Source organism: Anabrus simplex, chromosome X (genome assembly GCF_040414725.1).
Source record: "Anabrus simplex isolate iqAnaSimp1 chromosome X, ASM4041472v1, whole genome shotgun sequence".
Classification (NCBI taxonomy): domain Eukaryota; kingdom Metazoa; phylum Arthropoda; class Insecta; order Orthoptera; family Tettigoniidae; genus Anabrus; species Anabrus simplex.
In genome coordinates, this window is record NC_090279.1 from 103,021,340 (window position 1) to 103,241,003 (window position 219,664).

At 46.4% G+C, this 219,664-nt stretch overlaps 1 protein-coding gene across 1 annotated transcript; it reads right to left on the minus strand.

Annotated features, from left to right (window-relative positions):
• Positions 1 to 37,511: 37,511 nt before the first annotated feature.
• On the minus strand, positions 37,512 to 208,700 carry LOC136886197 (zinc finger protein 436). The gene is made up of 5 exons (XM_067158931.2): positions 208,540 to 208,700; positions 154,429 to 154,501; positions 145,303 to 145,362; positions 46,013 to 46,086; positions 37,512 to 38,472 (listed from the first exon to the last, which is right to left on the minus strand). The coding sequence occupies exons 2-5, from the start codon at positions 154,477 to 154,479 to the stop codon at positions 37,785 to 37,787; spliced, it is 873 nt and encodes a 290-aa protein (XP_067015032.2). The 5' UTR covers positions 154,480 to 154,501; positions 208,540 to 208,700; the 3' UTR covers positions 37,512 to 37,784.
• Between the last annotated feature and the right edge of the window lie 10,964 nt (positions 208,701 to 219,664).

A 219,664-nucleotide genomic window follows, 5' to 3' on the forward strand; every position in this document is an offset into this window, starting at 1 on the left:
AATGCTTGCGCCAGATGGCGGCTATACATGTCTCCTTATGAGACGACTTAAGGGTGCTTGCGCAAGGTGGAGGCTATACATGCCTCCTTATGAGACGACTTAAGGGTGCTTGCGCAAGGTGGAGGCTATACATGCCCCCTTATGAGACGACTTAAAGGTGCTTGCGCAAGTTGGAGGCTATACATGGCTCCTTATGAGGCGCCTTAAGCTTTCTTGCGCAAGATGGCGGCTATATATGTCTCCTTATGAGACGACTAAAGAATGCTTGCGCCAGATGGCGGCTATACATGGCTCCTTATGAGACGACTTAAGGGTGCTTGCGCAAGGTGGCGGCTATACATGGCTCCTTATGAGACGCCTTAAGGGTGCTTGCGCAAGGTGGATGCTATACATGGCTCCTTATGAGACGACTTAAGGGTGCTTGCGCAAGGTGGAGGCTATACATGGCTCCTTATGAGACGACTTAAAAGAGCTTGCGCAAGGTGGAGGCTATACATGGTTCCTTATGAGACGCCTTGAGGGTGCTTGCGCAACGTGGGTGCTATACATGGCTCCTTATGAGACGACTTACGGGTGCTTGCGCAAGATGGCGGCAATACATGGCTCCTTATGCGACGCCTTAAGAGTGTTTGCGCAAGATGGCAGCAGCAAGGTGGCAGCTATACATGGCTCATTATGAGACGACTTAAGGGTTCTTGCGCAAGATGCCGGCTATACATGGCTCCTTATGAGACGACTTAAGATTGCTTGCGCAAGATGGCAGCTATACATGGCTCCTTATGAGACGACTTAAGAGTGCTTGCGCAAGGTGGCGGCTATACATGGCTCCTTATGAGGCGACTTAAGAGTGCTTGCGCAAGGTGGCTGTTATACATGGCTCCTTATGAGACGACTTAAGGGTGCTTGCGCAAGATGCCGGCTATACATGGCTCCTTATGAGACGACTTAAGAATGCATGCGCCAGATGGCGGCTATACATGTCTCCTTATGAGACGACTTAAGAGTGCTTGCGCAAGATGCCAGCTATACATGGCTCCTTGTGAGACGACTTAAGATTGCTTGCGCAAGATGGCGGCTATACATGGCTCCTTATGAGACGACTTAAGGGTGCATGCGCAAGATGGCGGCTATACATGGCTCCTTATGAGACGACTAAAGGGGGCTTTCGCAAGATGGCGGCTATACATGGCTCCTTATGAGACGACTTAAGAGTGCTTGCGCAAGATGGCGGCTATACATATCTCCTTATGAGACGACTTAAGGGTGCTTGCGCAAGATGGCGGCTATACATTGCTCCGTATGAGACGACTTTAGAGTGCTTGCGCAAGGTGGCGGCTATACATGGCTCCTTATGAGGCGACTTAAGGGTTCTTGCGCAAGTAGGCGGCTATACATGGCTCCTTATGAGACGACTTAAGAATGCTTGCGCCAGATGGCGGCTATACATGTCTCCTTATGAGACGACTTAAGGGTGCTTGCGCAAGGTGGAGGCTATACATGCCTCCTTATGAGACGACTTAAGTGTGCTTGCGCAAGGTGGAGGCTATACATGGCTCCTTATGAGACGACTTAAAAGAGCTTGCGCAAGGTGGAGGCTATACATGGTTCCTTATGAGACGACTTAAGGGTGCTTGCGCAACGTGGCTGATATACATGGCTCCTTATGAGACGACTTATGGGTGCTTGCGCAAGATGGCGGCAATACATGGCTCCTTATGAGACGCCTTAAGAGTGCTTGCGCAAGATGGCAGCAGCAAGATGGCGGCTATACATGGCTCCTTATGGGACGAATTAAGACTGCTTGCGCAAGATGGCGGCTGTACATGGCTCCTTACGAGACGACTTACTGGTTCCTACGCAAGGTGGTGGCTATACATGGCTCCTTAAAAGACGACTTAATGGTTCTTGCGCAAGATGGCGGCTATACATGGCTCCTTATGAGACGATTTAAGGGTGCTTGCGCAAGATGGCGGCTATACATGTGTCCGTATGAGACAACTTAAGAGTGCTTGCGCAAGGTGGCGGACGCGAGATGGCGGCCATACATGGGTCCTTATGAGACGACTTAATGGTTCTTGCGCAAGGTAGCGGCTGTACGTGGCTCCTTATGACGCGACTTAAGTGTTCTTGCGCAAGGTGGCGGCTATACATGGCTCCTTATGGGACGACATAAGAGTGCTTGCGCAAGATGGCGGCTATACATGGCTCCTTATGAGACGACTTAAGGGTGCTTGCGCAAGATGGCGGATATACATGGCTCCTTATGAGACGACTTAAGAGTGCATGCGCAAGATGGCGGCTATACATAGCTCCTTATGAGACGACTTAAGGGTGCTTGCGCAAGATGGCGGCTATACATTGCTCCTTATGAGACGACTTAAGAGTGCTTGCGCAAGGTGGCGGCTATACATGGCTCCTTATGAGGCGCCTTAAGCTTTCTTGCGCAAGATGGCGGCTATAAATGTCTCCTTATGAGACGACTAAAGAATGCTTGCGCCAGATGGCGGCTATACATGGCTCCTTATGAGACGAGTTAAGGGTGCTTGCGCAAGGTGTCGGCTATTCATGGCTCCTTATGAGACGTCTTAAGAGTGCTTGCGCAAGGTGGCTGCTATACATGGCTCCTTATGAGACGACTTAAGAGTGCTTGCGCAAGATGGCGGCTATACATGGCTCCTTATGAGACGACTTAAGAGTGCTTGCGCAAGATGGCGGCTATACAAGGCTCCTTATGAGACGACTTAAGGGTTCTTGCGCAAGATGGCGGCTATACATGGCTCCTTATGAGACGCCTTAAGGGTGCTTGCGCAAGGTGGCGGCCGCAAGATGGCGGCTATACATGGCTCCTTATGAGGCGACTTAAGGGTTCTTGCGCAAGGTGGCGGCAGCAAGGTGGCTGCTATACATGGCTCCTTATGAGCCGACTTAAGGTATCTTGCGCAAGATGGCGTCTATACATGGCTCCTTATGAGACGACTTAAGAGTGCTTGCGCAAGGTGGCGGCTATACATGGCTCCTTATGAGGCGCCTTAAGCTTTCTTGCGCAAGATGGCGGCTATAAATGTCTCCTTATGAGACGACTAAAGAATGCTTGCGCCAGATGGCGGCTATACATGGCTCCTTATGAGACGAGTTAAGGGTGCTTGCGCAAGGTGTCGGCTATACATGGCTCCTTATGAGACGCCTTAAGGGTGCTTGCGCAAGGTGGATGCTATACATGGCTCCTTATGAGACGACTTAAGGGTGCTTGCGCAAGGTGGAGGCTATATATGGCTCCTTATGAGACGACTTAAGGGTGCTTGCGCAAGGTGGAGGCTATACATGGCTTGTTATGAGATGACTTAAAAGTGCTTGCGCCAGGTGGAGGCTATTCATGGCTCCTTATGAGACGTCTTAAGAGTGCTTGCGCAAGGTGGCTGCTATACATGGCTCCTTATGAGACGACTTAAGAGTGCTTGCGCAAGATGGCGGCTATACATGGCTCCTTATGAGACGACTTAAGAGTGCTTGCGCAAGATGGCGGCTATACAAGGCTCCTTATGAGACGACTTATGGATGCTTGCGCATGATGGCGGCTAAAAATGGCTCCTTATGAGACGCCTTAAGAGTGCTTGCGCAAGATGGCGACAGCAAGATGGCGGCTATACATTGCTCCTTATGAGACGACTTAAGAGTGCTTATGCAAGATGGCGGCTGTACATTGCTCCTTATGAAACGACTTAATGGTTCTTGCGCAAGGTGGCGGCTATACATGGCTAATCATGAGACGACTTAATAGTTCTTGCGCAAGATGGCGGCTATACATGGCTACTTATGAGACGACTTAAGGGTGCTTGCGCAAGATGGCGGCTATACATGTGTCCTTATGAGACGACTTAAGAGTTCTTGCGCAAGGTGGCGGACGCAAGATGGCGGCTATACAAGGGCCCTTATTAGACGACTTAATGGTTCTTGCGCAAGGTGGCGGCTATCCATGGGTCCTTATGAGACGACTTAATGGTTCTTGCGCAAGGTGGCGGCTGTACATGGCTCCTTATTAGACGACTTAAGAGATCTTCCGCAAGGTGGCGGCTATACATGGCTCCTTATGGGACGACATAAGAGTGCTTGCGCAAGATGGCGGCTATACATGGCTCCTTATGATACGACTTAAGGGTGCTTGCGCAAGATGGCGGCTATACATGGCTCCTTATGAGATGACTTAAGAGTGCTTGCGCAAGATGGCGGCTATACAAGGCTCCTTATGAGACGACTTAAGGGTTCTTGCGCAAGATGGCGGCTATACATGGCTCCTTATGAGACGCCTTAAGGGTGCTTGCGCAAGGTGGCGGCCGCAAGATGGCGGCTATACATGGCTCCTTATGAGGCGACTTAAGGGTTCTTGCGCAAGGTGGCGGCAGCAAGGTGGCTGCTATACATGGCTCCTTATGAGCCGACTTAAGGTATCTTGCGCAAGATGGCGTCTATACATGGCTCCTTATGAGACGCCTTAAGCGTGATTGGGCAAGGTGGCGGCTATACATTTCTCCTTATGATACGACTTACGGGTTCTTAGGCAAGATGGCGGTTATACATGGCTCCTTGTGAGACCCCTTAAGGGTGATTTCGCAAGGTGGGGGCTATACATGCCTCCTTATCAGACGACTTAAGGGTGCTTGCGTAAGATGGCGGCTATACATGGATCTTTATGAGACGACTTAAGGTTGCTTGCGCAAGGTGGCGGCTATACATGGCTCCTTGTAAGACCCCTTAAGGGTGATTGCGCAAGGTGGCGGCTATACATGCCTCCTTATGAGACGACTTAAGAGTGCTTGCCCCTAGATGGCGGCTATATATGCCTCCTTATGGGACGACTTAAGGGTCTTGCGCAAGATGGCGGCTATACATGGCTCCTCATGAGACGACTTAAGAGTGCTTGCGCAAGATGTCGGCTATACATGGCTCCTTATGAGACGACTTAAGAGTGCTTGCGCAAGATGGCGGCAGCAAGATGGCTGCTATACATAGCCCCTTATGAGACGACTTAAGAGTCCTTGCGCAAGATGGCGGCTGTACATGGCTCCTTATGAGACGAATTAAGCTTGCTTGCGCAAGATGGCGGCAGCAAGGTGGCAGCTATACATGGCTCCTTATGAGACGACTTAAGGGTGCTTGCGCAAGGTGGCGGCTATACATGCCTCGTTATGAGACGACATAAGGGTGCTTGCGCAAGATGGCGGCTATACATGGCTCCTTATCAGGCGACTTAAGGGTGCTTGCGCAAGATGTCGGCTATACATGGCTCCATATGAGACGACTTAAGAGTGCTTGCGCAACATGGCTGCTATAATTGGCTCCTTATGAGAGGACTTAAGGGTGCTTGCGCAAGATGGCGGCTATACATTGCTCCTTATGAGACGACTTAAGAGAGCTTGCGCAAGGTGGCGGCTATACATGGCTCCTTATGAGACGACTAAAGGGTGCTTGCGCAAGGTGGCGGCTATACATGGCTCTTTATGAGACGACTTAAGCGTTCTTGCGCAAGTTGACGGCAGTACATGTCTCCTTATAAGACGACCTAAGGGTTCTTGCGCAAGATGGCGGCTATACATGGCTCCTTATGAGACGACTTAAGAATGCTTGCGCCAGATGGCGGCTATACATGGCTCCTTATGAGACGACTAAAGGGTGCTTGCGCAAGGTGGCGGCTATACATGGCTCCTTATGAGACGACTTAAAGGTTCTTGCGCAAGGTGGCGGCTATACATTGCTCCTTATGAGACGACTTAATGGTTTTTGCGCAAGATGGCGGCTATACATGGCTCCTTATGAGACGACTTAAGGCTGCTTGCGCAAGATGGCGGCTATACATGGGTCCTTATGAGACGACTTAAGAGTTCTTGAGCAAGGTGGCGGACGCAAGATGGCGGCTATACATGGGTCCTTAAGAGACGACTTAATGGATCTTGCGCAAGGTGGCGGCTATCCATGGGTCCTTATGAGACGACTTAATGGTTCTTGCGCAAGGTGGCGGCTGTACATGGCTCCTTATGAGACGACTTAAGAGTTCTTGCGCAAGGTGGCGGCTATACATGGCTCCTTATGGGACGAAATAAGAGTGCTTGCGCAAGATGGCGGCTATACATGGCTCCTTATGAGACGACTTAAGGGTGCTTGCGCAAGATGGCGGCTATACATGGCTCCTTATGAGACGACCTAAGAGTGCTTGCGCAAGATGGCGGCTATACATGGCTCCTTATGAGACGACTTAAGGGTGCTTGCGCAAGATGGCGGCTATACATTGCTCCTTATGAGACGACTTAAGGGTGCTTGCGCAAGGTGGTGGCTATACATGGCTCCTTATGAGGCGACTTAAGGGTTCTTGCGCAAGATGGCGGCTATACATGGCTTCTTATGAGACGACTTAAGAATGCTTTCGCCAGATGGCGGCTATACATGGCTCCTTATGAGACTACTTGAGGGTGCTTGCGCAAGGTGGCGGCTATACATGGCTCCTTATGAGACGCCTTAAGGGTGCTTGCGCAAAGTGGAGGCTATACATGGCTCCTTATGAGACGACTTAAGGGTGCTTGCGCAAGGTCAAGGCTATACGTGGCTTCTTGTGAGACGACTTAAGGGTGCTTGCGCAAGGTGGAGGCCATACATGGCTCCTTATGAGACGACTTAAAAGTGCTTGCGCAAGGTGGAGGCTATACATGGCTCCTCATGAGACGACTTAACGGTGCTTGCGCAAGGTGGCTGCTATACATGGCTCCTTATGAGACGACTTATGGGTGCTTGGGCAAGATGGCGGGTATACATGGCTCCTTATGAGACTACTTAAGGGTGCTTGCGAAAGATGGCGGTTATACATGGCTCCTTATGAGACAACTTAAGAGTTCTTGCGCAAGGTGGCTGCTATACATGGCTCCTTATGAGTCAACTTAAAGGTTCTTGCGCAAGGTGGCGACTATACATGGCTCCTTATGATACGTGCTAAGGGTGCTTGCTCAAGGTGGCGGCCGCAAGATGGCGGATATACATGGCTCCTTATGAGACGACTTAAGGGCTTCTGCGCAACGTGGCGGCTGTACATGGCTCCTTATGAGACGCCTTAAGTGTTCTTGCGCAAGGTGGCGACCGCAAGATGGCGGCTATACATGGCTCTTATGAGACGACTTAAAGGTTCTTGCGCAAGATGGCGGCTGTACATGGCTCCTTATGAGACGCATTAAGGGTGCTTGCGCAAGGTGGCGGCCGCAAGATGGCGGCTATACATGGCTCCTTATGAGACGACTTAAGGGTTCTTGCGCAAGGTGGCGGGTATACATGGCTCCTTATGAGACGCCTTAAGGGTTCTTGCGCAATATGGCGGCTACACATGGCTCCTTATGAGACGACTTAAGGGTTCTTGCGCAATATGACGGCTTTACACGGCTCCTTATGATACGGCTTAAGGGTTCTTGCGCAAGATGGCGGCTATACATGGCTCCTTTTGAGACGACTTAGGAGTGCTTGCGCAAGGTGGCGGCTATACATGGCTCCTTATGAGACACCTTAAGGGTGTTTGCGCAAGTTGGCGGCGGCAAGATGGCCGCTATACATGGCTCCTTATGTGACGACTTAAGGGTCCTTGCGCAAGGTGGCGGCAGCAAGGTGGCAGCTATACATGGCTCCTTATGAGACGACTTAAGTTTCTTGCGCAAGATGGCGGTTATACATGGCTCCTTGTGAGACCCCTTAAGGGTGATTGCGCAAGGTGGCGGCTATACATGCCTCCTTATGAGACGACTTAAGGGGGCTTGCGTAAGATGGCGGCTATGCATGGCTCCTTATGAGACGACTTAAGGTTGCTTGCGCAAGGTGGCGGCTATACATGGCTCCTTGTGAGACCCCTTAAGGGTGATTGCGCGAGGTGGCGACTATACATGCCTCCTTATGAGACGACTTAAGAGTGCTTGCGCAAGATGGCGGCTATACATGGCTCCTTATGAGACGACTTAAGGGTGCTTGCGCAAGATGGCGGCTATACATGGCTCCTTATGAGACGACTTAATAGTGCTTGCGCAAAATGGCGGCTATACATGGCTCCTTATGAGACGACTTAAAAGTGCTTGCGCAAGATGCCGGCTATACATGGCTCCTTATGAGACGACTTAAGAATGCTTGCGCCAGATGGCGGCTATACATGTCTCCTTATGAGACGACTTAAGAGTGCTTGCGCAAGATGCCAGCTATACATGGCTCCTTGTGAGACGACTTAAGATTGCTTGCGCAAGATGGCGGCTATACATGGCTCCTTATGAGACGACTTAAGGGTGCATGCGCAAGATGGCGGCTATACATGGCTCCTTATGAGACGACTTAAGGGTGCTTGCGTAAGATGGCGGCTATACATGGCTCCTTATGAGACGACTTAAGACTGCTTGCGCAAGATGGCGGCTATACATATCTCCTTATGAGACGACTAAAGGGTGCTTGCGCAAGATGGCGGCTATACATTGCTCCGTATGAGACGACATTAGAGTGCTTGCGCAAGGTGGCGGCTATACATGGCTCCTTATGAGGCGACTTAAGGGTTCTTGCGCAAGTAGGCGGCTATACATGGCTCCTTATGAGACGACTTAAGAATGCTTGCGCCAGATGGCGGCTATACATGTCTCCTTATGAGACGACTTAAGGGTGCTTGCGCAAGGTGGAGGCTATACATGCCTCCTTATGAGACGACTTAACGGTGCTTGCGCAAGGTGGAGGCTATACATGATTCCTTATGAGACGACTTAAGTGTGCTTGCGCAAGGTGGAGGCTATACATGGCTCCTTATGAGACGACTTAAAAGAGCTTGCGCAAGGTGGAGGCTATACATGGTTCCTTATGAGACGACTTAAGGGTGCTTGCGCAACGTGGCTGCTATACATGGCTCTTTATGAGACGACTTATGGGTGCTTGCGCAAGATGGCGGCAATATATGGCTCCTTATGAGACGCCTTAAGAGTGCTTGCGCAAGATGGCAGCAGCAAGATGGCGGCTATACATGGCTCCTTATGGGACGAATTAAGAGTGCTTGCGCAAGATGGCGGCTGTACATGGCTCCTTACGAGACGACTTACTGGTTCCTACGCAGGGTGGCGGCTGTACATGGCTCCTTAAGAGACGACTTAATGGTTCTTGCGCAAGATGGCGGCTATACATGGCTCCTTATGAGACGATTTAAGGGTGCTTGCGCAAGATGGCGGCTATACATGGGTCCGTATGAGGCAACTTAAGAGTGCTTGCGCAAGGTGGCGGACGCGAGATGGCTACTATACATGGCTCCTTATGAGACGCCTTAGGAGTGCTTGCGCAAGTTGGCTGCTATAGATGGCTCCTTATGTGACGACTTAAGGGTGCTTGCGCAAGGTGGCGGTTATACATGGCTCTTTATGAGACGACTTAAGAGTGCTTGCGCAAGGTGGCGGCAGCAAGGTGGCGGCTATACATGGCTCCTTATGAGACGACTTAAGGGTTCTTGCGCAAGATGTCTGCAGCAAGGTGGAGGCTATACATGCCTCCTTATGAGACGACTTAAGGGTGCTTGCGCAAGATGGCGGCTATACATTGCTCCGTATGAGACGACTTAAGAGTGCTTGCGCAAGATGGCGGCTATACATTGCTCCGTATGAGACGACTTAAGAGTGCTTGCGCAAGATGGGGGCTATACATGGCTCCTTATGAAACGCCATAAGGGTTCTTGTGCAGGATGACGGCTGTACATGGGTCCTTATGAGACGACTTAAGGGTTCTTGCGCAAGATGGCGGCTATACATGGGTCCTTATGAGACGCCTTTAGGGTGCTTTCTCAAGGTGGCGGCCGCAAGGTGGCGGCTATACATGGCTCCTTATGAGACGAGTTACTGGTTCTTGCGCAAGGTGGCCGCCGCAGGATGGCGGCTATACATGGCTCCTTACGAGAGGACTTAAGGGATCTTGCGCAAGGTGGCGGGTATACATGGCTCCTTATGAGCCGCCTTAAGGGTGCTTGCGCAAGGTGGCCGCCGCAGGATGGCGGCTATACTTTCCTCCTTATGAGACGACTTGTTCTTGCGCATGATGGCGGCTGTATATGCCTCCTTGTGAGACGACATAAGGGTGCTTGCGCAAGATGGCGGCTATATATGGCTCCTTATGGGACGACATATGGGTGCTTGCGCAAGATGGCAGCTATACATGGCTCCTTATAAGACGACTTAAGAGTGCTTGCGCAAGATGGCGGCTATACATGGCTCCTTATGAGACGACTTATGGGTGCTTGCGCAAGGTTGCGGCTATACTTGGCTCCTTATGAGACGACTTAAGGTTGCTTGCGCAAGGTGGCGGCTATACTTGGCTCCTTATGAGACGACTTAAGGTTGCTTGCGCATGATGGCGGCTGTACATGCCTCCTTGTGATACCCATTAAGGGTGCTTGCGCAAGGTGGCGGCTATACATGCCTCCTTATGAGACGACATATGGGTGCTTGCGCAAGATGGCGGCTATACATGGCTCCTTATCAGGCGACTTAAGGGTGCTTGCGCAAGATGTCGGCTATACATGGCTCCATATGAGACGACTTAAGAGTGCTTGCGCAAGATGGCGGCTATAATTGGCTCCTTATGAGAGGACTTAAGGGTGCTTGCGCAAGATGGCGGCTATACATTGCTCCTTATGAGACGACTTAAGAGAGCTTGCGCAAGGTGGCGGCTATACATGGCTCCTTATGAGACGACTAAAGGGTGCTTGCGCAAGGTGGCGGCTATACATGGCTCTTTATGAGACGACTTAAGCGTTCTTGCGCAAGTTGACGGCAGTACATGTCTCCTTATAAGACGACTTAAGGGTTCTTGCGCAAGATGGCGGCTATACATGGCTCCTTATGAGACGACTTAAGAATGCTTGCGCCAGATGGCGGCTATACATGGCTCCTTATGAGACGACTAAAGGGTGCTTGCGCAAGGTGGCGGCTATACATGGCTCCTTATGAGACGACTTAAAGGTTCTTGCGCAAGGTGGCGGCTATACATTGCTCCTTATGAGACGACTTAATGGTTTTTGCGCAAGATGGCGGCTATACATGGCTCCTTATGAGACGACTTAAGGCTGCTTGCGCAAGATGGCGGCTATACATGGGTCCTTATGAGACGACTTAAGAGTTCTTGCGCAAGGTGGCGGACGCAAGATGGCGGCTATACATGGGTCCTTATGAGACGACTTAATGGATCTTGCGCAAGGTGGCGGCTATCCATGGGTCCTTATGAGACGACTTAATGGTTCTTGCGCATGGTGGCGGCTGTACATGGCTCCTTATGAGACGACTTAAGATTTCTTGCGCAAGGTGGCGGCTATACATGGCTCCTTATGGGACGAAATAAGAGTGCTTGCGCAAGATGGCGGCTATACATGGCTCCTTATGAGACGACTTAAGGGTGCTTGCGCAAGATGGCGGCTATACATGGCTCCTTATGAGACGACCTAAGAGTGCTTGCGCAAGATGGCGGCTATACATGGCTCCTTATGAGACGACTTAAGGGTGCTTGCGCAAGATGGCGGCTATACATTGCTCCTTATGAGACGACTTAAGGGTGCTTGCGCAAGGTGGTGGCTATACATGGCTCCTTATGAGGCGACTTAAGGGTTCTTGCGCAAGATGGCGGCTATACATGGCTTCTTATGAGACGACTTAAGAATGCTTTCGCCAGATGGCGGCTATACATGGCTCCTTATGAGACTACTTGAGGGTGCTTGCGCAAGGTGGCGGCTATACATGGCTCCTTATGAGACGCCTTAAGGGTGCTTGCGCAATGTGGAGGCTATACATGGCTCCTTATGAGAGGACTTAAGGGATCTTGCGCAAGGTGGCGGGTATACATGGCTCCTTATGAGCCGCCTTAAGGGTGCTTGCGCAAGGTGGCCGCCGCAGGATGGCGGCTATACTTTCCTCCTTATGAGACGACTTGTTCTTGCGCATGATGGCGGCTGTATATGCCTCCTTGTGAGACGACATAAGGGTGCTTGCGCAAGATGGCGGCTATATATGGCTCCTTATGGGACGACATATGGGTGCTTGCGCAAGATGGCAGCTATACATGGCTCCTTATAAGACGACTTAAGAGTGCTTGCGCAAGATGGCGGCTATACATGGCTCCTTATGAGACGACTTATGGGTGCTTGCGCAAGGTTGCGGCTATACTTGGCTCCTTATGAGACGACTTAAGGTTGCTTGCGCAAGGTGGCGGCTATACTTGGCTCCTTATGAGACGACTTAAGGTTGCTTGCGCATGATGGCGGCTGTACATGCCTCCTTGTGATACCCATTAAGGGTTCTTGCGCAAGGTGGCGGCTATACATGCCTCCTTATGAGACGACATAAGGGTGCTTGCGCAAGATGGCGGCTATACATGGCTCCTTATCAGGCGACTTAAGGGTGCTTGCGCAAGATGTCGGCTATACATGGCTCCATATGAGACGACTTAAGAGTGCTTGCGCAAGATGGCGGCTATAATTGGCTCCTTATGAGAGGACTAAAGGGTGCTTGCGCAAGGTGGCGGCTATACATGGCTCTTTATGAGACGACTTAAGCGTTCTTGCGCAAGATGGCGGCTATACATGGCTCCTTATGAGACGACTTAAGAATGCTTGCGCCAGATGGCGGCTATACATGGCTCCTTATGAGACGACTAAAGGGTGCTTGCGCAAGGTGGCGGCTATACATGGCTCCTTATGAGACGACTTAAAGGTTCTTGCGCAAGGTGGCGGCTATACATTGCTCCTTATGAGACGACTTAATGGTTTTTGCGCAAGATGGCGGCTATACATGGCTCCTTATGAGACGACTTAAGGCTGCTTGCGCAAGATGGCGGCTATACATGGGTCCTTATGAGACGACTTAAGAGTTCTTGCGCAAGGTGGCGGACGCAAGATGGCGGCTATACATGGGTCCTTATGAGACGACTTAATGGATCTTGCGCAAGGTGGCGGCTATCCATGGGTCCTTATGAGACGACTTAATGGTTCTTGCGCATGGTGGCGGCTGTACATGGCTCCTTATGAGACGACTTAAGATTTCTTGCGCAAGGTGGCGGCTATACATGGCTCCTTATGGGACGAAATAAGAGTCCTTGCGCAAGATGGCGGCTATACATGGCTCCTTATGAGACGACTTAAGGGTGCTTGCGCAAGATGGCGGCTATACATGGCTCCTTATGAGACGACTTAAGGGTGCTTGCGCAAGATGGCGGCTATACATTGCTCCTTATGAGACGACTTAAGGGTGCTTGCGCAAGGTGGTGGCTATACATGGCTCCTTATGAGGCGACTTAAGGGTTCTTGCGCAAGATGGCGGCTATACATGGCTTCTTATGAGACGACTTAAGAATGCTTTCGCCAGATGGCGGCTATACATGGCTCCTTATGAGACTACTTGAGGGTGCTTGCGCAAGGTGGCGGCTATACATGGCTCCTTATGAGACGCCTTAAGGGTGCTTGCGCAATGTGGAGGCTATACATGGCTCCTTATGAGACGACTTAAGGGTGCTTGCGCAATATGGCGGCTTTACACGGCTCCTTATGATACGGCTTAAGGGTTCTTGCGCAAGATGGCGGCTATACATGGCTCCTTTTGAGACGACTTAGGAGTGCTTGCGCAAGGTGGCGGCTATACATGGCTCCTTATGAGACACCTTAAGGGTGCTTGCGCAAGTTGGCGGCCGCAAGATGGCCGCTATACATGGCTCCTTATGAGACGACTTAAGGGTCCTTGCGCAAGGTGGCGGCAGCAAGGTGGCGGCTATACATGGCTCCTTATGAGACGACTTAAGGTTTCTTGCGCAAGATGGCGGCTATACATGCATCCTTATGAGACGCCTTAAGCGTGATTGCGCAAGGTGGCGTATATATATGGCTCCTTATGATACGACTTAAGGGTTCTTGCGCAAGGTGGCGGCTATACATGGCTCCTTGCGAGACCCCTTAAGGGTGATTGCGCGAGGTGGCGACTATACATGCCTCCTTATGAGACGACTTAAGAGTGCTTGCGCAAGATGGCGGCTATACATGGCTCCTTATGAGACGACTTAAGGGTGCTTGCGCAAGATGGCGGCTATACATGGCTCCTTATGAGACGACTTAATAGTGCTTGCGCAAGATGGCGGCTATACATGGCTCCTTATGAGACGACTTAAAAGTGCTTGCGCAAGATGGCGGCTATACATGGCTCCTTATGAGTCGACTTAAGGGTTCTAGCGCAAGATGGCGGCTGTACATGGCTCCTTATGAGACGACTTAAGGGTTCTTGCGCAAGATGGCGGCTATACATGGCTCCTTATGAGACGACATAAGGGTGCTTGCTCAAGAGGGCGGCTATACATGGCTCCTTATCAGGCGACTTAAGGGTGCTTGCGCAAGATGGCGGCTATACATGGCTCCTTGTGAGACGACTTAAGAGTGCTTGCGCAAGATGGCGGCTATACATGGCTCCTTATGAGACGACTTAAGAGTGCTTGCGCAAGATGGCGGCTGTACATGGCTCCTTATGAGACGACTTAAGGTTGCTTGCCCAAGATGGCGGCTATTCATGGCTCCTTATGAGACGACTTAAGGGTGCTTGCGCAAGATGGCGGCAGTAAATATTATGTTTCAAATATTATTTTGACTGAGGAATTTCAAATTTGAGGCATTTTCATAATAACACAATACATACAATACGACAGGAACTAACCACACATCGCCATTGCGCTGTATAGCAAATATCTCAGTCAGACATATTTAAATTCGTGGGTTCTCCGCGTGTTAACAATCAGATGACTTATCATGGTAGGTTCTGATAAGTAGAGGCTCCAAAGACACGTCAGTCTCTTAACTAGGGTGGACGGTAATCATTTCCCCTAGTAGACAGGTCAACGCTCCGCGCAGTCAAGCAATAAAAGCCGTAGAAATCAAGATATTAGATGTACCACAATTAACAGATTGCACTTCATGGGGCATTGTTAAATGGTTCGTTTAAATTCCAGACGTACTAACAGTTAGTTATACCAGTCCCCTCTGCAACATGATTGCACATAATGTACTGAATACTTGTGAGCATCAACAGCACAGAAACTCGTGCACTCAGAGAAAATATTTCACATCATTCCAGGCTACTCATGAATATAAAGTTTACAATTAATTTCTAAGAAAGCTTTAAGGCTTACCTCAGAATTTTCTATTTGTACTTCAGGTCAATACGGCGGCATGTTGTCGCATCTTAAATGTCTATCACAGCATCGTAGAAATTAGGCCTATTCATTAAGTCACTCAGAAATTCATTCTCAATCGCAATCAAAGAAAGTGCAGAGAGCTTGTTCTGTACTTTTGAGTTTCTTTGCAAAGTGTGTATCCTTTTTAAGGCCGAGAATCTTCTTTCAGCGGAAGCGCTAGACGCCACGATGGTGAGAATGAGGTTAATCAATTTCGTTGCTTCTGGATATGCTCTTTTAAGACCACTGGTGTGCAAATATTGGTAGTGGTCTGTACATTATTTTTCACAAGGTCCGGCTTCGAGTAGAGGAGAGACCAGTTTTTTTTTTTTTTTTTGCTAGGGGCTTTACGTCGCACCGACACAGATAGGTCTTATGGCGACGATGGGATAGGAAAGGCCTAGGAGTTGGAAGGAAGCGGCCGTGGCCTTAATTAAGGTACAGCCCCAGCATTTGCCTGGTGTGAAAATGGGAAACCACGGAAAACCATCTTCAGGGCTGCCGATAGTGGGATTCGAACCTACTATCTCCCGGATGCAAGCCTCACAGCCGCGCGCCTCTACGTGCACGGCCAACTCGCCCGGTGGACAGACAGTTCACTTTTATGATTCATCCAGTCAAAAATGCATCCATAGATATGGATGGATGATCAGACAATGTTACCAAACAACCGTGCTGGATGTAATGTAAACACTTGGTGGATGGCCAGACAATGTTACCCAACTAACATGCAGGCTGTGATCAAATCTGTGGTTGGATGATCAGACAATGTCACCTAACAACAGTGCTGTGTGTGATGTAACGTGCGGACGGATGGGCAAACAAATTTACCTAACAACCATGCAAGCTAGTAGTATATCTGGAGGGTTCTGCAGCCGCCGGCACCGAGGGCCCCTCCGCTGAGGCTTCCGCCCCATTGACCGCGCTGGCTAAGAGCGCGAGCCTAACCTCACATCCGCCATCTTGGAGGGGCTTAACCTAACTTTCTACACACGAGACAACAAGCCTAAAGTCATGGAAGGGCCTAATCTCAGTTTTACCGCGGGATGCCCTTCCTGACGCCTACGAGAGCGTGCTTAACCTTACATCCGCTATCTTGGAGGGGGTAACCTCACTTTTTGCGCAATAAGCAACAATCCCAACCTCATGGAAGGGCCTAATCTCAGTTTTACGGCCGGATGCCTTCCTTGACGCCATTTTCACAAGATGAGGGCTGTACACGGCTCCTTATGAGATGCCTTAAGTGTGCTTGCGCAAGATGGTGGCTGCAAGATGGTTGCTATACGTAGGTTCTGATGAGACTCCCTATGGACGCTTGCGCAAGATGGCGGCCGCAAGATAGCGGCTATACATGACTCCCCTCTAAATTTCAAGGTGATATCTGGTATGTACTTTGACGGCCTTAAAACTGAAACAACATTGTGGTCTCCGTAATTAAGTGTTCTTTCAGTGTTATATTCTAGGCTCTGTTAAGGCCTGGTAGCATATTATTATCATTCCTTATATTTATATTGGTCGTTCTCCTATGTGTTCTAATCAAACTTAAGTTTCTTGGGTTATTATTGTTATTAATATGTTTCCTTTGATGTGCTATTCTGAGCTTAATTTGCTTTAACGTTATGGATTTATTCTGTTTCTTGTTGTTGTTCCTCCATCCTGTCATTGTTATGTCGAGATAGTGGGTATTGATAAGATATGACGCAATTTGATAAGGTCTACATCATCGTTACGAGCTGATTGTGTTTCGAGAAGCGTTGTGGATCAGACGCTCGTGTGGTGTGATTGATGATGACTTATTAAATAACATTGGCGAAGTGATTTAAGGAATGTGATCGCTACGATATATTTTTCGTTTAACGTGTGATGTGTAAATAAGCCTGTTTTAACATTCCGCCGACATTTCTAGTTTCCTACTTCGCCTTCTGCCACATGTGGTCGGGATGTGTCTTCTTCTCTTCTGGTTTATTTTGCTAATATTATTTCTTGTATGACCTTTAAATGGTGTTGTTATTTACAGTGCTCTTCCAAACTTCTAGTAGAAAATGTTTGACCTACTAAAAGGGGTTGCGCGTTAAAAAGGTTAACTGAGAGCTCTCAAACTAATGTAGTCATATGACCATTGATTTAAAGGTTTCCTTTTGAAAAAGGATCTGCAGTTCTTGAGTAAAATATATTTTAAAGGTATTACACGATTTGCGATTTAATATTATTCCAGTGAATGTATTAATTTCTTCTTATTCTTATTTAATTTATTTAGTTACATTTTGTTGTTTCTTTTAAATTTTATGGATTATTTATGGGTGTTACTCTCCTCTTAAAAATATTCTTAGTTACTAAATTTTCATTGGTTAAAGCGATTTAGTGTCTTAGGGTATTTCCCACGAATTGCTCTCTCCTCTGTTGAGGTTCCTCTTTGACCATTGGTGCTGCCCAGATTCCATCGCCTCCCAGTCCTGTGCCTGTGTTTTTATCGATGCCTACCCTAAGTAGCCGGCGTGATTTCGCGCTGGGTTGGCCTCTTGTCTCCTTTGTGGTAGTGCCTGCAATCGAAGACCTGGGCTGCGGTCTTGTGCTGCCAGTTGCTTGATTGTCCTTTTCTTCGGTTGTTAGTACGCCACAATGTTATACAAACGTGATATCAATTATCAACATGACGTCTGTACTGCTCATAAAACTGCTGCGGTGCGAGCGAGGAGGAGTGTGGTATCAAAACATCACACGTCGCCACCAGCAGAACTGAAAACAAGTCAGTGAGTCGGATTATTGTAAAAATACTCTCAGTGCATGAGAAAATTAAGCAAGACTTCGTAAACCATTTTAAAGATGCATTTCACCTTCTTCATCGAGTTAATTGTAGATTATTTTCATTCAACTAACGTGTTGTAGTTACTTACCAATGCAATCAAACATTTTTTTAAAGTTTGCAGAACGTCTGCAAACATGAAGACAACAAACTTAGGGAATAATCTTTTCCTGCAATGATATTGCTAAAATTAATATTCAGTAACAAGATGACGATAAAAAGAATAGATTTGTGAAGAAATACTTGCTGTTATTTGTTATGCGTGAAGGATATAAGAATTTCTTTTCACGTAAAATAGCGATCATTGCGGGTGATCCGATACGGCTTCTAAGTGTTAATTAAATGTTTATTTTGATTTTATTCGGCATGGCAATTTCTGGATCATTCAGGATATTGCATGTGTAGTGACAACACTGAACTTGAGCAGCACTGTGGCCGAGTACATTATTTTTGTACCCACTGACTCCACGAGTGCCCTCGTGCCAGCAGTCGCGTGGAGGAAGTGGAACTCTATTTACACTAGTCAAATGGAAAAGTGGAAGTATATGCCAAAAAGGTCAAGGGCCAAGAAGGGCGCGAGGCATCGCGAACTGTCGGAGAAGATCAAGAGATGACCAAGGAAGGTCGGATAGTGTAACTTGACACCAACCCTCGCTCCCAAGCGGGCCTCTTCAACCCACGAATACAGCAATTCCGAGGTCAACTACAATCCTAGTTTGAAATCAATACTTTTGGAATAACTACAAGCGACTGGATCTGTAATTATTTACTTTTCATTATTTCACGAACGTTACAATTCGAAATCATATTCAAGTGTCCAACAGACTTTGGCAATCTCCCTGGAGGAAACACACCTTTCTTTACTTAAATTGACGATCTCTTCAGTGTTGTTGATACAACTCCACTCTTTGTTGTTTTGGAGCCATGATATCAGCTCCTCTTCTGCCTCGGAATATCAGGCATCAACGGCGATCCTAATATCGTTCTTATGAATCTGAAGGCCACCAGTTTCTGACAATATTTGAGGAGTTTAAAGTTATCTGAGTACCTGATGATTGACTAATCTAATCAAAGTCAACTTTCCAACGTCATACTCTGTTGATTGTATTAGAACGTCACTTAAGATTTTGCATTTACCCGCAACTACTTGTAGGTTGCATGATTCACGCGAGCGCTAACCTTGTGTGAAACTCGCTATCTGCATTGGACTGCCATCTAGCGGCATTCACAGTACTGAACTTGTTCTCATGATCTCCGTTTTTTGTTTTGATTATTGTGATTGTCGAAGGTTGTCGGCGTGAATAGATTCGTCCTCATCGCAGCTGTTTAAAAATATATTGAAAATTAAGTAAAGAAGAAGCAGGAGTCATGGTGTCCGAGACTGGATGAATTACTCGCCAACCGGCGAGAGCCAAAATGGCTGGGTTTCCTTTTGTTTCCTTATTATATGTTCGGCGAGTCTGTAAGTACTGATAACCCAAAATTTTGATCTGGGGACTGGATTAACTTGAGGAAATGCATGCTAACTGAAAGTGGAACTCTTTTTGGTCCTTCGAAGAGGAAACATTCTAAATTATAATGTGCATGATCTTTCTCTAATGAAACGAATATGTTTCGACATGATGTTACAGATTATCACTTCGTAATAACGATATCATTTAAGTTATTGGTGTTTCTTTAATGTAAGATTTTGGCAATGTTTATAGCTATTAATTAATTTCAAACAAGTTATGTTGTGCTTTTCATCTTAAAATTCAAATTTGATGTAACTACAAAAACCGATGTTATTCATTGACTGTGACATCTAAATGGCATTTTTCAATCATTATATTATGGGTGGGTTTATTCTTAATGTCTTTGATTTTTTGAGTGTGTCAATGGTTCATCCTGGAGAAAAGTTAGTTAGTGAGTAGAAAGCGGTTCATTTGACTACCTCGGTTGTTGATGCGCAGCCATTTACTTTCCCGGTCATGTGACCCAGTTACTAAAACTGCACTTGTAAACATTGCTGTGAGCTAACAGCTGACGGGCGTTCTCTGTAGTGAGTATTATTTGGGGTTGTCAAGGATATGATGTTGATTTGTTATGCGAATGGGAATACTGTTGAGTCAACCGCGAGATTTGTGTTAAGAGTTTAATGTTTATTTCCTTATATGTTTCGTTCTTGCAGATCCTTAATTTCTGAATTAATTGAATTCCTGAGTGTTATCCTTTATGGAACTTGTTCTGGTGAAATATTATATTGAGTTATCTCTTTAAGTAACCAGAGGTAGTCTCATAAGAAACCGTTTTCTCCGCTTGTGCTACAGTCAAGTTTTACTTTCTGATGCATTAACTTACTGTAATTTGCTAGGTGTAGTTCTGGGATCCCAAGGTCTGATTAAGGGTTTTCTTTACTTTTAAAAACGAGATCTCGCACATTTTTCCTCTTATTATTCCAAAAGAATTATACTACTGAAAGACTAAAATATTTCATTTCTGATTAAATGCTTAATTTCCTTTAAATCGGTTTTATTTTAGTCAGTAGTAACTTATTTTACTTAGTAGTAATTTATTTATTCTTCATCCATCTGACCTTGGTGGGCCCTGGTATTTTCCATGGGTTGCCACGACTTTCGTTTGAGAATTTCCTTGTTTATACTGCCCATGGTCGTGCAAATACTATCGTGCTATACCTCCTCGAAAGTACGCGATAGTGTTTTTGGTAGCAGAGCGTGAAGAAGATTGTGGAACAGATGGAAAAAGATGGAGTTATCAGATCTTCCACCTCTCCATATGCTTCTCCGGTATTCTTAGTGCCTAAGCCCTCTGGTGGTTTTCGTGCTGTTATAGACTATCGAGTCCTCAACAATAAGATAGTACTTCAATCTATCCCTTTGCCGGATCTCCACACTTGTTTCGGATGGTTTTCTGCGGCGAAATTTCTCACCGTTCTTGATTTGAACCAAGCATACTACCAAGTGCCTTTATCTAAGAAACCTATTCCCCTCACTGCTTTTATAACCGATTGGAACCTGTATGAGTTTCTAAGTCACCCGTTCGGCTTGAGCTGTGGCGCTTCAGTGTTAACGAGACTGTTAAATTCCATTCTGTTGGATAAATTTTAAGTTTTTGTTTAACTACATGGACGATCTCGTAATTTTTTCAAACACCCTCGAAGAACATCTGGAACATATTAGGGAAGTTTTGGTACGCCTAAAGAAGGCTGGACTTACTGTCAACTATCAAGGTTGCATTCGCAAAGCCTAGCATGTCCTTCTTGTGGCACGTGGTTTCCTCAGATGGTGTTGCCATCGATCAGTCTATAACTCAGGGTATCAGGGACTTCAAACCTCCTAGGGATGTGAAAGGTGTTGCCCGCTTCATCGGTATGGTCAATTTTTTCGGAAATTCATTCCAAATTTTGCAGAAATTGCTGCTCCCTTGAATTTTCTTAGAAGCAGAGATGTGAAGTTCACCTGGGGTAACGCCCAACAAGGAGCCTTCGGTTCTCAGAAAGCTGCCTTGACCAATGCTCCGGTATTGGCAATTCTTGATTTTGACAAGCGATTTCTTGTGCAAACCGATGCTTCCAGTAAAGCTATTGCTGGGGTACTCTTACTGGAGTATGATGGTGGGCGTAGACCTATTGCCTACGTATCAAGAGCTCTGAACAGTTTGGAAAGCAAGTACTCTGTCTATGAACTAGAATGTTTTGCAGTCTTGTTTGCTCTTGAAAAGGTTGGACCACTCATTAAATATGTGAACTTCGAGTTGGAAACAGACAATCAGGCTCTTTCTTGGGTAATAAATAGGCCCAAGAATCGGAAGGATAACCAGGTGGGCGCTCCGTATTTCTTCTTTCAAGTTCAACGTTCGACATATTAGAGGTTCTGAGAATGTCATTGCAGACTGTTTAAGTAGGATGTTCGTAGGAAATGACGAGTCTGAACTGAACCCTAATGTGGGAGAACTTGAGGTCAATGCTGTTGCTGTCGGCTCAATCCTTTCAGAGTTTCCTCTATTACATCATGAGTTCGGAGATCATCGGAAGTCGGATCCTGAATTGAAGAAGATCATAGACGCAATTAATGATGGTACTGAAGGAAAACCCTATTCTCTGTCTAATGGTGTCCTTTGTTGTAGGGGTCGGAAGGACCGTAATCTAAAAATCTTTGTTCCAAAGGTTCTTGTACCCATCATATTTAAGTACCATCACTCTTCGCCCATCGGTGGCCATCTAGGTACTTACAAAACCAGGCAAAAGCTTCGACAGTTTTTCATTTGGAATAAAATGGATCATGACATTAGAACGATGATAAAATCTTGCCAATCTTGTGGCATTAGTAGCCTAACTTGAACAAGAGAATTGGATTTCTGTCATCGTCCCAAGCCTCTCGCCCCATAGATTACGTTGGACCCTTTCCCCGCTCTTCTCTAGGAAACACCCATATCATTGTATGTATTGATGCTTTCTCTAGATTGTTCTGGATATTTCCCACCAGGTCCACCAACTCCCGTACTTCTATTAACTGCCTAAATTCCATCTTCTCATCCTTCGGTCCTCCCAAGTTTCTGGTTTCTGACAATGCTAGTTCCTTCACTAGTAATTCTTTCAGGAAACATCTATTAGAATTGTGCATCTCCCATGTTACTACCACTTCGTATTATCCGAATCCTTCATATGCTGAAAGGTTAAATAGAAACTTAAGGTCTACTCTGATTGCATATCATCACGACAGACAATGCAAATGGGATTCTTGTTTGCATTGGCTGGCCCACGCTTTTAACTGTGCTACTCATGAATCTCATGGAAGGACACCATAGACCTTATGTCCTATTATACTCCATATTCTCCTATGTCCAATCTGTTGTCTATTGTAGATCTGTTGCCTGAATTGTCTAAACCTAAAGATGTCCAAAAAATTTGGGATGAAGCGAAGAAAAAATTGTATGTGTTTTATGAAAAGGTTAAAAATAGGTACGATAAAGTCAGAAAGTCATCAAAATTGAAAGTTGGTGGTCAGGTCTATGTAAAGTGTTATCCCATCAGCAAGGCTGTCCACAAGATTTCTGCAAAACTTGCCCCCAGGTATCAAGGTCCCTGTACCTTATTACAGTTTCTAACTCCAGTATCTGTCTTAGTCAGTGATCCGATTGCTAAACGTATTAGGCGCGTTCACCTTTCCCAAATTAAACCTGGTTAGTTGGTGAATTTTCTCCTTGAAATATTTTCGTTAGGTGTAACGTTGGTGAAAAATTAATACCCTTAATTGAACTTGTTTCGCATACTACTGATTGGTGAGTGAATCTATCGTTTCTCTTGTGTTAAGTGTTTGTGGAGGGTTCGTTTGGGAACCTCTTGGATGATTTTCTGATTGATAACTTGTATCCTGTGAATTTCCGGTATTCTTATCTGTTTTCGTGTTCTTGAATATTTCCCAAATTATCATCATTCATTATTTGAAAACTAACGCTTGTGTAGTGTACTACTGAATTACCATTTTAGTAATTTATCGTGTTTACCTTGCTAATTGTGCTTCGCGGATATTTTCTACCTACTAAGTGGGTAATTTAACCTAACAAATCATGTCCTATTTGTTTCCGCATAGAAATTTGAACACCGGATTAATTTATCACGATGTGACTTGATCATTGCTACCCTAAAGAGTAATTGTGCTTATATGAATGGAGTGTGTTTACTGCGTGAATGATTTCCATCTGTCATCTTTTCATTGTGTGTGTGTGTGTGGGATTGGTAGATATTCGAGTGACGTCCTATGTCGTTTATTTTGGAGTGGTTATTGGTTTTGATGTTGTATGGTTAGTTAGTGGTGGAGATGATAGTTCGTTTGCCTAGTGCATGGACTCTGCGTCTTAATCGAGCTTCATTTCCTACATACTGATACTTTGTACTCATCTATAGCTCAATGACCTTGTGTTCTCTCCTTGGTTAGCCTTGTCAACTGCTTCTGGGTTTTGTTCTAAGCGTGAAACTATCCCTAATCTCATTTGTCTGGTAAATGTATTAGCATTGCTTACTCGGGTGGAAACTATATTGGAATTTTATTATATTTTCTTAGTGTAATGGAATTGAGTTTTGCACTGCCTGAGCATTGTTGTTGAATTTCTTTAACTCTCAACCTTAGAGGTATCTAGGGTTTGTTTTCATTCTTGAGTTGCAGATCGGTGCTGGTGTAATGCAATTTACCTAATCTTAGTCAGTGTTGTTTTGGTTTTGCTAATGGGATCTTTTCCCGAAGCATGTATCTTCTTGGACCTAATCGGTGTGGTTGAGAACATTGATTTATGATCAGTTTTGGTGGAGTAAGTCTAATTGAATGTTTATTGCGATGGATTATGGCTGATGTTCGTCTTTTAAACTCTAATGAGTTAACCAGTGTGTCTTGTCAGTGGTCGTTCCTATGGGTATCGTGTCAAGTATTTAGTACTTATGGCTCTTTGGTATGGGTGTGTGTTACCTTTGATTGTACCCCTGTGTCTCAGTAGATTTTGGAATGAATTTTGGGGTGTATCTGCAACTCATAGTGAATTACCTTGTCTTGATATTAATTTCTTTTTGGCTTCGCGTACCTTGGTTGCTTCATCTCACGTTTCTCTGAGTTACCAGCTAATCCGACGTAATCTTGTATTTGCTTTGTTTTACTATATGGTTCAATTAATGTTATGAGCCACTCTGGCGTTTTCTTTTCCTCAGCGGTTCTGTTAGTGTCTGTTGACATGGTTCTGCCGGTTTGCTAATTGGGTATGGGACTAATTGGTACTCCCTAGTCGGTGCTGGAGTCTTTGTGCTGATATATCACGGAGTGTATTAGCAATGTTACCACGTCATTCACCGTTATTTGAGCTTTTCTATGAACTTGCCTGGTACACTGCCACTTACAGTTTATTTGCCTATTCTCCTGCTGGCCAGGAGAAGGTATCTGTTTAGACGTGGTGTGGCAGAGTGATTTGAAAATTACGTACATTTCTAGTCTGGATATTGCCGAGGTTCTGTAAGGGACAACCGGTAGTATACGTTGTGTAGGTCATCGCTCTTTATCTACCTTCTTGGTTTTCTATTTTGAGGTCTTATTCTTTGCCTTTTGATTTGATTAGATGTGCCAAAGTGGGATGAATTATTTACTGATGCCATGTAATAGGTTGGTTATTTAATTCCGGATTGTATTCCCTCCTGAAAATTTTTTGGGGGCACGATTTCTGTCCTGATAATTCCATTGGGTTTATTATGATCAGACGAGTGTTTGGTGTTGATCTGTAAACTATTCTTGCTTGGTGTTGCTAGGATGATCTGTTGTCGACTACGGACTATGCGCAGCCCTACCATCTTTATTCGAAAAAGGTATCCTATCGATCAGTTCAGTGTTTCCCTTGCTTTGAAAATTGTTTATCTTATTGTCATGGAATTGGCATTGATTTGAATTCCGTGTTTTCTGTGTTTTTCTTCTATTGGTAGAGTTGAATCCTATTCTCCTTTCCCTTCCTGTTGGTGATGCTTTGAACCCGTGAGATGTTGATCTAAGTTTTTGATATGATTCTGTACCGTTGGTTGTACAACAAAGATTTGGAAATATTGACTATTTAACTCACTGATTGGTAGTGAGTACATTTTAATTTTCTCTTGTTTTCTATTTAATTAATTTGTTTGAGAGCTGTCCTTGGTCTATGTATGATTTTCTGAGAAGATTCTGTTTATGCTTAGAATTTATCTTGAAATGAACCTGATACTCTATTTTCCTTAAACATGGTTTATGTTCCTGTGTTTTGGGTATTTAACATTTCCGCGTAGTGAATCTTTAAATCGTTGTTTCCTTTCATCACTAAATAAATATGTTTGGATAAATTAGTTATAATTTACAAGAGGATCATGCCTTTCCCCGAAAATTTAATTAACGTATGCATTTATTAGTATTACTTTCTTTAAAAAATTAAAATGTAGTGTGATATAGTTTTCTTCGAATGGAACGATTTAATGTGGAAATCTGTATTATTTTATGGGAAGAAGACTTTCGAATTTGTGTGTTCGTGTTCTAAAAATTTTGGTACTGGACCCAGATGAATATTAAATCACCGGTAAACGGTTGGTGCTACTTGTCTACTGTGAAATCTCAAGGATTTTATTAAGACGTGATCCTTCCACCCTTCCTGCAAGTTTAGTAATGAGGATTTCATTTTATTAAAAGTTGGAACTCAGCAGTTGTTACGCCCATCCCCGTGTTAATCTTTTTCTTTGGGGGGGGGGGGGGAGACTCTGACAATATTTGAGGAGTTTAAAGGTATCCGAGTACCTGGAGATTGACTCATCTAATCAAAGTCAACTTTCCAACGTCATACTCTGATGATTGTATTAAAACGTCACTTACGATTTTGCATTTACCCGCAACTACTTGTAGGTTGCATGATTCACGCGAGCGCTAACCTTGTGTGAAACTCGTTATCTGCATTGGACTGCCATCTAGCGGCATTCACAGTACTGAACTTGTTCTCATGATCTCCGTTTTTTGTTTTGATTATTGTGATTGTCGAAGGTTGTCGGCGTGAATAGATTCGTCCTCTTCGCAGCTGTTTAAAAATATATTGAAAATTAAGTAAAGAAGAAGCAGGAGTCATGGTGTTCGACACTGGATGAATTACTCGCCATCCGGCGAGAGCCAAAATGTCTGGGTTTCCTTTTGTTTCCTTATTATATGTTCGGCGAGTCTGTAAGTACTGTTAACTCAAAATTTTGATCTGGGGACTGGATTAAATTGAAGAAATGCATGCTAACTGAAAGTGGAACTCTTTTTGGTCCTTCGAAGAGGAAACATTCTAAATTATAATGTGCATGATCTTTCTCTAATGAAACGAATATGTTTCGACATGATGTTACAGATTATCACTTCGTAATAACGATATCATTTAAGTTATTGGGGTTTCTTTAATGTAAGATTTTGGCAATGTTTATAGCTATTAATTAATTTCAAACAAGTTATGTTGTGCTTTTCATCTTAAAATTCAAATTTGATGTAACTACAAAAACCGATGTTATTCATTGACTGTGGCATCTAAATGGCATTTTTCAATCATTATATTATGGGTGGGTTTATTCTTAATGTCTTTGATTTTTTGAGTGTGTCAATGGTTCATCCTGGAGAAAAGTTAGTTAGTGAGTAGAAAGCGGTTCATTTGACTACCTCGGTTGTTGATGCGCAGCCATTTACTTTCCCGGTCATGTGACCCAGTTACTAAAACTGCACTTGTAAACATTGCTGTGAGCTAACAGCTGACGGGCGTTCTCTGTAGTGAGTATTATTTGGGGTTGTCAAGGATATGATGTTGATTTGTTATGCGAATGGGAATACTGTTGAGTCAACCGCGAGATTTGTGTTAAGAGTTTAATGTTTATTTTCTTATATGTTTCGTTCTTGCTGATTCTTAATTTCTGAATTAATTTAATTCCTGAGTGTTATCCTTTATGGAACTTGTTCTGGTCAAATATTGTATTGAGTTATCTCTTTAAGTAACCAGAGGTAGTCTCATAAGAAACCATTTTCTCCGCTTGTGCTACAGTCAAGTTTTACTTTCTGATGCATTAACTTAATGTAATTTGCTAGGTGTAGTTCTGGCATCACAAGGTCTGATTAAGGGTTTTCTTTACTTTTAAAAACGAGATCTCGCATATTTTTCCTCTTAATATTCCAAAAGAATTATACTACTGAAAGACTTTAAAATATTTCATTTCCGTTCCTACTTTCCTTCAAATCGTTGTTTTTATTTTAGTCAGTAGTAACTTATTTTACTTAGTAGTAATTTATTTATTCTTTATCCACCTGACCTTGGTGGGCCCTGGTATTTTCCATGGGTTGCTACGACCTTCTTTTGGGAATTTCCTTGTTCATACTGCCCATGGTCGTGCAAATACTATCGTGCTATATCTCCTCGAAAGTACGCGATAAGTTGTAAAAATATCGCTTTGCAAGTAACTACGCATAAATGTAAAATTTACTTCTGTTCTGCGAAAGATCAGGGCATTATTGTCGATAATCCCGTCACGATATCCTTCCTTCGAACACCGCTAACTGTTAAGGCCGTGGAGCTAAAGCCTTCTTATTGGAGAAATGTCTGTATATTCCAAAATGTAAATACTTGTTGCAGATCTCCGTTTATTTCCTTCGTTTCTTGAGTTTCTACGCAATACGCCATTTGAGAAAAATAACTAATAATACAATTACTTGCTTTGCGCCCCACTAACTACCTTCCAGAGACACCAATGTGCCGGAATTTAGTCCCGCAAGATTCATTTTATGTGCCAGTAAAATTACCGACACGACACCTTCAAATACCACCGGACTAAGCCAGTTGAGGTCAGAAGGTAGCGCCTCAACCGTCTGAGTCACTCAGGAGAACTAGGCCTCTTTACCAGCCCCCTTCCTTTAAGTCTCTGTTCTCTCCTTGCGGTGATAATGTCGAGATATCTTTGTAGTGCCATGGAGTCTCACAGAGACAACTGACACTAATCAGAGGGAAGACGGTAGAAGCCGTCAGGTATCGGCCACGAAGGTCGTGAGACTCGATTCTTTGGGGTCGGAAAAGAACCCAGGACATCTGCGATCTCCCACAGTTAAGGACTTCAAAACATCTCATTTTTCCCTACAATGGAGTAAAAATATGCGTGTGTTCCTTCTCTCAGGAAGCGTAACTGCTAAAAGGAAGACGCACTAAAACCCACTAAATATTTTATATACCTTTTTAAATGAGCTTTCGATACACTATTATGACATAATATGTCAACAGCAGGGCAACAACGATTCTAAAACAATGGGTGCTGATTCAGCATTCCCCCACGAGATCATTGACACGTAGTTGAGTACTAAGGCTGGGGTGGTTCTGACCCGAGGTCATTTTGCGTGTGAGAGCAAGCCTAACCTCACAGACGACATTTTGGAGGGACCTAACCTCACAGACGCCATACCCTTCCCTCCTCGTCATCTGGCCCACTTTTACGATCAGATGCCCTTCCCTCCCCATCATCATCCTAGTAATGTACACCTCCTGATTTGACCACCTTTTACAGTCAGATGCCCTTCCCTCCTCACCTGGCCCAGTTTTACGGTCAGATACCCTTCCCTCCTCCTCACCTGGCCTAGTTTTACGGCTAGAAGCCATTCCCTCCTCATCATCCTAGTACTATACTCCTCCTGATTTGGCCCAGTTTTACGGTCGAATGCCTTCCCTCCTCCTCATTGGGCCCGGTTTTACGGTCAAATACCCTTCCCTACTCCTCATCGGTCCCAGTTTTACGGTCAGATGCCTTTTCCTCCTCTACAACATCCTAGTAGTGTACTTCTCCAGGACGGGCCCAGTTTTACGGTCAGATCCCATTGCCTCCTTTTCATCTGGCCTAGATTTTACGGTCAGATGCTCTTCCCTCCTCCTCGTCATCCTAGTAGTGTACCCCTCCTGATCTGCCCAGTTTTACGGTCAGATGCCCTTCCCTCCTCACCTGGCTCAGGTTTACGGTCAGATGTCCTTTCCTCCTCCTCATCTCGCGCAGTTTTACGGTCAGATGCCCTTCCCTCCTCACCTGGCTCAGGTTTACGGTGAGATGTCCTTCCCTCCTCCTCATCTCGCGCAGTTTTACGGTCAGATGCCCTTTCCTCCTCATGTGGTCCACTTTACAGTTGGACGTCCTTTCCTCCTCCTCATCTTAGTAGTGTTCTCCTCCTGATCTGGCCAGTTTTACAGTTAAATGCCCTTCCTGACGTCAGGGGTTTGTGTTGAGATGTTTTTATAAGCGCACGACTTTCCTGACATCGACCTCATCAGGGAAGATGATAAGGTCAAGATTGGCGTTTTGAGAACCGGTTGTCCTTCTTAACGTCAGGGAGGATATCCGTTGTTCTACGGTTTTGGGTTTGAGGTGAGATGAATCTGACAAGATGGATATTTATAAGCGGCTGCCCTTCCTGACGTCAGGTAAGATATCCGTTTCTCTACGGTGTTGGGTTTGTGGAGCTTTACGTCTCCATCCGACAGACATATGCCCTTCACTACGGAGAGGAATTGTACAGTATACTACCACCTACTTTACCCTGTTAGGCTGAATGGCTCGGACGGTTGAGACGCTGGCCTTCCCATCGCAAACTGTGTAGGTGCAATACTGCTTTAGCTGGGTGGGAGGAGAGAGGGGAGAGGACCAGAAATGCATTTTGCGTAGAGGGAGGGAACGGACGGCATGCATCCCCTACCAAGAGGATGATGGTCGCACGCCTGACAATTTGGAATGCACACAACTTTGATCCCACCGCTGTTCAGCCTAGTGTCGTGTAGTCAGCAGCTCACACACTTCAGTCACGTTTTAGTATTTAATTGCTTACCTCAGATTAGCACTATATATACTTCGTAGCAAAAAAAATGGACATAGGTCGGTGTTACATGAGCTGTGAGTAGCACCATCATGTGTGGAATACCGCAACATGACAACGTTCCTAGCGACAAGTACCATTTTGGACCCCTTTCGACTACAAGAATTATCGATTCAGGATTGTGCTTTAGAAGCAGTCCCTTGGTGGGTACTACTATTGTTTAACGCTAATTTCTGGGAATATGTGGTATTACGGGTCGGATCCACGGATTGTTTTAAATTCATATCGATCCATTCATTCTTCGCCATCACGTTTTGAATTCCGGTCGGTGGATGATTACTGTCATTTCATTTCGTCTCATCTCGTACCATTAGAGATGTTGGGCCCCTTTAAATTACAAGCATCATCTCATCATCAAACAGTTATGGATATGTGGCTCCTTCCTACGCCGAGCACTTCAAATGGCTCCTTATGTACGACAGTGAAGCTATTGACATCACGATGGATTGTTATATCGCAACACACGCATTCATCCATTCGTAACTCACCAACGAAAGCGAGAATTAAAAATCCGGCTTCGGGATCCGTTCGGACACCCTTCCATCTACGTACGTTAAACATTTCAGATCTCTGCATGCCGTAGATTTGGCTGGGATCGCGCACAGACAGACAGACAGACAGACAGACAGACAGACAGACAGACAGACAGACAGACAGACAGACAGACAGACAGACAGACAGACAGACAGACAGACAGACAGACAGACAGGCAGACGCTTCCTATTATTATTACTAGCATGCACCCGCGGCTTTATCCGTTTATTAATTCAACTGTTTAATCAAAACTATTTTTCCTGTAGAGCTTCCGTTTGAACTATATTAGTGTCCTTCCAAATGGAGCTGAGATAAATAGTGCGTTTACCTTTCCAACTCTTGAACAAACCACGTATAGTTGACACTGGGAGAAGCAGCCTTTTCGTAGATGAAGTCCTACAACTTTAAGAGATTGTTGATGTCCATAGCGAACCTAAAACAAACGGGGAACTTAAACTGTATATACGAAGAAATTGTTCTGATCCGAGGAATGAATATTACTTCACTCTCTGCATGCCCAGTCATGAGAATAGCTTCAATAATATTAGTCACCAGTTTCAGAGTCGTGTTCATTGCAGAGGGCAGGATTCTTATTCTTAAGAAGGATGATCGGTGCCACAATCGTCCGCTCTAAGATGGTGGAGGCTACTCCAGGTGACTCCAGGTCTTTCAAAAGCTCTGCCGTGTAGTCGATAGACTTGTAACTGTGTAGAACACTGGGTAATTCTTGTAAAAGTTGCTTGTTGATGACGCTGACAGCTTCACTTCTTGGTGCAAGAATTGCTCTCAGACACAGCCATGCGTCTTATGAGAAAACCTGTGCCCAACTATGACAACATTTCAGATCTTTGTTTGCCGTAGATTTGGCAGGGCATCGCACACATGCACACAGACAGACAGACAGACAGACAGACAGACAGACAGACAGACAGACAGACAGACAGACAGACAGACAGACAGACAGACAGACAGACAGACAGACAGACAGACAGACAGACAGACAGACAGACAGACAGACAGACATCATGGACCAAAGGGAAATGGCTTCCTATTCCACGGACTTGTTGTTTAACGTGGGGTGCCACAGCTGCTCGAATTTGCGCTGCTGTTGTATGGGGTTCCATACGGGTCATCCGAATGATGCGGCGATCCTCTCTCACAGTTGTCTGTCGCGCTGGGCCTGTGCCAGGTCTACGAGTGTGGGTACCTTCATTTGACCACTGCTGCCATACACGTTGTACCGTAGATGCCTGTCGGCCAACACGTGCAGCGACAGTCCTTAGCGATAATCCAGCCTCGCACAGCCCAATTATCCGAGCCCTCTCACACGGCGACAGTTGTTGATAGCGTGCTGTTCTCTGTCGTCGAGGCATGTTTGACGGGGAACACTTCACTGCAGAGACTGCAAGTCAACAACGCTACACCAAAGTCCGTATACTGGAGTTGATTCCTCCGCGACCAATCACGTGGAGAGACCTGGATCAACAATCCAATGGGTCTCAAACTTTGATCGTTTACATACCTACATGGCGTCGTTCCATATCTTGAAAATCAACACAAACGACCAATGCCTTCATGGTGTTGCAATTTCCATTTTCTTAAGTGTACTAAAATTTTGCTTTATGTCGCTCCAATGCAGATAGGTGATATGGTGACGATTGGATAAGAAAGGTCTAGGAACGGGAAGGAAGCGGCCGTGGCCCTGGTATTTTTCTGGTGTGAAAATGAGAAACCACGTTAAACCATCTTCAGAGCTGTCGACATGGCATTCGAACCCGCTATCTCTGATAGCTGAACGGTAGTATAGCCGATCACGGTATGGTAGCATTACATAGCTTATAGAATAAAGCTTTCGTTTACTTTGAGTAATTTTCACAAGATTAATCCTGTCAAGTTGCACCATTGTATACGTCTTACATCCGGCGAGCGAGGTGATGAAGCAGTGACTCACGGGCAGACCATCGCACCCCTGTCTGGCGCTGGTTGGCGGCCCTAAGACACCGAATAACGCAACATTTTGAAACTATTTGTTTAACGTCGCACAAACACATCAAAGGTTTAGGGTGACAAGAAGTTGGGAAGGTACCGTCTGCGACATAATTAATTTGTCTGGTGTGAAAATGGGAAACCACGGAAAGCCATTATCAGGGCTGACGACGATGGGATTTGAACTCACTCTCTCCAACTCCCTACGTCATCGCAATATAATTGTGGCTTTAAACGACATTGGGACATTTCAAGGGATAATATCCCAATTACTGGGACACAGTCATCGTCTAAAAGGACTTCACATTTCTTGTCTCCCAGTTCATTCCGGATGAAAAATTGGAAAGAGGTTTGTTAATTACCGTGATTTTAATTTTGCTGATCCATCTTACCCCGGTCGGTGATTGTTGGACACTATTTAAAACAGACTTTGGTACTAGTTTAATTGCTTGGAGCAAGAGCTCACCGCTCTGTCCCATACTGTTCTCGTTATAGCTAATTCCATGTAGTGTAGGAGCTCCAGGTGTCCTACCAGGTGACACCGTCGTCGTTACATTCACTAGACTGTACATCGAGAGCTGTCAGCTTGCATCCTGGAGATGCTTCCCATTGTCGCCAGGCCTAATGTTGAAAGGCATTCGGTTTTAAAACCATCAGACATCTCCTCAATTGTAATATTAATGACTAAAATCATGATGCCACGTCCGGGAGACACAGGTTCAATTCCCGGCGCTGCAACGAAATTTAAAAAAGAAGATACCTTATTATCTTCCCTGATGAGGTTGTCACCAGGAAGGGCATCCGGTTAAAAAATCAATCGTAATGTTAATTACTAAAATATGATTACATTTAATCAAACCAAATAAACATCAGATATGTGTTCTTAATTCTTTGTCCGTTGTCGTCGTCATCTCGTCATATTAATTATATTGTACATCGAGTAGTTAGCGAGCGAGTTGGCCGTGCGGTCGAGACTCCCCACTGTCGTCAGCCCTGATGTTGGCTTTCCGTGGTTTCCCATTTTCACACCAGGCAAACAATTAAGGCTACAGCCACTTCCTTCCCCACTCCTTTGCCTTTCCTATCCCACTGACGCCATAAGACCTCGATTCCCTCCTCAGCTATATGGTAGCTGTGACTATATGATTATTATTCCCATCACTGTGGTATAGCGGTTAATGTGATTAGCTGCCACGACCGGAGGCCCAGGTTCAATTCTCAACAACATACCATCAGATAGCACACCAACTGTAATGATAATTACTGAACTTATGATTCCGTTTTAATCAATGATAATAATGTTTTTATTGTTCGCTGATCAGCCCAAAGGCCTTCAGATTTCGAGGTGTCGTGTAGGTGCATGCACGATGACTTCACAACTCTCCCGCATTACTGCGCTGTTATCCGCAGGGGGATGCCGCTGTGTGAGCTGATCGACATTTTGCTTTCAACATGACTATCGATATTCGAGATGACCTCTCAAGTCTCCCGCATGACTAGCGCAGGCACGGTTGCGCACGAACCTCCCTCTCCACTCAACACGGTTCTCCCACTTCCCACCACTCGCTTAATTGAACAGTAAATTGAAAGGAATTTTGGACATATAGATAAATTCAAAAGCTCAGAACCTCGTGGTATACATATAATTCATGTCCATAAAAATAATATCTTTATAAGCAAATACTACTACATGAATTGTCATAGCTCAACGGAAGAGTAAAGTAAATATCTATGTGTGACGTCTAATTTGGATAACAAGATATACAATGGAGGCCATGGAATGGATTGAATGATACAGGCTAAATTCGGTTTTATCTAGTTGTCACGGAATAAATCATATTATGAAGCTATCGACTGGTGAATAACCTGAGAAGATGAAACGGATTGATAAGCGTGTTCCTTTACTTTGGTTCCCAATCATAAGAATGTTTAATATCAGAGAGATTATCCATGAATGTCAAAAACACTTGGAAAGGAGGTTACCGGCCCATGATTCATGATGAACTAAAAGAACGCAAGTTGATATTGTTATTGAAAATCGAAATAGGGTTTTGTTTTAAGAAAAACAATGTGTTCATGAGAAGATTGAACATTAGTTAAGACGGTTACAACGGAGAGATCTGATTATAAATTATTCAAAATCTGAATAGCTGTTATCTAGGAAATTCGAGAATTGAATTGTAATTCATAGGATAGAATTTAATTAATGATAATAAGGCGAGTGTTGAGTTAAAACGCTGGTAGACATATATATTGGTATATGACATTGTAGTAATACTATTGTACAAGTTTCAGGTTATGATGCAGATGTGGATTATTATTCTAATATGTCAACCAAGAAGACTATGCAGGCCTAAACCCTGGATGTTGTATTGGAGGGTCTGGAAATATGTTGAAAGTGTCCAATCCATAATATTTAACAGCCGAGACGATGGAGCTGCATTTCCTGAATCCGTCAGCACGATAAGTACTCCAAAGGTAGTGTCCTTCATTATTCTATTACGTAGCTGCTTTATAGTAGCGTCGTTTATTTCCCGTTGTCAGAATGTGACACGATTTAAAGAAGACAGCTTTAGTGATATAATAGGATCGTCGATAAATAATTTCATGATATCTCATGGAGTGTCATGAGTTCGTTATAATGGTACCCATCAAAATCCTCGTTAACGGCACGTTACTTATCTGGTTTTGCACACATTCGTGAGTGCTATGCAGGAATTTTAGTAAAATATGTCTATTACGTATATGAAATATCGTCTTCGTAAATTGATCTTCCAATGGACCATTTATTGCGTAGATATTTCGTATTGGAATGATAATAACGTAATCAATATGTGTCAAGGTTGAGACTCCTTCGCATTATAATTTCATGTCAGTTATGCGAGACTTCGCTAGAGAAATACTTATACTTACCGCATTGATTATAGTGATTTTCACGCGTATTTTAAATGAAAATGCTTTCTTCGGAGATGAATACTCGTATGCTTGTTTAAGATTGAGCCTGACGGTCATGAACAAAAAGATAGGAATGTGAAGATAGGGTCGTAAATATAAATTAAAAGATAGTGTGATATTTTGTAGTGTAACAGTTCATTGGGAATAAAATATTATGAATAAGGTAATGCAATATTCGAGAACTCCAATCAGATTAATGTGAAAGGTGTAGTTTTGGTGTTCGTCACGCGAAGGAGTTGATTAACGTTGAAAATAGACAAACATTTAAGGGTGGATAGTTGATTTTCAAAATGATATTTTCCCGAAGGACATTGATGTATATCGTGTGAATAGTCGTTATATACGATAATCTGTGATGCGGTTATGAGGCTAAATTTTTGCATTTTAGTATTTAATTGTGGTTGGAAGATCCTCGATACCGAATGATATCACATAGAAATGCGTATTATGATGTAATTGGACATGATGTTACTGTCATATAATGTAATGCCTAATTTAGTATTTTCTAAGTAGTAGCACGTAGCATTCGTAGTCATTGGTAGGTAGTTAGATTTTAAAGGAGGAGTCACGGACGATGCCGGATGCTATGGAATCATCATTCCTATTCTAGAGGATATTAGGTGCCCCCATGAGTACGCTGATCCCGTCCCACAACTCGGTTTATTATTTGTTAGAAATGAGCTACGATCTTATCCTTGGATATTCATGATTATGTTATTAATGAATAACACAACGTTGGATGTAGACTATTGTTAACGCTCAAGTTGTTAACTAGATTTCATTAAACTATGCGATGATTTTGATAGTAATAGAATACCGGAAAACGTGATTTTTGGGCCAGCAAAAACAGATATCAACGAATAAATATTTTCATATTTTTTCAGCAAATTCATGATGGTTTTTGATGAATTATTTGAAATACGAAGTTAATGTAGAGTAATCGCCAATATGTTTAACCAATTGTATAATGTTATTGCATGTGTTGCGATTGTTACAGTAACAAACAAAACTATAGACATATTTAATTATTTGCGTTTATTACTATTATATTCCATTTTACTGATTATCCAGTCATGTTGTGAGACTCAATTGATATTATTGGTTATATTTCGTTGAGAAGTGAGTTAATTAAATCAGAATATCCTTTAAAAATGAAAATTATCCTCCTTATTCTTATCTGTAGATTAAGATTTAGAATAATTTCGAGTAGTTATAAGAAAATGCAAATGCATTCTCGTGATATCGATTAAGGCTCAACAGTAAACGGTGTGACTCGTCGAAGTTACGCGCCCATGAGCGGACTTTCATGGATCTCCGTTGACACTAGCCGAGGCACACCCATAATTTCATTCGAACCATTAGTCAACGCAACGTGTAAGGTCACGTCATTAAGGCGTCATAAACGTACCTAGTGAGGTTACGCATGCTCACGTACGTACGTACGGTATGACGTCGTGATATCATTGCCGTCACGTCATTAACTAGGGGTCAATGAACTCGTGGGAAAAAGCTGACTCAGAGCTGACTCAGCCAGCACCCATTGTTTTAGAATCGGTGTTTCCCTACTCCCTTGAATTTGAGACATAAACTTTCATTTTTAAATTGATTTATTGCTGTTTGATGAACTAAGGAAGCAGTTGTGCCAACTGCTCTATTTTACACCGAAAGAGAAATTTTGGTAACACGAACACGTATACATGTGCAAAAATAGTACATTTCTTACGGCGATACTGCGATAGGTCAGGACGTGAACGCAGTTTCTCGTGTGAGAAGGGGAAATCACCACTATCCCTTGAATGCAAGCCTGGCAGCTACGTGACCCAAACCTCGTAACCAACTCGCTCGCTGTTAGTGTCAAGCTGTGAGACAGAGTGTCAATGTGTAGACAAGTGTTTGGTCAAGTAGCTCTTCAGGGTAAACACCTTGTCACATAAATTACACCTGAAGGGTTTTTCGCTGCTGTGGGTCTTGAGGTGCGCAGACAGGTGGTTGCTCCGCGAGAAGAACCGTCCACAAATGGTGCAGCCGTAAGGCCTCAGTCCTGTGTGTGTCCGGTGGTGCTTCACCAAGTCGCTGTTCTGATAGAAAGTCCTGCCGCAGATATTACACTCGAAGGGCCGCTCCCCGCTGTGTGTTCGGAGGTGGATGGTAAGGTGGCCGGTCCGGGAGAACTGTTTTCCACACACCTCGCACTTGAACGGCCGCTGACCTGAGTGGGTCTTCAAATGGGTGGACAAGTTGCTGCTCCTAGCGAACGTCTTGGAGCAGATGTCGCAGGAGTACGGCTTCTCCCCGGTGTGTACCCGCAGATGGCGCACGAGATCGCTGTCCCAGATAAAGAGCTTGCCGCACACGTGGCACTTGTGAGAGCGGTTGTCCCCGTGTGTTCGCAGGTGTGTTAGCAGCCCGCTGTTCTGGGAGTAGCTGCGGCCGCACAGGTGACACTTGAAGGGCCTGTCATCACTGTGGCTCTTCCTGTGGGAGGTGAGCGCGCGGTTCGTGCGGAAGTGTTTGCCACACAGCTCGCACATCAAGTCCAAGGGCAGTTGGTCGCCTGAAGGCCTGCAACAGAAGTCATTTTCTACATTATCCCCCCACAATTCATGAAACATGTCCCTACTCCAGAGAAAGCTGTAGGAAAATGACTCACTGAAAAATCTTCATGAAGAGATGGCACCCTTTACAATATGCTTAATTTCTTATTCTTATTCCTACATTTTTACTGTCGGCTTTACTCCTCGAGTCCTTCAAGGCCTTTCCTTTAACAACGTTGAAACTAGTTATCGCTATCGTAACTGAAAACTATGCCGTATGGACTAACGGTTAATAATAATAGAGGGGTGTCATTACTGGATGTAGCATACAAGATTCTTTCTGAAGTCTTCTTAAACAGGACAGAGCCACAATTCGATCCACAACTTGAGGAATACCAGGGCGGTTTTAGAAAGGGTAGTTCATGGTGTGAACAAATACCAAACCTCGGAAACATTATGGCATACCAAAAATCAAGGTCAAAGACGTACGTAATCACCTTCATTGATTTCAAAAGGCCATTTCACTCGACTGATAGAGAATCTCTTTTATCAGTCCTGGAGGAAATGTGTTTGATAAGAAAACAACTAATACTGTGTCATAAAAGCGACTATCTCAAATACGTTTCTGAAAGTTAAATTCATGAGTGAACTTTCACATTCCTTCGAAACAAAAACGGGAGCACGACAGAGAGATGTTAAACTGTGCGCTTGTGAAAGTGAATGGAAGAGTGGAATTACACTGTATTGCTTTTGCAGATGATATGGCTTTGTTTGCTGAGAAAATAGTGTAAGCAAGGGAGCAAATCCTTGAACTAGAGAATAGAGCAGCTAGGACAGGTTTTCACATCTCCTTCGAAAAAAATCATGACAAACAACAAAGACCCGTACAAATGCTCCAAAGTACAAGAGAATGTATTAGTTCGAATGCTATGGAATGCAAAGCAAGGATTTCAAGGTAAAATAAACTTGAACTGGCCTTTAAAATGGCAAAATATACATATAACAAGAAATCTCTCTCATGGGGGTACAATATTATACATTATAAAGCAGTGATTGAACAATATACGCAGCAGAAACACTAAACATGAATTTCAAAGACCAGATGGAGAAACTCGAGCTAAAATATTTTTAAGAAAGATCATAGGAACAATATTTCGGTTTAATAAGATAATACACATCAAGAAAATACACGAAAATGGAAAAGCTCTCAGATACTATGCGATAAACTTTGACGGTCATCTTCTCAGAACGGACTCTAACAGAAATAACTGACTTCTGGGAAGACCTAGTAGAATTAAAAATTACAGAAAAATCAGCGAACAGCTAGAGACGAAAACATTAGGTCCCAAGACAAATCTACATTAAAAGCTAACCTATTATCTCAGAAGAAGGGAGGAAAGAATGAAGAAATACTGGGCAACAAGAACAACAGGGTGAAACGACGTGCTCAGTTTGTTCCGAACTGACTAAGAGCTGCGTGAGACAGGTCTCACTCGCGGGTCACCAATATCAGAGGGGGAGGAAATGACTTCGCGTCTGACACGTAGCAAGCGTCTGTTCACCAGAGGTGCAGCTGTAAACATGCTACAGGAACTAAGAATGCATGGTTCTACACAACTAGCGAAAGCTAGATAATTTATTACAAGCAATCATGACTCGTATAAGTAAAGACAGCACTACCCTAGGTGGACGATCCACCCACGCTAAAGTGGCAACCAAGCATTCGGATTCTGAGGAGCTTGGACTTTTCCGAGAGAACAAGTCGGAGTGCTCTGGCAAACTTCCAGGAAAACACACACTTACGTTGGTACTTTCAACATTCAGACTTATTCAAACAGGAAAACTATACAATCTTACAACAGAACTTACGAAGCAGAAAATCAAAATTCTGGCCCTGCAAGAAACACGTTTCACAGATTCAGAAACGATATACTACAATAATTACAGAATCTTCAAAAGTGCAAGAAGCAAACGAGCAACGCTATTTGGCATGGCCTTCACTGCAGGCAAAGAAGTTCCAGAATCCGTGAAATAGGCGAAATCCAACAACAATAGACTTTAAGAATCAAACATGCCAACAAAAGTTACACATTTATGAATGTCCATGCACAATAAATGATGGCAAAAAAGAGCCCGAAAAACAGAAAGATTCTGGGAAGAACTTGAAACAGAGATGACCAAAATTCCAAAAGATGATGTGAAAAATTCTACTCGGTGGTTTCAATGCACAAATTAGCAGGGAACGCAAATACAAGAAGACAGTGGGAGCCTATCAGGCACACAGGTTCAGCAATAAGAATGGCACACGTCTCATAGGGTTGTGACAACGAAACAACTTGAACATGATGTCAACTTCACTCCAGAAAATCCCTAAAAACAAAATACATGGCGATCACCCATCCACCATTTAGGAGAATTTCAGATTGATCATGTGGCAATATCGTAGGATTACCAAAAGGAAATCCACGATGTGCAAGTGTGCAGAGGTGCTAACATCGATTCGAATCATTATTTAACCAGGATCAAAATTAAATTCACAATCAAAAGAAAATTCGAAAAGGAAACGCCGATGATACCAAAATTTGATCTACACAAAATTAAAGACTCCAAAATAACAGAAGAATGGGAAGAACAACCTGCAGGGAATCTGGAGAAATTTCAAACTAGTATTATCAAAACGGTGATAGATCTCATCCCTCATAAGAAACCAAAACACCCTTGGTGGAATCAAGAATGTGAGAGCGCACTAGAAGAAAGTAAAAAGGCATTTCCAAACTACAATTACAAGAAATCAGAAGAAGTACGGAAGAAATTATTTTCGAAGTTCGAAAACAAGCATCTAGATTCATTGACAAAATAAACAGAAATACGTCAACGATCAACTGATGTCAATTGAAGGCGATTTCAAAAATTACAACACACAATTTTTACAAGATCTTCGTGAACCAAGTTAAAGGATTTTTTCCACAGAACTTTTGCTTTCTGAAACAAGATGGTAAACTGTCCTTAACAAATAAAGATAACTGCCAGGAAGTAGCCACGTATTTTTCACAGCTTTTAAATTGTCCAGAACCTACAGAGAGATTCCCGAAAATACAGCACAAATGAAAATTCGTCACCACCAAATGTATTCACACATCAAGAAATTTAAAAATAACATAACATCAGGGGAGGACTAAATTGTAGTTGAAGTTTTGAAAAAATTAGGCCCAAGTTCACTCAAAGAAATTACACAAGTATTTCAACACATTTGGCAACTGAAAATCTCCAGGATGATTGGATGATTCTTGTAATCCGTACACTACATAAAAAGGCGACAAATCAGATGTAAATAATTATAGAGGGACCTCTCTTGTATCTGTCACCTACAAATTTTTATCAGCATGTCTCATGCAAAGAACACAAAAGCAATTAGAACCCGAATTAGCTGAATATCAAGCATGATTCATACCAAATAGGTCATGCCCCGGAAACATGTTTAACCTCATAACCATATTCAAAATGCGAGCTCTCAGACAAAAACCCCTCGTATGCACGTTTGTAGATTTCAAAAAGGCTTCGGATTCGATCGACAGGTCCTCACTGTTCCCAGTTATAGAAGAGATGGGACTAGATTCCAAAACTCGAGAACTTATAAAACAAACACTGACTGGCATGAAATCTAAAGTAAAATTTATGGGGTGAATCTCAGAACCCTTCGACATTCAAACAGGCTTGAGAAAAGGTGATTGACTCTCTCCTATTCTGTCCAACCTCGTCTTGGGAAGGTTATGGAAGAATGGGAGAAAGAACTCAAGAAATGTGAGTTTTTTTAGCCAATTCGACTGGGCTTTTCCAAAGATAACCACTACATGCCATACCTCGCTTTTGCAGATGATCTGGCGATACTAACAGAGGATGAGGAGACTGCCGATAAACAGCTCGAGATACTTAAAGAAAGTGCAGAGAAGGTGGGACTACAGATATCATTCGAGAAGACTAAATTATTTTGTTCAACGAGAGATACCAAGAGCCTTAGACCAAAATATAGTACAATTGACAGAGGACCTACTTTAAATATCTCGGATAATTTATCGAACCGACAGGCCTTGAAAAGATTTCACAACAAAAATTTATAAGAGCCTTAGGGTTAGTCCTAAACATCTACAACAAGGAAACCATGTCAAGACATACTATCACTCGGCATTACAACAGAAAGCAAGAACTTGAAGAAAACAAAAGAAGAAGAGAGGAAGATCATCAAGAGAAAAGATGTCAAACATCGAAACTGACATTAAGAAAAGACGAAAGAATTTCTTCGGCCATCTTACTAGATTACCAGAAAAGGTAACCTCGCTTAAGAACTCAACACCCTGGCTTAACTAACTTCGAAAGGGCCTCAAAAACACGAAAGTAAGTTCAACAGACAGAGACATCTGTAGGCATAAATTAAACACCTGGGAAGTTACATCAGAGCACAAACAGAGCCTTCTCGGAAAGAATGAAAACCGATTGGAAAAACTAGAAAAACTACAGAAGAAATGATTGAGTTACGTGCTTAACGTCTTCCAATATTGGAAGAATTCGCTACTACTACCACTACTACTACTAATAATAATAAATAACTGACGTCATTCCTCAATTACATGACAATAAATATTGCGAGCGGGATAAATCGAGGGGGTTCACTTAGAACACATCCCAGCACATGATGAGACCAACTTATCCAAACAAATACAGTAGAGAGTTTCTTGTGTAAGGGCCAACATAACCTCTACATTTTCAAGTGGATTCCGAAATCCGTTCCTACTTCATAAGGAAATGAGTGACGGCATGTTTGGCCTGTATGACTCTGACCTTGAAATATTCAATCCTGCAATGGCAAAACTACCCGAAGCCTAGCAGGTGACCTTTTAGCATTATAATCTAACATAAGACCATTATTATGAAACTAAACGAACATCAGCAGTGTCTTCTTTTGTCAGTGTGGTGAAAATATGTAAGAAGTATAAAATGAGGTATATACGTGGTAGTGCGTGTTTTCTCATACTTGAATTTATACGAGGTATGCGAAAATGCACCCTGGATAAAAAGTCGGGATTGTCTACGGTATTGTTAACAATTTTGTGCAGAAATTTACCATCACTAATTTTCATATTCTGTAACACCTGATATTATAAGGATGAATACTATTTATTTTACAGTCTAACAATTTTACGAAGCACCTCGACCATTTCCATGAATTCGATATAATTTTCACGCCTCCGGCTCCACACTGCACTCGCATACTCTTGCTCTTACATGTGTGTTGTAGTGTCATGATTGACTTCGCCTTGGTTTTGCCGTTCTGATGATGAACTCTAGCCCCTCAGCTGTTATTTTGTATAAGTGTAAAGAGAAAGCAAGACCCCTGTCCCTTAACTTGTTCAGACCCAACCTGTACGTTTGGGCACGTTAAGGTTCCAGTGCACAATATCATCAAGATGAAGTACGTAGTCATATTTCGAAGTAACTGATGGAGAGTCGTTAGCGAACAAAATACATTCCGATAATTTTATACACTTAAGGACATCATTTATGAAGATCAAACTCATGATTGGTCCCAGGATCGAGCCTTGGGGAATTTCAGATTTGACAGTGCATACCACGGAAGAGTTCGCAATGCAGTGCACATACTGTTTTCTGTTTCATAAGAAGGTTCTAAAAAATCTGAGCAATGTTCGTGAGAATCCAATTCTGTTTAGTTTTTCACGGTCTACAGTACCAAAAGTCTTTTCAAAATCTGTGAAAATACTCTCCAATTGTTCCCTAATACACTGACTGACAGAGCAAATGCAACACCAAGAAGGAGTGGTCAGAACTTTATGCCAATTGCAGGGTAGACTGACGTCACTGAGGTATGCTCATGATGTGAAATGCGCCGCTGTGCTGCGCACGTAGCGAACGATAAATGGGACACGGCGTTGGCGAATGGCCCACTTCGTACTGTGATTTCTCAGCCGACAGTCATTGTAGAACGTGTTGTCGTGTGCCACAGGACACGTGTATAGCTAAGAATGCCAGGCCGCCGTCAACGGAGGCATTTCCAGCAGACAGACGACTTTACGAGGGGTATGGTGATCGGGCTGAGAAGGGCAGGTTGGTCGCTTCGTCAAATCGCAGCCGATACCCATAGGGATGTGTCCACGGTGCAGCGCCTGTGGCGAAGATGGTTGGCGCAGGGACATGTAGCACGTGCGAGGGGTCCAGGCGCAGCCCGAGTGACGTCAGCATGCGAGGATCGGCGCATCCGCCGCCAAGCGGTGGCAGCCCCGCACGCCACGTCAACCGCCATTCTTCAGCATGTGCAAGACACCCTGGCTGTTCCAATATCGACCAGAACAATTTCCCGTCGATTGGTTGAAGGAGACCTGCACTCCCGGCGTCCGCTCAGAAGACTACCATTGACTCCACAGCATAGACGTGCACGCCTGGCATGGTGCCGGGCTAGAGCGACTTGGATGAGGGAATGGCGGAACGTCGTGTTCTCCGATGAGTCACGCTTCTGTTCTGTCAGTGAAAGTCACCGCAGACGAGTGTGGCGTCGGCGTAGAGAAAGGTCAAATCCGGCAGTAACTGTGGAGCGCCCTACCGCTAGACAACGCGGCATCATGGTTTGGGGCGCTATTGCGTATGATTCCACGTCACCTCTAGTGCATATTCAAGGCACGTTAAATGCCCACCGCTACGTGCAGCATGTGCTGCGGCCGGTGGCACTCCCGTACCTTCACGGGCTGCCCAATGCTCCGTTTCAGCAGGATAATGCCCGCCCACACACTGCTCGCATCTCCCAACAGGCTCTACGAGGTGTACAGATGCTTCCGTGGCCAGCGTACTCTCCGGATCTCTCACCAATCGAACACGTGTGGGATCTCATTGGACGCCGTTTGCAAACTCTGCCCCAGCCTCGTACGGACGACCAACTGTGGCAAATGGTTGACAGAGAATGGAGAACCATCCCTCAGGACACCATCCGCACTCTTATTGACTCTGTACCTCGACGTGTTTCTGCGTGCATCGCCGCTCGCTGTGGTCCTACATCCTACTGAGTCGATGCCGTGCGCATTGTGTAACCTGCATATCGGTTTGAAATAAACATCAATTATTCGTCCGTGCCGTCTCGGTTTTTTCCCCAACTTTCATCCCTTTCGAACCACTCCTTCTTGGTGTTGCATTTGCTCTGTCAGTCAGTGTATCTGAGTAGAAATAACCTCACAGAAATTAACCAGATTCGTCAGCGAGAATCTTTTCTGTACGAACCTATGCTGCTGGTCTGAAATTATTGGTCATACGGGCATGATAATCTTCTCGTGTAAAATAAATTCAATAACTTTACCAACTGCTGACACTGCTGACAATCTTGATTGGTTTTACCGGAAAAATTGTTCAGACAAAAAGTATTTAGAATCTTATTTTCAAACTTTTTTCTGCATATTTTTCTGAGAGTGAGAAATAGGGGAAATATCAGTGGCGGGAGTTTTTTAGCACGTAGTATTTACAACGGAAGGAAGAGATCACAATCAAGAGCCTCGTGCAAAATGTTGACTCACCTCGCCTCCACGATGGAGTAACTCCTTAAGTCGATGGCCCCCTCCTCCTCTTCATACTCATCCTCATCCTCCTCCTGAAACATGAAACATTACAGTAAGGTGACGAAGACGACAGAATGGAGTTAGTCGTAATCAAATTCACATAATACATCGTCTGCGAAACTCCCTGCTGGACTGCGATGATAATAATAACACGTTTAATTTAAAAGTTTTTGAAGAACAGGAAAAGATACATGACTTTCGTCGACTTAGTGAAAGCTTCTGACCCGATAGACTACGCTTCATGCTACATCTATAATGAATGCAGAAGAAAGAATTTGAAATGGATCCGACCGAAATACGAAAATAAAATGATAAATCCCTCTCTCGTTGTGCCTTTAATATGTTCGTCTAAGAAAGCATTAACATTTCGGGTGGTACTCTACAGAGCGTTCCAACCTTAAAATGCAGTACAGCAGTAATGGGATAATTTCGTCTCTTTCCTTCTCCCATGTTTTGCGGGTAGCGCTGTCCTACTCTAAAGCAGCGGGTTTGCCAAATATCCGTAAATCAGAATGTTATCGGTTAAAATGAGTGATTATCGTGTTATGAACAAACTTTCAAGGCGATTTGATGCCGTTAACAAAAACCAATGTAAAAAATAATTTAGTATGAAAATTGAAATATAATGGAAAGTTACCCCAAATGCAAAATCTTTATTGCCTAGAGCTTATCATGTCATAAATCCCATTTAATATTCTTTATTTTCCTAGTTTTTTCACTGCTGGTAAAGAAACATTTCAGCTCGATGGAGATAAAATTACTTTTAAATTTAAATGATAACAAAATGCAGTATATGCGTTTATTTTCAGTCATGTTCAGGGAATTTTATGTACAGTCAAGAAAAAGTCAGTCAATGGCCAGCGTGTTTCCCATTGAAATTTCATGGGGGTTCAAAGCGAGGCAAATGGACTTCAGATATGAAAGTTATTTTTAAAACAATCCCGAAGTTCTTATCTTGCTTAGTTCTTAATTTGTGACAGGAGGAATGTCTCGGTAGTGCGCTCTTAAGACAGTCGCATATTGTAGTGATAAAATACATATCAGTGACATATGTACAATTCTTGAGGGCAAGTGTGGTTCGTGAGTTCGTGCTCGTGCGTGGCGATCTTAGTACGAAGAGAAAGTGCAAAGGATGTACAGTGGATCGTCAAATTAAAAAGAAACGTTCTGTAGCGGTATAATTTGGGGACTATGTAAAATTACCGCTACACCGAAAAACTTCTGGTGAGGAATTTTAAAGCAGGAAGGAAATCATTATTTAACTTCGTGCCAAGAAATACAACACAGCAATTGGACGTAAATAGCTAATTGTCATGCATAGTAAAGACCTGATTGAACTAATTTATATATAACGGCGGACAATCACTTCGTTATTGGATGTTAATGGCACATTGTTATTTACGAACTGAATATTGGCGAGTTTCGCCGCTCGACTTTCAAACTGTTTATGAAGCGCACTCTTGTGCTGACCGCATGAAACGGGTTGTTGTGAAGTGACTCTCTAACAGGCAAGATGCCGGTAGAGTTAGTTCCTGTAATTCTGGCCTGTAGATGGGCAGTGTGTATCTTCGAACCACCCTAGCTGATTATTTAGTGCTTCTTAATCTGTTAAACTTGTGTGGTGGGTGGAAATTTTAACTATTTGGACCGAAATGTATTTTAACATGTGTTCTATGTGATCGTCGCTTCTTCTGCTGTGCGTGCCTGTTCCCAAGGCATTACTGCTATTTCCTATAGTAAGTTATGTGAAGGATTTACCTTATGCATCATCGTCATCACCTTGGTAAGTCAGTACCTGTATGAATTACCTCTAATCTGTGGATCCCTGAAGTGTATCGCTACATTGGAGCTCCGATATACAAAATGTTACTACATTGCGCCGGTGAGTGACATTCGGCTTCAGATGCGAACATTTCTGTGCTGGAAATTATTCTCTAATGTGAAATTCAACGTGTCTATTCAATATGCCTACTATTTAATTAGGTGGAATTTCACTAATCGAACCGTGTAATTTAAAAATTGATGGAAGGGTTGTGGTAACTGTTGGCGCGTGATCTTGATTATCTGCAAACCAACTGGGTTGGTTGTTACTTATCTTGAAGAGTTTAATGTTGGCAGAAGTTTCACGTCTGTGTAAAAACTGAAAATTAAGTTCTTTCTTAACAAACTGAGGGATCTGTTCGTAAGGCTGACCACCTTAAGGGAAATCACTTCGTAATAGTTCATTGTAAATGTAATGATTTATAATTCTGCACCAAGGTGAATACCGAAGAGTGCTTCTAGTTAATTTCTCTTGTTATCTGTGCCTTCCTTTAGATATTCTTAAATTTTAATTCTTAATATTTTTATTATTATTTGAATTATTATTATTATTATCTCTTTTGTCATTGCTTCATATTCGTAGTTTCGGTTTCCGGGGCTGTCTTCCGTTGACAGTATTGTTGCGGAATGCTTCATTCTTTTGTTGATTAGATAACGGATTGATTAGCTTGCGTTATCGTGGCGTAACCTGAGTTGGTAACAATGCTGGTGGTGTGCTGGCGTACGTTGTTGTGTTATGACCTTACGCCGTTGGTGTGTTGATGTGGTTCAGGATGATGAGTTTTAAATTATTTCAGTGTTATCGTGTTTCCTTATTATTGATTTCTTTCAAACACTTATTGATTCTCTTTTGAAGTGGGCTCTTCCTTAATTTTATTTGATCCTATCTTATGTTACTTCCCAACATTGCCATTCTGATTTGGGAACGCGGATAGTTGTTACTTCAAAGCCCTTCTGTGTTCACTAAGGTATCTTTTGAAACCGAGTATGTGTGATCGTAGGGCCTGTTGGCAATTTACTGTTTTTTGAAAAATAATTTGGAAGTATTTGTAAGTAATGTAACTAAAAACTATTTTGTTAATTAGGTACATTTAGGGACGGCCGTACACAGGAATGGTGCACCTTATTTATAAATTTTAAGAGTACTCATTATTCTGCATTTCATTTTAATACCAAGCTCGGAAGGTACCATTATTGAAATAATTTTTTTCCTAATTGCAACCAAGTGTAGATTTTGAAAAAAAGGATCTTTAAGCCATGTTGTTTCCAGTGTGTTTGGGGACCTTCAGCTAATGGTCATTTGAGTCGTTTCTTGGAGACCTACTTGATAAATTGGTACTTGATTTTCTGTCAATTATGTACTCTAGTCTTAGTCCACCCACCCCTTTGTTTTTCTTCTTAGTTTATATTAAAATTTGGTCCTTAAAGTGTGAGGGTGAATTGTTATTGTAGTGAATTCCTCTACCCTGGTACCCTCTTCCACCCTCTGTTATGGTTGTTAACCTATTGGCTTCGCCCAGATTCCCATCGCTTCCCATTTCCTGTATTTGTGTTCTATTGAGGCCCTTCTCTAAGTAGCTGGCGTGACTCACGCTGGGAAGAGCCTCTTATCTCTTTGGTGGCCGCGCAGACAGACATGGACTTGGGGTGCGGTATTATGATGTCATTTGTTTGATTGCCCTCCTCCTAGTCTCTCGGTGCGCCACAGTTCCGTAGGTAAACTCAGGGGAAAAGAACGCAATATTATAATGAGTGTCCTGGATTATTTTTAAAGACTATGAATGTGAGCAGCGCAGTCAGTGAAACAGCTAAAGCTACAGGTTGTTCCGAAAGAACAATCTATGCTATAATGAAGGAACTCACATGGTCCTTTGCGAACTCCCGCCAAAAAAAGCAAAAAGAGAAGGAGGCACAAAAATGAAAGGAAAATTAAATATGATGAAATTGTGCCACGTGAAGTGCGTCGGTGGTTCACTCTCTTTTATTTGCTAACGCACCACCGATATTGAACGTGTTTTTGAGCCGGATAAATGGAGAAGATTCTTTGCCACGATTTTCCAAGACCACGTTGTATCGCTTCTTATATGATATAGGCTTCTGTTATTTAAGACGGGGTAATAAATCAGCTTTCATTGAAACCGATGAAATTATTAATTGGAGACACAGATATCTCAAGGAGATTAAACGTTTGAGAGCATAAAATAAAGCTATAATTTACACAGATGAACCGTGGGTAAATATTGGGCAGACAGTGACAAAAGAATGGGAGGATACGACAGTGAAATGTGCACGACAGGCCGCCACTGAAGGGGTCAGTTCGGGACTTCGGCCACCGAAAAGCCGAGGACCGCGATTCGCCTTTGTCCAAGCGGGTAATGAACATGGTTTTGTTCCAAATGTTGAACTAACATTTTTATGCCATAAAAACACGGCGGACGCCCACGAGGAAATGACTGGTGAAATTTATGAGAAGTGGTTTTCGGAACAACTGTTGGCGAACACTCCCGAAGGTGCCGTGGTCATGCTGGAAAATGCCGCTTATCATTCCCGTAAGTTGAAACCTTTGCCAGTGGCTTCTTGGCGAAAATATGACATCGTACAATGCTTACACAAAAAACAAATATCTATTGAGGACGGGATGCTCAAGCGAGAATTGTTGCACATCGCTTCTACGCATAGGGCCCTGTATGATAAGCAGAGAATAGATGAAATTGCAAAAGCGGCAGGTCGGCAGATTCTACGTCTCCCGCCTTATCACTGCGAGTTAAACCCTTTTGAGATGGTATGGTCCCAGGTGAAAAATCACATCCGGTAGGATAAAGTATTATTCAAGAAAAATTATATGGAAAATTTAATAACCGCTGCGTGTAAGAACATTACGATCGACAAATTGACAAATTACGTGAACGAAGCAAAGAAAATGAAACAGATTTGTGGAAAGCAGACAAATTACAGGACGATGTCGACGATGAACAGTTTCTAATAAGACTTTCTTCATCGTCCGCATCATCCTCAAGTTCATCTCCCGAACCCGGTTCATCCAAAGCGGGAACATCAGGCCTTGCAGAAATGACAGAAGGTGTACGTCCAATATCTGAGAGCAACGACAGTGATTAAGGTATGTTGTATTTATTTTACCATCCTACAAATATCAATTTATGAATGAATGAATGAATGAACATAAAATTACAAACGAAAAATGTGGAACTGTGACGCCCTGTTTGAGTCACACTCGAGCGTGATCTTCACGAGTCGATTTCGCAACAGCGCGCTCCATCTACGCTGTACTGGAACGCTCTATACATTCTAGCACACTGGCGCTAACATGGGGAGAATGTTCAAAGTACTAGCAGAAACTTCAGGCAAATGGAACCTCAAAATTAAAAATTAAATTTATGGTAATATATAAATCAAGCCGAACGCCTTTAGAAAATTTAGCTCAGATAAAAATGAACAAGTTAAAGTATTTTGCTACCTTGAAACCATAATTCCAAGTGATAACAGAAGGCAGAAAAAGGATGCCAATGGCAAAGAAAGACTTCAACGATAAAAGGCACTCTGCGTGGTGCAGTCCCGTTCCTGGGTACGAGGTGACGCCCAGCTCAGATCATAGCCATGATGGCGAACGGTCCGAGAGGCGAGGCACAACCCACGGTGGGGTTCCACTGTAACAGCTCATGACTCTCAGTTACAAGTTATATTCTTTGAACTTGCCCTTGGGTGTTTTTATTGTTGGAAGGTTGATGACCGCTATTAATAAACTGACTGGACCAAGACTAACTAGAATACACAAACAAGCACGGCTAGTATGAACATGTTTACACTGCCTCATAAAGAAAGTATGGAGTGGATGAAACTGCATATGCTGAAAGATAATGTGCCTTTATTGAGCTAATTACAATATGGAATGAAAAAGACGAGGACGTTGGCAGTTACAGGTGGAATGTTGGCGTCAGGTGAGTAGGGTGTCGGACCCCCGCTGGCCGCAATGCAGTACGGACCCTTTGGATCTTCTCCTGAGGCAGCTGTCCCTCCAGATCCCGCAGGGAGAGTCGTCCCACACGTGTTCAATGATGGAGAGGTCCGGGGATCTCGCTGGCCACGACACACGTGCTGTGCCATCAAAGAGTGCCAAAGCACTAATAGAGGTGACCTGAACGCATATCCTATGGTTTCCCACACCATGATGCAGAGATTACGCCACAATGTGGGCAGGATCTGCCCTCTACCCTCGACGCCGCCAAACCCACACACGACGGTCATCGGAGGTTATGGAGAAGCGGGACATATCACAGAACATGATGCGATGCCAGTCGTCCTGTGTCCATGACTCCCGGGCAAGGCAGCTCTCCAAACGCAAGTACTGGTGCTCTGGCGTGAATGCCAACTGACGCATGGGGCGGACGGGACTCGTCGAGACACTGTGCGGGAACTCACAGGATGTTGTAGCGTCTCCAGTACTTGTTCGCGGATGACGGGTGCCGAAGTTGGCCATCATACGACGGTCCTCCCTCGGGTGGTGTTTCTTGGTGGACCCGAACCTGCACAACGTGATTGGGTGCCCTCCAACATCGGGCCACTGCCCCCATGCCTGGCAATTGCACGATAGGATCAACCAGCCTCATGCAGTCCCACAATGCTACGGATAGGCTGTCTAACGCGTCTGCCAGGTACTGTACGTAGTCCTCACAGCAGTTGACGGTGCACTCTGGTGGGCGTTCCGCACATTACAGATCCTTGTTAATCTACTTCCACGTCATAATATGGACGACTCCTTCTGGGTGCTTAACAGTTTTTGTCAGGCAGTGTATTTGATACGTAAAAGAGTGATGTGCACTTTACCCAGAAGAGAGAATTTGACCAAACGTTAACAAATTTCACTTCATTTACAACACGAATACGAACTTAAGGAAAACCAAACAAAAAATCAGTTTTCCTATTAAAAATGGGTAATTCGTATTCATTTCGGTGTGGCGTAAACGAAAATGATGTTTTAAATGTCTACTTAGCTCTCATTTATGAATGCCCATTGCTGTGTTCATAGAACCTACATGCTCTTCTTTCTCAGTAATTTTCTGTATTTGAAGTTTAATTTTCACAGGTAAATAAGAAATCAAGTGCAAACCTTTCATTTATCTTCTTGGGTGAAAAATATGTATTAATAATCTAAATTTTCTTAACCAACTTTATTTTCTTTACAGGCGGAAAACTATCGACCGTAATTGCCATCGATATTTCCGATATTATGAGCTCTACTGTCGATAGTAATCGATAGTTTTAAAAAAAGGTACGAATCATATCATTATGCCTGAAAATAGAACATTTATTGAACACAATCTACGAAAAATCAGTAGAAAGCATAACTATTTCATGCTATGTAATTTGTGAAATTCAAATCGGAATCAGTCATAAATTCCTTCAGTGGCTCGTCCGAGACATTCTCGTTCAGCTGCAATCTTCATTTTGCGATCGCCCGACATTTTCTCGGGTACTGTAATATCTTTGCAAAAATGTTTTACAGCATAGTCAACAGATGACAGGAGAGTTTTCAGTTGCTTTCATGCAGTCTTTCACCTAAAATGTGCCTTATCTTCTCTAGCATACATACAATCTCTGACAACTTATTAATCTCATTTTTTGTCCCGTATTGGCATCAACTCAAGTCAAGATGTTGACGGGAGCCTCCCGGACGGTCCCGCTATGTTTACTTCCCTTACGCTTTCGTGAAGTGCCTTATCTTCTCTCGCCTCATTGATTGTCCCGTACTGGCATCAACTCACCTATGAATTGGAACAAACTCCTCACCTGTTAACTGCAAACAGCTGTACAATCTCTGTTAGCGCGAAAAATAAGCCAATGAGGGAAAAAAAGAACTATCGTTGACAATCGATAACAGGCAACTGACTATCGATGTCAGACAATAGTGCTCGCTATCGATAGCACTATCGATAGTTTTCCGCCTCCAATTTTCTTTTTATTTCAGAACAGTTCTACTTTAAGATGTCACGCAAATGTCTTAAAAATGTGAATAAAGTGACTCTTGCTCCTCAGAAACGTGCATTGCCTCCATTAATAAAGGCGGCATATAGGACTTGTATTTCGTGTGCAGTGAACCTCCGTTCCCATGACGTACATGTCAGTGATTGTTATTTGCGCACGGTGCCTCCTCTTAAACATGAAATATCAAGAAAGACAAAAAAGGACCATCACATATCCAACTTGGGCATCGGCTACCACATGGAGGCCTGCCTGTTCCTTCCCCTCCGGAACATTATGTGCTAGATACTGATGAAGAACTGGAGGGAGAATACGAACAACAGCCTCATTTTTTACAGTAAGGCCCAGATTATACACCAGAACCCATCTCGCCCAATAGGACACAAAAAAGTTTATTAAGAAGAACTTAATGATTTAATTCTTGATCTGGAGTTACCGAAAAGCAAGGTTCGGCAGTAGAATATCCTGGAGAAAAATGTCAAAGTGTGTGTACAATAGACACGGAGAAAGCACCTTAACGCCATTCTTTGAGATGGAAAACAGCATTGTTGCCTGTAATGACGTAAATGGTCTGATGGCATCTTTGAGACTGGAGCATAATCCCGAACACTGGGGACTTGTCACTGACGCTTCTAAGCTGTTCTGCTACACAACGGAGAGCACTATGGGTTCCTATAGGTCACACTGTACATATGAAGGAGACCTATGAAAATGTAAAATTGGTTCATAAGAAAATAGATTATGAAGTTTATCAATAGCTGATATGTGGCGATCATACCCGGAATGCAGTTAGGATATACAACGTATTGCTGCTTCATTTAGTCGCGACACTACGTACAAAGAAACTGGCCTGAAAGGAAAACGATGCAACCTGGAAAGCGATATGTGTATATGTTTTTCAAACATTCGCTGTTTTGTGGAGCGGGGCAGGAGAGGGCCGACACCCCTGAGGTCTCGGGGTGTCAAGATATAATTAGCCTTCCACGAGCTGCGAGAGCTCGAACGGACAGCCACAGTTCGGTCAGTAAGTGAGCGAAGGGGGCAGTCAGTCTGTTGGAGCTGTCGCCTGACGTCGCGTGTGCAGAGTGGATCGAACTAGAGCTCCGCGCTTCTCCTGTGATCGAAGGAGGCTTCTGAGGTTAACCGAAGGGCCGCCTCTGTTCGCAGTACTCGTTCTCACTGTATGGACATACTGAGCTGTAATTTCAAAGTCTCGTCCATGAATGTAGCCACCCTATAAAAAGCGTTGCTAACATGATCTATATCACTGATATTCTGTACAACACGCCTTTACGAAGAACGTATTGTCATTCAGAAGAATGAAGGCATCCTCAGATTAAAGCAGCAATTAATTGTTATCGACCTCATTTAGATACAAGCCCTGTGAATACTCACAACAAACATAGGTTAAATTGTCTGGTTCAATTGTTTCTCTGAAAAGTGTCGGCCTTAACGGAGGAGTTCAAGCGGTACGCTTTAAAACAACTGAATCACCATTTAGGATAATTGCCCAGGTGGCAGATCTTACCTGGTCTTTTCTTCAATCAATCAATCAATCAATCAATCAATCAATCAATCAATCAATCAATCAATCAATCAATCAATCAATCAATCAATCAATCAATCAATCAATCAATCAATCAATCAAACAATCAATCAATCAATCACACACTACAGCTCTGCGTTTAGCGCAGTCGCCCAGGTGGCAGATGTTACCTAGTCTTTTCTTCAATCAATCAATCAATCAATCAATCAATCAATCAATCAATCAATCAATCAATCAATCAATCAATCAATTAATCAATCAATCAATCACACACTACAGCTCTGCGTTTAGCGCAGTCGCCCAGGTGGCAGATGTTACCTAGTCTTTTCTTCACTCACTCAATCAATCAATCAATCAATCAATCAATCAATCAATCAATCAATCAATCACTACAGATTTGCGTTTAGCGCAGTCGCACAATGTGTACCGGGAGGTACACCTCAACTCCGCGCATTCAAAACAAGCGCCTTAACCAACGAAATGTGAAACTGCTATCACAAGAAGTTGGGACTTTAAACAGAAGATGTCACCACTGAAGTTGACTGGATTTAGTTGCTTTGTGTATGTTTGCTTCAAAAAGTTTGGACATTTCTCCATAGATGTCACTACGAGAAAATACGGTCATGCGCTCTGGTGCAAGGTAAAAGAAGCTGTTATGGAAAGACATTTTCTGTTTATAGGTTTTCTCAAGTAAATCAACTTCCATATATTTTATATATATATATTTCAAGGTTTGCAACACTTCTCTCTCATTCCACAGTTTCTGAATGTGACCAGTCACTAATTTTCTGTACTTATTTTTCAGCCTATCACAGGCTTCTTCCTGGTTTTTTTGGGTGTAACTGTTGAATTTACTAATAAAATTGAGAGGGTGTGTCCGGACTAGTCCAGAATCCTCTCGAACTTCCCCTTCGGGTATATAAGGTGAGGCTTTTCTGGCTACCTTGTCTATTGACCGTCGTCTTTGTGAATGTGTGTGTTAAGGCAGGAGGCGGGGCGTCTCATTCTTCGGCAGGCAGAACAACAGCCAGGTAATGGCCACGTAAATTCTACGTTTCTTGCTGCCTCCGCAAATTTATCCGAGGGGAAGGTTCGAATTTCTATCTATGCAACGAACCTTTTATAAAATATAAAAGTTTGTTCGGTTAATGTCAAAATTTCATAAAATCTTTAACTGTAATTCGGGGATAGAGAGTGCGTTACCCTCTCGAGTTCGCCTTCAACTTGGTTTGAGGCGACTACGATTTTGTAACTGTTTTTCTTCTTTTCCGTAATGGATTAAATTAACCTTCATTCGTGTAACCTAAGTAGCTTGGGATTAGCCCCTGTATCACAGGGCCTAGAGCCCCGTTGGGGTTTTATTCTTCATTTAGGAGTGCAATCCATTCATTTTGTGTTCGGGCCAGTTTTCTCACGAAGGCCCACCAGATACCCCTGTGTAAATTGCGCCAGAGAGGCCGGAGATCTTAATGTTGCCTTGAGTAGGCTGTAAGAAAGCTGTTTTAGAAGTTTTTGTTATAGTGAGGGCTGCTATATTGTAACTTTTGGAGCAAGTGCTCTTGAATTGGGGAGATTTCTATCTTTGTCTAAGCAATTCATCTTCCGAAATTGTAAACGTGTGAACTGATGGCTCGAAGCCCAAAATTGTTAAATTCTCTATTCTGGAGGGTTCCACGCTTGTAACTGAATTGGCATTATACCTGAGATCTCAGTGTTATTTCACCTAGTGAAAATTTGTTAAGTTTGTTTTTTCAAATGAAATATAACCGTTATTTAAAGTTTTAATTCAAATTTTAATATTTAAGTTAGACCCATTCAAACCCAGCACCTTCTTTCACCTCTCCGCCAGCCATCAAAACGCGGTAACAAGTGGTATCAGAGCGTGGTTGAATGGGTCTAAATTAAGCCCCTTTTGACGGCTAAACATCGAATCCGCGCCGAACTATAAGCATTTTCTCGGTCGCTTGGAAGTGCTTTTAAATTTGTAGTTTTCCATCATCATGTCTGGCCCTTGCGAAGTCCTCGCTCCTGGGTACTTGCGCAAGGAGGAATTGATCTATGAGTTACTCATTAGGAAGTCCAATCTGGAGGCACGGTTGTGGCAGATATTGCCAAACTTAAAGCATCCCTAGAGTTGCCTATTTGTATCCCGGTCTTCGGGGAAAAGGAAATTGATGAGGCTCTATCCACCATCACTGACAACACCACAGAACTGGCATTTGTAGTAAGTTTTTGAAGTAAGCGATCCATCTGCTAACCAACTTAAGAGAGTAAAGGCTAGATATTTCATTTTTATAACAGAGCTAGGGACCTATTGTCTCTAAAATTAAAAGGAGATCATGCCAAGGAGGCTAGCAATCTTGTTGAACATCCTCCAGAAATGTCAAATAGGGTTAGTCAGTTGTTGACTGGGGCAGATGTTCCCAAAACCGACCAAGTCCCTGTGATAAACATAGCAAGTGAGGAGGATTCTTCCAAAGTGGTAGAAAGTAGAAAATCTGTGGCAACTCAACAAACATTAGCCCCATTGGAAACTGAGTCTGGTCGTCCGAAACAGATTCTACATTTCTCTTTGAACAATGCGGTGTTAGACACCCATCAACCATCTATGTCGCCCGGTTTCACTAGTTTGCCTCATCCATTGGCTATGTTCCTTAAGGGAATTTCAAAATTTTCAGTAAACTCCACTAACGAAGTAATCTCTTTTCTAAGGTTCTTAGTTGAATTTCAAGATCACGCATTAGTGTTTCCCTCTCTCTTTCTCAAATTCTTGAAATCATGTACCTATATTCCGTAGGCGACCTTTCGGACAAAACAGTTAAGGCCATAGTCGATAGATCATCCACAGAAGACTTCTACGTCCACCTTTTGGCAAATATCATTCCGGCTAGGGCAATGTCATCTTTAATACAAAAGTTTTATTTCAGAGTACAGCATTGGATGAAAAACTCGCCGATTTCATCCAAGATATTAAATTCTACACCAGGGTGTTCGCACTCGACTTTTCGGAAGACCAAATAATGAAAACTATTGTGGAAGGTGTCTCTCCGCCTTATATGTCTTACTTATGTTTTGCGTCTCGTCCCCAAACTTTCGCAGAGTTAGAGGCTATGGCGGTGTCAGCAGAAGGAGTGAGATATGCCGACACCTTACAAGTTGCAAAGGAGCCTCATCCATCTTCTAATAGTTTTCGGCCTCCACCTCGCCGAACCTTTACCGCCCGCAAATGCTATGCTTGTGGGTCTACGGAACATTTGCGCAATAAGTGCCCATTGATAAAATCGACTGGGACATGAATGGAGCAGGGTTATCTCAAGGATGTTTCAAATGTGGTTCGTTTACTCACCTCGCCAAGACGTGTCAATAGCGCCCCCTCGTGCTCAACTTGTGTGCAACCTCCCCAAGTGACTACTGTCATTGCTTGAGTCGATATGTTCATCTTCCCATTGTTGAACCTAGCGAAAGCTCGGGTGAGCGTAAAGGTTCCTCTAATCTATCGTTTGAAGGCCCTAAAGAATTCCTCAGAATTGCGGCAGAGAACCTCGCGCCTGTGCCATTCCTCAAAATCGAAGTGAATAATGAACACGTCACGGCTCTATTAGACTCAGGGAGTGGGATTTCCATGATTTCGGCTGAATGCTATTCTACATTAAAAACTGTGTGTAAGTTTCCTGACCTTTGTTCGTCTTCTGTCAAATGCGTTTCGGCTAACTCGTCTCGAAAGAAATTTAGGTTTTCATCTTTGCTAATATTCGTATATCTAAATCCACGTGGAAAAAATGTTTGGGGACAAATTTCATGTCTTCTACTGGTCTCATGCTCGACATTCAGAGCAAGTCGTGTACCTTAAAATATCCTAATAATTTTAAAATTCCTTTGTTAAAGTGTAACTCTGTGTCATGTTCATCTGTTTCGCCTACCCAGGATGAAATGTTGTAGACCTTAGACATCTACCTGAGGAGCAGGCTGAAAGTATTCGTAAATTGTATCCGTCTTTTCCGGATGTATTTTCTGAGACTCTTGGTGTTACTGACCTTATCGAATACAAGATTGAGGTTACGGATTCGATACCGGTTAGGTTTCCACCCTATAGGCTATTACCACCTAAAATGAAGGCCCTTAAGGAAATCATCAATCAAATGCTAAAGATTGTATAATTCGACCTTCGAAGTGGGCGTATTCTTCGCCATTTTTCTTCTGGCGAAACCCCAATGTGGCTTCAGGCCTGAGAGTGAATACAGGGCTTTGAACCGTACGATGGTGTTACAATCGGTGCCCCTTCTTGATTTTCACTCTTGTTTTTCATGGTTTCGAAAAGCCAAGTTCTTAGCCATCCTTGATCTCAATCAGTCGCACAACCTGATACCTCTAGCTGAAGAATCGAAACATCTAACAGCTTTTGCCACGGACTTGAACTTGTATGAGTACAACGGCAAACCATTCGGACTCCCCACCGGGGCAGCTGTTCTCACTAGACTGCTAGATATGGTCTTCTCGGGCATCAAATTTGAATACTTGTATCACTATCTTGACGATGTCGTTGTATTTTCTGAGACGTTTGAAGACCACCTAGATCATCTATAGAAGGTACTCAATCGCTTTCGTAAAGCTGGGTTGACTGTCAAATTATCCAAGGTAGCTTTTGCTAAGCCTTCCATGTCGTTCTTAGGTCATAATGTATCGCCCGATGGTGTTTCCATTGATCATTCTAGAACACAGGCAATCCGTGATTTCAGACCTCCTAAGGACATCAAAGGTATTGCCAGAATTTCTTCAGGAAATGTATTCCTAACTTAGCTAACAGAGCGGTGCCCTTGAACTTACTCCGTAGGAAAGGCGTCAAATTTGAATGGGGGCTTTTACCAAGTTTTTGTTGTAGGTAGAGGTGAAAGAAGGTGCGGGGGTGAACAGGTCTCAGGCTACGAAATTAAAGTTAATTTAAAATTTAACAAGGTTATATTTTCTTTCCAAAATTCAGAAATAACACGAATGGCAGGTACAGAGTAGCAAGGCAACAAAGGTACAATTACAGTATTTACAGGATTTGGGCTTCGAGCCCCGAACTCGCAATTCCTGGGCAACTAGCCCAACTTTACCCCAAAACAAGATTTAACAGAGGGGCAGAAAACCCCATTCCTGCCCAGGAGCACTTGCTCTAAATTACACAGAAAAGCCTCCTCGAGGCATACAACACTCAATTTTCGAGAAAGAGCCACTCGCTCTCAACTTTAAGCCTATCAAAGGCCACACCAAACTCCACCTTCAAGTTGTCCTCTAAGGACATAGACACAGGGGTAAAATACCCAACCTACTGAGGCCTATTAAGTGAGAAAAGGTTAATTACATGACCTCTAAAATAACAATTTGAGATGAGGCGATCTGCACTCCTAATACATTTTGTTTAAAACCTAATCTGGCTCTAGGCCGCTAATGCAAGGGCTAATCCCATACTACAGAGGTGACTTTAGAAAAGAACAATTTACATTACATTAAGGAAGAATCGGTTATGAGAAATAAGTTCACCTCAAAACAATATGAGTGGGAGCTCGAGAGGGTTAAGCACTCTCTATCCCAATACGTAGCTTAAAAGAGAATAGATACTAAGAGTCTTTACATTTTAGGGAAAGGTTACATGGTCAAAAAACTTCGGACCCGCCCCGAGAGTTAAACTGCTGAGCTAGCAAGAAAAGAAGTTATTATACGGCCATTACCTGGTTGTTGAACTGCTGTCCGAAGAAAGAGGTGCTTCCCGCCCTCTGCTATGTACTTTACACACTGAAAGATGGTACAGAAGTGGCGCCGAGACCCTAAAATCAGCAGTTTATATCCTCTCGCGGAAAGTTCGAGGCGTTTCAGGAAAGAAAACACCCGCCCACAATCATTTATTGGTTAGGGTTAAGCAGCATATCCAATTTGAAGAAGAAACACCTTATTGGTCATAAATTAATTAAAGAAATTCGGGATTGGCTAAATTCAAAACAAGGGGAAAGAAAGGGGTATACAGCCAACTTAAACAATACCAGAAAGAAATTTAACAAGAAACAAACTTTTGAAATAAAAATTTCTCCAAAAAACAGTTCTTTCACCTTGCGCTAGGGTGCACTATTGTAGTTCTTCAGTAGTGTCCTCTAGAAGAGAAAGTTCACACTTCTTACTACAAGCAAAACAAAAATACGTCGAAAACGACCCAGTTCAGAAACTTCAAAATTTCCAAGTAGTGACATCTTCTGGGGAACTTGAAAATTAATACATTAGATAAAGTTCCGACTTCCTCCAGCAGAGGATTTTCAACTGGCGCAAAGTTTGAATTAGCGGCGTGGAGGTGTACCGCCCGGTACAGGGGCCGTCCCAACTAGCCGCTTTTGAAGATCTAAAATTAGCTCTTTGTAACGCCCCTGTATTAGCTATGCCTGATTATTCGAAGAAATTCATAGTCCAAACTGACGCCTAGTCAACGGCGGTTGCTGCTGTCCTTCTTCAGGAAACGGAACTCGGAAGGCAACCCGTTGCCTCTGCTTCTAGGACCTTATCGGCTCAAGAGGCCAAATATTCCATCTATGAACTTGAGGGTTTGGCAGTTTCGTTTGCTCTAGAGAAGTTCCGCCTCTATCTGGAACATGTCAAATTCGACTTGGAAACAGTTGGGTATTAGCTAGGGTGCTTCGTACTGCTCGTACAGCCCACTGGGCCGTCAGGATTTCTGCCTTCCAATTTGATGTTAGCCATATTCAAGGATCTTAAAATGTTGTTGCGGATGTTTTCTCATGACGCAGAGACAACCGAACAGGAAGAGAATTCTTCTCTTCCCACGCCCATACCTCCGGGCATTAATGCCATTGTAACTGATTCCCCCCTGTTGTTTCGGGATGTTGAAAAATACCAACGTGAAGATCCAGTGCTGGCTACTATTATGGAAACGCTTCTGGGGAACATGTCGTCTCGTATGTATTGAGAAACGGGGTTTTGTGTTGCCCTTCGGGGCATGATCAAAAAATGAAAGTAGAGGTTTCAGCTGTGCTTGTGCCCATGATCTTCAAGTACTATCATAAGATCCCATTGGGGGGGGGGGATTTAGGCATCATCAACACTCGGGAAAAGATCCTAGAGGTGTTCATTTGGAAAGGTATGGACGGCGAAATTCGAGAATTGGTAAATGCTTGTAAATCTTGCTGCTTAGTAAGCTCACCTTGTCCACTAAGCTAGGTCTATTGTCATCTCATCAAGCGTCGCGCCCCATGGAACATCTATATATAGACTACGTCGTACCTTTCCCACAATCAAAGGGGAACGCCAATAAATTTATTCTAATATGTGTAGATAGTTTCACTAGATTTTCCTGGTTATTTCCGACTAAGCTGGCAACCGCGCAGTCTACAATATCTTCTTTGATTACCACATTTGCTTATTTTGGCCCCTCTCAATATACAGTTTCTGATAATGCTAAGGCATGTTTTGACCTGTCTATATCACATGTATCTTATTATCGTGAGCGGGTCTATCTTAATCTTAGATCTGCTCTAATTGCGTTTCATCATGAAGAGCATTTGAGGTGGGATACGTCCCTGCATTGGTTGGCCTTTGGTTTAAATTCGGCTCTTCATGAGTCCCATAAGTTCACTCCAGTTTCTCTCATGTTCAAATTTGTTCCTAACACGCCGCTCTCCAGTCTTGGGTCACTTAATGATATCTTACCAGAGACAATAGATCCCGGTAATCTTTGAGATCTATGGAAGAAGGCTAAAGTCAATCTTAGAGCTTCCCATGAAAAGGTTAGGGAAAGATACGATCGTGGACGGAGGCCCACCAATTTAAAAGTCGTCGATCAAGTCATGGTAAGAAATTGTGTTCCTGCGGCCCAGCTTACCCCCAGTTTCCATGGCCATATTTCATTCTAGACTTTCTCACAAGAGTTACCTTATTGGTCAGTAATCCAGCCAAAGAGAGGATTTTTAGGGTTCACCTCTCTCAGGAGAAACCTGTGCAATTTTACTGTTGCTTACGTTAGCCCTTAAAACTTGGCAGGAGTCGGAAGTTATGTTTCGTTGAATTATGTTAGTAATTGATTCGAGGCTTTCTGCCCGCTTTGACAGGATTTTGTATATTACCTGATATGTACGATCTTCCCCTCTGATTATACCTGTGGTCAATTCCCTGGTGGCCATTACCAAGCCCCTTCTCCTGTATCTCCGTACTTTCGACACACACTCGCCTTCTACGCCGCCCGCCCCTCTGCTCACAAATAAAGATCGTACACTCAAGGCTGCAACAACACTTCTCTGTCGCCTAGATCTTTCTGTTTCAGAACCCCCTCAGCCATTAGCCGGCGTGCTGCAACATCTGGCGAGAGATACCAGAGTGGAGAATGGGCCCACTTCGCTCTAGTGACGTCTCCTTCTCGACGACACGCCGGAGTCCATCTTCCCGGCAAGGTCTGAAGTGCGATATCTATACCGCCAACCCACCTGGGGACTCCATGCACATCTACATCTGTTCTGGGGCGACCATCACCACGACTACCCCTTTCATAGTAGCGGGAGAGGTGTATCTGAGGGTACTAGGGGGGTCCGGGCGACCTCACCTCGGTACCGGCAACGGCAGCAGGTCTTGCCGTCAAACCTAATCAGCATGTAATTAACTTCTACGATCACAAGGAGACTTTAAATCTGGAATTCCAAATTTTCTACCAATCAACTTTCGGAAAAGACTTATCGAAAAAAATCTCTCAAGGAAGGACCTTTGGGGGTCTCTACCGGGAGCTACACCTCAACTCCGCGCATTTAAAAGAAGCGCCTTAATGAACTCCATCTATCCAACCAAATGTGAAACTGCTATCACAAGAAGTTGTTTTAAATTATTTGATGAAATTTTTGTTTATAATTATTATGTTATTAGAGCTCAAACTAAACATATACGAAACAAATATATTCTATAGAAAATAGACATCCTAATTGTGAAATATTATTAAGATTAGATTATGATCCATATTCTATAAATTTATACCATAGAATGAAGGAACAATCAAGAACTAATACTGAATGTTTTAGAAATTATATTAATCTTAAAAATAATTATACAGAAGAAAAATTAATTCAAGTTGTAAATAATTTACATATAAGACCTCAAATATAAATATTGTATATTGATAAAAATTATATTATAACATTATTTTTATGAATCTAACTATTATGTGAATTATCAACTCCTAACAATTTAACGTAAACTTTATTATTCTTCTTTATTTAAACTTTTTCAACAGGATATATCTGGCTATTTTGTTTTCTGTAACTCTAATTCATAAAATTATCCTTCAAAATCTTCATTATTTATATCTTTTAGTTTAAATGTAACTAGATTAGAAGTAAAAAGGCTTTTATTTCGAATAATTCTGTAGACCAATTTGCAGTATAAACTTTTTCAATTTTTTTTACTTATTCGAACTTGATCACCAATTATATATTTTCGCTTATTTTTCAAAATAAAAATATTTTCTAAAATTTGCTTCTTATTATTTTGATTTACTTTTTTGGTTTAATTTTTATTGTATTATGTTTTGTATTATTATAACTATCAACTAATTTATATAAGATATCAAGCCATTTATAACTACCTTGAATATCAAACTGTTTCCACATGTTCTCCTTTAATGTTCTATGAAATCTTTCTACAACAGAAGCTTTAAATTATGAATAAGTTGAATAATGATTAATATGAATATTTTTCATTAATTCCAAAAATTCTTTGTTAAAAAATTCTTTACCTTTATCAGTATGCTGACTTTTTGGAATTCTATCTTTAAAATTAGTTTCAACACTTTAACAATATTTTTACCAGTTTTATCTTCAATAGGAACAGCCCAAAAATATTTTCAAAAACATCTTAGGATTTCGCCAAAAGTGATCTTTGCTTCAATACGGCTGATGATGACCCCTAGATGGGTCTAAACTAGTACCGTGTAATTTATAATTTTGTGAATATATTTTAGTATTGAAAAGGTGGAAACGTTTACGTTGTTATTATTATTACTTACATATTATTCTCAGTTCAATACAGACCAAAAACATGAAATTCATAACCATTAACATCTATAACTGTTCATAAATATTTATATCCTTTATTAATTTTAGATGTACCTTTTAAGGTTCCCAGAATCCATTTCTACTAAATCGGCTTGCCAAAGATCATCGATATCATAAGTTATAACTTTTTGCCTTGAAACATTTTTCTCATGGGTTTATGAATTACATTTTTGTTTCTTCTCTAATATTTCAATTTTCCAAATTTTTACAATTTTTTTACTATTAAATTTTGAACATAAACTATTCTATTTCGCCATTTTTAGTCGTAATTCTATTAGGATGAACTGTTTCAGTAAACTGTTTGCATTTCTAACACGAAATATGATCATACGTTTATTAAGAGAAAAATACAATATAATTATTTAAACAATACCTTTATCAGGAACAAATTCTTTCTCTATAGGATCAAGCATTATTTCTTCAAATATAATTATTTTTTACTTCAGCAGGTAAGGTCTTAAGACTATCACCAATTTTAAATGATTTACTCACATCCAACAGCACCTGTATTACAACTGAAACGTTTATTTTTCTCATTTCAGTATCTAATTCAGTTGAACAATTCTATTTCAATTTTATCAAATACTTCCCTGTTTAATTTATTTATTGTTTGTGTTATAGCATCTATATCATTTGCGTGGAAGCAATTTCTGATTTTGTAGAATAGTCTAGAAATACTGTTTCAATTTATTCTTTTGTATAATACTTATAATATTCATCTTTAGATATGTCTTTTGAACTGGCGACTTTTTCTAGTGCATTATTTGTTTCAAATTAACCGCATCATGATCCATAACACCATCACCAATAATTCCTATTAACCTTTCTTTTGAATCCAAAATAGTCACCAAGTACCGGTATACCATATTTTATTTTTGAATTCATCATCAAAATTTTCTTTAGGTAACAAATCCTTAATTTTATCATCTATGTCAGTCTTTAGTAGACATTATATATATATAGTTTTTATTGAATCTGATAATTTTTTATTCTTCGTAATAAAACTTTAATTTTATATCTACATCTTTCTTTTTGTAAACATTATCGTTAGTAGAATTTACTAAATCTAATATTCTTTTGAATTCTCCATCAAATTTGTTACTTCTGCTATCTATATCTACCTCTTTATAAGCCCACACATATTTTATAAAGTTTCATATAGCATCGAATTTCTTTACAGGTAACAAATCTTTCATTTATTTACCTGCATCTGTCTTTTATAAACATCATGATTTGGTTAGCCTTGTTATTATTTTGTTAAGTGGAGATATTTCTTTATTGTCACGAATTTCTTAAATTTTATTTTCGAATATATCTATTCATTACTGTACCGGGTGGTACACCTCTACGCCGCACATTCGAATTTTCCGCCTTAAAGTACTCCTCTTCTGGAGAAACACTGAACTTAAAACTGGACCCACTTAAACTTTTGCTCTGAAGATGTCACTGTGTGAATTTCGACTTGTTTTTGTTTACTATTTACCAAGAAGTGTGGACATTCTCTCATAGATGTCTCTACCAAAAAACTATGATCATGCACCCTGGTGCGAAGTGAAAGAACTTTATTTGAAGAAATTTTGTACTCATAAGTTTTTTCTTTACTAAATTTCCTTCTTTCATTTGTGGGTTGGCAATATTAATCTTTTCTTTCCGCCAGTTTTGAAGTTAGCCAATCAATTATTTCTGTAATTGATCTCCAGCCAATCCCGCATGTAGTGTAACTGTGTACTATAGCCAATAAAAGCCTGTGGGTGTGTCTTAATTATTCTAGAAAGGTCTCGAAACTTCCCCGAGGGTATAAAAACTGTCTCTTTGCCACTTTATCAACATCTAACTTAGTGTATGGACGTGTAGCAGGCAGCTGCTCTTCTGTAAGGTAATGGCCCTTTCTTGCTAGCTCAGCAGTTTAACCGGCGGGAAAGGTCCGAAACTTTTACAATGAAACCTACCTTTCTACAAATGTAAACTTGTGCCGGTTTATGTAAGAAATTCATATATCTGTAACTGTAAATCGGGGATAGAGAGTGCTTTACACTCTCGAATTCCCCTTCATTTTGACTTGAGGTGACTACGTTTTGGTAACTGATTGTCTACTCTTCTTTAACGTGTTAAATTTATTCATTATACGGGTCACCTCCATAGTTTGGGAATAGTCCCTGTTTCATCGGCCCAGTGCCGTTTAGGTTTTAAGAAGTTTCATGTAGGAGTGCAAGTAAACGCCTCCATTCAACTTGGTGTTGCGGGTCAATTACTTAACCTGTTATTTTCTGTTAAGGCCCAGTAGGTTGGATACGAGATACCCCCGTTTCAGTTGTGTAAATGGTGCCTTGATGGCAAGTAATTGTAAAATTTGATGTTGCCTTGAATAGGCTTGATTAACTGAGAGCCTGTTAGCTCTTTTCAAAATTAGATTACTGAGTGCCTTTTTAAGGCTTGATATTGTGAGCTGGGATCAATTGCTCCAGGAATTAGGGGTTTTCTGCCCTTTGAACAAATTTGTGCCTTGGTAAAGTTGGGCTTGTTGCTCAAGTAAAGTAAAAATTGGGGCTCGAAGCTCAGAACTTGTAAAGATCCCTAAACTTGTGCTTTCGTGCTCTTGTTTGTAAAATTATACCTTGTACCTGATCTTTCATTGTTATTTCACCTAGTGAAAATTTGTTAAAACAGGTTGTCTATTGAAAATATGACTTTCGGTTAAATTTTAAGTATAGTTTCATATTGTGGATAGACCCATTCCAGCCCCACCTTATTTCACCTCTGCATTCCACGGATAACCCCATACAAGTGGTAGCAGAGCATGGTTGAATGGGTCTCAATCAAGGCCCTTTTGACGGCTAAACGTACTCTAACAATTTTCTCAGTCGGCCCTCGCGAAGTCCTCCATCCCGGCTATTTGCGCAAGGAGGAATTGATTTATGAACTAATCATTAGAAATGTTCAATCTGGAGGCACAGTTCCGGCCGATACCACCAAGCTTAAGGATTCCCTTGATTTGCCGATTAGTATCCCAACCTTGGGAGAGAAAGATATTGATGACGCATTCTCCACGATCACGGACAACACTACTGAGCTAGCATCTGTAGTTAGTTTCTTTGAAGTAAGTGATCCTTCTCCAAATCAACTTACAAGAGTGCAGGCTAGGTTGTACCATTTTTATAATAGGGTGAGTGATCTATTGTCTCTTAAATTAAACGACGTTCAGGGAAAGGAGGCTAGTGCTCTTGTTGAACACCTTTCTAAAATGTCCAGTAAGGTTAGTCAATTGTAAACTGGGGCAGCGACTCCCAAAACCGACCAGCACACTGTGGTAAACATAGCTAATGGGGAGGATTCTTCGAAGGGTGAAGAAGGTAGAAAATCGGTAGCTACCCAACAAACTTCTGCCCCGTCTGGGAATGAGTCTGATCGTCGTACCTCAATTCCACCTTTCTTTTTAAATAACGCTGTCTCTGAAGCTTCTTCACCCCCTAGGCCGTTACCTGTTATGTCTCCTGGTTTTAGTAGTTTGCCTCAACCATTTGGCCATGTTACTTAGAGGAATTTCTAAGTTTTCGTTTAATTCCACTAGCGATGTCATTTCATTTTTACGATTTTTAGTTGAGTTTCAGGACCACGCTCTTGTGTTTTCGCTTTTCCCTTCTCAAATTCTTCAGATTATTTACCCTTACTCCATTGGTGTTCTCTCAGACAAAATAGTCAGAGCCTTAGCTAAACAATCCTCTATAGAAGACTTCCAAGCCCATCTGTTAGCTAATTTCATTCCGGCTCGAGCTAGGTCTTCTCTAATTCAAAAGTATTATTGCCGAGTACAGCGACTGGATGAAAATCTTGCCGACTTCATCCAATTCTACACTAGGGTGTTTGCTCTTCATTTCCCAGAAGATCAAATTGTGCAGGCGATTGTGGAAGGGATTTCACCATCCTACAGGTCATACTTCTGTTTTGCGTCGCGTCCGCAAACCTTTGCTGAGTTAGGAGCTATAGCGGTCTCAGCATTTGAATGCCCTAAAGAATGTCTTAAGATTGTGGCGGAGACCCCCGCAACGGTACCTTCCCTGAAAATTGAGTTCAACAATGAACCGATTACTGCTCTAGTAGACTCTGGGAGTGTGTGTTCCATTATTTCGGCTGAATGGTATTCCAAATTAAAGTCTGTCTGTAAATTTGCTGATTATTGTTCGTCTTCGGTTCAATGCATTTCGGCCAAACTTTCTCCAGTAGAAATGTTAGGTTTCCTATATGCCAAAATTCGCATATCGAAATTCACTTGGAAAGTAAAACTGTTTGTGGCTAAGCATTTGTCTTGCCCCATTATATTAGGAGCAGACGTCATGTCTTTTATTGGTCTAGTGCTCGACATTCAGAGTAAGTCGTGCACCTTCAAGTTTGCCAATAATTGTAAAATCCCCTTGTTAAAATGTAATTCTGTGTCATGTTCATCTGTTTCGCCTACCCAGGATGAGATGTTATTAGACCTTAGACATCTACCTGTGGAGCAGGCTGATAGTATTCGTAAGTTGTGCCAGTCCTTTCCTGATGTTTTTCCTGATACTCTTGGTGTTACTGACCTTATCGAATACAAGATCGAGGTTACGGATTCGATTCCAGTCAGATTTCCACCTTATAGGTTATCTCCACCTAAAATGAAGGCTCTGAAGGAGATCATAGATCAAATGCTAAAAGATGGTATTATTCGACCGTCTAAGTCGGCGTATTCATCGCCTATCTTCCTAGTTCCGAAACCTCACGGTGGCTTCAGGCCTGTGATTGACTATAGGACATTAAATCGGAAGGTGGTGTTACAATCTGTGCCCCTTCCCGACCCTCAATCTTTTTTCTCATGGTTTCGGAAAGCTAAGTTCTTCACCATCTTAGATATGAATCAGGCGAATACCAGATCCCTCTAGCAGAGGAATCCAAACATCTGACAGCCTTTGCCACAGATTAGAACTTGTATGAGTACAACCACGTGCCTTTCGTGCTCCCCACTGGAGCAGCTGTGCTTACGAGACTGCTAGATAGGGTCTTCTCCGACATCAAATTCGAGCACTTATACCAGTATCTTGATGATGATGTATTTTCTCAGACCTTTGAAGAACATCTAGGTCATCTGGATGAGGTACTTAATCGCCAACGTAAGGCAGGGTTAACTGTGAAGTTATCTAAGGTTGCGTTCGCTAAGCCTTCCATGTCATTTCTAGGGCATATTGTGTCGCCCGATGGTGTCGCAGTGGATCATTCTAGAACACAGGCCATCCGTGATTTCAAACCTCCCAAGGACATCAAAGGTATTGCCAGATTCATTGGCATGGTGAATTTCTTCAGGAAATTTATTCCTAACTTCGCTAACAGAGCGGCGCCCTTGAACTTACTTCGTAGAAAGGCATCAAATTCGAGTGGGGACCGTCTCAACAAGCTGCTTTTGAAGATCTGAAATTAGCTCTCCGTAATGCCCCGGTTCTTACTATGCCTGATTTTTCCAAGAAATTCATTGTCCAAACCGATGCCTCACCATCGGCGGTGGCTGCCGTCCTTCTTCAGGGAACAGAACTCGGAAGGCGATCCACCGCCTATGCTTCTAGGAAATTATCGGCTCAAGAGGCCAAATATTCTATCTATGAACTTGAGGGTTTGGCAGTTTATTTGCATTAGAGAAGTTACGCCTCTATCTGGAACATGTCAAGTTCGACCTGGAAACTGATAATCTGGTCGTATAGCCCGTTGGGTCATTAGGATTTCTGCATTCCAATTTGATGTTAGGCATATCAGAGGATCCGAAAATGTTGTTGCGGATTGACTAAGCCACATGTTTGCTCATGATGTGGAGACCACCGAACAGGAAGATAGTTCCTTTCTTCCCCTTTCTTCTAACTGATACCCCCATGTTGTTCAGGGATATTCAAAAATATCAACGTGAAGATCCTGGCCCCTATTATTGAAACCCTTTCTTCTGGGTCTTATGTGTTGAGGAACGGGGTTTTATGCTTGCCCGTCGAGGCATGATCAAAGATGAAAGTAGTGGTTCCAGCCGTACTTGTACCTATGATCTTCAAGTATTATCATGAGACCCATTAGGGGGGCATTTAGATATCTTCAAAACTCGGGAAAACATCCGAGAATGTCAATTTTGAAAAGGTATGGACGTCGAAATTCGTGAATTGGTAAAAGCTTGTAAAACTGGTTTGCTTAGTAAGCCCACCTTGTCCACTATTATCTTCTCATCAATCGTCCCGCCTCATGGAGCGCCTATATATAGACTACGTTGGACCCTTCCCCCAATCAAAGGGAAACGCCAACAAGTTCATTCTCGTGTGTGTAGATGGTATCACTAAATTTTCCTGGTTATTTCCGACTAAGCTGGCTAGCGCTCAGTCCACCATTTCTTGTTTAAATACCATATTTGCTTCTTTTGGCCCTTGGCAATATATAGTTTCTGATAATATTAAAGCATTTACATCCAACCTCTTCCGTAAATTCTGTTTTGATTTGTCTATATCACATGTAACTACTTCAGCGTATTATCCTCAAAAATCTCTGGCGGAGCGGGTCAATCGTAATCTTAGATCTGCTCTAATTGTTTTTCATCATGAAGATCATTTCAGGTGGGATACATCCCAGCATTGGTTGGCCTTTGCTTTGAATTCGGCGGTTCATGAGTCTCACAAGTTCACTCCAGCTTCTTTGATGCTTAAATTTGTTCCCAACACGCATCTCTTTAACCTTTGGTCACTTAATGATATCTTACCAGATAACATTAGAGATCTATGGAAGAAGGCTAAGGCCAATCTTGAGGTGTCCCATTAAAAGGTTAAGGAAAGATATGATCATGGACGGAGGCCCACCAATTTTAAAGTCGAAGATCAAGTCATGGTTAGAAATTTTGTTCTTGCGGGCAAGCTTGCCCCCAGATTTCATGGGTCGTGCATTATATTGGATTTTTTGACACCTGTTACCTTATTAGTAAGCAATCCAGCCACGGAGAGGATCTGTAGAATCCACCTCTCTCAGGTAAAACCTGTATAATTGAATTGCTATTTTCGTAAGACGCGAAAATTTAGCAGTTGTTTGAAGGTTATATATTTTTTAAATCATCACTCGAGGCCTTCTGCCCCGATTATGCTATTATATTTTGTATATATTTTGTATATGATCTGTATGTACGATCTTCCCCTCTGGTTTTCCTGCTGTCAATTCCTTTGTGGCCGTTACCAAGCCCCCGTCTCCTGCGTATCCGCTCTATTTGGCAATAAAGAGCCTTCCACGCCGCCCGCCCCTCCGAATCACCAATAAAGATCGTACTATCAAGTCTGCGACAACAATTCTCTGTCGCCTAGATCTTACTGTTTCAGTGCCCCCTCAGCCGTTCGCCGTCGTACTGCAACTGAAGTGGGATACGGGCCCACTCCACTCCCGTGAAGACTCCTTGTGAACGGCGCGCCGGAGTCCATCTCCTGGCAAAGGCTGAAGTGCGGTGTCCCTACCGCCAACTCATCTGGGTACTGTACATAGACTTATCTGCGGCGACCATCACCACGACTACCCTTCTCATAGTAGCGGGAGAGGTGTATCTAAGGGTACTTGAGGGGTCCGGGCGACCTCAACTGGGTATCGGCAGCGACGGCAGGACTTGCCGTCAAAACTATCAACATGTATTTAACATTCTATGACACCAAGGACACTCTAAAGCCGGAGTTAAACAACTTTCTACCTATCAACAAAAAAACTTAGAATTTTTTGTTCCCTCTTGAACTGAAAACATTTGCTTAAAATTCTTTTGTATCACCCCAAGGAAGGACATTTGGGGGGGAGGCCTGTACCGGGAGGTAAGCCTCAACGCCGCACATTCAAATCTGGCGCCTAAGTGAACTCCTCTATTAGTAAAACAGTGAAACTGGAACAATACCAACTTGGAACTTTAATCAGAAGAGGTCACCACTAAAACATTGAGTAATTTTGTTATTGAACTGTTTCCTAACCTGAGTGAATTTCTACTTGTTTTGTTTGACATTCATCAAGAAGTTTAGACATTCTTCCACACAGGACACCACTAAAAACTATGTTCATGCTCCCTGGTGCGAGGTATAAGAAGTTATAATTTAAAGAAGTTTGGTATTTCTAGGTATCTGTAACTTAAGGATGTCCATTTATTTTTGGGTTGGCAATATTTCCTTTTTATTTCCGCCAGTTTTGAATCTAGCCAATCCCAAATTACTGTAATTAATTTTCAACTTATCATAGTCTTCTTCCTCTTCTTCTTCTTCTTCCTCTTCTTCTTCTTCTTCGATTTTGAGTGTCACTTTTAAATTTACCAACAAAATTGAGAGGGTGTGGCTGGTTTATTCGTGGAAGATCCCGAACCTTCCCTGAGGGTTTATAAACTGCGGATTTGCACGTCTCTTGGCCACTTGATAGTCATCTTATTGAGTGTGTGTGTCAAAGCAGGAGGCGGGCGGCCTCTTTCATCGGTCAATAGTACATCTACAAGGTAATGGCCACATAACATCTTTCTTTCTTGCTACCTCCGCAGTTTAACCCGAGGGAAAGGTCTGAATCTTTAACTAGGTAACCAACTTTTCTAAAATGTAAATCTTCTTTCGGCTAATGTAAAAACTTCGTAAACTCTTTAGCTGTAAATCGGGGATAGAGAGTGAATTACCCTTTCGAGCTCCCGTTCATCTTGGTTTCAGGTGACTACGTTTATAACTGTTTTTCATTCTGTAATGTGGTAAATTACGTTCTATACGAGTCACCTCAGTAGTTTGGGAATAGCCCCTGTTTCACCGGCCTAGTGCCCTTTAGGTTTTTAAGTTTTCACTATCTTGGAGCACTGTACGCCTCCATTCAGTTTGTGTTTCGTGTAATTTACTTAACCTGTTTTTTCTGCAGGGGCCCTATAGGTTGGGTACGAGATAGCCCTGTTTGAATTTGTAAGTTGGGCCATGGCAGGCCAAAGAGTGTAAGATTTTATGGTGTTGCCTTGAGTAGGCTTGAGAAACTGTGAGCACGTTAGCTCTTTTTAAAGTGTTGTAAAGAGTGCCTCTGGAAGGCTTGATATTGTATTTAGGGAGCAAGTGCTCCATGAATTACGGATTTTCTACCCTTCATTGAATAATACCTCTTCCTTATGTAACATTGTAAAGCGAGGGGCTTGAAGCCCAGATTTCGTAAAAGTAACTGAATTTTGGATTTTCTTGTCCTGTTTTAAATTTGTCATTGTACCTGACGTTTCATCGTTATGAAAATTTGTTAATTTTGAAGTTCTGAAAATATAACCTTCAGTTTAAATTTTAAATTCAATTCTTGACATTGTAGTTAGCCGCATTCAGCCCAGCACCTTCTTTAACCTCTTTCTGCTCCACAGGTATCCCCACAACAATTATTATTGTTACGCGGTTACCCGTGGACCAGCAGAGGTGAAAGAAAGTGCCAGGGTGAATGGGTCTAACTACAAAATCAAAGTTAATTTAAAACTGTAACAAAGGTTATATCTTTTATCTTTTAGAAAAAAAAAACAAGTAGCAATGTAACAGGTGCCAGTAGCAATGAACAAGTCTAGGAAAGACAAGATTGGTGGTATGGGCTTCAAGCCCGCACTTTACAATTCCTGAGCTACACGCTCAACTTTACAAAGATCATAACTTTACTTAAGGGCAGAAATCCCCTAATACCTGGAGCACTTGCTCCCAAAATGACAATGTCAAGCCTCCCAGAGGCACTTTAACGAATAAAAGAAATAACGGTTAAATAAATGGCCCGAACACAAAATGAAAGGATGCGAATACTTGCACTCCTAGATGTAAAGGGCACTAAACAGGAGCTAATCCCAAACTATGGAGGTGACTCGTATAAAAATAAATTAAGATATTACGGTAAGAAAAAGACCAGTTACAAACGTAGTCACATCAAGCCAATGTGAAGGGGAGGTCGAGAGGGTACAGCACTCTCTAACCCGATTTACAGTTAGGATATTATGAAGGTTTTACATAAGCCGGCAGAAAATCACATTTGAAGGAAAGTAGCTTACATGGTTAAAGTTTCGGACCTTTCCCTCCGGTTAAACTGCGGAGCTAACAAGAAATAAAGATATTAACTGGCCATTACCTTGTTGAAGACCTGCTGCCTGATGAAAGAGGCACCTCGCGCCTCCTGCTTGACACACACACTAAGTTAGATGTTGATCAAATGGCCAAGGGACAAGAAAATCTGCAGTTTATAAACCCTCGGGGAAATTTCGTGACCTTTCACGAATAAAACAGGCACACCCTCACAATATTATTGGTGGATGAAGAAGTTACACTCAAAATCGAAGAAGAAATACGGGATTGGTTGAAAATTAATTGCAGAAATACTTGATTGGCTAAATTCAAAACTGGCGGAAAGAAAAGATTAATATGGCCAACCCAAAAATGAATGACAAAATTTAGTGAAGAAAAAACTTGTGAATACAAAATTTCTTCAAAATAGGTTCTTCCACTTTGCACCAGGGTGCATGGCCATAGTTTTTCAGCGGTGACATCTATGATAGAATGTCCAAACTTGTTGACAAATAGTAAACAAAACAAGTAGAAATTCACACAGTTCAGGAAACTTCACTATAACAAAATTATTTCAAATTACTGTAGTGACATCTTCTAAGTAACGGTTTAAGTAGGTGTAGTTTTCAAGTTCACTGCTCCTCCTGTAGAGGAGTTCTTTCAGCCGCAAGATTTAAATGTGCGGCGTAGAGGTTACCTCCCGGTAAAATATTATTATTATTATTATTATTATTATTATTATTAGCCAATTAACTAATCGTTTACCACGCTTTTCAGACTTCCAGAAAGTATGACGAATGGTATTTAAAAATCGAATTAGGTATGGAATTCCTTTAGGATTAATTATAATAAAATCATTAAATGTATTCGTAAGCATCTTTACTATTACAACTTTTCAATATGATAAGCAGTATTTCCAGCATTATCTTCACCGTAAATAACCATTAATATGTCTATTAAATCTCTAACATTATTCATCACAACATATTCAATTGGTGCTTCTGAATATTTTTTAAGAAAACCAGATTTTGGAGGAGTGGATACAGATGCAGATCTTTGTGTTATATTTGTTTTTCTCTGAGCAACATACGGCATTATACTTTTTACCCACACTACTGTTAGGTTTTGGATTATTCGGATCATTAATTTGATGCATTGCGTTTGTGCTTGTTATAGTTGTTTCATAACTAGTTTTGTCCTCATCAGTATAACCATCAACGTTTGGCAATTCATTTGATGTTAAAAATATCATTAAACCTCCTGTAGCTCCAAATTTATTACCTTTAATTATAATATCATCATTATGAAATTCAACTTTTGAATCACATTGAAAATAATTACGGAAATCCTCCGTCAGGTGAAGACGTAAAGCCATAAGCAGACCACTGGAAAACACAGGTGCATAACTAAGAAGTCTGTCAGATGGGGACATAAAGCCTTAAATTGACCTATTTTAAAATCATAGATGGCAACTGTGTAGTTAGACCCCTCAAAAATAGCAACGGGAGGGTCATACGACCGTAAAACTGGGCCCAAGATGGTGACTGTGTAGTTACGGCCCTCCGAAATGGCAGCAGGAAAGACATCTAACCGTAAAACTGAGCCACTAAGGCCTGTGTAGTTGGCCCTCCAAGATGGCGTCGGGAAAGGGATCTAGCCGTTAAAGTGAGGTTAGGCGCCTCCAAGATGGCGTCTGTGAGGTTAGGCTTGCTCTCTTATGCAAAATCCGCGTATCGGTATACCCCTACTACTATACGAGGGGTCAATGACCACGTCCCATTGCTTCAGAACGCGCCCAGCAGATTGCCGCGCGGTGTCCGTAATGGCGGGGCAGCTTTCTTCATCAAAGGTGCACGATGTCCTATCAAAAGAGCATTAAGAATACATACGCTAACATTAACGTATTCCCAGTAATTACAAAACAAATCGCAACATATTTAGCCCCACTACAGACAATGAAAATACAGGACAGGAAAACTAGAACAAAATAATGGATAACTATTTAATAATAGGATAGGACCCTATCCATAGGATGATATATTTTGTTGAAGATGATAAAAACACATCGTCCCCAAGCCAGAAGAATCAACTAATTGATGTTAAAATCCCCAAACCGGTCCAGAATCGAACCCAGGCAACAGGCCAAAATGCTAACCAGTTAGCCAACATTTTCTGGCCATTCATGATACCTTACATCACAGCCTGCACTGTTGTTAGGTAACATTGTCTAGCCGTCCATCCTTACCTCACATCACAGCCTACGCGCATGTTAGCTAAACATTGTCTGACCATCCATCCATACCTTACATCACAGCCTTCACGGTTGTTAGGTAACATGGTCTGACCATCCATCCATACCTTACATCACAGCCTGCACTTTTGTTAGGTAAACATTGTCTGACCATCCATTCACACCCTACATCACAACCTGCACGGTTGTTAGGTTAAATTGTCTGACAATTCATCCGTACCTTACATCACAGCCTGCACTGTTGCTATGTAACACTGTCTGGCATTTCATTGATACCTTACATCACAGCCTGCACTGTTGCTATGTAATCATTTTAACAATTCACCTCTTCTTAAGCCTCCGTAGCGTAACGGTGAGCACTGTCCTCGGGGGCGCCTAGGAGAGCTGGTAAGAGCTGCACCACCTCGTGGGCGTGGTACTACCGGAGGAGAGCTGGTAAGAGCTGCACCACCTCGTGGGCGTGGTACTACCAGAGGAGAGCTGGTAAGAGCTGCACCACCTCGTGGGCGTGGTACTACCGGAGGAGGGCTGGGAAGAGCTGCACCACCTCGTGGGCGTGGTACTACCGGAGGAGGGCTGGGAAGAGCTGCACCATCTCGTGGGCGTGGTACTACCAGAAGAGGGCTGGTAAGAGCTGCAACACCTCGTGGGCGTGGTACTACCAGAGGAGGGCTGGTAAGAGCTGCACCATCTCGTGGGCGTGGTACTACCAGAGGAGAGCTGGTAAGAGCTGCACCACCTCGTGGGCGTGGTACTACCAGAGGAGGGCTGGTAAGAGCTGCACCATCTCGTGGGCGTGGTACTACCAGAGGAGGGCTGGTAAGAGCTGCACCACCTCGTGGGCGTGGTACTACCAGAGGAGGGCTGGTAAGAACTGCACCATCTCGTGGGCGTGGTACTACCAGAAGTGGGCTGGTAAGAACTGAACCATCTCGTGGGCGTGGTACTACCAGAGGAGGGCTGGTAAGAGCTGCACCACCTCGTGGGCGTGGTACTACCAGAGGAGGGCTGGTAAGAGCTGCACCACCTCGTGGGCGTGGTACTACCAGAGGAGGGCTGGTAAGAGCTGCACCATCTCGTGGGCGTGGTACTACCAGAAGTGGGCTGGTAAGAACTGAACCATCTCGTGGGCGTGGTACTACCAGAGGAGGGCTGGTAAGAGCTGCACCATCTCGTGGGCGTGGTACTACCAGAGGAGGGCTGGTAAGAGCTGCACCATCTCGTGGGCGTGGTACTACCAGAGGAGAGCTGGTAAGAGCTGCACCACCTCGTGGGCGTGGTACTACCAGAGGAGGGCTGGTAAGAGCTGCACCATCTCGTGGGCGTGGTACTACCAGAAGTGGGCTGGTAAGAGCTGCACCATCTCGTGGGCGTGGTACTACCAGAGGAGGGCTGGTAAGAGCTGCACCACCTCGTGGGCGTGGTACTACCAGAGGAGGGCTGGTAAGAGCTCCACCATCTCGTGGGCGTGGTACTACCAGAAGTGGGCTGGTAAGAACTGAACCATCTCGTGGGCGTGGTACTACCAGAGGAGGGCTGGTAAGAGCTGCACCATCTCGTGGGCGTGGTACTACCAGAGGAGGGCTGGTAAGAGCTGCACCATCTCGTGGGCGTGGTACTACCAGAGGAGAGCTGGTAAGAGCTGCACCACCTCGTGGGCGTGGTACTACCAGAGGAGGGCTGGTAAGAGCTGCACCATCTCGTGGGCGTGGTACTACCAGAGGAGAGCTGGTAAGAGCTGCACCATCTCGTGGGCGTGGTACTACCAGAGGAGGGCTGGTAAGAGCTGCACCACCTCGTGGGCGTGGTACTACCAGAGGAGAGCTGGTAAGAGCTGCACCACCTCGTGGGCGTGGTACTACCAGAGGAGGGCTGGTAAGAGCTGCACCATCTCGTGGGCGTGGTACTACCAGAGGAGAGCTGGTAAGAGCTGCACCACCTCGTGGGCGTGGTACTACCAGAGGAGGGCTGGTAAGAGCTGCACCATCTCGTGGGCGTGGTACTACCAGAGGAGAGCTGGTAAGAGCTGCACCACCTCGTGGGCGTGGTACTACCAGAGGAGGGCTGGTAAGAGCTGCACCACCTCGTGGGCGTGGTACTACCAGAGGAGGGCTGGTAAGAGCTGCACCATCTCGTGGGCGTGGTACTACCAGAGGAGAGCTGGTAAGAGCTGCACCACCTCGTGGGCGTGGTACTACCAGAGGAGAGCTGGTAAGAGCTGCACCACCTCGTGGGCGTGGTACTACCAGAGGAGGGCTGGTAAGAGCTGCACCATCTCGTGGGCGTGGTACTACCAGAGGAGAGCTGGTAAGAGCTGCACCACCTCGTGGGCGTGGTACTACCAGAGGAGGGCTGGTAAGAGCTGCACCATCTCGTGGGCGTGGTACTACCAGAGGAGAGCTGGTAAGAGCTGCACCACCTCGTGGGCGTGGTACTACCAGAGGAGGGCTGGTAAGAGCTGCACCATCTCGTGGGCGTGGTACTACCAGAGGAGGGCTGGTAAGAGCTGCACCACCTCGTGGGCGTGGTCCTACCAGAGGAGGGCTGGTAAGAAATGCACCACCTCGTGGGCGTGGTACTACCCGAGGAGGGCTGGTAAGAGCTGCAGCATCTCGTGGGCGTGGTACTACCAGAGGAGGGCTGGTAAGAGCTGCACCATCTCGTGGGCGTGGTACTACCAGAGGAGGGCTGGTAAGAGCTGCACCACCTCGTGGGCGTGGTCCTACCAGAGGAGGGCTGTTAAGAGCTGCACCACCTCGTGGGCGTGGTACTACCAGAGGAGGGCTGGTAAGAGCTGTTCTCCTCGGGCGCGCGGTACTACCAGAGGAGGGCTGGTAAGAGCTGCACCATCTCGTGGGCGTGGTACTACCAGAGGAGGGCTGGTAAGAGCTGCACCACCTCGTGGGCGTGGTCCTACCAGAGGAGGGCTGTTAAGAGCTGCACCACCTCGTGGGCGTGGTACTACCAGAGGAGGGCTGGTAAGAGCTGTTCTCCTCGGGCGCGCGGTACTACCAGAGGAGGGCTGGCAAGAGCTGCACCATCTCGTGGGCGTGGTACTACCAGAGGAGGGCTGGGAAGAGCTGCACCATCTCGTGGGCGTGGTACTACCAGAGGAGGGCTGGGAAGAGCTGCACCATCTCGTGGGCGTGGTACTACCAGAAGTGGGCTGGTAAGAACTGAACCATCTCGTGGGCGTGGTACTACCAGAGGAGGGCTGGTAAGGGCTGCACCATCTCGTGGGCGTGGTACTACCAGAGGAGGGCTGGTAAGAGCTGCACCATCTCGTGGGCGTGGTACTACCAGAGGAGGGCTGGTAAGAGCTGCACCACCTCGTGGGCGTGGTACTACCAGAAGAGGGCTGGTAAGAGCTGCACCATCTCGTGGGCGTGGTACTACCAGAGGAGGGCTGGTAAGAGCTGCACCACCTCGTGGGCGTGGTACTACCAGAAGTGGGCTGGTAAGAACTGAACCATCTCGTGGGCGTGGTACTACCAGAGGAGGGCTGGTAAGAGCTGCACCATCTCGTGGGCGTGGTACTACCAGAGGAGGGCTGGTAAGAGCTGCACCAACTCGTGGGCGTGGTACTACCAGAGGAGAGCTGGTAAGAGCTGCACCACCTCGTGGGCGTGGTACTACCAGAGGAGGGCTGGTAAGAGCTGCACCATCTCGTGGGCGTGGTACTACCAGAGGAGAGCTGGTAAGAGCTGCACCATCTCGTGGGCGTGGTACTACCAGAGGAGGGCTGGTAAGAGCTGCACCACCTCGTGGGCGTGGTACTACCAGAGGAGAGCTGGTAAGAGCTGCACCACCTCGTGGGCGTGGTACTACCAGAGGAGGGCTGGTAAGAGCTGCACCATCTCGTGGGCGTGGTACTACCAGAGGAGAGCTGGTAAGAGCTGCACCACCTCGTGGGCGTGGTACTACCAGAGGAGGGCTGGTAAGAGCTGCACCATCTCGTGGGCGTGGTACTACCAGAGGAGAGCTGGTAAGAGCTGCACCACCTCGTGGGCGTGGTACTACCAGAGGAGGGCTGGTAAGAGCTGCACCACCTCGTGGGCGTGGTACTACCAGAGGAGGGCTGGTAAGAGCTGCACCATCTCGTGGGCGTGGTACTACCAGAGGAGAGCTGGTAAGAGCTGCACCACCTCGTGGGCGTGGTACTACCAGAGGAGAGCTGGTAAGAGCTGCACCACCTCGTGGGCGTGGTACTACCAGAGGAGGGCTGGTAAGAGCTGCACCATCTCGTGGGCGTGGTACTACCAGAGGAGAGCTGGTAAGAGCTGCACCACCTCGTGGGCGTGGTACTACCAGAGGAGGGCTGGTAAGAGCTGCACCATCTCGTGGGCGTGGTACTACCAGAGGAGAGCTGGTAAGAGCTGCACCACCTCGTGGGCGTGGTACTACCAGAGGAGGGCTGGTAAGAGCTGCACCATCTCGTGGGCGTGGTACTACCAGAGGAGGGCTGGTAAGAGCTGCACCACCTCGTGGGCGTGGTCCTACCAGAGGAGGGCTGGTAAGAAATGCACCACCTCGTGGGCGTGGTACTACCCGAGGAGGGCTGGTAAGAGCTGCAGCATCTCGTGGGCGTGGTACTACCAGAGGAGGGCTGGTAAGAGCTGCACCATCTCGTGGGCGTGGTACTACCAGAGGAGGGCTGGTAAGAGCTGCACCACCTCGTGGGCGTGGTCCTACCAGAGGAGGGCTGTTAAGAGCTGCACCACCTCGTGGGCGTGGTACTACCAGAGGAGGGCTGGTAAGAGCTGTTCTCCTCGGGCGCGCGGTACTACCAGAGGAGGACTGGCAAGAGCTGCACCATCTCGTGGGCGTGGTACTACCAGAGGAGGGCTGGGAAGAGCTGCACCATCTCGTGGGCGTGGTACTACCAGAGGAGGGCCGGGAAGAGCTGCACCATCTCGTGGGCGTGGTACTACCAGAAGTGGGCTGGTAAGAACTGAACCATCTCGTGGGCGTGGTACTACCAGAGGAGGGCTGGTAAGAGCTGCACCATCTCGTGGGCGTGGTACTACCAGAGGAGGGCTGGTAAGAGCTGCACCATCTCGTGGGCGTGGTACTACCAGAGGAGGGCTGGGAAGAGCTGCACCACCTCGCGGGCGTGGTACTACCATAAGTGGGCTGGTAAGAGCTGCAACAACTTGTGGGCGTGGTACTACCGGAGGAGGGCTGGGCAGAGCTGCACCATCTCGTGGGCGCGGTACTACCGGAGGAGGGCTGGTAAGAGCTGCACCATCTCGTGGGCGTGGTACTACCAGAGGAGGGCTGGGAAGAGCTGCGCAATCTCGTGGGCGTGGTACTACCAGAAGTGGGCTGGTAAGAACTGAACCATTTCGTGGGCGTGGTACTACCAGAGGAGGGCTGGTAAGAGCTGAACCATCTCGGGGCGTGGTACTACCACTCGAGGGCTGGTAAGAGCTGCAACAACTTGTGGGCGTGGTACTACCAGAGGAGGGCTGGGCAGAGCTGCACCATCTCGTGGGCGTGGTACTACCAGAGGAGGGCTGGTAAGAGCTGCACCACCTCGTGGGCGTGGTACTACCAGAGGAGGGCTGGTAAGAGCTACAGCATCTCGTGGGCGTGGTACTACCAGAGGAGGGCTGGTAAGAGTTGTTCTCCTCGGGCGCGCGGTACTAGCAGAGGAGGGCTGGCAAGAGCTGCACCATCTCGTGGGCGTGGTACTACCAGAGGAGGGCTGGTAAGAGCTGCACCATCTCGTGGGCGTGGTACTACCAGAGGAGGGCTGGGAAGAGCTGCACCATCTCGTGGGCGTGGTACTACCAGAAGTGGGCTGGTAAGAACTGAACCATCTCGTGGGCGTGGTACTACCGGAGGAGGGCTGGTAAGAACTGAACCATCTCGTGGGCGTGGTACTACCGGAGGAGGGCTGGTAAGAGCTGCACCATCTCGTGGGCGTGGTACTACCAGAGGAGGGCTGGGAAGAGCTGCACAATCTCGTGGGCGCGGTACTACCAGAAGTGGGCTGGTAAGAACTGAACCATTTCGTGGGCGTGCTACTACCAGAGGAGGGCTGGAAAGAGCTGCACCATCTCGTGGGCGTGGTACTACCAGAGGAGGGCTGGTAAAAGCTGCACCATCTCGGGGCGTGGTACTACCACAGGAGGGCTGGTAAGAGCTGCAACAACTTGTGGGCGTGGTACTACCAGAGGAGGGCTGGTAAGAGCTGCTCTCCTCGGGGGCGCGGTACTACCAGAAGAGGGCTGGAAAGAGCTGCAACTACTTGAGGGCCTGGTACTACCAGAGGAGGGCTGGTAAGAGCTGCACCATCTCGTGGGCGTGGTACTACCAGAGGAGGGCTGGCAAGAGCTGCACCATCTCGTGGGCGTGGTACTACCAGAGGAGGGCTGGCAAGAGCTGCACCATCTCGTGGGCGTGGTACTACCAGAGGAGGGCTGGTAAGAGCTACAGCATCTCGTGGGCGTGGTACTACCAGACGAGGGCTGGTAAGGGCTGCACCATCTCGTGGGCGTGGTACTACCAGAGGAGGGCTGGCAAGAGCTGCACCATCTCGTGGGCGTGGTACTACCAGAGGAGGGCTGGGAAGAGCTGCACCATCTCGTGGGCGTGGTACTACCAGTGGAGGGCTGGTAAGAGCTGCTCTCCTCGGGAGCGCGGTACTACCAGAAGAGGGCTGGCAAGAGCTGCACCATCTCGTGGGCGTGGAACTACCAGAGGAGGGCTCGTAAGAGCTACAGCATCTCGTGGGCGTGGTGCTACCAGAGGAGGGCTGGTAAGAGCTGCACCACCTCGTGGGCGTGGTCCTACCAGAGGAGGGCTGGTAAGAGCTGCACCACCTCGTGGGCGTGGTACTACCAGAGGAGGGCTGGTAAGAGCTACAGCATCTCGTGGGCCTGGTACTACCAGAGGAGGGCTGGTAAGAGCTGTTCTCCTCGGCGCGCGGTACTACCAGAGGAGGGCTGGCAAGAGCTGCACCATCTCGTGGGCGTGGTACTACCAGAGGAGGGCTGGGAAGAGCTGCACCATCTCGTGGGCGTGGTACTACCAGAGGAGGGCTGGGAAGAGCTGCACCATCTCGTGGGCGTGGTACTACCAGAAGTGGGCTGGTAAGAACTGAACCATCTCGTGGGCGTGGTACTACCAGAGGAGGGCTGGTAAGAGCTGCAACAACTTGTGGGCGTGGTACTACCAGAGGAGGGCTGGCAAGAGCTGCACCATCTTGTGGGCGTGGTACTACCAGGGGAGGGCTGGCAAGAGCTGCAGCATCTTGTGGGCGTGGTACTACCAGAGGAGGGCTGGCAAGAGCTGCAGCATCTCGTGGGCGTGGTACTACCAGAGGAGGGCTGGCAAGAGCTGCACCATCTCGTGGGCGTGGTACTACCAGAGGAGGGCTGGTAAGAGCTGCAACAACTTGTGGGCGTGGTACTACCAGAGGAGGGCTGGTAAGAGCTGCTCTCCTCGGGGGCGCGGTACTAACAGAGGAGGACTGGTAAGAGCTGCACCACCTCGTGGGCGTGGTACTACCAGAGGAGGGCTGGCAAGAGCTACAGCATCTCGTGGGCGTGGTAGTACCAGAGGAGGGCTGGTAAGGGCTGCACCATCTCGTGGGCGTGGTACTACCGGAGGAGGGCTGGTAAGAGCTGCAACAACTTGTGGGCGTGGTACTACCAGAAGAGGGCTGGCAAGAGCTGCAGCATCTCGTCGGCGTGGTACTACCAGAGGAGGGCTGGCAAGAGCTGCTCTCCTCGGGGGCGCGGTACTACCAGAGGAGGGCTGGTAAGAGCTGCACCACCTCGTGGGCGTGGTACTACCAGAGGAGGGCTGGCAAGAGCTGCACCATCTCGTGGGCGTGGTACTACCAGAAGAGGGCTGGTAGGAGCTGCTCTCCTCGGGGGCGCGGTACTACCAGAGGAGGGCTGGTAAGAGCTGCACCATCTCGTGGGCGTGATACTACCAGAGGAGGGCTGGTAAGAGTTGCACCATCTCGTGGGCGTGGTACTACCAGAGGAGGGCTGGTAAGAGCTGCACCATCTCGTGGGCGTGGTACTACCAGAGGAGGGCTGGGAAGAGCTGCACCATCTCGTGGGGTTGGTACTACCAGAGGGCTGGGAAGAGCTGCACCATCTCGTGGGCGTGGTACTACCAGAAGTGGGCTGGTAAGAACTGAACCATCTCGGGGGCGTGGTACTACCAGAGGAGGGCTGGTAAGAGCTGCACCATCTCGTGGGCGTGGTACTACCAGAGGAGGGCTGGTAGGACCTGCTGTCCTCGGGGGCGTGGTACTACCAGAGGAGGGCTGGTAAGAGCTGATATCCTCGGGGGCATGGTACTACCAGACGAGGGCTGGTAAGAGCTGCACCATCTCGTGGGCGTGGTACTACCAGAGGAGGGCTGGTAAGAGCTGCACCATCTCGGGGGCGTGGTACTACCAGAGGAGGGCTCGTAGGACGTGCTGTCCTCGGAGGCGTGGTACTACCGGAGGAGGGCTGGTGAGAGCTGCACAATCTCGTGGGCGTGGTATTGTCAGAGGAGGGCTGGCAAGAGCTGCACCATCTCGTGGGCGTGGTACTACCAGAGGAGGGCTGGTAAGAGCTGCACCATCTCGTGGGCGTGGTACTACCAGAGGAGAGCTGGTAAGAGCTGCACCACCTCGTGGGCGTGGTACTACCAGAGGAGGGCTGGTAAGAGCTGCACCATCTCGTGGGCGTGGTACTACCAGAGGAGGGCTGGTAAGAGCTGCACCACCTCGTGGGCGTGGTACTACCAGAGGAGGGCTGGTAAGAACTGCACCATCTCGTGGGCGTGGTACTACCAGAAGTGGGCTGGTAAGAACTGAACCATCTCGTGGGCGTGGTACTACCAGAGGAGGGCTGGTAAGAGCTGCACCACCTCGTGGGCGTGGTACTACCAGAGGAGGGCTGGTAAGAGCTGCACCACCTCGTGGGCGTGGTACTACCAGAGGAGGGCTGGTAAGAGCTGCACCATCTCGTGGGCGTGGTACTACCAGAAGTGGGCTGGTAAGAACTGAACCATCTCGTGGGCGTGGTACTACCAGAGGAGGGCTGGTAAGAGCTGCACCATCTCGTGGGCGTGGTACTACCAGAGGAGGGCTGGTAAGAGCTGCACCATCTCGTGGGCGTGGTACTACCAGAGGAGAGCTGGTAAGAGCTGCACCACCTCGTGGGCGTGGTACTACCAGAGGAGGGCTGGTAAGAGCTGCACCATCTCGTGGGCGTGGTATTACCAGAAGTGGGCTGGTAAGAGCTGCACCATCTCGTGGGCGTGGTACTACCAGAGGAGGGCTGGTAAGAGCTGCACCACCTCGTGGGCGTGGTACTACCAGAGGAGGGCTGGTAAGAGCTCCACCATCTCGTGGGCGTGGTACTACCAGAAGTGGGCTGGTAAGAACTGAACCATCTCGTGGGCGTGGTACTACCAGAGGAGGGCTGGTAAGAGCTGCACCATCTCGTGGGCGTGGTACTACCAGAGGAGGGCTGGTAAGAGCTGCACCATCTCGTGGGCGTGGTACTACCAGAGGAGAGCTGGTAAGAGCTGCACCACCTCGTGGGCGTGGTACTACCAGAGGAGGGCTGGTAAGAGCTGCACCATCTCGTGGGCGTGGTACTACCAGAGGAGAGCTGGTAAGAGCTGCACCATCTCGTGGGCGTGGTACTACCAGAGGAGGGCTGGTAAGAGCTGCACCACCTCGTGGGCGTGGTACTACCAGAGGAGAGCTGGTAAGAGCTGCACCACCTCGTGGGCGTGGTACTACCAGAGGAGGGCTGGTAAGAGCTGCACCATCTCGTGGGCGTGGTACTACCAGAGGAGAGCTGGTAAGAGCTGCACCACCTCGTGGGCGTGGTACTACCAGAGGAGGGCTGGTAAGAGCTGCACCATCTCGTGGGCGTGGTACTACCAGAGGAGAGCTGGTAAGAGCTGCACCACCTCGTGGGCGTGGTACTACCAGAGGAGGGCTGGTAAGAGCTGCACCACCTCGTGGGCGTGGTACTACCAGAGGAGGGCTGGTAAGAGCTGCACCATCTCGTGGGCGTGGTACTACCAGAGGAGAGCTGGTAAGAGCTGCACCACCTCGTGGGCGTGGTACTACCAGAGGAGAGCTGGTAAGAGCTGCACCACCTCGTGGGCGTGGTACTACCAGAGGAGGGCTGGTAAGAGCTGCACCATCTCGTGGGCGTGGTACTACCAGAGGAGAGCTGGTAAGAGCTGCACCACCTCGTGGGCGTGGTACTAACAGAGGAGGGCTGGTAAGAGCTGCACCATCTCGTGGGCGTGGTACTACCAGAGGAGAGCTGGTAAGAGCTGCACCACCTCGTGGGCGTGGTACTACCAGAGGAGGGCTGGTAAGAGCTGCACCATCTCGTGGGCGTGGTACTACCAGAGGAGGGCTGGTAAGAGCTGCACCACCTCGTGGGCGTGGTCCTACCAGAGGAGGGCTGGTAAGAAATGCACCACCTCGTGGGCGTGGTACTACCCGAGGAGGGCTGGTAAGAGCTGCAGCATCTCGTGGGCGTGGTACTACCAGAGGAGGGCTGGTAAGAGCTGCACCATCTCGTGGGCGTGGTACTACCAGAGGAGGGCTGGTAAGAGCTGCACCACCTCGTGGGCGTGGTCCTACCAGAGGAGGGCTGTTAAGAACTGCACCACCTCGTGGGCGTGGTACTACCAGAGGAGGGCTGGTAAGAGCTGTTCTCCTCGGGCGCGCGGTACTACCAGAGGAGGGCTGGTAAGAGCTGCACCATCTCGTGGGCGTGGTACTACCAGAGGAGGGCTGGTAAGAGCTGCACCACCTCGTGGGCGTGGTCCTACCAGAGGAGGGCTGTTAAGAGCTGCACCACCTCGTGGGCGTGGTACTACCAGAGGAGGGCTGGTAAGAGCTGTTCTCCTCGGGCGCGCGGTACTACCAGAGGAGGGCTGGCAAGAGCTGCACCATCTCGTGGGCGTGGTACTACCAGAGGAGGGCTGGGAAGAGCTGCACCATCTCGTGGGCGTGGTACTACCAGAGGAGGGCTGGGAAGAGCTGCACCATCTCGTGGGCGTGGTACTACCAGAAGTGGGCTGGTAAGAACTGAACCATCTCGTGGGCGTGGTACTACCAGAGGAGGGCTGGTAAGGGCTGCACCATCTCGTGGGCGTGGTACTACCAGAGGAGGGCTGGTAAGAGCTGCACCATCTCGTGGGCGTGGTACTACCAGAGGAGGGCTGGTAAGAGCTGCACCACCTCGTGGGCGTGGTACTACCAGAAGAGGGCTGGTAAGAGCTGCACCATCTCGTGGGCGTGGTACTACCAGAGGAGGGCTGGTAAGAGCTGCACCACCTCGTGGGCGTGGTACTACCAGAAGTGGGCTGGTAAGAACTGAACCATCTCGTGGGCGTGGTACTACCAGAGGAGGGCTGGTAAGAGCTGCACCATCTCGTGGGCGTGGTACTACCAGAGGAGGGCTGGTAAGAGCTGCACCAACTCGTGGGCGTGGTACTACCAGAGGAGAGCTGGTAAGAGCTGCACCACCTCGTGGGCGTGGTACTACCAGAGGAGGGCTGGTAAGAGCTGCAACATCTCGTGGGCGTGGTACTACCAGAGGAGAGCTGGTAAGAGCTGCACCATCTCGTGGGCGTGGTACTACCAGAGGAGGGCTGGTAAGAGCTGCACCACCTCGTGGGCGTGGTACTACCAGAGGAGAGCTGGTAAGAGCTGCACCACCTCGTGGGCGTGGTACTACCAGAGGAGGGCTGGTAAGAGCTGCACCATCTCGTGGGCGTGGTACTACCAGAGGAGAGCTGGTAAGAGCTGCACCACCTCGTGGGCGTGGTACTACCAGAGGAGGGCTGGTAAGAGCTGCACCATCTCGTGGGCGTGGTACTACCAGAGGAGAGCTGGTAAGAGCTGCACCACCTCGTGGGCGTGGTACTACCAGAGGAGGGCTGGTAAGAGCTGCACCACCTCGTGGGCGTGGTACTACCAGAGGAGGGCTGGTAAGAGCTGCACCATCTCGTGGGCGTGGTACTACCAGAGGAGAGCTGGTAAGAGCTGCACCACCTCGTGGGCGTGGTACTACCAGAGGAGAGCTGGTAAGAGCTGCACCACCTCGTGGGCGTGGTACTACCAGAGGAGGGCTGGTAAGAGCTGCACCATCTCGTGGGCGTGGTACTACCAGAGGAGAGCTGGTAAGAGCTGCACCACCTCGTGGGCGTGGTACTACCAGAGGAGGGCTGGTAAGAGCTGCACCATCTCGTGGGCGTGGTACTACCAGAGGAGGGCTGGTAAGAGCTGCACCACCTCGTGGGCGTGGTCCTACCAGAGGAGGGCTGGTAAGAAATGCACCACCTCGTGGGCGTGGTACTACCCGAGGAGGGCTGGTAAGAGCTGCAGCATCTCGTGGGCGTGGTACTACCAGAGGAGGGCTGGTAAGAGCTGCACCATCTCGTGGGCGTGGTACTACCAGAGGAGGGCTGGTAAGAGCTGCACCACCTCGTGGGCGTGGTCCTACCAGAGGAGGGCTGTTAAGAGCTGCACCACCTCGTGGGCGTGGTACTACCAGAGGAGGGCTGGTAAGAGCTGTTCTCCTCGGGCGCGCGGTACTACCAGAGGAGGGCTGGTAAGAGCTGCACCATCTCGTGGGCGTGGTACTACCAGAGGAGGGCTGGTAAGAGCTGCACCACCTCGTGGGCGTGGTCCTACCAGAGGAGGGCTGTTAAGAGCTGCACCACCTCGTGGGCGTGGTACTACCAGAGGAGGGCTGGTAAGAGCTGTTCTCCTCGGGCGCGCGGTACTACCAGAGGAGGGCTGGCAAGAGCTGCACCATCTCGTGGGCGTGGTACTACCAGAGGAGGGCTGGGAAGAGCTGCACCATCTCGTGGGCGTGGTACTACCAGAGGAGGGCTGGGAAGAGCTGCACCATCTCGTGGGCGTGGTACTACCAGAAGTGGGCTGGTAAGAACTGAACCATCTCGTGGGCGTGGTACTACCAGAGGAGGGCTGGTAAGGGCTGCACCATCTCGTGGGCGTGGTACTACCAGAGGAGGGCTGGTAAGAGCTGCACCATCTCGTGGGCGTGGTACTACCAGAGGAGGGCTGGTAAGAGCTGCACCACCTCGTGGGCGTGGTACTACCAGAAGAGGGCTGGTAAGAGCTGCACCATCTCGTGGGCGTGGTACTACCAGAGGAGGGCTGGTAAGAGCTGCACCACCTCGTGGGCGTGGTACTACCAGAAGTGGGCTGGTAAGAACTGAACCATCTCGTGGGCGTGGTACTACCAGAGGAGGGCTGGTAAGAGCTGCACCATCTCGTGGGCGTGGTACTACCAGAGGAGGGCTGGTAAGAGCTGCACCAACTCGTGGGCGTGGTACTACCAGAGGAGAGCTGGTAAGAGCTGCACCACCTCGTGGGCGTGGTACTACCAGAGGAGGGCTGGTAAGAGCTGCACCATCTCGTGGGCGTGGTACTACCAGAGGAGAGCTGGTAAGAGCTGCACCATCTCGTGGGCGTGGTACTACCAGAGGAGGGCTGGTAAGAGCTGCACCACCTCGTGGGCGTGGTACTACCAGAGGAGAGCTGGTAAGAGCTGCACCACCTCGTGGGCGTGGTACTACCAGAGGAGGGCTGGTAAGAGCTGCACCATCTCGTGGGCGTGGTACTACCAGAGGAGAGCTGGTAAGAGCTGCACCACCTCGTGGGCGTGGTACTACCAGAGGAGGGCTGGTAAGAGCTGCACCATCTCGTGGGCGTGGTACTACCAGAGGAGAGCTGGTAAGAGCTGCACCACCTCGTGGGCGTGGTACTACCAGAGGAGGGCTGGTAAGAGCTGCACCACCTCGTGGGCGTGGTACTACCAGAGGAGGGCTGGTAAGAGCTGCACCATCTCGTGGGCGTGGTACTACCAGAGGAGAGCTGGTAAGAGCTGCACCACCTCGTGGGCGTGGTACTACCAGAGGAGAGCTGGTAAGAGCTGCACCACCTCGTGGGCGTGGTACTACCAGAGGAGGGCTGGTAAGAGCTGCACCATCTCGTGGGCGTGGTACTACCAGAGGAGAGCTGGTAAGAGCTGCACCACCTCGTGGGCGTGGTACTACCAGAGGAGGGCTGGTAAGAGCTGCACCATCTCGTGGGCGTGGTACTACCAGAGGAGAGCTGGTAAGAGCTGCACCACCTCGTGGGCGTGGTACTACCAGAGGAGGGCTGGTAAGAGCTGCACCATCTCGTGGGCGTGGTACTACCAGAGGAGGGCTGGTAAGAGCTGCACCACCTCGTGGGCGTGGTCCTACCAGAGGAGGGCTGGTAAGAAATGCACCACCTCGTGGGCGTGGTACTACCCGAGGAGGGCTGGTAAGAGCTGCAGCATCTCGTGGGCGTGGTACTACCAGAGGAGGGCTGGTAAGAGCTGCACCATCTCGTGGGCGTGGTACTACCAGAGGAGGGCTGGTAAGAGCTGCACCACCTCGTGGGCGTGGTCCTACCAGAGGAGGGCTGTTAAGAGCTGCACCACCTCGTGGGCGTGGTACTACCAGAGGAGGGCTGGTAAGAGCTGTTCTCCTCGGGCGCGCGGTACTACCAGAGGAGGACTGGCAAGAGCTGCACCATCTCGTGGGCGTGGTACTACCAGAGGAGGGCTGGGAAGAGCTGCACCATCTCGTGGGCGTGGTACTACCAGAGGAGGGCCGGGAAGAGCTGCACCATCTCGTGGGCGTGGTACTACCAGAAGTGGGCTGGTAAGAACTGAACCATCTCGTGGGCGTGGTACTACCAGAGGAGGGCTGGTAAGAGCTGCACCATCTCGTGGGCGTGGTACTACCAGAGGAGGGCTGGTAAGAGCTGCACCATCTCGTGGGCGTGGTACTACCAGAGGAGGGCTGGGAAGAGCTGCACCACCTCGCGGGCGTGGTACTACCATAAGTGGGCTGGTAAGAGCTGCAACAACTTGTGGGCGTGGTACTACCGGAGGAGGGCTGGGCAGAGCTGCACCATCTCGTGGGCGCGGTACTACCGGAGGAGGGCTGGTAAGAGCTGCACCATCTCGTGGGCGTGGTACTACCAGAGGAGGGCTGGGAAGAGCTGCGCAATCTCGTGGGCGTGGTACTACCAGAAGTGGGCTGGTAAGAACTGAACCATTTCGTGGGCGTGGTACTACCAGAGGAGGGCTGGTAAGAGCTGAACCATCTCGGGGCGTGGTACTACCACTCGAGGGCTGGTAAGAGCTGCAACAACTTGTGGGCGTGGTACTACCAGAGGAGGGCTGGGCAGAGCTGCACCATCTCGTGGGCGTGGTACTACCAGAGGAGGGCTGGTAAGAGCTGCACCACCTCGTGGGCGTGGTACTACCAGAGGAGGGCTGGTAAGAGCTACAGCATCTCGTGGGCGTGGTACTACCAGAGGAGGGCTGGTAAGAGTTGTTCTCCTCGGGCGCGCGGTACTAGCAGAGGAGGGCTGGCAAGAGCTGCACCATCTCGTGGGCGTGGTACTACCAGAGGAGGGCTGGTAAGAGCTGCACCATCTCGTGGGCGTGGTACTACCAGAGGAGGGCTGGGAAGAGCTGCACCATCTCGTGGGCGTGGTACTACCAGAAGTGGGCTGGTAAGAACTGAACCATCTCGTGGGCGTGGTACTACCGGAGGAGGGCTGGTAAGAACTGAACCATCTCGTGGGCGTGGTACTACCGGAGGAGGGCTGGTAAGAGCTGCACCATCTCGTGGGCGTGGTACTACCAGAGGAGGGCTGGGAAGAGCTGCACAATCTCGTGGGCGCGGTACTACCAGAAGTGGGCTGGTAAGAACTGAACCATTTCGTGGGCGTGCTACTACCAGAGGAGGGCTGGAAAGAGCTGCACCATCTCGTGGGCGTGGTACTACCAGAGGAGGGCTGGTAAAAGCTGCACCATCTCGGGGCGTGGTACTACCACAGGAGGGCTGGTAAGAGCTGCAACAACTTGTGGGCGTGGTACTACCAGAGGAGGGCTGGTAAGAGCTGCTCTCCTCGGGGGCGCGGTACTACCAGAAGAGGGCTGGAAAGAGCTGCAACTACTTGAGGGCCTGGTACTACCAGAGGAGGGCTGGTAAGAGCTGCACCATCTCGTGGGCGTGGTACTACCAGAGGAGGGCTGGCAAGAGCTGCACCATCTCGTGGGCGTGGTACTACCAGAGGAGGGCTGGCAAGAGCTGCACCATCTCGTGGGCGTGGTACTACCAGAGGAGGGCTGGTAAGAGCTACAGCATCTCGTGGGCGTGGTACTACCAGACGAGGGCTGGTAAGGGCTGCACCATCTCGTGGGCGTGGTACTACCAGAGGAGGGCTGGCAAGAGCTGCACCATCTCGTGGGCGTGGTACTACCAGAGGAGGGCTGGGAAGAGCTGCACCATCTCGTGGGCGTGGTACTACCAGTGGAGGGCTGGTAAGAGCTGCTCTCCTCGGGAGCGCGGTACTACCAGAAGAGGGCTGGCAAGAGCTGCACCATCTCGTGGGCGTGGAACTACCAGAGGAGGGCTCGTAAGAGCTACAGCATCTCGTGGGCGTGGTGCTACCAGAGGAGGGCTGGTAAGAGCTGCACCACCTCGTGGGCGTGGTCCTACCAGAGGAGGGCTGGTAAGAGCTGCACCACCTCGTGGGCGTGGTACTACCAGAGGAGGGCTGGTAAGAGCTACAGCATCTCGTGGGCCTGGTACTACCAGAGGAGGGCTGGTAAGAGCTGTTCTCCTCGGCGCGCGGTACTACCAGAGGAGGGCTGGCAAGAGCTGCACCATCTCGTGGGCGTGGTACTACCAGAGGAGGGCTGGGAAGAGCTGCACCATCTCGTGGGCGTGGTACTACCAGAGGAGGGCTGGGAAGAGCTGCACCATCTCGTGGGCGTGGTACTACCAGAAGTGGGCTGGTAAGAACTGAACCATCTCGTGGGCGTGGTACTACCAGAGGAGGGCTGGTAAGAGCTGCAACAACTTGTGGGCGTGGTACTACCAGAGGAGGGCTGGCAAGAGCTGCACCATCTTGTGGGCGTGGTACTACCAGGGGAGGGCTGGCAAGAGCTGCAGCATCTTGTGGGCGTGGTACTACCAGAGGAGGGCTGGCAAGAGCTGCAGCATCTCGTGGGCGTGGTACTACCAGAGGAGGGCTGGCAAGAGCTGCACCATCTCGTGGGCGTGGTACTACCAGAGGAGGGCTGGTAAGAGCTGCAACAACTTGTGGGCGTGGTACTACCAGAGGAGGGCTGGTAAGAGCTGCTCTCCTCGGGGGCGCGGTACTAACAGAGGAGGACTGGTAAGAGCTGCACCACCTCGTGGGCGTGGTACTACCAGAGGAGGGCTGGCAAGAGCTACAGCATCTCGTGGGCGTGGTAGTACCAGAGGAGGGCTGGTAAGGGCTGCACCATCTCGTGGGCGTGGTACTACCGGAGGAGGGCTGGTAAGAGCTGCAACAACTTGTGGGCGTGGTACTACCAGAAGAGGGCTGGCAAGAGCTGCAGCATCTCGTCGGCGTGGTACTACCAGAGGAGGGCTGGCAAGAGCTGCTCTCCTCGGGGGCGCGGTACTACCAGAGGAGGGCTGGTAAGAGCTGCACCACCTCGTGGGCGTGGTACTACCAGAGGAGGGCTGGCAAGAGCTGCACCATCTCGTGGGCGTGGTACTACCAGAAGAGGGCTGGTAGGAGCTGCTCTCCTCGGGGGCGCGGTACTACCAGAGGAGGGCTGGTAAGAGCTGCACCATCTCGTGGGCGTGATACTACCAGAGGAGGGCTGGTAAGAGTTGCACCATCTCGTGGGCGTGGTACTACCAGAGGAGGGCTGGTAAGAGCTGCACCATCTCGTGGGCGTGGTACTACCAGAGGAGGGCTGGGAAGAGCTGCACCATCTCGTGGGGTTGGTACTACCAGAGGGCTGGGAAGAGCTGCACCATCTCGTGGGCGTGGTACTACCAGAAGTGGGCTGGTAAGAACTGAACCATCTCGGGGGCGTGGTACTACCAGAGGAGGGCTGGTAAGAGCTGCACCATCTCGTGGGCGTGGTACTACCAGAGGAGGGCTGGTAGGACCTGCTGTCCTCGGGGGCGTGGTACTACCAGAGGAGGGCTGGTAAGAGCTGATATCCTCGGGGGCATGGTACTACCAGACGAGGGCTGGTAAGAGCTGCACCATCTCGTGGGCGTGGTACTACCAGAGGAGGGCTGGTAAGAGCTGCACCATCTCGGGGGCGTGGTACTACCAGAGGAGGGCTCGTAGGACGTGCTGTCCTCGGAGGCGTGGTACTACCGGAGGAGGGCTGGTGAGAGCTGCACAATCTCGTGGGCGTGGTATTGTCAGAGGAGGGCTGGCAAGAGCTGCACCATCTCGTGGGCGTGGTACTACCAGAGGAGGGCTGGTAAGAGCTGCACCATCTCGTGGGCGTGGTACTACCAGAGGAGAGCTGGTAAGAGCTGCACCACCTCGTGGGCGTGGTACTACCAGAGGAGGGCTGGTAAGAGCTGCACCATCTCGTGGGCGTGGTACTACCAGAGGAGGGCTGGTAAGAGCTGCACCACCTCGTGGGCGTGGTACTACCAGAGGAGGGCTGGTAAGAACTGCACCATCTCGTGGGCGTGGTACTACCAGAAGTGGGCTGGTAAGAACTGAACCATCTCGTGGGCGTGGTACTACCAGAGGAGGGCTGGTAAGAGCTGCACCACCTCGTGGGCGTGGTACTACCAGAGGAGGGCTGGTAAGAGCTGCACCACCTCGTGGGCGTGGTACTACCAGAGGAGGGCTGGTAAGAGCTGCACCATCTCGTGGGCGTGGTACTACCAGAAGTGGGCTGGTAAGAACTGAACCATCTCGTGGGCGTGGTACTACCAGAGGAGGGCTGGTAAGAGCTGCACCATCTCGTGGGCGTGGTACTACCAGAGGAGGGCTGGTAAGAGCTGCACCATCTCGTGGGCGTGGTACTACCAGAGGAGAGCTGGTAAGAGCTGCACCACCTCGTGGGCGTGGTACTACCAGAGGAGGGCTGGTAAGAGCTGCACCATCTCGTGGGCGTGGTATTACCAGAAGTGGGCTGGTAAGAGCTGCACCATCTCGTGGGCGTGGTACTACCAGAGGAGGGCTGGTAAGAGCTGCACCACCTCGTGGGCGTGGTACTACCAGAGGAGGGCTGGTAAGAGCTCCACCATCTCGTGGGCGTGGTACTACCAGAAGTGGGCTGGTAAGAACTGAACCATCTCGTGGGCGTGGTACTACCAGAGGAGGGCTGGTAAGAGCTGCACCATCTCGTGGGCGTGGTACTACCAGAGGAGGGCTGGTAAGAGCTGCACCATCTCGTGGGCGTGGTACTACCAGAGGAGAGCTGGTAAGAGCTGCACCACCTCGTGGGCGTGGTACTACCAGAGGAGGGCTGGTAAGAGCTGCACCATCTCGTGGGCGTGGTACTACCAGAGGAGAGCTGGTAAGAGCTGCACCATCTCGTGGGCGTGGTACTACCAGAGGAGGGCTGGTAAGAGCTGCACCACCTCGTGGGCGTGGTACTACCAGAGGAGAGCTGGTAAGAGCTGCACCACCTCGTGGGCGTGGTACTACCAGAGGAGGGCTGGTAAGAGCTGCACCATCTCGTGGGCGTGGTACTACCAGAGGAGAGCTGGTAAGAGCTGCACCACCTCGTGGGCGTGGTACTACCAGAGGAGGGCTGGTAAGAGCTGCACCATCTCGTGGGCGTGGTACTACCAGAGGAGAGCTGGTAAGAGCTGCACCACCTCGTGGGCGTGGTACTACCAGAGGAGGGCTGGTAAGAGCTGCACCACCTCGTGGGCGTGGTACTACCAGAGGAGGGCTGGTAAGAGCTGCACCATCTCGTGGGCGTGGTACTACCAGAGGAGAGCTGGTAAGAGCTGCACCACCTCGTGGGCGTGGTACTACCAGAGGAGAGCTGGTAAGAGCTGCACCACCTCGTGGGCGTGGTACTACCAGAGGAGGGCTGGTAAGAGCTGCACCATCTCGTGGGCGTGGTACTACCAGAGGAGAGCTGGTAAGAGCTGCACCACCTCGTGGGCGTGGTACTAACAGAGGAGGGCTGGTAAGAGCTGCACCATCTCGTGGGCGTGGTACTACCAGAGGAGAGCTGGTAAGAGCTGCACCACCTCGTGGGCGTGGTACTACCAGAGGAGGGCTGGTAAGAGCTGCACCATCTCGTGGGCGTGGTACTACCAGAGGAGGGCTGGTAAGAGCTGCACCACCTCGTGGGCGTGGTCCTACCAGAGGAGGGCTGGTAAGAAATGCACCACCTCGTGGGCGTGGTACTACCCGAGGAGGGCTGGTAAGAGCTGCAGCATCTCGTGGGCGTGGTACTACCAGAGGAGGGCTGGTAAGAGCTGCACCATCTCGTGGGCGTGGTACTACCAGAGGAGGGCTGGTAAGAGCTGCACCACCTCGTGGGCGTGGTCCTACCAGAGGAGGGCTGTTAAGAACTGCACCACCTCGTGGGCGTGGTACTACCAGAGGAGGGCTGGTAAGAGCTGTTCTCCTCGGGCGCGCGGTACTACCAGAGGAGGGCTGGTAAGAGCTGCACCATCTCGTGGGCGTGGTACTACCAGAGGAGGGCTGGTAAGAGCTGCACCACCTCGTGGGCGTGGTCCTACCAGAGGAGGGCTGTTAAGAGCTGCACCACCTCGTGGGCGTGGTACTACCAGAGGAGGGCTGGTAAGAGCTGTTCTCCTCGGGCGCGCGGTACTACCAGAGGAGGGCTGGCAAGAGCTGCACCATCTCGTGGGCGTGGTACTACCAGAGGAGGGCTGGGAAGAGCTGCACCATCTCGTGGGCGTGGTACTACCAGAGGAGGGCTGGGAAGAGCTGCACCATCTCGTGGGCGTGGTACTACCAGAAGTGGGCTGGTAAGAACTGAACCATCTCGTGGGCGTGGTACTACCAGAGGAGGGCTGGTAAGGGCTGCACCATCTCGTGGGCGTGGTACTACCAGAGGAGGGCTGGTAAGAGCTGCACCATCTCGTGGGCGTGGTACTACCAGAGGAGGGCTGGTAAGAGCTGCACCACCTCGTGGGCGTGGTACTACCAGAAGAGGGCTGGTAAGAGCTGCACCATCTCGTGGGCGTGGTACTACCAGAGGAGGGCTGGTAAGAGCTGCACCACCTCGTGGGCGTGGTACTACCAGAAGTGGGCTGGTAAGAACTGAACCATCTCGTGGGCGTGGTACTACCAGAGGAGGGCTGGTAAGAGCTGCACCATCTCGTGGGCGTGGTACTACCAGAGGAGGGCTGGTAAGAGCTGCACCAACTCGTGGGCGTGGTACTACCAGAGGAGAGCTGGTAAGAGCTGCACCACCTCGTGGGCGTGGTACTACCAGAGGAGGGCTGGTAAGAGCTGCAACATCTCGTGGGCGTGGTACTACCAGAGGAGAGCTGGTAAGAGCTGCACCATCTCGTGGGCGTGGTACTACCAGAGGAGGGCTGGTAAGAGCTGCACCACCTCGTGGGCGTGGTACTACCAGAGGAGAGCTGGTAAGAGCTGCACCACCTCGTGGGCGTGGTACTACCAGAGGAGGGCTGGTAAGAGCTGCACCATCTCGTGGGCGTGGTACTACCAGAGGAGAGCTGGTAAGAGCTGCACCACCTCGTGGGCGTGGTACTACCAGAGGAGGGCTGGTAAGAGCTGCACCATCTCGTGGGCGTGGTACTACCAGAGGAGAGCTGGTAAGAGCTGCACCACCTCGTGGGCGTGGTACTACCAGAGGAGGGCTGGTAAGAGCTGCACCACCTCGTGGGCGTGGTACTACCAGAGGAGGGCTGGTAAGAGCTGCACCATCTCGTGGGCGTGGTACTACCAGAGGAGAGCTGGTAAGAGCTGCACCACCTCGTGGGCGTGGTACTACCAGAGGAGAGCTGGTAAGAGCTGCACCACCTCGTGGGCGTGGTACTACCAGAGGAGGGCTGGTAAGAGCTGCACCATCTCGTGGGCGTGGTACTACCAGAGGAGAGCTGGTAAGAGCTGCACCACCTCGTGGGCGTGGTACTACCAGAGGAGGGCTGGTAAGAGCTGCACCATCTCGTGGGCGTGGTACTACCAGAGGAGGGCTGGTAAGAGCTGCACCACCTCGTGGGCGTGGTCCTACCAGAGGAGGGCTGGTAAGAAATGCACCACCTCGTGGGCGTGGTACTACCCGAGGAGGGCTGGTAAGAGCTGCAGCATCTCGTGGGCGTGGTACTACCAGAGGAGGGCTGGTAAGAGCTGCACCATCTCGTGGGCGTGGTACTACCAGAGGAGGGCTGGTAAGAGCTGCACCACCTCGTGGGCGTGGTCCTACCAGAGGAGGGCTGTTAAGAGCTGCACCACCTCGTGGGCGTGGTACTACCAGAGGAGGGCTGGTAAGAGCTGTTCTCCTCAGGCGCGCGGTACTACCAGAGGAGGGCTGGCAAGAGCTGCACCATCTCGTGGGCGTGGTACTACCAGAGGAGGGCTGGGAAGAGCTGCACCATCTCGTGGGCGTGGTACTACCAGAGGAGGGCTGGGAAGAGCTGCACCATCTCGTGGGCGTGGTACTACCAGAAGTGGGCTGGTAAGAACTGAACCATCTCGTGGGCGTGGTACTACCAGAGGAGGGCTGGTAAGAGCTGCACCATCTCGTGGGCGTGGTACTACCAGAGGAGGGCTGGTAAGAGCTGCACCATCTCGTGGGCGTGGTACTACCAGAGGAGGGCTGGGAAGAGCTGCACCACCTCGCGGGCGTGGTACTACCATAAGTGGGCTGGTAAGAGCTGCAACAACTTGTGGGCGTGGTACTACCGGAGGAGGGCTGGGCAGAGCTGCACCATCTCGTGGGCGCGGTACTACCGGAGGAGGGCTGGTAAGAGCTGCACCATCTCGTGGGCGTGGTACTACCAGAGGAGGGCTGGGAAGAGCTGCACAATCTCGTGGGCGTGGTACTACCAGAAGTGGGCTGGTAAGAACTGAACCATTTCGTGGGCGTGGTACTACCAGAGGAGGGCTGGTAAGAGCTGAACCATCTCGGGGCTTGGTACTACCACTCGAGGGCTGGTAAGAGCTGCAACAACTTGTGGGCGTGGTACTACCAGAGGAGGGCTGGGCAGAGCTGCACCATCTCGTGGGCGTGGTACTACCAGAGGAGGGCTGGTAAGAGCTGCACCACCTCGTGGGCGTGGTACTACCAGAGGAGGGCTGGTAAGAGCTACAGCATCTCGTGGGCGAGGTACTACCAGAGGAGGGCTGGTAAGAGCTGTTCTCCTCGGGCGCGCGGTACTAGCAGAGGAGGGCTGGCAAGAGCTGCACCATCTCGTGGGCGTGGTACTACCAGAGGAGGGCTGGTAAGAGCTGCACCATCTCGTGGGCGTGGTACTACCAGAGGAGGGCTGGGAAGAGCTGCACCATCTCGTGGGCGTGGTACTACCAGAAGTGGGCTGGTAAGAACTGAACCATCTCGTGGGCGTGGTACTACCGGAGGAGGGCTGGTAAGAACTGAACCATCTCGTGGGCGTGGTACTACCGGAGGAGGGCTGGTAAGAGCTGCACCATCTCGTGGGCGTGGTACTACCAGAGGAGGGCTGGGAAGAGCTGCACAATCTCGTGGGCGCGGTACTACCAGAAGTGGGCTGGTAAGAACTGAACCATTTCGTGGGCGTGCTACTACCAGAGGAGGGCTGGAAAGAGCTGCACCATCTCGTGGGCGTGGTACTACCAGAGGAGGGCTGGTAAAAGCTGCACCATCTCGGGGCGTGGTACTACCACAGGAGGGCTGGTAAGAGCTGCAACAACTTGTGGGCGTGGTACTACCAGAGGAGGGCTGGTAAGAGCTGCTCTCCTCGGGGGCGCGGTACTACCAGAAGAGGGCTGGAAAGAGCTGCAACTACTTGAGGGCCTGGTACTACCAGAGGAGGGCTGGTAAGAGCTGCACCATCTCGTGGGCGTGGTACTACCAGAGGAGGGCTGGCAAGAGCTGCACCATCTCGTGGGCGTGGTACTACCAGAGGAGGGCTGGCAAGAGCTGCACCATCTCGTGGGCGTGGTACTACCAGAGGAGGGCTGGTAAGAGCTACAGCATCTCGTGGGCGTGGTACTACCAGACGAGGGCTGGTAAGGGCTGCACCATCTCGTGGGCGTGGTACTACCAGAGGAGGGCTGGCAAGAGCTGCACCATCTCGTGGGCGTGGTACTACCAGAGGAGGGCTGGGAAGAGCTGCACCATCTCGTGGGCGTGGTACTACCAGTGGAGGGCTGGTAAGAGCTGCTCTCCTCGGGAGCGCGGTACTACCAGAAGAGGGCTGGCAAGAGCTGCACCATCTCGTGGGCGTGGAACTACCAGAGGAGGGCTCGTAAGAGCTACAGCATCTCGTGGGCGTGGTGCTACCAGAGGAGGGCTGGTAAGAGCTGCACCACCTCGTGGGCGTGGTCCTACCAGAGGAGGGCTGGTAAGAGCTGCACCACCTCGTGGGCGTGGTACTACCAGAGGAGGGCTGGTAAGAGCTACAGCATCTCGTGGGCGTGGTACTACCAGAGGAGGGCTGGTAAGAGCTGTTCTCCTCGGCGCGCGGTACTACCAGAGGAGGGCTGGCAAGAGCTGCACCATCTCGTGGGCGTGGTACTACCAGAGGAGGGCTGGGAAGAGCTGCACCATCTCGTGGGCGTGGTACTACCAGAGGAGGGCTGGGAAGAGCTGCACCATCTCGTGGGCGTGGTACTACCAGAAGTGGGCTGGTAAGAACTGAACCATCTCGTGGGCATGGTACTACCAGAGGAGGGCTGGTAAGAGCTGCAACAACTTGTGGGCGTGGTACTACCAGAGGAGGGCTGGTAAGAGCTGCTCTCCTCGGGGGCGCGGTACTAACAGAGGAGGGCTGGTAAGAGCTGCACCACCTCGTGGGCGTGGTACTACCAGAGGAGGGCTGGCAAGAGCTACAGCATCTCGTGGGCGTGGTACTACCAGAGGAGGGCTGGCAAGAGCTGCACCATCTTGTGGGCGTGGTACTACCAGGGGAGGGCTGGCAAGAGCTGCAGCATCTTGTGGGCGTGGTACTACCAGAGGAGGGCTGGCAAGAGCTGCAGCATCTCGTGGGCGTGGTACTACCAGAGGAGGGCTGGCAAGAGCTGCACCATCTCGTGGGCGTGGTACTACCAGAGGAGGGCTGGTAAGAGCTGCAACAACTTGTGGGCGTGGTACTACCAGAGGAGGGCTGGTAAGAGCTGCTCTCCTCGGGGGCGCGGTACTAACAGAGGAGGACTGGTAAGAGCTGCACCACCTCGTGGGCGTGGTACTACCAGAGGAGGGCTGGCAAGAGCTACAGCATCTCGTGGGCGTGGTAGTACCAGAGGAGGGCTGGTAAGGGCTGCACCATCTCGTGGGCGTGGTACTACCGGAGGAGGGCTGGTAAGAGCTGCAACAACTTGTGGGCGTGGTACTACCAGAAGAGGGCTGGCAAGAGCTGCAGCATCTCGTCGGCGGGGTACTACCAGAGGAGGGCTGGCAAGAGCTGCTCTCCTCGGGGGCGCGGTACTACCAGAGGAGGGCTGGTAAGAGCTGCACCACCTCGTGGGCGTGGTACTACCAGAGGAGGGCTGGCAAGAGCTGCACCATCTCGTGGGCGTGGTACTACCAGAAGAGGGCTGGTAGGAGCTGCTCTCCTCGGGGGCGCGGTACTACCAGAGGAGGGCTGGTAAGAGCTGCACCATCTCGTGGGCGTGATACTACCAGAGGAGGGCTGGTAAGAGTTGCACCATCTCGTGGGCGTGGTACTACCAGAGGAGGGCTGGTAAGAGCTGCACCATCTCGTGGGCGTGGTACTACCAGAGGAGGGCTGGGAAGAGCTGCACCATCTCGTGGGGTTGGTACTACCAGAGGGCTGGGAAGAGCTGCACCATCTCGTGGGCGTGGTACTACCAGAAGTGGGCTGGTAAGAACTGAACCATCTCGGGGGCGTGGTACTACCAGAGGAGGGCTGGTAAGAGCTGCACCATCTCGTGGGCGTGGTACTACCAGAGGAGGGCTGGTAGGACCTGCTGTCCTCGGGGGCGTGGTACTACCAGAGGAGGGCTGGTAAGAGCTGATATCCTCGGGGGCATGGTACTACCAGACGAGGGCTGGTAAGAGCTGCACCATCTCGTGGGCGTGGTACTACCAGAGGAGGGCTGGTAAGAGCTGCACCATCTCGGGGGCGTGGTACTACCAGAGGAGGGCTCGTAGGACGTGCTGTCCTCGGAGGCGTGGTACTACCGGAGGAGGGCTGGTGAGAGCTGCACAATCTCGTGGGCGTGGTATTGTCAGAGGAGGGCTGGTGAGAGTTGCACTATCTCGTGGGCGTGGTACTACCAGAGGAGGCCTCGTAGGACCTGCTGTCCTCGGGGGCAAGGTACTACCGGAGGAGGGCTGGTAAGAGCTGCACAATCTCGTGGGCGTGGTACTGTCAGAGGAGGGCTGGTGAGAGCTGCACTATCTCGTGGGCGTGGTACTACCAGAGCAAGGCTGGTAAGACCTGCTGTCCTCGGGGGCGTGGTACTACCGGTGGAGTGCTGGTAAGAGCTGCACCAAATCGTGGGCGTGGTACTACCTGAGGAGGGCTGGTAAGAGCTGCACCATCTCGTGGGCGTGGTACTACCAGAGGAGGGCTGGTAAGAGCTGTTCTCCTCGGCGCGCGGTACTACCAGAGGAGGGCTGGTAAGAGCTGTTCTCCTCGGGCGCGCGGTACTACCAGTGGAGGGCTGGTAAGAGATGCACAATCTCGTGGGCGTGGTACTACCAGAAGGGGGCTGTGAAGATCTGCACCATCTCGTGGGCGTGGTACTACCAGAAGAGGGCTGGTGAGAGCTGCACCATCTCGGGGCGTGGTACTACCAGAAGTGGGCTGGTAAAGAACTGCACCATCTCGGGGGCGTGGTACTACCAGAGGAGGGCTGGTAATAGCTGCACCATCTCGTGGGCGTGGGACTACCAGAGGAGGGCTGGTAAGACCTGCACCATCTCGGGGGCGTGGTACTACCAGAGGAGGGCTGGTAGGACCTGCTGTCCTCGGGGGCGTGGTAAGACCAGAAGGGGGCTGGTAAGAGCTGCAACATCTCGTGGGCGTGGTACTACCAGAAGAGGGCTGGTAAGAGCTGCACCATCTCGGGGCGTGTTACTACCAGAAGTGGGCTGGTAAGAACTGCACCATCTCGGGGGCGTGGTACTACCAGAGGAGGGCATGCAAGAGCTGCTGTCCTCGTGGGCGTGTAACTACCAGAGGAGGGCTGGTAAGAGCTGCACAATCTAGTGGTCGTGTTAGAACCACAGGAGGGCTGGTAAGGGCTGCACCATCTCGTGGGCGTGTTACTACCAGAGGATGGCTGGTAAGAGCTGCACCATCTCGTGGGCGTGGTACTACCAGAGGAGGGCTGGTAAGAGCTGCACCATCTCGGGCGCGTGGTACTACCAGAGGAGGGCTCGTAGGACCTGCTGTCCTCGGGGGCGTGGTACTACCAGAAGGGGGCTGGTAAGAGCTGCAATATCTCGTGGGCGTGTAACTACCAGAGGAGGGCTGGTAAGAGCTGGACCATCTCGTGGGCGTGGTACTACCAGAGGGGGGCTGGTAAGAGCTGCACCATCTCGGGGGCGTGGCACTACCGGAGGAGGGCTGGAAAGAGCTGCACCATCTCGTGGGTGTGGTACTACCAGAGGAGGGCTGGTAAGAGCTGCTGTCCCCCGGGGCGTGGTACTACCAGAGGAGGGCTGGTAAGAGCTGCACCATCTCGGGGGCGTGGTACTACCAGAGGAGGGCTCGTAGGACCTGCTGTCCTCGGGGGCAAGGTACTACCGGAGGAGGGCTGGTAAGAGCTGCACAATCTCGTGCGCGTGGTACTGTCAGAGGAGGGCTGGTGAGAGCTGCTCTCCTCGGGGGCGCGGTACTACCAGAGGAGGGCTGGTAAGAGCTGCACCATCTCGTGGGCGTGGTACTACCAGAAGTGGGCTGGTAAGAGCTGCACCATCTCGTGGGCGTGGTACTACGAGAGGAGGGCTGGTAAGAGCTGCACCATCTCGGGGGCGTGGTACTGCCAGAGGAGGGCTCGTAGGACCTGCTGTCCTCGGGGGCGTGGTACTACCAGAGGAGGGCTGGTATGGGCTGCACCATCTCGTGGGCGTGGTACTACCGGAGGAGGGCTGGTAAGAGCTGCAACAACTTGTGGGCGTGGTACTACCAGAAGAGGGCTGGCAAGAGCTGCAGCATCTCGTCGGCGTGGTACTACCAGAGGAGGGCTGGCAAGAGCTGCTCTCCTCGGGGGCGCGGTACTACCAGAGGAGGGCTGGTAAGAGCTGCACCACCTCGTGGGCGTGGTACTACCAGAGGAGGGCTGGCAAGAGCTGCAGCATCTCGTGGGCGTAGTACTACCAGAAGAGGGCTGGTAAGAGCTGCTCTCCCTGGGGGCGCGGTACTACCAGAGGAGGGCTGGTAAGAGCTGCACCATCTCGTGGGCGTGATACTACCAGAGGAGGGCTGGTAAGAGTTGCACCATCTCGTGGGCGTGGTACTACCAGAGGAGGGCTGGTAAGAGCTGCACCATCTCGTGGGCGTGGTACTACCAGAGGAGGGCTGGTAAGAGCTGCATCATCTCGTGGGGTTGGTACTACCAGAGGAGGGCTGGGAAGAGCTGCACCATCTCGTGGGCGTGGTACTACCAGAAGTGGGCTGGTAAGAATTGAACCATCTCGGGGGCGTGGTACTACCAGAGGAGGGCTGGTAAGAGCTGCACCATCTCGTGGGCGTGGTACTACCAGAGGAGGGCTGGTAGGACCTGCTGTCCTCGGGGGCGTGGTACTACCAGAGGAGGGCTGGTAAGAGCTGATAACCTCGGGGGCATGGTACTACCAGACGAGGGCTGGTAAGAGCTGCACCATCTCGTGGGCGTGGTACTACCAGAGGAGGGCTGGTAAGAGCTGCACCATCTCGGGGGCGTGGTACTACCAGTGGAGGGCTCGTAGGACCTGCTGTCCTCGGGGGCGTGGTACTACCGGAGGAGGGCTGGTAAGAGCTGCACAATCTCGTGGGCGTGGTACTGTCAGAGGAGGGCTGGTGAGAGCTGCACTATCTCGTGGGCGTGGTACTACCAGAGGAGAGCTGGTAAGAGCTGCACCACCTCGTGGGCGTGGTACTACCAGAGGAGAGCTGGTAAGAGCTGCACCACCTCGTGGGCGTGGTACTACCAGAGGAGGGCTGGTAAGAGCTCCACCATCTCGTGGGCGTGGTACTACCAGAAGTGGGCTGGTAAGAACTGAACCATCTCGTGGGCGTGGTACTACCAGAGGAGGGCTGGTAAGAGCTGCACCATCTCGTGGGCGTGGTACTACCAGAGGAGGGCTGGTAAGAGCTGCACCATCTCGTGGGCGTGGTACTACCAGAGGAGAGCTGGTAAGAGCTGCACCACCTCGTGGGCGTGGTACTACCAGAGGAGGGCTGGTAAGAGCTGCACCATCTCGTGGGCGTGGTACTACCAGAGGAGAGCTGGTAAGAGCTGCACCATCTCGTGGGCGTGGTACTACCAGAGGAGGGCTGGTAAGAGCTGCACCACCTCGTGGGCGTGGTACTACCAGAGGAGAGCTGGTAAGAGCTGCACCACCTCGTGGGCGTGGTACTACCAGAGGAGGGCTGGTAAGAGCTGCACCATCTCGTGGGCGTGGTACTACCAGAGGAGAGCTGGTAAGAGCTGCACCACCTCGTGGGCGTGGTACTACCAGAGGAGGGCTGGTAAGAGCTGCACCATCTCGTGGGCGTGGTACTACCAGAGGAGAGCTGGTAAGAGCTGCACCACCTCGTGGGCGTGGTACTACCAGAGGAGGGCTGGTAAGAGCTGCACCACCTCGTGGGCGTGGTACTACCAGAGGAGGGCTGGTAAGAGCTGCACCATCTCGTGGGCGTGGTACTACCAGAGGAGAGCTGGTAAGAGCTGCACCACCTCGTGGGCGTGGTACTACCAGAGGAGAGCTGGTAAGAGCTGCACCACCTCGTGGGCGTGGTACTACCAGAGGAGGGCTGGTAAGAGCTGCACCATCTCGTGGGCGTGGTACTACCAGAGGAGAGCTGGTAAGAGCTGCACCACCTCGTGGGCGTGGTACTACCAGAGGAGGGCTGGTAAGAGCTGCACCATCTCGTGGGCGTGGTACTACCAGAGGAGAGCTGGTAAGAGCTGCACCACCTCGTGGGCGTGGTACTACCAGAGGAGGGCTGGTAAGAGCTGCACCATCTCGTGGGCGTGGTACTACCAGAGGAGGGCTGGTAAGAGCTGCACCACCTCGTGGGCGTGGTCCTACCAGAGGAGGGCTGGTAAGAAATGCACCACCTCGTGGGCGTGGTACTACCCGAGGAGGGCTGGTAAGAGCTGCAGCATCTCGTGGGCGTGGTACTACCAGAGGAGGGCTGTTAAGAGCTGCACCATCTCGTGGGCGTGGTACTACCAGAGGAGGGCTGGTAAGAGCTGCACCACCTCGTGGGCGTGGTCCTACCAGAGGAGGGCTGTTAAGAGCTGCACCACCTCGTGGGCGTGGTACTACCAGAGGAGGGCTGGTAAGAGCTGTTCTCCTCGGGCGCGCGGTACTACCAGAGGAGGGCTGGTAAGAGCTGCACCATCTCGTGGGCGTGGTACTACCAGAGGAGGGCTGGTAAGAGCTGCACCACCTCGTGGGCGTGGTCCTACCAGAGGAGGGCTGTTAAGAGCTGCACCACCTCGTGGGCGTGGTACTACCAGAGGAGGGCTGGTAAGAGCTGTCCTCCTCGGGCGCGCGGTACTACCAGAGGAGGGCTGGCAAGAGCTGCACCATCTCGTGGGCGTGGTACTACCAGAGGAGGGCTGGGAAGAGCTGCACCATCTCGTGGGCGTGGTACTACCAGAGGAGGGCTGGGAAGAGCTGCACCATCTCGTGGGCGTGGTACTACCAGAAGTGGGCTGGTAAGAACTGAACCATCTCGTGGGCGTGGTACTACCAGAGGAAGGCTGGTAAGAGCTGCACCATCTCGTGGGCGTGGTACTACCAGAGGAGGGCTGGTAAGAGCTGCACCATCTCGTGGGCGTGGTACTACCAGAGGAGGGCTGGTAAGAGCTGCACCACCTCGTGGGCGTGGTACTACCAGAAGAGGGCTGGTAAGAGCTGCACCATCTCGTGGGCGTGGTACTACCAGAGGAGGGCTGGTAAGAGCTGCACCACCTCGTGGGCGTGGTACTACCAGAAGTGGGCTGGTAAGAACTGAACCACGTCGTGGGCGTGGTACTACCAGAGGAGGGCTGGTAAGAGCTGCACCATCTCGTGGGCGTGGTACTACCAGAGGAGGGCTGGTAAGAGCTGCACCAACTCGTGGGCGTGGTACTACCAGAGGAGGGCTGGTAAGAGCTGCACCATCTCGTGGGCGTGGTACTACCAGAGGAGAGCTGGTAAGAGCTGCACCATCTCGTGGGCGTGGTACTACCAGAGGAGGGCTGGTAAGAGCTGCACCACCTCGTGGGCGTGGTACTACCAGAGGAGAGCTGGTAAGAGCTGCACCACCTCGTGGGCGTGGTACTACCAGAGGAGGGCTGGTAAGAGCTGCACCATCTCGTGGGCGTGGTACTACCAGAGGAGAGCTGGTAAGAGCTGCACCACCTCGTGGGCGTGGTACTACCAGAGGAGGGCTGGTAAGAGCTGCACCATCTCGTGGGCGTGGTACTACCAGAGGAGAGCTGGTAAGAGCTGCACCACCTCGTGGGCGTGGTACTACCAGAGGAGGGCTGGTAAGAGCTGCACCACCTCGTGGGCGTGGTACTACCAGAGGAGGGCTGGTAAGAGCTGCACCATCTCGTGGGCGTGGTACTACCAGAGGAGAGCTGGTAAGAGCTGCACCACCTCGTGGGCGTGGTACTACCAGAGGAGAGCTGGTAAGAGCTGCACCACCTCGTGGGCGTGGTACTACCAGAGGAGGGCTGGTAAGAGCTGCACCATCTCGTGGGCGTGGTACTACCAGAGGAGAGCTGGTAAGAGCTGCACCACCTCGTGGGCGTGGTACTACCAGAGGAGGGCTGGTAAGAGCTGCACCATCTCGTGGGCGTGGTACTACCAGAGGAGAGCTGGTAAGAGCTGCACCACCTCGTGGGCGTGGTACTACCAGAGGAGGGCTGGTAAGAGCTGCACCATCTCGTGGGCGTGGTACTACCAGAGGAGGGCTGGTAAGAGCTGCACCACCTCGTGGGCGTGGTCCTACCAGAGGAGGGCTGGTAAGAAATGCACCACCTCGTGGGCGTGGTACTACCCGAGGAGGGCTGGTAAGAGCTGCAGCATCTCGTGGGCGTGGTACTACCAGAGGAGGGCTGGTAAGAGCTGCACCATCTCGTGGGCGTGGTACTACCAGAGGAGGGCTGGTAAGAGCTGCACCACCTCGTGGGCGTGGTCCTACCAGAGGAGGGCTGTTAAGAGCTGCACCACCTCGTGGGCGTGGTACTACCAGAGGAGGGCTGGTAAGAGCTGTTCTCCTCGGGCGCGCGGTACTACCAGAGGAGGGCTGGCAAGAGCTGCACCATCTCGTGGGCGTGGTACTACCAGAGGAGGGCTGGGAAGAGCTGCACCATCTCGTGGGCGTGGTACTACCAGAGGAGGGCTGGGAAGAGCTGCACCATCTCGTGGGCGTGGTACTACCAGAAGTGGGCTGGTAAGAACTGAACCATCTCGTGGGCGTGGTACTACCAGAGGAGGGCTGGTAAGAGCTGCACCATCTCGTGGGCGTGGTACTACCAGAGGAGGGCTGGTAAGAGCTGCACCATCTCGTGGGCGTGGTACTACCAGAGGAGGGCTGGGAAGAGCTGCACCACCTCGCGGGCGTGGTACTACCATAAGTGGGCTGGTAAGAGCTGCAACAACTTGTGGGCGTGGTACTACCGGAGGAGGGCTGGGCAGAGCTGCACCATCTCGTGGGCGCGGTACTACCGGAGGAGGGCTGGTAAGAGCTGCACCATCTCGTGGGCGTGGTACTACCAGAGGAGGGCTGGGAAGAGCTGCACAATCTCGTGGGCGTGGTACTACCAGAAGTGGGCTGGTAAGAACTGAACCATTTCGTGGGCGTGGTACTACCAGAGGAGGGCTGGTAAGAGCTGAACCATCTCGGGGCGTGGTACTACCACTCGAGGGCTGGTAAGAGCTGCAACAACTTGTGGGCGTGGTACTACCAGAGGAGGGCTGGGCAGAGCTGCACCATCTCGTGGGCGTGGTACTACCAGAGGAGGGCTGGTAAGAGCTGCACCACCTCGTGGGCGTGGTACTACCAGAGGAGGGCTGGTAAGAGCTACAGCATCTCGTGGGCGTGGTACTACCAGAGGAGGGCTGGTAAGAGCTGTTCTCCTCGGGCGCGCGGTACTAGCAGAGGAGGGCTGGCAAGAGCTGCACAATCTCGTGGGCGTGGTACTACCAGAGGAGGGCTGGTAAGAGCTGGACCATCTCGTGGGCGTGGTACTACCAGAGGAGGGCTGGGAAGAGCTGCACCATCTCGTGGGCGTGGTACTACCAGAAGTGGGCTGGTAAGAACTGAACCATCTCGTGGGCGTGGTACTACCGGAGGAGGGCTGGTAAGAACTGAACCATCTCGTGGGCGTGGTACTACCGGAGGAGGGCTGGTAAGAGCTGCACCATCTCGTGGGCGGGGTACTACCAGAGGAGGGCTGGTAAAAGCTGCACCATCTCGGGGCGTGGTACTACCACAGGAGGGCTGGTAAGAGCTGCAACAACTTGTGGGCGTGGTACTACCAGAGGAGGGCTGGTAAGAGCTGCTCTCCTCGGGGGCGCGGTACTACCAGAAGAGGGCTGGAAAGAGCTGCAACTACTTGAGGGCCTGGTACTACCAGAGGAGGGCTGGTAAGAGCTGCACCATCTCGTGGGCGTGGTACTACCAGAGGAGGGCTGGCAAGAGCTGCACCATCTCGTGGGCGTGGTACTACCAGAGGAGGGCTGGCAAGAGCTGCACCATCTCGTGGGCGTGGTACTACCAGAGGAGGGCTGGTAAGAGCTACAGCATCTCGTGGGCGTGGTACTACCAGACGAGGGCTGGTAAGGGCTGCACCATCTCGTGGGCGTGGTACTACCAGAGGAGGGCTGGCAAGAGCTGCACCATCTCGTGGGCGTGGTACTACCAGAGGAGGGCTGGGAAGAGCTGCACCATCTCGTGGGCGTGGTACTACCAGTGGAGGGCTGGTAAGAGCTGCTCTCCTCGGGAGCGCGGTACTACCAGAAGAGGGCTGGCAAGAGCTGCACCATCTCGTGGGCGTGGAACTACCAGAGGAGGGCTCGTAAGAGCTACAGCATCTCGTGGGCGTGGTGCTACCAGAGGAGGGCTGGTAAGAGCTGCACCACCTCGTGGGCGTGGTCCTACCAGAGGAGGGCTGGTAAGAGCTGCACCACCTCGTGGGCGTGGTACTACCAGAGGAGGGCTGGTAAGAGCTACAGCATCTCGTGGGCGTGGTACTACCAGAGGAGGGCTGGTAAGAGCTGTTCTCCTCGGCGCGCGGTACTACCAGAGGAGGGCTGGCAAGAGCTGCACCATCTCGTGGGCGTGGTACTACCAGAGGAGGGCTGGGAAGAGCTGCACCATCTCGTGGGCGTGGTACTACCAGAGGAGGGCTGGGAAGAGCTGCACCATCTCGTGGGCGTGGTACTACCAGAAGTGGGCTGGTAAGAACTGAACCATCTCGTGGGCGTGGTACTACCAGAGGAGGGCTGGTATGAGCTGCAACAACTTGTGGGCGTGGTACTACCAGAGGAGGGCTGGTAAGAGCTGCTCTCCTCGGGGGCGCGGTACTAACAGAGGAGGGCTGGTAAGAGCTGCACCACCTCGTGGGCGTGGTACTACCAGAGGAGGGCTGGCAAGAGCTACAGCATCTCGTGGGCGTGGTACTACCAGAGGAGGGCTGGCAAGAGCTGCACCATCTTGTGGGCGTGGTACTACCAGGGGAGGGCTGGCAAGAGCTGCAGCATCTTGTGGGCGTGGTACTACCAGAGGAGGGCTGGCAAGAGCTGCAGCATCTCGTGGGCGTGGTACTACCAGAGGAGGGCTGGCAAGAGCTGCACCATCTCGTGGGCGTGGTACTACCAGAGGAGGGCTGGTAAGAGCTGCAACAACTTGTGGGCGTGGTACTACCAGAGGAGGGCTGGTAAGAGCTGCTCTCCTCGGGGGCGCGGTACTAACAGAGGAGGACTGGTAAGAGCTGCACCACCTCGTGGGCGTGGTACTACCAGAGGAGGGCTGGCAAGAGCTACAGCATCTCGTGGGCGTGGTAGTACCAGAGGAGGGCTGGTAAGGGCTGCACCATCTCGTGGGCGTGGTACTACCGGAGGAGGGCTGGTAAGAGCTGCAACAACTTGTGGGCGTGGTACTACCAGAAGAGGGCTGGCAAGAGCTGCAGCATCTCGTCGGCGTGGTACTACCAGAGGAGGGCTGGCAAGAGCTGCTCTCCTCGGGGGCGCGGTACTACCAGAGGAGGGCTGGTAAGAGCTGCACCACCTCGTGGGCGTGGTACTACCAGAGGAGGGCTGGCAAGAGCTGCACCATCTCGTGGGCGTGGTACTACCAGAAGAGGGCTGGTAGGAGCTGCTCTCCTCGGGGGCGCGGTACTACCAGAGGAGGGCTGGTAAGAGCTGCACCATCTCGTGGGCGTGATACTACCAGAGGAGGGCTGGTAAGAGTTGCACCATCTCGTGGGCGTGGTACTACCAGAGGAGGGCTGGTAAGAGCTGCACCATCTCGTGGGCGTGGTACTACCAGAGGAGGGCTGGGAAGAGCTGCACCATCTCGTGGGGTTGGTACTACCAGAGGGCTGGGAAGAGCTGCACCATCTCGTGGGCGTGGTACTACCAGAAGTGGGCTGGTAAGAACTGAACCATCTCGGGGGCGTGGTACTACCAGAGGAGGGCTGGTAAGAGCTGCACCATCTCGTGGGCGTGGTACTACCAGAGGAGGGCTGGTAGGACCTGCTGTCCTCGGGGGCGTGGTACTACCAGAGGAGGGCTGGTAAGAGCTGATATCCTCGGGGGCATGGTACTACCAGACGAGGGCTGGTAAGAGCTGCACCATCTCGTGGGCGTGGTACTACCAGAGGAGGGCTGGTAAGAGCTGCACCATCTCGGGGGCGTGGTACTACCAGAGGAGGGCTCGTAGGACGTGCTGTCCTCGGAGGCGTGGTACTACCGGAGGAGGGCTGGTGAGAGCTGCACAATCTCGTGGGCGTGGTATTGTCAGAGGAGGGCTGGTGAGAGTTGCACTATCTCGTGGGCGTGGTACTACCAGAGGAGGCCTCGTAGGACCTGCTGTCCTCGGGGGCAAGGTACTACCGGAGGAGGGCTGGTAAGAGCTGCACAATCTCGTGGGCGTGGTACTGTCAGAGGAGGGCTGGTGAGAGCTGCACTATCTCGTGGGCGTGGTACTACCAGAGCAAGGCTGGTAAGACCTGCTGTCCTCGGGGGCGTGGTACTACCGGTGGAGTGCTGGTAAGAGCTGCACCAAATCGTGGGCGTGGTACTACCTGAGGAGGGCTGGTAAGAGCTGCACCATCTCGTGGGCGTGGTACTACCAGAGGAGGGCTGGTAAGAGCTGTTCTCCTCGGCGCGCGGTACTACCAGAGGAGGGCTGGTAAGAGCTGTTCTCCTCGGGCGCGCGGTACTACCAGTGGAGGGCTGGTAAGAGATGCACAATCTCGTGGGCGTGGTACTACCAGAAGGGGGCTGTGAAGATCTGCACCATCTCGTGGGCGTGGTACTACCAGAAGAGGGCTGGTGAGAGCTGCACCATCTCGGGGCGTGGTACTACCAGAAGTGGGCTGGTAAAGAACTGCACCATCTCGGGGGCGTGGTACTACCAGAGGAGGGCTGGTAATAGCTGCACCATCTCGTGGGCGTGGGACTACCAGAGGAGGGCTGGTAAGACCTGCACCATCTCGGGGGCGTGGTACTACCAGAGGAGGGCTGGTAGGACCTGCTGTCCTCGGGGGCGTGGTAAGACCAGAAGGGGGCTGGTAAGAGCTGCAACATCTCGTGGGCGTGGTACTACCAGAAGAGGGCTGGTAAGAGCTGCACCATCTCGGGGCGTGTTACTACCAGAAGTGGGCTGGTAAGAACTGCACCATCTCGGGGGCGTGGTACTACCAGAGGAGGGCATGCAAGTGCTGCTGTCCTCGTGGGCGTGTAACTACCAGAGGAGGGCTGGTAAGAGCTGCACAATCTAGTGGTCGTGTTACTACCACAGGAGGGCTGGTAAGGGCTGCACCATCTCGTGGGCGTGTTACTACCAGAGGATGGCTGGTAAGAGCTGCACCATCTCGTGGGCGTGGTACTACCAGAGGAGGGCTGGTAAGAGCTGCACCATCTCGGGCGCGTGGTACTACCAGAGGAGGGCTCGTAGGACCTGCTGTCCTCGGGGGCGTGGTACTACCAGAAGGGGGCTGGTAAGAGCTGCAATATCTCGTGGGCGTGTAACTACCAGAGGAGGGCTGGTAAGAGCTGGACCATCTCGTGGGCGTGGTACTACCAGAGGGGGGCTGGTAAGAGCTGCACCATCTCGGGGGCGTGGCACTACGGAGGAGGGCTGGAAAGAGCTGCACCATCTCGTGGGTGTGGTACTACCAGAGGAGGGCTGGTAAGAGCTGCTGTCCCCCGGGGCGTGGTACTACCAGAGGAGGGCTGGTAAGAGCTGCACCATCTCGGGGGCGTGGTACTACCAGAGGAGGGCTCGTAGGACCTGCTGTCCTCGGGGGCAAGGTACTACCGGAGGAGGGCTGGTAAGAGCTGCACAATCTCGTGCGCGTGGTACTGTCAGAGGAGGGCTGGTGAGAGCTGCTCTCCTCGGGGGCGCGGTACTACCAGAGGAGGGCTGGTAAAAGCTGCACCATCTCGTGGGCGTGGTACTACCAGAAGTGGGCTGGTAAGAGCTGCACCATCTCGTGGGCGTGGTACTACGAGAGGAGGGCTGGTAAGAGCTGCACCATCTCGGGGGCGTGGTACTGCCAGAGGAGGGCTCGTAGGACCTGCTGTCCTCGGGGGCGTGGTACTACCAGAGGAGGGCTGGTATGGGCTGCACCATCTCGTGGGCGTGGTACTACCGGAGGAGGGCTGGTAAGAGCTGCAACAACTTGTGGGCGTGGTACTACCAGAAGAGGGCTGGCAAGAGCTGCAGCATCTCGTCGGCGTGGTACTACCAGAGGAGGGCTGGCAAGAGCTGCTCTCCTCGGGGGCGCGGTACTACCAGAGGAGGGCTGGTAAGAGCTGCACCACCTCGTGGGCGTGGTACTACCAGAGGAGGGCTGGCAAGAGCTGCAGCATCTCGTGGGCGTGGTACTACCAGAAGAGGGCTGGTAAGAGCTGCTCTCCCTGGGGGCGCGGTACTACCAGAGGAGGGCTGGTAAGAGCTGCACCATCTCGTGGGCGTGATACTACCAGAGGAGGGCTGGTAAGAGTTGCACCATCTCGTGGGCGTGGTACTACCAGAGGAGGGCTGGTAAGAGCTGCACCATCTCGTGGGCGTGGTACTACCAGAGGAGGGCTGGTAAGAGCTGCATCATCTCGTGGGGTTGGTACTACCAGAGGAGGGCTGGGAAGAGCTGCACCATCTCGTGGGCGTGGTACTACCAGAAGTGGGCTGGTAAGAACTGAACCATCTCGGGGGCGTGGTACTACCAGAGGAGGGCTGGTAAGAGCTGCACCATCTCGTGGGCGTGGTACTACCAGAGGAGGGCTGGTAGGACCTGCTGTCCTCGGGGGCGTGGTACTACCAGAGGAGGGCTGGTAAGAGCTGATAACCTCGGGGGCATGGTACTACCAGACGAGGGCTGGTAAGAGCTGCACCATCTCGTGGGCGTGGTACTACCAGAGGAGGGCTGGTAAGAGCTGCACCATCTCGGGGGCGTGGTACTACCAGAGGAGGGCTCGTAGGACCTGCTGTCCTCGGGGGCGTGGTACTACCGGAGGAGGGCTGGTAAGAGCTGCACAATCTCGTGGGCGTGGTACTACCAGAGGAGGGCTGGTAAAAGCTGCACCATCTCGGGGCGTGGTACTACCACAGGAGGGCTGGTAAGAGCTGCAACAACTTGTGGGCGTGGTACTACCAGAGGAGGGCTGGTAAGAGCTGCTCTCCTCGGGGGCGCGGTACTACCAGAAGAGGGCTGGAAAGAGCTGCAACTACTTGAGGGCCTGGTACTACCAGAGGAGGGCTGGTAAGAGCTGCACCATCTCGTGGGCGTGGTACTACCAGAGGAGGGCTGGCAAGAGCTGCACCATCTCGTGGGCGTGGTACTACCAGAGGAGGGCTGGCAAGAGCTGCACCATCTCGTGGGCGTGGTACTACCAGAGGAGGGCTGGTAAGAGCTACAGCATCTCGTGGGCGTGGTACTACCAGACGAGGGCTGGTAAGGGCTGCACCATCTCGTGGGCGTGGTACTACCAGAGGAGGGCTGGCAAGAGCTGCACCATCTCGTGGGCGTGGTACTACCAGAGGAGGGCTGGGAAGAGCTGCACCATCTCGTGGGCGTGGTACTACCAGTGGAGGGCTGGTAAGAGCTGCTCTCCTCGGGAGCGCGGTACTACCAGAAGAGGGCTGGCAAGAGCTGCACCATCTCGTGGGCGTGGAACTACCAGAGGAGGGCTCGTAAGAGCTACAGCATCTCGTGGGCGTGGTGCTACCAGAGGAGGGCTGGTAAGAGCTGCACCACCTCGTGGGCGTGGTCCTACCAGAGGAGGGCTGGTAAGAGCTGCACCACCTCGTGGGCGTGGTACTACCAGAGGAGGGCTGGTAAGAGCTACAGCATCTCGTGGGCGTGGTACTACCAGAGGAGGGCTGGTAAGAGCTGTTCTCCTCGGCGCGCGGTACTACCAGAGGAGGGCTGGCAAGAGCTGCACCATCTCGTGGGCGTGGTACTACCAGAGGAGGGCTGGGAAGAGCTGCACCATCTCGTGGGCGTGGTACTACCAGAGGAGGGCTGGGAAGAGCTGCACCATCTCGTGGGCGTGGTACTACCAGAAGTGGGCTGGTAAGAACTGAACCATCTCGTGGGCGTGGTACTACCAGAGGAGGGCTGGTAAGAGCTGCAACAACTTGTGGGCGTGGTACTACCAGAGGAGGGCTGGTAAGAGCTGCTCTCCTCGGGGGCGCGGTACTAACAGAGGAGGGCTGGTAAGAGCTGCACCACCTCGTGGGCGTGGTACTACCAGAGGAGGGCTGGCAAGAGCTACAGCATCTCGTGGGCGTGGTACTACCAGAGGAGGGCTGGCAAGAGCTGCACCATCTTGTGGGCGTGGTACTACCAGGGGAGGGCTGGCAAGAGCTGCAGCATCTTGTGGGCGTGGTACTACCAGAGGAGGGCTGGCAAGAGCTGCAGCATCTCGTGGGCGTGGTACTACCAGAGGAGGGCTGGCAAGAGCTGCACCATCTCGTGGGCGTGGTACTACCAGAGGAGGGCTGGTAAGAGCTGCAACAACTTGTGGGCGTGGTACTACCAGAGGAGGGCTGGTAAGAGCTGCTCTCCTCGGGGGCGCGGTACTAACAGAGGAGGACTGGTAAGAGCTGCACCACCTCGTGGGCGTGGTACTACCAGAGGAGGGCTGGCAAGAGCTACAGCATCTCGTGGGCGTGGTAGTACCAGAGGAGGGCTGGTAAGGGCTGCACCATCTCGTGGGCGTGGTACTACCGGAGGAGGGCTGGTAAGAGCTGCAACAACTTGTGGGCGTGGTACTACCAGAAGAGGGCTGGCAAGAGCTGCAGCATCTCGTCGGCGTGGTACTACCAGAGGAGGGCTGGCAAGAGCTGCTCTCCTCGGGGGCGCGGTACTACCAGAGGAGGGCTGGTAAGAGCTGCACCACCTCGTGGGCGTGGTACTACCAGAGGAGGGCTGGCAAGAGCTGCACCATCTCGTGGGCGTGGTACTACCAGAAGAGGGCTGGTAGGAGCTGCTCTCCTCGGGGGCGCGGTACTACCAGAGGAGGGCTGGTAAGAGCTGCACCATCTCGTGGGCGTGATACTACCAGAGGAGGGCTGGTAAGAGTTGCACCATCTCGTGGGCGTGGTACTACCAGAGGAGGGCTGGTAAGAGCTGCACCATCTCGTGGGCGTGGTACTAACAGAGGAGGGCTGGGAAGAGCTGCACCATCTCGTGGGGTTGGTACTACCAGAGGGCTGGGAAGAGCTGCACCATCTCGTGGGCGTGGTACTACCAGAAGTGGGCTGGTAAGAACTGAACCATCTCGGGGGCGTGGTACTACCAGAGGAGGGCTGGTAAGAGCTGCACCATCTCGTGGGCGTGGTACTACCAGAGGAGGGCTGGTAGGACCTGCTGTCCTCGGGGGCGTGGTACTACCAGAGGAGGGCTGGTAAGAGCTGATATCCTCGGGGGCATGGTACTACCAGACGAGGGCTGGTAAGAGCTGCACCATCTCGTGGGCGTGGTACTACCAGAGGAGGGCTGGTAAGAGCTGCACCATCTCGGGGGCGTGGTACTACCAGAGGAGGGCTCGTAGGACGTGCTGTCCTCGGAGGCGTGGTACTACCGGAGGAGGGCTGGTGAGAGCTGCACAATCTCGTGGGCGTGGTATTGTCAGAGGAGGGCTGGTGAGAGTTGCACTATCTCGTGGGCGTGGTACTACCAGAGGAGGCCTCGTAGGACCTGCTGTCCTCGGGGGCAAGGTACTACCGGAGGAGGGCTGGTAAGAGCTGCACAATCTCGTGGGCGTGGTACTGTCAGAGGAGGGCTGGTGACAGCTGCACTATCTCGTGGGCGTGGTACTACCAGAGCAAGGCTGGTAAGACCTGCTGTCCTCGGGGGCGTGGTACTACCGGTGGAGTGCTGGTAAGAGCTGCATCAAATCGTGGGCGTGGTACTACCTGAGGAGGGCTGGTAAGAGCTGCACCATCTCGTGGGCGTGGTACTACCAGAGGAGGGCTGGTAAGAGCTGTTCTCCTCGGCGCGCGGTACTACCAGAGGAGGGCTGGTAAGAGCTGTTCTCCTCGGGCGCGCGGTACTACCAGTGGAGGGCTGGTAAGAGATGCACAATCTCGTGGGCGTGGTACTACCAGAAGGGGGCTGTGAAGATCTGCACCATCTCGTGGGCGTGGTACTACCAGAAGAGGGCTGGTGAGAGCTGCACCATCTCGGGGCGTGGTACTACCAGAAGTGGGCTGGTAAAGAACTGCACCATCTAGGGGGCGTGGTACTACCAGAGGAGGGCTGGTAATAGCTGCACCATCTCGTGGGCGTGGGACTACCAGAGGAGGGCTGGTAAGACCTGCACCATCTCGGGGGCGTGGTACTACCAGAGGAGGGCTGGTAGGACCTGCTGTCCTCGGGGGCGTGGTAAGACCAGAAGGGGGCTGGTAAGAGCTGCAACATCTCGTGGGCGTGGTACTACCAGAAGAGGGCTGGTAAGAGCTGCACCATCTCGGGGCGTGTTACTACCAGAAGTGGGCTGGTAAGAACTGCACCATCTCGGGGGCGTGGTACTACCAGAGGAGGGCATGCAAGAGCTGCTGTCCTCGTGGGCGTGTAACTACCAGAGGAGGGCTGGTAAGAGCTGCACAATCTAGTGGTCGTGTTACTACCACAGGAGGGCTGGTAAGGGCTGCACCATCTCGTGGGCGTGTTACTACCAGAGGATGGCTGGTAAGAGCTGCACCATCTCGTGGGCGTGGTACTACCAGAGGAGGGCTGGTAAGAGCTGCACCATCTCGGGCGCGTGGTACTACCAGAGGAGGGCTCGTAGGACCTGCTGTCCTCGGGGGCGTGGTACTACCAGAAGGGGGCTGGTAAGAGCTGCAATATCTCGTGGGCGTGTAACTACCAGAGGAGGGCTGGTAAGAGCTGGACCATCTCGTGGGCGTGGTACTACCAGAGGGGGGCTGGTAAGAGCTGCACCATCTCGGGGGCGTGGCACTACCGGAGGAGGGCTGGAAAGAGCTGCACCATCTCGTGGGTGTGGTACTACCAGAGGAGGGCTGGTAAGAGCTGCTGTCCCCCGGGGCGTGGTACTACCAGAGGAGGGCTGGTAAGAGCTGCACCATCTCGTGGGCGTGGTACTACCAGAAGTGGGCTGGTAAGAGCTGCACCATCTCGTGGGCGTGGTACTACGAGAGGAGGGCTGGTAAGAGCTGCACCATCTCGGGGGCGTGGTACTGCCAGAGGAGGGCTCGTAGGACCTGCTGTCCTCGGGGGCGTGGTACTACCAGAGGAGGGCTGGTATGGGCTGCACCATCTCGTGGGCGTGGTACTACCGGAGGAGGGCTGGTAAGAGCTGCAACAACTTGTGGGCGTGGTACTACCAGAAGAGGGCTGGCAAGAGCTGCAGCATCTCGTCGGCGTGGTACTACCAGAGGAGGGCTGGCAAGAGCTGCTCTCCTCGGGGGCGCGGTACTACCAGAGGAGGGCTGGTAAGAGCTGCACCACTTCGTGGGCGTGGTACTACCAGAGGAGGGCTGGCAAGAGCTGCAGCATCTCGTGGGCGTGGTACTACCAGAAGAGGGCTGGTAAGAGCTGCTCTCCCTGGGGGCGCGGTACTACCAGAGGAGGGCTGGTAAGAGCTGCACCATCTCGTGGGCGTGATACTACCAGAGGAGGGCTGGTAAGAGTTGCACCATCTCGTGGGCGTGGTACTACCAGAGGAGGGCTGGTAAGAGCTGCACCATCTCGTGGGCGTGGTACTACCAGAGGAGGGCTGGTAAGAGCTGCATCATCTAGTGGGGTTGGTACTACCAGAGGAGGGCTGGGAAGAGCTGCACCATCTCGTGGGCGTGGTACTACCAGAAGTGGGCTGGTAAGAACTGAACCATCTCGGGGGCGTGGTACTACCAGAGGAGGGCTGGTAAGAGCTGCACCATCTCGTGGGCGTGGTACTACCAGAGGAGGGCTGGTAGGACCTGCTGTCCTCGGGGGCGTGGTACTACCAGAGGAGGGCTGGTAAGAGCTGATAACCTCGGGGGCATGGTACTACCAGACGAGGGCTGGTAAGAGCTGCACCATCTCGTGGGCGTGGTACTACCAGAGGAGGGCTGGTAAGAGCTGCACCATCTCGGGGGCGTGGTACTACCAGAGGAGGGCTCGTAGGACCTGCTGTCCTCGGGGGCGTGGTACTACCGGAGGAGGGCTGGTAAGAGCTGCACAATCTCGTGGGCGTGGTACTGTCAGAGGAGGGCTGGTGAGAGCTGCACTATCTCGTGGGCGTGGTACTACCAGAGGAGGGCTCGTAGGACCTGCTGTCCTCGGGGGCAAGGTACTACCGGAGGAGGGCTGGTAAGAGCTGCACAATCTCGTGGGCGTGGTACTGTCAGAGGAGGGCTGGTGAGAGCTGCACTATCTCGTGGGCGTGGTACTACCAGAGGAAGGCTGGTAAGACCTGCTGTCCTCGGGGGCGTGGTACTGCCGGTGGAGTGCTGGTAAGAGCTGCACCACCTCGTGGGCGTGGTACTACCAGAGGAGGGCTGGTAAGAGTGCACCATCTCGTGGGCGTGGTACTACCAGAGGAGGGCTGGTAAGAGCTGTTCTCCTCGGGCGCGCGGTACTACCAGAGGAGGGCTGGTAAGAGCTGCTGTACTCGGGGGCATGGTACTACCAGAGGAGGGCTGGTAAGAGCTGCACCATCTCGTGGGCGTGGTACTACCAGTGGAGGGCTGGTAAGAGATGCACAATCTCGTGGGCGTGGTACTACCAGAAGGGGGCTGTTAAGATCTGCACCATCTCGTGGGCGTTGTTACTACCAGAAGAGGGCTGGTGAGAGCTGCACCATCTCGGGGCGTGGTACTACCAGAGGAGGGCTGTAAGAGCCACGCCATCTCGGGGGCGTGGTACTGTCAGAGGAGGGCTGGTAAGAGCTGCACCATCTCGTGGGCGTGGTACTACCACAGGAGGGCTGGTAAGAGCTGCTGTCCTCGCGGGCGTGGTACTGTCAGAGGAGGGCTGGTAAGAGCTGCTCTCCTCGGGGGCGCGGTACTACCAGAGTTGGGCTGGTAAGAGCTGCTGTCCTCGTGGGCGTGGTACTACCAGAGGAGGGCTGGTAAGAGCTGCTGTCCTCGGGGGCGTGGTACTACCTGTGGAGGGCTGGTAAGAGCTGCACCACCTCGTGGGCGTGGTACTTCCGGTGGAGTGCTGGTAAGAGCTGCACCATCTCGTGAGCGTGGTACTACCAGAAGGGAGCTGTTAAGAGCTGCTCTCCTCGGCGGCGCGGTACTACCAGAGGAGGGCTGGTAAGAGCTGCACCACCTCGTGGGCGTTGTACTACCACAGGAGGGCTGGTAAGAGCTGCTGTCCTCGCGGGCGTGGTACTACCAGAGGAGGGCTGGTAAGAGCTGATGTCCTCGGGGGCGTGGTACTACCAGAGTTGGGCTGGTAAGAGCTGCACCATCTCGTGGGCGTGGTACTACCAGAGTAGGGCTGGTAAGAGCTGCACCACCTCGTGGGCGTTGTACTACCAGAGGAGGGCTGGTAAGAGCTGCTCTCCTCGGCGGCGCGGTACTACCAGAGGAGAGCTGGTAAGAGCTGCACCACCTCGTGGGCGTTGTACTACCACAGGAGGGCTGGTAAGAGCTGCTGTCCTCGCGGGCGTGGTACTACCAGAGGAGGGCTGGTAAGAGCTGCTGTCCTCGGGGGCGTGGTACTACCAGAGTTGGGCTGGTAAGAGCTGCACCATCTCGTGGGCATGGTACTACCAGAGGAGGGCTGGTAAGAGCTGCACCTTCTCGTGGGCGTGGTACTACCGGTGGAGTGCTGGTAAGAGCTGCACCATCTCGTGAGCGTGGTACTACCAGAAGGGAGCTGTTAAGAGCTGCACCACCTCGGGGGCGTGGTACTACCAGAGGAGGGCTGGTAAGAGCTGCACCATCTTGTGGGCGTGGTACTACCAGAGGAGGGCTGGTAAGAGCTGCACCATCTCGTGGGCGTGGTACTACCGGTGGAGTGCTGGTAAGAGTTGCACCATCTCGTGAGCGTGGTACTCCCAGAAGGGAGCTGGTAAGAACTGCACCATCTCGTGGGAATGGTACTACCGGAGGAGGGCTGGTAAGAGCTGCTCTCCTCGGCGGCGCGGTACTACCAGAGGAGGGCTGGTAACAGCTGCACCACCTCGTGGGCGTTGTACTACCAGAGGAGGGCTGGTAAGAGCTGCTGTCCTCGCGGGCGTGGTACTACCAGAGGAGTGCTGGTAAGAGCTGCTGTCCTCGGGGGCGTGGTACTACCATAGGAGGGCTGGTAAGAGCTGATGTCCTCGGGGGCATGGTACTACCAGAGGAGGGCTGGTAAGAGCTGCACCATCTCGTGGGCGTGGTACTACCAGAGGAGGGCTGGTAAGAGCTGCATCACCTCGTGGGCGTGGTACTACCAGAGGAGGGCTGGTAAGAGCTGCACCACCTCGTGGGAATGGTACTGCCGGAGGAGTGCTGGTAAGAGCTGCACCACCTCGTGGGCGTGGTACTACCAGAGGAGGGCTGGTAAGAGCTGCACCATCTCGTGGGCGTGGTACTACCAGAGGAGGGCTGGTAAGAGCTGCTGCTCCTTGGGGGCGCGGTACTACCAGAGGAGGGCTGGTAAGAGCTGCACCATCTCGTGGGCGTGGTACTACCAGAGGAGGGCTGGTAAGAGCTGCACCATCTCGTGGGCGTGGTACTACCAGAGGAGGGCTGGTAAGAGCTGCTCTCCTCGGGGGCGCGGTACTACCAGAGGAGGGCTGGTAAGAGGTGCACCATCTCGGGGGCGTGGTACTGGCAGAGGAGGGCTTGTGGCGACGATGTAGAGGAAAGGCCTAGGAGTTGGAAGGAAGCGGCCGTGGCCTTAATTAAATACAGCCTGGTGTGAATATGGGAAACCACGGAAAACCATCTTCAGGGCATTTTTTTGAAGATTCTAAATACAAATATCCATGTCTGTAACATCTTCAGTTTTCAATATACAAGTATCCTCATAAAAAATTCTACCAGTTTTTCAGTTCTTTTCACCCCGTCCCCCCACTTAGGTGGATTTTTCGAAAACAAAAGATACGGTTTTCTTGTAAAGGATATCCCGACCTCCAATTTTCACGTCTGTAACATTTTATGATTGTGAGATAGAACCCGTTTTTTTACCTTTTTTCTTCCGCCACCCCTCAACAGGATTTTTCAGAAAACAAAACAATATGTGTTTCCTTCTTTTTAAAGGAGATTGTAAATTCAGATGTTTTAACTGTTAAAGATTCTGAGATACAGATACACTCACACACACCCCTGCAGCGAAATTCTCCCTTAGTGAGCACCAACATTGTAATATAAATGTATCCCCAAAATTTCATTACCTTATGTCGAGCAGTTTTGGTTCGGCGATGATGAATCAGTCAGTCAAGCAGTCAGTGCTAAAGGAGCGACTGTAGCCGCAAGCGATGGGCACGCGGGGTGTCCAGCCGCCAGTCGCGCTGTCCAGTCCGTCAGAAATGGACAAGAGCACGGGCGATTTCGTTAGTGGCAGGGGTTTCCTTGACATTTTAATGGAAGAAGAAGAAGAAGTATTGTTAATGTGTTTTCTCGGCCCGAAAGGAAGGAAAGTCAACAGTATATTTGCATCGCACTATGAGGAGGGACGCTATAACATTTTAATTAACTGGCATCTTTTAAGTGAGGAGACAAAGTTCAGGAAGTATTTCAGACTGAGTGTTAGTTTAGTTATATTCTCGAACTTTTAAAAAGTGAAATTTTGAAAACCCCGTGCAATCGGTGCGAGAAGCCTATCAGCCCAGCTGAGAAACTTGCACTCACTCTCAGGTACGGATATTTTAACCTTATTTTAACAGTGCTTAGCTCAACGGAATAAGTGTTTTTACAGTAAGACATAACGATCAGTAAATCTGTGGTCGTAATAGACTTCAAGATATTTGGCTAGTGGCTTTACGTCGCACCGACACAGATAGGTTTTATGTCGACAATGGCATAGGAAAGGCCCCAGCATTTGCCTGGTGTAAAAATGGAATGTCATGGAAAACCATCTTTAGGACTCCCGATAGTGGGATTCGATCCCACTATCTCCCGTATGCAAGCTCACAGCTGTGCGCCCCTAACGACTCGCCCGGTAAACTTCAAGTTTAACTGAATGACACAACATTAATTGCACCAATATGTCAATTGTTTTCATGCCATTCCATCGGTGTAATTTCGTGGAAGCGGATATAATTTATGCAGTTGCAAAACTATCTAGCGTACTACTACTCAATCTAGGGAATCAATTAAAACGCATAAAAATTATAATGCAGAGTGGGATTTACGTATTACACTGTATATTCATTCCTATAAATATGAGCCAGTAATCTTGACAAGATATGACGACTGAGCACGGCTCGGCTCTTATCGGCCCTTGATTGACAGACGAGAATGCTTACCCGTGTGGCGGTTCAAATTCAAACTGCGCATGCGCGAAGATAGAGACTGCGGCTACAATCGCACACCTTAAGAGAGGCCACTAACATGTCTGTCTCCTCTTACGCCATCTATGTTTTATGTTCGAGCAGCGGGAGATTCCGGTACCAGCAACCATTGAGAGACGCTACGGCCCAATCGTGAGACGTCGCCCTATCAAAAGCCGAAGGTATGACCCATCTCCACAGGGAAGCGTTCTTTACTACCTGTACCTGAGATCTGTAAAAAAAATTGATCGATGGTATCGAATATATCATCGTTTCTTTTTAATAAAATAAAAAGAAAAAATCGATTATGGTCCTTGACACTCTTCAATCATAATTAACTGACACATTTTAAATGAGGTTGGCAACTTTGGGCACAAGCGGTGTGTGTGTATATATCATAATTGGATTTATCGTTTCTTGCCTTTGTCAACGATATAACAATAACATGTACTGCAGCAATCTGAGATTCATGCAAAGACCTTCCGTCTTCCAAGAACACCTCGTTCATTAAGAAATGAGGCTACGGTTGCTAATAAGTGCGGTCTCGAGGAACAATCCATCAAAAATTAATTAAAAATTGGAAAAATAATGTATTACTTTTAGCATATGTTGCAGTCTAAAGATTGATTTCTCATTCAGATTAAAATACTGTTTCCTTTTGTGATGTAAATGATCTGTAACATTTATTTCTAGCCTACACTTTAACTGCGCGCCATCTATGTCAGTGAACACGAACTTCAAAAAGTTGTTAAAATATTCTTATGCGATGGTGAGATGGCTCTCTCATCTATTTTCTAGTAATATTTGGTGGACAAACACAAACTAATTGCGGAATATGTTTTTGTTGTCGTAGCTGTGACCATCCGGACACCATCCCCAAGTGCCCACACTGCGAGCAACAACCAAATAAACTCACAAGGAAAGGAAACATTTGGAAGTCGAAGTCACCCTGACAAAACAGGCGACCAATAACCGTGGAGAGAAAAAACTTGTCACTGTATGGATTTTAAATCCGTTTTTTGCTATTTGTTTTACGTCGCACCGACACAGAATAGGAATAGAAAAGGCATAAGAACGGGAAGGGAGCGGCCGTGGCCTTAATTAAGGTAGCCTGGTGTGAAAATGGGAAAAACACGGAAAAGCATCTGCAGGGCTACCGACAGTGGGGTGCAAGCTCCAAGCTGCGCGCCCCTAACCACACGGCCAAATTCTTAACACCCAGATCTTATTGTATAAAAAGGCGTTTTAATTTAAAATATACCTTAAAAACAGAACACCTTCGAAATGGAAAGAATAAGCAAACTAACCCTTTAGAAAGAACGATGGATCCATCCGAATTAATAAAATTCCCATTAATGGCAATTAATTCACTTACTCAACCAATAAATACAGTTTACTGAAGTTACACAGAGCATTTCCACTAACTTAGTGTTAACACCACTTCCTCGAAATTTGGTTTAACATAATAATCTCGTAGCCTATTCTAAAGAATATCTTCTGAACCGAAATTAGATGGAGGAGCTTTCACAAGAGAATCACACACACGAATGAAGTCAATAAAATCAAATATGAAAAGGGAATAAAAACGTGGGATAGCAGAAAAATATGCAGAAAGCAACTGCGATTGGGCGCAAAAAACGCTGTCTCACACAAATTAAACTCTTTCAAATCAATAAGCAAGGTCATCAACCAGTACGAAACCAATTACCTCCACAACATTAATAATCAACAACATGGCAACCGCAACAAAACCCGCCCACCTTAAAATGAGTTGGGCCAATTCCAAGCAGGGACGCAACAATACCAAAGGTAGAGAGCAATGAAAAACAGAAAAGCTAGCCCCAAAAAATAATTAAACGAAAAGATCAACTGAATAAATATTCCAGAATAAAATAAAAGAGGAGAATGAAAGTTCAGTGCATAAATCTTATGAAAACGGCCTCGAGGAAAGTTTCCAAATAACCGTATACAGCCCTAGCCAACAGGGCTGGACAATAACTTTCATCTTAATCATATTAAAATGGTTAACATACAAATATAGAATAGTCAGTCGCCCAACAAGGCAATTACACAAACGGGAACATCGATTTACAACAATTTTACAGAAGCGATAATAATAATAATAATAATCATAATAATAATAATAATAATAATAATAATAATAATAATAATTGTTACCGTGTTTTTGCGGTAGTTAGAGGTGAAAGAAGGTGCGGGTGTGAACGGGTCTCAAGCTACGAAATTAGAGTGCATGTAAAATTAACAAGGTTATATTTTCTTTTCAAAATAAAGAAATAACACGAAAGACAGGTACAGAGTAGCAAGGCAATAAAAATACAATTACAATATTTACAGGATTTGGGCTTCGAGCCCCAGCCTCACAATTCTTGAGCAATTAGCCCAATTTTACCCCAAACATAAGTTTCAACAGAGGGGCAGAAAACCCCATTCATGCCTAGGAGCACTTGCTCCAAATTACACAGTAAGGCCTCCTTGAGGCGCGCAGAAAACAAAATTTTCGGGAAAAGAGCAACTTGCTCTCAAAATTCAGGCCTGTCAAAGGCCACACCTAATTCCACTTTCAAGCTGTCCTCTAGAAGAGAAAGTTCACACTTATTACTATCGGTAAAACAAAAATACATCAAAAGTGGCACAGTTCAAAAACTTCAAACTTTCCACGTAGTGACATCTTCTGAGAAACTTGAAAATTAATACCGTCAATAAAGTTCAGACTTCCTCCAGCAGAGGAGTTTCAATTGGCGCACATTTTAAATTAGCGGCGTGGAGGTGTACCGCCCGGTACAGACCTCCCCCCCCCCCCAAAAGTTCCTCCAGGGGTGACACATGCAATTTGTTTGGAAACAAGGTCCAAGTTTTGATGTTGATATGAAGATTAATTGCAGAAGTATTTATAAGATTTTCTTAATTTGGTCTGATTCAGTTTCAAAATTTCGTTGTAACTGGTGAAGTAAAGTCTTTATGTTTGTAGAAGTTGAATTCAGAAGGAAAACTTTAGTTTTTAAAGTTGAGGAAGATTTTCTAAGTCCACTGCTTGCGTTCAGAGGAGGCCGCCCGGGCCCCTCAAGTACCCTGAGATACCGCTCGCCCGCACTATGAGGGGAGCAGAGGTGGAGAAACACGCCGCGCCCGCGGTGAACATATACAGGCTGCGGGCCAGTAGCAGGTCGTGTGCCGCACATCAGCCTTGGCCGGGAGGAGAGCTCCGGCTCGCCGTGCACATGTCGTCCTCGCTGGGGTCGAGGGGGCCCTTCCTCTATCCCAGTCGCGACACGGCGCCGCGCGGCTGCGGGGGCACTGAAACATTAAAGCTAGGCGGCAGAATTTGTTGGACCATCATCTTTTTTGAGGGCACAGGCTTGTGGAGAGGTTGAGGGGCCAGCGGCGTGCAGATATCCATGGCATTAATTAAGCCACTGTGTAGAGTGGAGCAGGAGACGGGAGCGTGGTAATGGCCGTGGCAAGGAGAGGATGGCAGTTTAACGGTTCGGGGCAGGTTTTACAAAAATTCTTACATATAAAACAAAATACTATAGAAGGGGCAGAAAGCCTTAAAAGTGAAACTCAAAAAAAATATAACCTTCATATTCCTTTCAAGATAATATGAGGCAAGTTAGCACAGAAATTATACAGGTTTCACCTGCGACAAGTGAACCCTAAATATCCTCTCGGTGGCTGGATTGCTTACTAACAACGTAACCGGCGTAAGGAAATCGAGAATGACACACGGCCCATGAAATCTGGGGGCAAGCTTGCCCGCGGGAACAAAGTTCTTGACCATCACCTGGTCACCTACCTTCAAATTGGTGGGTCTCCGTCCACGATCATATCTTTCCCTAACCTTTTCATGAGACACTTTAAGATTGGTTTTAGCCTTCTTCCAAAGATCTTTAATGTTGTCCGGATCTATTGTCTCAGGTAGAATGTCACTCAGGGACCAGAGGTTAGAGAGCGGCGTGTTGGGAACAAACTTGAACATCAAGGAGGCTGGAGTAAACTTGTGAGATTCATGAACCGCCGAATTCAAAGCAAAAGCTAACCAATGCAGGGACGTGTCCCACCTGGAATGATCTTCATGATGATAGGCAATAAGCGCGGACCTGAGATTACGATTAACCCGTTCAGCCAGAGATGGTTGAGGGTAATAAGCAGAAGTAGTTACATGAGAGATGGACAAGTCAAAACAGAATTTACGAAAAAGATTTGATGTGAAGGCCTTAGCATTATCAGACACAATATATTGGCACGGACCAAAAGAGGCAAAAATAGAATTTAAGCAAGTAATGGTGGACTGAGCGGTAGCCAGCTTAGTCGGAAATAACCAGGAAAATCTTGTGAAACCATCTACGCATACAAAGATGAACTTGTTGGCATTTCCCTTTGACTGGGGGAAGGGTCCTACATAATCAATATACAGGCGTTCCATGGGGCGCGACGCTTGATGAGAAGACAAAAGGCCTACCTTGGTGGACATGGTGGGTTTACTGAGCAAACAAGATTTACAAGCTTTTACTAGTTCACGGATTTCACCGTCCATACCCTTCCAGATGAACCTTTCACGAATCTTTTCACGAGTTTTAAAGATTCCAAGATGCCCCCCTAATGGGGTCTCATGATAGTATTTGAAGATCATAGGCACAAGAACAGCTGGAACGACAACCTTCATCATCTTATCATGCATCGAAGGGCAACATAGAACACCATTCCTCAGAATGTAAGGGACAACATGTTCCCCAGAAGAAAGGGTTTCCATTATCGGAGCCAGCGTCGGATCTTCACGTTGGTATTTCTCGATATCCCTAAAGAGCATGGGAGCACCTGTTAAGATGGCATTAACATCAGATAGCATGGACTCGGGAGGAGATGAACTATCGACCGGTTCATGGTTCTCAACGTCGTTGGAAAACATATGGCTGAGTCCATCAGCAACAACATTTTCGGTACCTCTGATATGCCTGACATCGAATTGGAAGGCAGAAATACGGATGGCCCAACGGGCTATACGACCAGTACGACGCGGCCTACCTAAGACCCAGCTTAAGGCTTGATTATCTGTCTCCAGGTCGAATTTGACATGTTCCAGATAGAGACGGAACTTTTCTAAGGCAAATAAGACTGCCAAACCTTCGATGTCATAGATGGAATACTTGGCTTCTTGAGCCGATAGAGTCCTAGATGCATAGGCGATGGGTCGCCTCCCTAGTTCAGTCTCTTGAAGAAGGACTGCAGCTACTGCTGACGACGACGCGTCAGTTTGGACGATGAATTTCTTTGAGAAATCAGGCATAGCAAGGACAGGGGCATTGCAGAGAGCTAATTTAAGATCTTCAAAAGCGGCTTGTTGAGAAGGTCCCCACTCGAATTTGATGCCTTTCCTACGAAGAAGGTTTAAGGGCGCCGCTCTATTAGCGAAGTTAGGAATAAACTTCCTGAAGAAATTCACCATACCAATGAACCTGGCGATAACTTTAACGTCCTCGGGAGGTTTAAAATCACGGATGGCCTGTGTTCTGGAATGATCGACGGCAACACCATCAGGTGACACAATATGCCCTAGGAATGACATAGAGGGCTTAGCAAAGGCAACCTTGGACAACTTGACAGTTAACCCAGCCTTACGAAGGCGATTGAGAACTTCTCGCAGATGATCTAGATGTTCTTCAAAGGTCTCCGAAAATTCGACGACATCATCCAAGTAGTGATACAAGTACTCAAATTTGATATCGGAGAAGACCCTATCTAGCAGCCTAGTGAGTACAGCTGCTCCCGTGGGGAGCCCGAAAGGCACGCGGTTGTATTCGTATAAGTTCCAGTCCGTGGCAAACGCTGTAAGATGTTTAGACTCTTCGGCAAGGGGAATTTGATTATAGGCCTGATTCAAGTCCAAGATAGTAAAGAACTTGGCCTTACGAAACCATGAAAAACAAGAATGAAGGTCAGGAAGGGGCACAGATTGTAACACCACCTTCCGATTGAGAGCCCTATAATCAATAACAGGCCTGAAGCCTCCTTGGGGTTTCGGGACTAGAAAAATAGGCGAAGAATACGCCGACTTAGAGGGCCTAATAATACCATCCTTCAACATTTGATCGATGATTTCTTTCAGAGCCTTCATTTTAGGTGGAGATAGCCTATAAGGTGGAAAACGGACAGGAATTGAATCCGTGACCTCAATTTTGTATTGAATAAGGTCAGTAACACCAAGAGTATCAGAGAACACCTCTGGAAATGACTGACATAATTTACGAATACTATCACCCTGCTCCTCAGGTAGATGTCTAAGGTCTAACAACATCTCATCCTGGGTAGGCGAAATAGACGAACACGATACAGAATTACACTTTAACAAGGGAATTTTACAATTGGACGCAAATTTGAATGTGCACGACCTACTCTGAAGATCGAGCACAAGACCAGTGTAAGAAATGAAGTCAGCTCCCATTATAATGGGGCAAGACAAGTGCTTAGCCACAAACAATTTGATTTTCCATGTAAATTTAAAAATACGAATTTTGACATTTACAGAACCTAGGATTTCCAATGGAGATGAGTTAGCCGATACATATTGAACAGGAGATGAGACATAGTCAGGTAGTTTACAAACAGATTTCAATTTTGAATACCATTGGTCCGAAATAATTGAACAAATACTGCCTGAATATAATAGAGCTGTTATAGGCTCGTTATTTAACTCAATCTTAAGAAAAGGAACAGGTGCGGGGGTATCCGCCGCAATCCTAAGACATTCTTTGGGGCATTCGAAAGATGAATTTGAAGATAGAACATTCCCTGAATTTTCGACCTGTTTACCAGGGGCTGAGCCTCGGGAAGAGGGATTAGTCGACTCAGCCGAAGCCACTAGTCATTTTTTATTATTGGCACTGGTGGAATTTGCACCAGAAGTTGAGCAGGAGGGGGTGCTATTTGAATTTGGGCAATTTTTTGCGATATGTGAGAAAGCCCCACATTTAAAACAGCCTTGTGATGAACCAGCCCCATTCCTTGTCCCACTCGACTTGATCAGTGGACACTTATTGCGCAGATGGTCGGGGGACCCGCAAGCATAACCTTTACGGGGTGTGACTGGTCGGCGAGGTGGAGGCCGATGATTACTAAGAGAGGGAGGGGGTTCTTTCGCGACACGCAAAGAGTCGGCGTATCTAACTCCTTCAGCTGAGACGGCCAATGCTTCAAGTTCAGAGAAGGTTTGCGGGCACGCCGAGAAACACAAATATGACCTATAGCATGGTGAAATTCCTTCTACAATAGCCTGTACAATCTGATCTTCAGGAAAATGAAGGGCAAACACCCTAGTATAGAGTTTAATATCTTGGATGAAGTCTGCTAAGTTTTCATCCAAACGCTGTACACGATAATAGTACTTCTGAATAAGGGAGGACCTGGCCCTAGCCGGGATGAAGTTAGCTAGCAAGTGGGCGTGGAAATCCTCAATAGATGATTGCTCGGCAATGGCTCTTACTATTTTGTCTGAGAGAATACCAATTGCATAGGGATAGATGATTTGCAAAATCTGACATGGGGAAAGAGAAAACACAAGGGCATGATCCTGAAATTCAACCAAAAATCTTAAAAATGAAATTACGTCACTGGTGGTATTAACGGAAATCTTAGAGATACCTCTGAGCAACATTGCCAATGGATGAGGCAAGCTGCTAAACCCGGGTGACATAGTAGGTAAAGGTTTCAATGGCAAGGAAGTTAATTCAGAACGTATATTATTCAACGATGCACGGCGTTCAGACTCGTTGTCCAATGGGGCAGAGATAGTTTGAGCGGCAACGGTTATCCTATTGGCTTCTCCCTTAGGAGGCTCTTCCTCGCTACCTACATTCATCGTGGTGGGTTGATCAATTTTGGGAGCAACTTCCCCAGTTAACAATTGAGTGACCTTGCTAGATAATTCAGAAATGTTTCAAGGAACGTACTAGCTTCCTTCCTCTGAACGTCATTCAACTTCAGAGACAACAGATCATTAACTCTATTTGAAAAATGATATAGCCTGGCTTGCACACGCTTAATTTGATTAGGAGAAGGATCATTTTCGTCAAAAAAACTAACTACCGATGCTAGCCCAGTAGTATTCTCGGTGATCGTGGAAAGAGAGTCGTCAATTTCTTTCTCTCCCAAATTGGGGATGGAAATGGGCAAATCAAGGGACTCTCTAAGCTTGTTGGTGTCTATCGCAACCGTGCCTCCAGATTGCACATTTCTGATAGTTAACTCATAGATCAACTCCTCCTTGCGCAAATAGTTAAGATGGAGAACATCGCGAGGGCCGGGCATGATGACAGAACAATTTTGAAACAGGAAAGATCAAAAATTCCAGCAACTGAGAAAATTGTTAGAGTTTGAATCAAAGCAATGTTTAGCCGTCAAAAGGGGCTAAATTGAGACCCATTCAACCACGCTCTGCTACCACTTGTTACCGTGTTTTTGCGGTAGTTAGAGGTGAAAGAAGGTGCGGGTGTGAACGGGTCTCAAGCTACGAAATTAGAGTGCATGTAAAATTAACAAGGTTATATTTTCTTTTCAAAATAAAGAAATAACACGAAAGACAGGTACAGAGTAGCAAGGCAATAAAAATACAATTACAATATTTACAGGATTTGGGCTTTGAGCCCCAGCCTCACAATTCTTGAGCAATTAGCCCAATTTTACCCCAAACATAAGTTTCAACAGAGGGGCAGAAAACCCCATTCATGCCTAAGAGCACTTGCCCCAAATTACACAGTAAGGCCTCCTTGAGGCGCGCAGAAAACAAAATTTTCGGGAAAAGAGCAACTTGCTCTCAAAATTCAGGCCTGTCAAAGGCCACACCTAATTCCACTTTCAAGCTGTCCTCTAGAAGAGAAAGTTCACACTTATTACTACCGGTAAAACAAAAATACATCAAAAGTGGCACAGTTCAAAAACTTCAAACTTTCCACGTACTGACATCTTCTGAGAAACTTGAAAATTAATACCGTCAATAAAGTTCAGACTTCCTCCAGCAGAGGAGTTTCAATTGGCGCACATTTTAAATTAGCGGCGTGGAGGTGTACCGCCCGGTACAATAATAATAATAATAATAATAATAATTGTTACGGAGTATTGTGGATGTGCAGAGGTGAAAGAAGGTGCTGGGGTGAACAGGTCTCAAAATACGAAATTAAAGTTAATTTAACAAGGTTATATTTTCTTTGCAAAATCAAGAAATAACAAGAGTGGCAGGTACAGAGTAGCAAAGCAACCAAGCGAAAATGTACAATTACAGTGTTACAGGATTTGGGCTCCGAGAGCCTGACACGTAATTCTTGAGCAATGAGCTCAACTTTACTATATACAAGATTCAACAACGGGGCAGAAGACCCCAATCATGCCCTGGAGCTCTGGCTCCCAATTACATAGTAAAGCCTCCTCGAGGCACGCAGAAACAAATTTTAAGAAAGACCAACCCGCTCTTAAGTTCAAGCCTATCAAAGGCCACACCAAACTCCACTTTCAAGCTATCCTCCAAGTACATGAAAACAGGGGTAAAAATACCCAACCTACTGAGGCCTATGAAGTAAAGAAACAGGTCAATTACAAGGCCTCTAAAAATACCAACTTGAGAGGAGGCGTTCTTGCACTCCTAATACACTTTATTTAAAACCTACTTGGTGCTAGGCCTCTAATGCAAGGGCTAATCCCATACTAAAGAGGTGACTTATAGAAGGAGACAATTTACATTACATTAAGGAAGAAACGGTTGTGAAAATAAGTTCACCTCAACGCAATATGAGTGGGAGCTCGAGAGGGTTAAGCACTCTCTATCCCAATATGTAGTTTAAAAAGATAGAATTGGTACCAAGTGTCTTTACATTTTAGGGAAAGTTACATGGTAAAAAGGCTTCGGACCTGCCCCGAGAGTTAAACTGCTGAGCTAGCAAGAAAAGAAGTTATTAGACGGCCATTACCTGGTGGTTGAACTGCTGCCCGAAGAAAGAGGCGCTTCCCGCCCCCTGCTACATATATTACACACTGATAGATGTTACTGAAGTGGCGCGGAGACCCGAAAATCAGCAGTTTGCATACCCTCATGGAAAGTTCGAGGCGTTTCAGGAATGAGAACACCCTCCCACAAGAATTTTATTGGCTAACAACGAAAACCCCTACACTAGATGAAGAAGAAACACATTATTGGTGGAAAATGAATTACAGAAATTCCTTATTGGTCAAATTCAAAACTGGCGGAAAGAAAGGGTTAATATTACCAACTTAAACAATAACTGAAAGAAATTTAACAAAGAACAAACTTATGAATTCAAAATTTCTCCAAAAAACACAGTTCTTTCACTTCGCACTAGGGTGCATGATTGTAGTCCTTCAGTAGTGCCATCTGGAAGAGAATGTCCACACTTCTTACTACAGGCAAAACAAAAATACATCGAAAACGACCCAGTTCAGAAACTTCAAAATTTACAAGTATGGACATCTTCTGAGAAACTTGAGAATTAACACAGTAGATAAAGTTCAGACTTCCTCCAGTAGAGGAGTTTCAACTGGCGCAAAGTTTGAATTAGCGGCGTGGAGGTGTACCACCCGGTACAGACCTCCCCCCCCCCTGAAAAGTTCCTCCACAGAAGAACATAAACTTTTGTTTCAAAATAAGGTCCAAGTTATGATATAGAAGTTAATTGCGGAAGTATTTGCCAACAAGTTTTCTTAAAATGATTGGATCCAGTTTCAAAATTCTTTATAGTTACTTTAGATGTAAAGTATTTATGCTGTAGAAGTTGAATTCAGAAGGAAACTTTTAGTTTTTAAAGTTGAGGAAAAATTTTCTAAATCCACCAGATATTGCAGTTGGATTCAAAACTGTAGTAATTGTTGATATTAAATGTCCATGTAGCTGATTGAGTACATTCAAGGTTGATTAAGTTAGACGGCCAGACCGGCCACTGCTGCTTGTGTCCAGAGGAGGCCGCTCGGACCCCTCAAGTACCCTGAGATACCGCTCGCCCGCACTATGAGAGGAGTAGTGAAGTTGAAGTACGCCGCGCCCGCGGCGAACACACAGGTCGCGGGCGAGTTGCAGGTTGTACGCCGCACATCAGCCTTGGCCGGGAGGAGGACTCCGGCTTGCCGTACACTGGTTGGCCTCACTGGAGAGGGGCGGGCCCTTACCCCACCTCAGTGGCGGTACGACGCCGCGCTGCTGCGGGGGCACTGAAACATTAAAGCTCGGCGGCAGAATTAATTGGACCAGAATGATTTTAGGGTACATTCATTGTGGTGGAACTGAGGGGCCAGCGGCGTAGAAATATTTATTTCATTTAAAAGCCACTGTGTGTTGTGGAGCAGGAGACGGGAGCGTGGTAATGGCCGTGGTAAGGACAGGATGGCAGTTTAACTGGTCGGGGAGGGTTTACAATAAATGGTTACACACAAAGGAAACATTCCAAGGGCAGAAGGCCTAAAAAGTGAAACCCCTCAAACTAAAATATAACCTTCATATTTCTTTCAAAATTATATGAAGCAAGTTAACACAGAAATTACACCGGTTTCACCTGTGACAGGTGAACCCTAAATATCCTCTCAGTGGCTGGATTGCTTAGCAATAAGGTAACGGGAGTAAGGAAATCGAGAATAGTACACGGCCCATGAAATCTGGGGGCAAGCTTACCCGCGGGAACACAATTCTTGACCATCACCTGGTCGCCTACCTTCAAATTGGTGGGTCTCCGTCCACGATCATATCTTTCCCTAACCTTTCCATGAGACACTTTAAGATTGGCTTTAGCCTTCTTCCAAAGATCTTTAATATTATCTGGATCTATTGTCTCGGGTAGAATGTCACTCAGAGACCAGAGGTTAGAGAGCGGCGAGTTGGGAACAAACTTGAACATTAAAGAAGCGGGAGTAAACTTATTGAGATTCATGAACAGCCGAGTTCAAAGCGAAAGCTAACCAATGAGGGACGTGTCCCACCTAGAATGATCTTCATGATGATAGGCAATAAGCGCGGACCTGAGATTACGATTAACCCGTTCAGCCAGAGATGGTTGAGGGTAATAAGCAGAAGGTGTCACATGAGAGATGGACGGGTCAAAACAGAATTTACGAAATAGATTAGATGTGAAAGCCTTAGAATTATCAGACACAATATATTGACACGGACCTAAAGAAGCAAAGATTGAATTTAGACAAGTAATGGTGAACTGAGCGGTAGCCAGCTTAGTCGGAAATAACCAGGAAAATCTTGTAAAACCATCTACACATACAAAGATGAACTTGTTTGCATTTCCCTTTGACTGGGGGAAGGGTCCTACATAATCAATATATAGGCGTTCCACTGGGCGCGAAGCCTGATGAGAAGACAAAAGGCCTACCTTGGTGGACATGGTTGGTTTACTAAGCAAACAAGATTTACAAGCCTTTACTAGTTCACGGATTTCACCGTCCATACCTTTCCAGATGAACCTTTCACGAATCTTTTCACGAGTTTTAAAGATGCCTAGATGCCCCCCAAATGGGGTCTCATGATAGTACTTAAAGATCATAGGTACAAGAACAGCTGGAACGACAACTTTCATCAACTTATCATGCCTCGAAGGGCAACATAAAACACCATTCCTCAGTACATAAGGGACGACGTGTTCCCCAGAAGAAAGGGTTTCCATTATCGGAGCCAGCGTCGGATCTTCACGTTGGTATTTCTCAATGTCCCTAAAGAGCATGGGAGCATCTGTTAAGATGGCATTAACCTCAGATAGTATGGACTCGGGAGGGGATGAACTATCGACCGGTTCATGGGTCTCAACGTCGTTGGAAAACATACGGCTGAGTCCGTCTGCAACAACATTTTCAGTACCTCTGATATGCCTAACGTCAAATTGGAATGCCGAAATTCGGATAGCCCACCGGGGTATACGACCAGTACGACGCGGCCTACCTAAGACCCAGCTTAAGGCTTGATTATCAGTCTCCAAGTCGAATTTGACATGTTCCAGATAGAGACGGAACTTTTCTAAGGCAAATAAGACTGCCAAACCTTCGAGCTTATAGATGGAATACTTGGCTTCTTGAACCGATAGAGTCCTAGAGGCATAGGCGATGGGTCGCCTCCCTAGTTCAGTCTCTTGAAGAAGGACTGCAGCTACCGCCGACGACGACGCATCGGTTTGGACGATGAATTTTTTCGAGAAATCAGGCATAGCAAGGACAGGGGCATTACAGAGAGCTAATTTAAGATCTTCAAAAGCGGCTTGTTGAGAAGGTCCCCACTCAAATTTGATGCCTTTCCTACGGAGAAGGTTCAAGGGCGCCGCTCTCTTAGCGAAGTTAGGCATAAACTTCCTGAAGAAATTCACCATACCAATGAACCTGGCGATACCTTTGATGTCCTTGGGAGGTTTAAAATCACGGATGGCCTGTGTTCTAGAATGATCGACCGCAACACCATCGGGCGAGACAATATGACCTAGGAATGACACTGAAGGTTTAGCGAAGGGGACCTTGGACAACTTCACAGTTAACCCAGCCCTACGAAGGCGATTGAGAGCTTCTCGCAGATGATCTAGATGTTCTTCAAAAGTCTCCGAAAATACGACGACATCATCAAGATAGTGATACAAGTACTCGAATTTGATGTTGGAGAAGACCCTATCTAGCAGCCTAGTGAGTACAGCTGCTCCCGAGGTTAGCCCGAAAGGCACGCGGTTGTATTCATACAAATTCCAATCCGTGGCAAACGCTGTAAGGTGTTTAGACTCTTCAGCTAGGGGAATTTGATCATAGGCCTGATTCAAATCCAAGATGGTGAAGAATTTAGCTTTACGAAACCATGAAAAACAAGAATGAAGGTCAGGAAGGGGCACAGATTGTAACACCACCTTCCGATTGAGAGCCCTATAATCAATGACAGGCCTGAAGCCACCTTGGGGTTTCGGAACTAGAAAAATAGGCGACGAATACGCCGACTTAGAGGCCCTAATAATACCATCCTTTAAGATTTGATCAAATGATTTCTTTCAGTGCCTTCATTATAGGTGGAAATAGCCTATACGGTGGAAAACGGACAGGAATCGAATCCGTGACATCAATTTTGTATTGAATAAGGTCAGTAACACCAAGAGTATCAGAGAACACCTCTGGAAACGACTGACACAACTTATGAATACTGTCAGCCTGCTCCTCAGGTAGATGTCTAAGGTCTAACAAGATCTCATCCTGGGTAGGCGAAATAGATGAACATGATGCAGAATTACATTTCAATAAGGGGATTACAATTAGACGCAAATTTGAAAGTGCACGACCTACTCTGAAGATCGAGCACAAGACCAGTGTGAGAAATGAAGTCAGCTCCCACTATATGGGGCAAGACAAGTGCTTGGCCACAAACAATTTAACTTTCCAAGTAAATTTAAAAATACGAATTTTGACATATAAGGAGCCTAAAATTTCTAATGGAGAAGAATTAGCCGAAACATATTGAACAGGAGATGAGCAATAGTCAGGAAGTTTACAAATAGATTTCAATTTCGAATACCATTGAGCCGAAATAATTGAACAAACACTGCCTGAATCTAAAAGCGGTTACAGGTTCATTATTTAACTCAATTTTGAGAAAAGGCACAGGTTCGGGGGTATCCGCCGCAATCCTAAGACATTCTTTGGGGCATTCAAAATATAAATTTGAAGACTGAATTTTCCCTGAATTTTCGACCTGTTTACCAGGGGCTGAGCCTCGGGAAGCTGGGTTAGTGGACTCAGCCGAAGCCACTAGTCACTTTTGATTGTTGTTGGAAGTTGCACCCGAAGTTGAGCAAGTGGGGGGTGCTGTTGGTGTTAGGGCAGTTCTTGGCAATATGGGAGAACAAGCCGCATTTAAAACAGCCTTGTGATGAACCTGCTCCACTATTTGTCCTACTCGATTTCATCAATGGACATTTATTGCGAAGATGATCAGGCGACCCGCAAGCATAACATTTACGGGGTGTGACTGGTCGGCGAGGTGGAGGCCGAGGATTACTAAAAGAAGGAGGGGGTTCTTTCGCGACACGCAAGGAATCGGCGTATCTAACTCCTTCAGCCGATACAGCCATAGCTTCTAGCTCAGCGAAAGTTTGCGGGCGCGACGCGAAACACAAGTATGATCGGTAAGGTGGTGAAATACCTTCTACAATAGCCTGTACAATCTGATCTTCCGGAAAATGAACAGCAAACACCCTGGTATAGAATTTAATGTCTTGTATGAAATCAGCAAGATTCTCATCCAGTCTTTGTACTCGATAATAGTACTTCTGAATCAGAGATGACCTAGCACGAGCAGGAATGAAATTTGCAAGAAGGTGTGCATGAAAATCTTCAATAGATGACTGTTCAGCAATGGCTCTTACTATTTTGTCTGAGAGACCACCAATTGCATAGGGATAGATGATTTGCAAAATCTGACAAGCAGAAAGAGAAAAAACGAGGGCATGATCCTGAAACTCAACCAAAAACCTTAAGAATGAAATTACGTCACTTGTAGAGTTAACCGAAACCTTAGAAATACCTCTAAGCAACATAGCCAATGGATGGGGTAAACTGCTGAAACCAGGAGACGTAGTAGGAAGGGGCCTAAGTGGCGGAGAAGCAGATTCAGAAGGAGCATTATTTAACACGAATGGTGGAATGGACTTGCGACGATCTGACATAGTTTCTGATGGGGCAGATGTACGTTGGGTAGTCGCCTCAGTATTACTTCCTTCCTCTTTCGAGGAATCCTCCCCACTAACAATATTTACTACCATAGGTTGGTCGACTTTAGGGATAGCAGGTCCAGATAACAACTGACTTACTTTACTAGATATTTCGGACAAGTTTTCAGCAAGGGCACTAGCTTCCTTACCCTGAATGTCATTTAACTTCAGAGACTATAGATCACACACCCTATTATAAAAGTGGTAAAACCTAGCTTGTACTCTTTTAAGTTGATTAGGAGATGGATCACTTACTTCAAAAAAGCTAACTACAGATGCTAGCTCAGTAGTATTGTTATTGATCGTGGAGAGAGCATCGTCAATCTCTTTTTCTCCTAAAGTCGGGATGGTAATAGGTAAATCAAGGGAATCTTTTAGCTTATTGGAGTCGACTGCAACCGTGCCTCCAGATGGAACGTTTCTGAGAGATAGTTCATAAATTAATTCCTCTTTACGCAAATAGAAAGGATGAAGAACCTCGCGAGGGCCGGACATGCTGACAAAACAATTTTGAAAAACGAAAAGGAAAAGTCCAGCAACAGAGAAAATTGTTAGAGTTCAAAAGTAAAGCAATGTTTAGCCGTCAAAAGGGGCTAAATTGAGACCAATTCAACCACGCTCTGCTACCACTTGTTACGGAGTATTGCGGATGTGCAGAGGTGAAAGAAGGTGCTGGGGTGAACAGGTCTCAAAATACGAAATTAAAGTTAATTTAACAAGGTTATATTTTCTTTGCAAAATCAAGAAATAACAAGAGTGGCAGGTACAGAGTAGCAAAGCAACCAAGCAAAAATGTACAATTACAGTGTTACAGGATTTGGGCTCCGAGAGCCAGACACGTAATTCTTGAGCAATGAGCTCAACTTTACTATATACAAGATTCAACAACGGGGCAGAAGACCCCAATCATGCCCTGGAGCTCTGGCTCCCAATTACACAGTAAAGCCTCCTCGAGGCACGCAGAAACAAATTTTAAGAAAGAGCAACCCGCTCTTAAGTTCAAGCCTATCAAAGGCCACACCAAACTCCACTTTCAAGCTGTCCTCCAAGTACATGAAAACAGGGGTAAAAATACCCAACCTACTGAGGCCTATTAAGTAAAGAAACAGGTCAATTACAAGGCCTCTAAAATACCAACTTGAGACGAGGCGTTCTTGCACTCCTACTACACTTTATTTAAAACCTACTTGGTGCTAGGCCTCTAATGCAAGGGCTAATCCCATACTAAAGAGGTGACTTATAGAAGGAGACAATTTACATTACATTAAGGAAGAAACGGTTGTGAAAATAAGTTCACCTCAACGCCATATGAGTGGGAGCTCGAGAGGGTTAAGCACTCTCTATCCCAATATGTAGTTTAAAAAGATAGAATTGGTACCAAGTGTCTTTACATTTTAGGGAAAGTTACATGGTAAAAAGGCTTCGGACCTGCCCCGAGAGTTAAACTGCTGAGCTAGCAAGAAAATAAGTTATTAAACGGCCATTACCTGGTGGTTGAACTGCTGCCCGAAGAAATAGGCGCTTCCCGCCCCCTGCTACATATATTACACACTGATAGATGTTACTGAAGTGGCGCGGAGACCCGAAAATCAGCAGTTTGCATACCTTCGTGGAAAGTTCGAGGCGTTTCAGGAATGAGAACAGCCTCCCACAAAAATTTCATTGGCTAACAACGAAAACCCCTACACTAGATGAAGAAGAAACACATTATTGGTGGAAAATTAATTACAGAAATTCCTTATTGGTCAAATTCAAAACTGGTGTTTCAGAAGCACAAAGCCAGAAATAACCTGACGAGGGGTAGAATTATTGATCTTCCACCCGCACCGGTTGGGTCAGATTCACGACTAGGCGTGAATAATACGTCCATGGGGCCTCCATGCTGGTAGTAGAAAAAAACACCTCGCTCGTTTCAACAACAATTCTCGCCAGGGAGGTGCGCAACAAGTTAGGGCAAAGCAAGGAAATTCAAGTTTCCTTCGGTAGAGGGCAGCTCACGGTCAAAACATACTTTCTAGTCGTGGTTAGGTAAAATTCAAATGAGCAGAGCCACAAACTCAAACGTAGAAAATGCGAGTAGTTCGCGACTTTAAATCGCATTAAAAATAACATTAGTCCACATCTTGATGAAAGGTATTTGAAAATGAACTTCTACCGGAAATAAAATCCTGGTCCAAAATTCTTTATAAGGGGAGCTTTTTTATGTTAGTTCTGTCATGGTCTCCCGTCCAGAAACCACACGTACACTCCTACAATATGACACTCATACTGCGGTGGTCTAGAAATAGTTTAAATTTTGGTGAAGTACGGTAGTTCACAAGAGAAGACCACTCACCGGTGTTAAGATCATTTTCACGTATTGCTATAAGCTGATTAGTTCACGTCCTAGAAACACCAAAATACATATGTATATGCCAATTATTGTTAGTGTCATTTAACCCAAAACTTAAGAAGGTTTTTGTACCACACTAGCCTCCAAACCGAAGATGTCGATCAGTAGTTCACATATGGTTTATAAATGCCATCACCATCACACCTCGAGATTATCTCCAAACCTTTACCATATTACCTCTTCACTAGAACATGCTCCCAATAATCAATAGCAGAATTACCTATCAGACAGTTTACATATCCAAATATAGAAATTATGATATTCTCAAATAAAAAAAACAATTTGATTTATCGAGTTCCCATTTCCCTACAAAGAAATGCAGTCCTCCTGTTCAATTTTTAGGATTAAATTAACATTTAAATTGTCTCCCCCTTTCGTCCCTCTTTTAGTATGGGATTAGCCTCTGTGTCATCGGGCCTTGAGCCACAGTTAGGTTCTCGTCTTTCCAGAATGTTCTTTTGGCCTGTTTTGTGTAACCTTCTCGGTTTATTCTTAAGGCCATGTAGTATGGGTAATTATGCCCCTGTTTATTCCTTATAGCGTAACCGTGTGTACGTTTGAGTTCCCTTTGGGGACAGCACTTAAGTATATGTGGAACTTTGTAATGGTTAAGCCCAGCATGGGGCGACCGGTGTATGAAACCTAGATTGCCTCTGTCGTGTTTGTGGAGCTGTGATAACTGTGCTCTACCTGTCAGGAGCAATGGTTTCTGAAACTGAGAGTTCTGTACCTGACTTGTTGGAGCCGACGAGCTCGTTGTTATGAAAATATTTCAACTGTTCCCTCTGAATTTTAAAAAAGGAAATAAATAAAATGCCCACATGTTGTTAAAGTGAATGTTTGCTCCCGAGTCGAACGATTCAAGCCAGGTTCTTGATCTTCACGTGTAACATGCCTGTGGCGTGGAAAGTAAGTAACGCCGCCCTCCTCTTTCCTTGCCGAGATCTCCAGCTTTTGTTATATTCTATATATTTTATAGAATAAATGACAAATTTTATAATTCACAATAACAGAGTGAAAACGACGGTGTCAACATCAAACTGCTTTAGTCTCACTTACCTCTACCCTGAGCTCCGTAGTCACCGCCAAGAACGGCTCTATGGGGTCCTCGTCCTCCAACTGCAACACATCATGGTGGCATTAGTTTCATAAGTCACATACAAGCATAATTTGATAGCGTGGACTTCATAACCGCCTGGAAGTGAGTCTACAAGGCACGTCCCATGCAGGTTAAGCCACTTGCTCAGGAATTCATTACCCAATTCCATCAAATTACTCGCTCTGATTTTTAAGAAAGGAAAACAAATAAACTTTCGAAGTTTTGTTAAAGTAAATTTTACCCGCTGTTCCAACATGTTCCTAAAATTTTCAGTGAGGTTCAAGTCAGGTGATTTTTCAGGCCAATCGAGATGTAATACGGTGGGGGAGTGTTCATATAACCAGTCACATGTGTGTGTCCAGCCCGATATTGTCATCCTGAAATATCGGAGTATCAATAGCATACTCATCATGGAGATGTTGACTGATCATCGAGACCATGGTAGTGATCGGACCAGCTTCAACTTGACCTTGCACATATCCAGGAATACATGCTGCATTTCGTCCTGCCACATTACTGTCCATGTTCAATTACTCGTAGCCCACTGAAGACGCGCAGCTTGTGCGAGCAGTGACATTCACTGACTGCAGCTTCACAAGCCGTGAAACGCGTCTCCGGTCCCTCTTTCTCCGACCACAACTTTGACGTCGTGTTTCGTGGCCATGTGTTGCAACACTCCGCTATTGCCCATTTCTGTCACATCCTTACCCATACTGATGTACCATCAATGTCGCCACTGTTTTATGCTCACGTAGGGGCAGTGCGCATGCGGTTGAGCACGCCTTGTGCGGGGGCAATAGGGTGAGTGTGAGCTTAGTAGCCTCGTCACTGGTTTACAAACAAGTACCACATGTAAATACAACTGAAATGCAGTTTTCATAAAGAATATCAACTTCCGGTTCCCACTTTGCCGACATTCTACAAAAGTTCCAGAGAACGTACTACAACCTCCGGGCAAAAGAACAAATGCCGACTGGTCTCCATCTCGTCCCTCCCTTGAACTCTTCTCTCGTAGTCAGATTGCTTTGCCTGCCCTTAACACGTAACACTGATACATAAAAATTGATTCGTTCGTAATGTAGTTCTTTTACACTTCTTTCCACATACAATATTCGCTAAGCGTCGACCATTCTGGACCTTAACATTTTCAGACGATCTTGCCCGAGATAGTGCAACATACAACTGGGCATGACTGGCATGACTGTATACTGTTTCGGATAAATAGAGCCGCAACTTTTCAGGAGTTTGTCCCTGCCATAAAGAGGGCGTCTGTGCGTACGTCGAATGTTTTCTCCAAGGTCTATATACACAACATTTCCATGTTACATATAGGCGAGTTTCGGATTATAAAAATGTCTTTAAGAGCACAAAAGTTGTTAAAATTAGTTTTATTTGCCTCGGATTACATGTAATGAATAGCTTTCCTATAACCTGCGAATTATGATATACTGATAAGGTATCTATTTTGCCATCTATAAGAACTCGCGTGTCATAATTTCCGAACAGTCTTACTAGAGTGGAGTGAGCCCAACCCCGTTCCAGTGTCTCTCGCTAGATGGTACTTGAAAAAGTCACAAGGTGCATTATTGTGCATGTTTCCATCTCCTTGAGCTCTCAGCACGTATAAAAAGAATTAATTACATTAACCTGTGTTTTCGTAATAGTAGCGTTGAACGACGTGAGGTGATCTTTTCTGCTCGTCCGACTGTATGGCAGAGCCACCTAGCTGAGCAGATGGAAATGATAGCGTCGTTTGTCAACTCGTGAATGTCTACAATGACTAGTGTGGCAGTTGTTTTGGATTGTTTGTTGATCGTTAAGACCTCCCTTGCTGTGCTGATAAACTGAAGGAAGAAGAAATGCTGCTGGAGATCGACCCAGGTTAAACCAATCGCCGGTCGGCCTTATGCCGAAAAGCCTTAAATTTTATTTTATTTTAAAAGTTTCCTGGAAATTCTTAATCTCAAGGAGAAATGAGGTGATCAATTCAACCTGGAGTCCAACTGTGGACGAATTTTTCTGGATATGGGCTTCTAAATTATGTTTTGTTGTGCTGGATTACTTCGAATAATGAAATTACGTTTGGAAAGTTACGATATTGTGTTTCGGTCACCATTATCTAGTAGATTTGTTTTAAGTTCATTTGGGGTTTGGTCTGATGTAATATTTTGAGAATAATCTTGGTTGAGCGACCATTTCTAAAACTGTTAAAATTATGTGTTGTTTGTTAAAATGTACGTATTGTACTGGGTCGTGAGAATCTATGCAACTCGTTAACTGTAATATCATGAAAGTCTATACAGTTATTATATGAAGAGTAATTTAACCAGAATTTTCTTAATTATGGTTTGATTTACTAAGCTCCGAGCTCGGGTGTAAATTAATAAGCCGTAGAATTGTTTCATTTGACTAACTCAGTTTGTTTGAGCAGCCATGTTCCTTTCGGGTGTCTCATGGCTACTCTTAGTAGAAATATTTGTGGATGTGTACTACACTCATTCTGACCGCTTCATTATTGCTTTTCAGCATATGAAGTGAGAACAAGAGAAATATTTGTGGGCTGGTGAATGCCAAATGTGCCGGTGTAGAGTCGTTCTCTGCATAACTCATGGGTAAATATAATGTGTTCCTGGAGAGTTTGCCGCTTGGAGATCGCTTGAATTACCTTCGGATTTTGATACTCTGAGACTTGTTCTCGTGGAACTTAATCTTGCTGACCATTGCATTGCGGATGCCTTTTTTCGCTTGAGATAGCCATAAGAAACTGTTTTCGGCTCCCAAATTCTAAATCAAGTGTGATCTAAGATCACAGAATTGTAAATAAAATACATCTCGGTTATCATGATAATTGATCAATGGGTTGTAAACCTCAGTAATTATACTTTAGCATCATCTGTTTGATGTGTAGTTTAGAAGTGGGGTGTGTAAAAAATATTATTTCTATTGAACTGACCTTAAAGATTGAATTTGAGTTTAAGTGAACTCGTGATTATTTTCTTTTCTTTTGGACCTTAAGATAGTCTGGAAAACTCATTAATTCATTTGAACTTATTGAAGTTATTACTTTATCATTTACAGTTTTCTTATTTAGGTCAGTTTATTTGAATTATTTTCTTCTGATGGTTCATCCAACCTCTTGGGTCTTGTTCGCTCACACGTATTTTTGGACTGTGAAGGTAAGTTTTTGAAAATGTTCTCATTTCTGTTTGACCTTGGTCGCGTAACAACTATCGCTTGAATAGCAGGAAATTACGTGATAATTCTTACGTGTACCAAAGCTAGTGTCCACTAGCAGCAGCTAAAGCCTAATGTTATGCTGATTATTGTGCAATGCCCGGTTGAGGAGCATGGCTGTACAGCACAGTCACGCTTACGTGTACCAAAGCTAGTTTTCAAGAGTAAGAGCTAAGGAGGCGGAGTGTTGAATTTAACCATAATCGACGAGGAAGGCGGGAATCATTTCGCACTCGGCACTTGGTAGTGCTAATAACGAACTGTTGCCAGTAGCTCCGAAAATTAGGATGGGCCTATTGCCTTTTATGTGCATACAATCTCATTCCAGATATGTATGAATATTTTTGCAAAAATCTGCAAGCTGTTGTAGCAGAAACATCATGCACAATTAGTCCCTAACAAAGACTTAAAAAGGTGGTCTCACAGTGCAGTTGGTTAGGTTTCAAGGTTATTATTTTCCAAACTACACAGAATCGAAAAGGTAAAAATTATAACAATCGGTAATAATTTTTACAGAAGGCGCTTATCTCTCCAAATGGCCTGACCTATAAACTTGCAGACATCTCTACTTCTTGTGCTGTTCACTGACAACAATCTCAAGATTTCAGTTCCTTCTTTTAGCTCGTTTTAAGGAGTAAAAGTAACATATAACTTAAAAAATACGTGTAACTTGAAGTTGAAGCAATAACATCGTAACTTGATTCATGCAGTTGGCTGTTCACACATCTCCAATGAAGAACACATTCCAGTTCAGTAATATCGCAGTAACACCCTTCTTGGGGCAAAACAAACTAGCCAGTAAATGTATTCCATAAAACCTGCTCTCCTCGGCAAGACCTGTACACTACATGTGACACGTCCTTTCACTTACTCTTCAAATAAAGAAGACTCTGGGCTTAAGTAATAATACTTAACATTCTCTGTTCCTCTGTTACCGCTTTCAAAAATCCCCATCTCATATGATCCGAATTTAGTGAGGGATATTTCCAATACATCCACGGGGTAGTTACAGCTATCCTCAGTTATTTTCAACTTTCTTCACTGTCTTAATTTCTCCGTATGTATGTGAGTGCTTTCCTTCCCCCGAGTGATATTATGCACTATTCCCTCCGCTATCTGTGATTTTGCCGTTTAAGTCATATAGCGTACCTGGAACTTATTTAGAGTCAGTGTATAGGTTGCGACACATTTGACAGTTTCTATGGCCGTTGAAATACGAGCTGCCCTTGGGAAATCATCGTTCTAAACTTAAAGGTACCACTCCACCTGTAGGGCGTGGGGCGGTGCAGGTAAAACTGAGCTGCTTTCAATAATCTCGTTTTACGTCCCAATGATACCGAAGACAAGGAGGAGCTGTATTTTCTCGAGCGACATCTCTTGACATGCCATCGAAGTGAGGCACTGCCGATCGTGAGCCAATCCTCCGCTTTCAGAAGATTAAGCGGTACCGTTTAATTCAAACATCGTTAGGTTGATCCAATAAAGCTGGTAGAACTGATTTAGACGGGAAAGCCGCACTGCTGTCAGCAGGACGAACTACAGATTGCTCAGCAGACGGCGACTGGAGATAGTGCAAGACTTGCAATTGTTAGAAAATTAAGCTCAACCCCCAAGTGAAGCTCGTTCCATGAAGTGAAAGGCAGCGGAGGTCCTCTCATCGATTACCTCGATGTAGTTCTCAGATGAACACAGGAACTGCTATTCCTATGGCAGAATTCACTGAATCCCATAGTTCATCACCAAAAGGGACAGATGCCTTCAGTCCGTGAGATCTTTCAATCGTACATTCAAACTGCCCGCATGTGTAGGAGGTGAAGCCATTCTGGACCCACAAGATCGTCACTGGGGCAACTACGACCTGTCATCAACGGGCACGTGTCTGCTGCATACTGAGTTCAAATAACGTTTGTGAGTACGTTAATTCCGTTTGTTTGTGCCATACACGCATTTATCGTCATGGTAATGCTTATGAAATGCCGCCTATTTAGTGGAAGTCCCGTGGTGGGGAGAAGAGTGACAGTGTAACTGACCAGCACGAGTGAAGGAAACATGTAATGCACTGCAAATTCCTGAGCGAAGAATGGAGTCTAATGCGAGTTATTCGCTGGGGAACGGTACGCGACATGAACTTTGGTTGCAGTGTGAAATTATTCCATCCCTTAGAGATAAAGCAGCGTGGGAACGTGGTATGTGTCCGGAGAGGAAGGGCCTCACTTATATCACAGTAGGTAGCTAATAGTTCAACTGATGTAGGTGAGGTAAATGATTTTATTATATTTTTAATAATTAGTAAGGAGGCCGTAGTGATGATGATGTTTGTAGCTAGCTCATTGGCCCCTAATGGTACGAGCTGCAAAGAAATTAAAACTAAAACTTCAAAATGTATCCACTGACTAGAATGAGAGTACGACGAAACAATCAATGGATCCTGTTGAGCGCGGCAACAACTCTCCTCGGTTATCATATGTATTGGTTCTTATATGCTTATTTCTTGTTATTGCATGTTGTCCGGTTAGTGTTATTAGCTGCCATCGTCGGGGCCCCGGGTTCGATTCCCAGTACTGCCAGAGGAGGGCTGGTATGCGGTTAAAATGGCACATACACCTCAGCTGTGCCTGAAAAGACCTGCACCACCTCAGGTCGCCTACAAGCGTCAAATCAAAAGACCTGCAACATGCCTCTCCACCTGCACTGTTTCTGTGATGTCTGGGCGATTACCTGGGTTCCAGGTGGCTTAGACCACGGTAGATTCATTGCTTTTCGGAATGGAAATTAATAGGTACGGTCTTATCTCCTATGTATCTGTGTTAGCGTACACTTGAATCCGTGGGTATACGGGGTCCGTCGCGCTACATAAACATATGCCATCAAATGGTCTTCGGACCTCGGTATTGAGTATCTCAATTCAAACGTAACATTCTCAAAGTTTGCCCAGAGCTGCGTTCAGGTACGTGATGAACTGTTTTATGGCACACCGACCAATACACTCTCGTAGCTCCCCTCCCCTGCTATAATTGTTGTAACAACGAGTGGTACTTTGAGATGATCGCAAGTACACTCGGCCGACTTGTTTCCTCCTTTGTCCCGGCACTAGGACGTTCATGATGCGCACAACACATCATGCACATTAAAGATGAACATGAACGTCTACTGTGACGCACTTACATCTAGAGTGAGGAGACTCCCATTACAGAAGTTGCCATGAATAATGGCAAGGGCAGGATGGCATCGCGGCAGTTAGCTGGAAGATCAAAGAACACGGTTCTTTAACAAGTGCCTTGACAATGCCACCTGGTGGACCAGTATTTCAGTGCCAATCTGGAACAGGAAAGGTGCCTGTACCTTATCCTTCTCGTTGAGCGTGTTGGTAGCTGTGTCCACATAACTTCCTAAAGCCATTCGAGCGGACGTGGTTCATCACCAGTTATCGGTATCGGTCAGCCGTTCGACTTGTGACTGTCTCCCTCTAGTGACAGACCTTAACAACGTGTCCGCAAAGGCTGGATGTATTCGTATTCTAAGACTGTGGCACCCTCACATGGTTCGAGCTGCCTGTGCGGTCGAAAAATGAAATTGTATCTTTATTTCTATTCTTAATATCGAACATGGGTGCCTTTTGAAGAAAATAACGACGGCTCGCTGGATGGCTTCAAAGTGGCTACTTTGAGGGTAAATAATCCGAAGATATCGAAATTTGTCTGCAACAACCCTTGTAATAGCAACAATTCTTATTTGGAAATTAAAGAATTTTTTCAAACTTTTCAGATTTGAATATCATTTATAGTGAGAAAAATAGTTCAAAGTCATGAAGCGGTTCTTGTTGTGAGCAGTAGCGGTGACGCTCAGGCTGTACATCTGATACACCGCCCAATAGCTCGACTACCAGACACGAGCAGATGCTAAGATGGGAAGAGGACAAGGCTCGTGAGATCTCTGCTCACATGAACACCTGCTGGCACCATCGACCGGATAAAGTGGAAGGGAAAACGCCAAGGAAGAAGAAGATTACTCCCGGCCAGTGAAATCCTAACCATTTCAAACGGTAGATGTGCCGTTACGGGGCACTTTAGGCTGCACTGCATTAGTTCTTCAACTTCACTGCACTATGTTGTTCTTCCCCCTCCCCACCCCACCCCACCCCAACCCAACTCGCACACACTTCTTCTCTCTCCATCTTCATCTCTGTTCTGTTCTCTTGTCACTACGAGTCTTATTTTCTTCCACCGTATTCCACGAGTTTGCTGTCTCCTTGAAGCGCAGTGAGCCACTTACACCTCGTGTGTTACAGGGCGAAAGAGTTTCCTGCCCTGAAAGCATAAATGTACTAATAAATACGAAAGATTGATCAATGTGAGTTCATACACAATAACATGAATATATATTTTTTACGTCGCACCGACACAGATATGGCGACGACGCAGTGGGAAGAAAGAGGACATGCCTTTACTTAAGCTACAGCCCCAGCATTTGTGTGGTGTGAAAACGGGAAACCACGGAAGACCATCTTCAGGGATGCGGGCAGTAGGGCTCGAACTCACAGCTGCGCGCCCGAAATAATGTTGGGAATTGTGATTATGATGATAAGAAATGCTGTCCGTAGCGTAGGTCTGAGAAGAGCTGCCCTTCCTGTCGCCAAGCTCAAGCGAGGAGCTAATGGAGAAGGAGGTGTGAGTGTTTGACCGTGTGGCACAATCGTCGTCTTTAACGTGTATTTCCACTCAGAGATGATACCAACTCTATTTGTAACTGACACAAGTAGTTCATTACTTGCCAAACGAGAGTCAAGTCCGGCCTTCTGCGCTGTAGAGGAAAACACGCCCGCCTGTCCCACGGCAGCCCCGGGTCAGGGGTTTTAATTGTAATGATTAATATCCCTGACCTTGGGACTGGGTGTTTGTGACGTCCTTAATCTTCCTTTCCTCACACACAACTACCGCCATTCCAATTACACGCAGGTTCGTACAATGTGGTGCCACTAGGGGCAATGATCCACACAGGTCGACGCCACGAACAAATAGCATTTTTTTAAACGATGGCCAATGAAGTTATCTTTTTTTTTCCTAGGAAGGTCCCAGATGAATTTCATTTCAGCTTTTGTAGACATCCCTTACTTTCTATTTCCATTTTCTGGGTGTTGGCTCACAACAAACCAAACACGAACTATTTCCGCAGTATCATTTGAGCCTCTAATTTTGAGGTATGTTAGAAAATGGGCCTAATGTTAAAAACTAATTGGAATCACTTCACAATAATTCAAATTAACACAGATATAAAAAGTGTGCATATTTTGAACGATATCATTAATGTGAAACTTGTCAGTGACTGCGAGAACAGTACGGGTCGAGTTCCTGCCACGTTTGTCTTCACTGCAGCGAGTGATGCCATTTTTGTAGGTCTTTCAAAAAACTTCAAATTTCAGGCTTCTTGAAATACAAGAACTATTTTCACCTGGTAAATGGGTCAGAAAAATTTCAATACTGCCTCCAATAGGTACAAGTCCTTCAAAGTGAGCGACAAGGTGTAAAAATGTACCTCATTTGTACGTGAGGGCAGCTCAACTTTACACTCAAAAGCAATCACTACAATCATTAACTTTTTGCAATGTCTTAATAATTTGCAATTTATCAAACGAAAATATTTAAAATGAAACGTGCAACATTACAAAACACTAGAGGGAGCCTCAGATCTGGGAATGGGGCATCCGACCAGACTTTAAAAGGTGAAATCATCTTTCCTAGCACTCAAATGAAAATAGAATTTTAACAAGAACAACAACAACAACAACAACAACAACAACAACGTTCTCCAGTTGATTAGTGAACTGACGTATGTGACCCGTGGGACAAACTTACCAAGGCATGCTGGGACCACATCGGCTCCTTCTTCACCTTGAGATACTCCATGGCGATCACTGGGGCTCGAACACTGGAATCAAACAGTCTGATATCAACACTTCTGTTGACAGATCTATGACATGAAGGAAGTCACTGACAAGAAGGGTTGTCAATGTATCTCTGAAGCGAGTGATATTTATCATCTATTAGCAATTCCGGTGCACTGTTGCTAACAATAAGGAACAATCCAATTCACCCCTTCCTCTGCGACAAGCATAAACAGGTCTTCTAAGAGATTAGTAAGCCTGCACTAGTCGAACATTAAAACGTTCCCTACATAACAATTACATATATATTATATTTAATTATCTAACAAATTATAAGTATGTCAAATTTATGAAGCCGCAATTAACGTCAGATATATTTATATTCAATTATGTAACAGATTCCAAGTATCTACTATACATTGCCATAGTGAAACCCCTGTTTTTTTTTTGTTTGTTTTTTGTACGCAGCGGTTAAGCCCGAGATCTCCACGTACAGTAGTTGTTTAAAAGCTACAAACAGAAAATAAAGTTTTGTAAAGAGGATGCGATTAGACAGTGAAAGTTTATAATATTTCCAAATAAAGCAACATCCAACCATAGTTCGTTAAGCAGAACAAATCAGAATTTCAAGTAGGGTATATAAATGCGAGTGAAGAAGGAAGAACAGAGAATTAGGGGTATTAATGCCGATCAATCGAGAACGATCTTTCGTGACCAAAGGGATACGCTGTTTCTTAGAGTAGGTAATACGCCATATTGTTGAGAATGAATAGTTTTGCTTCGATAACAGCCAAGGAATGCGCCATTCCTGCCAAATTGGTTTTCTGTTTCTTCAGGAAATCTGTTCTACGATAAGGGCTGAAGGCTGTGGCTACTAGGGTGTAACGTGCTCCTGCGATAATCTTCGTATCTACATTTCTACATGCTCCTGCGATAATCTTCGTATCTACGTTTCTACGTGCTCCTGCGATAATCTTCGTATCTACGTTTCTACATGCTCCTGCGATTATCTTCGTATCTACATTTCTACGTGTTCCTGCGATAATCTTCGTATCTACGCTTCTATAGAATCATCTACTTTCTACCTTAATATTCTAACCTGCTTTTGCCATCTACGCTTCTACGTATTAATGGTTTGATGTTATTGACTAAACATGTTGTCCGCTCCTGTAACTTATTGCATACTGACTGTCCTTCTGTATCTACCTTTTACTACCTACGTCATCTGGTACGTCACCAAACCTTCTCGAATCTACTAGGCTCCACTTCCTTACAGATATATAACGGACAGCCTTGCTCATCTGGTCAGTCTGGCATCGACCTTTGTACAGTGACCTCGTGCAGCTTGCCGTGCGATGCGTGTTCTTTTCCGTCCAAATGGAACTCTAAGGGTCGTATTCATGAACGAGACTTTGACTTAGACTTAGACTTAGAAGGCGGTACGTCGCCATTTCCATTTCATGATCGCTACTTGGAGGTAAGTAAACTTACATGGCGACTTTACTTCCAAGTCGCCGATGTTCCGTACTTAAGTAGACTCTGAGATCAGAAAAATAATAAAATGGCAGATATTGCCGATGCAGTTAATTTTGTAGACGAAATTGAAGAGATCCAGGAAATTATTCAGTAGGTACGTTGTGCCAAATCCTCGGCGTATTATAAGAGATGCACGGAACCCAGTTCAATTTTATACAGAAAATGAGTTCAGAAAACGATATAGATTCGACAAACGTACAGTATTTAGATTACTAACGATGTTTGAAGACGAATTACAGAAACATAATAATCGAGGATCACCCATACCTCCAATGATACAGTTGCTAATTTCGTTAAGATTTTTTTTCCTATTTGCTTTACGTCACATCGATACAGATGTCTTATGGCGACGATGGGATAGGAAAGACCAAGGAATGGGTAGGAAACTGCCGTGGCCTTAATAAAGGTGCAGCCCTCCAGCATTTGCCTGGTTTGAAAATGGGAAACCACGGGAAACAATCTTCAGGGCTGCCGACAGTGGGGTTCGAACCTACTATGTCCCAGATGCAAGCTCACAGCCGCGCGCCCCTAACCGCACGGACAAATCGCCCGGTCATTAAGATATTATGCTACAAGTAAGAGTAAAATTATTGTTACTACAGCGCACAGTTTTTGCACTTTCTACTCATCGTGTTATCCAGTTAGGTTAAGGGATGATCAGTACAGATTAATGCATTCTTATGGTAAATACAATAGCCTTTCACACACTTCCATGGTTTTCAGGTAAATTCCAAATTGATTCCGCTGATTTACGAGGAGTAAGCCAGCCCTCAGTATGTAGAATAATCAGAAGAATATCGATCCTGACTGCCCGAAAGAGACCACAGTTTGTTTCGTTCCCAAATGAAGCTGAATGTCGAAATAATGCGCGACGTGTGTATGAAAGATCCCGTTTCCCTGGAGTGGTTGGAGCTATAGATTGCACCCATATACCAATAATAAGTCCAGGTGGCAACCATGCTGAGGTATTCCGTAATAGGAAAGGGCTTTCTAGTTCAAATTGTCAGGGCATAGTCAACCACGAGATGAAGTTTATTAATTTCGACTTCAACTATAGGCTACCTTTCTTCTCTTTCACTAGTTCTAGTAACACCTCCCTTTCACAGTTGTTGAAGGTTGGCAATTTTTTCTTTCCATCCATCGTCGAGAAATAAAAACTAACTGTATTAACTGGATTGGATTGAGTTTAGAGTCTATAACGCGATCTATAACGCAGGAAACAGCTGAATTTCTTCTTCTTCTGCCTCTTTATTAAGAAAAAACATTGAGTGATGGGAGATGCTACAGTGCTCTTCCATTGTTTTCATTGCCAACTTCATTTCTAATTCTTCACATCGTAACTTACCAAAGTCTACTTACGCCAGAGTCTACTTTGTAAAAGTTGCGTCTATGAAACAGACTTCCACAAAACTCAACTAAGTGAACTTACGTAAGTCGAAGTCAAAGTCTCGTTCATGAATACGACCCTAATATCGTCGTCTTGGGATCTGGGTGAGCCAAAAATCCGCATGCTATTCTTTGGAACTCTAAATTAACCCTTCAGCCGCGCTGACTATTTATCTGTGCGTTAACTGTTACCATCTGCTGCTTATTTAAATTTTCACATCATGTGTTTTGAAAAGTTTTAATTCGTACTAAGAGTGACTATCGTCGACATAATTTGCACAATTTATTTAATCAGGACAGTAACGGTTGGATGAACTTTCTTAAATTTACGTAGTCAGATTCGAACTCTTATCCTTGCTATTATTATCCTCCTTTACCTCCCCTCCTTCTTTCACTTTGTTGTTTTTACCTCGGTTTTTAGGCTTTTATAAAACACCCTGGAGGTGTTACGTTTAGAATGTGGCCAAACATTATGCTGTTATGGTAAAATGTTATTCTTCGAAAAGTTTCCGTCTGTTTTCCTGAAAAGAATACTATATGACATGATAATGTGTGTACAATTTTGAAAATTGAAAAAAATCTTGGCTAGTTGTTCTTTTACTGCCCTCTTGAAGGTCAATAGTGTAACTTTTGTTCTCTTTAAAGAAAGTAGGGATGCTTATCTCTGATATTTTCAGATCCTATATTATGTGCGTGTATTGTGCAATTTTTTTATCGAATACAGTTGTTTATCTGCGCTATCGAATGTTGGTCATCTTTTCCATAGTGTAGCTACCACGGACCTCTCCCTCTATCTCCCTGTGCAGCTTCCTGTCACTCTGCTCGTTTCAATTTTGTTTACATGAGATGTTGGTGCGATTATCTTTGTCAGGGGAATCGGTGGTGCATTGCTTTTCAAACATCCTGTTTTCCAATCAACATACACTGTACCGGTTACGACTGTACATGCCGTATTTTTTGTCTACTAATATTGTACTTCATCATCACGCAAGACGTTCAGAGCGAACTTGGTTTGTTTACGTTCGGAGGAGCGAGCAGGCGAGCCAGCGACAGCTGTGCATGTAACGTAGCTGCAGGGACAATATAGACTACCCGCCTGATGCCACGTGTAGTCTGCATGGCCTGGTTTGTTCTGGATATGAACGTCACGCCTTCGCGAACATTCGATTGAAAAATTTAAAACTTCTGTAATAATATTCGCAGCGACTTGTGCGATACGGCATTTTGAAGAGAATAACATAAACGTCTCAAATTGCGAATTTCAAGGAAATTCATCGCGGGATTCGCGAGATAATCAGCCTCAAAGAGATCACGTTACATGATGACGCGGGAGCCCCAAACTGAATGTAAGCTGAGCTCACTAGACCCGATCAGACAGTCATAGCTGGGTGTCCAGCCTGACTCTAAACGCTGCAGTGTTCGTCGAAGTGCTGACAGAGGCAACTCTGACAGTCCTGTTGAAATTATAAATTGTGCGCATGTGAACGCTAATGTATTTATTTATTTATTCGTATCAGAAGCATTGATACTATAAATACATATATACTCTTACTGAATTATATACATTAGATACAAAGTCACACTTATCAAAAAACGTCTATACTACTTTTGCCCAGAAACTGGCGACATCCAATGCATTTTCTGTTGCCTGAAGTAGATCATGTTCTGGATTGCACCACACTCACACAATGAGGACCCCACTTCTGCCCGTAATCTGTTCAGTGATCTCCAAGTACTTCATTTGTCCATGTGATCAGGTGGTAATTCTTCACTTGGTGTCAACCATTCTTCGGCTTGCGCGCCACATATCAATTCGGGATTGCTGAGGTGTCCCGTTAAGAGCCTCTGTTATTTAATTTACTTTCCGGGTTGAACCGTGTTGTACGCATATCACGTACAGTTTGCCGACGTTTCGAATACATTGCAGTATTCTTTGTCAAGGCGACTGAAATACCCCTACTCGATCCGAGGTAATCAGTCTCCCAGGCAGAAATTACACTACTAGAGTGGCCTTGATCTTGGCCTTTTATATCCTAGCCTATCTGGCTGACGTAAGCCCTGGCTGTCTCGCGAGGCTTCTGGAAAGTTTATGTCACAGCCAGGTAGTGGGGGCTTGCCCGCGCTGTTGTGTAATGGGGTTGCGGCCCGTGTGTTTATGTTGTGGTCTGTATGTCTTAAACTATGAATGATGGGCATCCAAGAATTACTGATTTTGTATCCTTCTTCTAAGTTTATGTTATTCGGATGTTTCTTGATTTCGATAGCCGCGCGGATTTTCCTTTCCAGATTCCAAAGAATAGCTGCTAGGATCTTGGTCTTGTCAAATGATATTCCGTGCCTAGTTTCGTAGGAATGCTTGGCTACTGCTGAAATATCTGTGTTTTGGTTCTTGGTGTGACGGATATGTTCTTTTAAGCGGGTGGAGATCAGACGTTTTGTCTCACCTACATAACAAGCTCCGCAGCTACATTCAATGTGATACACTCCAGGGGCCTGTAATTCTATTGTGTCTTTTACTGGTGGTAGATAACGGGCTGGCTTCCGGTGAGGTTTATAGATAGTTTTTATGTTGTATTTGTCCAGTATCTTGCCGATCCTGTCTGTAGTGTTTTTAATGTATGGCAGTATCGCTGTTTTCTGGCGGGTCAGTTCTTCTTTCCCGTTGTTTTCTCCTGCGGTGGTCTTTTCTTTCTTCTCTTCTGATTTTTTAAGGACTCGTCGGATGTTATTGAGCGAGTAGCCATTTTTCCTAATGGTTTCCGTGAGGTGTTCTTTTCCTTCCTCGAGGTGCTCTGCGTCAGATATCGCTATGGCCCTGTTCACTAGTGATGTTAGGACAGCCTGCTTTTGTGATGGGTGATGATGAGACGAGGCGTGTAGGTACCTGTCTGTGTGAGTGGGTTTCCTGTATACTGCGCGACTCAGCGTCACATGGGGGTTACGTATTACTAGCACATCCAGGAACGGTAGTTTTCCGTCTACTTCTCTTTCCATGGTGAACTGAATATTTACGTGTATGGAGTTGAGATGGTCGAGAAATAGCTGTAGGTTATTGCTCCCGTGAGGCCACATTACAAAAGTGTCGTCCACCCTCTGTTGTTCTGAGGAGTTCTTGGAGTAACTGGACTGTATCCATACAGAGGGTGAGCTTCCTCTCGTTTCTTTGCTGCAACCTCTCGACCGATATCAGGAGGGGCAATACCAGCAAGACTGTGCAGTTTGTTCAACGGAGTAGGTTTTAGACAGCCGGTAATGATGCGACATCTACCTTCCTGGCGTGACTTGACTTGTACCATACTGGGGGTGCATATTCCGCTGCAGAGTAACATAGACTCTAAAGTATGACGAAGTCTTTATAATGGACATTGAGTCCATCAGTCAAGTTGAACTTATATTCTGTGCGCTTGTAGAAACTCTCGATATAACTTACTTACACGTCATTAATTACAATGTGACACTACTACGTTATACTATTAACTGTGACATTTTGTTAAATCTCAGTCAGCATAATTTCATTAACGAACAAGGGATTTTATGAAAGTGTTCGAACTTTTACATTAATGTTAATGCAAGTGGTACGACACCAAGGTTCCACTCCGAACTCAAACTGTGTTCTTTATCCATTTCAAACAAAATTGTGTATTATTTCTTCAGAACAGTGTGTAAATTATTTGTGTGTGACTGACAGCAGTGGCTTTTATAAACTCTCGAACAGTCGCCTATGTTATTTAATGTCAAGTGCGCCTAACAACGAACTGTGCTTCTCATTTCAACCTTAGTTCTTCGTCAAAGTGTTTAGTACTATTGCATGACTGACAGCAGTGTCTTTTATAAACTCTAGAGCAGTCATACATTACTTTCAATGTCAAGTGCTACTTTATTTATTGGAAAATCACCGCGAACTGTGCCAAGTGCCTGAACAATTTTCAGGTTCGTTATTTCTATTCATGAACTGTGCTTTATTTTCTTCCAATTTCGATGATACCCGCATCTTCATCTTAAGTGAACTTATAAATTCTATCTACAAGATTAAGAGTGAATTCGACGGTATATCCCAAGAATATTAAATGAAACAGTGCTGTTAAACCAAAGTGTCGGGGACTGTGTAAATTCGGACACTCGAGTATATTATGTGACGAGTGATTACCCCGCAAAATCGTCGGAGTTCGTCGGAGAACGTCGGAGATCGTCCAGAGCGTCGAAAGTTCGAGACTCGTGCCCATATCAAACCGACCTGAGTGTTCCGGTCTTATCCCAACGTAATATTGGCAACTTCCAGAACGTGTTCCAGCCCCGTTCAGCGTGAACTGGGAACACGGACCATTAAAAGGAAATGCATTTTCTGAATAAAAAACTATTATTCAACCTCTTTAAAAAAATTCTTGTAGATAGTATTGCCCTGAGAAATACTTCGTGCTAACTTTAAAATTAATTCATAAAGTCGGGCTATTTTTCTGGTGCAGAGAGGACGTGACACGGCACCCTGCACGTTGGGGAACGTTAGCTAGACAATCACGACACCCTGGACGTGGCAAATAATTTATGTGTTTTTGTCATACGTGTGCTTTTGAACTTTTAAAGCCATTTATGATTGAAATATTCTAAGTGTCACACTTTGAGATATTAAAATTGCCATAAATATGGATGATATATTAGCAGTAATTGAAGCCCTTAGGCTTAGTATGAGTGAAGCTAACGACAATTTAGAGACTAGGCTTACTGCAGCATGTGCTAACTTAGAGCGACGTCTCACAGAGACTAATAGCAATCTCCCTAGCATAGCTGAGACTAATGTTCAAACTAACGCTAATCTTGCCAACCTAGACCAAAGATTAAACAATTTGCCGAAGTTAATACTAATTTGGCTAATGTAGACCGACGTTCAAATAACTTATCCGAAGCTAAAGCTACCCTTGCCAACTTGGATAAGCGATTAGCTGATGCTGATGCCACCTTAGATAAGCGCTTACATTACGTAATTCAATCCCAATTTACTGAAATGAATGCGAATTTAGAATCACGCTTCAATCAAGCAAGTGTTAGGATAGAAGAAAGATTCACAGAGTCCAATAAGAAAAGTGATGACCGATTCGCTGATATCCATTCCCAACTAACTCATAATGTCAGAGAAATGAAAAACACTATTAAGGATCAAGTTATAGAAGTTGTTAGGGAAGATGTGAAGAAGGTTCTTCCCTCATTCAAACAGCTTTCACAGGACAATCTTTCAAGGCACAATTTCAGGAATCACATGGTCAGCTTTCGCAAATGCAGGCTAAAATTGTTTCTGTCCAAGATTCTCATAGAGACACGGTTAAAAATGACATTTCTAGAGTTGGAAACGAAGTCGCCATATTAAAAGCTAAACAGGGCGAGTTTGACAAACGGTTCACTCAGCAAGCCGATAATACGACCACACAAATTAGTCGTATTTGTAAAGATGTGGGTGGACTTAAAATCAAATTAAAGAATGCTGTCAAATAAGTTGAAGGAATAGTCCAGATTCGGTTGGGAGACGTCAAGAATAATCTCGATCAACTAGCCACTTGAATCTCGAGATACGTCCAGACCCATTCATAGTTCGATAGAGGGAGTCGAAGAAACGTCATACCAGACGACTATTTTTAAAGTCCAAGAGGAAAAACCTCCTAAATTCTCCAGTAAAGAAGATTACACGGCTAAGGAGTTTCTGATTAATGTGGAGGAATATTTTCAAGAGCACAAAATTAGCGAAGATAAGAACAGTCGCCCGATTTCCTGGTACGCCGTCATCAAATTTAATTTTAAGACATACTCTGACTTCAAGAAGGCTTTAATTGACCGTTTCTGGAACGCAGAAACTCAGCACCTTATCAAACTTCAAATGTATTCGAGAAGCAGTAACACCTCCATCAACACCTCTCGAGATGCAGTATTTAGACCCTCCTTTGCCTGAGAAGGAACTTATCCAGGTTATTACGTTATAATATCTTTCTCACGTTCAAGAGATCTTATTAGCGGCGAACATTCAGAACTTCGGTCAATTAGATGCTTTATTACGACGTCTTGATACTGCTCATGCGCAGGGTACTTTGAAACCGAGCAAGAGTAAAGACGTAGCCGCCCATCCGGTGCACGTTAATAATTCTGAAAAACCGCGACAAAGTTCTGAACGAGCGAATAGAAGGGAAGAAAGAGATACTCAATCTTCGCCTACGCGGTATAGAGGGTATAGGAAACGCCCATACCGTAACCGGGCGCCATCCCAAACTAAACCTACCTGGTTGAAACAATAGAAAAAGCAAGAAGAGAGTAGAGACTCAAGCAATTCCGACTTGCACAAACGGTGGAAAGAAACGCAGGACTACCTCCATCAGAAGAAACAAGAGGGTCAACAACCTGAAGCGACTTCTCTTGAATACCAAGAATACCATACGAGAAACAACACCTTTGGTCAGAATCCAGAGTCCACAGGTGCCGTTGCGAAGAAAACTTACATTTTTTGGAAAAAGGATTGCCTGAAAATGAGGAGGTCGGGTCATTCCATGTGGATATAGTTAATTATTGGCACATTGATGATGATAATTTATTATTTGAAGACGAGTTACCCATTCGTCAACATGTCCAACGAAGTTTAGCGATAATCAATATTACCATTGGGGAATTTCAAGTATCATCATTAGTGGATTCGGGAGCGCAAGTTTCCCTAATAACTGATAAGTTGATAACATCAATCAAGGACAAATATAACATTCTCATTTTGCCGGTAGCGCAAGTTAAGATCAAAGGCATTATTCCTGACAGGAATATAAAATGTAAGCAGCAAGGCTCCCTTGAGTTCGCTATCAATGAAGAAGTGTGTGAACATATTTTTCTGATAGTCTCGCCTATGAAATTTAACCTTATCTTCGGTTCAGACTTTCTAGCTAAATATAAGGCTACCATCGACTACTCTGCCAACACTATTCATCTATGTAGGATTGGATCTGTAGAGTTGCAGCTGGTAGACGGTGAAGATCTTAGACTTCAAGGGATTGACTTACCCCGTGCACAAGTCGATGTCAATGCCGCCCCAGTCGACCAGGTACAGAAAGAAGAGGGTGATACCGAAGAGGAAGAAGAAAAAGAGGGACCCGTGTCAAAAGAAGAGGGAGATCCCGATGAAGACGGACCCGTCGATGAAATTTTGAATGACAAAGGGTCTGGTTTTCACACCTACATCTCCAGTGTAACTGAAGCCCCAGATTGCCACGCTAACATAGCAGCGGCGGAAGAAGAGATTTATCAGACATATCCGGACGTCTTCGATGAGAAGCCTGGAGAGATTAAGAATTTTAGACATCACTTCAACGTCAAGGATACTTCGCCATATAAACGCAAAGCCATATCCGGCGCCTGAGAAGTTTAGGGATGAAACCAGGACACTGATTCGTCAGATGGAGGCTGACGGTATTATCTCCAAGTGCGTTACGCCCTATATTAATCCGCTCACCGTAGTAAAGAAACCCAATGGTAACCTGTGATTATGCTTGGACGCTGGTGCCTTAAATGACCGACTGGTAATTGACTACGACAACCCTCCTCCCCTTAAAAATGCCATTCAGCGATTTTATGCATAAATACACACATACATATATACATACATACATACATACATACATACATACATTATCATTATAGACTGTTATGCCTTTCAGCGTTCAGTCTGCAAGCCTCTGTGAATTTACTAAACGTCGCCACAATCATCGATTTGCAACTAGTGTTGTGGCCTCATTTCGTTCTATACCTTTTATCTTTAAATCGTTAGAAACCGAGTCTAGCCATCGCCGTCTTGGTCTCCCTCTACTTCTCTTACCCTCCATAACAGAGTCCATTATTCTCCTAGGTAACCTATCCTCCTCCATTCGCCTCACACGACCCCACCACCGAAGCCAGTTTATGCGTACAGCTTCATCCATCGAGTTCATTCCTTAATTAGCCTTCATCTCCTCATTCCGAGTACCCTTCTGCCATTGTTCCCACCTGCTTGTACCACCAATCATTTTTGTTACTTTCAGGTCTTTTACTTCTAACTTATGAATAAGATATCCTGAGTCCACCCAGCTTTCGCTCCCGGAAAGTAAAGTCGGTCTGAAAACAGACCGAAGTAAAGATAGTTTCGTCAGGGAGCTGACTTCCTTCTTACAGAATACTGTTGATCGCAACTGCGAGCTCACTGCATTAGCTTTACGGCACCTTGATTCAATCTCACTTACTATATTACCATCCTGGTAGAACACACAACCTAAATACTTGAAATTATCGACCTGTTCTAGCTTTGTATCACCAATCTGACATTCAATTCTGTTGAATTTCTTACCTACTGACATCAATTTAGTTTTCGGGAGAATAATTTTAATACCATACTCATTGCACCTAATTTCAAGTTCCAAGATATTAGACTGCAGGCTTTCGGCACAGTCTGCCAATAAGACCAAGTCGTCAGCATAGACCAGACTGCTTACTACATTTCCACCTAACTGAATCCCTCCCTGCCATTTTATATCTTTCAGCAGATGATCCATGTAAACTACGAACAGCAAAGGTGAAAGATTACAGCCTTGTCTAACCCCTGTAAGTTCCCTGAACCAAGAACTCATTCTACCATCAATTCTCATTGAAGCCCAATTGTCAACATAAATGCCTTTGATTGATTTTAATAATCTACCTTTCATTCCATAGCCCCCATAATAGCGAACATATTTTCCCTCGGTACCCTGCCACATGCTTTCTCTAGATCTACGAAACATAAACACACCTGCCTATTCCTCTCGTAGAATTTTTCAATTATTTGGCGCATACTGAAAATATGATACCAACAGCCTCTCTGTGGTCTGCAAACACACTGGTTTTCATCCAACTTCCTCTCAACGACTCTCCTCCTCCCCATGAGCTTGGCTGTTTACAACACCACTAGGATGATATGATTTACATTGAGAAGATGCTCAAAATATTCCCTCCACCTCTCCAGTGATTCCCTGGAATCTATTATGAGATCACCTGAATTACTCAAAACACTGTTCATTTCCTTTTTCCCTCCCTTCCTAAGATTCTTTATTACTGCCCAGAAAGGTTTCCCTGCTGCTTGACCTAGCCATTCCAGGTTATTACCAAAATCTTCCCATGGTTAAAAAGAAACAACAACTATTTGTTTCGCTCTGTTTCTTTCACCTACGTACAAAGCCCTGTCTGCCTCGGCCCTTGTTTGGAGCCATTTCTGATAAGTCTTCTTTTTACGTTTACAAGGCATTCCAACAAGATGTTCGCCTTTTCCATCTTTACACAAAGTTGTTCCCAGGCATTCCCTTGCTGTTTCTACTACGCCATTCCTGTATGCCACCCATTGACTTTCTATATCCTGAACCTGCTTACTGTCTACTGTTCGAAACTTCTCACTAATCATATCCATGTACTTCTGTTTAATTTCCTCGTCCTAGAGATTTCCTACCCTTATTCGTTTGCAGACAAATTTCACTTTCTCTACCCTAGGCCTAGATATATTAAGTTCACTACATATCAGACAGTGGTCTGTATCATCGAAAAATCCCCGGAAAACTCGTACATTCCGAATAGATTTCCTGAATTGAAAGTCGGTTAAGATATAGTCTATTATGGATCTGGTGCCCCTAGCTTCCCAAGTGTAGTGGTGAATAGCCTTATGCTTGAAGAATGTATTCGTAACTGCTGAACCCATACTAGCACAGAAGTCCAGCAAACGCTTTCCATTCCTGTTAGCTTCCATATATTCCCCACATTTACCAATCACCCTTTCGTATCCTTCAGTTCTATTCTCAACGCTCGCATTGAAATCGCCCATTAGCACTATTCTATCCTTGCTGTTGACCCTGACCACGATGTCACTCAATGCTTCATCAAGCTTGTCAACTTCATCCTCATCTGCACCCTCACATGGTGAATATACGGAGACAATTCTAGTCCTAATTCCTCCAACTGACAAATCTACCCACATCATGCGCTCATTTACGTGCCTAACAGAAACTATGTTGCGTGCAATGGTATTCCTGATAAGGAGCCCTACCCCAGACTCTGCCCTTCCCTTTCTAACACCCGTCAAGTACACTTTATAATCCCCTATCTCTTCCTCGTTATCTCCCCTTACCCAAATATCACTTACTCCTAGCACATTCAAATGCATCCTCTGTGCTGACTCAGCCAGTTGTACTTTCTTTCTTCGATAAGCCCCATTAATATTGATAGCTCCCCATCGAATTCCATTTCGTTCGCCAAGTTGTTTCCAAGGAGTCCCTCGCCTGTCAAATGGGAGTGGGACTCCATTACTCCCATAGGTCCGAGGCTTGCTTAAAATGTTCTGAGCTCGGCAAATTCATGAAGCAGGATACTACCCTACTTGCACATAGACCAAGTGAGGATCTCTCCTCTAACGGGTTATGGACCACCGGTGAACTGTATAGTCCTAGCCGCCTGAGCACAAGGAGGGCCACGACTCAGAATATGTCCGAGATGCCCACTCCCATTCCATAGTAACTGGTATCCCGACTCTCAGGACCACTTACTAGGCCACTCAGCCGTTGCCCATGGTTGACAAACTACGACACGACTACAGTAACCCACACCATGAACCATAAGCGATTTTATGGAAAAACATATTTTTCAGGCATGGACATGACATCATCTTATTTCCATATTGTATCGGACGAGCACAGTCGGCTTTTTACTGGGTTTATCTTTGATAACATAACATATGTCTTCAACCGTTGCCCTTTGGCATCAAGAACTCGGGAGCCGTCTTGATAAGAGTGTTGGAAAGCCAAATATTTGAAAAGGTAAAAGCCATCGCCACTATTTATGTAGACGATATAATGGTAGCATCCGATACCTGGGAATAGGATGTCCAAACGAAGAGAATTGGAAGTGAACTGTCGGAGCAGATCGAACATTTGGTTTCATACGAATAATGGATATGTTATAAAACTAAATAAATTCAACGTGCCTACCATTCGTGGCTCAAAACGAAAAGAACATGTGTAATGGTAAAGACACCTGGTCACGCAATGTACGGCGTGATGTACCTACTTGTATGCCAAGCTGCTTTGCTTATAGTTGGTCTCTCTTCGATAATTCGGAAAATTTCCCTCTCCCTCCACAGCTCCGCTGGATCAAGATGCGCCCCATGACCCGCGATCCGAGGATGAAGCGAGCCTGTGTCCCGGAGACGCTCGGCTGTTGGAAATACGGCGGCTTGTCTATACAGCTCTCTGGCGACAAGTGCTGTTCCCTAAACGAGGTTAATGACAGCCAACTTGGCACAAGTAAATGTTTCCATTATGTAAGACGGTGCGACTGCGGGTAGGCAGTGACAACAATGACAGTGGAGCCTCACCACTTGTTCACTGAGCATGTTGCTTGTGTTACCTCATCCGTGTGGTAAAATGGAACGTATTATGTAATAATATACTTAGTTTCATCGAAAGATCCCCGAAAAAATCGTACATTACATGTGATAATTACAGTAATTACATTTCAATCAAATCCGTACATTCCTAACAGATTTCTTGAATTCGAAGTGGGTTAAGATATAGTCTATTATGGATCTGGTACCCCAGCCTCCCATGTGTAGCGATGAATAGCCTTATGCTTAAAGAATGTATTCGTTCCTGCTAAACCCAGACTAGCACGTAAGTCCACTAAACGCTTCCCATTTCTATTTAGCTTCCATATCTTTTCAACATTGACCAATCACCCTTTCGTATTCTTCAGTTCTATTTCCAACTCTCGCGTTGAAATCGCCCATTAGCACTATTCTATCCTTGCTGTTGACCCTGACCACGATGTCACTCAATGCTTCATAAAACTTGCCAACTTCATCCTCATCTGCACCCTCACAATTCTCGTCCTAACTCCTCCAGCTGACAAATCTACAGATATCATTCGCTCATTTGCGTGCCTAACAGAAACTGTTCCGTGCAATGGTATTCCTGATGAACATCTCTATCCCAGACTCTTCCCTTCCCATTTGAACACTCGTCGAGTACATTTTATAATCTCCTCCTCCCAAATGCATCCTCTTTGCTGAGACAGTCAGTTCTACTTTCCTTCTCCCATAAGCCCCATTAATATTGATAGCTCCCCATCAAATTCCATTTTGTTGGCCAAGTTATTTCCAAGGAGTCGCTCTTGTGAAATGGGAGTGGGACTGCTTTACTCCCACAGTTCTGAGGCTTGCGTAAAATTTTATGAGCTCTGTAAGTTCGTGAAGCAGGATGCTACCCCACTTACACATAGTTAGGGACCATCGGTAGCTTGTATGGCCCTAGCACAAGGAGGGCCATGACTCGGAATATGTCCGAGATGCCCACTGTCATTCCATAGCGACTGGTATCCGGACTCTCAGGACAATTCACTAGGCCAGTCAGCCGTTGCCCATGGTTCACGAACTAGGACGTGACTACAGTAAACCACACCATAATATGAAAATATTAAAAGAAATTAGAGAATCGGATTACTCTTAAACCATCCCTGATGTATGAAAACTAAAAAGCAGACTTGAATTTAGCGTTAAAATGTCTATCACATAGAAAGAGGAACAGTGCGGCCTCTCTCTGGTGATAGTGCGATCGGTCGGAGAACTTTATCAAATGTGCTTAATTTTCTACTTCGTTTAATGATGTCACTCACTACCTTTCAGTTTTAGTTCCACCTAAGGACTTGGAATGTATGAGTATTGTTCTTATTTGTGGCTTGGTACTCGTGAATTTCTAAGTTGCCACTGTTGTCTGATCAAATCAAAGGAACGAGTCAGCACGCAGCACTGGTTCTGACCTGGGGCAGCAGCGCTCCCTTGTTCGCCAACGCGCCACGGGCCTTCTTCCTCTATGCTTGAGTGGATTCAGCATCGCATTCCATTTTGTGGTCGGCCTTTCCCGTTGCTACCTTCTTCATATTCGGCCGTTCAGGGTTACAAAACCCTCTGATACGGAACTATTTGAAATCGACGGTTCGATTCCGCCCTGATATCTTGACAACCACGGCTTCTTTGCTTTATTGTAATTCACTGTTTAAGATTCTATTTCGTTTTCAAGAGAAACAGCCTGCGTATCAGAGTGTTACTTCCTCTTGTAAGCATTTACTTTTGTCTCTTGTTAACATATTTTGTTAAACTCTTGTTCTTGTTCTTGAAAGCAGTAGAGAAAATATAATTTTGGAGAAGTCCTCAAAATTTTTTAAAAAATGTTGTTGTCCTTTTCTTGAGCTGCCTGGGCCTTCCCGCTCGTCCTGCCGGGCTGAGTAGCGGCCAGGTTTCCTACACCATCCGAACGGAATCACAACATGTTGAGGAAGCCAACCCCTCGCTCCCTAGTTCATCTGCTGTTCTTGTTTTTGAAAGCAGTAAAGAAAATATCATTTTGGAAAAGTCGTCAAAATATTTTTAAAAATGGGTTCGTCTTGGAGGTTTGGAATTGAATCCAGGCTTCTGGCACACACAACCTCCCCTAGCAACATTCTGATGGAAGCGGGACTCGAACCGACGAACCACGGCTCGAGCTTCAAGAGACCAAGTGCCTCAAACGTTCCTCAAGTCAGGCGTACGTAGTTCGAAGTCATGCCAATAAATATAGCTGCATCCTTAGGTCATCACGGCGAATATATAACTAACTTCGCTGACAGAAACGTATTTCTCTTGAAAAAGTACTAAAGTCGTGGTCGTGAGAGGTTCATTGTGTTTATGTTGTAAAGAAGACAAGTAAGTAATTTTCTGTGGATATTCCTAGCCGAGTGCAGCCCTTGTAAGGCAGATCCTCCGATGAGGGTGGGCGGCATCTGCCATGTGTAGATAAGTGCGTGTTATTGTGGTGGAGGGTAGTGTTATGTGTGGTGACAATCTATAAGTGAGTAAAATTACAGCTCGTTCTCTTCATATCACAGAATAGAGATGATTATTATTATTATTATTATTATTATTATTATTATTATTATTATTATTATTGTACCGGGAGGTACACCCCTACGCAGCGCATTTAAATCTAGCGCCTAAATGAACCCCTCTACTGGTGAATCAGTGAAATTGAAACTAAACCTACCTAGAACTTTACTCAGATGTCACACTAAAATCTGATGTAATTTTGTTATTGTGAAGTTTCCTGAACTGTGTGAAATTCTACTTGTTTTGTTTGCCATTCATCAAGAAGTTTGGACATTCTCCCATTCATAACACCACCAAAAAACTATGATCATGCACCCTGGTGCGAAGTGAAAGAACTGTTGATTTAAAGAAGTTCTGTATTCATAAGTTTTTTTTTTTACTAATTGATGTTCATTTATTTGTGGGTTGGCAATATTCATTTTTCTTTCCGCCAGTTTTGAATCCAACCAATCAAGAATTTCTGTAATTAATTTTCTACCAATCACAGTCTTCTTCTTCTTCTTCTTCTTCTTCTTCTTCTTCTTCTTCGATTTTCAGTATAACTTTTAAATTCACCAATAAAAGTGAGAGGGTGTGGCTAATTTAATCTTCAATGATCCCGAACTTTCCCCGAGGGTTTATAAACTGCGGAATTTCACGTCTCTTGGTCAATTGATCGTCATCTGACCTAGTGTGTGTGTTAAAGCAGGAGGCGGGCGGCGCCTCTTTCATCAGGCAACAGTACAGCGACAAGGTAATGGCCACATAACATCTTTATTTCTTGCTAGCTCCGCAGTTTAAGCTGAGGGAAAGGTCCGAATCATTAACTATGTAACCTAGTTTTCCTAAAAATGTAACTTTCTGCCGGTTAATGTAAAAACTTCATTCAATCTTTAACTGCAAATCAGCGATAGAGAGTGATAGACCCTCTCGAGCTCCCCTTCATCTTGGTTTGAGGTGCCACGCTTTTGTTTCTGCAATGTGTTAGAGTTATTTCCGTGCGTGCAAACTCAGTAGTTTGGGAATAGCCCCTGTTTCATCGGCCTAGTGCCCTTTAGGTTTTCAGAGTTCATACCTAGGAGTGCAAGTACACGCCTCCATTCAATTTGTGTTTCGGGCCATTTACTTAACCTGTTCTTTTCCGCAAAAGCCCAATAGCTTGGGTACAAGATACCGCTGTTTCAAAGTTTGTAAGTTGTGCCTTGTGGGCCCAGAATAGGCTAGAAGAAACTGAGAGCCTGTTAGCTCTTTTTGAGAGGTTAATGAATGCCCCTTGAAGGCTAGATGTTGTATTTTAGGAGGAAGTGCTCCATGAATTACGGGGATTTCTGCCCTTGAATGAATTTGTGCTCTTTATAAATTTGAGCTGAGAGCTCAGGAAATGTAAAGCGAGGAGCTTGAAGCCCAGGACTTGTGGAATTCACTATATTGTATTTTCCTTGACTTATTTCTAAATTGCTAATTATACCTATTACGTTGTTATTTGTTGATTTTTGAAATTCTAAAGAAATATAACCCTTGCTAAAGTTTTAAATTCTATTCTTGACATCGCAGTTAGACGCATTCATCCCGGCACCTTGTTTAACCTCTTTCTGCTCCACGGGTAACCCCTTAACAATATTATTATTATTATTATTATTATTATTATTATTATTATTATTATTATTAAAATGGTCAAGTTCAAAGTCATCACTCATCATGGCACATGCAGTAAGTCTTCTATTACTAATGTGTTTACCGTCTGAGGAGTGAAGTCGCGTGTCGGTATTGAGCAGTACTGGGCCGCGATTGCGAAATGGAAGGTGAAGCAGAGGAAGGAGGCCAAGAACGGGCTGGAGAGAAGAAAGGAAGTTAAAATGGGTGAAGCGGTGCTGGTAGCGACAGTGATAGCTGTGTTGCTGGTGATTGGGATGGTGGAATTAAACCCAGGCCCAAATGCCAGAGGAAAATTCAGCATGGAGGACTTGGCAGCACTTAAAGTGGTAGTGAGAGAAGTGTTACAAGAAAATTGTCAATGGGATAAGGTACAAGCAAAAAAAAAAGGACATGATGGAAGAGCAGAGAAAGGAGATAGGGAACATGAAGAAATGTTTAGAAACGAAGACTGAGGAATCGAACAGGAGAGTGGGCAACAATGAGAAGGAAATAGAGTTATTAAGAGGGAAACTGATACATCTAGAAGAGGAGGTGTTGATGCTGAAGAGAGAAGCAGAGGGGTAGTCATATGGTGTGGAAGAAGGGGAGAGGGAAGGCAAGATTGAACTAATTCACAAGGTGATAGAGGTCATACGAGATAGGATGAAGATACACTTCAGTGAAATGGACACAGACGATGTGGAGAGAGTGGGAAGAACTAAATTGTAAAATTTTTGTCTATCCTAATGGCAGAAATCGTGATAAGAAACTGTAACAATTTACAAGGAGAGAAAGTAGGGGTGAAAAGAGACATGGGAAGAGAAGGCAGTGAAATTATAAACATATTGAACAGACACCTTTGGAGAGCGAGACAACGGGGTCTTCAGGCCCAAATAAGAGGTCAGAGGCTAGTTGTGACGAATGGAAGATGGGTAAGAGAGTACTCAGTGGCGAAGCTGAAAGAGATGGACGAAGGCGCGAGTGCCGAGGGGGGAGAGATGGCACTGCAAGGTGGAAGGAAGGAAGAAGAAACAATGAGGGGTGGAGCGGAGGGAGGAGAGGAGATCAACCCTGGTGGAACTGGACAGTGTAGTGTGGATACAGAAGATCAGAGCAGTGAAGGGGTGAGTTAGGGTGAACAGCAAGAAACGGCAGGAGCTGAGTGCAGTGTTATAGTGAACAAAAAAGGACATGAGAAGAGTGATCGACAGGAAGGTAAAACAGTTATGAGCAAAGTAAGAAGTAGGAGTTTGAAAGACTTATGAGGTAAAGTAACTAAGAGAATGGAGGATACGGAGGGCATGGAACGGCAAAGGTTGCTAAAAAAAGGAGAAATGGAGATAGGGGATGAGGGGACGAGAACTACAAGGAGTAAGAATAGGGGAGGAAATTTAGAAGGGAGGGAGGGAAAGTTATAACTATATTGTAAAATAGGATGTGCGAATATTGAGGGACTAATAAGCAAACTAGGAAATAAAAAGGTTCGGGAAGTAGTAGAAAGTTTCGACGTTGTGGCACTCTTGGAGACGTGGCTGGATACAGGGAAAGAGATTACATGGAAGGGGTTTGTGATTGAATATAAATATAGAAGGAAGAAGAGGACTAAGGGACGAGCCCCAAGAGGGATCGTAGTATAAATTAGGGAAGAAATTAGTGAACTAGTGGAGGACATCGTGACAGATATGGAAGAAACCATATGGGTGAGATTTAATATGTGATGGGTAGAGGGAAGGATGAAGAAAATAAATATAGCTTCGTTTATTGTCACCCTAGTAGTTCAGCATATGCTAATAAGCATCTTTTTGAAGAGCTATTGGTGGATATTAGTATGATAAGAGAGAGGTTTGCAGAGGAAGAGGATATGTTGCTATTCGGAGATTGGAACGCAAGAATAGGGGAACAGAGCCCAGTATATAGTAGGTAAGATGGGAAGTATTTGTTGAAAAGTAGAAGAAGTGAGGATAAAATTGTAAACAGTTATGGAGAGAAGCTCCTAGAGATGTGCGCTGCGGCAAATTAATGAAAATAGGAGACTAGATTGAATCTCACCATTTTCCAGTGTGGGTTATGTTAAAAAGAGGGGAGGAGAAGCATATTAGAAAGAAAATTAAGATGAAGGATGAACTAGGGAGTGGATATAAGAAGTACAAATGGTCGGAGAAAGTGGAAAGGGACTCGGATAGGGTAGCAAAACAGGAATTACAAATTCTGAAATATGGATGGAAAGGAGCGTTAGAGGATAAAGCCTTGGAATTACTGCAACATTCAATAAAGATGAAGCACAAAAGGTAAAAGGTAGAAGGAGGAAAAAGAAAGAGGGTGAAGAATGGTTTAATTGGGAGTGTGAAGGTATGCGGAAAAGGGTGCTGGGAGCGTTAGGGGAGTATAGAAAAAAGTGGGAGTGCAGAAAAGGAGGTATTCTGTACGTTGAGGAAAGAGTATAAAAAGAAAAGTTTTGAGGTAAAGAAGGAGTGGTTAGAGGAACAAACTGAAGCCATAAATAAAGAATGTAAGACTAACAACATTGAAAAAGTTTGGGAAAGGATTAACAGAATAATAAAGGGTGGAAGGAGTATAGACGTAAAGAGCATTGAAGATGTACAGTGGGTGAGCCACTTTGGTAAATTACTCGGGGGTAAGGAGGAAGAATGCTGGAGGAAGACGGGGGTAGAAGTAATTTGGAGGAATAGAAGAGTGGCAAATTACGAACTAGATAAGGAAATTACGAGGGAGGAAACCTTGAGAGTGATAAGAAGAATCAAGGGCAGGTAGGCGGGGGGTTGCAATGGGATCAATAATAAGATTTGAAAGAAATTAGCAAAAATGAGACAATGATAGAGGGCATAGTGAAACTATTTCATAAGATCTTTGATCAGGGGAATTACCGAAAGGAATGGGAAACAGGAATTGTATGTCCAGTATATAAGAGAAGGGGTAGTAAAAACAGTTTGAATATTTATAGAGGAATACTCTGTTAAGGCTCGCTCCCACCTAGTGGAATCGAATCGAACCGAACAGCTGACCGCACACATCTAGCGGAACAGAAACTTCAGGCTTGCAATGGACCGTCTGATAGGTGTGAGGAGGCAGAGATCGGAGAAGTTTCTGAGTGCATGAAATTAACAAGAGAGCAGAAAGAAGACTATTCAAACTGATTTTAATGTTTATTGCGCGATGAAGCTAAGTCTCGACGGTATCTCAAAGTTATTGTATTGCAATTTCAGTAACTATTTCAGATAGCAGAATTTAACAGAAAAGCTCAATTTTACAGGAGGAAATGCAACGGGAGTCCGTGATCATTTCTAACATAGCAGGTTGTGTCCCGTGGTCGCCTCGCCATTGTTGCTTTACAATTTGCTTTACGACACAGATAGGTCTTATGGCGACGATGGGATAGGAAAGGCCTAGGATCGTGGCCTTAATTAAGGTAAGGGCCTGGTGTGACAAATGGGGAAACCACGGAAAACCATTTTCAGGGCTGCCGACAGTGGTTTTCGAACTCACTATCTCCCGAATGAAAACTGACATCTACGCCACCCTAACCGCACGGCCAACTCTCTGTAACATTAATTAAAGACTGAAGTGTAGTTATTGTCCACAACAGAGCAGTTTACTATTTGTTAGGAACACTTAAACGACAGTTTGAAAACTAGGAAATGCGACTTAGAAATAGTTCACTGTAAATATAATAAACACTTAAATATAGATCCCATATGAGATGTGGTGCCAATTATCGTACAGATGTGCACTCCAACATAACATGATTTTGTGAGGAAGTTATAGACTACAGTAACCTACCACAAAATTTAATATTCTAGTAAGTTTGGTTTTTCATGGCCTTGCTTATTTCCTCCCAGGCATTATTTTTACGTTGTTGTAGTAATGCTCGTGGGTCTTGTAGTAGAGGAAATTATATTTTTGAATTAAACTGGTAAATTTTCCGTGTCTTGTATTAATGTATTAAATTAACTAACACAAAACAGAACGTTCCCGACCGTATCCAAGAAACAGCTGACTTTCCAGCTGAAGGTGATACACATTTGCCGCCAAATGGTCGTCCGAAAGATCTCGAACTGACCGTCTACGAAGTTGCACGAATCTTGATAATTCTGTTCGATTCCGCTCCGTTAGTCGAAAAATATTCTTGGCAGAGAATCCTGTTCCGTTCGGTTCGATTCGATTCGACTCGTTGCGATTGCCGTCTCTATCCCCCATTTAAACACGTGTTAAAAACAAATTCTGTTAGGTTCGGTTCGATTCCATTCCACTAGGTGGGAGCGGGCCTTTAGATTCCTTAAGTAAAGTTTACACAGGGGTATTGGCGAACAGGTAGAGTGAATGGGCAGAAAAAATGAAGTATTGTCAGCTTTCCAAGGATGATTTAGAAGAAAGAAAAGAACAGTGGATAATATATTGATAGTGATGACAGTTCTGGAAAAGTATAGGAGTCTGTCAAGAAGGAAGGTGTATGTGGCGGCAATCGATTTTCAAAAGGCGTTCGATAAGGTGGATAGAGAAGCTCTATTAGAGAAACTGGGAAGGTTGGGGGTTTCGGGAAAGATGATGAGGGCAGTATAGGGGATATCTAGGGTAGTGAGGTTCTGTGTAAAATTGGGAGACGATAGGTTGAGCAGACCATTAGAGTCCAAGGTGGGTTTAAAGCAACAGTACAAATGATCGCCAAATTTTGTTTCTTTTATTTATTAACGATACCTTGGAGGGGCATGGGGCAAGCAATTGGGCAGTGCCGGTAATCCCAGGATTGATTTTTGCTGATGTGATTTTGATGACTCTAACCCCAGGAGGGATGTAGAAGGCTTTAAATGCAGTGTCGGATTTTGCGAAGAAATGGGCCTTGAAAATTAATGGGAATAAATCTAAAATGCTAATAGCCCAGGCACACAAAGGAGGAAGGGATGACGGGAAATGGGTTGTGCAGGGAGAAAGGTTGGAACTGGTAAGCAAGATAGAATATCTAGGAGTCATTATTAATAGTAAAGGCACCTGGAATGATCATATTAGGAGGGCGAGGATCAGAGGGTGGGCCGCCCTAGCCTCAGTCAAAAACTTGCTAGCGAAATATCCGGGTATCAATTATAAAACCCTGAGGTTAGTTCTAAGATCGGTGATTTTCGGGAGGGCATTGTATGGCGCGGAAGTTTGGGGGTTGGATGACAAAAGAGTTGAGTTAAGACGAATTATTAGTAATTTCGGTAAGATGGTGATGGGGCTCCCGATGTGCACAACCAATGCAGGTGTGGAATTAATGTGTGGGGAGGATTTGGAATCTGAGTGTGTGAAAAGAATAGTTAGATACTGGATGAATTTGAAAAGACAGGAAGGAGGGAGGTAATTACAGGCCGCGTAAGAACAACAACGGAAGAGTACTTATAAGGGATGCTGGCTAGATAAAATTAAGGGATACTTGGAGATGATAGGCCTCGGGCACATGTGGGAAGAGGTGGCGACGAAGATAGAAGCTAGAGGGATGAAGGTACTGGTAAGGAGGATTAGAGATCCGGGTCGGCAGAAATTATTGGCCGAAAGTAGATTAACAAGTTCCTTAGTGTTTTTAATAAAGTTGAGGAAGTAACGGGGATAAATATTAGATACGTTGATAGGTTGAGAAGGAGAGGGTTGGTATGGTCGTTGTTGGGGCTACATAAAAATACGGGGTGACTAAGAGGTAAAGATAAGGCAGTATGTATACTTTGTGGGGCGGAGAACGGTGATTTTCACTTATTAGGTAAGTGTGAAGAAACAAATAAGATTAGAAATAGTTTACTGAGTGCCAAACATCGGGGATGAGTGGGGTATTATAAGGTCGGTTACTAAGGAATGGGAAAACGGAGGAGAACTGAACAGGTATTTCTGTGCGGTAAAAAATTCCTGTGTGAAAAAAATAGAAGAGGAAGGGGCATAGGACGATAAGTCAGGATGTAAGGGAGAAGTGGTAAAGAATATGAGGATATTCAGTCGATGGGTTTGTTGGAAAATTTAGAAGCTAGTGAAGTGTGGGTGATGTGGATATAGTGAAGTAGTTTGAATTCGAGCCTGGAGGCTAAGTAAGACCAAGTGATAACAAAGGTCGTTGAGGTGGTGAGGTAGTTGAGTATCTTGGAAATGTAGATGCCTTACCGATTGTGATATTGAGGATTGTACGCAATTGTTGTCATTTGGTTTACTTGAATCCAAAGGAATTAAGTCACGGAACAAAGAATGCGGAGTAAGCAGTAGTGATTACAAGGGCGTGTTGTAGAGTAGAGTCAGCGGTTCTTGCAGCATAAGTTGTGTGAAGGTCACGTGGCCAGGCGGGGCTAGATTATTGTACCGTGAGGTACACCACTGCGCCACGCGTTCAAAATGAGCGCCTAAAAGAACTCCTCTATCTATCAAATGTGAAACCAATAATACAACGATTTAGAACTTTACTCAGAAGATGTTACCACTAAAATCTGATGTAATTTTGTTATGGTGAAGTTTCTTGTACTGTGTGAATTTCTACTTGATTTGTTAACCACTCATCAAGAAGTTTGGACATTCTCCCATAGATGACACTGCTAAAAAACTATGATCATGCACCCTGGTGCGAAGTGAAAGAATTGTTGATTTAAAGAAGTTTTGTATTCATAAGTTTTTTACTAGTTGATGTTCATTTATTTTTGGGTTGGCAATATTGATCTTTCCTTTCCGCCAGTTTTGATTCCAACCAATCAAGAATTTTTGTAATTAATTTTCTACCAATCACAGTCTTCTTCCTCCTTCTTCTTCTTCTTCTTCTTCTTCTTCTTCTTCTTCTTCTTCTTCTTCTTCGATTTTGAGTGTAACTTTTAAATCACCCAATAAAAACGAGAGGGTGTGGCTCTCGAACTTTCCCCGAGGGTTTATAAACTGCGGACTTTCACGTCTCTTGGCCAATTGATGGTCATCTGACCTAATGTGTGTGTCAAAGCAGGAGGCGGTCGGCGCCTCTTTCATCAGGCAGCAGTTCTTCGACAAGGTAATGGCAAATTAACATCTTCCTTCCTTTCTTTCTTTCTTTCTTTCTTTCTTTCTTGCTAGCTCCGCAGTTTAACCCGAGGGAAAGGTCCGAAATCGTTAACCATGTAACCTTCTTTCTAAAAATGTAACTTTCTGCCGGCTAATGTAATAACTTCACAAAATCTTCTACTGTAAATCGGGGATAGAGAGTGATATACCCTCTCGAGCTCCCCTTCATCTTGGTATGAGGTGCCACGTTTTTGTTTCTCCAATGTATTAAAGTTATTTCCATACGTGCTACCTCAGTAGGTTGGCAATAGCCCCTGTTTCGTCGGCCAAGCGCCCTACAGGTCTTAAAATTTTCTGGAGCCCAGTCTTCGACTCTATTCAAATTGTACTCGGGCCATTTATTTAACCTGTTCTTTTTCACTAAGGCCCTGTAGGTTGGGTAGTAGATACCTCTGTGTAATTGATTTCTATTTGTAAATAGTGCCTTGTAAGGCCAGAAATGATTAGAGTTTCATGCCATGTTGCCTTGAAAAGGCTTGAAGAACTGAGAAAAAGTCAGCTCTTTTAAAGTGTTGTAAAAGTGCCTCTGGGAGGCTTGATATTGTAAATTGGGAGCAAGTGCTCCATGTATTGTGGGATATCTGCCGTTGGGTAAATTTGTGCTCTTTTGTAAATTTGAGCTAGGAGCTCAAGAATTGTAAAGCGAGGGGCTTGAAGCCCAGATTTTTAAACAGTCACTAAATTTTGGATTTTCTTGTCTTGTCTAAAATTTGTCGTTGTTCCCGACGTTTCATTGTTATGAAAATTTGCTAAGGTTGAATTTAAGAAAATATAGCATTCAGTTTAAGTTTTAAATTATTTTCTTGACATTGTAGTTAGACCCATTCATCCCGGCACCTTCTTTCACCTATTTCTGCTCCACGGGTAACTCCTTAGCAAGTGGTAGCAGAGCGTGGTTAAATGGGTCTCAATTAAGCCCCTTTCGACGGCTAAACATAAGGTCCGCACCGAACTCTAAGAATTTTCTCGGTCGCTGGAAATTTTCTTTATTTGTAAATTTCTTTCATCATGTCCGGCCCTCGCGAAGGCCTCCATCCCGGCTACTTGCGCAAGGAGGAATTAATTTATGAATTACTTATTAGAAATGTTCAGTCTTCGGGCACGGTTGCGGCAGATACAAGCAAACTGAAAGAATCATTATAATTACCAATTAGTATCCCAAACTTGGGAGGGAAGGATATTGATGATATTTTAATTGATTGATCTTTTATTTGATTCACAACAGACATGGACAACTCCACCGAGCTACCTTCTGCAGTAAGTTTTTTGAAGTGAGTGATCCATCTCCTAACCAACTTAAAAGAGTACAGGCTAAATTGTTCCATTTTTACAATAGGGTTAGCGATCTATTGTCTCTTAAGTTAAAGGAAGATCATGCTAAGGAGGCGAGTAATTTAGTTGATCATCTATCAAAAATATCCAATAAAGTTAGCCAATTGTTAACAGGAGTAGCTGCTCCCAAAACCGACCAGCCCACTGTGGTAAACATCGTAAGTGAGGAGGATTCTTCAAAGGGGGAAGAAAGTAGAAAATCTGTAGCAGCGCAACAAATATCTGCCCCATTAGGAAATGAGTCTGATCGTCGTACATCCATTCCACCATTCTTTATAAATAATGCTGTCTCTGAAGCTTACTCACCCCCTAGGCCGTTACCTATTATGTCACCCGGATTTAGTAGTTTGCCTCATCCTTTGACTATGTTGCTTAGGGGAATTTCTAACATACATTATCATTATAGACTGTTATGCCTTTCAGCGTTAAGTCTGCAAGCCTCTGCGAATTTACTAAACGTCGCCACAATCTTCGTTTTGCAACTAGTGTTGTGGCCTGATTTATTTCTATACCTCTTATCTGTAAATCGTTAGAAACCGACTCTAACCATCGTCGTCTTGGTCTACCTCTACTTCTCTTACCCTCCATAGCAGAGTCCATTATTCTCCTAGGTAACCTTTCATCCTCCATTCGCCTCACATGACCCCACCACCGAAGCCGATTTGTGCATACAGCTTCATCCTTCGAGTTCTTTCCTAAATTAGCCTTTAACTCCTCATTCTGAGCACCCTTCTGCCATTGCTCCCACCTGTTTGTACCAGCAATCATTCTGGCGACTTTCATGTCTGTTACTTCTACTTTATGAATAAGATATCCTGAGTCCACCCAGCTTTGCTCCCGTAAAGCAAAGTTGGTCTGAAAACAGGCCGATGTAAAGATAGTTTCGCCGGGAGCTGACTTCCTTCTTACAGAATACTGTTGATCGCAACTGCGAGCTCACTGCATTAGCTTTACGACACCTTGATTCAATCTCACTTACTATATTACCATCCTGGGAGAACACACAACCTAAATACTTGAAATTATCGACCTGTTCTAGCTTTGTATCACCAATCTGACATTCAATTCTGTTGAATTTCTTACCTACCGACATCAATTTAGTCTTCGAGAGGTTAATTTTCATACCATACTCATTGCACCTATTTTCAAGTTCCAAGATGTTAGACTGCAGGCTTTCGGCACAATCTGCCATTAAGACCAAGTCGTCAGCATAGGCCAAACTGCTTACTACATTTCCACCTAACTGAATCCCTCCCTGCCATTTTATACCTTTCAGCAGATGATCCATGTAAACTACGAACAGCAAAGGTGAAAGATTAAAGCCTTGTCTATCCCCTGTAAGTACCCTTAACCAAGAACTCATTCTACCATCAATTCTCACTGAAGCCCAATTGTCATCATAAATACGGGATTTTCGATTAATTCTACTAATGATGTCATTTCATTTTTAAGATTCTTAGTTGAATGTCAAGATCACGCTGTAGTGTTTTCTCTTTTCCCTTCTCAAATTCTTCAAATTATTTACCCTTACTCCATAAGTGTCCTCTCGGACAAAATCGTCAGAGCCATAGCTAAGCAATCTTCTATAGAAGACTTCCATGCACACCTTCTGGCGAATTTCATTCCGGCTAGGGCAATGTCCTTTCTAATAAAGAACTACTATTACAGAGTACAGCGACTGGATGAAAATCTCGCTGACTTCATCCAGGACATCAAGTTCTACACCAGGATATTCGCTCTTCATTACCCTGAAGATCAAATCGTGCAGATCCTACAGGTCGTACTTGTTTTTTGCATCGCGTCCTCAAACTCTTGCTGAATTAGAAGCTATGGCGGTCTCAGCCGAAGGAGTTAGATATGCCGTCACCTTACGAGTCGCTACATTCGGCCTCAACCTCGCCGAACTTTTCACCACCCGCAAATGTTATGCTTGTGGGTTGACAGATCATCTGCGTAACAAGTGCCCTTTGATTAAATCCAGCGGGACAAAGAATGGAGCAGGTTCATCACAAGGATGTTTCAAGAGTGGCTCCTTTAATCACCCCGCCAAGAATTGCCCTAATGCCGCTGTTCCACGTCATGTGCCACCTCCACCAACTCGAATAATCCAAAGTGACTAGTGGCATCGGCTGAGTCCGCAAATTCATCTCCCCAAGGCTCAGGCCCGGTTAAAACCACCGAAAGCACGGAACAGGGTAGAAGCTCTTCTAACCCCGCATTTGAATGCCCTAAAGAATGCCTCAGACTTGCGGCGGAGTCCCCCGCACTTGTACCGTTTCTCAAGATTGAGTTGAATAGTGAACCCGTTACCGCTCTATTAGACTATTAGACTTTCGGCTGACTAGTATTCTAAATCAAAGTCTGTTTGTAAATTTTCTGATTATTGTTCGTCTCCGCTTCAATGCGTTTCGACTAATTCTTCTCCATTAGACATTTTAGGGTTTATCTTTGCCAAAATTCGGATCTCTAAATTCACCTGGAAAAATAAATTTTTTGTGGCTAAGAACTTGTCTTGCCCGGTAATATTGGAAGCGGATTTTATGACTTCTACTGGTCTCGTGCTCGACAATCAGAGCAAGTCGTGCACGTTCAAATTTTCTAGTAACTGTCAAATTCTTTGCTTAAGTGTAATTCTGCTTCATGTTTATCTGATTCTCCTACCCAGGCTGAGATGTTGTTAGACCTTATATATCTACTTGAGGACCATGCTGATAGTATTCGTAAGTTGTGTCAATCGTTTCCTGATATATTTTCCGATACTCTTGGTGTTACTGACCTTATCGAATATAAGATTACGGTTACTGATTCGATCCCGATTAGATTTCCACCTTAAAGGTTATCTCCACCTAAATTAAGGCTCTCAAGGAGATCATCGATCAGATGTTAAAGGATGGTATCATTCGACCCTCTAAGTTGTCGTATTCATCGCCCATTTTCTTAGTTCCGAAACTCCAAGGTGGCTTCAGGCATGTGATTGACTATAGGGCTTTAAATCGGAAGGTGGTGTTACAATCTGTGCCTCTTCCCGACCTTCACTCTTGTTTTTCATGGTTTCGGAAAGCTAAGTTCTTCACTATCCTAGATCTTAATCAGGCGTATAATCAGATCCCTCTAGCTGAAGAATCAAAACATCTAACAGCTTTTGCCACGGATTGGAACTAGTATGAGTACAACCGCGTGCCTTTCAGTCTTACTACGGGAGCAGCCGAGCTCACGAGATTGCTAGATAGGGTCTTCTCCGAGATCAAATTTGAATACTTGTACAATTATCTTGATGATGTCGTATTTTCTGAGACCTTTGAAGAACACCTTGATCATCTGAAAGAGGTCCTTAATTGCCTTCGTAAGGCAGGGTTAACTGTGAAGTTATACAAGATATCTTTTGCTAAACCTTCCATGTCCTTCCTAGGACATATTGTGTCGCCCGATGGTGTGGCAGTGGATCATTCTAGAACACAGGCCATCCGTGATTTCAAACCTCCTAAGGACATCAAAGGTATTGCCAGATTCATTGGCATGGTGAATTTCTTCAGGAAATTTATTCCTAACTTCGCTAACAGAGCGGCGCCCTTGAACTTACTTCGAAGGAAACGCGTCAAATCTGAGTGGGGCCAGTCTCAACAAGCCGCTTTTGAAGACCTGAAATTAGCTCTTTGCAACGTCCCTGTCCTTGCTAAGCCTGATTTCTCGAAGAAATTCATCGTTCAAACCGACGCATCGTCGTCGGCGGTGGCTGCGGTGTTTCTTCTAGAAACTGAACTCGGAAGGCGATCCATCGCCTATGCCACTAGGACGCTATCGGCTCAAGAAGCCACGTACTCCATCTATGAACTTGAGGGTTTGGCAGTCTTATTTGCATTAGAGAAGTTCTGCCTCTATCTGGAACATGTCAAATTCGACCTGGAAACAGATAACCAACCCTTAAGTTGGGTCTTAGCTAGGCCGCGTCGTACTGGTCGTATAGCCGGATGGGCCATCAGGATTTCTGCCTTCCAGTTTGATGTTAGACACATCAGAGAATCAAAAAATGTTGTGGCGGATGGACTAAGCCGAATGTTTGCCCAGGATGTGGAGAACTCCGAACTGGAAGATAGTTCTTCTCATCCCACGCCCATACCTTCGGGCATTAATACCATTCTAACTGATGCCCCCATGTTGTTAAGGGATATTGAAAAACATCAACATGAAGATCCCGTGCTGGCCCCTATTATTGAAACCCTTTCTTTTGGGGAACATGTCGTCCCTTATGTGTTGAGGAACGGGGTTTTGTGTTGCCCGTCGAGACATGACCAAAAGATGAAAGTTGTGATTCCATCCGTGCTTGTACCTATGATCTTCAAGTACTACCATGAGAGCCCATAAGGGGGGCATTTAGGCATCTTCAAAACTCGAGAAAAGATCCGAGAGATGTTTATTTGGAATGGTATGGACGGCGAAATTAGAAAATTGGTAAAAGCTGAAAGCTGACAACCGCTCAGTCCACTATTTCTTGTTTGAATACCATATTTGCTTCTTTTGGTCCTTGTCGATATCTAGTTTCTGATAATGCTAAAGCTTTTACCTCCAACCTCTTCCGTAAATTCTATTTTGATCTGTCTATATCGCATGTAACTACATCGGTGTATCATCCTCAACCATCTCTGGCTGAGCGGGTCAATCGAAATCTTAGATCAGCTCTCATCGCATTTCATCATGAAGGTCATTCCAGGTGGGATACGTCCCTGCATTGGTTGGCCCTTGCTTTCAATTCGGCAGTTCATAAGTCCCATAAGTTCACTCTTGCTTCTCCGATGTTTAAATTTGTGCCTAACACGCCGCTCTCTAACCTTTGGTCACTTAATGATATTCTACCAGAGACAATAGATCCCGATAATATTAGAGATCTATGGAAGAAGGCTAAGGCCAATCTTAAAGTGTCACATGAAAAGGCTAGGGAAAGATATGATCGTGGACGGAGGCCCACCAATTTAAAAGTCGGAAATCAAGTCATGGTTAGAAACTTTGTTCCCGCGGGCAAGCTTGCCCCCAGATTTCATGGGCCGTGCATCATATTGGATTTTTTGACCCCGGTTACCTTATTATTTTATGAAATACTTCCTCTCATGCAGAGGCTGCCTTGCGACAAAGTATACTTTTACATTTATTTTTAGAAGATAAATAGATATACTGTACTTGAGAAGTGTTGAAGGAAACCTAATTGTAACAGTGATTTCTTAGAATTATCAGTGAGCCCCTTAAGGCTATGATGGCAATCTCCCGTAATGTTGTAACTGGCAGAGACATCTGTTTCCAGAAATTAGCGGCAAAAGCGGGAATCGTTCCCCTTGCTCCAATCATCAGACCTACTATGTCGATTTCCTCTATCTGGTATTTCTCCCTGTAGTAAGGAATTGTTGGTAAGTAAACATTCCTTTTCTCTAGGTTAACATCTGAGGGCTGCGACTTATGGCTTTCAAAGCGAATTGTGGGGTCTATGATGTAACCTCTCTTCTTATTCTTGAAAGCAATGATGTCAAACCTTCTGCGGCTTCCGTTGTCCGCTAAGCCATGAACCTCTTCAAATACCTGGAAACCATGGTCTTTTAGCGTCGCCGCAATTAACGAGCGGACGTTATGATGACGCGTATTCCTTAAAAGTTCACCATGAGGACAAGATCCCAGAACATGCGCAAGAGTTTCAATCTCCTTGAGGCAGCGCCTACAAAGGGAATTGTTCTGAGATCTTCCTGGTACCGCTCTTACCGCTGAAATGTACATGATAAGCCTTGATGGTCTCGAATCCAGGAGTTGGCAGGAGTGTATTCATTGTACAAACATACACCTCTTCCTTTCTGCTGTAAGTTACACCACTCACTGATTGCCCTTTCTCTCAGTACTCTTCTCACTTTCCTGGCATCTGTTATTTCTAGGCGTGAATGTAGCAAATTGTCAGATGGAGGGACATTGAGGGATTGTAGTGAGAGAGTTATTTCTTCTTTCAGACTTGTTGTAGCACGGATGTATTCGTCACCTGAGTTTAATAGTACCTTACAGATGTTAATGTGCAGAAGATGAGCTTCCCAAGTGGCGCAGAAGAGTCCCAACCCCTTATATATTTCTCAGTGTAGACCATTCAATTAGGAATGTTTGCAGGTATTTGAAGAATTTCCTAAAGAGCACGTCGAATTAGTATGTCTGTATCAGCAAGGAGCTTTTTCGGAATCTTCTCTGGCTTGATAGTTTGGAATGGGTATATGAGAGATGGGCATATAACTGTGTTTATTACTTTAAATTTCTGGTCTGCCTGTAATAGTGGAGAAGAAAACAATTTCTCCATTTTATTCTGTAATTTTTTAAGCTCCTGTGTAGGTTGAAAAATTATTTCATTTGAAAGTTTAACTCTCAGATAGCGGATTGTTTCTCCACGTTGCAAACTCGATATATTATAGCTCTTAAATTCAGCTGGGTCTTCGATTAACTTTCCGCGTTCGATGCAGATTGCCGTAGATTTCATTGGGTTGATATAACACCCTAATTCATGAAATCACCTTGTGACTATTTTCGAGAGCTCAAGTGCTGCTGTTGGACTATTTCCTATGACAACCATGTCATCAGCGAAACCCATGATTGTTAAAGGTGGAAGATGTGGTACTAAAGAAAATCCATAGTGGCTTGTGAGAGAGTCTTCAGTTAGTTTGTTTAAAATATGATCTGTCGCTAGATTGTAGAGACAGGGAGAAAGAGGTGATCCCTGCAGAACACCCCTTTTTAGGCTTAAGGTGGCTGTCTTTCCAGTCACGGTTTCTATTTTTGTAGTGTTTCCTGTCTGGAGATTAACTATTAGTTCCTTTAATTTCTCAGGTATTCCTCATGTCCTCAAGGTCTCATGTAAATGAAGGTGCCCAATGTTGTCAAACGCCTTTCTGACGTCTAGAAAAATCACTGTTAGATCAGTTTTGTTCAGTTTCGCAGAATTTAAAACCGAATCGAGTGTAGAAGTATTGATATATGTACCGGCTGAAGATATAAATCCCCGTTGTTGTGGATTAAAAGCAACGTTTATCAAGAGCTCGCTCAATTACTCTCCTAACAACAGAAAATATTGTGATTGGTCTCCAGTTAGCAATGTCATCAGGGTCACCTCCCTTGTGTATAAGAACGGTTCTTGCCTTTCTAAAACACGGTGGTACCTGTTCTGTTTGAAGCATACGAGTGGCTGTTGTGGCAATTGTCTCGGAAGGGATGTCACTTTTGATAGCTCTAACGATGACGTAATCTGGTCCAGGTGAAGTGTCCACCGCAATTCTACTTGTTGCAAGCTGTATTTCATCTTTAGATATAATATAATTAAACGTGTCATTGTAAACCGTTTGTATAGCTTCACTCACTTTTGAGGGATAATTATCTCTCATTGAATTATTGTCATGTCCTAATATTTCATGGAAATAGCCATATACATGTTGCGAATTAATCAGACACCTTTCATTGTTTTCATGAAGGGCAGTTCTAACTGTTTTCCTACGTTGATTGTGGAACTGAAATTGAGTTAACTGATATAAATATTTACTTCGCCTTTTTTCTCTATCCCTATCAGTGGACCTTTGCGGATTTGAACATTGTTTATATCCCTCTTCCGTATTAACATACGATTTCTTTTTACGCGCCTCGTAAAATTCCCTTGCTGGGTGTTTAGGCTCAGGCAAAAAATCAATTGTAGTGGACAGAAAATTTAAAAAGTCTTCTACTAATAAGAAAAATTCAGCATCATTGATGTCACCTTGTAGCTTTGCCCTCCATATCACCATTTGCTCTTGGTAGTACGAGTTATGTGTGTTTTGTTGGTTTATTTCTTTTCTAGATTCATGCCCTTGTTCTGCAGATGTTCCTAAATTTATTTCAGTTCTTACTTGGTGGTTCGATTCCCCAGCTGTCTGTCTATTCACTAGCAGTGTTCGGTGCTCATTCGGATGTGCTTTTGAGATATGAATATTGACCCCCCTAGTGGACTTAAACAGTTGCCCGCAATGGTTAGACACAGGCTGAGAAGATTTCCTTTTGTCATTAGCTGAAACATTACTTCTGTTTGAATCATCCATGTCAATGCATGATGTGTCAGCAGAGGTATATAATCTTCGGTTAACCTTACTTACGTGACCACTAGCTGATCATTCAAGTTGTCATATATCCTACGGTTAAGCAGTTATCCGATATCCCCTTTATCTTTTTACTTAATCTATACTTTATTATTCCGTCCCATACTATGTGAACAGATCTTCAAAAATACAGGTTTAAATTACAAGAAAGATTACACACAGAAACAAAACACACTAGTTCCTACCAAAGAGGTCGAAGAAGTACAATTAAAGTTCTGTGATACACGCTGGTGCTGCCACATCATCCCACCTAATTTTCTGAAATGAAAATTACTAAACATAGTGACAAGGTATCTTCATTTTCTAGAAGTCTAAACGATGCGCGCTTTCACCAGTCTTCCGGATCGAATAACCTGAGGGTCAATACGAAAACCTGGAGGTATCTAAACGACACTGGTGACTCAGTATGATCACAAGATTCTGAAATAGAAGCCGCAACACCTCTTCGCTATCCTTGTTAGACTGGCCTTCAATCGCCAAAGGAAATACACGTTGTAGCGGGCGAGTCATTGTTCTCTTTTCAGTTCTCAACCGAATAACTCGTATATTACCATCACGTCCCTGAACTATATTTTCTTCTCGTGCAAGTGGCCAGTAGATTCTTTTGGTATCATCTGAACCAATTAACACGATTTCTCCTCCTGAGGGCAGACGAGTCTTCTTGCGATAAATCCACTTCAGTGAGCCTAAGTATTCTGAACGGAACAGAGCCCTCAGCTGCTTTCTGAGTTTGTGTCGATAACGTAAACGACGCTTCAAATGGTTCTTTTCAATTTCGTCAATATCTCCGATTCCACTATTGCAAAAATTTTTGAGGAACATCTCCGGTGTCAAGGCAACAGGATCTTGATTGGTTTCCGATGAAACAGTGATTGGTCTTGAATTGACAATGCTTTCACATTCACAGAGAACGGTATACAAGTCAGAAGAGTCACCTAAGAACTCCCACCCTCTGAGATTAAATCCTGCTTTAGCCATAACACATGTAGCAAGAGTCCGCAAATACTCAGCCTCTGAAGGACTGTCGACATAGAATCTGGTCTTCAACTTGTTCAAAATTGCACTATCTTCTACAGGATAACTCTCAACACATATACTGAGATGGTGATCGAGAACTGACGGTAAGAAGAAAGGGCTACAGGTCACCCCGAAAACCCCGCGAATGTGTGTCATTGTCATTAACCTGCTGTCACTGTCCCACCACAGGAACTTGAGATAGTCTCTATCATCAGGATGAATCGCAATCTCTAGAAAGTCTTTCTCTATGTCCGCTGAGACACCCACGGTTTTCTTTCGGGGCGCATCTTTGTGGTATTGCTAGTCTCTTTTATCACTGGACGATGGGGCAAGTAGTGTCCCTTACCATTCGCCTTCGCCTTTTCAAAGTTGTTAAGCTTCAACCTTTCACGAAATAATGAATCGTAATCTTCAAATAAACTGTTGGAACGGCGCATCTTTCTTGTTGTTCTCACCAACCGACCCTCTGCCACTTCAAGATTAGAGGGCAATTCTGAAACAAGGGACCACGGAAGTCGAACCTGGTATCGACCGTCCACATATTCAACAGTATTCTTAAAATGTTCCAAAACAGTTAATCGCTTAGCTTTTCGATCTTGCTTCTCAGCTGGGTCACAGATACCAATGTCCCCATCAACTACAGTTGTCATAGTGTAGGTTGTGGCAAGATTGGTACAGCAGCTGGCAATGGGTGTCTTCTTCTCACTGCCCATTAGAGTCCAGTCAAATAAAGTTTCAACAGCCACAACACCAGAAGAAAGAATTACTCTGTTGCCTGACCAGATCTTGTCCGCTATATCAGCTCCTATCAGTATATCTATGGGTCCAGGCATGTCTTCAATGAGCTTGAAACCTAATTGTCGAAGCTTTTCCTCTATTTCCGTGCTGGGCCTGGCCAACGGGATAAACGAAGCGATGTTGGCTTGGTCCAGTACTGAAAACCTACAGGCGAAGTCTCTATCTAACCCTCGTAAATGAACTTTATAACATTGGTGCCTCACCAATCCGAGGTTGCAGCCTCCAAACAGAGAATGAATGACATTTTACTTCATTTCTCTCGCCAAGCTACTTATGATAGAGGAGCGTTGTGATCCATTGTCTATTAAAACACGAACCCTTCACTGCATATCACCATTGTACAGAATAGCAGCGAACACTTCATTTGAGACACCAAACATCAAGTTATGATTAACAGCAAGGAGATCTAATTCCGAAGAAGGACGTGCCACAACGTTTCCCTTTTCTACCTCGGAACTGCCCGTGACTTTGCTACACATCACCAGAATGTGTCGGCCTCTACAAGAACTACACCTCACCCGACATCGATTTGCAAGATGCCCCTTCTTTGTGCAGGCGAAACAACAACCAGCCTGAGCCAGAAGCTTCCTTTTCTCATCAATAGACATGGTCACGGCCTTCTGGCAGTCAGTGGTACTGTGTTTGCCTTTACAAAATAGTCACTGATTTGTAAGACTGAGTTTGGCTAAGTCAGCTGCGGTAGCACATAGCTGAGTCTCACAAGGAGAATAATTTCCTCTATCCATCGGTTGCGAGTTAGAAGTACCGAAACGAGTATTAGCAAGGGCCACACGCTCTTCCGTCTGTACTTCTCTCTTGATAAAAGTAATTAAATTATCCATCTGTTCCTCTAAGGTCCTATCACAATCTCTATTGATACGCTCCCACTGCTTCAACGTTTCTAGTGGCAAACATGACTCCACTAACGGGAAGAGAATGGCAGCGTAATTATCGGATTTTATCTCCAACGATTCTAATGCACGTAGTTGTGTTTCCAATCTGTCATAAAGTACTGACAGTTTCATGTTCCTATGATCAGTAACTAGTTTCAACAATTCCCTAATGTTGTACCAAGATATCCTTACGACCGAACCTCTCCTTCAGTGATTAAATCCCTTTGTCATAATTCTCGCCTGAAGGCAGAAAACTTTCTACAATGGACCTGGCCCTAGATTAGGTACTGTAGCCTGCAACAGGTATTGGAATATTTCCTCGTTACTAAGTTCCGGGTCGCTATCAATATGAGAAAACTGTGCCCGGAATCCAATCCACAGGGAGATCTCGCCGCCGTATCTAGCCAATTCCAAATTCGGTAACCTAAGCCGATGTCTTCCCGAATCACATGACTCGGAAACAGATTGTGCCACATTTATTTGGGACTTCTTCAGTTCATCAACCTTGCCTTTCAGTGTTCAATACTTCTCTTTATACTCATCAACAGTCTCCAACTCTTGTAAGATTTCCTCGCCGGTACACTCGCTTAAATAAAGGTAATCCTGTATATCATTATCGAGAGCCACAATATCGTCATACCTGACCTCAAGTACAGATTCGTCTACAGCGACTCTCTTTCTAATAATTTTTATGACGGCGTTATCGTGCTTCGTCAATACTGACCTTAAAATTCCACGCTCCTTCACGGCCGATTTCCAAATGTCTTCTTTTTTCACAGTCGTCATCGCGATGGCCGCAAAAGGAAAACTACTCCGAAAGAATAGACGATAGTCAATAACAACCGAACCTGATAGCACAAACAAGGTTCAGTGAAACATCAACTCCAATACAACAGACGTGTCCTGTCACGGTCGCCAAATGTCATATATCCTACGGTTAAACAGTTATCCGATATCCCCTTTATCCTTTTTACTTAATCTATACTTTATTATTCCGTCCCATACTATGTGAACAGTACTTCAAAAATACAGGTTTTTATTACAAGAAAGATTACACACAGAAACAAAACACACTAGCTCCTCCCAAAGAGGTCCAAGAAGTACAATTAAAGTTCTGTGATACACGCTGGTGCTGCCACACAAGTGCTACGGTAACTAAGCACTATAAGTAAATAAACAAACATGGCTTCCCAGACTGAAGATGTATACACATTCAATTTGAAAAGATTATATCAAAAAATATGCTGACGAAAACACAAATAACATAGTATCGTATAAAAATCAATATAAATAACCACAATCACAATCCTATTATGCTGCAGAATACATCACTTAAAAGATTGATCCTATAAAGACCACATGCAGCAGTTTGAAAGTTATATTTTTGGGGGGAGGCCTTCTGCCTCAAATTATTTTATTTGATTATATATGTAGACTGTATGTACGACCTTCCCCTCTGGTTTTCCTGCTGTACATTCCTGAGTGGCCATTACCAAGCTCCCGTCTCCTGCATATCCACACCATTGGCATTAAAAAACCTTCCACGCTGCCCACCCCTGAGCATCACCAATAAAGATCGTACTCTCCAATCTCCAACAACACCTTTCTGTCGCCGACATCTTACTGTTTCAGTGCCCCTTCAGCTGGCTACCGCCGTATTTTAACATCTTGTGAGAGAAACCGGGGAGAAGAAAGGGCCCTCTTCGCTCTAGTAAGGCCTCCTTCTGAACGGCGCGCCAGAGTGCATCTTCCCGGCAAAGGCTGAAGTACGGTGCCCCTACCGCCAACTCATCTGGGGACTGTATATATACTTCTAATCTGCGGCGTCCATCGCCACCACTACCCCTCTCATAGTAGCGGGAGAGGTGTATCTGAGGGTACTTGAGGGGTCAAGGCGATCTCAACTGGACATCGACAGCGGCGCCAGGTCTTACCGTCAAAATTATTAACATGTATTTTACCTTCTATGACTACAAGGACACTATAAAGCTGCAGTTAAACTACCTTCTAGCTATCAACTTCAAAAATACTAAGAAAATTTTCTTCAATGTGAAATAATATTTTTTCAAAATTCTTCTGTGTCACCCCTAGGAAAGACCTTGGGGATGGGCGAGGTTTGTACCGGGAGGTACACCTCTGAGCCACGCGTTCAAAATGAGCGCCTAAAAGAACTCCTCTATCTATCAAATGTGAAACCAATAATACGACGAGTTAGAACTTATGTCAGAAGATGCCACCACTAAAATCTGATGTAATTTTGTTATGGTGAAGTTTCCTGTACTGTGTGAATTTCTACTTGTTTTCTTAGCCATTCATCAAGAAGTTTGGACATTCTCCCATAGATGACACTGCTAAAAAACTATGATCATGCACCCTGGTGCGAAGTGAAAGAATTGTTGATTTAAAGAAGTTTTGTATTCATAAGTTTTTTACTAGTTGATGTTCATTTATTTTTGGGTTGGCAATATTGATCTTTTCTTTCCGCCAGTTTTGATTCCAACCAATCAAGAATTTTTGTAATTAATTTTCTACCAATCACAGTCTTCTTCCTCCTCCTTCTTCTTCTTCTTCTTCTTCTTCTTCTTCGATTTTGAGTGTAACTTTTAAATCACCCAATAAAAACGAGAGGGTGTGGCTCTCGAACTTTCCCCGAGGGTTTATAAACTGCGGACTTTCACGTCTCTTGGCCAATTGATGGTCATCTGACCTAATGTGTGTGTCAAAGCAGGAGGCGGTCGGCGCCTCTTTCATCAGGCAGCAGTTCTTCGACAAGGTAATGGCAAATTAACATCTTCCTTTCTTTCTTTCTTTCTTTCTTTCTTTCTTTCTTTCTTTCTTTCTTTCTTTCTTGCTAGCTCCGCAGTTTAACCCGAGGGAAAGGTCCGAAATCGTTAACCATGTAACCTTCTTTCTAAAAATGTAACTTTCTGCCGGCTAATGTAATAACTTCACAAAATCTTCTACTGTAAATCGGGGATAGAGAGTGATATACCCTCTCGAGCTCCCCTTCATCTTGGTATGAGGTGCCACGTTTTCGTTTCTCCAATGTATTAAAGTTATTTCCATACGTGCTACCTCAGTAGGTTGGCAATAGCCCCTGTTTCGTCGGCCAAGCGCCCTATAGGTCTTAAAATTTTCTGGAGCTCAGTCTTCGACTATTCAAATTGTACTCGGGCCATTTATTTAACCTGTTCTTTTTCACTAAGGCCCTGTAGATTGGGTACTAGATACCTCTGTGTAATTGATTTCTATTTGTAAATAGTGCCTTGTAAGGCCAGAAATGATTAGAGTTTCATGCCATGTTGCCTTGAATAGGCTTGAAGAACTGAGAAAATGTCAGCTCTTTTAAAGTGTTGTAAAAGTGCCTCTGGGAGGCTAGATATTGTAAATTGGGAGCAAGTGCTCCATGTATTGTGGGATATCTGCCGTTGGGTAAATTTGTGCTCGTTTGTAATTTTGAGCTAGGAGCTCAAGAATTGTAAAGCGGGGGGTTTGAAGCCCAGATTTTTAAACAGTCACTAAATTTTGGATTTTCTTGTCTTGTCTAAATTTGTCATTGGAGCTGACATTTCATTGTTATGAAAATTTGCTAAGGTTGAATTTAAGAAAATATAACCTTCAGTTTAAGTTTTAAATTATTTTCTTGACATTGTAGGTAGACCCATTCATCCCGGCACATTCTTTCACCTCTTTCTGCTCCACGGGTAACTCCGTAACAATTATTAATATTATTATTATTATTATTATTATTATTAGGGTTATTATTTTTATGACTATTAGTATCATAATTATTATTATATTATGAGCATGTATTTGGGCTGGAGGCCTGTTATGTTCATTAAGTAAAGTGAAACTGAAACTAATGTGTTTACCGCCCAGCGTTGGTTTTTCTCTCGGACTCTACCGCCTCAAGGGCTGTTTCCTGTAACGGGAGACTTTCGGTCAGGAAATTCTTCTGGGGAAAATGAGCACTTACTCACCCAGGCGGCCTCACCTGCTATGCTGAACAGGGGCCTTGTAAGGGGATCGGAAGATTGGAATGAACAGAGAAGGAAGAGGGAAGGAAGCGCCGTGGCCTTAAGTTAGGTACCATCCCGGAATTTGCCTAGAGGAGGGAGGTGGGAATCGAACCCTCCCCATCTCAGTTGACCTGCTAATGCTGAGTGGACCCCGTTCCAGCCCTCATACCACTTTTCAAACTTTGTTGCAGAGCCGGAAATCGAACCCGGGCCTCTCGGGGTTGCAAGGCGGACTTCTATTTCAAATATCCGGCAAAACTCCTATAGTACACGTAACCGGTGTACATTAGGTCCAGAAATATTTGGCTCGTCTGAAGGGAAACTAATAGGACAAGGTGAAAGATACATTGCATATCTTTAGCGACGAGCAAAATACATGTCCATACAGCCTTAACACCCTGTATTTGTTGTGACGGGCACTGCTCATAAGACACTGTTCTTAATAATAATAATAATAATAATAATAATAATAATAATAATAATAATAATAATAATAATAATAATAATAATAATAATAATTGTACCGGGCGGTACACCTCCACGCCGCTAATTCAAACCTTGCGCCAGTTGAAACTCCCCTACTGGAAGAAGTCTGAACTTTGTCTTATGTGTTAATTTTCAAGTTATCCTGAAGATGTCACTACTTGGAGATTTTGAAGTTTCTGAACTGTGTTATTTTCGACGTATTTTTGTTTTGCTTGTAGTAAGAAGTGTGAACATTCTCTTCTAGAGGACACTACTGAAGAACTACAACGGTGCACCCTAGTGCGAAGTGAAAGAACTGTTTTTTTGGAGAAAATTTAATTTCAAAAGTTTGTTCTTTGCTAAATTTCTTTCAGTCATTGTTTAAGTTGGCAATATTAACCCTTTCTTTCCCCTTGTTTTGAATTTAGCCAATCCCGAATTTCTTTAATTAATTTTCCACCAATAATGTGTTTCTTCTTCATCTTGTGTAGGGGTTTTCTTTATCCTCCAATAAAATGTTTGTGGGCGGGTGTTTTCCTTCCTGAAACGCCTCGAACTTTCTGCGAGAGTATATAAACTGCTGATTTTAGGGTCTCCGGGCCACTTCGGTACCATCTTTCAGTGTGTAAAGTACATAGCAGGGGGCGGGTAGAGCCTCTTTCTTCGGGCAGCAGTTCAACAACCAGGTAATGGCCGATTAATAACTTCTTTTCTTGCTAGCTCAGCAGTTTAACTCTCGGGGCGGGTCCGAAGCTTTTCCACCATGTAACTTTCCCTAAAATGTAACGAATCTTTGTATTTATTCTATCTTTTAAGCTTCATATTGGGATAGAGAGTGCTTAACCCTCTCGAGCTCCCTCTCATATTGCATTGAGGTGAACTTATTTTCACAACCGTTTCTTCCTTAACGTAATGTAAATTGTTTCCTTCTAAAAGTCACCTCTTTAGTATGGGATTAGCCCTTGCAGTAACGGCCTAGTGCCAAGTAGGTTTTATATAAAGTGTATTAGGAGTGCAAGAACGCCTCCTCTCAAGTTGGTATTTTAGAGGCCATGCAATTTACCTGTTTCTTTACTTAATAGGCCTCAGTAGGTTGGGTATTTTTACCCCTGTTTTCGTGTCCTTGGAGGACAACTTGAATGTGGAGTTTGGTGTGGCCTTTGATAGGCTCAAATTTTGAGAGCGAGTTGCTCTTTCTTGAAAATTGAGTTGTTGTATGCCTCGAGGAGGAGCAAGTGCTCCTAGGCATGATTGGGGTCTTCTGCCCCTTTGTTGAATTCTGTATATTGTGTATATCGTAAGGTTGGGCTTATAGCTCAAGAATTGTGTGTCTGTCTCTCGGAGCCCTAATCTTGTAATCACTGTAATTGTACATTTTCGAATTGTGTTTCGGCTACTGAGTACCTGTTCTATTTGTTATTTCTTAATCTTGAAAAGGAAATATAACCTTGTTAAATTTTATCTTAACTTTAATTTCGTATTTTGAGACCTGTTCACCCCCGCACCTTCTTTCACCTCTGCACATCCACTATACTTCGTAACACATACATTTCAATATATTCACACTTCCTGGAGACGAATATGTGAATTTCATTGCGTAATAGCTGTTTTACCTTGTTGAAATAAAGAATATTATTTCGCCATTGAAATGCATTGTAAAATTATTTCCACCGCGATTTCAAGCAGTAGGACGGAGATAGTTCAGGTTCCCGCGACACATGTGACATCTGGTGGCTACCTGATGGAACGTTTCGCCTCCACAGAGAGTACAGCCAACGGAGTGTGGTACTGACCGTAATAGCGGAACAGCACTTATTGAAAAAATGGATTGCTAGGGATGGTCGAGTACTCTTCTGTCAGGCATGCTCCAAAGAAGTAAGTTTCCCGTAACTGACCTAAAACCTGCATTGCAATACCCTAGCTCGCTTACTGAAGAGTACATAGGATTTGGATTCTTCATTTCATGTTGAATGTGAGCAGAAATCCCATGTTGAGCAGCATAAATCTACAGCCTCTGACATGGCTAGCGTAGCAACCAGCAGCAACAGTAAGTGACCGTTTATTTCTTCCACAGTTGGCAGGTCCGAAGATAACTTTAACTTTCACCTATGTCAGACGTTGGTGTCTGCAAAAGTCCCTTGGAACGTGCTAAGTAGCCTGACCATGGAAACATTCTTGGGAGACATGAGTGGCGGCAGTATACTAATGAATCCACTTTACGGAAGAATTATTTGGATCCTGTTTACAAGAAGACATTAGATGAAATAAGAGAAGATATACATCTGACAGTTGCGGTCGCTTCATTGTGAATGCGAACTAGGTAACCTTCATCTAATTCATTGTAAAGAAATAGAACAAACTAACAACAGTACAGTCAGGGATGCTTTACGCATATTGTGGCCAGCAGAGAATCAAGATAGTAAGTTCCTTTTGTTAGTGACAGACAGTGCTGCATACATGTTGAAGGCAGGGCAGGCTCAGCAGTCCTTCTACCCGAGCATGCTTGGCGCACGGCCTGCACCGCCTTGCAACTTCAGTGACGTGAACAGCGTGAAGCCCCAACACGTACACAGTTACTTACCCGCTAGGGAACTTGGCTCTCTGCTCCTATTTACTATGCTGAGCACCTACAAGGAAATAAAAATGTCGTCAATGACTTGGATGAAACAGAAGCTTCCTGCGTCGCCAAGGCCAAGACTCTCGTCGCCTCCCTAGCATATATAAAGACACATTTTTGTTTTATACCGGAAACTATTCTGCAGTTGGAAAGTACAACCTTGCCACTCAAAGATCATTAGCAATGTTTCCAGAAGAGAAATTCCTGGGCCATTCGAAGCTGCAGAACATTCTTCAACGCAATTCTGATTTTCAAGATATGAAAGTCATCAGCTCAGTATTACAGGGGCAAAAGTATTCAAGAAAATTGCCCCTATAGCCTGCAGCATTGGCTCCAATGACGTCATGTTCCGTTGAAAGAACTTTCTCGCCATATAACAATGTGTTCTGTGACAACAGGAAATTTACTGCAATGCCAATTATATTCTACAGTATGTATGTCTTTATGAATATAACAATGAAATAAGTAGGCCTACATAAATAAGTTTTACAAAACTACGAAAACAGAAAATTACTGCTGCCTGTATTGATCCTGGAGGCAAAACGTAAAATAACCAATTTTAAGAATACAAGAAAACTAAAGTGAAAATTTATGCCCTCTAAAATTCCGGGCCCTAGTTATTACTAATAAGTACGGGTTAGTTATAGCGATGGCGGCACGCTCCTCGCAACAGGGGGATTTTCAAGTGTGTCATATCTATTGTGAAGTTATTAAAGAAAAGCACTAATTTACTGATCGGGAATCCCCGAAATAGTACTAATTCCGGAGCTTGTTGTGAACATACAGAAAGGGCGCTTGCGAGCATTGTGGAGCGGAGCTGGGAACAGCCATCAAGGTGGTACCACAAGAAATGAGTGAACCACCTGTCTGTGGTCCTGTGTAAGTGAAGAGGAACACTATCCCATCCTTTGATAGTACCTTCTCTCTTCTAAAAGAACTAACCGAAGAAATTCGGCAAATGAAGGAAGACCAGAAGATAAGAGAGACTGATTTAGGGAACTCACTCGAACTGTGTCATAGGAAGTTGGGCGATAAAGTCCAGCTTATTTCGAAGCAACAAACTGATCTCGACAAGTGTTTTGATCAGATAGAAAACGTGACTCAGGAAAACTGCAATTTAAGGGAGAAAATAAAATCCCTAGAGTGCCGAGTGAATGATACGGAAATGTACTCAATAAGGAACACGATTGAAATCCAGGGGGTTCCTGATATTCAAAACAACACTGTACTGGACACAGTTAAGAAAACTGGACGGGCTCTGAGATGGTGGACGCGTGTCATCGCCTCCCGAAAAATCCGCACCAACAACACTGCTGAATTATAATGAAGCTGGTAAAGCGGATGGAAAGACAGCGAGTGAAGAGAAACCTGTCCACCAGGCACGCGGATCTTCCAAGCGACAGTTTCATCTACATCAACCAGGATGACCTACGTAAGCTGTAAATTAATGGACGACACTAGGCTTAATATTTATTATGAAAATGTGCGCGGGTTAAAAACAAAACTTGATGAATTGAGTCAGAACATTCGGGCCAATGAATATCAATTCGTGGCCCTAACACAGACTTGGCTGCAATCTACTGTGTCCGATAGTGAGGTCTGTAGTGAGCAGTAGCACTAGGAAGGGCGGGCTGTGCTCACGGCAGGGGTCATGTATGGTATATCGGTAATGTGTATGTACCACCTTCCTCAAAATCAACTGTCTACAGTGAAATATTCGGATGGCTACAATATCATTACGAGCTACACAACAGTAATGTCGTCTTTGTCGGCGATTTCAACATACCGTCAATTAGTAACACGAACAGTGATTTAAGCACAAATAACCAATTAGGCAATAAGCAATTAAGAAATTTGATTAATCTTCACAATCTGTTCTAATGTAATTCAGTTCCAAATTGTAACGGAAAAACTTTAGACTTAGTAATGACTAATCAAAATACTTCAAATATTGAGTGCACAAAGAGCACTGGCAGAGGATGTACACCACCCGGCCCTAGAAATAGAACTACGAATTACTACTCCCCGGACTTCATGTTACTTTAAAAAAGCGACCTACGACGACTGCTCATGACACGAATTGGAGCTGCACTGAAGTTGATGCTGCAGTAGACTGTTTTTAGGGCAACCTTTATTCAGCGATAAACGAATCGGTTCCCACGAGAAAACAGGTAACGGCAAAACATACTCCATTTCGTTTACAGATAGCATAATTCGAAAATTAAAAGAAAAAGAATATTACAGAAAGCAGAAGCACATTACGGAACATTATGTTAGTCAATATAAAATGCAGAGAGCTCAAATTAAAGTTGAAATGAATTAAGTCCGCACATAAAAGGCATACTGAGACAATGCAACAAGGTATCAATAACGACGCTAGATCTATTTGAGCATACGTTAAAATAGGAGAGAGAACAGTAGGGATTGCGACACTTACAAACTAAAATAACGTACTGGGTATTAAGGATGAAATTTTAGTAAGTTTTGCGAACTACTTCCAGTCAGTACATTCCCCGATAAAGCAAAACATCGCATACCTAAGGCTCCATCTTACGCTGCAAGTATTAAAAACTTCGCTTTAGAAGAGGTTGAAGTGGGACTTAAAAAGCTTAACCTAAGGTACCTGCACAAGTAAAGGTTGTTCAGATGTTCTTTTATTTATTAATAATTTGATTATTAAAACATCCATATTTCCAATCGCCTGGAATTTATCACGAGTCTGCCCCATACTTAAATCAGGGGACCCAAATAACTACCGGTACCACCCTATTTACATATTATCCGCGATAGCAAACGTTTTCGAATTTATGTTATGTTATATCAGACAAACAACATGCTTTCCTTTGACGACGTTCCACAGTCACGAACTTGGTTAACTTCGTGTCCACAGAATTTGACACACAAATGGACGCCCTAGAAGGTGAGTTAAACCTGCTCGGTTTCTCGAAACAACTGTTGCATGTTTTCAGTTCCTATCTGGGTGATGAGAAACAGTTCTTTTCTTTGCAGAAATATTATTCTCCGGAATACCCCATAAATTAATGAATAATTCAGGGGTCACATTTGGGCTCTTTTGTTTTTCTCGCATTCATCAATGACTTGCCAGAACAAGTGAAATATTCCAGCTGTCTGCTATTCGCCGACGATTTCAAAGTGTTCAAAGCCATTGAAAACATAAACGACTGTAAACAGCTTCAGCTTGACTTGAAAAGTTTATTGGAGTGGGCGAATGAAAATATACTGTTTCTAAATGTAGAAAAATGTGTATTGATGTCATTCACCAGAAGGAAAACTGCCGTCCACTACACTTACAAGCTAGACAGTGATTTACGATCGGTTTGCGAGATGAAATACCTCGGGGTTTTATTCGACCACGACTTACTTTCAATTCGCATGCATTGAAAGTGGTAGCTGAGTCATACATGACCCTAGGATTCATTATCAGGAATATAAAACCCTTCAAAAACAGACAAACTGCATTCATCTGTTCAATATCATAGTAAAACCAAAAATAGAATATGACAGCATCGTTTGGAGCCCTAGGTGTCAATCATATGTCCATCAGATTGAAAAATAGAAAAAAATATTTTTTTAAATACCTACAATATAAAAAACTGGCTGCTATTTCCTATAGTGATATCCTTTTAAATTTTGGAGTGGAGAGTTTAGAAATTCCAGACGGAAGGATGGAATAAAATTTCTTTTTAAAGTTGTAAAGTACGCTGCTGATAATCCAGAATTACTGTCTCTTGTACCTCGCTTCAATTCCAGAAAAAACCAGGACGTGTGCCCATGATAACTCGCCGGTAAACAGGCTCTGCAATGTCTTCAACAGTGCCATTGCGCGAGTTTGTAACTGAACTTCATCGCGCAATTGTATCAAGTCCTAAAAATAGGGAAATTGTAAGGTGAAATTCTAAAAATTGTGCTTGCACGTGTATTGCTTCATTTATTTTGTAATTTTACTTTGTCGTGTGTTGATCCACCGTATTAATATAAGGTTCTGTACTTTTCAGAAAAATACTTTGATAATTTATATTAACATTATAGGACATTAGACAAAATTGTAGAATGTAGTTTAGATATAAGTACCACCATGTTAGAGTTTATATGATGTAGTTGCCACTGTAATTGGGACACTAAGTCCTGCAGTGTCAAATAAATAAATAAATAAATAAATAAATAAATAAATAAATAAATAAATAAATAAATACATAAATAAATAAATACAAGGAAGTTGGGCATTACGAGTCCGCACTTGGAGCAGAAAACTACAAGTGGAACTGGGAATGTGGACGTCGTAGAGGAATTGGAAAGGCAATACTCGAGATCTTGCTCGTCAACGACTACCACTAGAAATAGCAGTGACTTGTAAATACAAAGAAGTTGTTATTTTCAAATTAAATCGGCGAAGTGTCAGTCATTATTATTGTTACTACGAGTATTATTATGGCATTTTACTTTGATATAAATACAGTATATTAACGAATTAATAAGTTAAGTTCTTCTGTAGCAACGCAATTACATGCTCCTCTCAATTTCCTATCCTTTTCAGGTGATGTCCAGATTCCCAGAAAATGTACGTGACGTGGCCTCTGGCGTCCATTTGCCTGCTGTGAAAATGGGAAACCAAGGAAAACTATCTTCAGGGCTGCCGACAGTGGATTAAAAAATCCACTAATCATAGTACCACGGTATAATAAAACACGACAAAATATAACGTGCTATTGAAAGGTCATACCACAACTAGCGAGTCCACTGGCGCTTGTTATGAACCAAGGGTGAGGAAGCGACTGATAGCAGCTCACCACATCCCTGCGTGGGTAAGAGCTAATCTGTCATCATCCCTCTTCAAGGACAAGGCGCTGCGGCATCTGACGGAAACTGGCTGAACTACCAGCACTAGAATTCGGCCGACACTCGTAAGTCAATAAGCAGAGCTTTATTAAAATCACGATTAAATATATAACGAATCCCTAATTTTAAAGTATGTTAAAGTAGAGAAAAATATAAACTTCCCTACGGTATAGTTTGCTTCTAATTTGAACAACATCTTGACTTAAAACAAGTTTAGGAAAACCGCGGTTCAGAGCTCAATTTCATATGGAGATTCGTTATTTTAACTACCACTTTATAACTATATTTGCATTTCTTTTTGAAATGCTTTTACACTAATGAAAAGTGTATCACAGACTGCCGTGCGCTATAAAAACAAAATAATTTTACCTTGTTCCATTTCCTTACAGAAACTCTTACAAACTTTTGACCCATGTTACAACAACTACTGAGCTGGTGGCCGGCCGTTCCAGCTCCGGCCGCCTCTTAAGGTACAGCCGCAGCGTTTGTCTGGTGTGAAAATGGGAAACCACAGAAAACCATCTTCAGGACTGCCAACAGTGCGATTCGAACCCACCATCTCCCAGATGCAAGCTCACAGCTGCGCGCCTGTAACCGCACAGCCAACTCGCCCGGTAATTCTTACTCAAACATTGTTATGGGCCTTTGGAAGAAAGGATATTTTCCTTTAAGGGAAGTAAAATCTTGGTTGGAAAGCTTCACAAACTGTGCGAGGCATGCTGATCTGAAAGGAAATTTAGTGGGTATTATTTGGAAATTGCAGAAGCAGTTCCAATTTTACATGACAAAGGAAGTCATGAATCCAAACAGAAAACCTGGAAAGTTTAATTCACACTAATTTTTTCCTTAATTTAAAAATCACAGCTAAATATCCTACAATCTTTTGGAAGTGGGAAGTTTCAAAACATACCCAGAAAATTCTGAAAATGTTCATGAATGCACACTGCCTGTAGAGCTCTTGGAACAGATGGGAGTTGTTAAGTGACAAATGCAACTCATCAGTTTCTGCAGTCAAATACGACAGAAGATCTCTTTTTAATGAAGTGTGTCACAAATATTGGTAGGACAATGGAAAAATATATACAGAATGTATGGCGATAATTGAGATAATTTTCCAAGTGAAAACAAAGTAACTGAAGGCAAATATTCTGAATTACTGTTAAAGTAACTGCAGTAGCTTCGGCCCTGACGATAGCATTCAGCTTGCCAGGAACCACTTGTTCAATAGAAGTGTACAATTACTTTCATTACTTTCATTTTAAATATGTTGTCCTGTGACGTCCATAAAATTTGAGTGACATTGGGTTCAAAGTAGTGGCTCCTTTCCCATTTATAGCTGTGTAGTGATGTTATATTTATTTTTGTTGGTGTGGCTGAGATGTGTTTGATATGCGAGCTTGTTGTGTCACAACATATTTGATTTTAACATAAGGCAACACACACAGCAGAGCTGAACATATTTTAGCCTAATTTTAACCATACATCTGGCACCATTTTAAAATTGGAAAGTGTGTTACTCTATGTACATACAAGAAGACAAAATGTTTTACTCATACAATTTTACAAGCAAACCATATCATTTAAACTCCAGGAACAGCAGCTGAGTGTACAACTGTGTAAACAAGACTTGAACACGGGAGTTAGCCAACAAGCAAGACACGAACGTTCATGTGCATGAAGTGCTCCCATATATTGTATTCATCTTGTACATATATATGTTAGTTTTAAGTGATATATGTTTTATCAACTAATTTTAAGATCTTAAACATACTATTTTGGACATACAATACATTGTTGTACATAGTGACATATATGCCAGTTCACGTTACGACATGCCCCATTTGGATGTCACCTAATGTTTATTATCGTATGGCATTCCTTTGACAATACTATCTTAATCATAGCTTCATCACATAGATATGTATGCATGGTTTAGCTGAGGATGACCTTATGTAAAGGGTCGAAACCAGTCATATAGCAAAATAAGTGCAATAAACAAGTATTGATAGGCGGAAATCCTTTCCTATTTCTAATTGGATAAAATGTAGTCATTCATTTTACTTGCAAACTTTTGTGGTTTGTACTGAGGTGTAGATAATCGTCTAGGCTACTATGACTTTGTGAGTTTGTACAGGGTCGATAATGTAACCGGGAGAAATGTAACAGTGAAGAGTTTAAGGAGGTTCCACTTCCCCAGTTCAATAGATATGATGAGTTAATTGGTAAACAAAATAACAAGAACATGAGTGTAAAATGCAAAACTTTGCTTAGGGGAGAACAAAATTAATTGAGTCCACAGATAACTTTGAATTTAATGAAGTACCGTATATAATGTAAATAACTTAGTCAACATTTCTCAGTAGAAAATTAGCATTAAAAGTTGAGTATAGGTTGGTCCATAATTCTTGATACTGGTATTAAATAGAAATATAGGAAATTAATTAATTATTTCAAAATTTTAATTTATAGATGGACAATTCCTGAAAATTATGTATTTTTATAATTTCAGCAGATTCATCCTGTAAAAGTTTCAGAAATGGAGTAATTGTAACAAGCGAAGAAAGGGAAATCCAATAGTGAATTGAATACAGGGGAAAGCCATCAACACTTTCACTTACTGCTAGAGATTTTGCATGCAATTCTATACAGCCCTTTTCTATTGCTGAAGAAGAATAGGGCAGTCGCATGTAAGAAGAGCACTGTGGAGCTTCTGCACGATCATGGCAGAAACAACCCATTCCTTACAAACGATCATGAAGTAAATTAGGAAAGCAGAATTCACTTATGTGCTGTCCATTTTTTATGAGGGTATAAAAGAATTATGCTAGAATCTGCCCCATACATCAAAAATGTGCTGCATATACTTTCAATGTGATAGCAGTTAACATGAACATGAATTTGCTTGCTTATAAAATAAGAAATTTAAGAAGCAAATACAGAACGGAGTAAAGCTGATCTGCCCCAGTACTTGTACTCAAATCGAATACTAATCTGCGTATAGTTCTGTTTTATTATCATATTTCACTCATTGCTCCAGAGAACACCAAACATGCAAAGAAAACATATTTCTCTGGATCAAACAAAGAAGTGCTGTTGTGGCTGATTCCATTCAGACAACGTTGCTTGGAACTCCAAATATAGTAAGATGGAACAACATCTCGTGCCTGGAAAAATGTGGTCCGACAGACAAAATAGGGTTATCTCACTTTTGACCAACAGAGTTAATATTTTTGAAGGAAGATTTGCAATAATCAGATCAAATTCAAATATGCTTTTTACTCCTTCAGTCTGCATAGGCATTGAGCTTTTAATGTAATAAATGTAATTCAGGGACAACATAGTGCAGGCAGAAAAAGACATTAAGTACCTGCTTCCTGCTATGGGAACTCAACCCTTTAGCAAAGGGTTCAATGAACGGTGTACAACCAGGTTTGATACCTGCTTTAAATTTTCTTGACTAGAAAAGCCATTTTCCTTCTGCAACAGGAAACAGTTCCCACCTGCAGAAAGGGAAGGATTATTGAGGCAACATTTGTCAAAGCAGAAATGGTGGTAATGAAAATATTGTTTTCAGTTCTACTACAGCAGAACATTTATTAAATATGTAGGCTGCTAGTCCTCTTCGTTCTGTTCCCATTCGACAGCAGCTGATCCTGGAACTTTGAGGGTCCTAAAGAAGGAAAACTAGTGAATATTTGCTTATTTCTCCAGAATGAAAGCAGTACTTCCAAAAACTTATCGTGAAATCTCCATCACTACTGGGGATGTCATTAAAATTAAACACAGATGTACCTCGAGTGCAATGAGAATTTTTAGACTTTTTTTTTTTTAAGTAAATGGCAAATTATTTGATATGCTAAAGGTCACTTAATTAAGATAAAAAATATGGAAAAAGTAATTTAGGGAGATCAAAGGTGTCTCTGACTGTTTGATATCATTTAGACAGGTGAAGTAATTGTTCTTGTAAATTTTACTGATTACTGGTTGAAAAATTAACTGTACCGGTATGTCAAAATTGCGAACCAACTCACAACTACTTTTAATATTCATATCGTCGTTTTGTATACTTTGTCGTCAGGGGCAATCTCCAATTGGGGAAAATGGAAATAAGTAATTCATCCCAATTACTTACCCCCACCCCCACCCACTATTACTGATTTTCAGAGAAAGAATAACAAACAGTTTTACTGTATACGACGACAACAGGTGACGCAGCCGTTTCCACTGTCGCCTTCCGATTCCTTTAAGCGAAATAAGTCAGCTAGTCTACAACCATACTTGCATTGCACACACTTCAAACTAAAACCAAAACTCTCAGGCGAGTTCCTGGAGGTGAAATTGCTAAAGTGATAAGAAAAAAACTATAACACAGTTGAAGTCGTAACCTGGTTGAAAAAGTACAACACAAATTCCGTGATGTGGCATGTTTAACTGCTGAGACTTACCATCTATAAGCAGGTTCCGAACATAGCCAACACAGTTGACATTTTAAAACTATTTCGATGACCTGGAAGTACAGTAGTTGTCTATACTCATTCTCCTACGCTGACCATAAGCTGATTCAGCGATTTTGAACTACTTCACCTCACAGCGTTACGGAATGTTGGCCGCCCTCTTATAAAAGGTCCGTAGATGTAAACAAGAACGAGATGTCTGGAGCTCTGTGACATTACACAAAGTTACTGTGTCCTGCTCTATGTTGTGAATGTTGTAAGCGACCTGGATGATCCTAGTGACGTTCACTTTATAAAATAACTACGAGCAAATCACTGTCCCGATAAATGCGTTTTGGAGTCTTCGGATCGATTATGTTCTAATGAAATGAATGAATGATCTAATGAAGTTGGTTGTAATGCAAATCTGAAAGTAGCATTTTCCTCTCCTGAAGCGATGCACAGTAGAGAGTTGGAAAACGTTCATCTATCCTTCTATAATTAGTGAAAGAGTTGCTTCAAAGCTGGGTTTGATCCTGGCAGACGTCGGTGTCATTTGAGGATATTAATCAGGGATCTTCTTCTGGGGAAACGCGTACCCCTGAACTTTAAGACTCCCAAATAAGGAAGGTGCAGTGAGTCACATTTTAAAAATCCATGTCTTGTTTTATTATTTACGGTATATGTTTACATCTCCTAAATATTCCGGCCCCGCAAAACCTCGCGTTGAGCTTAGACCAAGGATGCCCAAATCCGAAATAAAAAATACCGGTGAGTTTTGTCCGTACATTGCGTGGAATTTAAAAAAGAATGATATTTCTGTATCGGTCGTCTCTCCATCACCCCTGTCTGTCTGTCTGTACGGCGATCACGACGAAATAGCTGAAGAGAATCGGTATGTTAAGTCGGAAAATCTAGGCTATAAATAATTTTATTCACGCTGAGGGAAATGCCTAAAAGGTAATTCTAAAATATCTATGTTTTTATTGGTCCTTTCAATAAATACTACCGGTACATAACTCATGTTATATTGAATTACATTTCCGATCATTTATGCCTTAGGTACATTTTTACCATGCCTTTGCCGGCAAGATGTAGTGTTTACAGTGCACTATGTCTTCTGGTACGGGCTAGAATAAATTTGTTACATTCACTGACTTGTCTCAGTCTCATCCTTGGCTTCGACTAAATGAAAGTGACTGAGGTATGAGCGATGCTAGTAATACCATTCCTTATGCAGCCAGTCCCTGCTATGAATGGTGCAAAAATGTCGTTCATAGAGTCGGTTGGTGCATGCATTTCAATGGGCTTGGCAGACTGATATGTAATAGCAACTTGTGGTTCAGTGAGGAAAGCAACGGGAAACTACCTCACTTCTCATTCCCCTAGCATGCCTCTTCAGTGACGCCTAGGCTATCTATGACAGCTATTGGCGGAACTGTGGAGTATCAAACCAGCCTTCGGGCTGAATACCTAACACACACATTTTTACCATACCGACTATGGCAACAGAGATACCGGTATTCATGAATTACGTTTATTTTAATGCATGTTCATATCAATGCCGAACCACGAGAAAATGGATGAACAGAATTTAAAGAAAATCGGTACCGATGTAAAGTCAGGGATTAAGGCACTACATTCTAGGGTAAAACGGGAAGCCTTGAAATGTAATTTTCAAATATCTACGTTATTAATGGTCCTATCGATTAATACCCTAACAAAAGTTATAGACAATTGTTTTAAGGTGAAATCCACGTGCTCTTCACCTCTTATTGACAAGAAAAGTTGTGAAGGTGAGAATGTAAATGAGAAGAAACGATCGCTTTGAGAGCAAGGACTCGGTCTACATTGGATGCGGTAATTACGGAATCGGAAGAAAACTAAACGTGAAGTCCTTGTAATGGTCATAGCGTACACCATGTCAACTGGCAGTGGGTCCGGCCCGGCACCGTAAAGACCCACCCCTTGTGCTTCAGCTGCGCCAATCACTAGCAGCTAGGTTAACCCCACTCGCTTCCGCTCGCGGTCCGTAGCAGAGGAGTATGGAGATGACTCCACGATTAATCTGGTGTGTTCAATCCCGCGATGTTCCTGGATCCATCCAGCATCCGGACGATTCTAGAAGAGCCAGCGCAGGTATATAAGAGAGGAACGACCGGCCTGGAGTGAAGAAGGAAGGAGCAGCTGACTGTCGTAGCGAGAGGTCGTACGTGCCAGGCGCTCAGTACTTTCAAGTGCTAACCAGGCAGCTGTACTTATTAGTACGACTTCGAAAGGGCTTTTGTCTGAGCTGAGCACTTCTCAGTGCTCGCTTATTCTTATTCTCTTTCAGGAGTACCAGGATGAAGAAGAATACGGACGTGTGGCGAGCAGCAGACTACTGCTGGGCATCGGAGGAGAACGAGCCGCCTGCACCCGAGCCGGAGCCGGAGACCGAGGTGGAGACGGAGCCGTACAGGGACGGGTGCGACCCCCCTGACGGCTTTCTCTTCTCCGAAGGCCACACCGACCCGGAGTACGAGGCGCTGCTCTTATACTACAGGCCGGGGCGCCCTGTAACTTCTGAACGGGGCCTCGTCCTGGACAGAATGCGGCGCCCTCGCCGAGGAGGCAGGATCATCTCGACAACCATGGCCGTCGAGAGCTTCCTACCAGGAGGCCTCATTATCCGGCATCACGACCAGGAGCGGATGCGCGACGCAGAGAATGAGCTTTCTACTCTGTTCCAGGTCATCCGTCTACCAGGGAGGGACGGCGTGCCAGGGATGAACACCGGCGCAGTCAGGGCCGCGACGGAGACCAGGGAGACGCCGAGGAGGCTAAGGAATAGGGCGGTTAATACCGACCTAGTCCTGGCCACCCAGCCGGCGACCAGCGACGCCATCACGGAGGTGGGGCATGGCGCCCCCTGGCGCCGCGACGGTGCGACTTCAGTGGAGGAGGACGCCCCCTGGCGTTCTGAGGCTGCTGTCCAGGCCCAGCCTGACAGCACGTCTGTCGAGCTGCAGACCTCGATGTGCGCCCCACAGGACAGGGAATGCACTCAGGCGTTAGCACCGACCGACGCCGCCGCCGCCGCCAGCCAGGAGAAGGAAGAAGACGGCGACGCAGCGGAGCCATCAGCTACCCTGGGGTCACCAGGCCGGGAGGAGGGCCACCAGGACGAGGCCTCTTCCCCCGCCGAGAAGCAACCCCCGGGAAGAAGAAGAAGGCGACGCCGCACCAGGAAGCAGAAGGCGTCGCTGGCTCACCAGGAGAGGACCGCCAAGCCGCAACCCAGGACTGCTCCCAGGACAGCAGTCAACCGAGGAGCCAATCAGGAGAGGACCTCAGCGGGTAGCGGCAGTCAGGTGAGTGTAAAACGTCCCCCTCAGCAGCTCTTGCAGTGTTTCCGCTGCCTGAGGTGGGGCCACCGTCAGGTCAGCTGTGGGCTCGAGGTGAGGTGCAACCGTTGTGGTGGTGATCACCACTACACGGCCTGCGCAGCACTTAGAGACGCGCCGGTGTGCGCCAACTGCTCGGGGGGGCCACCCGGCCTCCCATCGCAGTTGCCCTGTCTACCGGGCCATGGCGCGGGCAGAGAGGAAGGAGGCCCGGCGCCATGACCCACCCCCTTCCAGGAGGCCCCCGCCTCGGCGGGCTTGGCCTCACTCTCCGGGATCGGAGACTGGGTACGAGGTACCCCAAGGAGGTGGAGTCGTGCGACAGGCCCTAGTGGTACTCGACGCATGGCTCCGCAGCCGGCAAGGACCGTGCTAGTCATAGCAGTGCCCAGACGGACTGATCCCCAGACGATGGAACGGCGAGGAATTGGTTTATGTTTTGTGCATGTTACCTGTTCCTAACTAACACAACCTCTGGTCTTTTTCCAGCCCACATCCTTGCATGTGCTATCAAAAGATGTCAGGTTTTACATGTAGGCTCTTTCTTCTTTCTGCCTATGTGGTTTTTCCCTGACCCTTCAATACCAAACTTCAATACCATATACCTAATACAATATCGCCTGGTAGCGTGTTTGACATGGAAACAGGCAGATACTCCTTGTATCACTTCCCACTCTTCCCTGCTATCTCTTTCTTCTTCTTAGAAATAATAGCATGTCGGAGGCCATGTAGATTGAGTCGTTGGTCACGCGGGGGGAGCGGGCTTCGGGGGCCCCCCCGAAGAAAAAAAAAAGCCTGGAGTGAAAGGACGAGTTGACTGCCGTAGTGGAAGCACGTACGTGCCTCTCGCTGCGCTTTCTCTCTCCTTTCACCGAGAACTTCGAGAGACTACACTACCTGTCCCAACCGGTTACCGCCTCTCGGTACCTAGGGTTAGGTAGGGATTCTGTGGCCCAGGGACCCCCGTAACAAGGGATAATCCCGCGTCCACTAGTTCGCTTTCGTATGTCCCAACAGTTACGCACACGGGACCAGGCTTGTTTTTCCAGAAAGAGCAATGTTACGCTTCGTAAAGAGCAATTTGTCGGCAAGCCTGGAACCATTCAGACAAACATCTACGAACTTCATGAACTTCAAGAAATGACGGAGAGTGAGGAGCTGTCGTTATCACGGCACTCTGACCACTCTACGGCCGTCAATACATCAGCGCCGCCCCGCGCCAAATACTCCCACCGGCAATATATTGTTTAGTAATAATATATTGAATATGTCTGCAGGGTGGAATGCTACAAGCGCGCACAGCTTGTCGCTACCGGCCCTCGCTCGGGTCAATGACCCGGCCGAGCGGGAGCTGGAGGTGACTCAGCGCCTAGCGTGCTCCGAGAGCAGGAAGCGAAATGTGCAGGAGCTGGGAGCAGGCTTTACCCCTGACTCACAGCAAATAAACCTGACGGGGCAAGCTATGCGCAACTATGCGTGCACCACCACCACCACGACATCTCCGATTACCACCCCGTCAGTACAAGCCAGCTCGCACATACCAGTGCAGCCGCTCCCCAATCGGCCGGCCAGCCACAGGGCAGGCGAAGCCTGGAAGCGGAGCTGGAGTGCGTGACGTTGTGCTCGGGCGACCGGGAACCGGGGCTAGCCCCTGATGTGCCGGAACCCGAACACGGGAAGGAACAGTCGTATGGCTCCACTGAGCTAGCGGCTGCGGAGCAACACGAAAACAAAATGGAGGCTACTCCTCCCCCCAACACGAACCGAACCCTCAAACCCAACCCAATGGTCAGCCAGTCGGACGCCGGGAAAGCAGGACCCAGTTCCGCCAACCCGAGCGCGAAGACAACAGCGCACAAGGGAAGGAATAAGAGGGGGAAACGGACTCGGCGGATGGCGCCAACTACAGTCCAACCCCCACCCGGGCGAGCGGGAAACTCGGACTCGGAGTCGGACGAGGCCCCACTGGTGATCGACCTTTCAGGCGCATCCCGGGAGGCTGAATCTGAGAGCTCCGAGGGAGAGAGACTCAACCAGCACGGGGTGACCGAACCCGAGGTCCCAGCCACCCAGCCGGGAAACCAGGGTGACGGCTTCAGGGAGGCAAAAGGGAGGAAGAGGGGGAAGGGAAAGGAGAAAGGGAAAGTAACTCAGCCCCTGAGCCGCAAGGCCCAGGCAGGCGGGAGAAATAAGCCAAGTACCCGAGTCGATAGTAGCACCGAAACATCTATCGGCTCAACCCAACCCCAGCACTCCACACACAAGAGGCAGACTCGTCAGAGCCCACCTCCACCACCACAACAGAAGAAACAGATCACCCATAAGGGGTCAACCCCCGCACCCCTTACGGTCTACACTACAAACACAAAGACACTCGAAACGGAGCTCCTCAAAAAGCTGCCGCATGAAGAGAGAAAATATTATTTCTCTAGGCCGAGAGTAGACGCACATGAAGCGATCCGGCTACACATGACGAGCTTTGAGAGCTATGAAACCGCTATCGAAGTGCTAAAACGGCTAAATATTACATTTGTAAGAATATTGCCCAATAGCACTATGAAGCGGTTCGTAGTGAGGACCCCCGTTAACGGAAGTAATGCGGACGAAATCCAGCTTGCATTGAAAGCTCAGGATATCCCCGCATTCTCCGTTGTGCGGATGCGAGCAGGGAACAGGCCAGCCAAGGGCAACATATTCCTAGTTGCAGTGGCGGACACCCCAGACGCGGACAATCTGCGGAAAATGCGGATGCTCGCGAACATGCTGGTGTCGGTCGAGCCTTACCGCCCCCAGCCACTGCCCCCCAATGTGGAGTGTGTCAGAGGCATGGCTATCCAGGGGCGGCGTGCCGACTGGAGCCCAGATGCCGCAGATGCGCCGCCTCCCACTTGTCCCGCGACTGCCCCCACGGCAACGACCCCGCGTACTCTAAGTGCGCTAACTGCGGGGGAAAACACGCGGCCAATTTTAAAGACTGTCCTAGCCGCAAGGACTACGAAGCCGCTCATCAAGGCAAAGGGCCAAAGGGTAATAAGCGTGGCAACCCTAAGGCCCAAGCAGAGAACCCAGGCCCATCAGGTACAAAGGACCCTTCAGGTCTCGCAGGCCCGTCAGGCACAAAGGGCCAAAAGCAAGGTCCTTCAGACAACCAGCGCCCACCAGGCGGAGGCATTTTAAATTTCAAGCCCGTACGGACGGTAGGTAAACACAACCACGGGCCCTCAGCCCAACCAGCCCCCACCACCGTCCGAGCTAAGACCTCAAACAACAACAACAACAAGAAGGCCCAGTCCCAAGTAAACAAACAAAGGCAGGTTAAGTCCACGCCAGCACTTCCCGAGCTGCTAGAAGGCCCACCCCAGGCCAGCTCAACCCCCCGCAGAGAACCTGCCGATAGTCAGACGGCATCCCCACCACCACCCTCCTTGCCCCCCCCCCTCTCACTACACCAACTACACAGGAACAGGCACAAAAGCCAGCGGGGAACATGGCAGTAAAGGCGTTCAGGGAAAGGATAGAAGAAATCCTGAAAACCTTCTTTCCGAACCTGAACCTCTCGGTAGCCATAACCACTGGGGTTATGATGGCCAACATGCTCCCCTACCCCTGGCTAAGGGACCTGGCTAATGCAATCTCCGAACTCCTAACCCCGGATGGCTGAACAACCCAACGAAGATGATAATAATAATAATAATAATAATAATAATAATAATAATAATAATAATAATAATAATAATAATAACAATAACACGCAGGAGCTTCGAGTTCTAATATGGAACTGCCAGGGCGTCAGGTCTAGGAAATATGAACTCGAAGCCTTCCTAGCCGCGAACACAATACACGTAGCTCTCCTAACAGAGACCTTCCTCCCTCCGGGGAGGAAGTTCACTATAAGAGGCTACAAAATGCACAGAAGCGATAAGGCTAACAAAGTTGGAGGAGTGGCAGTCCTGGTAAGGAAGGACATCAAGCACATGGAGGTAGACATACCAGAGCTGGTCACGCTGGAGGCATGCGGAATAGCCCTACCAGTGCAGGGAACACTTATAAATGTCATAGCAGCATACTCCAGACCGACAAGCCTAAACACTCAGGACATAGAAACAGTACTAGGGCTAAATCGAAACACAGTGCTAGGAGGGGACTTAAACTCGAAACACGCCACCTGGGGATGCCTGAAACCAAACCCAGCAGGCACAAGGCTGTATAACCACATGCTATCCCAGGACTATGTGGTAACAGCCCCCAGTGAGCCCACGTTCCTAGCACCGAACGATCACGTATCCGACATACTTGACATAGCCCTATTGCGACATATTCCTCAAAGGCATAGCATAAAGGTAGTGAACGACCTGGGGTCGAGGCACCAACCAGTGATATTTACACTAGATGCGAACCCAGAGGAATATGAGAAAAACCCCAGACGCCGGCTCAACTATAAAGCAGCCAACTGGGGCAAATTCGAATGCAAGCTAGACACACTCCTACAGGGAAGCGAAGGCATGCTAATAGACAGCACAGCCCAAATTGACGAAGCAGTCAAAACCCTCGTAGAAGCAATTCAAACAGCCACAACTGCGACCATACCGCTAAGCAAACACAGAGAATCCCTTCTTTTCGAGATTCCAGCGCACATAAAAGAGTTTATACGCAGGCGCAACAGCCACAGGCGTAACTGGGCTCGACATCACAGAGACGAAGACCGCGAGATGAAAAACGAACTAAACACGGAAATACAAACTCAACTACTGGAATACAGGTCGGAAAAGTGGAACAACCACCTCAAACTTTTCGACACCAACACCAGGCCAGTGTGGAACTTAGCGAGACACTTCACGCGAGAACCACACAACATCCCTACCATCAAGGGACCTAACGGCCCGGTATACGAGAACCGTGACAAAGCCGAAATCATAGCGGACTCCATAGAGGCGGCTTTCACCCCAAACGAAATACCATCTGACCCAGCCTTCATCAGGCAAACTGAGGCAAAGGTAGCAGAATTCCTTGAAAACGCACCTAAGCCGGAGGTTAAGAGGACAAATATACACGAAATTAAGTGGATTATAGGTCATCTTAACTCCAAGAAGGCGCCTGGCCCAGACGAGATCCAAAATATAATAATTAAGAAATTAACTCACAAAGCCCTAACACTACTTACCAGCATCTTCAATGCAATGTTCAGACTCCAATATTACCCTGAACACTGGAAAAGGGCTAGGATCCTCGTATTTGGAAAACCAGGCAAAGACAAGTCAGACCCCAACAACTATAGGCCCATCAGCCTTCTGGACGGCCTCAGTAAAGTATTCGAGAAAATACTACTGAAAAGTTTAATAGGGCATATCAAGGAAAAAGGTATAATTCGCAACGAGCAGTTTGGCTTCAGGAACGGACATTCTGCCCCACAACTGCTCACTCGATTCATAGAACAAGCCACCATAGGTCTCAAGAAACGAAGAGACACAGGAAAGGTTTTCCTTGATATCCAGAAAGCATTTGACAAAGTCTGGCACGAAGGCCTACTAGCGAAACTAATAGACCACGACACCCAGGCTATATAAGACTTATTAAATCCTATCTGGAGGACCGAGAGTTCAAAGTAGACGTACACAACACGCTGTCAAGTACACGCAGGATTAGAGCGGGTGTAGCCCAAGGGGCCCTTATCGGCCCAATCCTCTTCGTCCTGTATACAAACGACATGCCTACTATAGAACTCACTACCACACACCTCTACGCTGATGACACCGCTATTTCAGTTCAACATCCACAGCTAGCGTGCGCTCGAATAAGGCTACAAGTAGCACTAAGAACTCTCGAGCCATGGCTAACGAAATGGCGCATCAAAGTCAATGTTGACAAGTGCCAAGCAGTGCTGTTCACTAAGAAGAACAGACGCACATGCAGACCAGTCAACATAAAAGCGCTAAAGCTTTTCAACGAAGATATAGTGTGGCATGACAAAGTCAAATACCTAGGAGTAGTCCTAGACAGATAGCTCACCATGCTACACCACATCAATGATATCCAAAGAAAAGCACACATACGACTTAGCCAGCTATATCCTATACTGAACAAAAAGTCCAGTATTAACACAGAAGTAGCCATAAACATGTACAAGTCTTTAATCAGACCAATAATCATGTACGCAGCCCCAGCGTGGGGGTTCACTGCAATGACGAACCTGGATAAGCTGGAATTAATACAAAATAAATGCCTACGAGCAGCGACCAGACTCCCTTACGACACGCCAATACGCCAACTAGGCAGTATTGCAAAAGTCAGCTCAATAAGGCACCAAATACGTAAACAGACGCTAAACATGTACAGAAAGTCATGGAGTAATAAGATCAACCCGTTAATAAGCGGGATCGGACGCTAGGACGTCGATCTGTACAAAAAGTATCCTACACCGAAGCACATTCTGTTCAGCCACAGGGTTGGGTGGGCGAGGGGCCGATAGCCAACCCCCTCCCGCCAAGCTGACACCTATATACCACATAAACCCACACACTGCAGACACCTATGTAAATATGTAAATGTGTTTCAGCTGTCCTAGACCCAGGGACCAGGCGAGGAATATTGACAAAAAGTACAACCTAAGAAGACGACGGCAACGCAGCCAGGCGGCCAAAGACGTATCAATCCACCCCCGCCTCCCGACAGAGACTTGGGAGCGGAACACCAGCCCGCGCCCTATAAACAGCACTAATATCTATCTGTTTAATAAGTTATCTCACTCCTATCTAGGTTGAACGCTGGACACGAGAGCAGGCAAACAGCCGGCACTCCAATGAGAACTTGTATATACATATGTTATTAATAACCTTAGTTTTAGATCTGCAGTGAGAAGTGTGTTCCAACAACACCGCATAGAGGGACATCGACAGGAGGAAGAAGATAGCCCCTTGCATGCAAGGCTTGGCTCTAATTCCCCCCTCTCCAAAAGGAGACTTGGCACCAGGGACTGCTGGCTGGTGGACAATGGGACGAACTTGTGGCCCAAAGCCCAGACGCTAGCAGACCCGAGCCGACCCGGCAGTGACAAGAAGGACTGATCCCCATAATAACAAAAAATGGCAAGGAAATGGTTATGATTGCATGACACCTATTACTAACTGACACAACCTCTGGACTTTATCCAGCCCTCATCCTTGCATGTGCTATCACAAGATGTCAGGTTTTACGTGTAGGCTCTTTCTTCTTTCTGCCTATGTGGTTTTTCCCTGACCCTTCAATACCATACATCAACACCACCTTACCTAACACAAACTCTTGCCGTGGTAGCGAGTCTGACTCGGAAACCGGCAGATACTCCTTGTATCCCCTCCCATTCCTCCCTGCTATCTCTTTCTTCTTCTTAGAAATAATAGCATGTCGGAGGCCATGTAGATTGAGTCGATGGTCACGCGGGGGAAGCGGGCTTCGCCCCCTCCCCCGAAAAAAATAAGCCTGGAGTTAGTGAGAGTTAGACTGGTTCAATCGTGAGCGACTGCCGTGATTATCGGACTAGTGTGCTGTGGGCGAAGGAGAGAGCGTGCAGCCGTGCGACGCGGGACCTTGTGTGTGTAGTTTAGTGTCTTGGTATTGAAACTACCAGCCTAGTGTTAATTGATCCTACTACCCCGCAAACTCTAAAGCAGTAGCGGCGCTAAGAAGGTGGCCGCTACCCCCTTGAAATGCGCCTATCGTTTCCTGATCAAGAAAGTTACAAGGTTGCATATTATTACACCGAACGGCAATAATGA

Excerpts from the sequence above, each read along its gene's own strand:
- LOC136886197 (XM_067158931.2), bottom strand. The coding sequence starts at position 154,479 with ATGGAGTATCTCAAGGTGAAGAAGGAGCCGATGTGGTCCCAGCATGCC. Across the intron at positions 46,087-145,302 it reads CTACGGAGCTCAGGGTAGAG|GAGGAGGATGAGGATGAGTA; the intron begins GTAAGTGAGACT and ends TTCATGTTTCAG. Across the intron at positions 38,473-46,012 it reads TACTCCATCGTGGAGGCGAG|GCCTTCAGGCGACCAACTGC; the intron begins GTGAGTCAACAT and ends CTTCTGTTGCAG.